At 41.9% G+C, this 288358-nt stretch overlaps 5 protein-coding genes across 5 annotated transcripts; 1 reads left to right on the plus strand and 4 right to left on the minus strand.

Annotated features, from left to right (window-relative positions):
- Positions 1 to 14789: 14789 nt before the first annotated feature.
- Positions 14790 to 167269, minus strand: dlgap3 (discs, large (Drosophila) homolog-associated protein 3). The gene is made up of 13 exons (XM_034095241.2): positions 167181 to 167269; positions 85521 to 85595; positions 36090 to 37306; positions 28372 to 28586; positions 26924 to 27026; positions 26616 to 26832; positions 24657 to 25192; positions 22363 to 22457; positions 18769 to 18988; positions 17860 to 18154; positions 17672 to 17763; positions 17194 to 17340; positions 14790 to 16544 (listed from the first exon to the last, which is right to left on the minus strand). Exons 3-13 carry the CDS (start codon positions 37203 to 37205, stop codon positions 16227 to 16229), a joined length of 3354 nt encoding a protein of 1117 aa, XP_033951132.1. The 5' UTR covers positions 37206 to 37306; positions 85521 to 85595; positions 167181 to 167269; the 3' UTR covers positions 14790 to 16226.
- Positions 167270 to 181859: 14590 nt separating this feature from the next.
- gja4 (gap junction protein alpha 4) lies at positions 181860 to 186878 on the plus strand. The gene is made up of 2 exons (XM_034094835.2): positions 181860 to 182165; positions 184272 to 186878. The coding sequence occupies exon 2, from the start codon at positions 184281 to 184283 to the stop codon at positions 185427 to 185429; it is 1149 nt and encodes a 382-aa protein (XP_033950726.1). The 5' UTR covers positions 181860 to 182165; positions 184272 to 184280; the 3' UTR covers positions 185430 to 186878.
- A 12802-nt stretch (positions 186879 to 199680) lies between these two features.
- Positions 199681 to 201824, minus strand: smim12 (small integral membrane protein 12). Its single transcript, XM_034094502.2, has 2 exons — positions 201733 to 201824; positions 199681 to 200714 (listed from the first exon to the last, which is right to left on the minus strand). Exon 2 carries the CDS (start codon positions 200684 to 200686, stop codon positions 200414 to 200416), a length of 273 nt encoding a protein of 90 aa, XP_033950393.1. The 5' UTR covers positions 200687 to 200714; positions 201733 to 201824; the 3' UTR covers positions 199681 to 200413.
- Positions 201825 to 204387: 2563 nt separating this feature from the next.
- pef1 (penta-EF-hand domain containing 1) lies at positions 204388 to 210190 on the minus strand. The gene is made up of 5 exons (XM_034095152.1): positions 210103 to 210190; positions 208976 to 209282; positions 207527 to 207682; positions 206536 to 206679; positions 204388 to 205502 (listed from the first exon to the last, which is right to left on the minus strand). Exons 1-5 carry the CDS (start codon positions 210121 to 210123, stop codon positions 205273 to 205275), a joined length of 858 nt encoding a protein of 285 aa, XP_033951043.1. The 5' UTR covers positions 210124 to 210190; the 3' UTR covers positions 204388 to 205272.
- A 6264-nt stretch (positions 210191 to 216454) lies between these two features.
- gjb9b (gap junction protein beta 9b) lies at positions 216455 to 223976 on the minus strand. Its single transcript, XM_034094166.2, has 3 exons — positions 223891 to 223976; positions 217522 to 218005; positions 216455 to 216896 (listed from the first exon to the last, which is right to left on the minus strand). Exons 2-3 carry the CDS (start codon positions 217909 to 217911, stop codon positions 216468 to 216470), a joined length of 819 nt encoding a protein of 272 aa, XP_033950057.1. The 5' UTR covers positions 217912 to 218005; positions 223891 to 223976; the 3' UTR covers positions 216455 to 216467.
- Positions 223977 to 288358: the final 64382 nt, after the last annotated feature.

Below are 288358 nucleotides of genomic sequence, written 5' to 3' on the forward strand. Positions count from 1 at the left end.
CTACTCCGCTACATGTATTAATACCTTCAGTTACTTTGCGGATCTGGATGAATTATGAGAAATATAATCAAGTGTTAAATCAGACTTTAGTTCCACCTGGAGTGAATCCACCAGCTACCCTGCAGTCTACAAAGTACTTCAGACTAGCTGCAGGTCTACCAGATCAATCATTATAAAACACATCATATATTATTCTGAAATGGACCAATCTGCACAACGACTGTCGCTATTTCCACTATATTTTGATGAGAATACTTTTCTACTTTCACTTGAGTAACATTTTTAATGCAGTACTCTTGCTGTAACATAGTATGCATACACTCTGGTACTTCTACTCAAGAACAAGCGGCTGCAGATTGTCACGTAGTGATCGTCTTCTTAAATAGGACATCTTGATAATAGATTCTGGCCTATCAGAATCGAGGTGGCGGCATGGTGTTGTTGCAGGAAGTCCCGACGGAGAATAATTTTGCGGTAACACATCTCGATATACATTGATACAACATTACGTGTTGATAGAACTCATCACATAATGAAATAGGACCCCACGGTTTGATGATTGATAGGTGTGTGGGCTGTCTTCCGTTTTCACACACAGGACAGTGGGGATCCACGAATGTAAAGTAATTCACAGCCTTTTTTTCCTCTGTGAGGAGCAGCAGGTTCAGCTTCATTTAAATATGTCGTGTAGTAATACTGTCGATGGATTTCTTTTTCATCTCAAGAGAGAATGTGTATTTTATGTTAGTATTTCAAAAAAATCCCCCCAGACAGCGCCGCTGCGGGGTTGGGTTTTCAGCATGTCAATTTTGTCACACAAATGTGCCTTTTATTTCATACAGTTCCATTGGATTGAGACAGGGAAATAATCCAAACCTCATGCGTGGCGTTTCACCGTCAAGGGGGCGATATAGCCATCTGTATCAAATAGGTCTTATATGTCTTAAATGACATGATGAATTGGAAATGGGGACCCTGATGTAAACAAGACGAAAGTCTTTCTCTGGTCTGCATCCCTTGACAATTGTATTTTTGAGCTGTACTGTACCCAATATACAAGCTGTTAATAAACTTTTCAAACAATCAATCAATATGTAATTACATTTCAAATACTGATTTGAGCCCCACCACTGTAGGGTTAGCCCTACCATGATTACCCAAAAAAAAAAAAAAAAAAATACTCAGGAGCTGATACGTCAATTAATTGCTTATCATGACAGGCACACAATAAAACAGTGGAAACAAACATGTTTGACTTTCATTAGTGAATGACACTGTGTGCCCTTTTATAGTCTGAGTCCAATATTGTGCATTTATATATATATATTATATACATATCCTACATATATGCTAAGGTCCCGCTACTGACACGATAGCAGTCATTTCGTGCGCATGTGTGTAATTAAACCCATGATATCGAAATCTCAATCCAGCCAGGTACCCAGAGTTGGCAACCTTGTCCATGCCCCAAATAATATTTGTATTGCAGATCTACATGAATCACACAAACGACCTAGTTTGGATTCAAAAGGTGACAAGTTTGCATACCTGCTTGTCATCCATTTTCATTACAGAGCTGGAAAATGGTGTATTGATTAGATTCTGATCCGTGCAAGTCCTATTTTAACTGACTTTAGTTTCTAATATTAATGATAATTGATTTCATCCCATAAGTAATTATTTAAATGAACTCAACATTTCACATGATGGATTAGTGTTCCACATTCCCCACTAATTTCTTTTATGATTGAGCCACTGGTAAAGAGAGACATTGATGATCCTGTGTTCCGTTTGTTGTCTATGGCTTCGGACGGCTTCACTAAAAGTCACCCAGCTCTGCCCTACTACAGACCGGCTGTGTGCAGTCACAGAGATGCTATGGCTGCGCTACATGACATTAATGGTCTGGTCCGAGAATGGACACCATTCCCTGCTCCCAGAGAGAATGACATTCCTCAAACTGAACTTTACAGCCGTTGATACTGTCTCACATGGGTTTGCTCCCCCCACCGAGCCATGAACTGAAAGCTTGACGTCTGCTCTGAACACTTGGAAGCCTCCCTGTCACACCAGCTCCAAACCCTTGGGTCAGTCAGATGAGTCAAACGGCTTCACTTGGGCACAGGGGTCAGAAATATGATTCTTGTTACCACAGAGTGGGTTTGTTTGTTTTTTAAGGCTATCCATACTGCTATGCAGAGGATGCCTGCAGGTTGGCAAGCTGTGAAAAGCCCCTACCATTTTTAGTATAGGCCTGTTGTCAGGGGCCTGTTACTGTCTACTACATATATTCACATTATATAGACCATGAGGCTGCACGGAGCTTAGGCTAAAAATACAACCATTCTGTTCTGCTCTAAAGATTCAATTTATAGATTCTATATCAAAATAGTTTGTTCTTATCGTTTCCAATGATAACGTCACCTTAAGTGGAGGAATGCAAACCTGTTTTCAAATGTAAGGTTTTGAATTTGTTTGACATTTCTCAGACACCCTCAGACGCCCAGTATCATTCATGCTCCTTCAGTGGTGACTCAGATGTTAAGGGGGTTGAAGCTGTTCCTCCCAAATCAGAGATGCTTTGTTTTTTTTTTTTGTTTTTTTTTCAACAAAGGTGTGCATTTCCTGCATAATATATGGTTCTCACAATTGTTTTGTTAGTTGCGCACAGCTGATACTGAGTTTTCTCGACTGATGGATTATGACCTCTACCATGGACTTCTATGTTTTATTTCATATCTAACTGAAGTAAGAGACAATAGAGAGAGCTGTGGACGAGAGAATAGAAAGAGAGAATAGAGAGAGAGAATAGAGAGAGATGTGGAAGAAAGAATAGAGAGATGAGGATAAGAGAGAGAATAGAAAGAGAGAATAGAGAGAGAGAATAGAGAGAGATGTGGAGGAGAGAATAGAGAGATGAGGATAAGAGAGGGATAGGAAAGAGAGAAGAGTTATTTGCAAGTTGCGTGCTGATACTGAGTTTTCTCGATTAATAGCTTATAGACGATACCATGTTTAAATAGACTCCTACGTTGTTATTACATTATGTGACATATGTAAGAAAAGGGAGGGGAGAGTCAATTATATTTGAGTAATTGATCTCATATTGAAACATTCATTTCTCAAACCTATGTTTATGGAAGAGGAAATGTACTTCTGATAAACTAATCTTTTATCAAACGGTAAATGGTGATTAATATAATATTAGAATAATTGAGAACGGGTTATATCCACAGGGACTAGCTCACATTTAACTTAAAATAAAATTTCTCTGTTGGACTGATGAGTATATGATTCTTGCATGTTAAATGACTAACAAAACCTTACATGTATGCATGTGCATGTGTCAGGAAGGCTCCCAAATAATTCTGAGGGGCCTATCGTATTTTTGTAATTGAATGATAATGTGCTAATCCATTACTTTGAGTTGTCTGCACTCAGGAAAACATCTCTATGAAGTGTTAACCCAATCACTAGGACAGCTCTGAAGGTCAAGGGTCAGAGAGAGAGGGTCACACCCTCTGGCTGCAGAGAGCACCCCCAGCCACGGGCAAGGAGGCACGAGGTCGTTCGAGATGAGAGGATTCTAATCTTCAACTTTCTGATGGGATGGGATGCTTCTTCATCTTTCTGCTCGGGGGGGGGGGGGGGGGGGCCAAACAGACAACTCTGCAGGACGAGCGATGGCTTCAGAGGCTCCATGGTTCTTGGAAGGGCAGATTTCTTCCTAACCTCTCCCATCACGGGGGTGGCATCTGGATGTGGCACTTGGAATAGGCTCTGCTCTCAAGCAGATAGCAGAAGGAATGCAGGCAGATGAGCCTCTGGTTCACTGGGAGATCATAAAGTGCTCACTGAATGAGCCACAAAAGCAGAGCAATTGGGGGGTTTGAAATATGGTGCTCTGGGGAAGAAGAGTTTTGAGCCAATCAGCACCTCAGGGCTAATCTACAGTATCGGGATGCCTTCACACACCAGACATTCTGTGTCATAAAGAGAGGAGGAGAACGAGTCAGGAGGACATGTTCTTCGAGCTCTTGTACAAAGATAACATTTGAATTGAATGACCATATGATTACAGATGTACAATTAATGATTGTTTTTATATTTCCGATGAACAGATATGTGTTAAATAGTGGTGACAAATATATTTTGTCAGATCAGATTACACTTTCACACTAAACAAATAAATTAATTGTCAGATCAGATTACACTTTCACACTAAACAAATAAATTAATTGATATTTTCAGATTGATAATGTATTGAACAATAAGATATTTCTAATATTATAACAGACAATGTTACTATCCTTAATCATTACCAGGTAAAATGTACAACGAGGAAACCAGATTACCAGGTTCCCAATCCAGGTGCTACTGCATGCTACATTTAGATAGAAAAACAAATGTTCTATCCACTCCACTTAAATACTCAGCAGGTGATGTAGATTTTTCAAAAAGGCCTTAAATCACTCCTTTTAAACGAACTAAAACTAATTCTGCAGCAAGTTTAATGTTAGACTACGCACATGAACACAATATTAGCAACTGTTTGCTGTGCCAAAATATGCCAGAATCTATGCATTCTCCCATGTTTAGCCCAATTCCTTTCACGAAAGCTGGTTTAGTGAGCTGAACATAGCATCCAGAATTAGCGAGGAGGCTGAGGATTGGTACAACTTTTCCCCACAGACTCTGAGCAATCTTAACAGTACGAGGGCCTAGTCTCTCTCATTGTTGATACAGTAAATACAATTACCTGCCTGACGGTTTCAAACGAATAGATATTTTGACTTTTCTTTCCTCAGGTTGTTGAAATAAAATGCCTAACTTTTCCTTTTCAGATTTTTGAACAAATGTATTTGAATAAAATGTATGTAGTAAAGTGCCTTACTCTTGAATAAGTGTATTGAAGTAAACGAAAAGTAATGCTAAAGATTGAGGACACTGTACCTTTACAGATTACAGATTGATCGATTCATCACTGTGAATTTATACCTTAACTGTGAATTTTTAACTGAATCCCTATTGATTCTGATTTTATACCTCAATTGGATTTCTTATAATCCTACATTCTAATTGTGTTTTAATAAGTAATTACCTTAAAGTAAATCTTTAAAGATGTAAGCTGAATTTGAATTTGTGTTTGATGAATGAGATTAACTGAGGGATAAATGATAAAAGATCTTGTTTTTGAAACATATATTTTACTATTATATTTTTGTATTGCACATGTGTTATTATTGTGCTTTTTGACAAAAGAAATCAAACACTGAAGAAAGATGATTTTTCTATTATGGTTGTCTGTATCAACCATTGTGATTGGCTGTTCCAATCTTATTCTGCTTTTGATGTGATTAATGTAATGAGGAATCCACCCAACTCTGAGGACGTTTTATTTGATTCAAGTAGTGACTGAAAATATTCTTAGACTAATGTTAATTGGTTATCAATGAATTGATAAAAGCGTGGATCTGTGAGGGAAATATTTTGTTGTGTGTTTGTACCAAAAAGCATTTTGTGTTTCACATAGGTCTGCCATAACTTAGAGCAGGGGGTTAAAGGTTTAAAGGGTTAAAGGTTCCGCTTTCCTGTTGGGGGACTGTGACTAACTGCCAGAGGACTTTAACAGACTGTCTTTGTCTCTGAATCCATGTTTTTGTGATTATCGATCAGAAGACGCGCGAAATAGAGGCTCCTCCTTGATTATCTGTGTAGATTTGCGCTGTGTTTCTGTGTAATCTTCAGTGTTGGCTGGGGAATCACATGATGAAGTCGTGTGAGAACCCTGCCAATGCTCCCGGCCGTGGCTCTCAATAAACTCAGGTGTTTGATATAAAGCGGACTCCAGCCTCCATTCCTTCCATCAACATTGCTGAAAAGAAAATCTCTCTCACAACTATCATTATTTGTTGTAGTTAAAAATAGAATGTACGAAGTAAAAACTCGATGAAATTTAAAGTGATACTCACACAGCCCCATGACTTGATATCGTGTGTAGTGTATACGAGTTGATGACCGGGTTTATATAGCCTGCCTAGCTTTCATTTCCTTAAAAATAAAACTCTGCTGTATAGGCTTAGGTTTCTCTTCTTGAAACCTAAGCCTTGTACAGCAGAGGGCGTCACACATTCCTTGTCGTTAATTAATCAAATACAATTTATTCTGACTGTATCACCAGGAGGAAAACAAAAGAAAGGCACTGTTGAGGAATTCTAACCCAGTTTAGGTCTGCCTGCTTTTGGGAAACAAATTTCTTCACTGTTTATTTACACACCAAGAGTTTAATGCAATCAAAAAGGGAATCTAATTACATTTTATATTTAAGTCGAGGCACACCAAATACACCATTCTCTATGTGACCATCACCTGATTTTTATTATGAACGACAATAAGCAATAACGACAATAATTCACTTTGATGTGATACTGTCCTCTCACCAGTGGAGGGCGCTGTTTACCAGCAGCAGCAAAGCTTCCTCAGTTGAAAATCCCTTTATGTTGTGTTTGTGGAAAATACGTTGTTTATGATTACCAGAGGTGGGAAGTAACTAAGTACATTTACTCAAGTACTGTACTTAAGTACAACTTTGAGATACTTGTACTTTATTTGAGTATTTCCATGTTATGCTACTTTGTACTATACTCAACAACGATTCAGAGGTAAATGGTGTATGCTACTTGTACTCCAATACATTACATGTCACTTGTTAGACACTTTTATCCAAAGAGACTTACATACTCAATACTGTGGACAATTCCCACAAGAGAAATGTGGGGTGAAGTGTCTTGCCCAGGCCAGGGACACAATGACATGCTGACTGCAGTAGGGTTTGAACATACACAACCCCCTGTACCACACTCCAATACATTAATTGTATACCTCTAGTTATTTCTGGAGTAAATTCACAAGCTACCCTGCAGTATACAAAGTGACTAGGTGCACACTTTAATGCAACAATAATTATAATCAAAAGATATAATATAAATGATTCTGAAATGGCCAATTTGCATACTGAGTATTTTTACATTCTGTACTTTAAGTATTTTGATGCTAATACTAATACTTTTGATCCATTGTGTATTCCTTGGCTACTCTATTGAGCTTTATCTTTTCTACTGTACGATTCTCTGGCTGGGGGCGGGAGCGCCAGCCGCCAGCTAAAATCTCGCCTAGGGCAGCAAATTGTCTAGAGCCGGCCCTGCTGAGGAGTCTCAAACAGGCGTTTGTTAAATCATTTTAAGATTGGCTTTAATCAATTTGTGAAAATTAATTCTTCATATGATAAATGAGAGGTAACATTCTATTTATGGTATTATTTCCACATATTTCTCTCCATTCTTCCTTCTGCCAACGGTGTCGCAGTTTCTCGTCTCTCCCGTTTGTGTGCTTAGTGCGTACGCATGGGTCAGAGTTTGCGTGGAGGACCGCACATTTTCCCGTCAAATTTGTTTTTTTATAAATCGCAAACATTGCGCAGAAACTGGCGTACACCATAGCGTACGCACCATTTATAAATGAGGCCCCAGATCATAGTATGTAAGCAGGGTTGGGTTGTAACGGAATACATGTAACGGCGTTACGTAATCAGAATACAAAAATCAAGTAACTGTATTCAGCTCGCGTTACATTTGAAAAACGAGTAATCTGATTACAGTTACTTTCGTAAACCTGAAGTGAATACATTTTGGATTACTTATTGGAATTATTGGTGGAAAGATTTCCTCTCAACATGTAATATTCATTACTAGTAGGTACAGCCGATTCGAATCATCAGAGCCGCCGCAGATGGACCAAAAAAGCGTTTGAAAAAAAATCGCGGGTCCGCTCGCTCAGTGAAACAATAACAACGAAACATGGAGGAACAAAAGTCTGCGTTTAAATCGCGTGTGTGTGTGTATAGGTGTGTGTGGTGTTAAAACACATCAGCCTGCGGTTTGCTCTTTAGTCTTTAGCCTTACTAATGATTAGTTCTGAAGGTATACACAGTGAAGGCGGTGCGTGAAAGGCACTGCGCGGCGCACTCGTCTTCTCAGAGGCTGAGTTTACCCTCCCGCTGCCTCCTGGTGCTGCAGAGATTTCATGAAGTAAGGAGGTGTTTCCTTCTATAAACAGCTGTGGGCAAGCAGACACTGTGAAAGTCACAGACATGAATACATAGATCAGGCAGACTGGTGCACACTCTCCTGTTTTGCCAATCCGGTGGCTTAAACAAATATAGCTCTCCACCCCTGCCGAAATGTCTTAAAATGAAGTCCGAGTTCGACCTTTTAATTCATGTCTGCCAACCATAGATATATATAATAAACACTAGATGGCTCACACGCGCTGCTGGCCAATGGAGACCGACGTTGCCACTGGCCGCCAATCTTGCTACAGGCAGTGCTCTCCTTCATAACATTATGGTTACTATTTAAATAACCATAGCTTGCTCAATTTTCACCGATTTTCAAACGAGGTTGGTTTTTTATAAACATCAAAGGTGTAGTTATGATACTGCCTACTTATAATCATGGACTTTCATATGAAAATAACATTAATCAGATAAGCAATAGCTATACACAGGTATTTAATATTAAATATTTGCCGTGGTATATATTTCCATTTATTTTTATTATATTGTCAATATTTAAAATAAATTATAAATAAATTATAAAAATTAAAATACATTATATTTTATATATAAAATCGGTCTCATGTTACCACTCTGTAAACCAAGAGTGTGTTAATTGAGCAATGCCTTAGCTTGAAGAACAGGGACACAACTAATGACAATAGCATATGTTGGTATATTATTTAGATATTCACACCTTTATCAGAAGAACCAAACCAACATAAAATGTGCTCACAGACAGGCCAGTTCTGTCTAATTTATCACAATTATTTTTGACATAGATCTTCATATCATCCTAGTTTTGTATTTAGTTTCTAGATTTGTAAACAATCCAGAACCTTTGAAATATGTTATTGAAAAAAGACCAAGAATAATATAAACTGTACCATATGTCCTTCTGTAGTCCATGTGTGGTTTGTCTTGACTCACCCCGGCTGATATATCACAAAATCCCTGTTTAAATTGTTCCCTATATTGCCCCTATGCCCCTGTAAGGTGTCCTTGGGTGTTATGAAAGGCGGCCCCCCAACATAAATGTATTATTATTATTATTAAGAAGAACAACTTGGTGTGGTGTGGAGGGGATGTAGGAAGCAGGAGCAGGTGGGGAGAGATGGGGCTTCAAGGTTCAAGGTTATTTGTTTAAATGTGTCTTGCACACAATCAAATAAAATACAGTATACCACAAAACCAATAAGACACACAGTGACACATGGCACACTAACAATCAATCATCGTCCAGCCTCAGCTTTGGTATTCTTTCACACCATGTTATGGGTTTATTAGACTGAGCAAAACATAAACATATGTGGTGATCCCACGGGTTCTTGTTTGCAGACAGCGGCGATTGGAGCATCCGTAGGCTGCACAAAAGTCCGGCATAGTCAGGTACTTCTGTAAACACAAAAGCCAGCAAATTCCTGTATCATAATGCAAGATGTTTTTAACAAGCCAAACCACTTGGAATAAATCATGTGTAACTTAAGTTATGTTGAAAAGAAAGAGCAGTTCTGCCTCTTCCACTGGTTGTAAAGTTGCTGGGTGAACTTTGTAATACTAGGTCTCACTGACAGCCTCTTGTTATAGCCAGCTAATAAATACAACCACATACACAAAGAAAAGCTGCAATTTCAACATGTCCAAGAATCCTGTATCATAGCCATGCTAATAATGTTTATAATAAACCAAACCGTTTGTAAATCAGTCAAGATTTCAGCGAGTTAAAGGTATTTTTGTGCCGATCACTCACCTGACAAACAGCTACCATAACGCGAATCAGAGTAACTGTTGACTGTAGCAAGATGGCGGCCAGTCAGCTACGCTGGAAAATCTCCATGAGCCATCTAGTGTTTATGATATATCTATGCTGCCAACACTGGCAGGACAGAAGGCGACACGCCCTTCTAAGCCGTGTCCTCACTCCTCACATCCCAAGCTGCATCCCCAAAACGTGTATTATGTTGTTACATCGTTTCAGAGGTTATGTTCAGTTGTGCTCTTGATACGCCATTAAACAGTAAAACACGTTCAGTTCCTTTTGCTTTTTGTGTCTCCTGTTCACCAAAACACCCATCTGTTATGGAAAAAGAAAGTAATCCAAAAGTAATCTAAAAGTAATCTGATTATGTTACTTTTTTAAGACACGTAACTGTAAACTGTATTCGGATTACTTTCAGAGCCATGTAATCAGTAATCAGTAACTGATTACATTTATAAAGTAACCCTCCCAACCCTGTATGTAAGCAACTATTAGATGGATGTACATTAAATTTGTACACAAAAGTATGGGATGGCCTGGTGAATGAGTCCTACTGACTTTGGTGATCTCAGGAACTACAAGGGATGACATTTTACTTCCCTTTAATGGCCATTATGTATATACAATTGGCTCCCTCCTGAGACCCAGAAAGAAAAAGATTTCAAATTTCCTTTTTTTTTAGATCACACAAGTCTTTAGGGTGGTATAAACATAATGACTAACAAAAACCAAACAAAATATTTTTATTTTTGTTTTGTTGTGTGTCCTTTGTAGAGGACATCGGGTGTTAGTTATGCGAAGTATAGTATACAAACAACATTAGAGCACAACAACTCAATGCAACAAATATATATATTATTATTTTTAAATATTTGTATTCACATGAAAAAAGTGTAACAGTGCATTACAAGCAATTAAGGCATTTTCATTTTGAAAATGCAACAAATATTGAGCCCTCATTTGTAGTACTCCATCCTTTTTTGAAATTCAAAGCCACACCCCCACATATGTCATATGTTTGAAAAGCCCAGGATGTCCTCTGTGGAGTACACTTGGACTTAATGCTGGGGCATGTATAACCCAAGCGGCAAACTCTGGGGAAGAGCCGGGACGCCAATACGGAAGTGCCACACACTGCAGTTCATATATTGGCCGATAGGGACTGGCTGCAGAAAGGAGCAATTTCCATAGACCCCGATGTTAAATGCCCAACTTTACAGCAGAAAAAAACATGTTTCTACCCATGGATGCAATAAATATTATTATGAATATAGTTAGGTTCCACCTTCATGATTATGGATCTGTGAGTGAATTGTTTTCTCACACGACCCTTTTATTATATTAGGTCTTAACGTTTTTGCATAAATTAGGGCGTGGTCACATTGAGTGACGGCTCTGTCAAGTGACTGCTGCTGCTAGCTTCTTGTCTCTCTGCTACCTACTCCGTGAAGCTAGCTACAGGGACTCTGCCTGCTCAGCTCATCCAGGGAACACAACTTGAAGCCGGCCGTGGTTGTTTGTTGTGACTCGCTCGAGTACTTATTTATGTGTTAATGATTTTAATCGGCTACGTAATGAAAGGCTTGGTTTAGTGTGTAAGCGAGTGGTAGCTACATCGGTGCTAACGATTGCTAATCGTAGCCTACAAGTTAAAATCATAGACTGTATATATAAAGGTTAAAACGAAATAGACAAGTGTTAAGCGTTAAGAATGATACACGCTTTACAACATCAGGAGGATACGTCCCCAGCTGACCCAGAAAGCCACGCATGTTCTGGTCCAGGCTCTCGTCAGCTCACCCCTAGACTACTGCAACTCCCTCCTGGCTGGTCTACCTGCATGTGCCATCCGACCTCTGCAGCTCATCCAGAATGCAGCGGCTCGTCTGGTCTTCAACCTTCCTAAATTCTCCCACACCACCACGCGGCTCCTCCGCTCCCTCCACTGGCTTCCGGTAACTGCTAGAATCCACTTCAAGACAATGGTACTTGCGTACCATGCTGCGAATGGATCTGGCCCTTCCTACATCCAGGCAGGGCCGCATTAATGCATGGGCTGACCTGGGCTGAAGCCCAGGGGCCTACGGAGATCAGGGGCCTATCATGAACCAATACAAACGTTTTTTTTATTTAACAGGGTCCGTTACAGTTTGTTTTCATCTGATTTCAAATAAACAAAGTCTTGGCTTTCAGAATATTAAACTTGTTTCGGCAAATTCAGATGATAAATACAACGTTGAAGCTTCGGCATAATTACAAGCGGAGAACGGAGTAACTTGACGTCGCAGCAGGCATAACAACAGCCTGTGTTTCTCGTGAGTGTTTTCCCCGGGAACACAAACACAATACACACAAACGCAAAAAATACACAAACACACACACTCGCGAGCTTTCCCCAGACCAGTAATCCAAACGAAATATCTTCCCTCCGTAGTATTTTTGATCATTTGCTCCGCTAATCAATCAGATCGATGGATTCCAGAGATTTTTCTCAAACACGATGACTCCGAAACAGTCAGTGGGCACCACTTAACAGCCAATCAGAATGAGAATATGTTTCACATGTGACTTATTCAAATTGCGAGTGATTGAGTGACAGATGAAGGTTGTTTAGGAGAAAAAGTTGAGAAGAAAAAGTTTGAGAGTGGCGCTCGGGAAAGGAAATTGTTGAGGGAAAAGGAAGTTTCGAGACAAGCAGCTATTACAAAAAATGCCGAAGCTTACAGGTTATTTTAAACTTGTAGGCCAGGGTGAGGAGGAAGAACAGATGAGTTCTGTACGAGCGGCAGCGGTTGCCGGCCGCGGGGCCTTGGAGCCAAGTAGGCCGTCTGGTTCTGATAGCGATGGAAAGTAGCGGGGAGAGGAAAAACAGACAGGAGGGATGTTGGAGGAGATGGAAGAGGACGACGAGGACTTGCTACGTGGAGGGGAGCCAACGGCAACCGGACAAATACATGAGGGAGGCCCGATACGTCACTCATCTGGAAGAGAGGACCAGGCGCGCATAGAGCAGAGTGGAGAAGTGCGATCACAGAGCCTGCCGAGGATATAAATGACTTTCATTTGTTGTTTAAATAGGGGGCCTACAAAACACTCTGCCATCAGCCCCAGGGCCTGATGGCAGGTTAAGGTGGGCCTGGGCGTGGTGTGGGACAATTTAGGAAGGTTGAAGATCAGGCGAGCCGCTGCATTCTGGATGAGCTGCAGAGGTCGGATGGCACATGCAGGTAGACCAGCCAGGAGGGAGTTGCAGTAGTCTAGGCGTGAGCTGACGAGAGCCTGGACCAGAACATGCGTGGCTTTCTGGGTCAGCTGGGACGTATCCTCCTGATGTTGTAAAGCGTGTATCATTCTTCTCAGCCCCAGGGCCTGATGGAAGGTTAAGGTGGGCTGCATCCAGGAATGGTTAAACCGTACACCCCAGCATGTGCACTCAATTTAAAAGTTTTTTATTTGAAACTCCTTAAATTTTTACATTCACTCAGTTATAATGTGGTAGTTATACGTAGTTTGTTTAAAATAATTATTGATCACCAGTATGAATATGTTGGTATGTTTTTTTAGGTGGTATTTGTTATTGAACGAGTAAGCGCTTTTATTTTGAAGGCAGTTTTTCGATATTCGCGCACCGCAATACAACTTGACTGTCTTTTCCGAAGTGGAGGCTGGCCTAAAACGCAGTGTGCTGACCGTGCTGCTGACCCGAGTACTTTTCCTCAGTTTTGGAAACGAAACCTAAATATTTGTGAAGACCAGATGTCACCAGAGAGTCCATTGCTGTATAAAGAGAAGTTATAACCGTGGTTTAAGTTTTTTTAATTGCAAAGATACGACATGTCATTGAATAAAAGAAAATTCAACTAAATTCATTAACATTTATTTTCTTTTTTCATCCATACCTTTTTCTTTTCTTTTTAAAAATATGTATGTATTTATTTTAACAAGATTCAAGTCACCCTATGTCATGCTATGTTTTGAGTGTTATCATCATATTCATTGTGATGCCTTATGATTGTTCTAACTGTCTAACTAACACATTCCAACGCTTTTCATTTCAGTGTCATTTTATTATAACATGTTGACAACCAGCTATTCTTCAATTAGATAAATAATGTATTTAAATGAATGCAACATTGACTCCTTTTAATCAAAACAGATCATATGTGAGATAAAAGTCATATATTTTGACATAATTAAAACACAGAGGTGGGAAGTAGTGGAGTAAATACTTTGTACTGTACTTAAGTACATTTTTTCTGGTATCAGTACTTACTCCACTACTTATTTTTCTGACGACTTTTTACTTTTACTTCTGTACTTTCTACTTCTTACATTTTCAAAATAGGTTTGTTACTTTAGCTTTAATCTGCGTTTGGTGGGCGAGTCATTGCGTGTCTATTGATTTTAAACACGATCCGTGTATCCATCATTTCCTGGGTCTTCTATTTGTTTGGTTTTCAAAGGCAATCCTGTCATCACTTGCTGGTCGCTATCATGTCTGCACACACACACACACACACACACACACAGCACACAACACACACACACACAGCCACACACACACACACACACACAACACACACACACACACACACACACACACACACACACACACACACACACACACACAACGCACGCACACGCCGCACACACACACACGCACACGCACACCACACACACAGCTTTGAGTTGGGTTGTTCATTAATTGATCCCACGATGGGGAAGAGCAGAGCACTCACGCACACACACACACACACCACACCACACACACACACACACACACACACACACACACACACACACACACACACACACACACACACACACACACACACCACACACACACACACACACACACACACACACACACACACACACACACACACACACACACACACACACACACACACACACACACACACACACACACACACACACACACACACACACACACACACACAAGCAAGCTCACTATCTAGTTGCCTTTTTGTCTATCATTGGTGTTCCTCTCGTTGATGACTCTTTGGACAGGCTTTGGGGAGGAGCTACATTAAGAACGACTTATTTAGGTTTCTTTCGATTCTGATACATCATTTCCTTTTTCCGTCAGCGGCGTTTGAAACTAAGAGGATTGTAGTTAGGCGTGGATTGGATTCTGCTTCCTAGCTCTCCCCACTTTTACTTTGTGATCCACTGCTTTTTATGCAAACATATCAAGTCCATTCTGAAGATATAAGAGAAGAGAAGAGAAAAAAAGAAACAGAACTTCTTTCATGGCTGTTTCATCAGGACGTTTGATAATTCCTGACTGAGGTTGAAAGAGCTCTCTGCAGACCACTGTTGTTGGTTTGGGCCCTCATTTGACCACTCGGTGGCGCTATAATCTCACAGTGAAATAGGGACGTATCAGTAAAGTCCTGAAAAGCCACCAAACATATCCCCTTAAAAATTCCCCGCAACCCCACCCCTGAACACTTGAAACTTCAGAGAGACTACATAAAAAGCGGAAAAGCAATTTGTGTGTGTGTTTGTGTTGCTCTCTAGCTGTCAAGGCTGTGATGCTACACCGCAAAAGCTCCTTTTGGCAAACATGAGTGTGCACACTATGCACAAATAGCACTTGCACATTCAAACAGCCTCACAGCTGAATGATGAGGGGAGGCCATGGATAGGCAGGAGGAGTGAGGGAAAGTGACAGAAAATAGTTTCATATTCTTTTGACTGGCTGCCTGGGTGGACAGATGGTAACTGGGTGAAAAGTGCCAGCTGTAGTTGACTGACTCTGCTTGGAGAATGTTCTTTGGGGATTGCCAACCATCTGACTTTAGGGCATTTAAACTGATGGTGAGAAATGAATCCATGTTTATTCATCCATACTGGTAGCATTCAGGAAATGGCAAAAGGAGATCTTTAGGGAGGTTCTGTCATCTCCGCAGAGGTTATGTTCCCGTTAAGCCCTTTTCAGTGATGGAGAAGTGCTGGGTGAACACGCACAGGCATGCTACTACTGCGTGAACCTCCGCTGACTACTGCTATAAAAGTGGACTGTTTCTTGCTTGTCAGCCAAAAGGAAATTCTTAAAAAAGTCTATAACTCATATCTGCTAGCTACCATTTCAGGTCTAGGCTTCTGTGTCAGTAACATTTCCAAATTTCAAGACACTAAAATGGCTGTCATTGCTTGTTTAATGAGCAAGAGTAGTGAATTGTAGTTGTGAGAAGTGAAGTGATGCTCAAGGGAGGGTATCAGATAAATAGCGATGACCTGTAGAAGATTCAAAAACTCAGAGAAAGACTGAGACAGGTCAGCTTCAGGGGGGCTGAGGGTGAGTGAGGAGGTGAGGGGGCTTTGTGTTCAGAGTCGAGTCTGGGCTTCGGGGATGTAGATCTCGATGCTGTCTGCGCTCTCTGTGGCCGAGTTCTGCCTGAAGGAAGCGGTACGCTTGGTCTGCAGGAGCCTCCTCCTCGCTTCTGTCCTCTGACGGTCCCCGAGGTCCAGGGACTTATCCCTCATGGGTAGGGTATGTCCACCAATGCGAGGAACCACCAGGCCCCCCGACCCAGCTCCTCCTCCACCGCCGCCGATCACATCCCCGACGCTATCCGCCCGGAGGCTGCCACTCACCCCGCCTGCTGGCTTCTTTGGTAAGGGAGGAGGAAGCTTCTTATCCTCCTAACCCGGCCATGGTGAGGCGTTGGTGGAAAGGGACAGTGGATATATCGTGTCGGGTGGTGAACAAAAAGGTTGTATGGTTGTACAAAGATTCCATGCAACAAAGAGGAGATATTGGGAAAAACAAATAAAATGGCAAAACAAAAAAGGTATAATTTCAGTGAGGAAGAATCACACACCGAGACATTATGAGAAACAAATAATCATAGTCAACAAAATAAATGGGAACCAAAAAACATCCCAGCATGCATCGGCATCGGGTGACACAAAAGGAAATGAAATGGGAGAATAAGGAGGAAAACGAAGATGTAAAAAGGAAAAGAAGAGAAGAGAAACAATTGTTAGTTTGTTATCAAGAATAATGTAGTCAGAAAGTGAGCTTTATCGACAGTAATGTGAAAGACAAGGACAAGGACAAGGACTTCCTCTCAGCTGCAATAAATGCAGAAAAGCTGATATGGATTTCGATATTTTATCAGTTTAAGACTCCATGTTCTCCTGTGCAGTTCAGTTCCTCTGGCTGTTGTGTATGTTCACAGTCTGCAAAGGCTTGGACGACCATCTGCGCTACTCTTCTGCACACCGCCATCTTAGCTCTGGGGGAGTGGCGTAGGGAAACCAGGGCTCTTTGGACCCCCAGGCCTCTCACCTTCTTTTCAGGTGGGAGCCTCCAACCAGAGTCCTTGAGCCTCTGGAGGTCCTGAAACTTGACCCTGACGTCCTCTATGTTGAGCTGGAGCAGGTCCCAGAGGCCTGCCAGGTCCTGAGAGGTGGGCTGAGGGTACACTGAAGGGTCCTGTGGGGGGGGCGGGACATGACATGTGATCAGAATCAGAAATCAGAATACCTTTATTCGTCCCACAGAGGGGACATTTGCATTTGCTACAGGAAGAAAAGAGCCAAAGACAGATTCATCTTGACTAAGAAGCATAACACAATTATTAAAGATTTAAAAAAAATGGGCGAACAAACAATATCCAAGAGAGAAAGACGGTTAAATAATAATTGTTTGCAACTGTTTCTGCAGCGAAGCTTAGTTTGCTTTTAGCTGCTGTGATTCTCAGCAAAACCATGCACCATTTATAATGTGTGTTGTCATGATCTTCTGTGCTATCACACATACTTACCACACTTTGTTGGCAGAGGCGGAAAAACTGCTGGACCTTCTGAGACATGAGCATCTGGGCACTGCCAACTGCATTTCGTATCAGCTCAAGAACTACGGAAACAGCGCACATGTCGTTTTAGAAAACCAAGAATCATCATTGTTTATTCTTTTCTCTCTGATCCGTTTTGACCTGCCGCCCAAACTCACCTTCCTCTGGCAGTTCGTTCTCCTCTGCCTCTCGCTCCATGTTCTGGCACCAGCCCTCCATCCTCTCCACCTCTGTCTGCAGGAGGCGTAAGAAGAACTCTCCGTCTCTCATGCAGGGCGAGGCGCGGCCAGAGTCGGGCAGGCTCCGGGGGCCCTCCAGTGACGGCGTCCCCGCCCACGCTCTCTCAGAGGTGATGGGCAGAGGGGAGTGGGATCGTGGAGGCAGGTGTGGGTGCTGGTGGGGCCGCGGGTCCCCTGGGCAGTCCTCCGTGGTATAGCCACCCTGGAGTAAGTCCTGTGATGGCATAGGAAAACAGTTGGACACTGCATTTTGCAAGACACTAAATATTTTAACTTATAGATCATGAAACTTCCCTAGCCGATGACTTTCATTAAGACACCATTTTTTTGTATTACAAGTTGTCGGTAATGCAATGTTTAAATATGCAATTGAGGCATTATTATTCTTTGTCATTATTTTCCAATTTGCATACATATGATAATTTAATAAAGCCCATTTTTAAACGTTGTTCTCATTTTGTTGACGTATATTTTTTTTATATCTCTTTGCCACCATTTAATTAAAAACTGTCAACATCCTTACAGATTTTCAGGGATAACATTTTTCAATATAAATCAAGCTATACATTATTTATAAACAAACCCTTTTGTAAAAGCCTGCAAAACATAGGAATGCATACACAGTATATTTAGAATAAAATAAAGATATAGTGTATTTTTTGAATGTTTATTTCCACTAGTCTGAAATAACCTCAGCCTCAATCCTCATGTCTTAGTCTAGGTACTTGTAATACCTAACTCCACATCAAAAGGGGACTTTAGACCCCTGAATGATGACTGATAAGATACAGTTCAATAGTTTGGCCATGCATATCGCTGCAGAACTACCTCTCTGTAGGCCCATTGTCCCTGCGTGTGCACGGTGCGTTGGCACTCTGTATACTGGCTTGCTGACTCCGGCTCTGAGGAGTGCCTTTGGAAAGAACAGCCGAACTGGAGACTCTTGTCCTGCATTGGCACAACGATGCTGAGCCCGGGGAAGCCCTCGGGGTCCAGGTCGGCCTGCACGCTCGCCGTCACGCTGTTGGAGCGCTTGAAGCGAGCACGCCTGCAACACAGCAGGGAGTCACAGCAGGCCCAGAACCATCCGGTCACACAGAGTATCGCATGCAAAAGCCATATTCAAATCCGTTTTGAGTCAAGCTGTCACTGCAGTCACTAATACTCACTGGGTTGTGTTAAGCCCTGTTAAATCCTTTGGCATATGACGCAGCAGTGTGTGCAAATGTCATGTCAATAGACTCAGCAATGAATGTTCACTTTATAACAAGTTTATACCTCCCCTCACCCTTGTTTTCGGTGTAAAAAGGCGTTAGATGTGAGTCATCCTTGAAGATGCAGGAAGTGGGGGTCATTGGGGTTTGGGAGTGTGTGATGTTGGGGGTGCTCGCATGCAAGTGAATCTGACCCGTAAGTGATGCTGGATACAATTAGGAAAAGGGCTGCATGACATGTGAAAAATCATGTTGAATGTTTGATTTGCAGTAGTCATGGTTACAGTTGATAAAAACAAGACATTCTTGGAACAAAGTGTTAATGAGTTCAAGCTGTGATCTCTGATGAAATGTTAAATGAAATAATAGGATCTAGCCTAGAAATCAACCATAGGTGTCTGCACTGTTGGGCGCCCAGGAGGTGAAGGCTTTTTTTGAACATTATTTATTACAATTATTCACATAAATTACTGTGCAAAGACCAAAAGCTCTTGATAAAGCCACATTCTTTCCCCGCAAAGACAAAATTATCAAATAAACAAAAACATATCATAGTTTGGAGGTTAGTGTCCATAATTAAGGCAAGCTAAATGTCAGGCAAAATAAACACATCTCAAGTTTGTAAGAGATTTCAAAGACGAAAACTTTCCTCCTGCTTAGATCAGGGTTGCCAACTTTGGGTACCTGGCTGGAGTGAGATTTTGATATCATGGGTTTAATTACACATATGCGCACGAAATGACTGCTATCGTGTCAGCAGCGGGACCTTAGCATATATATAGGATATATATACAATATATACAAATACACAATATTGGACACAGACTATAAAGGGCACAAAGTTTCATTCACTAATGAAAGTCAAACACATGTTTGTTTCCACTATTTTATTGTGTGCCTGATAAGCAATTAATTGACTTATATAAATAAAAATGTACTCGATACATTTCCATTTACATGAGGATGTGACTAGCAGTTTGAAATGATGTACTTGAATTATTATTATATATTATCATTATGTCAGGGGTCTAAAATGGTCATACAACGGTGCCGACAATATTATCGTTTATCGCAATAATTTCTGGGAAAATGTATCCAACAAAATTAATTATCGTGAGAGGCCTATACATGAAACACACACACACACACACACACACACACACACACACACACACACACACACACACACACACACACACACACACACACACACACACACACACACACACACACACACACACACACACACACACACACACACACACACACACACACACACACACACACACACACACACACACACACACACACACACACACACACACACACACACACACACACACACACACACACACACACACACACAATTAACAAATGTCACAATACCACGGCTTGCTCGCTCACTCTTTGCTTCAACAGTATTACACACCGGCCGTGAAATCCGCTTTCTCTCTGTCTCTTATCCACAAACACAAATAATGAAAGTTTTACTGCAGGCAATCGAACGAAGCAGGTGAATGCTGTGACAGGTGTGCACACCCCTTTGGTGGAGCGGAAAGAAAGGAAAGCAAAGGGAGGATAAGAGACTGTTGGATAGCCTGTCAGGAAGCAGGCAACCATGTCCGTAGCAGCAGGGTCGTATGCCGAGCGCTAATTACATTGATAAATGTTGTTGGCTGCGAGTCCCACTACCAGCGATTTAAAGCCTCGGTGACCCTAACTATCACCATACGTGAAGGACAAAGCATGCAGGGTGCAGGGAGAAAGAGCGAGAGGTGGAGAAAGAAGCTGTCCCTGTGTGGAAAAAAAGAAAGATTTGATGCCTGTTGATATTACCCGCCTGTATTATCATCATTTCATGGCGCCTCAAAGCTAATTGAATCCGCACCTCCACCCTGCACTGAATCCTCTTTACTGCTGGCAGTGCCACCTTCATTACATTCTTTTTTATAACGCAACACTTCACATTTGTCACACACACACACACACACACACACACACACACACACACACACACACACACACACACACACACACACACACACACACACACACACACACACACACACACACACACACACACACACACACACACACACACACACACACACACACACACACACACACACACACACACACACACACACACACACACACACACACACACACACACACACACACACACACACAAATCTACAGACTTACTCCAAACTGCCAAACATATTAATTAACACACTCTATTTTGGCCTAGTAGAACAATAAGCAGCAGACTTTTACTTTTTTATCATTTCTACTGGATCTTAGATCTGCGCTTGCGCAATACGGGTCGGCAGTTGCGAGAGAGTATTTTTGTTGGGTAATCTATGGTAGCGCTAACCCTTGACAGTGAAACGCCACGCGTGAGGTTTAGATTATTTCCCTGTCTCAATCCAAGTTGAACTGTATGAAATAAAAAGGCACATTTGTCTTGTAGTAAATAAAAAGGGCGACCTCGAGCCAATCCTGCAATTTCCCCACAGGTGACAGAGTTGACATACTGAAAGCCCAATCCCTGCAGGGGGGTCTGGGCGGATTCTCCCCCACGTGATTTTTTGAAATACTGACATAAAATACACATTCTGGTACTCTCTTGAGAAGAAAAATAAATAAATCTATTACTACACGACATATTTAAAAAATGAATGCCATTTTAGTTTTTTGTTACTTTGTTCTGAAAGCTGAACCTGCTGCTCCTCGCAGAGAGAAGAGGGTAGAGGGAAGAGGCTGTGTGAATTACTTTACATTGTGGATAAGGGTGGATAGCCCCCATTGTTCTGTGTGTCAAAATGAAAAACAGCCCAGACACCTATCAATCATCAAACCGTGGGGTCTTATTTCATTACGTGTTGATAGAAATCAACACGTAATGTTGTATCGACCTATAGAGATGTACTACAGCAAAAGTATTCTCCGTGGGGACTTCCTGCAACAACACCACGCCGTTATCTTGATTCTGATTGGCCAGAAGACATTATCAAAGATGTTCTATTGAGAAGACGATCACTACGTGACAAAAGTTTTCAAACCGTTTCTAGTCTTCGGTATTCTTGTTTTTTGGCGTGAGAATAGTTTGGGCAGCGTGAGAGCGCGAGATTGAGAGTGAAAGCGTGTGTCACACGCCAGATGCGTGAGAGTTGGCAACCCTGATTTCATGTTGTGTTTCCGTTACCTTTTGTCATCTTCCACTTGGACTCCTATAGAGTGGACCTCTGTCAGAGCTTTTCCATCTGGGTCTGAATCTGACAGAGTCTCTGAGCTGTCCACCTGGAGCAGAAGAAGCCACAAAGCAAAACAGTAAGACCTCATACAAAACTGGAATTTAAGTATTCGTTTTCATAACAAAAGGCTGCAGCCAGCATCTGGTTAGCTTAATTTAGCATACGCGAAATAGCTAGCCTGGTTCTGTCCATTAGCAACACATCTGCCTCCTAGCACCTCTAAACCTCAATAAATAGGAAGGTGTGTGTGCATTTCCCCTGGTTTCAAACAGAACTGGGTACATACATACAAATAAATAGTGTGTTTAATAGGCATATTTGTTCATTTTGGGGAAAGGCCGGCTAGCTGATTTACCTGTGCTAAGCTATGCTCATTGATTCCTGACTCTTGCTTTGTATTTAACGCACACATAAGGAGTCGGACCTATCTTCTTAAATTAATCCCCGCAAGTCTCTACATGTTTCTTTACCATGTACCTTGAGTATTTTAACTGTATTTTGATTAGTGCTTAAAATACTAGTCATTACATTTAGTTGATCAATAGACATTTGTCTGTTGTCACTGTGTTTATCTTAAATGTGACAAAGCCTCGATTTCTCTCAGTGTGAGGACATGCTTAAGAGTTTATTTAGGGATATGTTTCACAGTTTGGCTAAACTGAAATTTACCAAAAGGGGAGGATTTAGTTGAGGACGCAAATAACTGAATGTCTGTCAAACTAAAGGCATAATTATATTGTATGGCGACTGCTCTTAAATATTTAGTTTACCTTTGACTTTGTAATAAAAACAACAATAACATATTTAGCATATCATGATTATCAATGACCTTCTTGCTTAGTTATGAATTATTTCAAGGTTGTGATTGCAAAATGCTTATGTTATCAGCAAACCACTTCTAATGGGTCTTGGGCATTTTCTCCGTAAATGCTTTTTCTAAAAGCATTTCCACTCCTTTTTTTATTCACATTTTGCACACAGATGTATCAGAAATGTATCAACATTTGTTTTTTGGCAATGAGTGACAGTCCTCTGGAGTGACAGGCTGACAGCAGCTGCTCAGCTGGCAGGCTGCTAGTTAGGAGTGATTTGTCTCAGCTGGGTTTGGTAACGTTTTAAAATCCTGCCACACCCAGCTCCTGCTCCTTCTCTCACTCAGTGTTTGGTTTCCAGAGGGTGAACACCTTCAGTTCACCCTCTGGCCCCTGTGTGTTATTTTTAGTGGCCCAACGTCTGTAAAAAGCTTTTATTTTAGCCCCATTTTGTTTTGGATTCTTAATTTAATTGTATCCTATGTTTTGAGGCACCTCATGAATGCCACCAGAACCACACTAGTTTAGACCTTTTAGTTGAGGTTGGGTTTTCCATTGGCAGAAACATCTTAATTTTACTACATTGCAAATATTTTATGTCGTTTCACGAAATGTATTATATTGTGGTAGACAAAAATTCTATCGGTCCACTTTATTAGGCTGTTAGTTTGTGGGAAAGTCCTTTACTGTATATCATCATTAGTGACCTATTACTTTAATTATGCCCCTTTGAATATAATTTGTAAATTTCGTTTCTGAATTTTTTTACTATTGCTTCTCACTTCTTTTATGCCTTGGACCTCATCTTAACTTTTAACAGCTGTTAGTTTGTGGGAAAGCCACAAAAAGATAATTAAAAAGAAGACAAAGGAAAAAAGCCCAAGGCAGTAACAGTTAAAAGCATACAGTTCAAGGCTGTACTTTCAACAGCTTGCTCAATATTTGCAAATCATTATGGACAAAAAGGTTTATAAATTCAGGAGAAAGGAATGCTCTGACGGAGGGAGCAATTAGTACAAAAGCAGTTTCTCTGACAGTTGTCTTGTGCTAATCACTGCAGAGTAGCCAGTCACCACATGGCTTGCATTTTTGCAATGATCTTTTTGTTGGTATATTTCCGCAATTGTTTGTACATTGTATTCCATTCTAACAAAACATTTATTCTACATGCACCATCCTGATTTTGAGTTGATCAGAATAGTGAAGCAACAGCTTAAAGCTCTCCAACACGTCAAAATCTGGGAAAATGCAAGATTCCCCTGCATTAGTTGGCTATACTCTATTGAATATGCTTGGTATACTGTAGTTACTGTCTTCACACAAACCAAGCAATTTGCATTATCTTTGACATTTATGTATTAAACTATTATGGGATTGTGACTAAACTAGTTAGTCGCAGACTTAATTAAAAAGGGTAACATTTCCTTCCTCACCTGCGTGGCGATGGACGGCCTCCACTTTCTCCCCCCACGCCCGTCGTCCTGCCCCCCAGCTTTGCTCAGCACCATGCTGTTCTGAGGCAGAGAGACGGACTTCCCCAGGCTGCCCGCGCCCCGGCCGTCCCTCTCCCTGGCCGGCCGCGGTGGCCCCTCCAGCAGACTGTCAGCCGAGCTGCTGTGTTTGGCCCTCACTCCGACTCCCGGGGCCCCTCCGTAGAGCACTAGCTCCCGAGAACCCCTGACCCCATCCAGACTCTCTGCAGAGTTGCTGTGTTGTCGGGAGCGTGCGCCTGTGGCCGTGTAGTAGCCCCCCCTGGAGAGGCGACCCGAGGGGCCGTCAGAGCTGCCCAGGTCCACCGAGTTGCTGTGCTGTTTGGGGCGCCCAGAGCCTGAACTCGGGGCCATCTGTCCACCGCCCTGGAAGTAGGCATCCTGGGTGGACTCTGTGCTGCTCTGTGCTCGCACCGAGAGAGAAGACTTGGACATGCGAGGTGGGAGTGGGGGAGGAGCACCTTTACGATAAGGAAAGACTGAAGGGACAAAAGAGCGAGAGAAAGGAAGATAGAGGCAAAGTCAGCAGTTAAAAGCAAAATGGGGACTACGTCACCAGAGAGAAGGGGAGGTGGATACTTACGAAAGGGACAGACTTGAAGGTGAAATGAAAGAGAGGGAAATGAGTCATAAAAGTAGGTAAAGCAATGCAAAGACGGAGAATAAAAACAACATAAATCATTAAATAATAATGCAAATGTGACAGACTCATAAAGGCAACTCCAAAGCTCTTTCTTTTCACCCCAAAATGCAGCTTTTAGTATGACTCCGTAATATAGGCAGGATGCAACGTGGTGAAAAAAGACAGATGTGACAGCCGTGACAAAATAAAACCCTTTCCCTTGAGCTAACCTAACTGTGCTTCTGAGGAAGATGAAGCAATTTCCTGAAAGAAGTATTAAAATGAGGAGCGCACATTCTGCCTCTTTCTCCTCCCTCAAACACATGCGAGTGCACGCAGTGTATTTACTGTGAACAAAGGATCAAACTTTAATGCATCTTTCTCACAGTCTGGAACACCTACCAGCTTGTCACAGTTTACACAAAATATCAGGAAGCTCTGAGCTCCAGTGTGCAGACGTGGGTATAGATATGTGTGGGTCTTTGAGTTTGCGTACAGAGAATGTGTGTCTATCGATGATTTATGACGCTTCACAGAGGCTTTTATAAATATCAGGAGGGATTTGCTGGTCTGAGCTTAGACATGTGTGTCCTGCTAGCTAGTTTCCCCGCAGTCTCCTGCACAAACACACAAGACTCCAGATTTACTGTGAGTGCTTGAGAATAGTTACACACAAAATGATCAGAACAAAACAATGCACGAATGACAATAATATGATCAAATAAATGATGATTGATATGGAGTAAAAAGGCAAAAGATTGAGAATGCACCAGTGAGACATACGGAAGACAGAAAGACGGGGGGGAAAGCAGCTGGAGACGCTGAGCTATAATCATAATTATAAACACTCCTGTACCTATTACTGGGCCTGTGGAGGGTTGTGGGAGAGATGAGATAGAGATGACGGAGAACAAAGAGAATGCAGAATAACATGCATCCGATTCTGTGCTTCTCACATACACACATTTACACAAACACAAAGAAATACTGCAGAATGATTAGGGGGAAAACCGAGATCATAGAGATTGAAAAGAATAGAGAATAACAAATAATAAAAAATGGATGCACAGATTGCACACATCTGTGCAAGGGAGTAGGGTTTGCGGTTGTGTGTGTGTGTAATTGAATACACTTGCTTTTGTGTAGGTAAGCTGACAAAATCTGTCAATAGGGAAGTTACTACTCCCACTTTGTCTCTCACCAGGTGGCCACACACACCCTTTCAAAACATAGATGCTGCATAATGGTACGCCAAAACACACACACGCGCATACACTCACCCGCCCCGGCCTTGATGCTTCCCTGGGGGCCCGACATGGAGAAGACGGAGAGGCAGTCGTCGTCTTGGGAACAGCCGGCCTGGATGGCACGGACGTAGCTGTGGCTGCGCGTGCGGAAAACACCGGGAAGGTCCAGGGCCTCGACGGCTTGAGACTCCACCTCCCCGAACATGGTCTCACACACCGCCTCGAACTGACGGTTCAACGTGTCTCCCAGCTGAAGGAAAGGACACATTGCTGAAGTCTGGACACCTCAACTTAAAGAAACTTGCGAATACACGGTTTACACAAATGGAGCACTTTGTTACCTGTGAGCTGGTCAGAGAGCGGGTGTAGCTACGAGAGCGCGTTTGGGTTTTGGGTGTAGTTCGGCTGTTGGGGTAGGGGTCTGTACACTGCTTACACGAGTACCTGAATCAAACAAATAATGCACAAAGTCAGCATTTCTGACGACTGTAAAAACAAAAGGGGACGACGAGAGACAAAAGTAATTTTTTACTGACTTGATATTATATTCTTGATGTCTAATCTAGTTGTGCTATTTTTGTAACACACATTTAATTAACCAAAACGATCAAATAAAGATTCACTGAGTCTGTCTCTGTAACTGCCAGCTGGAGTCACTTTGAGTGTTGTGATGCTGCATTCCCATGTCGAATAGGAACGACCACAGTGCATCACAATATCACTAAAATGGGTTTCTCTTGTTTGAATCCTACCAACATTTCAGTAAATTAATTATTCATGTATTTTTTTCACAAGTGCAATTAAATCTGTCCAAAAACAAATCCCAAGTTTCCATTCTATTCATTTAATATGAATTTAAGTTTTATCATAATAGGAATATACTTTTTTGTACAACATAATATATGAGTTAGCACTTATGCACTTCCTGTTCCCTCATCACAAAGTCAATATTTTTGTAATGGGTTTTGGGTTAGATGACCGAAGTAAGGTCAGTGGATAACAGAAGCTTAATAGACTTTGACCTTTTGTTGTGTTACATAAAATGTCGTCAAATACCCACTTGCTTTTAGGTATCACACAAATCACGATTACTGTCAAATGTTTAAATGAGACTTCTTAAAGTCATCACCATTTCGCTGTTCGCTATGTGGTGGTTACTTTAGGGCAGTGCTTCTCAAAGTGTGGTCCGCGGAACACTAGTGGTCCGTGAGCGCCCCCTAGTGGTCCGTGAGTATATTGATAACATTTCACATTTGAAATAAATACATTTATTTAAGTTTTCCGCACTCTCGCGCGAATATCTCCGCAATGAAGCGAGCTTAAGTTTCACTTTCGATTGCATGATACAGCCCAGATAAACACCTTCATAACACATGTTGCCACTTGTTTGTACCATTTTCAGGCGATTTGTAAAAAACGATGTGTTTTTGGATATTTGTGGAGTTAGGGAGTGTTTTTTTATTGGTTAAGTGGTCCTTGGTATGAAAAAGTTTGAGAAACACTGCTTTAGGGTATGCGACCGTGGTGTGGTTTGTTGATAGCCTCAACTTAGCCTTTCAACTTCTTACGATTGCATTTGTTCAAAAAAAGTCTCAAAACCAAATGTAAAAATCCCATTACATTTATGTCAACGAGGAAAATGCTTCGGGTTTAGCCAACACAACAACTTTATGCCAGCACTCTATAAAGGCCAAACAGTGGCAGTTTGGAGTGTATGAATATTTCTCTATGCAAAGCAGCTGAATGGTCTTTCGGCATTTATGCAAACACTACATGTGTGACGTTTGACCTTTGATCCATGCTGATGGACCGTCTGAAGGCATCCCTCTGGGCGATCAGGGTAGATTTGGGCGAGGCTTTTGGGCTGCTGTCTGAGTCAGCGCTGTCATCGTCGCCCATGGCCTTGATGTAGCTGCCGCTCCGCATGCGGCGACAAGGAATCTCCCCTCCGCTGACTGTCCCACTGCCAGCGCCATATCCCCCACCCCAGTCGTCTGAAGGGACCTGAGACACATCACATCCACATTCACACAAACATAATCATGGATAAGTATAAAAAGGGCCGAGGAGGATTAATCTGGGACATACAGAGAGTAGTACAATCCTGTATAGTAAGGTCAAACAGCTTTAGTAAGTAGTCAGTCTCAGTATTAGAAGTATGGGTTAAAAGTAGATTTGCATTGTTCTACAAAACTGTTAAGGAAAAAGCAATTGATCAGTGTTAATAATTAGAGTTGTGATATTGAAGGTGTTAGCACTGCACTGTTGGCAGCGTCTTCTCAATATCTGTAATTGAAGTCAAAGGGTTTCTCGAAACAGACATATATTTCACACCTCGAACAGAAGGAGTGATGAATCAGACGTACATGGCGCACATGCACACAGTGTGAAGCCAACACACTGGCCAAGATGGCTCAAGCATGCTCATACACACAATGAGAACACACACACACGCAAACACACACACACACACACACACACACACACACACACACACACACACACACACACACACACACACACACACACACACACACACACACACACACACACACACACACACACACACACACACACACACACACACACACACACACACACACACACACACACACACACACACACACACACACACACACACACACATGAACGTGCATAGGAGAGGATGATAAAGAAAGAGAGAAAGTAACTGACAGAAAGAGAGAAACTCTGACAGCTGGAGAAACACTGATACAGAGAAGGAGAAACGGAAAGCTAAAAGCTGACGGACAGAACAAATAAAACAATGCACAAAAAAACTGGCAACATGTATACGGGGGACCGGCAGGAAAAGTGTCAGAGAGGCACAGACAGGTGCACAGAGAGCAAAAACCGGTAGCGGAGAAGCTGAATAACAGAGTGGGAAGACAGATGGGCAGATGAATGAGACGATGATGAGAAAACAAAATGAAAAAAACACAAACAGAAACACAGCCAACACAAGCAAACGACACAGAGAATTGTTAAGAAGCAATAAGATGACACAAAAACAATTAGGTTCCCACTGGGGCCGTCATGTGAAATGTATGACTTCATAAGTCAGGACGCTTTCTTAGCTCTTCAAATGACCCCTTTCTGGCATGTTGTTGTTCTTTTGCTGACGACTTTTCTTTTTGTCGCTGCTTTTATTTGAACTATTCACATCTTAAACTGCACTGTAACTTTTATCCATGTATTTTTCCTTTTAATGTTTATTTTATTAGCTTTTCTTTTTTATGCTTAATGTCTTTCATTTTTTGTAAAGCACTTTGAATTGCCTTGTGTTGAAAAGTGCTATATAAATAAACTTGCCTTTAAAAAAAAAAGCATAAGACCAAATCCAACTCAGTGAATTAACTGATTGTCATATACTGTCATTCCCTGCATAATAACATGTCCCTCGGAAATTCCATGATATTCCAAATCCTTAGATGATTTTTGGGGAACATGAATGAAAAACAGAAAGCCAGAGAGAGACAATGAAACACAGTTTATTTCTTTAAAGCTGCCCCAAACTAGAGGGTAATTGGACAGATTTTGGGTCGGATTTCTTCTCTAAAGAATTGCAGACTTCAGGCTGTCTGGATCCTGTAGTGAGAGGGGTTCTTTACCAAACTGGATTCCTCCCGATGTTGAATTGTGTATATATGTGTATATATATATATATATATATATAACATGGAAATCTTTAAAAATAAGCCCTAACTTAACCTAAATACTCATTATTTTCTAAATGTTCTCACTTTGTCTTTGTGTACTTTGCTGCAGGGCAAGTAGGGTATGATGGTTTTATCTTAGCCTGGAGACGAATTTGGAGTTTATCAACCAGCAAACCAAAAGAATAAGCTAAAAGCTAAACCTTTCTGCAGCCCTGCTGGGAACTGCAGGGTTAGGCAAGGCAAGTTTATTTATATAGCACTTTTCAACACAAGGCAATTCAAAGTGCTTTACAAAAAATGAAAGACATTAAGCATTAAAAAAAAGAAAAGTTAATAAAATAAACATTAAAAGAAAAAGTACATGGATACAAGTTACAGTGCAGTTTAAGATATGAATAGTTCAATTAAAAGCAGCGACAAAAAGAAAAGTCTTCAGCCTGGATTTAAAAGTAGTCAGAGTTGCAGCGGACCTGCAGGTTTCTGGGAGTTTGTTCCAGATGTTTGGAGCATAATAACTGAACGCTGCTTCTCCATGTTTAGTTCTGACTCTGGGGACAGAAAGCTGACCAGTCCCTGAAGACCTGAGAGATCTGGATGGTTCATCATTTAGCAGGAGGTCAGAAATGTATTTTGGGCCTAAACCATTCAGTGCTTTATAAACCAGCAGCAGTATTTTAAAATATATTCTTTGACACACAGGAAGCCAGTGTAAAGACTTCAGAACAGGAGTGATGTGATCCACTTTCTTAGTGTTAGTGAGGACTCGAGCAGCGGCATTCTGAATCAGCTGCAGCTTCCTAATAGATGTTTTAGTGAGACCCGTTAAGACACCATTGCAGTAGTCGAGTCTACTGAAGATAAAAGCATGGACAAGTTTTTCCAAATCCTGCTGTGACATTAGGGTTAGGTGATCATTGTCTGTGGGTTTGTTTGCCTTTCATCAATATCATTTGATCCAACTGCCATTGCTACTCTTAAAGTACGATACAAGTGCAGCTTTAATAATACCCATCATCAACCTTGTACAGAGTTCACATTCACACAAGCATTTGCACGAGTTGAGTCATACATAAGAATAAAAAGGGTGAAGGAGCGAGCAAGGATTCCGCATCATACATTGAGTACTAACATCATGTATGGTGGAACGGTCATGGTAAGCTTTTCTGTAAATGTGTGCATTATTATCCTTGAACTGTTCAGGGAAAAGCAATTGAATAGTGTGAATGAATTATTGTTGCTATATTGTAGGTGATGACACTACACTATTGGACCAATATTATATTTGTATTCAGTCCCAACAAGCTTATGAGAGGGAGAGGGAAGCTGTCATGGCAAGGACAATAGTGGTGCGGATGAATTGTATTGATGGTTATGGCAGTCCCTCATTATTTGGTACTTTGGTACATTTGAGGTGAATGTGACTTCAAGAGGTGATGAGAAGGCTATTCAGATCACCTGTTGTGCAGGTTGTCAGCACGGACTCTTAATTAAGAATGAAGTGCAGTTTGGTGCATCGGGGGGTGACTAAGCCCTTTCTTTAGGGCTCAATAGAGGTAGAACTGCACACCCAGGCCATTGTGATCCTTTCTTTATATATTGCAAACCTGTTTTTTTGCAGATAATGTTATCTCAAGCTTCCTAGAAAAACAGTAGAGCATCAAGGTGAAATTCAAAGAAAATCCTTATAACTTTGAAATTTTTTGAGAATGTAAAATAAGTCTAGATTCCGATAGAGATAACATTACATTGCATTTAGCTGACGCTTTTATCCAAAGCGACTTACAACAAGTACATTCGACCAGGAAGACACAACCTTGAAGAAAACAGAATCATATAAGTACATCAGGTTTCATAGAGCCAAACATTTCAAGTGCTACTCAACTGGCTTTAGATAAGCCAGTCCTTTATTAGTATATAAGTGCTCTGTTAGTAATTCTATCGCTCGAGGTGGAGTCGAAAGAGATGAGTTTTCAGTCTGCGCCGGAAGGTGTGTAAGCTTTCTGCTGTCCTGATGTCAATGGGGAGCTCATTCCACCATTTTGGAGCCAGGATAGCAAACTCACGTGTTTTTGCTGATGGGAACTTGGGTCCCCCTCGCAGCGAGGGTGCAGCGAGTCGTTTGGCTGATGCAGAGCGTAGAGCACGTGCTGGGGTGTACAGTTTAACCATGTCCTGGATGTAGGAAGGGCCAGATCGATTCGCAGCATGGTACGCAAGTACCAGTGTCTTGAAGTGGATTCTACCAGTTACCGGAAGCCAAAGCTAATAGCCCTTAAGAGAGCACATAAGGTTAAACACTATTAAGAGTAGGGAGGAGGCCTTTCAAGAGGCTTTAGAGTGAACTAAGCAGAGGAGGAAATGACGGAAAGACAAAGGCGTGAACACTAAATATAAGTGAGTTAATGAAATGCTCCAGATTAGATTGTGCTGGGATAATGTTTGTGGTGGATTTCATTAAAGATGCACTCGCATCTCCCCACCACAAATAAATAACGCTATGACGCCATGAAAGTGATTACAGCACTAACATATTTGGCATTGATTAAGAACTTAAATTACCAGCATGGGAAATAAACATAGGAACAACAATAAAGAAAAACACATTAGCATGTGAAACTATGTTTTGAAAAACAATTTTAAGCTGCTTTTGAAGAACGGCTTCCAATTTATTAATATTGATTACTTTATATACTCTTTTTAATAACACCATGTCTCAATATAGAGCTCAAACTTAATATCCATTCTTTGCTCAATGAATGTTTTTTTTCCAACTAATCAAACCTTTAACAAATAATTCAATCTCCTTTCCATTAGGTAACCTGCATCGAGGCATATTTTAGTATTATTTTATAACATATACAGGCTTTATTTGTATTGAAAGCCTCTTCATACACGTTTCTTATTTTTGAAAAGGCATTTTGTTAATTAGTAAAGAGGCATTTTACTACAATTTAAAAGGGCAAAGTGTGGAATCACAACAGGAAGTACTGTACCAGCAGTTTCAACATTCCAGTGTTTGCAAATGCTGAGTTTTGCAGTCTCACATGCTAACCAAAAAAAACAAAACAAAAACACACACACACACACACGCGCACACGCGCACACAGTCAAGGCCCGCGGGGTTTGGCATCCAGCTGAGTCTGTGTTTTTAAGGTCATCACTTAAAAGATGATTCAGCCTAATCTCCTGATCCCCCTGGCCTTCTACTATCTCTCTCACTTTCTCATCGTGCTCTGTCTCTCCTCCTCTCGCCTCGCCCCCTGGCTACCATCACCTCCTTTATCTCCTCTCTATCCCTGAGCTTGCTTTGCTATCTCCACGTCCCTCTATCTTTTCACCTCCCTCTTCTCTCCCGCCTATATTTGTGTCTCTACTCCTTCGCTGTTTCAGTCTTCATTTCACCCTCGCACCATATTCACTTTTTTTGTATCATTGCTTATCTATCAGACCCAGGCCCAGGAAATGGAGAGCGCCGGGTTCGGATGCGGCACGTTGTGATTGCCGTGGACAACGGGGGAGGAAGCCTGTTACATGTCCCTTTGACTCTGATCACAGTCATTCAGAACTTGTTCCTTTTGCTTTCATTTTCACTTTGAGCTGCCGCACTTTTTCCTCATCTTTTTGCAGAAATCCTGAGTGATGAGCCAGCGTCGACCTGTATGTGCATGTTAGTGTCACAAAGTGCCCGCCTTGAAAGCAATTTTTGTGTATTTCTGACTTTAAGGAGCAGTTGAAAATGCACTATTTGTACGGCATTAGAATGTCTTCCCTGTTCTCTCCTTCTCAATATTGCAAGACTAGTCTATCCATGACTTTGTGCACACGGCTCTTTGTGATGGAAACAAGGAAGATCTAATTAAGGTTCGTCAAACCAACAAAGGATACACAAGGATATTTACTTTTGGAAATAGGAAAATTAGCATTAATTTCGAGCCCTGTTTCTGACCACCTAATCCAGTAGTCCAATATTTATTCTTCGTTAAGCTTTGTATCTTGTTGCCACCTACACCCGAGGGAAATATGTTGCTCTTTAGCTGCTGAATGCTCCACTGGGTAGCAAACATTTGTAAAGCTCTGTGAAGGTAAGAGGAACTGCAGAGCTGGGTGCGAGATTTCATATCCAAGTAGAAATGTGATCCACTGTTTGAACGACAATATTTAGTGACGCTTTAAACCCGTTGTTGCATATGTGGTGTCTATTCTTTACACAATCTGTCTGCACTTGTCTGGCAGCAATCATTGTACGTTTTGCTTCCAGAGAACGAGGCTTCAGTGTGGACTTGATGCTTCACTGTGGCACCTGCACTGCCATGTGTCCTGAGGTCTAGCACTTCTGGAGTAGACCTGAAGAGCTCTATCTCTGCAGCTCCAGGAAGCTGTCTGCTCTAAAGCCATGGATCAATCAGGTTGACTGGAGCACATCACATACATTCACTCCACAAACTCTCTCCACCTGATCCTCGCAAAACTGCAAGTGACACGCCGGGAGATATGAGGAAAGCTGCAATGTGGAACTTCATTCCATGTCCTGAGGTGTGAATATGACGCTAGCCTAAGGCACAGAGGCACATTTGTGTGGGGTTCGTCTTCTTGAAAACTCTCGCTCGCTCGCTCGCTCGCTCTCTCTCTCTCTCTTTTCTATCAGCAGACCTCAGCTGTGTCACAAGGATGAGAGTTGGAAAAACACCAGGGACTCCTGTATACCTGCTGTTTCCATCGAAACACAGCCTGCATGGCAGCGCTACCTCCGCACAGCTGGAGATGTTACTGAGTGTGTGTTTGTGTGTGTCTGTTGTTCTTCCAGCTGTTTTTGCGGGTTCAATGTAACAGCCATTCGATTTTCATTTTTCAGGAATTCATGTATACGAAAAAAGAGAGGACAAAGGGACACCTGCATATGTAGGATTTGGAGATCCATCAGAGACTTTACATCTCAAAATCTATCCGAAATGGTAACGGTCCATGTTTTTATGATTCACCAAAGAAGTCCGTGGGGTCTCTCAGGTTGACATACAACTCCTGATCATGCCTGACATCTTATCTTCTTGACACTTTTTAGGAAAAACATACAATTCGTAATTGTCGAATGAAAAGAGGGTTAACATCGAATACATGTATATGATATAAAAGAGTTTATGTAGTCAAGTTTTCATCGAAATGTATTGCGAATTTCATCCAAATTCATATACATCATAATGTATCGTTAGAGATGTTTCCATTGCAATTTGTCACATTTCCTTCCCGTGTTTCGATCGATACCGGACATTTTCTACCTCAGCCCGGCTTAAAACCCTTTTTTTTTGTGGTCTCAGGGTTTGTTTCACTAATTGAAATTGTACATCACAACGCAGGGACAGAAACGCTGCTATTTTCATGGGGAAATATATGAGTCATGTCTTGTACTGGGTGTATATTTATTTTCTTACTCTTTCTTCTTCTGGGATAAAAACATTTCAAGTTTTTGTCAATTCTTTGAGTAATGCAAACAGTGTTAAGTTGTCAGGTAGCAACACATAAGCACCATTTTAGCCATTCGTTCCTTCAAATCTTAGAGCTCTAACCATGCATATAGAGACCATCATAAGGATGCATCTTGAGACAGAAGAAAAAGATGTGATGTTAGACCACTTTTTGGTCTGACGTTGGAAACACAGCTATCACTGTAAAGAGAACTTTGCAGAGTTATGACTCGGAGAAGAAGGTGTAATATAGTTCATGCAAACAAGAGCTAAAGGTTAATCTGCATGAGACATAAGAAAGGTCAGCATGGAGCAGCAAACACTAATTCCCTGTACAGACACATAATTGGATAACATGCAAGCGTACACACCTGCAGGTAGTGGAAGCTCCTCTCCTTCAGCTTACTCTCCAAGGGCACCAGGGCTTTCTCGTAGCTCGCCCCCCTGGTGGAGGGGTACACCTCTCTGGCCTGACTCACTGTCATGGCTGACCAGGTGCTTCGTTTCAGAGAGTGGCCGTGGTGGCCCTGGTGCCCCCCTCCTTCACTCCCAGCCAGAGCCATTGTGGTACAAGCCATGCACTCCACAGGTCCAGGTCCAGGTCCAGGACCACCACCCCCAGGTCCAGGTCCAGGACCACCACCCCCACCCCCTCCATCACCACCACCACCTCCACCACGCTCCTTGGGCCTCTTCATGGTGAGCTCCTGGATGGCTGCATCCAGGCTCTCATGCCCGATGGGATACCCTCGCCGGCCCCCGCTGACCAGGTAGCTGCTGTCGCTGTCCAGGTTGTCGTCAGAGCTCCACCAGCCTGCCGTCCTGCTGCGATGGCGTCTGCCTGACTCGTGCCTGGAGTCTCCACTCTTGCTACGCTCCCGAGACTTGCTCCTCCTTGCAGAACGAGGCTGGTGACCTGAATAGTGACCCCCGCCATCCTCCCCTCCACTTCTGTGGCCTCCTCCTCTCTCTCCTCTCTCTCCACGGTAGTCCCCGCCTCCTCTCGTGCCGTTGAACTCCCGTTTGGCCGGCGCCTCCAAGGACTGGGACTTTGCGAAGAGGCGCTGCACAGAGTTGACCAGGTGGCGGATGCGTGAGGGGCTCTCGCTGCGCGGCTCAGCCCCCCCACTGGACGCGCGCTGATACTGCAATGTGTGGAAGCCATCGGGATGAAAGGGCCCCTGCTGGTCGATCATGTTCGGGGGAATGCGGTGCATCTTCCCTCCATGACCTGAAGACAGGCACTCTTCGCAAGAGTCAAGCGACTGGAGAGGCGGGTGCTGGCTGGGGTGGGAACGTGGAAAGGTTCCCCCTCCAGAGTGGCCGTGGGAGTGGGAATGGTGCCTCTCCAGCGCCAAGGCCTCAGCCTGGCCTGGAGGGTAGTAGTGGCCATCGCTGTGACCCTGGTAGTAGTCCCTGCCCGGGCCCTCACCATCCTCAGGCGGGCAGTGGCAGGGTCCGCCCCCACCGGAGGAATGCTGCGACATGCTACGGCTGACATGGTACCCTTTCACAGGCGCCGGGCCGTGGTGGGCCGTCCGGGCCGAAAGGGGGCGCTGCGGGCGTGACAGGGCTGCACCGGTCTCACCTGGAGGCACAAAAAGAGGAACACATTGAGTCTTGTTGCCAGGGAGACAGGAGCTATATTCGTGAAGGAAATATGAATCTTATCAAATAATTGAATCAAGTGGTTCAGTCTTGCAATCAGTAATATTGTACTGTCTTCTTACAAGGAGTATCTGGGAGATGATTAGTAGGTGTTTCTGATCTCTGCTCTTACCTTTACGTTAACTCAATTTGTACACATGATGGACACACAGGAAAGGGCTATAACTTGTAGGGACATTGATCTCAACCTTAAACTATATGGTTGAGAGTCCGTACAGGTATAAATGACTTGTTATTATATTTGTAGCGCATATGTTTAAGACACAGTGGTGGGACTGAGATAAAGAAAGAAAGAAAGGGACATCAGAAAGAAAGGGATTTGCAGATTTATATCAAAGATAGTTTTCTCGCATATATCAAGTGGCCTGTTAAATTGAAAATGAAAAGAATATGTTTTTCTGATTCCTCATGAATACCATTTGTATTGATGTTGCTCTTCAGTTTTTTACCCAACCAAAGACAAACCGCAATAATAATGCAGGCAGCTTTCTTTCCCTCGCTCATCTCTAAGGCTGCGGTGCTGATAAATCAAGGATATTAGTATTTCTTTCTATCTCAAGGTGTTTCTTCATTTTCTGCCTCGCTCTCCCATTTAACACCCCCATCGCTCCTCTCACTTGTTTATTGTTGTATTCATCACCCCGGCACTTCTGGTTGTCTGTCTCTTTTTTCTTCCTCAATGTCTGCACAGGAGCTCAGAGCACTTGCATGATTTACAGCTGAGGAACACAGTGCATTTATCGATCACTTGCATCTTAATGCGGGAAGTTGGAGTGCTGGCAAGCGTCCAAGCAAACTCAAAAACCTCCGTGCTGTCAATGACTGAGCGAGTTCCCCGCTATAATACCGGCTGAGCATGAAACCATTCGCAGTATCCAGGAGATCAGGCGCAAGCCGACCCTGCCGTCGCTTCCAAAAGAACAAAAGTGCAGCCGAGGACGAGTGCAGGAAATGAAATCGATACACCAAGCTGCAGCAACAACGTGGCACAATGTAAACCTTATCGCCCACACACACTCGAGTATCCAAGTTAACGTAAACAGAACGAAAACGTGAAATCTACGGACAACAACTGAGGTTACCTTCCAAATGTGGTAATCATTTATTTTATTGGAATTATTCTATTACCCACGTTCTCCTCTAACTATATAATGAATCAAGGGCGCATTTCTAGATTGGATTAAACTGAGCTGATATTACTCAACGGAAAGCTGAATGAAGCCGCTCGGCTGGACGGGATTCACTGAGCCTCGTGTCCGTCGGCCTGCTCACAGAGATGAGAGATAGGGGACAGATGCTGGGATAATCGTTAAATGGAGTGTGGCGTGTTAGCCTTGATTGGCTGAATGAGAGCCGCCACCCAGGAAGCTCACCCACATCCAGTCGTGTCATTGGTGTAGCCGTGACAACGGGCCTCTCCATGTCAGCATCCCCGTATTGCATATATGTGTGTGTGTGGCGCTGCTTATGATAGACAGAAAAGTGAGCAGCGCTGCCTGGAGGAGTAAATTAAACCTTTTTCTGTTTATTATGAAGTCTTTGGCTTTGGAGCAGGCTGCTGGCTAAGAGCTGTGACTCAGTGGCATGAACGCATATGCTTGAATGTGGAGTTACGCTCACACACATTAAACAAAGACACCCATGTGCAGACAGGAAAGATAGATGCAGCCGAACGTTGGCTGTCGCTTTCCTTTATTACCTTCCCTCTATCCATCCCGTCACATGTCTCCCTCTCCTCAGTCTCTCCTCCTGACCTACTTCTATCCATCCTCCAGTCACGTCGCTCCCTCCCCACGCTCTCCTCCTTTCTTTCTTTTCCCGTTATTTTCTGAACCTGTCAGTCCTTCTGGCTGGCTGTCAGCACTTCTCACTTGAGTTAATTGCAAAGTTTGTTTCCATTGCTCAACTTTTGGCCTCTACTGATCTATCTGTCATCCATCGGTGTTCTCGCTTCATCCATTTTTCTTGGATTGTTGAGGTTTTGTCGTATTATGTACACACAATTTGAACAACAAATAAGTGCTTTTGTGTAGTTTTTTGCATGTTTTCAGGTATCTCTTCTAATATGGACGGGGGATGAATGTTTGCCGTCAACAATCTTTTGGTTTTCTCTATACATTTCAATTCCTGTTTGACAGCCCCCCCCCCCCCCCCTTTCTCTCTGTGTAGGCAGAAATATTCGGCAGCTGCTCAGCAGGGAGTTGGAGCTGTACAACATGCTGTCATTGTTTAACACGGCTTGGCATCAATGTGATTGTTGCACAGGCTTCAGTCTGGAGCTGCTTCATTTTAAATATTCATGCGATCATGCCAGCTGCTCTGACCCACTTTCCTAACAGCTGAGTCTGCCCGCTCTCTGAGAGTTGTGGGTCAAAAGACATTTCACATCAGTGTTAATCGTACTGTAAAATGTTAAAGCTGGAATTCCAGAAATGACAAATGCATTTGGGTATTCATCGTCCTCATTTCAGGAAATGTTGGTCTGTCTGGAGGGAAGAGAGCTTCTCATGGAGTTCGGAGTACACCATGATATTATCGGATGTGAAAGATGCCACCAACAGAGAATACCATATCTAATGTGAACTAATTTAGAACTTATAGTCATATATGGCTTTAAAGGAATAGTTCAACATATTGGAAAACATGCCTTTTGACTTGAAATGTGATGCCACACGGTTAATGTGAGGCTACTGCCAGCAGCCAGTTAGCTTAGCTTTGCTTAAAGTCTGGAAATGGGCCAACCCATTTTTTTTACTGTATAAGGCATTAAGTAATCCTGGCATAGAAACACTTTTCCATTATGTTACATTCAATGTCATTATCTATAATCTAAAATACAGTTTGAATTTGCTACCATTTTGAAAATGTTAAATATGCTTGTCAATTACCTTTGTTTTCTTTCTATGACTGAGATACGAGGGTGAGAAGATAATAGTGACATCATAGGACAATAACTGTGACAATAACAATACAAGCTGTAGCTTTTCAAAAACAAAAATAACTTTACAGTAACTCAAGGTCAATTTGAAAATGACAAGAACAGGGCTTGGTCAAAATAAACAAGGGGATATTTTGGCTTCAATAGATTGACTATAATCCAACAACTAAAAACTAAAATGCCTGAAGTTTTTTCTAACTAGACTTCAATAGTTAGTTTCTTTGACTAAGATAAGAATAAGATGCCCAAACGTCTGGTCATCTAAAACAGACTGATGTGCTTCACTATGATAACAAAACAATGACATTTGACTTATGAGTAAGACTATATAGAAAGAATAGCTGGCAAAATCAACTACCGATGTGGGAGACAATAGAGAGAGACAGTCATTTGGACAAGGCAGCCGCAGTCTTGGCTCTGATTGAAATGGGGTAAAGCTGCAAGAATGACTGCAGATACAATGAACGACTGCAGATACAATGAACGACTGCAGATACAATGAACGAAGCCACAGTGTGGTCAGAGCCAGATATGTCGACTCATTTAAGAAGACGAGAAGTTGAACTGAATAGAGCCCTTATAGAATTGTACTCAAACAATGGGAACGTTTTCATTAGTCTGGTATCAGTCCCTATGTGCCAGTACAGGACGCACACCCAGAGAATGATAGACAATAGTATAAAAATGGGGATGGAAATAATAGAAGATTGGCTCTGCTCTGTGTTGGCTGCACTTCCCTCTTTGCCAGCCAGAGAAACATGCATGCTGGGAAACTGGCGGAAGGACTGATTTTCTCTTCTCAGCTTTTAGCCATGAGTGATCTATTTTCTCTTTTTTTCCCCACTGCCTTCTCTCCTATGCGCACGCGCACGCACGCACGCACGCACGCACGCACGCACGCACGCACGCACGCACGCACGCACACACACACACACACACACACACACACACACACACACACACACACACACACACACACACAGGCGGCCATAGTGATCCAGAGAGAATCAAGGATGATTGGAAAGATGGAACATTTCAAGGGCGATCCGTGGAAGAGGACCATGTGGCTGCAGCTTGTCAGCCCTGTTCATACAGAGAAAAAGGCTTATGTGGAATAAGTGGAAATAAATAAAGAAGAAGAGAAGAAAAGATAATGGCTAAGGGTTAGAAAAACACCTACTGGCACATGCTTTCATATCGTTTTTGGAAGAAGATGTCTTATAGATGCACATTCTCAGGTGGGAATTGGCAGGAGCTTATATACAACAATGGTGGTGCAGATGGGTACGCTGCACCTGCTACCTCCCATGCACACACATTCTGGATAAAAGGGACATAAATAGGTGTTGGTGATGTTGGCTAAGAATTGACTTTACCTTGAGATGTCTATAAGGAGCAGCGAAGAGCGAGGCTGAGGGACATGTGGTAGAAATGCAGCACGAAAGGCAGATTGGAAACGATGGAGTGAGAGACAGAGAGAGTGTGAGAGCAAATGTGTGAGAGAAAGAGTGGGAGATGATGGCCACAGCACAGGGGAAATATGCTCCCATCATAAGGGCAACATTGAAGAGTGCCTAGGGGGCAATTCCTCTCTCTATCTCTCCTGGTCTCCTCCTCCTCTTGCCCTGTTTTCCAATCTCTTATCATTCCCATTCCTGCTTCCCCCCCCCTCCTATCTCCCATCCTCTTACAGCACATTTGAGCAGAAACGATTGTCCATAAGGCCGGGGTTAAACTTGTTCAACGCCTAAAGTTAACAAGATGGTCAGCAGATTATTTTATAAAATCACAATAAATTCAAGTTAATGTAATGAAACTTTAATTTTGGGTGTGGTGGCGGCACTCAATATGAACAAAAACATTAAATAAACCCAATAACTATTCAAGAGCACCATGCCTTCAAGGTAACACCAATATGATTTGCAAACAGATACAAAAAGCAGCTACGAAAACATCAAGTCTTCCGACAAAAATAACAAATTAGGTTCGGTTTCCTTGCCTTTACAAATAGCCATATGGTCTTTGGTCTAGTCACTATCAAGCCACCTCTGTGTGGGTTTGTAAAGATTAAGTTAGGTACCAAAAACTTGTTTAAGGCTTTATTGTAGATCATGGTTAAACAGGGCTACTGTATCATCCACTTTAATGTATAACATGTTTCACAATCTAATAAATGTATGGAAGCTGGGAAACAAACTGAGACTATATGGCCATATTTATTACTTTATCCTTATTGGGTCATTCCTCTCCAGCATAACTATATAATCAATACAATTAAAACAACAAGGACCGTGACAAGCGACAGAAAATGGATGGGTGGATTAACCAATTAAACTGATTCATTCATTTCAGTTCAATAACATCGACCATTATGAGTCCATAGTTTCCTAGCTACTGTAGCTATAGCGACAGTGACCGTTTGTATGGTGATGGTGCAACAGTCACATTTCAGTAACAGTGTTTACGGATGTATAACTTCGACCTATACGGCCTGATATTGGAAACAAAAACTATCTAATAACCTTACTGTCTACAAACAGCAAGAGAAACATATTTTACACTTTTGTTCATTTACTTGAATACATTTCACACCTTCAAAAGATGTTTTAGGGAAACCTAATTTATTTTTCAAACCTGCACACAGTGACGAATGTTCAGAAGAACCATTTGTGCACCGATCCATCAACCCGTTGCCCTTTACATCTTAGCTTAGAAATATGATATTCAGTGGTTGTGCATTACATCTAAATCTAAATATCTACTGTGGATGTTTTTGTATTTACTGTAAGCTAGTAAGTAAAATCCTATCTAGTTTAAAATCTATCTCTATCCAAAATATCATCACTTTTCAGATGTTTGAGTGAAATTGTAATAGTAAGCACATGATTTGTGAGGTCACAGCAGTGGCGAGCTGTCAGGGCCCTCTAGGCCCTCTCTGAAGGCCTAAGATATTCTAAAAAATAATATTTGAAAACTTAAAAAAAAAAGATATATATATTTAAATGTTTTTTTTGTTATATTTTTCATTAGTTTTACCAAAATAATTGATTGGACTTTATGACAAGTTCCGCCCACTGTGAAGTTTATGCATGTGTATAATGTGGTGCAGTGACGCGTCCTAAAACCCGGAAGTAAGCTGCGCTCGGGTTCCCTCGACAGAAAGCAATGGGATTTCTCCATAGGATTTTGGAAAATAGCTCGAAATAAGGTCTGTGGAAAACGAACCTGTTAGATAAATGCACGTTTTGTTCAGCCGGATAATATCCACTACTTTTATAATTTTCAGTCCCAGGGCCTAGGTATAAAAGTCACGGCTCGCCATTGGGTCACAGTGACCTTGCTCTTTCAACTACAAAAACGTAATCAGTTAATCTTTCATCCAAGTCAGTATTTGTGCCAAATTTGAAGAAATCCCATCTCGGCATTTCTGAGATATAGCGTTCACAAGGATGGGACTGACGGAAAACCCTGAAAATAAATGTCTTCCGGAGCGGAGGCGTGAAAACAGATACATTATCAGAAACCTGCAGAGCAAGAAATGCTGTTTGAACAAGGATATCAAGAAGAGGGAAACTGAATAGGAAGATATTTTCTGGAGTCTGAGTCATTTTCCTTAACCGACAAGGAATTTGGTACATTTTTATGTTTTGTTCTCTTCTTGCATGTAATAAAATCACATGTCTTAATGTATTCTTCTCTGTTAGAAAAGTCTTTCAGCCGACTTTCATCAGCTTGATTGAATTAACGTGATGGACAAAACACATTTAGTATAAAGCGGTATGTTTACAGCCCTAGAAGGCTTCTGACTGTGACTTAATGAGAAGGAAAATACCAACAGCACTTAGCAGATAGCTGCTAGCTTGTAATTAGCCTGCGTTTTCCCTCCTTACCTTGGTTAGCATGAGAGGACTTTTTCATGGATATAAGACGAGGTCGACAAGAGACCTAAAGCAATGAGAGAATAGACTAAAAGGCTCATTCACACAGACATTAGACATTAACCTTCTGTATAGGGGCACTCGCCATTCAAGGTTCTTTATTGTCAAACTAACATAGCTACAGAGTAATTATGTCGTTGAAAATCTTAGGTCACAGGCTTCTCCAACAATGCAACACAGTAATACAGATAAGCAGACAATATTAAAACAATATTAAAATATACTATATTAAAAGTAATACTAAAGAAAAACAGTTCAACATACGTGCTTGATCATATGCTGTGTTTCTGTAACCTCTCTCCTTCCTTTCAGGTTTGTATCTGTCTTTCTTATTCCCTCCTTCCTCCTCTTCACAACTCTTTTTACCTCTTCCCCTCTCTGTCACTCTCTCAGTGCGTAGCTTCTTCTTCTCTATTTCCCTAAATCCCTCTAGTCACTCGTGTTATGTTGTATTACATCTCTCCTGACAGAAAATCAAAGGTAGGTGCAGCTCAGAGGAGAAGACACACGGGCACAAACTGCAGCTCAGAGTGTTTCTCCTCCGTCATAAAGTAAGGTCGCCTTAAGCCGTCAATGTCCCTCACACGGTTTTTAAATTCCTCTCTTTTTCACACAACTGAGATGTTTTGAGAAGAATGGTCTAATTCACATTAGCAGCAATAGCCACCATGTGAATAGATACATCAAATAGAGATCAATAAACCCTGTGGAGATGTCAACTGCTGCTGTCCAAGGTCATAACATGATTTTTATTATCAACTATGCCAAACATGCTAGTAGACTGGCAGAGGAAGTGGTTTGCTTTATTCAGTTTCTAAGCAATGACATTTCTTCTACTTCTTCTCTTATTTTCTGTTTAAAGGTCCTTTAAGAATCCAAAAACGTGAAGACATTTGTAAAATCCCTCCATGACAATCTGTTGAATAAGACCATGTGATATGATCAAAGGCTCAAGAAAAGTTTCGAAAAGAACTCTGTTGGACATTTTCATTTTCCGAGATAAAGAATGAACTTTACCCGGAGAAACTCAGCGCTGATGAAGTTTCAGACCCGATGTTTGACTGAGAAGGTGATCACAGGGAAGGGAAAATCACAGCAGGACGTATGAAAGAGCAAAGATGTAATCAGAAAAATAAATTACTTACAAATGAAAATCAGGCAGTGTGACGTATCACTCCATTTTTAATTCATGACTTTACCAGTTTATAGACGTATTCCCAACACGAGGTCACTTCAAAACTCCGAACGCTGCACGTACATGGATACCGGCTGCAGCTGTGTCCACAGATGCAAATCACAAATACACAGGGGGATGGACACACACACACACACGCGCGCGCACGCACACACACACACACACACACACACACACACACACACACACACACACACACACACACACACACACACACACACACACACACACACACACACACACACACACACACACACACACACACACACACACACACACACACACACACACACACACACACACACACACACACACACACACACACACACACTTCTAACCAGCTGACTGTAGTGTTGCTAGGTTACATAATGAACTAGGTTACTACATGTAGAACGTATTTGCATAAGTCTCACATGGGTGTTCTGAGAAAGAGAGAGTATGGTTTACTACGGGGATCAGTGATGATGATCAGGCTCATCTCTCGAGGTGGCAAACATCACCAAACATCTCAGCATTGCAGCAAGACTTGAGCTTATTTGTGTGTTTTTTGTTGTCGTGAATGTTTCGAATACAAATGCTTGAAATGCAAATACAGTATGCATGCAAAATGTGCATTTGCATAATGTTTGTGTGTATGTGTGCGGCCCTCATGCTGGTGCTTTGATGTAGGATTGCCTTGTACGGTTGCTTTGAGGCCAAAGCCAATACAGAGGTGGGCCAACTTCTTTCCTCACATCTCCTTTTCTTTCCTTTCCTCTCCTCTCCACTTGCTACCTTCCCTTTCATCTCATCACTTCTCAGTTCCTTTCCCTTTCCTTATAATCCATACTTTTTATTATGCATTTCCATCACACTTCTCTCTCCTTTGAGCTCTCTGTCTTCTCCCTGTCACTCCTCAGTAGCAGAAACTAATATCAATGCTAAGAGTGCAGCAACAGTCTTGAAAACTCAGATTGAGGAGGGTTAACACCTAATCTCTTTAAGGTGCATGTCACTGCTGCTGCTGCTGCTGTCTGCTCGTTAACCTGTCTGGGATTGTTTTCAGCTGTGTATGTTATATGTATATGAGCTGTGCCGTTGCCCGGACGCCATTGGATGCCAATTTCCTGTCCCTCCTCCGGTAGGCGTGACTGAAGATCTGGATTGGAGCAGGTCGCCCCGACTCACCAATCCCTGCCCACACCTTCCGGGGACTCTTACAAGAGTGTGCATCTCAGTTAGACAGCAGAGGTTTGAATCTGTGTCAGACGTCTCTCGGTGCTCTCCTTACGTTAGCTCTGCGCTAGTTCTGCTACAGTGGTTAGTTAGGGTGTGTGCTTAAGTGTGTTTTCTGTGATTTGTGAGGGGCGTCGAACTTGTGCGAGACGCCTCACTATTTTAGCCTTAAGTGCCCATAGTGTGCTATGACTGTGATAATCTGTGGCCTTTGTTTTGTGTAGCGTTATTGTGAACAGATAGCTGGTTTTAAGAGCCTGTATTTTTGGTTATATCTTTATTTTGAATTTATTATTAAAATCAACCTCTTACCAAGCACACCTGGTTTCGTGTTGCTTCCCTTTTACCCTAAGCGAGCTGGGGACGTAACATATTTGGGGGCTCGTCATTTCTAATCAGGTTGGTAATTTGATAAATTCGAATCAGATGGTACATTGGTAAGCTTAGGTTAAATGGCGTTATTTGGCTGTGAGTCAGTTGAATTATGTCCTTCGCTTGAAGGAATAGACGAGTGTCGAAAAGACCATTTATTTCAGATCGCAGATCATTTTATTCTCACGGTAAAGAAAAATGTGGTAAAAGATGAGCTTAAGGCTCCGGTCATAGATCAGTTGGTGGAACGGGGTGTCCTTAAATTGTCCGGCGAATCAAAGCTGGCTGTGTCTGACGGTACCATGGCCCATATAGAGTTCACACAGGAGCTTGACGGGGAATCCCTGTCTGCTGGTGCGTCGGGAGGGCAGGATGAGGAAGGTACACAGCGGGAGACGGCGGGTACACTTCCTCGATTCGATGCACTATCCACGGCAAGTGATGGCTCTCAAGATGTGGTGAGGATTAAAGTCTGCACAGCACGTCTCGAGATAGAGGCTAAGGAGCGGGCCGGGCAGGCACAGCTACAGTGTCAGCTGGAAATAAGGAAGCTGGAGCTGGATGCGCAGACACACGCACCAGCCCCACCCGCAGGTATGACACCCAGTTCCACTAACTTGAATTCTGTTGGCTTTGATATTAGCAGAAATATTTCTTTGGTTCCGGTATTCCGTGAGACTGTCAAACATATGTGGAGTTCGGCAGGGAGCAGGGAAGCATGTCCGATAAATGGGTCACAACATGTAAAGCAAATGATTTTGCTTCTCTGCGAGAATTGCTTCTGTTAGAAGAATTTAAGAAATGTTTGCCAGATCGTGTTGTGGTGTAGAGTGTTTACTGTCGCGAACCTGGGCATGTCATCGCCAACTGTTTGTCGCTGAAACGCAAAGAGCAGCCGCAGTCAGACCCTGGTCGTTATGTGTATTGTGTGTAGAGATTTCCTTCGAGTCTTTTTAGAGTCCTTCAGAACTATTAGGTAGGTTTAGTAGTAGGCATGGTTAACAAAACTGTGAGTTTGTGTCTTAAGGGGGGGGGGGTCACGGCTGCTGCTGCTGTCTGCTCGTTAACCTGTCTGGGATTGTTATCAGCTGTGTATGTTATATGTATATGAGCTGTGCCGTAGCCCGGACGCCATTGGATGCCAGTTTCCTGTCCCTCCTCCGGTCGGCGTGACGGAAGATCTGGATTGGAGCAGGTCGGCCCGACTCACCAATCCCTGCCCACACCTTCCGGGGACTCTTACAAGAGTATGCATCTCTGCTAGACAGCAGAGGTTTGAATCTGTGTCAGACGTCTCTCGGTGCTCTCCTTACGTTCTGTGTCAGTTCTGTGTAGCTCTGCGCTAGTTCTGCTACAGTGGTTAGTTCGGGTGTGTGCTTAAGTGTGTTTTGTGTGTATTCTGTGATTTGTGAGGGCGTCGAACTTGTGCGAGACACCTCACTATTTTAGCCTCAAGTGCCCATAGTGTGCTATGACTGTGATAATCTGTGGCCTTTGTTTTGTGTAGCGTTATTGTGAACAGATAGCTGGTTTTAAGAGCCTGTATTTTTGGTTATCTCTATTTTGAATTTATTATTAAAATCAACCTCTTACCAAGCACACCTGGTTTCGTGTTGCTTCCCTTTTACTCTAAGCGAGCTGGGGACGCAACAGTGCACAATAAATATTTTGGCAGTCATGTCGACTTCACTTTAGGTGTTTACATCATTAATTTAAAGGCAGGGTGTGTGTTCGCATGCTGCCTGATTACATTTCCAGATAGATGTAACACATCCTGGTACAATAACACACACACACTGACCTTTAGATAGTAGGTTAGTCCATCTATTAGATGCACACAGAAAGGTGAAAACTGTTTTGTGCTGAGAGGTGTTCAGCTTCTCCTAATAGTGACACACCTGTGCAATATAGGGAGGAAATTAAAGGAAATAAAGTTCTATGTTTTGTGTGTGTGTACACTACCACAGCAGCTTTTCCAGGTCTTTCTGAGGTTTATTTTAGCATTCAACATTTTACTCTGATTCTGAAAAAAACTAAGAAACAGACCTTGCCGCAATAAAAGCCTTGAGTGAAAATAAATTGGAACTTTATGCTTGACAGTAGAGGTCTCTGGGATTTGCTTTGAAACTTGACTGCTGCTAGATTGACGACACTTGACACTTGGAAGTAAAAATATACAACATTTAATATTTAATCCCATGTTTTGACCCGGTTAAAAATCCCTGAACAATAAACTAAGCAGGCATTCCAACAGAAGTCGTTTTGGAGTAACAGATTAGAGCATCTAAAGCAGGGGGGTCAAACTCAATTTCTTCGCGGGCCACATCAGCATTATGGTTGCACTCAAAGGGCCGGTTGTGACTTTAAGACTATATCAAAATACATATATAAATATATAATATATATAAAATAATGTATTATATGACATTATTGCCTCTGCATTGGATTATTATCGGATAGGGTAATAACTTCATAATTAACTACGTCTGAAAGCAGAAGTCTAGGGAAAATAATTGCAAGTCTCTTCAGTGAGAATGTTACAAAATGATTTAAAAAAAAATCTAATTCTGAGAAAAAAATAATATTTTGAAGAAAATAAGTGAAATTCTGAGAAAAAAACTTGTTCTGAGAAAAAAAGTCAAATTCTGAGAAAAGTCAAATTTGAGATAAATGTAGTTTACGGGCAACGAGCTTCTGTAAATCGGCATGTAACCGTATAATAAACATATTATATTCTTTGCAATCTCTTGAGGGGCCGCATGAAATGAAGTCGCGGGCCGGATTTGGCCCCCGGGCCTTGAGTTTGACACCCCTGATCTAAAGGCTTATCATATAACAAAACACTGCAAATTGATTTGTAATACTGACAGGTGGGATTTTACAAATCTGCAACGTAATCTTGGCAGCAATTATCTTATCAGTCATGTATGTCGGGAAGAAAATTAATTGTTGGAGTTTTCAATCTGAACCAAAGTGGAGGACTGATGGGTCAACATTGTCTTACCTAGAGCCATGATGCATCAACATGCAGAGCCACATCTTCATTTGTAAGGACAATCATGACTTGGTCTCAACTATGTAAAACACCGTCAGGTAATGAGGTCCTGTTGTGCTTATTGGGGTGTTCTCTTTCCTGTAGTGTGTTGAATCGGTTGTTGTGCATGTGAATGGTCTGCAAAGGCAAAAAGAGGAGGGAGTTTCTCTTCCACACTTCCTTAGTGCCATCACCATGTAACACTTGTGCTTCTATTGGCTAGTGTCTAACACATTGTACGTGATAAACTGCGACATGAGACATCTCTAAGCGGTTGACCAATCGCACCAGAGCCGGCCAGTTAACCAATCAGAGCAGACTGGGCTCTGGTTTCAGACGGAGGGTGAAAAGTGGTGCTGCAGCACAGGCAGTATGAGAAAAATAAATACTTTTTTGAACATTAAAGTAATACATATGTCTCAGTAGAGGCACAAAATACAAATATGAACCTGGAAATGAGCATAACATGGCCCCTTTAACACAACTTTAGAAGCGTATTGTTTATTGACTGACAAACACTTGACAATTGAATTGATACTTGACTTTAACCAGCTCTATTTAGTTTAAACAGGGCTCTTGTTGTGAGCCTCTATCACTTTGTCTCATGCGTTAATTAAAAGTCTCCAAAGACACAATCATTTCTCCAAAACATTATGTATGACTGTCACAAAGAGCGCCCCATTCATCATTTCCAAGCCACCGAAACGAAACCTTTTTCTGTTTTTGTTGGAGATGAGCGATGTATGTAATTCCATTATTGTGTTGTTTAGCGTGTGGCAAAGTTAACTATTTCACTTGGTGCTGAATTTGTCAGCGCTGCACAGTAGCTGGCTTTTCTTATTACTGAATTATTTTTGTGTCAAGATTATGTCATAGTGGGAGAGAGAGGGAGAGCAAATAAGGAAGGGTAAGCAAAGGAATAAAAAGAAAGCCTTGAAGTGCAGCCCATGCAGCAGTATGCCAAATGTGAAGTTCTATTCACTTGATTCATATTCAGCACAGAGCACTGCACACTTCTATTATCCAAATCAAATTAACTGAAGGTAATTTCATCTCTGTAATATATACTATATGATAGGATATGCATACTGCCATGTAGCATTACAACGGCTGAACCTTCAAAAAGACAGGTAGTCACCCAACACTGGCAACATCAGACATTCAGTCATGTCATTCAAAGTCCCTCACACACATGCATTTCAATTTGATGAATTGGTGTTTTGGTTTATCAACACCTACAAACCAAACACAATAAAACGTCAGGAGTCTTATAAATGGAAAGGTCTTCTCATTCATTCAAGTCCCCATTCATAGTTAATAATCTCTTGCAGAAAACGAGGGGAAGCAAGAGATACAAAAAAAGAGTGACATTCAAGAGTCATTCATTGAGGATGCAGACAAAAGAAGAAGTATTGCAAATGAGAAGTGAAAAAGTACTCTGCTATTGTTCCCAAACTCATTATGGAGTACAAAATCAGCGCAATCTAACCAGGCAAAACAATGAAACCACACAAGAGCGAGAATGAAAAGAAGCAGACAAACAGGAGATAATGAAGACTTCATTAATCAGCGCTGATACCAGCCCTAATTTATCACGCCATTGTAGAAACCAATACAAATTAAACGGCTGAGATGTCCTTAAAAATGCCTGATTGTGGACAATCTGCCACTTTCTGTCACACTGAAATAATCTGTAAAATTGCATACTGAAAGAAAGCATTTGCCAGAGCAGGAATCCAAGAAATCCTCACACAGTCAGGCAGTGGCCTCCGGCAAAATGTACAGGTGGTGCTTGTACGTTGGATTTCCAATCAATTCAATGGAGTGGAACAGGATTATTTGAATGCAGGAGCGAAGGGAACCTCGGTGTCTTCCTGCTGTTAGTGGCTCACGGTGCCTTTGATTTTTATAGCAATGAGAACTGCCGGTTCAATAAAATGTTAGAGAGATAAAATTGTCAGACACAATGAAAATGATTCTGCAGAACTAATAAAATTGTCAGAAAAATATCAGGGGAAGCTCAAGTTTTACTATGGGTTGTGCAGTATGAATAATGCACGAAAGCTGTTGTTATTTTTAGGTGTGGCTTCATAGAACAATCAAGGGAGACAGACATGTTTTTATGGATACAGTCTAGGGCAGTGTTTCTCAAACTTTTTCATACCAAGGACCACTTAACCAATAAAAAAACACTCGCGGACCACCTAACTCCACAAATATCCAAAAACACATCGTCTTTTACAAATCGCCTGAAAATGGTACAGTGGCAACATGTGTTATGAAGGTATTTATCTGGGCTATATCATGCAATCGAAAGTGAAACTTAAGCTCGCTTCATTTCGGAGATATTCGCGCGAGAGTGCGGACAACTTAAATAAATGTATTTATTTCAAATGTGAAATGTTATCACTAGGGGGCGCTCACGGACCACCAGTGGTCCGCGGACCACACTTTGAGAAGCACTGGTCTAGGGCAGCGGTTCCCAACCTGTGGACCCCCTAGTGGTCCGCGAAGGCATTGCAAGTGGGCCTCCAAATAAAACATTTTTCTCTGTTGATCCTCCTTAGCAAGAGTCATTACAGTCCTTGACAGCGGTCTGTACTACTGGATTAACAACGTGTCACATGTTCTGAATTGACAAATCAGAATCGAGTATTCAACTAAACCGTGTAATAAAAACGTCTGGTTGTTACTGATGGCCAGATCCTTTTCTAATTAAAATAAAAAGTACTCTGAGAACTTTATTTAGCCTCCGTATTGTTTATGGTTGAATGTGGGCCGCAAACGTTTTTTAGATTCTTAAGTGGGCCCTGAGTTGAAAAAGGTTGGGAGTCGCTGGTCTAGGGTAAACATAAATGTATTTTTTAATAGTCTTTCCTTCAGCAAAATGCTTTAAAAGGATTGCGCCCACAATCGAATCACGTCCTTCAATCCAAAACATTTACAAATATAAACTGTGGACATCTTTAAAAAGGGTACCCACCAAAGACTCTTTTCAAAGATACATGTCATTTTTGAAAAGGACAGTCTACTCCACCCGCAATGCTTTTAAACTTTGACGTGCTGTGCTGGTGACTTGTATCATCTCCTCACAGTGACACTAACATCGACAGTATTGTGTTATCTTGAGGATATCTGCCTGTTTTCACTGGAGTAAGTAGTGCCAAGTGGAAGAAACAATAATGAAGAAGAAGAAGATTCAACTTATTGTCATTACGTAGTACAGGTACTATGTAACGAAACTGTTCCTCTGCGTTTGACCCATCCTAGTGTTAGGAGCAGTGGGCTGCCATTATGTACGGCGCCCGGGGAGCAGTGTAGGGAATGGATTGAACAAAATAACAGTGCAGCTGTTCTTATCGAATCAACCCCTCCCAACTTTAGTTTTATGAGTCAGGAAAGGGGGTGCATAAGAAAGGGGGTGGAGTTGCTATTCTGTTCAATGATTCCCTTCAATGCAGGAAGACATCGTATGGAAACTTTGATTCCTTTGAATATGTGGCCCTTCAGCTGAAATGCTCCTCTCGAGCTCTGTTCCTAAATATCTATAGGCCACCCAAATACTGTGCAAGCTTTTTTGATGATTTTACCGAACTGCTATCTATAGTGTGTATTGACTTTGACCGTCTAGTCATTGTTGGTGATTTTAACATCCATGTTGACAACCCCCAGGACAGAGGGGCGAAAGAACTGTGTTGTCTTCTTGATAACTATGGACTGACTCAGCATGTGACGGAGCCCACACACAATAAGGGGCACACTCTGGACTTAATTATCTCAAAGGGTCTGAATATCTCTAAGGTTGTGGTGACTGATGTTGCACTCTCTGACCATTCCTGTGTTTTCTTTGAGAGCTCTATTTCTGTTCACAAAAATGTTCAAAAAGAGATAACCACAAAGCGATATTTAACTGAAAATACTAGGGAAATGTTTACTCAGAATTTTTCTTCCACACTTGCCCCTGCTAACATCTCAGTAAATGAGCTAGTAGATCATTTTAATTCAAAAATTAAAAATGTTATAGATGCCATTGCTCCAACTAAGGTAAAGGAAGTGTCTGGCAAGAAAATATCTCCATGGAGAAAGGCCATGACCGTGAAAACAGAAAAAAGAGAATGTCGAAAAGCGGAACGCAGGTGGCGAAAAACAAATCTACAGGTTCACTTTGAAATCTATAAAGAGAGACTTGGCCTTTATAATTTGGAATTGAAAAACGCACGACAATCGTTCTTCTCTGACATCATTACCAAAAACAAAAACAACGCACGTGCCTTGTTTGCTACCATCGACAGACTAACTAACCCCCCAGTGTCAGTAGCCTCTGCATTTTTATCCACCAGGGCGTGCAATGATTTTGCCTCCTTCTTCACTGACAAAATTCAGAAAATCAGACAAGCAGTCAGTGCCTCTGCATCAGGAACAGCAAATGTGTTGTCTCTGTGTCCACTTAACATCAATTCAGACATCATGACACAATTCCATCAGATTAATGATAAAAACCTGGAGGACATTATTCAACTTCTGAAATCCTCCTCCTGCTGCCTTGATATTATTCCAACAGGATTTTTCAAAGATGTTTTGCCTTGCATGGCCTCAGATCTACTTCATATAGTAAACAAATCTCTTCACTCAGGTATTTTTCCACAGGCCCTGAAAACTGCAGTCATTAAACCGCTCTTAAAAAAGAATAATCTAGATGCTTCAGTAATGAACAATTACAGGCCCATATCAAACCTCCCATTTCTAGGTAAAATCATTGAAAATGTTGTTTTTCAACAGTTGAGGAATTTCTTGCATTTAACTGTTTTGATGTGTTCCAGTCAGGCTTTCGTCCAAACCACAGCACTGAGACTGCTCTTGTAAAGGTCTTTAATGACATCCACTTAAACACAGACAGTGGCAGAACTTCAGTGTTAGTATTATTAGATCTCAGTGCTGCGTTTGACACTGTTGACCACAGCATATTACTAGACCGACTGGAAAACTGGGTGGGACTTTCGGAAACAGTTCTAAATTGGTTTGAATCCTACTTAAAGGACAGAAACAACTTTGTTTCTATAGGTAAATACACATCCGAGTTGACAAATATGACATGTGGGGTACCTCAAGGCTCCAACTTGGGGCCTCTTCTCTTTAACGTCTACATGCTACCACTGGCTCAGATAATGAAAAACAACAAAATAAGTTACCATAGCTATGCGGATGACACACACATTTACGTAAAAATTTCACCAGGAGACTATGCTCCAATTCAAACACTGAGTAAGTGCATTGAACTGCCATGACTGGATGTGTCAGAACTTTCTCCAATTAAACAAAGATACAACTGAGGTAATGGTTTTTGGAGCCAAGGCAGAACGTGTAAAAGTTAGCGCTGAGCTTCAGTCTGCAGTGTTCAAAACAACAGATAAAGCCAGAAATCTAGGTGTAGTCATGGACTCTGACCTGAGTTTCAACAGTCACATTAAAACAGTTACTAAATCAGCCTACTATCACCTAAAGAACATATCTAGGATTAAAAGACTAATGTCACAGCAGGATTTGGAAAAACTTGTCCATGCTTTTATCTTCAGTAGACTGGACTACTGCAATGGTGTCTTCACAGGTCTCACTAAAAAATCTATTAGAAAGCTGCAGCTGATTCAGAACGCTGCTGCTCGAGTCCTCACTAACACTAAGAAAGTGGATCACATCACTCCTGTTCTGTCTTTACACTGGCTTCCTGTGTGTCAAAGAATAGATTTCAAAAATACTGCTGCTGGTTTATAAAGCACTGAATGGTTTAGGCCCAAAATACATTTCTGACCTGCTGCTAAATTATGAACCATCCAGATCTCTCAGGTCTTCAGGGACTGGTCAGCTTTCTGTCCCCAGAGTCAGAACTAAACATGGAAAAGCAAAGTTCAGTTATTATGCTCCAAACATCTGGAACAAACTCCCAGAAACCTGCAGGTCCGCTGCAACTCTTTCTACTTTTAAATCCAGGCTGAAGACTTTTCTTTTTGTCGCTGCTTTTAATTGAACTGTTCATATCTTAGACTGCACTTTAACTTTTATCCATGTATTTTTTCTTTTAATGTTTATTTTATTAGCTTTTCTTTTTAATGAACATTTTTAAATGCCATTTTCTTAATGTCTTTCGTTTTTTGTAAAGCACTTTGAATTGCCTTGTGTTGAAAAGTGCTATATAAATAAACTTGCCTTGCTTTTCCGGGACTTGAACTGGTGACCTTCCAGTTGCCAAGCCAAGTCCCTATGGACTTCGCCACCACCGCCCTAATAAGCTGTTAGGATCACGTTTGCTTCCTTTTTCGAGGAGAAACATGCTGGGTATGATGAGCTCAGAAAGCTTTAACCAGGTTTTAGGTGTGTGTTACAAATACACAACACAATCTGATTATATCGGCTTGAAAATGAATACAGTATTGAAGGCTATGTTCACTTTTTAAAGGTCTGTTTGAAAAGAACAATCAAATTTAATTGAAAGAATAATTACCTTCGTCAATAAGGTAATGATTTAAACTCTTCAGCAAGTCAGCAAGATAGACAGAAAACTCATATTTTCGTGATAATGGGTTGAATGTTGCAGCACAGATTGAATCACAGGGCGGAAAAATGGTTAATTGTGCTATATACGATATTCAGAATTTAGGCTGGGATTGCCTGCACATGGCTCTAACCTCATACGTCACAAGCAAACATGTAAAATGTGAACCCACCTTTAAATGACTGTATTACTACTTCACATACTATACTGTATTGTTTAAAGCTCGGGCACAAAGCAAGCATTCGCAAAGCTTAAACTTTACTGTTCAACACTTTAGATATAAATCGATATAAAAATTATTCATAGTCAGGATTGTGTATTTTCTTAGCATTATGTATGAGTATTTTAGCACTTTAATATTGCACATCCATAACAGTATGAGACTAACAACACACTGATGTTATACAAATCTGGGTAGCTGACACCTGACTCTTTGTCCTTTATTACTGGTGAAGCTGTAAACACACTCTTCACATAATGAAGCGTAAAGTTCCCCGTCTGGTAAACGTCCATGTCCTTCAAACTCCACGCCCACAGGTAGTAACACAGGCTGTCAGTTAAATTGCCATGTCTGTCTCCAGGCCTGAGCTGAGATATGCCACTGTTCCCACAGGCTGAGTTGGATGTCCCATGCATGTTAACGAAACAAAAAAATCAGCAGTGCTCCATTTAAATGCTACAGTGGGAGACTTTCCACATTTAAATGAAATCAGCTTGCAAGGTCAAGGGGTTACAGATTTTAATTCAGTGAATACCTAATTTAGAATCTTAAATAGTAATTCATAAATACTAATTATCTCAGAAAAAGTGCAATAATGATGTCAAGCTGCATGCTCACTTGATAAATGAGGTCTCTTGCTGCTTCTGTAAGAAGTCTTTGTTCTCGTAGAGCCAACTTCAGATGCGCAGATAATCAGGATCATGGCAGTAGTGGAGTGGAGAGGAACAAACTAATGACTGCTAATGAGCAGAGAAATCATGGAAACAGCCACTTGATTACCTGTCTGACTTGCAGTAATGGAAGACAATGCACCCATGATTACTGTGTTTCCAGTAAAACTGCAGTGTGTATGAAAGTAGGCATACTTTAGCATTCAATCATCTTAACACCAATTGTTTCTGTGTAGCTTCCTATGTTGCTATTTGTTTGGTTAATGCCTCACAGCTTCACAGGCCTGCATATCTTTGTGTGTGTGTGTGTGTGTGTGTCATTGAGCTAGCGAGGACGGTCTGTCCATCACCCATCAATGAAGACGATAGAAGACAGCCATGAGCCTTCAGAGGAATCTCCATAATCAGGGAGAGACACAGAGTTGGGATGACTCAAAGGGACATGCTTCGCACAACTTTCTGAGGAATTTGGGATCTCTGGTGAGTTGGAGCCTGAATGACTGACAAGCCATCTGTGGGAAACAGATGAGCTAGACAGCTTCAGCTGAGAAAGCCTTCCTGCGCAGAGGGAGAAGCTATATTCAGCGAAACAGTGGAGGGTAAATACAACTTAACTCAGATGTACACATTTTGTAGAGAAGCCTATTCGTCTGCTATCTTTATGGCAGAATTCAGCCTTTTTATTCAGGAAAACCTTTATATACATTTAGATAAGAAAAAAAATCAAAGTGCATTGGTTCATAAGCACTGAACACCAAACATGTATCAAAGAGATAACAAGAAACTTGCAGGAACCCACAAAGGACAAGTAATGCTTCTTCTGAACATTCATCAGTATGAATTATTGTCCAACTGTAATGCAATTTATTTTTCATTGTTTGTAGCTTAGCCACCTTTTTCATTTTCTTCCCATCCCTGGCTGGAAAACCAACTGGACTCCTGCCATCTGGTCAAAAGAAGTAGGCAGGCAGAGAGGAGCATTATAACAATCCAATAGAAAAGACGCTGGTGCATGGAATAATTGACAAATAAATAGTATTCTCCCCTCTTTATTAGAAAACACTTAACTTCTCCGAGTTGTGTATGAGTATTGCACAATTACACGGCTCCTAATTTGTAATGAAAAGCTTATGAAAAACGACTCATCATTAATAATTCTGTCGATATTTAATCCACTTGTAATTCCTGTAATCCCATTGTTGAACCCCAGAACCGCAAAGCAATTTAGTTTTAATGTGGTGGTATCTGGAACAACTCATAACTGTTCAAACCGAGGTGATCCATTTAAAGGTCCAAGTGGTCCAACTTTTTAATGAAAGTGATTCTGCAAAGAACCTTTTAGTCCACAGAGTCATATTTTAGAATAATGCTGAGAGATGTCAGAGCTGTTCAAGGGTGGATGTTACATTTTTCGCATGTGTAATTATATGAAGCCACTTGCATTGCTGCAGACCTCTTTTAACCACTCAGTGATGCAGCTTAGAGTCATGTTCGGCACAAATGGAACTGTTGCACTGTAAAAGCATTGCTGCATAATGGGTTTTGTTAAATAATGGTGACACACCCCATTAAGTTCATATATTAAAAGTATCTTCAGCTACTATTAAACTGCACTATCAATCTTTTTACCAATACATCAGATGTGTATGTCTACGCTAATAGTGACAAATCCCCAGGAAACTATACCACCTAACTCTTTTCCTCAGCTAACTGTTTTTGTTCGGTCCATAACCTCCACTTTCATTAGATATATATTTCCAGCCTTAGCTAATTCAGAAAGAAAGTCAGATTAACTCTGAAATTTGCAGCAAGATGTGATCATAGACGAGAATCTAGCAAGCTAAATAGCCGTATTCCTTCTGGTGGAGACCAAAACAGAGCTAAATGAGAGTGAATATTTGAGCTACATTCGTCAGAAACGAATACTAATGCTAGAGAAGAGGCAAATGTTAGCTAACACACAAAGTAATAATACATATGTAGGCCTATATATCAAATGTCAGGTTTTAGCCTGTTCCACTGCGCCTACATAGCCACCCCCGAGTTAGCACAGCAAATCTAACACAACTAACGCTATCAGATTAGCTTACATTATCTGATCAGGCTAGGTAAACAGGATAGTGGTTTTTGGCCTATTTTACTTTGAATTTTCAAGTTATTTCTGGTTTCAAATGTGTTATTAATTAGCTATTTGTGAGGTGTATTACATACAATTCATGAACATCTTAGCTAATTAAAACTGAGAATAACAACTGGTCTTTGTAACAAAATAAATATATATATAAAGCTGGTGTCTTTTTAAGGAAAGAAGCAGAAAGGACGGGGACAGTATACTAAAGCCTCCGTGGGAGGAGACTGCAGACAAGGTGCAGATGTGTTAAGAAAGCTTGATGTCGAGGTTCACGAGTCTCCTTAGTTCTGCCTCTCACTGGAAGCTGATCTCTCTAATCAGAGTAAGCAGCTTGTCAGCGAACACTTCTCATCATCTAATTAATCACAATCAGAAAGGAATCTACAACACATTAGCGTTACCTAGACATCCCACAGATTCACAAACACTCATTCACAGTGGCTCTAACTCATTCTGACTGGCCATGAGTGTTTTTTATTCTCAACATACTCTCGTATGTGTACAGGCATCTACTCTGCGACCTCGCTAACATTCAAGGGCGCCGTGAAAGCGGAACGATTCGTGCTCATCACATCGATACTAACCCTTAACGGCCTTAACTTCTCAGCCAGCTGTGACGAGGAGGGCAGGGAAAAAATCTCGAGTCAATCAAAATGAAAGATAAAATCACAAAGGCTGAGAAAGAGTGGGAGAGAAGAGGTGGGAGAATCACTTGGGTGGGCAGACTGTGCGATTTAAGGAGCACTGTCAGCCACTCGCTCCCGTTCGTGACTGCTTGAGGATCAGAGGAAAGTTCGGTGTCATTCGCCTGTCTGCTCTTTGATGTGTGCTGTGTAAGAGACGAGGCTCCCGGCACTTTCATGTCACACTTTGCATTCAAGCACCCCAGCCCTGGAGAGAATTACAGTAGATCGCCATTTAGTTCAAGCTCATCACGCGGCTGATTTGCTTCTGCAAGGGCTATCGGCAGTGGTTATGTTAAGGCTGCGCCCACTTCAACAGAGGACATGTATCTGCCTGACAAAAGAAGAAGAACATACAATTGGAAAATATCAAGTATTTCCCCTGCTCCTGTCCTCTAAGCAGACTATACTTACTAGTATCGAGAAACACAAAAGTATTACATTTGGCCCTTCAACCCACCGTGCCACATCAATGTACAAAATTGCTATGATTTGCAGCAATTTCCTGAACAAAAGGTACATATTTCCCAGAGCTAATAGATTAAATAAAGGTACATACAGAATCTAAAGGTCAGTGCTTTTTTCAGTTAATCTTCCACGCAAACACTGTACATTTTGTATTCTTGCAGATAAATAGAGGCAACATGGAATAAAAGTAGTTTTTTTGACCAATTTAGTTTAACACTTACAACATTTTGATGCCATCGGAATCAAACAGCAATCATTTCCTCTTTGCAACCCTACCGTCAAATTAACTTTGTTAACAATTCATAAATGGTTTCTCCAAAGTAGCTTCAACATAAAACATCTAAATAGAATAAAGCATAAAAAGTACATGGCTGTATTTCCTCCCCCAGTACATATACGCCAAGAATTGAGCCCGTAGTCATCCTACTACCATTTTAGTTTCGCAAAGAGCTACTTTTTCATGACTCCTTGAATTGAAGGATTGATGAGAGAAATACAACCAATATGCCATGAAGAATAACCATTTAGCGCAGTGACAGACTGCATCAAACAGGGACAGAAGCATACTTTGATTGTGCAACAAAGTAAGTAAGGAGCTATATTCTGCAACAACTGTCTCATGAACATGATAAGTCACACTGGTGTGTCATCATCACGATTTTTGTGAAGAAAATAGGTAATACCACGGTTACCACCACACCTGTGTCCGCCTATATAATGGTACTTTATAAAGGAATGCTAATGCAGAAGTGTTAAGTGCTCAGGAGGAGAATAGAATAGTGTTGATGTTCTGCTGAATCTGATCAAAGTGATGCACTCACAGCAGATGCCGCTATTCTGTGTAGCATTAAAATATTATTCTCTTTAAAAGACATGGGAAGCTTTTCAGCACAACAGCGCACACAGAATCAGGTTGTAAATTGTTGTTGCTACAACAAAGTAATTGCACAAAACCTTTTGATTTCGAAGGATAAAGTACCTGTGATAACGTTTTCTCTTGCTTGGAGTTTCACTATATGTTTCAGTACTGCACACAGCTAAAAACAAAATTCATATATGTGAGTGTGTGTGTGTGTGTGTGTCTGTGTGTGGCGCCTAGCACTATCCTTGTGGGGACCTAAATCTGTTTACACAGTCACGTGTGGGAACTCGCCTCCCTTATGGGGACATAAGGGAGGTCCTCATGAGGGGAATCATTAATTTTAGGGTGAAGACTTGGTTAGGGTTAGGCATGTGTTGGTTATGGTTAAGGGATAAGTCTCCAGGAAATGCATGTAAGTCAATGTAATGTCCCCTGAAGTGATGTAGTATGTGTGTGTGTGTGTGTGTGTGTGTGTGTGTGTGTGTGTGTGTGTGTGTGTGTGTGTGTGTGTGTGTGTGGTCAGCCTCAATGAAAATGATACTTAATTGTTCATATGACCATGGAAAGTATGCACAAATGTAGATTTTCACCAATGCCAAAATATTCCTTTTATTATCATTTAGAGAAAGGTTATATTGTATAGTTAACTCACAAAAGCTCGATATTATACCTTAGCTTTTTTGTAATCCATGAAAAACCTAAATGACAAGTTGTGGTTTTGCAGTGTGTTGCATGCTTTTCTTGGCCACATGCAGTGAATTCTTGAAGTCTCCGCTGGTGGTCTGTCAACCTCACAGTTATGATCAAATTAGACAAGGCTTGCAGTACCCCAGTTTTCTAGTCTTTATTCTAATTGACCTAAAGCTCAGCAAGAACCCAAAAAGTTCCTGTTCCTTTTGCTTCAAATGTTCTATTTACCTTGTGTAGTTAGTAACATTAATATTCCACAATGTAGCAGAAAGGCTTGACCTTTAATTTGAGTGACAACAAAATAAAGACAGAAAAAGTCTTGGTGTGGGTTTGACCTGAACTTTGTGATTCAGTGTAAAGGTTAGCAAGCAGCAGGCTGACCCATGCACAAAACAGACAGAAATCCAAACTCCCACATGCCTGCACGCTAACACACAGCGTACGACAGAGCGGGAAAACACCCCGAGTATCTGGAAAGGTCAAGGGTTGTGGATCAATTCTGACAGGGCCACTGGGATATGGACACAGATGGTGCATAAGCTCCATCCCCGCTGAATTATGCAGTGTGACACTCCCTCTCTCCCTCTCTCCCTCTCTCTCGTCTCTGGCAAAGCCAAAACATTCATTCAGACCTTAAAAAAGTAATGTAGTACACACACACACACACACACACACACACACACACACACACACACACACACACACACACACACACACACACACACACACACACACACACACACACACACACACACACACACACACACACACACACACACACACACACACACACACACACACACACACACACACACACACACACACACACACACACACACACACACACACACACACACACACACACAATAATGTGAAATTCTTTTACGGGTAGATTAATACATTTTTAATTTTGCCAAAATCAAAAACCAACATTCAAAATCTTAATATCATGAAGTAACACTAATGAAATATGCACCTTTTACAATCAATTTGAGGACACATTGCTCCTTGTGCTATCTTTTTTAACATAATAATCCTCATATTCAAAGCCTAGTAGTTCTGCCCGATACTAAACAAATTACGTTGGTTTTTGATCTACTCGCTGATGGAAACATTCCTCCTTGTTTCAAACTTTAAGAAAGATGTGTTCCCACATTTAAATTGAAGAGTGAAAGATCACTGAGATGACAATCTACCTTTCCATGCAAATGTATGCTCTTTCATGTGGCTAAAGTTATTATATCTGCTGTCGCACGGGTAATTCAATCATTGATGAAAGTAAGGGCTTTGATTCAAAGCGAGGTAGAGATCAAAACAAAATGTTTTGGACAAATCTGGGACAGTTTCTCCTGCCAACAAAAAGCAAGAACAAAGGGACGGAGAGCACTATGGCAGCTGTGTTTATCATACTTTATTTTGTGGATAACTACATGGAGCGTCCAAAAATGACCATTGCTGCACACATAATACTGAGATTTATGAGGGCAAACTGAAGTGCCTGCACAAATATAAAAGAGATGTAGACAAAAAGAATCAAACTAGAAGAGGAGGACACAGGACGAGCTCCACTGCTTTTCAATTACTGTCCCATCGCTCCTTATGCTTCTGCAGCTCTCATCTGCGACAGAGCTGTGGAATTGAATTGCTGAGCACATCTCGACAAACAACGCAACTCTCCACCTCTCAGCCAACAGAGGGAAGGACCAGCACCGTGACAGTGACAACACACCCGTGCCAGAGCCTGATAAGTTCAGTAACTATTGGAAAGAAAACAAACCTTGGGGCTTAAATCAAAAGTGCGGTGGGGCGACTGAATGGACCGGTGTGGAGGGAGGTATTGATGCACTGTGTGACTGGTCCTGGTTCTGTGCGCTAATACACTACCCAACATCTAATCCTTTGAGTGCTGGTGGATGTGAAGAATGTTTTATTACTGTGTGCTGTTAACTGAATTATTCCTCTTCTAATGGAAATGTTTGGCCATTTTTGTAAATACATTTAATGAATTAGATGAGAAGATTGATACCACGTGTATTCAGTAAATATGAATCTACCGACAGCAGCTGGTTAGCTTAGCTTAGCATAATGACTGGAAATAGATGAAGCAGTTAGCCTGGGACATTAGCTTTATAAACCAAACATCAGTCTGGTGTGTTTCATGATATAAAAAAGCTCACCTTCCAACTAAATAACCTTTTTCTCTTTCATCGTGTTGCATGTTTTGTTCTGTGTACTACAGATATTTTACAAGTCCATACAGACTTACATGGCTGTTTAATGATATCCATGTTTGTTTTGTTCTTCTTTGTTAGGCGGTGGTGGTGATAGGGACTTGGCTTGGCAACTGGAAGGTCACCAGTTCAAGGCCCGGCAAGATCAAGTGCTACCGAGGTGTCCCTGAGCAAGGCACCGTTCCCCACACTGCTCCCCGGGCGCCGTTCAAAATGGCAGCACACTGCTCCCAGTGTTGCCTGTCACTACCCGATCCGTCACCCTACCCGATCGGTACTGCGCATGTGCGAGATGGTCCGCCATATTGGACAACTCCGGACGGCAACCCAAGATGGACACTTGACACAGTGGCTTTTAGCAAAGCTCAAAAAGAAAACTCGAGAGAGATGAGTTATTGTTATTACAACGTGACTTCACTATTATTTAACAACTCTTTTTATTGGGTTCTTTTATTTGGGGTTAAGTACATTGTCAGAATAAATGAGGAATGAATTTAACTTCTGTTAGACAGCCATATGCCATACATTTTTGCATACATTCACAGTAAATATTTATTCAGTATGATAGCTGTCTAACAGAAGTTAAATCTATTTCTCACTTATTCTGACAATGTACTTAAACCCAAATAAAAGAACCCAATAAAAAGAGTTGTTAAATAATAGTGAAGTCACGTTGTAATAACAATAACTCATCTTTCTCGGTTTTTCTTTTTGAGCTTTGCTAAAAGCCACTGTGTCAAGTGTCCATCTTGAGTTGCCGTCCGGACTTCCGGACCATCTCGCACATGCGCAGTACCGATCGGGTAGGGTGACGGATCGGGTAGTGACAGTCAACTCCATAGTAAGGAAAGTAGCTATTGGCTGTCCGAAAAGTCGCCATAAGTCCCTAAATGACGTCATCGCCTAATTTGCATATCATGTAATCGTGGAAAAAACGTTCCACCCCCTTCAAGGATCAAAACTTGAAACCACCAGAGTAAATCCAGACGACAGTAGATCAGAAATGTCTCTATTAGAAAAAGTAGAAATAGTTTTTAGTAGAAATCTCCCTTACAATAAAGGCAGTATGCCGTGTGTCATCTCCAATAAATGACTTCAACCATCCTTTAAACTCAGGGTTTGATTCCCACTCCTTTCTGTACTTTTGTGAATACAGTTTAACTTTAGACTGTGACATGATGACCTACGTGGATGTTTAGCTTGTCACAGAGAGGCACACACACAGTGGACGAGGTGATTAAGTGACTGAAGCTGTCTCGACGCGGGAGAGTGTGGCTGTCTCCTCTCTGCTCTAACTGCAGCTGAGCTGCTGCGGGAGGCAAAGTTAGTCTGCGCACCTGTGAGTACTATGGGAGGGCTGAGGGGCTCACGGCAGCTCGTTAACTGCAGAACAATACGTGAGTCTCCAAACACCAGAAAAGTCCCTAATAACACCATTACAAGTCGTTAGTCGCTTTTGACAAAAAGAAGTAGCCGGAGGGTTTGGAAAGCCGCCGAATTTAACGACAAAGTCGCCAAGTTGGCAACACTGACTCCTCCTAACACTAGGATGGGTCAAATGCAGAGAAACAATTTCCCCACAGGGATTAATAAAAATCCATTTTAATCTTAATCTTAGTTTCTGAATAAATATGTCAATTTATAACGTGTTTTAATTGGCTGTCTTCCTACTTTATTAAAGATGTTTAAGCTTGGCTGTGTTGAGGCCAAGTTAAGCTAACTGGCTGCTAGCTTTAGCTTTGTATTTGCCATATACAGTAGCATAAACACATGACCTATCCTATTTCCCAAGAAGAAAGTGAATGTCCTCAAATAAGATAAAAATAAACCATTATTTTAATAAGCCCAGAAATCAGTGCTGCCTTAATTGTTGGGGGGTGTATTAAAGCAGTGGTGAAAAATAACAATTTGTATTATTATTTTGTTAATAAAACATAAATTACTCTGGAACATAACACATTTCAAATGGAAAGGTTTTATGTTTAAAGAGGTGAATTAGGAAGCATTGGTCTTACATATGCAGCAGGCTCACACATGGCAGAGGTGAAAAGTGAATGTGTCACCAATATGCAGAATTTAAATGTTAACAATGGTGCAGACAAAGTGGTATTATTATTCAGAGTGAATCGTGCACTGCTGCATTAAAAAAAAAATGTAATCTGAGTATATTGAAAAATGATTTAGACATATCTGAGTGACACTGAACTTTCACCGGTAGACAGCCTGTCTATAATTTTGAGGTTGAAGTCAAATGATTGAAGTATAGACATAGCCAGTGTAAGCACAAACTGGTCCCTATAGACATATATTCTCTTAATGTCACTACCATAAATAATATGTAGAAGAGTAGTACAAATTACAATAGAAATTGAATTGTTCAAGGATCACTGATTTTGGTATACGCTTACACTGCAGTTTGTGTCTGCACATTTAAATATAATTTAGTATCACATTCAAATTTTGGTCGACTTGGGGGCAAACACTAAACAAGCTATGACATACTGTATTAAGACTTAATGTTATGTTTAAGTTGATATGTCAAACTTGTTCGCGTAGATGCTGTGGGTCTACTACACTCCACTGTATGACCATACATAGAAGCCATGTTTGAAGTCCAACATTCACCCTTTTGTTCTACATTTTTACCACCTGAAGGTCATAATTGGCTTTTTTGCCAAAAACTGCTTCACTTTGCTCCATAGCTACTTTACTTGCTATCTCTATTGCTTGGTGCAGACAAGTAGCAGGTTGTATAGACCTTTTTAACAAGGAAAACTGAACTACAACCACAGTCAAATGTTTTGATAATTTCTTGAAACAAGCAGATATTCTGCCGACATTCTCCTTTCCACCTCATACTTTGCTAAATGATTTAATTCCTCCACCCAGAACAGCCTAAGAAACTTCAGTCATCATCCACCTTGATCACCCCCTCCACATCCATTCATTCATTAAATCTCGTGGCGTGGTCCTTGCCTGTGAATGACACATTATCAAACCTCATCCAGTCATGCTTTGGCTAAGTGATGAGGGTTAAAAGGGTGTGGTTTAACCCGCTTATGCAAGATGCTCCAATCCCAACTGCATGTTTGTCCCCCTGAGGTGAGGCCCTGCACATGGACAGTCCCTCCGCCCCCCCACCCCGAAGGCCCTGGGGCGTCCCTGGGCCAAGCAAGCGTCCTCGGGCCCACAGTTGGTGATCTAGTTTTTACAAGCTGACACATATGGGATGCCTCTATTATTCATACTCCAGGGAGCTTTTGAAGTCTTGCGCCATGGTGCCACAGTGGGAGGAGGGGTGTCGTTTACAAGTTTATGCATCATCAACAAAGTGTGTATTAATGTGTGTGCTTGATCTTTTTCTGGATGGAAGGGTCATTAAACGTTGCTATGGGGTTACATAACATATCAGATGATCCCCATGCAGCATCAGAATGGATCACATGTAACAAGTTACTGTATTGCATTACAATTACATTAAAGAAATAAGTAATCAGATTACTGTTAAATACAAATAAAAAATAGAGATGACTAGCAGGATTAAAGTTACAATACATTTTGAAATAAAGATCAATATACTATAGGTAGATGTACTGCATTTTCTTTGTGGTTTATATTTGGGCTACTTTAATTCTCCCTTTATTTTAAATACATTTATTTTTTTATGCAGTAGGTGGACACCTAATTTTTTAAACAAAAATACAGTCTAGTTTTGGATTAAAGTATTAAGCTTAAACAGCATTTGTGAACTGTTACTGTTACTATTTTTGATATGAAATATCTTGGTTTCTTCTTTCCTAAGGTCACATTGTAAACTTTAGTAAAAAACATATTATTGTTATTTATTTTCCCTTTTTATCTGCATTGCATTTGATATTCAGGTAATCCAAAACGGAAAGTGATCAGGTTACATTACTTTATACTTTGATTACATGTTTTGACATATAACTAGTTATCGTAACCCTCCCAACCCTGCATACATTATACTTGCATGAGTGCAATCACAAAGCATGTAGTCACAGGCAACACATCTACAGGAAACACACACACACACGCACGTGCACGCGCACACACACATGCGCACACACACACACACACACACACACACACACACACACACACACACACACACACACACACACACACACACACACACACACACACACACACACACACACACACACACACACACACACACACACACACACACACACACACACACACACTGATTACTCCACTCTGCTTGTACATCAGTGGGCCTCCTGACCAGCACAGAGGAGCTGGGAGTGAATTACAAACCATTATCCCTCGCTCTAAAGCAGTTATAGCCGAAACCTGAGAGGGAAGAGATGCAGCGCGTTCAGACGGAGAGACGGGGATAAGCCGGAGCAATGGAGAGAGAGAAAATGGAAACGAGGTGAAAACAGATGGGTGAGAAGGTGATAGGGAGGAAGGGGGATAGAATGACAGGGGGAAAACATGGTGATGGAGTGAAGGAGAGCAGCTCTCGACATTTCTCTGCCACTCGGCATGAGGTGATCTTGGCTGATGGTTTACCTTTTCGAGATTTATATTTTCACCCCTCAATCCTCGCCCTACCTGTTCTTATCTCCCCCTCCCTGTCTTTTCCCTCTCTCTGTTCTACTTTCTCCTCATCACTTTGTCACAGGTTCACGGTTTCCTTGAAAGATGACATCACATTAGTTACAGTGTTTAATCAAATGTCATTATCATTTCACGGAAGTCTCTTTCTGTGTGTGTGTTTGTTTGTGTGTGTGTGTGTGTGTCAGTAATGTCACTTCCACTTTTGGCAGGAACAGGATATTCATCCCTACGGGGAATCATCTTAAAATGAGAAAATATGTGAACAAAGAAGAGGGGAGAGAGGGTTAGAGGAAGCCAAAACAAGTGAGACTAATAGCAAAGTGTGTGTGTATGGATGAGTTCAAGGCATATTAAAAAAGTTCGAAAGAGGTTAAGGAACGACTAGACAAGGCCAACTACCAATTATAATACAAAGGACAAGAAAAAGAAAGGAGTTGCCGTCTGCAGGAGAGACAGACAGGAAGTGGAGGGGAGGATGCAGAGCAGTGATCTCCTCCAGGAGAAGTTGGTATGGGGTAGCGGTGGTGGTGGTGGGTGTGAGCCGGGGATAATCCTTGTATCCCATTGTCCCCTGTTTTCAAACCAATTATTGTCATCGGCAGCCCCATGAAAGAGAGTTAATGAGGGGAGCAGAGCTTTGGAGTGTCAGGGCACAGTCATGGGAATGGAGATAAAAACAACGGAGGATGAGGAGAACGAGGGGGGATATGGGGGAAGAAACGTGGTGGCGATGCAAAGGGGTTGAATGTAAAATAAACGTGGGAGGAAAAGTCAAGTGTCGGAGAGGCAGCTGGCTCACTGATGCATTTTGTATGCCAAACACTTTCCTTTCCCTCTGCAGTCACACACACATCTTCTTTATCTTTTCCACTTTCTGTCTTCCCTTAAACTAAAAACTAATACCCAGTGTTCATCGGTTTGTTGTTGAGCATTTCTCAGAAGGTGTTGAAGGCCACATTGTGTTATTTTCCATGGCTTTACAAATGTACAGCCCTTGAAAGGGTTTTTGTCATTTGGAACTGGAGCATACAGTATACACATTAATCATGTTGGAAGAAGGAGGCTGTGGCTCAGTGGGTAGTGTGCTGGACTTTGAATCAGGGGATAACAAGTTCGAGTCCCACTGCAGTCAGCATGTTGTTCACACTTCACCCCAAATTGCTCCTGTGGGGATTGTCCACAGTACTGAATGTATGTAAGTCGCTTTGGATAAAAGCGTCTAACAAATGACTTGTAATGTAATAATACTCAGATACTTAAATAAAAGTACACATCTTTTTGTCCTTAAATACTCATTTAAACTAAAAGTCCTATGCTTTTTTGGGTTTCCTCTTTAGTGTGTTTTATAGGTTTTTGCCATGTAAATGGTCTGTACAGCCTACAATCCCACAGTTCCCTCCAGAGGGAGTTTCTCTCCCACACACTCCCCCCCCCACCCCTGCCTGAAACACCTCCCTTGGACTCCTTTGTTTACTTCTGTAACAAAATGACATCACTATGTAGCACTCAGGCTCCTAATGGGTAGCGCTCCAACACATTATACGTGATAGGCTAAGGGGCGGGACATCTCTTAGCGGTTGACCAATCACAAGAGAGCCGGCCAGCTAACCAATCAGAGCAGACTGGGCTCTGGTTTCAAACAGAGGGTGAAAAGAGGTGCTGCAGCACAGGCAATACACGTACTCGTTATGCAGGATGGGTTGTTTCACAGTTTTATATTACTTTGGTTATTATATTATCCTGTGTTTTGTACATAAGAGCATGTTTCTACCTACTTATGCATGTGTGGATGTACCTGAATGATGCAATGTGCTGAAGGACACTGAAATCAATCCATTTAAACATCAATTTACATCTGAACCATCATGTGTATAATGTGTGTCTATTTTCTGTGTGCACTCTTAGTTGAGTATTTTTATAGCTGGTATATGCCACATCAAGGCTTCAACAACAGCCTTTTTCTTTGCATTCAACAGATTGTCTGCCATCGCCTGCTTTCACCATGGTAACTGCATGCCTTTTTTAACCTCACTCCTTTCATTTACAATCGCTTTACATCACACACAGCTGGCCTATGCCTCTCTCACTCATCTCATATATATATATTTGTTTCAGTGCAAAGTTCAATAGTCACCAGGTCAAGGGAACAAGTGTGATTGGAGTTTTCCAGCATACAGCCGGCAAAAACAACATTATCAATATGGTCATAAATAACAACGGTTCATTGCAATGCCTTCATCGAATAATTCTAGTCTGTCACAACTTGGGTCTCATAGCTTTGACCTTTCATAACCATTTTATTTGGAAATAAAACATCAATACTGATGGATTATAGATTCTATGCCCAATCTTTGAAGTCAACAGTAAGAAATGAGAGGAAGTGAGGGGAGAAAGATGAGTCATAACATGAAATGAAGGTAAACTGATTGCTAATAGGTTTATCTTTACAAATTAAATTGGGAAGTGTATTTCTGCACGTATAGTGAGTTGCATTTATATCCCTGCGTAATTGAAAGTGATGCAATTAATTATGTTCCTTCTTTAATGAATACACGCTACAAAAGAGTAATTTTATGCGCACATTAGTCATCATACATGTGTTCATTTCGTGTGCATATTGTTACAGCTGTGACAGGCAAGCGGGAGCATAAAAGCTGCGAGTGACTAGAATCTGAAAGTGCCTCCCTTTAGACACAATGCACACGCTGTCACTCATGTGTGAACAATGCACACAGAGCAGGGCTCTTGAATTATACAGCTTCAGAACTGCACGTACCTCGCTGCCTCCTGTGACAAATCGGATCTGTTTTAAGCCTCAAACTCTCTTATTACCTGCGCCGACAACTCAAGTCACACGTGAGAATGAGATGCAGCGAGAAAGATTGCAGGTGATAATGACAAATGAGAATGTGAATCTTCTTCTGCAGGCTTTTCTATGCGTGTGGTTGTCTTCACTAGAGTCTGCGAGAAGGAGAGAAGGCAGTGGATAAAAAGAAGACAGGAGCGATTTCGCAGCGGTGATAAAGTGGAAAGACAAGAGCAAGAAAAACGCTGGGAAGTTTTCACCTTCTCTCGAAAATCTTGACGCAGCATTCTTGTCACTCGTTCACATGATCAATGAGAGGATGTGTGAGGAATAGAGAAGAGGAAAAAGAACAGCTCGCTCCTCTCCAACAGGGAGAGAGAGACTGCCGTTCCTGCCCAAGATAAACCCGTTTATAAGCACTTGCATGCATTCATTATAATGTACGCACATTCATTAGTCAATATTGTTTAACATCCTAGAGCCCAGGGATCCGCCAATCTCCCCCTCATCAAATCAATGTCAACACAGAGTCACCATTAAAACAGGATCACTCGAAGCGTAAGAGCAGCATTATTGGTTGATTATGAGCTAAACAATATAAAATTACATGTTGGCAGGATTACTGCTAATCTTGTTGCAGTACATACCTTCATCGGATGCGCGTGTAATTGGTCATTATTGAGTGTCTTTTGCATATTAAGCATTCACACAGGAGGATCAAAGCCAATTTGCTAAGGAGGGAAGGTTTAGTACTCCTTTCTTGTGTCTGTTTGTCTCAAATAAACTATCTATTAAGGTGCCGTATGTAAATGTATTCCTAATCTTACAGCACTCTACTAAGACCCATTTTTCAGCATCATTAAAATAAAAGGAATAAATCCAGTATGGACTGTTTCAACACTTAGCAGAGGCAATTATTTATTCCTATAATAATAGGGCATAAAGTAAAGCTTGCTCAAGAAACAATCTCTGCAATGTGAAGGTGTCCGTTCAGAGGGAGGAAGATATCAAATCAGACCAACAACTGGCCAGCATGCATAGTTGAACTATTTATCTTGTCAACATATTTATTTAGATACAGTACAGCCGAATATTAGTCAAATAGTTCTTCATTATCAAGTCAAATATGACACACAGTATTACAGCGATTACATATAAACCTGTAAGTGTGCAGATGTGGCAGCTTGGCATCTTACTATTGAAAGAAAGTGAGAGATTATGCAACAGTGTTTTACATATATGCAGGAATTAAGTCTAGAATAAGTTATACTAAAACAGACTGCTGAATGTCCGCCTCATGGTTACTTTAGGACTACTTTTAAGACTTTACCTGACATTGAAATACTTTTTGTTGACATTTTCTGCAGCTGAGCCTGAGCTGTGGTCATTAGGCTGGCTTTGCACAGAGCCAGACTAATTCTGCACATTTAATTGGACATCAAGCACCGAAAACCCCTCGGGCGGAGACCAACTCCGGCTGACTGGCTAAAACTGATCCCAACTCTATTTATTACTGAAATGTGTGCCAACGTGTTTCAGCTGCCGGTAACAGAGACAGGGCTGGACCTCAGTCTGTGTTGAGACCCTCTTCTACTGTGTGTGTGTGTGTGTGTGTGTGTGTGTGTGTGTGTGTGTGTGTGTGTGTGTGTGTGTGTGTGTGTGTGTGTGCGTGCGTGTTCTAACCGATGGGCACTGGTCATGCGATCCATGCTATGCTGCTGTCTAATTATCCAGATTTGATGGATGGCTTTGATTAAATCATATGAAGGGTGAGGCCGTCACGCTCACACGCGCGCGCACACACACACACACACACACACACACACACACACACACACACACACACACACACACACACACACACACACACACACACACACACACACACACACACACACACACACACACACACACACACACACACACACACACACACACACACACACACACACACACACACACACACACACACACACACACACACACACACACACACACACACACACACACATTGGTATTCCTGCTTCATTCTCTCCTATTTATTTCCCTGTATGACATGGGACTTGAGTAGTTGAGGACAGATGAGCCCTGCTTTCAACATTGATAAAATATATCCATTTATCATCTGCGGTGAGGTAGAAAAAAGAGAAGGGGGACAAAAGGAAAGATGGAAAGATAAAGATCCAGAGGAAAATAAAATCAGAGTTATTTCCAAACTAATAATACTTGCTTCATTGTAAAGACTGATAACATCTTATAATCAAAATTCAAATGAGTGAGACATTTTCAGGACAACTCTATTAATCATTTTAAAGTGTTTTCAAGAATAATCTTTGAAAGAAAAACGTTCCCGATTATTTATTTAGTCTCAGGCTGAGTTCTATTTGTTGCCTTTTCTCTGGCCTTGACAACAATACTATCAGTTTTTTTAAAAGACATACACGAGCCCCGTGGCACAAAATAATGAACATTACATGTTTTTTTGTTATCTCTCTTTTATTGTGTCCATTTTCCTGTCAGTAATGTGAAGCAGGATCTGAAGGTTTTGAGAGTGATGGATAGGCTTCTGTTTGTGCAGCTCGGGGAAGAAGCAGCAGGAGAGTAAATCACTTTTTGATATGAGAAATAACACAATACTGTATGAATAATAACTATTAGTAAGGTATATGTATCTTAGTGAGTATATTATCAAAACAAGAAAGTAAATTACATGTAATCATTCATGTAATAATGTTTTAAAGATGGTTGGCATGCAGGAGTGCTCCAGGGAAAATGATCAGGTTAATTCTCTTATCTGCTGCTGATAAGCTGCACTGAAGATAATCAAGAAGCACAATTGATAACCTATTCCAGCAGGCTCACTACAGCTACACAAACCAAACTACACACATCCTAATGTGCTTTCTAATGAGAAGCGGTCCTTCACTACTGCAGAAAGCTGCTGTTTGAAGTTTTACTCTCTCAGAAACCATATGCTGTGTGCCAGGAGACTGGGCACAGAGCCACAAGCATGCAAGAATTAAGTTCACACACACATGCATGTGATAATATATGCACACCCACACAGGCACCCATTCACAAGTGGAACTTGACTGAAGGGGGAAAAATGGAGGGAGGTGACTCATCTCTGCAAAATACAACTCACATGACATCAATTTAAGGCCTTTTTAAGAGAGCTCACTCTACTGTAAAATGATGTAGAATCACAGAGCCGAAACAGTATGCAAAAAATCGGGATGATAATGCTAGTTAAAGGTGGGGTAGGTACGTTTGAGAAACCGGCTCGAGATCGCTAGAATTTGAAAATACACAACCGGAGAAAATCTGCCACTTCCTTATAGAGCCCCTCCTCCAACACACAGGAACGAGCACATGACCAATGAGGGCACGAGATAAGTTTGTGCCCCGATGGAAGGCTGACAGGCAGGTAGGCCATCCGATTGGTTATACTTTTTACAGTATTACGGCTTCTACAGATGCATTTTTTTCAAAGCACTTAAGATATTCATTGCTATCGGGATGTTAAGAGCATTCCATGGAATATAACAAAAAGTGTATCTCGAGCCGGTTTCTCAAACTTACCTACCCCACCTTTAACTTCATACAACCCTATTTAGACCCCTATAAACATAAGAAAGACTGAATGTCCCACTTTGTCTCCTGTTGCTATGTATTTGAGTGACATCAGCTAACAGGAAGTAATAGTGGACCCAAGCTGTTAGCTAGTACTTTATACTACTACATTTCAGGAAGAAATACTGGTATTTTACGACACTAAAATGTATTTACAGCAAACCTAATTGTTCCTTTTCATACTAAGATTTTCAAGCAAGATTTTAAAAATGAAAATGTTATAAATTACATTATAAAACGGACAAGTCAAATCAAGCAATCTGATTGGTTCTTATCCGTGATATAATGAGCGTATATCGCGGGTAGAATTGTAGTTACTTTTCACAAGTCAGTATCCCTCTGCGTCTCAGAAACAGCTACAACGTTTACAACTGTTACATTACGTCCGTTACGAAACTAACTAACTAACTAACAAAGCTTAACATGGAAACCTTTAAGATTAACTTCGACCTCCGGGGGGTCTTACTATGGAGGAGTGGATTGAGCAGTGCCTATCTCCAGAAAAAAAAGCACCTAAACGACGACATGCAGAGCTACGTGAAGAGCAGGTAGACGAACTCGAAAAGCACCACCATTCAAAAGCTTTCTGATGCGGGTCTTGAAACAAAGCAGAGAAATTATGACCGTTAGTGGCCACAGGTCGAAAGCTCTCTCCAGAGCTACTGGAAGCCCAATCTCAGGGACCGGAGAAAGTGGAGCAATATTCTCGCCACGCCAAGCAACAGCCTAGAACAACCTCAACCTATACAAGTAACCACGTAAGCCATTCTACTGATGCTGGACAGTTTTTCAGTGGGTGCCACTGAATATTCAGAATGCATATTCCTGACATACCTGACATACACTGAATATTATACAGTCTATGGTGGGTGCACAATAAATGGCAACATACACATGAATGTAAATAAATAGCCAAATAATCGATCAACACTCTCTGTCTAATATGTTCGCTAGCTGTTAGTGCTGTTGCATAGCAACCACCTCGCACTATGTTTTGTGCAGAAGGCAACGGAGGGACTATTTTATTTTGAACATCATTATTTACTAATACAAACTATTTAAATTAGAGTGTGTATTTTTCTTTTATATTGCCACACATGGTAACCGTTTTATAAAAGCAATAGCTCACTTCAGGCCGTGGTATATGGTCACTAGCCGCTTTCACACCAAGTACTTTTCCCAGCTCTTAGTTCCCAGCACTTAGTTCCCAGCACTTAGTACCCGCATGGAACTAAGAGCCGATCGTGTTCACACCGAAATAAGTTCCCTGAGGGAAGATTACGCAAATGAAGCCGTTGACATCACTTCTTCTTGTTCTGCTTCTTCTGCAGGCCGCAAACAACTAACTAACGGAACTAAACAGGAAAAGTACGGGTTAAAGTACTCCGGTGTGAAAACGCCTATTATATCACAGTTAAGGGGCGTGGTTCGGCCCGACGCGAAGCTTACATGTATTGTTAACGATTAAACCAGAAGTTTACAACCTTTTTGTCTTGTAATGACTTCCAAAGAAAGCAGTTTGTAGTTTTTGTGGTTTGTATATGTGAGGGCACAGGTGACAAATGTCCACTATAATCTTATCAACAATTTTACTTCAAACAGATGGAGTATTTCACTAAAAGCACAAAAATAAATACATATAAGTGCTGCAGAACTTCAGTAATTATCTCATAAACACTGCTCAAACTCACAAGGTATATGCGATTCAATGCATGTAACCATAGCAACAGCATTTAGGCTTCACTAATGAAACCTAATTAAATCGTAAGTTGAACTGAATAAGATCTATAAGTGGCCGTGCAATGAGTAGGATGCTTCACATTGAAAGGGCTCCACATAGAAACCGATGGACATGGCAGGGGAAACGCACGCACGCACGCGTGCATTACATTTTGATGATTTGGTCATTTCACTTGTATAAAGCATCACAATCCATCCTGCCTTACCATCACCTCACAGGAAATGCTCACACGGGGCACTTTGTCTCTAATGGCCCTTCAGAATCCTTAGAGGTGTCTGGTTTATCCGACTTAACAAAACAGAGGGGTGCACGACTGAATCAGCTGAGGTGCTGATGGATACTAAGATAACAATTTTTATTGAACATGTCAGAAACAAACACATACAACAATAATATATATATATATATATATTCTCTTTTTTTTCTCACTCAAATTAGTAATTATAACAAAGTACAAAAAAAACAATAAAATAAACAAAACAATAATAATTCTCAAATAGTTTCTGTCATCAAATCAAATCAAGTTGTATTTATATAGCACATTTATAAACGATTTTTGCTCGAGCCAAAGTGCTGTACATATAATAAAAATAGCCTACAGTAGAGACACTTTACAGCAAATACAACAGCACAGATTGTTCAGAATATCAGTATGAGAAAAACGACACCCTCTATCCGTAGACCCTCACATCGTACAAGGAAACATTTCCGGAGAAAACCCACAGTTTAAGGGGAAAAAATGGGAGAAACCTCAGGGAGAGCAACAGAGGAGGAATCCCTCTCCCAGGACGGACAGACGTGCAATAGATGCCGTGTGTAAATCGAAGAGATAATACATTTATCATGTTCAACAGGGGCAAGAAGAAGCTTAAAAAAACTTTTCTGGTCCTATCCCCTCTAGGATATATTTTTCTTATAAATAAAATATTAAGTCATCGTCATCGGCGACATGTTTGTCTTGGTAATTTGTTTGCTTTTTGTATTTTACAAAACAATCAGAAAGAAATTACTTTTACAATTACAAGAAATAACAACAAATGGGATTTTATAGGTCCTAACCATTCATGATTTGGCTCCTAAATAATACTTTTAGTTTAGATAGACTTGTACAATATTTCAGTGCATCATTACAGTTATTCCACAGACTAACAGCTTTTGATGAGATGCAATGAAGTTTGGCATTTGTTCGTACGGGTGTTTTTTTGAAAATGCAGTTTCCTCTCAACATGTGCCTGCTTTCTCTCCGTGTGAAAAGTCCCTGGATATTATGAGGTAATTGTTGATTTGTGGCTTTGAACATCATTTGAATAGTTTTATAGTCAACCAGGTCTTGTAGTTTTAGTGTTTTTAGTTTGATGAATAATTTATTTGTTGGTTCTCTGTACGTAGTTTTATGTATAACTCGTATGGCTCTTTTTTGCAGGATGAAGATAGGATGTGTATTTGTTTTATATGTGTATATGTGTTGTGTGTTGATAAATAAAACAAATGACAAATAGATGGGAGGTAGATGGATGGGAGACAGTTAAGTGGTTTTAGCCAATTAAAGAGGAGCAGCACATAGATCCAGAGTGCTTCCAGAAACCAGATGGACTGAAGAGCGTCGGCGTCACAGCGGTAACATAAGACTCCGGAGGAAGAAGGGAGGGGAGAAGAGAGTGAAGAAAGGAGGAGACGAAGGCTAAGAATAGTAGTACAACCTCGGGCCAGCACAATCGGTCCGCCCTGCCTGCTACGTTTTACTTTACTACTGTGCCAGCCAGCACTTGTCTGTCATCTGTATCTCCTTTCTTTCTGTATCATTCTCTTCACTAATCGTTTTCCAAAATGTAAGGCCAGCTTTGTCATATCAAGGTTCCTACAAAAGAATAAGCCTTATGTAGCAAGACTATCGAAAATGCTCTCTTAAAAAACAAAATAATAAGACAAGTCAACTCTAAATGCACCAAGCATTCTTTACCATCCAAATCTGATCTCAGTCGTGCTGAATGATGAATACCACTGCCAAAAAAAGTTGTGATATTCGTGTACTGGTGTTACAAGAAAAATAAAAAAAAACTCAAAGAGCAGTATGTCAGCCATTCAGCACCTGAAAGCACACAATATCCAACCCTGTCTCCTAAAAATTACGTTCCCACAGAAGTAAACTGCATTCTCAATTACGTTTAGCTAGAAACGTATTTTCTCCCACGTTACGTTCGTTATGAACGTATCTCAAATACGTTTATTTTCTACATATCTTCTAGAAACATATTTTCTTCCACGTTACGTTTGTTATGAACGTATCTTAAATACGTTTATTTCTACATATCTTTGCCATTTATTGTCTTGCTTATAATAATGATAATAGTCATTTATAAATATAATTTTAGAGCACACCTTTGAAATCAGTAGGCGAGGCTGTAATTTCGCCAGCTGTTACTCTCATGAGCGAGGCAGAAAATAATAGTTTTAACATGCCAAAAAGCTGCTGTGTCGTTTATTGCACCTCAAACATTAAAACAAATCCAGAGTTACGTGTTTCTGTACTTCCTCTAAGAAGAAAGGACAGTAACAGAAGATCTCTGTGACGCCAGATGTGGTGTTGTTAATGCAATATTTTATCTGAAAAAAAATTCAGTTTAGGATGGCCGAAGACACTACACTACCCATAATCCCCAGCTATTGTTTGGGACTACAGTACCGTTGACAAACCCCGTGATTAATCTTAAAGCTCTGGGATTGGATGTTGGAGTGGCAGTGCGCCAAGGTGACGCCGAGCTTCAAGCTCTTTGAAATGGAACGAAACCACGGCAGACTATTCAAAACTGGACTCGAACGCCCCCCCCAGAAATACACATGATGGCTATTGTGTTTCGCAACATGTTCTCTATGGCACGTCTCTACTGGGAATTGTAGTTTTAAAAGACGTTTTCGTTTTTCCCAAAATTAGAAGTTGACAGTATTAAACTGTGTACAGCCCTGGAGGTTTAGGCGACAGGAAACACATTGGTGTGTACACATTTAAAACACTAAATGGGTGAAAATCGCTTGTGTCCATAATGGGCAGCATTAATATATACCCACATGACAGCTCATTGTTACTTTGTAATTCTACTCCACTACAATTCAGAGGTTAATCTGGTATTTTTACTCCACTACATTTATTTTAGTTGCTTTGCAGATTCTGATTAATGATGTGAAATATAAACAACCCTTAAAGCAGACTTTAGTTACACCTGAGTAAAATTCAAGGAAAGGTGATTGTCAAGTGCCAACAATCAGGAGAGATATTTGATAGTTGGTGCTTGAGAAGACTAAACATGTATCTGCAGATCCTTATAAAGTATATTCATTACTCGTTATTCTCTACTAATAGTTAATTAACCTCTTAAGCCCTGAGCCTGTTTTTCAGGTTTCAGGCTCGAAAAGGCCACTAACACAACAAAGACTATATCTTCACTTCTAAAAGGGGTAAATTAATAATCTTTTCTCTCAAAGAAAGGTTACATCTGTGAGTTGGATGTAGAAGTGTCAGAATCAATATAGATGTTTTTATTTTAAAGTAAATTCAGATGGAACACAGTAAAAACATGTAAATTATAATGTCCGCCTAAAAGAAAACCATTACTTATAGTGAAAACCATGCACCCTTGAATGATGGGCTAGTAGACTAAAAGCTTTAGGAATCCAAACTATAACATATAATAACTACCCTGTATCAAGATTGATGCAAAACAAGTGAAATTTGACCTTTTTAGAGAGGTTTAGAAAAATAAAATAAAATATATTATATATATATATATGAAATATATTAGACGTTAAGTACTTTGTCAGGCTTAATAGTTATCTATAGATAGATACCCCGAAAGCTTTTTTCTTATTTGAAAGAAGACCTTAGCCTAAAGTATTATTTAATGTTTAAATAGAGGTTAATTAGTTTGTCTGTTTTGCACATCCTCCTATTAATATCTTTGTACATCGTGCACTAAACTGTTTTATTGTAGAGATCACTTACAGTATCTTCTTGATTTTTTTTATATTCTATATTTATATCATTGACCTTCTACCTTCCCCCTATGAAAGTATGTACTCTTAATATTTTGTTCATCAAATAACATTATTCAACAAAAATAACATTATTCAACAAAAATAATTCAATAACGTGCTTTAACCACTAGGCGGTGCACACAAGGTACACACAGCATACTAATAATAACTTTGTATTATTAGTGTAGGACACTTATGTATGTATAACATCTGAAGATGTATAGTTTTATTCATGTTTTTAAATAATTTGACAGGATATTGCTGTTTCTCATGTTTTACTTCTATACATTAATATCTGATTTGTAAAACATCACAGAAAGGCATACCCGTCATTTAATGGTCAGCTATTGAAATTGTGATTCCATAGATGTGTCTGCCATCACCCAAATTCCCTGACTATTCTCTAAACTCAGTATTTACATTCTTATATTCAAAGAAAATCAGTAATATCTTTAAAAACTACAAGTCATGTTCTATCAGCTGTGCATTATGGTGTAAATATAACCTATCTACCAATTGGATCAAATATAAAAGTCAGCCGAATTACTATTGATACTGCAAGGAGACGTATTTAGTGAAAAGAAATGCAAGATGTTGTTTAATTGTTGATATATTTATGATCCACGTCACATATTCAGTTTTGGCGGCAGTTCTCCTATTTGTCTAGAAGTCTTCTCATCAGGGCTCTATAAATAATGAACTACGGAAGATGTGTTTTTGTAAAATGTTTTCGGATATCATATCGCATTAACATCATATCCCAACATGCATTGCGGCTAAAACATCCAATCAACGAGCTCCAAACTGAGGATCTTGGGTAATCTGTTCAGTGGGTTTGTGGTGTGTATCGCTCGAAATGTCCCTTATAGGCCTACGTCTGTTTCCGGTGACTTTATTTACGGCTAAAAAGCATGCTAAAAAGCCCAATATTATAGAATTAAATGAATAAAAAAAGCAAGGATAATTGTGTGTTATTGTTGAGTAAATAACAGTGTGTTATTTAGAAAAGAATAACAAATTAGAAGGAAAAAAAGATTTTCAAAAATACAGATTTCAGTATTTTGAGGCTCTAAGCCCCATTTCTTTTCCTCACAGACGGGAAAAAAAGTCCGACATTATACGATTTAAAATAAAAAGATAAAACACTGGCATGTAATTTACGTTAGAATAAATAGAATGGTTTTGAATAATAGATGAGTAAAATGTACGTCACTTTACAGCCCCGCCCACTTTTGGGGAAACCAACGCTGTCATTTGAACGGCGATCAAGCCTGAAGCCACAGAGATCTTCTGTTACGGCCCGTCCACACTACAGCGTCGACAGCGTCGAAAACTCCAATCTGCCCATTCACTTTCAATGGGGTGACGTCACGTTGCCTCGCTTTTTCGCCGAACTGAATTGTGGGTAGCAGAGCGGTCTGTCTCCGCCGTCTCCGCCGTCAGAAGTTGAACATTGTTCAACTTCTGACGCCGGAGACACTGGAGTAGCCAGCGCCAGCCAATCAAATCCCGTTTCTGAAAATCTGACAGCTGAAGCCGTAGCCAATCAAACCGCGTCTAAGCTGGGAGAGATATCCCGCCGTTCATTTCTATATTTCAAAAAAAGTTGGAGGAGAAACTAACTATCGCCGTAGCAATCACCCGGTTTTGTATGACCAGACCCTCTTCACCTACCGGGATACAAACCGGAGGAACCAGGCATGGAGGGAGGTGGCAGAGACAGTGGGTGAAACTGGTAGGTTTTCGCCTGTTTGGGGAGTTTATATATATATATATATATTGCTCTCATAAAATCCCCGGGGTTTTTTGCTTTGTATGTCGGGGGCGGGAGATTCATGTGATTGGTTGTTGGTCGTGTTGCTTGAGTAAAATCCCCAAGCTCCAGACACGCCCAGCTCCAAGCTTTTTTTGAAGCTGTAGTGTGGACGCTCCGTTACTGTCCTTTCTTCTTAGAGGAAGTACAGAAACACGTAACTCTGGATTTGTTTTAATGTTTGAGGTGCAATAAACGACACAGCAGCTTTTTGGCATGTTAAAACTATTATTTTCTGCCTCGCCTACTGATTTCAAATGTGTGCTCTAAAATTATATTTATAAATGACTATTATCATTATTATAAGCAAGACAATAAATGGCAAAGATATGTAGAAAATAAACGTATTTAAGATACGTTCATAAGAAACGTAACATGGGAGAAAATATGTTTCTCGAAGATATGTAGAAAATAGGGCTGTCAAACGATTACAATTTGTAATCAGATTAATCACAGCTTAAAAATTAATTAATCATGATTAATCACCATTCGAACTATGTCCAAAATATGCCATTTATTTATGTATATTGTTGCGGGAATGGAAAGATAAATGAAAGCAGGCGGATATATCCATTTAACATACAGTATGTATGTTTATTATAACATTGTTCTGCATGTCAAAATGAAAGACAACCCACACACCTATCAATCATCAAACCGTGGGGTCTTAATTCATTACGTGTTGATTTCTATCAACGGGGGAGTACTTCAGGAAAGTCGACAGAGGGGGGGGCTAGTGGAGTACTTCGTGACCACAGAGTGTGAACGTTGTGATCAGCTGTTTTAGCGCAGTTCTCCAGTGATGGGGGGAGTCTTCCTCCGCAGCCGGTTGGCGTAGTTTTGGCACAGTTCCGTTGTACAGACCGACGTTAACAGCAGCCCTGTCTGTGCACACGGAGACCGACTCTGTCGTCCGGTGATCTAACCGCCTTCTGGAAAAGCTTCACAAGTACGTCGGTACGCAAATGCGCTTTGTGACACAAGTGACGGTACGCATTTCAGATTACGCACATAACCTGCGTACCAGTTATGTGCACCCCTGTACCAGAGCCATATTATTACTATTATATGGCTCTGCCCTGTACTACAGCAAGAGTATTCTCCGTCGGGACTTCCTGCAACAACACCACGCCGTTATCAAAGATGTTCGATTGAGAAGACGATCACTACGTGACAAAAGTTTTCAAAACCGTGGCTACTGAAATCAATCTTACTAACTGCTGTCTGTGCAATTTACTCCGCGCGAGTTGGCAGACTTTATTTTGCTTGCTTTAACATCATTTTTCATGGTGGGGCTAAGCCATTTCTTGGTATGGGTGTAGCCTACCCCAGCCATACCCTGGCGCTGCCACTGGTGGCACGTATGGGGCGGGCCATTCTGCACATGCGTTAAATGCGTTAAATATTTTAACGCAATTAATTCAAAAAATTAATTACCGCCGTTAACGCGATAATTTTGACAGCACTAGTAGAAAATAAACGTATTTAAGATACGTGCATATGAAACGTAACGTGGGAGAAAATACGTTTCTAGCAAAACGTAATTGAGAATGCAGTTTAGTTCTGTGGGAACGTAATTTTTAGGAGACAGGGTTGCAATATCACCCTTATCGTCTTCTTTGGAATATATAATAACCACATTTAGAATATATATATTATATTGTTCCTAAAACTGAAAAACATGTTCTTCTTGCTGGACAAACAATTTGTGGACTGAAAAACAAAATAATTGTTCTTATCTTGGTAAGTGTGCTCTAACCCTACATCAAAGTTTATTTTACCAAATAGAATAGTAAAAATAAGAGGAAATTGGAAAATCCTAAATCAGTTGGTTATAACAAAATAAGAAAGAAAATAAGAGGAAATGTGTTCATGTTATGCTTCCTGTATGAGGCCCGAACAGTGCATCCTGTGACCTCTGAAAAGCAGCATTCCCATCCCAGGCATGGTAGGTACAATTTAAATTGTGTTCTGCCATGAATATGGACTGCAGCTTCAAAAGCACAACATCTACAAAGAGGAACTCAATCAACTGCTTCACGCGTGAGATCAAACACAAGAGACTAGCGACCGAGGAGAGAGAGAACAGAGTGAGTGGCACGCTTCAGATCCACACTTGCTTAAAGCGGCTCTACTGCCGCCGGTTAATCCTTGAGAGATTCCACTGGGAACCCTTGTGAACTCCTTCAGGAGATGAATTTCAAGGACGCACAAGACAGAAGTGGGATTTATATGAGAGGGTACAGGTGGCAAGTAGCTGCAGGAATTACACGTGTGATTGTGTGTGCTTGTGTGTTCACATGCATACTTACCACAGTCTCATCAGGAAATGGTGCTCCATGTCGTCAGGTAGAAACGGCCGGCTAAATAAGTCGCTTTCAGTCACTCTGCAGAGAGGAAGAGGAAATGAAAAACCAAAAGAAAATCATCAGAGAGGCTCAAACTGCAAAATGCTCAAATGAGCGGATTAATGCAAACACAATCGTACCTGACAGGAAGCATTAAGCACTGTTTCTCTTTCATTCCTCTAAAGAAGGTACAGTACAGTTTCTCTCTGTCATGGGAAAATCACCCCTCCTCATAAGCCCGACCTGTAAAACAGTCCCCGGCGGTGCCTACAGATTCAATGTGGTGTAAAATATGCCGCTGTGCCCGTTGGTCCTGAAACAAGACGCTCCCCTGACTGCCTGGCTAAGGATACAGCTCCCCTGCTTGGAGTGCTAAAGGCTCTGGATCCACAAATGGACGGACAAAGGAAGCATAAGAACAGTGAAGTGCATGTGGAAAGAGTAAGATTAGTAATGGGAAGTAAGTGCTGAAGTGAGAGTCGGAAAGAAAAAGAGGCAGAAAAAAGAGAGAGCAGAGCAATCTTAGAGGCTAACAGCTTAATTGAGTGCATGCTGCATCCAATTACCTCGGTAGCAGAATGTGTGAAATCACTTGGACTTCAGAAAACATGAACAAATACACACTGGGTCTTACACAGAAAGAAAACAAAATGTGTCACCTGGTGTCACGACTCGGCCGTGTGTGTTTGTGTATACAAATGTGTTAAATGGGAATAATTGGGCAAAAGAGAGAACAAAGTGGTGCACGTTTGTCTTTGATGTGTCTGAGTGAGCTGAATGCTAAATGCTAAGATGCTAACTGCAGTCACATTTAAGTATGCCATGGGGTTCCACACACTTTATTACCCTTCCATTAACAATTAGTCCAGTTTTTACTGTTAGCTGTTAGCATTAGCACCCTGGGCTGTTTTCGCTCTGTCATTTTCTGCCTCATTATAGCTAACGCAAAACCTCTGCATGTGTTGGTTTGAGGCTCCATGGCAACAGCAGCTTATACCCAGACACTTACAGTTTGAATTTAGTGAGGAATTTTCTCAAACATGTCTGTATGCATTCCTACAATTCCTGAATGACACAACACAAGACTGACTTCATTGTAGCAGCACATCACCTTGTAATTAAATGTTGCTTAGTAAAATAGAGTTGTGTGACACACAGTCGCATTCACAGACCAAAGTGCATGGTCCGTGATCACACAAGGTCTTTAATATGCGTTGTGTGACACGAGGCGCTGTATCCTTGCCAATTCCAAACAGAGGATCTGCCGCTGTCGTTCGTCAAGCAGAGCATGGCAGATGCTCTCATGAGCTCCAATTGATTTGCCGAAAAGCGTGTGCGTGTGCATACTTGTGCGAGTGTGTGCGCGACTGTGATGCGTCGCGAGCTGCAGAGATAATTAGAACACAACTCTTTTGCTGTCCCTGCAGGCCACTGATCCAGCTGCTTTCATGTAATATAGGTCAGCTGTGACAAAGCCCTCAGCATGGACAGTGATCAGCTCTGCTATGTGAACACACATGCTGATGGTCCACACACACACTGAGACATCTAAATACATATTCACCTTTACGATGACGGTGCCAGTCACAACGGGTGTGTGAGTTCATAGAAACTCACTTGCTAACGGCTTTATCTGCCCACCAGTTTCCAGCTACTACCCACACGCTGCTCAATTCATGAATACAGCAGATGGGTAACTTTAAGCTCTTCTCAGCACAAGAATATATTGCCTGACATAGTCAATGCAAATTCATTCTCTTGTTCCAAAATCAATACCAGACTGGAAATGATCTGTAGTTTCTGTGACGGTAAGTACATGTCTATAATACTCTGTGGCATGAGAATCGGATTATTTTAGTAATTTGTGGTACTTAATGGATACAACCACAACAAACACAAAAACTCCAATTGGATGTGATGTGTGGAGAAAAAATCTATTTAAATGTGTTTTATTGCTTGTTGGTTATGTGTGAAGTTGCCTGTCGACTTTTCACAGACTCAACATGGTTTTCACACGGAATCAATTAACTTTTCATACTATTATTAAACTTTTAATTGCATAAACGCTAAAAAGTTAAATGGTACGACAGGTTGTTTAGACTTTGACTCTGTTCTTAAGAGGAAAATAACTGAGGATTCTAATCATTTACCAGAATGTTGGTTAAGTCAGTGCCAAAAAAGTATTGTACTGTAGCTGGATATACATATATATTTCAACACTGCTATTTTTGCAATGACTAGAAATCAAAATCCTCCTCTGCATAACCTCTAAAACCGCAGAGAGGGCTGAAGCTTATAGTAAATCTTCAATATCATTAAAGACACTTTTTAAAATGCATATACTATACACAGACATGCAGTGCTACACTCCTTTGCATGCTGCGACTCACTCTCTGTACTTCCACAACACCGACTAATAGTATCATCTATATTCCAGCCACTGCCTGCACACACAGGATCCTCAGGGCTCACCTCACTGAGGTTCCAGGGGCAGAGACTGCAGAGCTGGAAGGGAAGTAAACTGAGAGCAGCATGGATGTGGATGATGGGGACAAGGCAAGAGAAGAGAAAGCAATCCTTATCTCCCTTTTTCTTTATGCACTTCACCATGATGCCCCTCTATTACAAATGACACCTTAAGTGCCGTCCCTGATATACAGACTAATAGACTACAGACTAAAAGTCACTCCCCAGGTGTTTTGTGTAACCTAATTGTATTGATGACCAACTCAACAAAAGAGTATCATTATCTTCTGCTTTTCTACAGGGAACTCACTAATGGCACTAGAATTGGTGCAAATTACAAAGTGAGCAGGTAGTGGTTTAGCCTTTGGGATGGCTTGATTGAGAGGCTTACACAATGTCGCATTGCGGGAAATCCATGCATTTTCTTGATTCCAAACAACATGTTTCCCCCCCTCATTCAGCCTCTAGAAAGCAAAGCTAGCTAGTGAGATCATACAGGGCTTTTAACAACAACTGCAGCTATTTATGCAAATACAATCAATATTAGATAGTTCCCTTCTCTACTCAATCACTCTCTCTCCCCCCTCCCCCTTTTCACTTCCTCTATCCATCTAGTCTTTAACAAGAATGAATGAATGAAAACTTTATTTCAGACTCAGGGTCCAGATAAAAGACTGCGGTAAGACTGCGGTAGGGGCATTAATTAGGGACAGACATGCGCCACGGGGCTGAGCAGGAAGGCCGGTTCATACGAGGCCAGAAAAGGACAGGTTTGACCATTCCAGTTAGAAAACAACGAAAGAGGCAACAGTTCCCGCGCAGCAATCGACATCAGACCTGCTTAACTACAGCAACTCTATTAAACTGCCGTCTATAGATGATGAAACACATATCAGTATTAGCAACTTCCAAATTAATTTGATTTCCACCACTTTCCCAATTAAACATATATTATTTAAATGTTTCCCCAGCATTTTAGGCTAATGTAAATTACAGAAATACATAACTTACATGCACTTAAACAGGAAAGAGCTGAATTATCAACCACATAAATACCTTATACTTTCTAGAGCTGAAATGAGATCATGATTTGAATTGGATAAAATATATTAATATATTTTTTAACAGAGGTTAAGCATAATCAAAAACACAAGTGGAATTAGACTGCTTTGTGACATATAGTTATTTCATCTGTATCTATAACAACTGTATTTAATTTATGGCTAAATCCTGCACCTAATCCGTGTATGTTACTAAGCAACTTTGAATATACTGTGAATAAACGGCATCTACTCTTTGCACTTTCTGGTTGGATGAAACCTGCATTAGGTTGTATTATGTGCAACAACAATAAAGTTGAATATAATCTAATCAAACTAGACAAAGGCAATAGCTTGTTACGTATCGTCCACACGGTTCCGTCGCGTTGAAGCTTGCCGGTGGGCGTGTCTGTCGCGCCACCAACAACCAATCACATTAATCTCCCGTCCCGGACACACAAGCATGCGGTTTGATTGGCTAGCGCTTGTACTGGCATATGATTTGATTGGCTGGCGCTTCCGTCGAAGCTTGAACAGTTTAACTTTTCTCAACTTTCGAAGCGAGCAACGGAGGCAAAGCGACGCGACGGAACCACAATGCAGTTCAGAAAAGCGTCACACCATTCAAAGTGAATGGGAAGCGTCTCCGTTGCAGCACGTGACGGAACCGCGTGTACGTACAGTACCGTCTCTGTACAACTGGGAGACATACTTAACAACATACTTACAACATACAACATACTTAAGAAGTTTGTTTTGTTTTTGTAAAGAGCATTGAATTACTGTATTCTCAACTTTGTGTGACTGCTAAACCCAAAAGTCCGAAGGCTTAGTTCCGTTTGGAAACCACTGTCCTACATTCAGGACGGAGCACATAGATTCTTATTAACTTCTTGGGGATTTCCACAGGATTAGGTTCAGGCAACTCAAGCAACTTCCTTAACACTAACCATTTCCAATTAGATCCTATTAACAGAACACTGACTTCAGCTCTGCAAACACCCTATAGGGGATTTCCATCAGCTGAACTGGGGGGAGGGGGGGGAGAGTTTAATAACACTTGCTCGTATTCCTCGCTAGTATGTAGTATTCTCTATACCATGAATGTGTGTGATAACCCCCAGATCCCGGCAAAGCATGACTATAAGTAAGACATACAGTTAAGTAGAAGACCTATCACGCATGTAAGGATCATGCTGAGAACATCTTTAGGAGATCATGTATAATGTAAAGGCCTGATGCACCCTGCCTGCTGAGAGGAGCGTTGTTAAGCTGGACATGGGATGACAGAGCTTTAGAGGCTGTATGGGTCTGACTTTCTTAGGAGGAGCTAAGAAAAAAAAGCAGAGAAGGAGAGGAGGAATGATCTTTGAGAACTGATCTATATGTAGCAGATGGATGAAGTGAAGCCGTGAAAGATAGATGCTTGAGAGAAAGGAGAGAAAGGTTAACAGAACGAAGTGGCAAAGCTGAACTTTGCTTGGTGAAATGTACAGAATGGTATTTTTGCAGCGTTTCTCATAAGTAATTCAGTGTTAGGGTTAAACTTATAAATCCACAAGAATTATAGCACACACATCATTGCATTTACTGAAATTAAAAGATGTGCACTCACTCGTGGTGGTAAAGTATTTTCTTTGTCTGAACTGCAAACCATTTTGACAGCGCTGACCTTAGAGAGAACTGGAGAGTCCAACAAGGAGGACGTTTTTAAATAAACTCTATTCTACCTTGCAATTTTATACAACCCTTAAACTGCTCCACAAAGGAGAGGGCAGGAGTCGGATGAGACATTGAAGGGATGATAGAAAAAACTGAATAATTTGCTTGGACCTTTAAAATGTCAACCGATGTTCAAACCAAGGTTCTTGTATTGTTTAATTGTACGTCTACATTTCATCAAGTTAGTTTTGGTTTCATAATGCAATTATGGAAGCACAATACATGACATGCTGAGGTCATTTTATTTTCACCAACAGTAAGCTGTGCCTCACTACACTCACCATTGATTGGTTAGACGTCATATTGTTAACTGACAAGTAGCCTTCTATTGCAGGTTACCTTTCTAATAATGTTATTATGACATTACCATCAACAGCTTATTAGTACACTGCTCCTGACATTTGTTCACGTTGACATTGCATTGCCCTCCTGTCCTCTCTGTCATCCTCTTAAAAAATAATAGAAAAATAACAAAGTCGTCAGATAAAATGTCAGAATACCTTTGGTCTCCTCCTCTCCTCCTCGCCTTGTTTTGTTGCATTGTTTTACATACATACTGGTTCTGATCATTGCCAGCCACATGTTTCTGTACTAATGGACTGTACTTATATAGCGCTTTATCCAGTCTTTAAGACCCCTCAAAGCGCTTTACATGTCGTTCACCCATTCACACCCATTCATACAGAGCAGTGTATATTACTCTAGGAACTAACACGCACACACATTCACACACCGTTGGCCATGCCATCGGGAGCAACTCAGGGTTAAGTATCTTGCCCAAGGATACATCGACATGTTGACTGCATGTGCTGGGATCGAACCCACAACCTTCTGGTGGAAAGACGACCGCACTCCCTCGCAGCCACAGTCGCCCTTAACTGCTACCAAAGACTAAACTATCCAAATAAGTTTTGTTGAAAATTAGTAAATCATGGTTAAATATAACCGTGACCGAGCCCACCTCTTTTTGTTGGACTGCTTTTTGGTCTGTACATTCTTACAAAAGTAAGTTCATACTTGTCATTTTGGTTTAGAAGACAGTTGATACAAGGTGTAACCAGGTTTTGATTTCATGTTTGGCCTCAGTTTCTGATATCATCAACAAGACTTAAGATGGATGTATTGTACCGTGATCCGAACATATTTGAAGGGTTTTACTACTCTCAGTACAGTAACTCTTAAAAAAATAATTAACCTGGAATGTCAGCCTTGTCTTTTTACTGAATATAAAACTATTTAATGCAGTTGTCACATTAATGTTATTTCATTTTGTGATATATAGCGCTGTTTGCAGTGCAGAGGGCATGTCTGTTTCTGAAAGGAGAATCTGATCCTTTCACCTTGACCCACAATGAAATGCTATGTGTCAGAAAAATACGTCTTGGTTGTTATAAAACAGAACTATTGTTTGATCTTGCACATTGTTCAAAACGGTCTACGCAGAAGCTTTTTTGACATCAGTAGAAACATCTCAAACTGCTGCCCTCCACATGACCTGCTTCGACATCAGGTTTGTCACCCTGCCAAATCCTCTCCGAATGAGTAGCAGGACAAAGATCTTATAAGCAGATACAAACAAACACAGCCCATCTCTTGGCTTAATGGGTTTTATACTGACAAATCAAATGAATGTAGCAGCTCGGGGCACGCCGACACACTGCACATTAGAGTGGGGTGGTGGTGATATGCTGCTCTTAAGCTGGCACAGATCTGCATGCACAAATCAGACGGAGCAACGCTGAGCTCAACAGAGGATGTAAACAGAGAGAAGGGCATTGGATGGTTGGGAGGAAGGAAGGACAAGTTTGAAAAGGGCAAGGAGAGAAATGGATCAGGGAACAGAAAATTCCTATACTCCAACACGGCAATAACATTTTGAATTTGAACTCAAAATGCCGAAGCAAGGTCTTCTTTCTGCTTCACTGGGGTTCATCTGTGAGCATGATTACATCAACTGTTAATACGTATTCATGCACTTACAGTATATGAGGGTGTATGCATCTGCAGCTGTGCTTTGCTTCACAGGCTTTAAGGGTGCACTCACACTCATATTCTCTGTGGTCAGGGCAAAACACTTAGACCCAGGATCCCTTTTCCAGTACGTGTCAACTCACAATTTTTCAAAGCATTTCTACTGCTCCCTCTCCTTGGACTCTTAAGGCCCTGACACACCAGGCCGAAATCGGCCGTTTTCGTTAGTCGGACGACGAAGCGTGCCCTGTCGCCCAAACTCAATTTGGTGTGTCCCGCACCGTCGGCCGTGACACACCTTATTTGGCCTTTCATGGCCGACGCACGGCCGATTCAACATGTTGAATCAGCCGTGCGTCGGCCACAGGCAGTCGGACAAATACATCACTCTGATTGGCTGTTCAGCTAGCGAAACAGTGCATGAGAAGCGAAACGGTTGCTTGAGAATGTCTTCCACAAGCAACACTCCAATGGCTGATAGCTCCAGTACAGCACAAAACATGTTTTCGATGGACGAGAGTGAAAATGGAACGCACACGCTATTTGTTGTTTGTTTATATCAAGTAGTCTGTTCTTCTTCTCTGTCTTCCGGTTGTGGCCTTTTTTGAATGACGAATACACACTACCGCCGCCTGCTGGTAAGGAGAGTTATTGCCACTCACGCATGCGCAGTTCGTACGTGCTCGGCTGAAGTCTTTGCGGTGTGTTCCAGTGCGACACATGGCCAAGACGCAGGAGAACACGGCGACGCAACAGTCGGCGTCGGCGAGTTCTCTGGTGACTGCTTGGTGTGTCAGGGCCTTTAAGGGTCCCTTGGTTCTCATTAGGCAGGTCCATGGCAGCATACAGTAAGTGAGTGTTTCTTCTCCCTTCACCCCTTATCAATCAATCTTTCACCCTTGCCTATACCCCTCTTACCCAGTGATGTACCTGAACGCGTTCAATGAACGATCGTTCATGAACGCGTTCATATTTTGGGTGAACGTGAACTGAACGTACTGTATTTCCGCTAGATGAACGTAATTGAGAACGCGTTCATTCTCAGCGCTGTATAACGGCGTTCAAAAGTGCGTTCATTCTCAGCACTGTATTATAACGGCGTTCAAAAGTGTGCCAGATTTCATATGCCTTTCAGCCGAAAACCCAGTTAAAACACACCGTAAACAGGCTTCAAAATAATGCGGAAAACCACCCAATCTGGCAACAGCAAGCTGCCTGTGACGCGTACGCGCCTGTCACCCCTGGCTGTCGCACTAAAATATAAATATACTAAATATATCAGACTCCTCACAACAAACAATGTGGAACCGCGGAACCGGCGAGCATTGAATGAATGAATTAATTAATTAGTATGGACGAAGCCTAGAGCAGCTGCAGCAGCACTCGCTCAGAGTGAGACTCTACGGCAGGGGTGGGGAACCTCCGGCCTCCGGCCGTATACGGCCCGCGAGACAATTTGGTACGGCCCTCGAGGTAATTTATAAACACACGCAAAAAATAAAAAAATGAAAGAAATCTAGACCGCAACAAAATTAAACAAGCGAGTGCCTGTTTTTCCTGGCCAAGGTCAGGGTCCTTGAACACAACACGAGCCTAACGTGTCATCACGTGGTATATGTCTCGACTGACAGGGGTGCAGTTCTGACGGAGAGCACCAGAACGCCACTCCAGCACTTCAGAAATTGCAGTACCGATAAGTCCATACACATGCCGCAGTTTCTGGGTGTCTGTGTCTTTAGTTGAAAGCCCAGTGGCGATCTGCTCATCTGTCATACAGTCAATAACTGTGTTGTTATCATTAGCATCTGGTTAGCTAGCTATGCTAACGAATATAAGAAGCTTTGTCTACAACCAGTGAGGTAAAGGCACATCTTTATATGATCATTATAGTTCTAAAAAAAATAAGAGAATAAAGTAAACAGATATAAAATACTATATGACAGTTATTAATAAAGAAGAATACAGTTTGAAAGGGGAGTGATTTGTCAAATATCCATAAATTAAAAGAAAATCTGCTTACAGTTGTGTTTGGGTGTTGAGAGATGTGTCCATAGATCTCCTAATGTTGCTCTCAAAGTGCAACAAATCTTCCCAGGGGAGCACGCCCCCCGGACCCCCCTATAGGAGGTTAGGTCCCCCCCACTTAAATCATGTTCACATGGATAGGAAACTAAATACATTTGCACACATCTTGTGTCCATATCTTTCTGTTTTGGTGGTCACGCCACACCGTGCACGTGCATGCATACGCGAGTCATGGTGAGATATCTGGATGAAGAGGTTGCTTTTTCTTTGCACAGAATGAAATGAATGGGCTGTGATTTTAGTTTTTTTAAGTAGAGGTCAATAACTTGTACGGCCCTCTGAGGATATTGTAAACATTGAAATGGCCCATTAACATCGTACAGGAGACAAATAATAGCTCGCAGCAACGTATTGAAAAAAGAACTATGAACTATAAATTAGTTCATTTTTGAAACCATGAACTTTAGTTCAACATTTTGAATTATGAACTATGAACTGAACTAGTTCATTTTAAAATGTGTGAACTGTGAACTGAACTAGTTCATGTAGAAAGTGAACTTTCCCAACACTGCTCTTACCCTCTCACTACCTTTCACAACTTGAACCTCTTGTTGCTTGCCTATTCCTTTGCTGCTATTCCTCTCATCGTTCCCTTTTCTTTTTTTTTTGGTCAACTGCTCAGCTCCTTAAAGACAACAGGGTGATAAGGAACAACAGAGCAAAACAAGCCAAGAACATTTTAACAACCACGGCCTGAAAACAAATGTGCAGAGTTCAGCGCGTCCCCATATTACCTCCTGATATTCGTTAGTCACAAGCGGGACATTTGGAGAAATGACTAAAGTTATGATTAATTCATTCCGATGCTGCTAGTGAATATATCAGGGCAATGATGCCTCAGAGCATCCAAACAATCAGTATCTTTTTCATTATTCTCAGCCAGACCTGCGCAAGATTTTGTGTATGCGTGGGTGTCGGAACATATTTAAAATGTATGCACACGCACGTATGAAGCGCTAAATGCATTTTTTGTGTCCGTGTCCCTCCAACCGAAACCCAATTCCGAGCTTGCTTATGCATTATGGATCATTAGACAAATATACTGACGGCGCACTGATTAAAAAATGAATGATGCATGCTGTTTTGCCTCATTGTTGGTGCCTAAATGTGTGCACTTGCAATTGTGCGTGTTCAAATGCAGTCTTATGGCAATGAATTGGATTATTGGTAATACGACACAGGGGTTACAGCATCATCCAAAACCCTGTCATCAGGTCATAGTCAAGGTCACCAGCAATTACGCAGTGAAAGTGAATCTCAGTATTTGGTTGGACATGTGTAGTTGGAAATATATTTCCTCTCAATAAAAGCGCATGGCTCTGCGATCGCCTGCAGCAATGAACACTCATGTTCTAGAACTCAAATTGTGCACACACCTCCATTCTTAACTTCAACAGAAATGTCATCAACAATTTTTAACATCTACCCTTCTATGCTTTATACCCATTCAGTGCATCACATTCAATTGCAATTCCCCTTCAACGTGTCAGGTGCAGACAGTTGGCAATGTACCATATTTAAACCTGTTTACAGTGCTATTTTAAGCATGAACAAGCACACTTATGTTTCTCCTTTGCTTTATCTAGATTATGTAATAGGTCCTTGCATGAGAACAAGTGGGACCTCTATGTCTATGTACCATTCATCTGATCACTTGCAAGAGCATAGAATCACATTGGATCATTCCATTGGCCTATTTATTTAAAGACCTTGCAGCAATTTTTTGAATTTTTGTTTATACCAAATAGCATCAGCTGTTTCAGATCTAAATACCCACGGCAACTGTTTTTTTTAAACATCTCACTGTATCTGATGCTGTGGAGTTCAGCCAATCAGAAGAGCTGATTACCACGACAGTACGGGGGATGGAGAAATCAGAGGAAAGTGTAGAGGTCATATGAAGGTCGCAGAGGATGTCACAGCGCATCTCATATAGAGAAGTCATCAAAGCCTCATTATTCCTTTCACACAGGTCCGCTCGGGCAAATTAGCTTCACCACTCAAGAGTGTGCATGTGTGTGTGTGTGTGTGTGTGTGTGTGTTGCACAGTCTAATTTGTGCCAATGCCTAGTGTGTGTGTGTGTGTGTGTGTGTGTGTGTGTGTGTGTGTGTGTGTGTGTGTGTGTGTGTTTGTGTAAAACGGGCTGGCTTTTGTGTGTTTGTGCAACTGATGTGTGATTTTTTTTGTGCACAGGTGCTAATTGAGTTTAAAAATTAAAATTCACCCGTTCAAAGAAACACACTTCACTTGCGGTCAGATGCTGTTCATGGAGAAGGGCACATGATCATAAAGAGAACCATCAAACAGCTCCAATACAATGACAAGTATCAGGAAGGCAGCACAAAGATACAGGGGGGGAGAAGGAAGAAGAAAAGCATCAAAACACGAGAAGGAAATACCTATTTTCCTCTGTTACCTGCCGAGCTATCCTCATTATTTACATTTGATGAATGGTTTTCTTTAACGTGGGAGACAGAGAGAGAATGATAAACAAACAAGAAAGGAGTTTATATATCTTAAAATTGTCAGCGTGCGCACCAGCTAACCTTGCATAATGCGCATAGGTTTGTGTGTCTAATCACAGTATAACAAGTATCAAAATTGATTACCTCGTATCTCTTCTGTTTCAGGAGTCGGTTTTGATCCAAACACTCATTTGCAGTGTGTGTGTGTCTGTGCTGACCATTTAAAAGGAGGAGAAAGTCAGCGATTTAAACACACCAAAGTCTCATATTGGGTTAATGCATTGCTTTTGCAGATTGAGAGTTCACCTTATCACTGGACTTTGCATGTAAAACCCTGCATCACATGAGAGGCCAGCACTGTCAGAGCAGCTATGAAAGAATAAGGTTACGGCTTCATACAAACCAACGTAACCTGTATGGACTATTATTTTAAAAAGCACAAAACAAAACACCCAGTGCCTCTGTCTCACGCATCACACAGAGGCAGCCCTCAGTTTTATAATGAATGTGTGTTCATTCTGATAAATGCTGAATAAATGTAACATGTCCACATGTTTGCATATACATCCTATCTGATGTAAACAACTGCGTCAAATGATTCCTGTATTCAAACATGCATTTCTTGTTACTTAGAATATTCAGTTTATACCAATTAGCAGGGTAAAAAAAGGCCAGAATTTACTGTAAATGTCAAAGAGACTACATGCATGGCCCAGCAGAGAGGGAAAGTGAGAGACATCAAGACACTAATTAGCCGATGGGAGGAAAGCTGTGCTAAGAGTTTCGACAAAGAGGAATGTCGTGATTCCGAATCTCCCCGTCTCCCTCCTCTTCTCTGCCGTACCTCAGATTAATTGGCTGTCACGCCTGTGAGCTTCCTGATACTTGTCTGGTTTATGTGCGTGTGTGTTGCGATTGTCAACATTACAGTGCCGTGGGCTGTGGTTGCCCCCTGGGATGAGTGGCCACATCATTAGAGGAAGGTGATTATCTTATCCGCCTGACGATGCTGACTTCATCGGTGACCTACACACACACCCTCGCAATCTCTCTTATTTTTGTTCAGTTTTTCTTCCCCTTGATTCCATCAATCTGTCCGTTTTTTTTTTTATTCATCAGCTCTTTCTCTCGCACGGCTTTCTAACTTTACTGTCTTTCCCAATAAATCCATGCTTGAACACACAACGAGTTGGGCTAAATAGCAATAAATGGAAGAATGAGGAAAATGCCAACCATGTGATAATGAAGGGACGAAATGCCAATGTGTGTGTGTGTGTGTGTGTGTGTGTGTGTGTGTGTGTGTGTGTGTGTGTGTGTGTGTGTGTGTGTGTGTGTGTATTAGCAAAGAGCCCCTGTGTGTGTTCATGCCCCTTGCAGGATCTTAAAAGTTTAGCAGAAACAAATAGAAACAGAAAGTCTAAAGACGTCACACAGAGTGACAGAAAAGGAACCGAAAATAAAAAGTAACAAGAGAGATAATTCATTTTCTCTCCCACCAAGACTCATCTATAGGCTGTGGATGTGTGCAATGCCATCTTTACTGCTTGGCTTGTAGCCCTTAAGCAATACAGGGATTAGCGTATAATTTGTTCTGTGAAGCTCCTGCTGTACTATGTATGTGGCTGTGATCTAAATATCTGGATGCATGAAGACCAGTGGGAGAGCTGTGTTAGGCGCGATAAATAAACTAAGGCTGCAGCCACACGAGGACGATAACGGTCGTATCTGCTACAGTTCTCTATCAGATAGACGGTTCGGCCACACGAGGCTGACAAGGGAACGCAGAAAACGATAACGATAACGGGTCCCAAGGTGGGTAGATCTGCGGACGAAACGCTCTGGGGGGCCAAACGCCTCCGTGATTACCCGCTTTAACGATCATTTCCTGCTAACGATGACCCAGTTTTTCGAGCCAGGCCCCGGTATCTCGCAGGACAGTGCACCCAGCAGGAGCTTCCAGGTAGATTTGATCGATATGGATATAAATGCAAGTAAAGTCTAATCGGACAGGAGAGGAGACACGCAGCCATACTTGCCAACCCTCCCGATGTTCACGGGAGACTCCCGATTTCATTGCCCTCTCCCGATTTCCTCCCGGGGTCATATTTCTCCCGTATTTCTCCCGATTTCTGACAAAATTAGATTTACTCATGACTTCCTGTAAATTAAACTATACAGGTCCAGCCCACACATATGCTCCATCAAGGATGGTGCTACAGGCAGCAATGCATTGCACTTACAACAACATTAAGCCTGTGTAGATCCTTATTGCGGACGATCTATGCGCGAATGCGGCGCAATAATGCGCTCAGCAGTTTCAGTTTCCCCGCTGCGAGGCTCCGGCTCTAACAGTTCTAACAGCTCCAGCGATCCACTAGCCCTAGCGCCCCCCCTGGGCGGTGGTTTTTAAATGCTCCCGATTTCTGAGGTCTCAAGGTTGGCAAGTATGCACGCAGCTCTGCATGATAACCTGCAGCTCCGCCCGCTGTGATGGAGCGATGAGCGGAACAAAACACACACTTCAAGTTAGATCATCACCCTTAGCTATTTTAATTACCTCTCAAACTACCTAAACTAGTTATAAATATGTTGATTTTTACTGTCGGGTCACTCATTTCTGGATCAGCAGCTGCATGAGACCACGGATACTGACGGGCTGTCAGGAGAGGGGGAGGAAAAGAGAGGTGGCTGCAGCCTAAGAGATGAGGTTGTTCGGTACAAACAGTTTCCAAGAGAATCGCCCTATAGGTTGTGGCAGTGTTCGAATTACCCATTTGCTTTCGGGGGAGCCCTATTTAGTTATTTTTGGCAATCATATAGACAGACCTGAAAGATGTATAGGTTTCCTGCATTAGATCAACATTGATTGCCAATAGGCCTACCTTGTTTGGTAGGACGTCTTTTTTCTCATCTCCGAAATCTCGATCGCTTTTTCTTGTGCCTGGCTCTTATGGTGCTTATAAATATTTTTCCGCAGGTTATTCTGTTGATCACTGCTGACTTTTCCCTGAATCCATTCTTGTGAAAGGTGCACTCCGGTGGATTTTTTTCGAGCGGCTTGGAGATCAATATACTTTTTGCCTCTTTGCTTATCTCACATCCACATTTTTTTTTAAAAGTCATGGATACCTTTCATTCCACTAACTCCATCTTGTCTGTGTCCAGTTAAAAGGCAGGTCATGGGCATCGTCAGGACAGGTTCACTAGTGCAGGTGGCGCCGGCGGCTGTGGCCGTTGTTGAAGCCTCTTCAGGCTCTGCATCGACAGGCCTCTCACTCGGTGCGGAGCTGTCAAACTCGACCCTAACGCCGCTTACAGCCGGCCAACTAAAAGTTGGTCCGTTCACGTTGTCATTTTTAGAAACTCCTTCGCTTCTTTGCTTGTGAATCCAAAAGCTGCGAGGCATGGCTGGATTCGTTTCGCCATATTTTTTATTACAAAGCCAGAGTTAAAAAAAATATCAATATGAACACTTCAAATACCGTGCCGGCATCGCCACCATAACCATAGCAACGTAAGTAGCCTAAAGAATGCATGACCGCTACTTACAGATGGCAACACCCAGACATATTCACAAATATAAAACAAATATTCAGAAACTGTAATGAACAGTGACTATTATTTATTTCAAGAACTTTTATTTACAGAAACTCAACATTTCTAATCTGTGTGACACAAATATGCACAATTGTTATGGGCTCCCCCTATTTATCTCAAAGTCGGCCTTCAGGGGAGCTCCCCCCCTCTTTAGGGGAGCCAAACTCCCCCTGGCTCTCCCCCATTTAGAACAGTGCGTTGTGGTGTAAGATCTCTTACAGCCTTTGCAGAATGTCAAAGGATCGTGAATAATGAAGGGTTGCTGTTATGTTACCTGGAAACTTGGGAAAGCTTTAACTATTACAATATGTTTGAGAGGGAGGTTTATGTGTGTATTCATTTGCTGTATAATCACTTGCTGCTATTATGCAGAGGCAGAGCATATTTTCAGTCGGACACGGCTGGATGCTGCATTTTGTTACTCATTAACATGGACGTTTTGGCAGTTGTTATGGCACAAATCTCTTATTAAAACTACAAAATCTTGTTTTTTTGACATTACTCATTTGACATTTTGGTCATTTTTATTTAACTTGAGGACAGAACCAGAGTTTTTCTCTGCTTGTAGTCTTTATGCTAAGCTCAATTAATAACCTAGTCCTCCAGCTACTACATGCCATATCTATACTATTTAATTGAATAGGAACCATGCACTTCATTCAGCATTCCATTAAATAGGAATTCATTAAATCCATTCATTTGTGTGTGTGCTTGCATGCAGGGCTGTGTGATGCGTAGTGCAGTAGATCTGCGGTAGTAGTGCTTGTAGTTAGTGCATGCCAGAGTCTTTTTTTGCAAGTCCAAGTCAAGTCTCAAGTCTTTGGTCACGAGTCCAAGTCAAGTCTCAAGTCTTTGTGGGGTGAGACTTGATCAAGTCTCAAGTCTTTGGCCACGAGTCCAAGTCAAGTCTCAAGTCTCTAAAAAAATAAAAGTCTCATGTCTCTTCTGGTTGTAATAAGCCTTCTATTGTCTGCTGCTATCCAGTCTGTTAAGAATACTGCACAGCTATATCTAAGACATGCAAAGCATTTACTGTGTTATTATACACTGGGTCTCTAATGACATATTTTAAGTCTACTATTAATAAACATATTCCTCTATCCTCTCACTCAAAGCCAGTGTCATGGTAACCTGATAAACCTGTAACATTAACGTTACGTGGTCAACAATAAACCTGTAACCTGCCCATAAACCCACAGATGTATTTATGTATGTAACTATGTATTTGTCTACGTTTAACGTTAGCCAGTAGATGGTGGCAGCGGGTAATGATTAACGTTACCGACCTTTTTTGTGTTATGTCAAGAGTTGGATGTCAACGCCACTCAACTCAAACAAGTGTGACAAGCAAACATTCACTCATCTTTTCAAATGTTACAAAGCCAGTAGCAAGCTAAGTTAACATTACATAGCTGATGCTGAGCTAAACATGTTTGCTAACCGTCCATATGCGTTAATGTGACTGACCTCTCCGGGTGACTTTTCAAGTGCCTGATGAAATCCGACGTTGTTGCGCCAGCATCCTTGATTTTGATATTGCAGACTTTGCAGTGTGCGCTCCTTTTGTTGGTGCCGCCGGCGTTTTGTTCGAAGTTTTTGTAGTTGAACCTAATTACAAGCGGTACAGCCGCAGGTGTGCCGCCGGTCGCCATGGTGTTACTACGAGGTAGTAACAGAGCCGCGCACGTCTGCGTAATGAGCCCGGCTAAAGTAACTGGATGGCCTACCTGCCTGTCAGCCTTCCATCTGGGCACAAACTTATCTCGTGCCCTCATTGGTCATGTGCGCGTTCGTGTGTGTTGGAGGAGGCGGGCTCGATAAGGAAGTAGCAGCCTCTAGCAGATTATCTCCGGTTGTGTATTTTCAAATTCTAGCGATCTCGAGCCGGTTTCTCTCAAATGTACCTACCCCACCTTTAATACGCCAAAAATAGAAAACACAATGATTGTTCACGAGTCCCAACACACGAGTCCAAGTCGAGTCTGAAGTCTTTTGGTCACGAGTCCAAGTCAAGTCTCAAGTCTCTGTGTGTGCGACTTAAGTGCGACTCGAGTCCGAGTCGCAGACTCGAGTCCCCATCTCTGGTGCATGCTTCATGCTGCTTCTGCTTGCTACTCTGCTTTCAGCTACTGCCGCCGGCTAGCCCTCCTCGTGGAGAGTGAAAAGAGGAGCCGAGTGTGTAAGTCTCCTTCTGCCGGTACAAAGCCGCTCCACCGCCAAGACTCCTGCAGTGCCTCCTCGTGGCCACACATGGTAACTGGGTACCGTGAGGTCCCAGGCTAAACTGTAGGGGATCTCCCGAGCAACAGTGGGCTCCAGAGGCAAGGCCCATCGGTGTGTGGACATGCCCTGGCGCCTGCCAACCACTGTCCCAGCTATGGGTAAATCGCAGGGGCAGATGGGGCTCATAGCCATGGAAGGCAACCCATCTAGGAGAAGGACACTCTGAACTAAAACCAGGACTGAAAGGAGTTGCGCCCCCCAGTCCTTAATCAGCATAGTAAAGCCAACCATGAAGAACAAAGTCATCCCAAATCCTATACTTCCAGCGGCGGGAGTCCGTAGAAACATCGCAACGGATGGTGGTGCTGGTCCTCCTTCCGGAGGACAACATGCCGATAAGACCCTAAACCCGCAAGGGAGGGTCCTGTCCGATCACAGCACCCCGTCCGATGCACTCATGCGTTGTCGGAGACCATTTGTAATGGGAACCTTCAATGCATGTACAGTGAGAGAAGGAGCTAGATTGGTAGAATTAGCACACTGTGCTGAGGAACGAGGAGTGGAGATCCAGGCAACCCAGTAACAACAGTCATAGTCGTGTACTCACCCACCAACATGGCACCATCTGAGGAGGTGGAGAAGTTCTATGAGGACCTTGCAACAGCAGTCCGAGATGTCCCAGCACACAACTTCCTGGCAATCCTGTGTGACTTCAACGCAAGGCATGGACCAGAGGACGCATTCTACCCATACCACAACTCTACCAACCGCAATGGTGCATACCTCATGGCCCTTCTAATGGAACACAAGCTACTGGCAGTGAACACCATGTTCCGGAAAAGAACAGGCAAGAGATGGACCTTCCAAGATCGAGCCACAGGTATGCTACGTCAGTTGGACTACATACGTGTGAGGCAAAAGTGGAGGAACTCCATCCTGAATGCTGAACCGTACAGCACGTTCAGCTCTGTGGGCTCTGATCACCGCGTGGTCTCCATGAGGGTGCAACTGAGCCTCAGGGTCCCCAAGCCAAGCCCCAAGATCCGGCATGACTGGAAGGCATTCATAACCGACCCTGGCCTTCAAACCAGGTATACAGAGGAGGTTAGGAAGCACTTTCAGCAGCTGGATAAGGGAGCGGAGCCCAGCAGCGAATACAGGAGATTTGTTGTTGCAAATGAGGAGGCGACCAGGCTATGTGTGCCCGTGCTGGACAGAGCCAGAACCTCCCTACGGTCCAGACATCCGGAGGTCGTAGTGGCACGGGGTAGGGTGGAGGAAGCACGCCTCAACTTTGAGCGTGAACCAACCTTGGAGAGACGTGGGGTACTGAACGAAGCCAAACAGTTTCTCTTCAGTAGTACCTACGACACCATCAAAGGGGAGGAACTGATGGAGAGTGTGCGAAGAGTGCAGGCAGCGCAAGGTGAAAGGCAATATGGGGAGGCCTGGAGGGTCATAAATGAGATGACTGGGCGGAAGAGGACTAAGGAGGGACAGGTTGAGGGACACAGCCCCGAGGAGAGGGTGACGACCTGGTTCAACCACTTCCAAAGCCTGCTGGGCACAATAGCGGATGGAGCTGAGGAAAGTATACCAGCATTCCTTCAGAACCTGCCCATCGACGATGGTCCCTTCACAGCCAGTGAGCTTGCCAGGGCGAAGTCCACAGTGAGAGAGGGCAAAAGTGCTGGGCCGGATGGCATACCCCCGGAGGTCTTAAAGTACTGTGATCTCGATGACCTCATCCTAGACTTTTGCAACCTCGCTCTACTGCACAACATGCAGCCTGATATATGGTCTCACTCCAACATCATCCCGGTGCCTAAAGCTGGAGACCTCTCAAAGCCAGACAACTACCTGTATCACCGCAAAGGTTTACAACCGGATGATACTGAACAGGATACGGCACGCTATTGACCCTCACCTAAGGGAGAACCAGAATGGCTTTCGAGAGGGGAGAACCACCGCAGCCCAGATCTTGGCACTAAGGAGAATGATCGAGGAGGTGAAAAAGGATAACCTGACTGCTGTACTGTGCTTTATCGACTTCAAAAAGGCATTTGACTCTATCCACAGAAGCACAATGGTGAAGATCCTTGAGGCCTACGGTGTCCCTCCCAACCTACTCCGGGCAATAGAGACCATGTACGCAGGAACAAGGGCCAGGGTGGTGACCCCAGACGGCAACAGCGAGGAGTTTGACATCCTGGCTGGGGTAATGCAAGGGGACACCCTGGCCCCCTTCCTCTTCATCATGGTCTTGGATTATGCGCTCAGGAAAGCCATCAGTGGACGAGAGCCCAGGATAGGGCTTCACTTTAACACCAAGGAGATCGAGACGACACCCCACAGTAGTCCTGACAGACCTGGACTATGCGGACGACATCAGCCTGCTCTCCGACAGCGCGGAGCAAGCACAGGAACTCCTGAACAGAGTGGAGTCAGAGTCTGCCAAGGTTGGCCTTAGGCTAAACGCATATAAAACTGAGGTTATCACCTATAACATCTTAACAGAACATCCACCTCTGACAACAACAGAAGGCACTGTGCTTAAAGAAGTCAAGGACTTCAAGTACCTGGGCTCATGGGTCAACTCAACCGAGCAAGATCTTAAGGTGAGGAAGGCACTTGCATGGAGGGCCCTGAACGGCATGACCAGTGTATGGAACTCCAACCTCCCTTGTCAAATCAAACTCAGCTTCTTCTATGCAACGGTAGAGTCTGTTCTCCTCTATGGCAGTGAATGCTGGACCCTGAAGCCAACCCTGCAAAAGTCTCTTGACGGATGCTACACCAGAATGTTGCGAGCAGTACTTAACATCAGCAAGAGTGTACATGTAACCAGCAAGATCCTGTACGAGGGAATACCAAGGGTGAGCGAGAAAATTGTAGCCAGGAGAATGAGACTAGCAGGACATCGCCAAAGGCATCAAGAGCTGCCAGCCGGCAAATTGGTGCTGTGGGAACCAACACACGGGCATCGGTCACGAGTACGTCCCGCACAAACATACGTGGACGTACTCAAGAATGACGTAGGAGCACAAAGTACCAATGAACTGGCCAGATGTATGGAGAACCGGGATGACTGGAAGCAACGATGGAGGGCTCGTCTGAGGACGACCTAGAGAGAGAGAAATCCCATTTACAGCGATCACTGGTCACTACTGCTGTCTGAGCCAAGGCATTACATGCGTCCATGAAAGTGATGATTATTATGCTGCTGTTTAAATGTATAATGTTATACTTTTCCAGTTAACAAGCCAAAAGTACTGATGTTGTTAGGTTTGGCTTATTGCCAGATAGTTATTATTAATTGAGATGTAGCTTGGTTGAGCATGCTAATTGTTTAAAATAATCAATTTCCTTTTCATTTTCATTGAACAGTAGTTTTTCTTTGTAAAAAGGTGGTTTCACTTGAAAAGCTATGTTTGCAAACAGCTCACAATGTTGGCTTCAAATGTTCTATTTAATTTGATATGTAACTCTCCACATGGCAGATTGTATGTTTCTGACAGATGAATAGATGTATTGGGAAAATGAATTAATTTCTAAATGATCTGTTGAACAAAGGTCTTAGCATTGAAAGCGTTAATTGATCAACTGTTGTCAATTATAATGAAAATGGTTTAAAATGTCCTCGGGCTTATGATATGGTAAATGTTTTGTGTTCTATTTGCATTTCCTATGGTGAATACAGCCGCAGCAACTTTTCCTTTTTCTCCAATAAATTTCCATGTATATTTGATTGAACTCCTTTCTCCATTACATAACAATAACATCCAGTTACATTAACCTCTACATTGAAGTAAGGATGTGTGTTGTTTTTAAACAGTCTGATGATTCTATGGTGCTCTGAAGAAGGACATAATGAAGTAAATGGAGGCAAGAAGTGTTGTATTCAGCAGTTTCTAAAGATTTCCACACATGAGTGCCCAGGTATGATGCTTCTAGTGATAAATCAGCCCACTCATAAGGAACTGAAAAGTGTGTAACAACTACAGTGTGAAGCCAGCTGGTAACTTCTAACCTTTTATCTTTCCTTTTGGACCTTGAGCAGATTATGGAAACTGTCATTGTGATGTGCGGTGGAAAAAGCATGCTGCTGAAAAACTGTTTTGTCACTCGGTCTCTTCCTGCGATGCTGTTCCTTATTATCTTCCTGTGTTAATCCTGGAATCTGCTTATTAAACAGTGCGAGAACATCACCACACTGTCAGCATCTCCACGGGAACAAGGTGCCAACACACAAAGATGCACGCAAAGAGACACACACACACACGACTCCCTCCTCATATGATGGAGCCACACCTGCTGCCATTACACACCTTAGATTTCCCATACCGTGACATGAGGCATTTCACTAATCAATTGTTCATGTTGGACAGTCTTTATGAATCTACTAAAGGCCACAATTGTAATAGCTTATCATGTTGGCATGACAATCATGCGTGCATGTAGCTAAATGTGTGTGTCCATGGCAATGAGAGTCTGTTCTTGTGTGGGTTTGAATCTGTGTTTTTCAGGATATTAATTATCTTTCCCCCAAATCATAAACAAATACATGTATGTTGTGCCAAATAAATCTATCCGACCCGATCTCTGTCTGTGCCGGCTGGGTGCCTCTGTGCATGTTGTTGCTTACTTTAAATTCATAAATTCATGCATTTCTTATTCGGTGCCCAAACTTCTCTGGAACAGTTCACAACAGAAATGGCATCACATTCCTTGAATCAAACTGTACAACCATTTTACACGAGATGCAGCCTTGCATAACATTACTGCGGTTTTGCTGCCCATCCCCACACATTCCCTTCCTGTCCATTTAAAGCACTCAGTGACATCCATTTTGCATGAGAATGTTGCTGGGTCAAAGTCACATAAACATGCAGACAAACATTCATACAAACTCTTACAAAAACACATCACGTGCATGCACACACAACACTCATTATAAAGTATGAGTTCAGGCCTTTGAGCCGGCAGCCACGAGAGCACCTCTTCTTCTACTTGATGTAGTTTTATTAATTCATCAATTGGGAGTTGTGCACCGCAAGACTCACAAACCATAATTGATCATGCACTGCGCTAACAGCTGGAGCGTATCTCAAATAGAGTATAGTTACATTTCCCCCGCTGTCCTTTACATGACAACAAAGTCAGCATCTCCGAGGAGCAGGAGACGAACGCTGCAGATAGACAGGCAGGGAGAAAAACTGCCTAAACTCAGCATGCTTCTGATGTTCATCAGATAGAAAGACGAATGAGGAGAGAATCATTGAGGGAGAGGAAAGAGAAAATGGCGAACAGAGGATTTAAAAAAACGGCATATAGCATATTACACAACTTCTCAGAGTACATATTTGAATATGAAAATGCTGTCTTTCACACTTTGGGCTAACCTTCTCTCTCTGCGTCTTTTTGCTGAATTTCTCTCCTTTCATGCCCTGCGGTTGTGGGCAGCGTGCCAGCACAGTGTGTTTGTCGGTCCCGGTAGAGACTGTATACACTCGACCCATAGCCCACCCTTGAGATATCCAGACCATCAAATATGCATATGGCAGCTGAACCAGCTATATGTTTTTTTCTTACATTGAACTCGGCACAAGGCGCTTTCGTGCTTTCGTACATTTGAATGAATCCAGAACATAAAGTACAGACATGTAATGCTCCATCCCTCCTTTCAAATCTTCAATCACAAAAGCTGATGCCAGGGGTTGACATTTCTCATTCTGGTTGTGACCCCTCTTTCACTGCTCTATTATCTTTCGTTTCCTAGCTTAGTGTCAGCGATGTCCTTTCTTTCACCAGCGCATGTTTCAAGCTGAGGCAAGGTTGGGCCTGATGAGATGAGTTGACGCAATACAAATGAGGATCTGCTTCACATTTTGTAAGCATGCACCACAGTTTCAGTCTGTTCTCTTGGAAAAATATGAGTCAAACGAGGTGAGTGAATCCTAAAATGCCGCTCAAAGTCCTCACACAGTGTGCGGCTTCCCACTGTTTTAAAAGACATTGTTATTCTTCAGCAATAAGAGCTGTCCAACACTATGAACTGTAATCCAATGAGCCAGATCTCCTCTTCTCATACCTGGCTTCCACTTGAAAGAATTCCTCTGTAAACCTGGACACAATCCCATCATAATGGCCTCAAACAAGTCCTCTTATAAAGAGAAATCCTCCCTCTAAATGATGGACCTCGCACTTCTGGGCCTTTTGTATTGTTACATCTGTTTCTGCAAATAGTAGAGTTTATAGCGGTGCTATCAATAGACCAAATGATTTAATTGTAGCCTCGGTAACAGAGCACAATGTTGTGGCAACAAGACATTCTGTGTTTTATTTTAGTGTCGAGACTCAACTCTTATTTAGTTTGGAATCTTATCACATCACTTCATAAAAGTCAATTTCAAATAGACAAGGTATATTTAGGGTAATTGGGAATAGCAAAAAAGTCAATAACAATAGTTGGAATGTGTTACATATGCATTTGTGAAAGAATGTTTTTTGCAAATGTGTATATGTTTCAAAGTACCGTGCATAAGTGCTTTGAATTAAGCTTGGTAATGGTTATGCGTGATGAATATGCAAATTAAAGCGGGTCCATATTTCTACACCAAACTTTGCAGATTTTGATCATTTTCAAGCTCCTTCACCTGACACGGGTTACACAGACATCCTAAAAACATTACTGTGGGAAGCAAAAATATACTTTATGCATATAAATGAAGAACCAATACATGAAATAAGGCTTTACATGTTTGACCATGCTAGGGTCATGGCTCTAGGGCTAGTACTAATGTGTGCCCACTGCTCACCACTTATCTCCAATACCTCTTAATAACATTGTATTGCCAAGACCTTTTATACAAACACTCATGTCTCCCAGAGGATCAATACCACTGACTTCTCCTGATGCTCACAATGTTTTGTTACATCCCTCTACAACAACAACTATTGGGATGATTTCTTGTCTCTTTAGTGGTTCCTTTTCATCAAACACTTTCAAAAGGACAACATCTAGTTTTGATTTATAATCAAATACATGAAACACTAATGATATTCCCATCAGCATCGGCAGTACTTGCTAGTGCTCTTTAGCAGTTGTAGCAGCCTTAAACATGCTAACAATATACCTGGTAAACATAAGCGTGCAAACATTGTCATTGTTTATACGCTAGCCAGCTGACATTAGCCCCAAGGCAAAGTACGGTATGTCAAGCACACATAGCAATTCAAAGTGCTAAACAGGGGCATATATTTATTTGTATATATTAAAAATAAGAAGTTTAAAAATACAACATTTGCATTTAAAAGGCAATAAAACAAGAAACAAAGAAAAGCCAATGAGCAGCAAAACAGAAAAATCGAGAGCAAGTGCAGGCAAATAAAGAAACATATATTTCAAATAAGTATAGGATATTGGAGAGCCACAAATAACAGTAATATTTTAGCAATCAAGAGCAGCTGGGTGCATGTCCCCACTCAGCCAATCAGAGTGAGGCGATGCAATTTCTTAAAGCATAAGAGAGGTAGAGAACTGCAAACTCAGGTTATTTTGATCTTTTTTTTAAACTGAATGCAAACCGCGTGACAGCAGACATTTGCAGATATTTGCAGACAGAAACTCTGGTGTTTAGGCCCTCTCGAGACATCTTTGCTGTCTCAACGTTTACGATTGCAAAAACACCTTTCTAGTAGGTAACAGTTTATTGGTTTATTTGTTAAAACGTTAAATAAACATTTCTTTATATACAGAACTACAATAAATGGCCACATCAGTCCTAACCAAAGACAACGCAGCACAGCAGGACATGTTTTAATTGAAAGACATTTAATAAATTAACCCCTGTAAGGTGAACTACTGACATTTTATTGCCATGTGTGGTTGCTCTGAGATGGGGCCTCAAAGCACAGAGATCAGATCTCAAAGTCCCTTTGAAATGATCAGTAACTAACCCATGTGTTTGAATTTAAGAGGCTGAGACAGCCATGCATGGATGGTCACAGTGACACACACACACTTAAGTCCAGTGGCATACTCATAGTCTCTAATTAGCACTGATACTTTGTGTAAAGGGCAACACTGTCTGCTAGCTTCTGGGCATGACACTCCTACAATAACCTTCCAGTCATCGGGAGGAGGAAGTGTGACGAGATGAGAGAGAGATTAAATCACATGCACCTTCTCCATGACTGCAAATAGAGCTTTCAATAGCACTATGATTTGATGCATATGACTTTCCAAGACTGATTTGTGTGTCATGTTGTTGATCGTTTGGTAATGGGGTTGATGTCATAGTGTGTGTCATCTAAGTAAGGGTATCTGAGGACGATACAGAGCAACAGCAGCACTTGAACTATCTCCCCATCTATTTCATTTTCTCTCTCATTATCTCCCTCTAATTCCTGTATAATCACGAGAGCTGAACTCTCAGCAAGAAGCAAAACAAAAAGGAGATATGAAGTAATCGATGGGAATTGTGTTTAGAGTGGCAATTGTGGTGTAAAGAGAGAAAGGCTCGGCATGTAATAGAGACGAAGAAAGGTGGTTAGGGCGGCACATGAGCGTGGGGAGGCTCACATGGCCGACTCAGAGAAAATTGACTGTTTTGCACTGCGACGTTGAGAGGGTTTCAATGAGAAAGTCAATTGATTTCGAATGAACTTTTGAGGAGAGATTCGGCAGCCACTATGGACTCATGCAGATTATTACCATATTTGAAATGATCACAATCTCTGCTTAAGTAATGGGTTGCATAGGTCGTTATAGATGAGGCCCCTTCTTCACAAACACAGTGCATCCAAGCAGAGCCGGCCCGACCCATTAAGCGACATAAGCGGCCGCTTAGGGCCCCGCAGCTCCTAGGGGCCCCCTAGCAAAAAAAAAAAAAAATGATGAAAAAAAAAATAATAATAATAATCTCACCGTGATAAGTATGTTTAATTAATTGTGTTAATATGCCTATATTGCCTACTCTCAAAGTCATGTATTATATTATTGAGTCAATCATATAATACATCCACCGTGCTTTACCTGAACCTCATCTAGACACTAGAGAGGACGGCAGAATTGTAATTTCCCGTGTTCAGTGAATGCAACAGAGGCAAGACACCAGACCAACCAGAGAGTTGAATGGAAATAAACATCTGTCTTATTGGCTGTGACAATGTTTAAAATAAACTGTCAGTCGGACTCAGAGTTTTTGAAGATTGACATAAGAACATATTTTCTTAAAAAAGACGACAATTCTCAAGTGGTGGCTCACACAACAACCCCAGAGCCACCACTTGAGCAAGGTAAATGGTTACAGCTACGTTGACGTTACTTTGAATTGCGGGGGTAAGCTAAACCAAGTAGCTATAGCTAGCCAGATACAGTGGGGCAAAAAAGTATTTAGTCAGCCACCAATTGTGCAAGTTCTCCCACTTAAAAAGATGAGAGAGGCCTGTATTTTTCACCCTATGTATACCTCAACTATGAGAGACAAAATGAGAAAAAAAATCCAGAAAATCACATTTTTAAAGAATTTATTTGCAAATTATGGTGGAAAATAAGTATTTGGTCAATAACAAAAGTTCATCTCAGTACTTTGTTATATACCCTTTGTTGGCAATGACAGAGGTCAAACGTTTTCTGTAAGTCTTCACAAGGTTTTCACACACTGTTGCTGGTATTTTGGCCCATTCCTCCATGCAGATCTCCTCTAGAGCAGTGATGTTTTGGGGCTGTCGCTGGGCAACAGACTTTCAACTCCCTCCAAAGATTTTCTATGGGGTTGAGATCTGGAGACTGGCTAGGCCACTCCAGGAGCTTGAAATGCTTCTTACGAAGCCACTCCTTCGTTGCCCGGGCGGTGTGTTTGGGATCATTGTGATGCTGAAAGACCCAGCCACGTTTCATCTTGGTCCCAGCTCTCTGCAGGTCATTGACTAGGGTGAGATATTGTGTGGAGCCCCAGATCGAGGGAGATTATCAGTGGTCTTGTATGTCTTCCATTTTCTAATAATTGCTCCCACAGTTGATTTCTTCACACCAAGCTGCTTACCTATTGCAGATTCAGTCTTCCCAGCCTGGTGCAGGTCTACAATTTTGTTTCTGGTGTCCAGCTCTTTGGTCTTGGCCATAGTGGAATTTGGAGTGTGACTGCTTGAGGTTGTGGACAGATGTCTTTTATACTGATAACAAGTTCAAACAGGTGCCATTCATACAGTTAACAAGTGGAGGACAGAGGAGGCTCTTAAAGAAGAAGTTACAGATCTGTGAGAGCTAGACATCTTGTTTGTTTGTAGGTGACCAAATACTTATTTTACCGAGGAATTGACCAATTAATTCATTAAAAATCCTACAATGTGATTTCCTGGATTCTTTCCCCCCATTCTGTTTCTCATAGTTGAAGTGTACCTAGGATGAAAATTACAGGCCTCTCTCATATTTTTAAGTGGGAGAACTTGCACAATTGGTGGCTGACTAAATACTTTTTTGCCCCACCGTATATTAAATAAACACTTAGTCATACAATCTAAATGTAATGTTTTTTAGCGTTACCTGGTGATTTCAAAGAAAGCTCTCTGGAAAATGTTGACTTACTGTTCGACATGAAGCTAGAAGCTACCTTACACAGTTGATACTGAGTCCTGAGTCCTGTCAGTTAAAGTGTTTCATAGTTAGCTTAGCTAAGCATCAACCTAGCAATGAAATATATGGATGTTATGTGACAGTATTTCTGAGAAAAGGTCAGCTGAAATGGTGGCATGCCACTGCTTTAAGTGTCGACAGCATGTTTGAACGTATTTGCAGCAGTACTGTAAATGTGGCTGTTTGGCCACTGACGTTGCCATAACAACACCTGAATTTAAATGTGCAACCTCTTTTTGTGACAGATTTTTACATTAAATTATAATTCTTCTGAATGATATTCCTATTGACAGCTAGTTTATATGTGAACATTATGAGATGGACAGCCAGAGAGAATAAATGAAAAACAGTTGTGAAATACTATATGACAAAACAAGAATACAGTTTATATTGTAAAATATAAGAAAAATAAAATCTGTTCACAGTTCTGTTTCATATGGGTGTTGAGAGATGTATCCATAGATCTCTTAATTTTGCTCTCAAAGTGCACCAGATTAATGCTTTTAACTTCAATATTTCAAAACAAATCTTCCCGGGGAAGCATGCCCCTGGACCCCCCTAGCGGAGATGAGGACCCACCCTAGAGGATGTTAGGTCCACAGTGTTTACATGCTTATTTATACAATATGTGTGCTCATGCTAACATCATAAGACAAAAGTTGGTTCTGTGTTGTGTGTAGTGAGAACGCGCTGAGTGGGGCCCCCAAGCCAAAGCTCGCTTAGGGCCCCCAAAAATCTAGGGCCGGCCCTGCTTCCAAGTGTCAGTGAAGCGTATACACTAGGTGAGCCGAATGCTGTGATAGGGCTTCGAGCTCAATGAACCGCGAGCCCTCCACTCTCTCCGTCTCATGTCGGAACAGATGGCAACACTGCCCAGCCCCACTATCATCCATCATTCACCTTTCATTTAGCCGGACAGTTCATAGCTGTGTGTTTGTGTGTTTGTCCTCAGTGTACTTTTAGGTGAAGTGACACTGAGGAGATTGGCTGTCAAGTGGGCCTGCACACTGGAGCTCAGCTGCAGGATTTCAGGTCAGCGATGTTTTCTGTTTGAGTTGCCCCCACCAACACTGAACTAAAATGTAAAAATATGCATCGTGTCTAAAAGTGGCTGTTCATCTGCCGGAGAGAAAAAGACAGTATCTAATATGCTGAGAAAAACAGTATTGGTAAAACATATCATAAAATGATTGATGCCATGTGTCAGCTGCGATTGCTCTGATCACTGAGGCTACTGCATGTGACGCAGTGTTGGTGAAGCATGTCAAAACCCTTCTAGTTTTTCTCTACCCTTATGAAGCACTGGAGGAGAGGAAGTGCAGATGTGTAGTTAGTGTTTCAATTTCTCTTCCTCCCTCCTTGTGGAGATTTCTGTGAGTGTGGAGCGCCTCGGGCCAAAACGCTGAAACCATCTGCTTTACAAAGCCTGCCTCTCCATTCGTTTTATGCTAAAGGTTTCTCCAGACTTCCCTATGGTTTTTCTTTGTCTCCTTTCCCTTCATAACACTGTGCTATATCTAATTTTCTCCTCCGATTGTTAATTGTGCATTGTTTAGTTTTTCCAGGGTAGCTTGAGCTCACATACAAGTTTAAAAATATGTATCCTTTCAATTATAAAGTCTTAACCATGCATCTGCTCCATTTTATTTTATAATATATTTTAACATATGGATCTTTGAAGCCTTCTAACTTGGGGATTTTGATTAAAGATAACATTTCAATTTTGGTAAACTAATTTATTAGACCTTTATCATCTGCCCTGCAAAGCTTTTTCATCTTCAAAATCTGCTTACAGAGGTTGAACATAAACAGCTGGCTTCAGAGAAGAAAGCAAACTCTCCCTCTGTTCTTGTTAAAAGCTGGCATAAAAAGATTACACATGATGTAACAAGTTTCTTATGTCATATACCTTCTGTCAATCTTAAGAGAGCAGCTGGTAAATGTTCATGCTAACAGGCCTGTGCAACAGAGGGCTTCATGACTTCACACCTGACATTGTTTCCAACCTTCTTCAAACTGTTTTATGGCCTCTAAGAACCTCCTGTCATGCCCACAGACCTTAAGCCTTGATCTCCACTGGAGGTGTGTGCTGTGCTGCAGTTCTTTTGTAATTACTGACCCTTTGTTGTGTCTCAACCTACTCTGACATCTGTAAATCCATGGATAATTAAATTACAGTAAAACCAATCAAATAGCCCTTATCAAAAAGTTGTAAACTGCAAGGTACAGTAGGAGGTCCTGGAAGCTCATCTATTTGAAACACGGGTTGGCTTTACTGTGTTATTGTCGGATTTATTTGATTGTAAGCTAAGCCACAGTCACTATTACTACCCCTTCCCACCTTTCCATTCATGCATTCAACCTATACAGTAAAGACATGTTCTTTGATATTAGACAAACATTTCTACCAGGCAGCCTTCAGTTTTTATACTATAATATTCATGTTTATTTAGCCGTAGCTATGCTATCTTACTAACTAACGTAATGCTACATTAGCATAACAGTGAATTGTTCCTGCTGTGTCAAGGTCCACATAAAAGATCCTAGCCTTTTGTAGTTTTCATAAAATATAGATAGCTTGAAAAAGTACACTAAATCTGACGTCAGATGGACAGAAAAGCCTCAGATGAGAAGAGAAAGCATGCTGGGAGTCATGACAATCCCTCACACTTTACAGACGGCTTTTAAAGTCTGGAAAGATTCTCTGTTGTGCTCTCTTGCATCTTTCTTTTTTAACCTCCGTGTTTGATCTGTCATTCACTTTGTATCTCTTGTGAAATAAAACCAGCAGGACGTATTTTTTAATTCAATGCTATAGGGGAACTGCTCTCTAATAAACTGGGCTCCATTGCGTGCTTCCTTAAAGTGGACAAGTAAAACAACCCTATGTCCATCCCATTCAACCATCTATTCATTAGCTAATTAAGATAAATGGCCACTTAGCTAAATCAATTTGATGAAGACTTCTGTACAATGGTCCAGTCCTGATGAAGCAGTGACGCTGACGGAGGGCTGGACCCAGAGTGACTGAGCTATTCCTGGGGTAACTTTGTTAGGTCACCTTCCTTTAATTCCTGGAGCTCTGGTGTCTTTTCCTGTGCATGTATCAAAGTTTGATTGGCTAGTTTTGCAGTAACACACTCGCAAAGCGAAGTGGTAATAATATATTCATGACCAAATATTGCAAACTGGACTATAAACAGTATTGCAGGCTTCTGTCAACAAACAGCAGTGATTTGACAATGCTTCAACTGATGAATTATTCTTTTTAAATTATGTTTTTATTATGCTTTTGGAAGGCATCGGCATGTCCAGGGAGCAGCGATCTGTGTGTGTTTGTGTATGTGTGTGAGTTCAAATATGAACTGAATCAATTCGACAATACAACCATTCAATTTAGTCCATGACAGTGCTACATTTTTAAATGAGGACGAAGAACAAAAGGGTGGGTGTGCAATGGAAATCAACTATTCGATGAAAAACTTTTAAGTGGTTTTGATCATTTGAGAAGCAAACTACACAATACATCTATTCAATATCGAAGCCGCTGCTGGCCAAGCCAATTCCCCACATCCAGTGTTACACTAATTATACATTCATCTGTGGGAGTTACTCACTATTGTCCAATATTTCACCTGTCAATCTGGAACCATATCTTCTATATTGGTGAAAATCTAAAGATTCGTGATTGCGTGCTTGCATTTGAGATTTTTCACATTTGAGTTCACCGTGGGTGTCCAACTTCACAACTTGGGGAAGTACATGTGATGGACCACACTGTGACCGACATCAGTTTGTCTGACACCCACTGCCGTCCATTCACATTAACACTGCAGGTGGGAAGAGATCGGGGGGTCTCAGTGGGTCTTTCTGTCTCTCACTGTCTCTCTCCATCAGTTACACCTTTTGGTTTCTCTCTGTAACAGTCTTTCTTATTTACCCGCAGATTAAAAGCAAGGTGTATAGTCAGACGAGAGATACACTTTAAATGTGCAGAATCTACAACAGCTGGAAGAAGCGGACTGAGTTTCTTCTTCTGTACAAACCAGGTTTAGCTAGGGATCTTTCGTGGCTCTGGTGGGATCTACTGGAGGCAGGGGCGGATCTACGGGGGGGCAAGGGGGGCAGCTGCCCCCCCCACTGTAGAGCCTTGCCCCCCCAGCTTCCCCCCTAACTTTTGTTTCCCTAAAACTGTACTAAAACAAACCTACACTATTTCCACAAGCTTCTCAAGCAACGAAACAAGCATTACATTAGTCAAAAGTGAATCATTTTAAATATCATTTTAGGCCCGTTAAAAACGCAGCTACGGCCCTGCATTAAACTGCGGAGCGGCGTTCACACAGACCACGGCTCACACAGCTGCAGAGAGGGAACGAGCTGTCCCAGCACCTAGGGTGGATCAGCTTCCCCTGGGAGCATTTCCCCTTCCACTAGTTTTGTTTTTACTAAGGACGAGAGCTTGAAACTAAATATTAATAAAACGCAGCCGTTTGAATCGATAGCGTTTAACAGACAGGCGCTGTTTGGGGCGTTACGTTACAAAATACTACGCAGACAGCGCTAGCTGGGAGATCGATCACTTTGCTAACTATGCGGTAGGCATACTATTAAATCCACGTAAACTACACATCACAGCAATGAGGCCAGATCAATGAAACCAGGATACATCCTTTACCGTAAAAACTGGAACTAAACACAGCTGCCTGTGTGCGTTTGATAAATTATTTCTGATGTTATATGTATGATATGCTACTTATTAGCTACATGGCGCTAATGTGTAAAGTTATACAACCATTTGCAACAGTGCTTTTCACAAGTAGACTCTTGCAGGACAGAGTAGCTGGAGTGATTCAACAACAACAAAAAGATATATCTGAGAAGTGATCAGGACGAACAGAGAGAGGGAAAGGAAAAGAGAGTTCACTGAAGAGACCAGGAAGGTCAGAGCAGGAGGAAGAGGAGGAGATGAAGACATTAGTGAAGAAGAAGACATGTAGGCTGTGAGGATTGGAATAAAGATGAAGTGTCAGAAAGAGGGACAGAGGCAGTGATCAGGAGGCAGATGAGACTCCAGCTGGACCACATGGTATTTTCTTATTCTCCTTACATATTCCATCACAGCAGCACAATCTAGCAACTCTTAGTATCGACAAATATTGATTGAAATGTGTTGCTGCACAGGTCACCTTTAGCTCTCTGAAGAGATGGGTGATGTCATTTGTGTACTTAATTATAACTAAGTACTTTTACTGTACTTACAGTAAGCAGAATTCTGAGTATTCTCTGAATCGGGTGCCTTTTGGGTCTTTACATCTTTGAAAAATGAAACCAAAATGTTTGGTCAACATCTGGTAGTGGACTACTTACATGTTCCCACCTCAGGCACAACATATAAATAATTATAGGAATTTCCTTGAAAAAATTTAACAGGGTTGAAGTTTTTGACAAAAAGTAGGCCTGAGACCTTGTTTAGCTAAGATATGGCACCACATGGAAGTCAAGGACATTACAAAATTGTAATATTTTGCAAAGCTATTGTTTATTTTGTAATAAACAATTATTTACTATTATTAATTCATATAACAGTGTTGAAATGTTGAGCATGTCAATCTTAATCTGAAAATACAAAAACTGAAATAAGAGAAGAAACTGACACTTGCCTTTCTTTGCCATCTTTTCTTCAGAAGACTTTTGTGATGTAATTCCCTCAATGCAGATCACACATGGACTGATCCATTATTTTAACTTAATAGGAGGGTAAATGGTATGGCTTGACGGGGTTGAAACAAACTGAGGGACGTGTGTCAATATTGCAATTTCATAGATAATTCAAGTATTTTTTTCCGAATTTCTTTTTGATCAGTTAAAGTTGACAATCATATGATAGCAGCAACATTTTGGGATAATTGGCCATTTTGATTTGTTTAATATTAAATTAATATGTAATAATGCTTAGTGAGGACATGCAAATATGTCTGTCTACTACTAAGACAACCAATCTTTTAAAAACAAAATATATATATACATTTAGTTTTACATTGTAATGCAAAACAACCTGTTTCATTAATTCATTGCTTTAAAATACATTTTGTAGTTTCCTTTCATTTAAAATTGTTGAAGTAAGGTTGGGGGACTCAAAGGGCACCCGATTGTTTGTCTGAACACCTTGTTTCTCTTGTGCATTAAGAACACTTGTGTTAGGGCATGAATTAACAATAAATAGGTTATATACAGTATAAAATACCACGTACTGTCTGCCCTCCCATGCCACCCTGGCATGACCTCTTGCCCCCCCTTTGCCACCCCATGTAAACTGTTCTAGAACCGCCACTGACTGGAGGGATAAGGGACTAGCTGAGAACAGGCTTACCGTGCTGATCACAGATCTTTTATAGCAGTCAACGCGTGGGTTATGAGATGGATTTCAAATAGGAGCTTCCCTTTCTTTTTGCTTCTCATAATTCCTCTATGCTAAGGAATAAATACAGCTGTAATAAAGTTAATCACCAAGGCTTATCCACCTGTTATGAACATCTACATGTTTACATGTAGGGTTATTAAGTGTCTTGGACCACTCAAAGCACCACATTGTATGCAAAAGGTAACACACAGTATGTTAAACAACATGCATCATGGGCAACACATTCAAACACAAAGGGCTGATGCATTGGACAGTTCAGTTTTGTGTTGCACCGCTGCACATCTTTGTCCAGATAGTGCAACCTGTTTTACCAACTGAGCAAACAGGCTCTTGCTGTTAAAACACCCATGTGTGCACCAATTTGCATACATGTGCACGCAAATAGATATAAAGGCATGGACACAGATGTGCATGCAAAAGCACATCATGCACGCTCTGGGTAAACAAAGCGGAGAGAACGGCTTCCGCACAATCTAAACTGAAGCAGGGGAGCAGTATCAGGCAGAGATTGGTAATAAAACATTCCCTTAGTCAATGGAGTCGGTGAGTGTGCTTGTGGGTGTGTTAGTATGTACTATTTGCTGCTCTCAGCGGTTTGGGAGGTCTGATTTGTAGCTGTAATACCGACAGGAAGGGCCTTGAAATGAGGTCTTTCCTTGAGGGAGTCCTCCTACCTATTCCTGCCTGCTCAGAGATGCTCACACCAAGCAACACACAAACACTTAGAGGTTTGTGTTAGCATAAGTTTGAGATACTTGATTGTCTCGACTTTGTGGACGACTTTACCTTGAAGTAACTGCTCACATCAGCATTCAAAATGCTTTGCTAAAATTCATCAGAAGGAAATCAAAGCAACTAAACTCACTCTGCGTAGAAGAACAACCGTGCAACTTATCTTTTGACCAATGCAAGCTGTCGTGACATTGGTGAACTTTGAGGGAACGGAGAGCCAACGAATCTAAGATGGAGGAAGCTATCGTAGACTATTAGCTAGCCATGTGTCACGCTACCTGTTTACGACCTGCTCTGCTGGTCACCCCTGCACAAAAGGGCAGTTATCTAAAAATAAAGCGAAGAGACAGGAAACAATGCTGCAAATTCATCTTTTGAATAAACGGTGTAAAAATAATTGTCCAGCTAGCAACACAAATGCTTTTATTATTTGTATGTGTTTAATTAATTTCTGGAATATTTGTTAAATTGCTTTTAGTATTGTTACGTTTAATCATCATTACGTCTTATCTCTGTTGTTTTGTGTCGTCTTCTGCCTTCTTGTTTAATGTTTACCTTAATTCTGTCTTGCTTTGTTTGGCCTTTCTGTTTGACTTATTGTATTATATTGCCTTCTGGGTATGCTGTGTTAGCTTTGTTTTGTCTATCAAAGCACTTTGTAAACTCTTTTAAAGTTGCTAAATAAATAAAGTTATTATGAAGTTATTAATCTTGCTTGCTCAGAGAGCTTTTTATCCCACTTCAATAACGCTTTGCTTATGAAGGAAATGATGCACAATCCTGAGAACAAACTACCAGGGGGATAAGGAGAACGAACGAAGCTCAGAAAGCTGTTGTTCCCCGACTGTGTTTTAGAGGTTACTAGCTCATAGTTGATCAAATAGTCCTCTACCGTCAAGCATGACCTCTGTGCCATTTTCTGTTGTGATCCGGACTCAAACATGAACCCATGTTCTCAAAGATGTCAATTTTCCACCGTTTTCCCGGACCGCAGTCAGGCATTACAAACCCAGAATACAGGAAATAATCAACGCAACGACAGCTCCATAGTTGCTCACCTTTCTGCCGTGCGCTCTCAACATTGAATGTAACAGTGGAGACACAAGGGAGACTGGGGCTGAAGTCGAATAGTCCATTTAGCTTAGGAACCTTCCTAAAGGAGTGAAATGACCCGGAAGTCCCTCAGTGGCAGCCATGATAAGTGCCGTTCGAATTCTCTAGAATGATGAGAATGATAGGAAAGGAGGTTTCAAACTTCCTTTATAACCTCCTTTAGCTTAGGAACCACTGGACCTCCCTAACTGACAGGAGAAGCGAATATGCTGCCCCACAATGCCTTGCAGCCGCAGCATTTGCTGTCACTCAACAGTCGGCCGTTCACGGAAAAAAAACGATTATGACGGAGAAATTATATCATGAAAGTTACGGTGCTTATTAAGCTTTTTAAAACATAGGTGGTAAGTTGCCAAAGTGCTTTGTTTTGAACGTTCATCAGTATTATAATCACAGAGAGAAATATGAACGTTAGTTTTTACTGAAATGATCAAATAAAGTCAACATTTCAGTCTTCACTGAGCTGTGTGGGGTTTGTTCAACTTTTAAAAGATGTTTGAATGGTGATATACACAGTGATAGATGTTAAGGACTAACGTTTATAATAAATACATCTGTATTGATTTTAAGATCTTTAGTTCATACAATCATACGTATTGGGATCATTTGTATTAATGTGAACCGGAGGGAGAGGGTGACGAGCATAAGTTTCACTTTCCTTTTTTATTTCAATTCCAACTTTGGTCATGAAGAATATGTTTCTCTGTTGTCCACGTTCATAAAGCAAAGCAGCAGCATCCGAGCACGGTGCAGAGTCTCTAGATGAGTTTACAGTAGTCCCTCGTTCTTATTGAACATCCATGTTGTAGTCCGCTGTATAGAAAACTGTGGTTTCCATGGTTTCCCCACAGCAGCAGACGCACACAATGATGTCCGCTGGCGCATCATAAACACGTCGGATAGTGAAAGTGCATTCGGATTCTCTAAAGTACCGCAGTCTCTTCTCCTAAGTCCTTTTTAATTCTCCTATCCACTATCCCTTAACCCCGTGATGTTTCACTCAGAGGTCAAGGAATAGACGATAGGGTTAGAACTTAGGAGCTGATCTTTGGACTATTCGACTGCAGCCCGGTAATAAGAGAGCAACACATCTTTGGCTGTAACACCTTGTAAATCAGAGAGAACTCGGAGGGTGAGGCACTCTCTCTGCAGTTGTCCACACTCCTTTCACACCCTGTTCCTCCGCTGACACATTAGCCAATTAAACTTCTTAACTCGGACTGGCTGCGTTTTGGAGTATCTCGGGTATTCTTCAGTGTGCTCAGGATCTATACCCAGGGTGCGAACTGGAGGGGAGCAGGGGGAGCTATAGCTCCCCTAGTGGTGACATGAGCTCCCCTGGGAACATGGTTTGTGAAATTGGGGGGGAGCTCTCTAAAATACTGATATGATGACCAAATAAATTCCATTTTGGGCATGTTTTTTTTTTCAAAGGTGTAAAATAAGTGAAATAAAATTATAGTTTATGATTCATGAAAAAAGTGTTGCCTGCTTTGCTACTGATGACCACTCCACCTGTTCTTCCTCTTCCTCCCTGCCTGCTGCTCGAGATGGGGGGGGGGCGAAGTTGCTGCGGTGGTCCCGTGGCCGCCGGCTGGCTGGACCAGCCAACAGTGGAGTGAGTGGATCACATTTTTGAGACATTTTAAGTTGATTTAATTAAACAGTCAAACGTTACATTGGTGGTCCGTGGATTACTTATTATCAAGTTGATTGAAGTTTGCGTAGCCCATACATGCTCGGGAAATCTGTTGACATGAACATGATCCATCGGGACGTTTCATGTAAATGTAGACCTGTGGCACCACCCCGTGTGCAACATATTTTTTCTATATAATAGGCCTATGTCTGTGCTGTTGCTATTAATGTACGGATCAGCATTTGCGGGGGGGGGGCCCGCAAAAAAAAAAATCCCGGCTCCCCCAGAGACCGTGGTATAGTTCGCACACTGTGTATACCGTCCTGGTATTTCTTTCAGGCAGTGGATGGGTTCCTAATTGTGAAACTGCAGAACTTTTAAACTTCCCTTCTCCTTTATCGCTGTGCAGTATGGCATAACAGAGATCTAAAATAGGCTTTTCATATCCTCTGTTCTTGTGTTCAATCCTCTCTGGAGTGACTTTAAAACATATTAAGCTGTTTGTTGTCTTCAAAACAATCCTTATCCATGAAGTTCAGCCAAACAAACAATACATAGAAAAGTTTTGCGATGCCAAATGGCTCATCCTCAACTTGAAATTAGGCTGGGGAAAGGAAGGAAAAGTCACCTTCAACTAAATAATGAGAACAAGTCCAAGCCACTTTAGTGATGCTGATAACTAACTTTACAAGAGAGATGGAAATGTTTGGGTCATTCATGCATCAAATCCCCTTTATCTTTATTTTTTGTAATTATATCATGAAAATATTGCCTCATTGACAGCATATGTTAGTCCCCTCACATGCAGGACAGTCCTTGAGCATGGGCAACACACTCAATCTCAATTTCAATCACTCCCTCATCCGCTTTGCATCACAAAGTGACGGCGTGCAAATTATTCCCAACACAATCACATGATTTCCAGGTGGCCTCGCTAAGGCTGATTGACAATTTATTTTCTTTTCAGATGAATAAAGCTGCATGGGATGAAAAGGCCACAACATCTTAGAGTATTTCAGAAGCGTGGACACCATCAAAGATTTGGTTCACACATGGGACAAATCCTGTTCTGTACCGAGCCATAAAGATTGCAACGGTAAATAATTGTCACACACCGTTTCTGCAGGTTATCAGAAACACGGCAAACACCTGCGCCAGTGTGTGTGTGTTCACTCTTATGCTTATTTGAAAATGTGTGTGTGTGTGTGTGTGTGTGTGTGTGTGTGTGTGTGTGTGTGTGTGTGTGTGTGTGTGTGTGAAAGTGACCGGGTGAGTGCATACATCCACTCAGGATTATGGAAACACTGGATTATTTTCTCTGCGCCTTGAAGAAATCCTTTAAATCCTAAAATGAACAGTGAAGTAGAGGACAGCAGCTTCAACAGACTTGGAGATGAAATGAGTCGTTCCAAGTGTTTCCTGCTAATACGCTTACAACAAAAGTGACCTTCATTTTTTGGAAACGAGAGGCTTTGATGAAAAAATCAGCTGTTGAAAAAAAAAAAAATCACAAATACTTTATGGATTTGTTAATATTTGTTTTGGGTGACAGCACTTTTTTGTTGAATAAAGTGTCAGTATGCTCCAGAGTACACATTGAAGCATAAAAAGACATCTGTGTGTCTGTGTGTCTGTGTATGAGTGTGTGCGTGTGTTATGGCACCAACTGTGAAGGCCCTGACACCCAGCAAGTAAACAGTCGAAGAAAAAGCAGAACGACTGAGCCCAGCAGCCTGTTAGACTGTTGATAAAGGAGAGAACTTCACACATCAAGCCTCTCCTCTCCTCTTTCTCAAGATCTCTCCTTTTCTGCCCAGCATCTGTCACTTCCTGGGAATGCCAATGGAAAAGACGAAGAAGCAAGAAGATGAGAGGAGAGGGGGAAGAGGGAGGACACTTGAGAAAGGAGAGACATCTTCCAAGAAAACACAAAAAGATGGATCGATAATGGATGGTGCATGGAAACAATAAAACACCTAGAGGAAGACAGGCAAAAGAAAGAGAGGGAGAAATATTGGAGCGTGTGTGTGTGTGTGTGTGTGTGTGTGGGATCTGGCAAGCACTGCTTTTGGCCTCCATTGGGGAGCTGATAAATCCACAGCCGTTTGACTCCTGCCAGACGCCGCGCCACACACAAACACGCGTACACATTCACTACATCTCCATCTGCTTGACTTGTGCCAGTTGTCCCCTTTCAATTACCCAGCATGCTTTGCTCCCAGAGAAATTAGCCTATTCAACGAGTGCTGTAAAAGAGAGACAGATGGACAAACATAAAAAACAGATAAAGACTTTATAGGAAGGGATGACAAGCGCTACAATTCTTATTTTAGTCACAGAAGTTTTATGTAACTTCCAACCTGTTTGTTAGCGGTGTCCGTTAACAGGAGCTTGTTAACGCAGCACTGGTGTGTTTCGGGTGTGCAAGTCAGTAATGAGAATATTTGAAAATAGACAAAGCAGCGAGGTGTTATTCAGACTATTTCCTGGATGTGCCCCGAATCAGTCAACGCTGTCAAAGTAAAATATTACTTCTGGTGTGGGTCATTCATTATTTTTTTTAATGGCTCTGTCAAAACAGGAGAATGTGACCATTATGTATTTGTCTGGGTCAGCAGTCAAACTGAATCATTTTCTAAACCCATGAGAGAAACAATGTAAAAATAACACTTTTATGAATAATAGATTTTTACCTTAAACGTGAAACTGAATAGTCAATTATATTTCAAGGAAAAAAGGGTTCTCCCGTTTGGGTTTGACATTTTTAACACAATGTCTTTGGTCAAAGAATGCAATACACACATCTGACCAGACTTTTGCTGGCAGCTTTTGATACTTGGGGGACGTGTGCTAGTGGATCGCCGGAGCTGTATTAGATTAACATTACCATGCTTATTGTAGTTCTAAGTGCACTGCCTTGCTGCCTGTAGCACCATCCTTGATGGAGCATAGTGTGGGCTGGACAGGAAAGGAGTGAGCAGAGGGTGGAGTTGTCGATTCTTGTTCTGTTTTCTGTGACTATCTTCCTCACCCTCTCAGACTTTCAGTTGCGCGTGCTACCATGGAAACCAAACAATGGTGTAGCTGTATTAAAGTCCGAGTGGAAACAGTCCTGAGTAAATGTAAATCTGATTTAGTCAGAAATCGGGAGAAATGCGGGAGAAATATGACCCCGGGAGGAAACCGGGAGAGGGCAATGTAATCGGGAGTCTCCCAAGAAAATCGGGAGGGTTGTCAAGTATGGGGCCACGCGCTAGCTGCCAGAGCATGTGAGAAAACGAGAAGCATGGCTGCAAGTGGGAGTGCAACTTGCGCTGCGCCTCGGCTTGTTGACAAAAAAGACGCCATAAGCAAAATGTGGAAGTATTTTAGCTCTGACAGTGAGGGCAAGCCTACGGACACCACGAGGCCTGTCTGTGAGAAATGTTTTAGATCCCTGCAAACCAAGGGAGCCAACACATCAGACTTGGCTAAGCACCCGCCGACCGGAATCCAGAGCTGTTTAAAGAATTTAAAGACAGACAGGTTAGCGAATGTGATAGATAACATGCATGATAACATGCCCATGCCCTCAAATCTAAGTCAAACCAGTGTAATTTATTTTGTGACAAACGAGGCAATTAATGGCAATGATAACTGTCTAATATGGCTATCTTTTTAGCTAACTTACCAATGTATTGTATCCTTTTTGGTCATGTATTTTGTCAATAATTATTTATATTACTGTACTATTACATGTTAATAAAATTAAAAAAAAATTATATTTTATAAAACAAAAAAGTTGTTTGAGATGATGCTTAATTTGATTTAATACGAATTCTTGTCATTTATTTTGTTTATTGTTCTCATTGTTTAAAAGTTTGTGTTATGGTTCTGGTGTGAAATAAAGCACAATAATTACATTTAAAGGAATGGTATGCTCATGACACTCATTTTAAAAAAATTATCATCCAATAAAACAGACCAGTCTCTGCCAGTCTCTCTCTTTTTTTTTTTAATCCGATGACATTATCAGTGATTTTAAACTGATTATATACCGAAATAACATCAACACTGTGGGCGCCGCCATTTCCCGGACGTGACGTAATCCATGCGTTTGGTTTTCGAAGACACGTTGATCTCCATGTTATTTACTGTAGTTTCTCTCTTCAAATATGCCTCACTGTATCGCGAAATATTTCCATAATTCGGATAGGAACAATCCACGGAATGCTCGGTTCCATCTGTTGCCAAAAGGTAAGCGTAAGAAGTACATTCAGAGGCAGTGGCTAGCGAAATGTGGCCGGCCCGAACCGAAAGATTCACAGGCTCATGTATGCAGCGAACATTTCACATTTCCGGACGACTACTCTGAGAGTATGATAAAACATAACATGGGATTTAAAGAACAACCATTACTCAATGGAGATGCAGTACCATCGGTCTTTCTGGTGTCATCACCGACCAGGACACCAGTTCGGCCAGTAGAGAAATCGCCCTCTGCAAGTGTGAAGCGACGGAGGAGCAGAAGTAGTGCTCGGAGTAAGAATAAGGTATGTTATAGCGCATTTCCATTGCAGCGGCTAGCCCCGTTTTAGCGTCCAGGTCAGGACAGTTTTTGGTGGCCTTTCCATATAGCGTAGTACCGGCTAGTGTGTATTTCCCCCCAGTTTTTTCCGGCCCCATAAAATCGTGATTCTATGGCCAGGGACAACGAAGCTGAGTATGCTAAACTAGAGAGGGAATCGCTAGCAAGGGTGGTACTACATGCATACATATAGTATCTTATATCATCTTCCCATTATACACACATGCATTTCCAAACATTTGGACTACCTATGTTGCAAATGTATTATCTTTTCAATTTACACACGGCATCTATTGCACGTCTGTCCGTCCTGGGAGAGGGATCCCTCCTCTGTTGCTCTCCCTGAGGTTTCTCCCATGTTCCCTTTAAACTGTGGGTTTTCTTCGGAAGTTTTTCCTTGTACGATGTGAGGGTCTACGGACAGAGGGTGTCGTATTGTCATACTGATATGTATGGCTGAATTCCCCCATCCAATCTCTTCACATTGGTCAAAACTTGTTCCTCTGCTGACGAGTCCGAACTGAAATACTAGAAATACTATCGGTATCGAAACCAATACTATCGGTATCGAAACCAATACTATCGGTATCGAAACCAAAATGTTGGTATCGTGACAACACTACTTGATAGTAAAAAGTTCAGTCTGTACCAAAGACAGTGTTGAGGTGTTATACCTGGCGGTAGTCATGACAAATACTGTACACAACAAACATCCCTTTCGTATTGCTTATTTCTACGCAGGGATTTATCAATTTACTTTTCGCATATTTCAGTTATAAGAACACGGCCTTATACAATATTCTTTGTCCATGACACTGAAGCTTTTCAGTAGCGTGTCTTACCTTCTCAGTCAAAGCTTCATATGTTCTAGCCGGTCAATCACAAATGTTCTCATTTGTTTTATCTTGAATGACAGCATGTTCAATTTGTTAAATCATGTTTCATAGCCCTGAATGTATTGAACTAAATTGTCAACTGAGACTCGATGTAAAATCTCTCTCTATCTCTCTCTCTCTCTCTCTCACTCACTCATCTGGCAGCATGTCTTACACTGCGTCCAAGGCCCCAATATACATATGCCAGTCGGAGGGATAATAAAATGTTGTCTGTGAGATGCTGTCCCCTGTGACAGGAAGAGGCTGGCTTGTCACTCAAATGGGAAAAAGCTGTTGTGTATTGAGCTCAGGACAGGAACAACAGACAGGAGGTCGGGCAGAGGGAGTGAGAGGCCTTATGTACATGCTAAGGACTCTTCTGCCCGAGGTGAAATCTTCAAAGCATCTTAAATTCCTTCATCACACATCACACCTAACAAGTGGGGAGGTGAGAGTTAAGCGCTGTGAGCTAGCTTTCTGTAATAGTTATCTCAGGCCTCAGGTGAATCGTGCTCACTTCATTGAATTAAACCTGCTGCTGAGAACAGCATAAATGCAAAGACTCAACACCAGGGTGGCCTGCAACTTAGCCTCCATAAATCCTTTTTGGTCATTAAGATATTCCTTCGAGCAAACAGGCTAAAGCGGCACAGCTCCTTAGTTGCTCCAGTGTGGACTTTGGGAGCGTTGATTAACGTGGGGCCGCTTCTTTTCTGCTGACTCATTCAGGGACCACTGCTTCTCCCCACCTCGTTCGAATCGGAGGAGGGCGGATAAAGAAAGGGCTAAACTTGGTCAAACAGTGCCAAAGAGTGGGAGATGGGATAATGAGAGTGTGCTGCAGGCTTTCAAAGCAGTGTGTGTGTGTCCCCGGGAAAGCGATATAGTCTTCTATATTTCAATCAATCAATCAATGTTTATTTATATAGCCCAATATCACAAATGTTACATTTGTCTCAGTGGTCTTCACAGTGTGTACAGAATATCAGTATGACAATACGACACCCTCTGTCCTTAGACCCTCACATCGCACAAGGAAAAACTTCCAAAGAAAACCCAGTTTAAAGGGAAAAATGGGAGAAACCTCAGGGAGAGCAACAGAGGAGGGATCCCTCTCCCAGGACGGACAGACGTGCAATAGATGCCGTGTGTAAATTGAAAAGATAATACATTTGCAACATAGGTAGTCCAAATGTTTGGAAATGCATGTGTGTATAATAGGAAGATGAATCCACGAGGATATCCATCCAGGACCTATGATCCTGGATGGATATCCATATTTTGGCTAGCCAAGCCCGCAACAATTAATAAGGCAACAGCAGCGAGGAACTGAGGGTTTGAAAACAAATACACACACACAGCTGGTAAAAAGCTGTGCTGCATGTTGCCTGAACAAGAGGCTAAACAAGTTAAAGGCACACACCCACACCCAGAAACAAATTGGCGCGATGTAATGCACAAAAAGAAAAAACATCCTGATTTGCTCGCTTCCAAAATCTAACATCATCCGAGCCTCCCACCCACCCTCCCTCTCCTGTCTCTGCTCAGCTGCTGTAAGTAGGGCACATCAATATTTCACATGGACTCTGTCTTTCACTCAGTATGTGGCTGTGACCATCGCACCTGTCTGTGCCACATGTGTCACGGCCCTCTCTATTGGCGCGTTTCCACTGCAGGCCTCGCTCGGCCTCGCTCGGTTTGGTTTGGCCTTATTACGGCCCCTACACACGGCGGCGTGCGTTGCCGCTTGGCGGTGGGCGTGTCTTGAGCTTGGGGAATCAACGCGAGCAGCCCGACCAACAACCAATCACATGAATGTCCCGCCCCGGACATACAAAGTAAAGCATTCATGCTACATCCATGCTGGCTAAATATACTGTCTATGCTTGCTAGCTGTCCATTCAAACGAAGTACACTGGATATAAAATCCCAAACAAGCGAAAATCTACCAGTTTCCCCCACTGCCTCTGCCACCTCCCCCCATGCCTGGCTCCTCCGGTTTGTATCCCTGTATGTTCCCTACCGCCACGATCATTTTCTCCTCCTTTTGTTGACATATGGGAAATAACTGCGGTCTGGCTCTCCCAACATACACCCGGTTTGATTGGCTACTGCTTGTACTGTCAGATTTACATACGAGGGATTTGATTGGCTGACGCCTCCGTCGAGGCGGCAAAAGTAGAACATTGCTTTACTTTTGCAGCGAGCACCTCGAGAGAAGCTACGCTTTGCTCCCACAATGCAGTTCGGCGAATCGTGACGTCACCCCATTCAAAGTGAATGGGCAGAAGCGTTGAAGCAGAAGCGTTGAAGCGGCAATGCCGCCGTGTGTAGGGGCCGTTAGGCCCGGCTCACTTTAATGCTGCGCTTCAGTTACTATAGTAACGCAGTGTAGGCGGAGCCGTGACGTCATCTTCAATGAGAGCCCCAGAAAAACAACACAGCCGTTAGCTCTTAGCACTCAGAGCTCACAGCTCTTCATATCTGTTCAGAAACTAGACAAAAGTTAAACAAGTACAAACCACAGACTGCCTGTGTCATGGCGAATACAGTCGCTGGTTTATTTATGTCTGTAGGCCGTTGTTGTGAGTGTAACGTTAGCTTAGCCAAGCTACATTTAGAAAACACGCATTTTAAAAGGGTTTTTCGCCTGTCTGCAGACTTGTCAACGCATTAATTCATGGTTTTTACTAACCGGTATCAGTATGGTGTTACTTCGGCATCATTTTGAAACGTGTATTATAATTAAATCACGGTCAAATATGTTCATCTTGTTGTAGTTGTAGGCCCCTTGCCAGCGATTCTCTCTTTAGTTTAGCATACTCAGCCCGACCCAGCCTGGTTGTTCCTGGCCCTAGAACCACGATTTAGTCGGGCCAGAAAAAAGGTGAAAAAGTAGCCCCGGGCCAAAACTAGGCCAAGTGGAAACGCAACCAAAAACGGGCCCCGCACGACTCGGCACGCTTAAAGCGAGCTACCCGCTGCAGTGGAAACGCGCCAAGTGTCCCGTCACACAGCATCCCACACAGCCCTTCAAAGAAATCCTCCCCTCAGCTTCTCGGTGCTCCCTTCTGTATGCTTTCTCCATCCATCTTCCTCTCTTTCTCTGGGATTGCTGTTCCCTCAGCTGTGAATCTCAGCAACATGCCATCCATCCTCTAACGTAAGCAATATGTAATAATCACGGAGGTAGGGACGCACACACACACACACACACACACACACACACACACACACACACACACACACACACACACACACACACACACACACACACACACACACACACACACACACACACACACACACACACACACACACACACACACACACACACACACACACACACGGAACGCAGGGCTGGTTCGATAATGACATGGAGATTAAATGGCAGAGAGAAAGCATGGACCTACTGAGGCTGCACCTTACAAGAACTCACACACACACACACACACACACACACACACACACACACACACACACACACACACACACACACACACACACACACACACACACACACACACACACACACACACACACACACACACACACACACACACACACACACACACACACACACACACACACACACACACACACACACACACACACACACACACACAGGGTTCAACTGAATTGCATTAATCTCACTATTTCAGATACAGGATCGAGAGCACGCATCAAACTCAAATAAATGGCTTCCCTTGTTTTAATTTCAGATATGGTGATGTAGTCCGAAACGAGTCTGAATTAACACAAAAATGGCAACACAGTTTATTCCTTTTGTATTCGGTATTTTAAATAGCACCACATAGCTCCAGTAACAGGCTAGCAGCTACGCTGTTTTGTCATTTAACTCATGTCAAAATTGAAGAATATCATAAATGAGTTCTACCTTTTTCTTACCATTGCTTAAGTAGAAGCAGTCCATCTCAAAGGGACCTACTACAGTAGACAACTGGCACGTACATTGTGTCTGTCATTGATCATTTAGACCCATTACTGCACCATAATCAGAATCAGAAAACCTTTATCCGCCCCACCTGATGGAATTGACATTGTCAACAGCAAAGGGGCAGTGCACATAAAAAAGGTAAATCCAATAATAACCCAATAGTAGAGTCAGCACTCCTCAACAGCCAATAAATACACTGTTGGGTTATTTGTGTGAAACTCTGAGGTATCGCAAATGTCTCACAATTGTTTCACTTTTGTGTTATGTTTCAGTTCATCTTTACCCCCTGTTTGCCTTACATTGCAACAAGTCTTTTGATTATTATGACTATGAATTGATGGTATTGTATGATCGATCAATCACATTCTCAATATGTCATCAGTGCAGTTGCTTTGTGACATAAATTACATTTTCGGTGTGATGTAGTGCCCCTGCTCTTTCCCCTGCAGTTCAATAAGGCTAAAACTAATAATTTCTTCATGATAAATGAAAAACCGTTTGAATGTTTTTAGGAAATTCTTAGGGATGCACGATATTGGTTTTTTGAAACCGATACCGATAACTTCCTGCTTCTCAAGACCGATACCGATTAAAAAAAAAAAAGAATTACGCCACTAATTATTTTAACGCGATTAACGCATGTGTATTTTTTTACCTTGGCCGCCCCGTAGTTTCAGAGCGCATCGAGTTTAAAATACCATCTACAAGCTGATGCTGACAGCCTCGCCCCTGCTGCCCGCTTGTGGCAGACCACACTTCCACGCTCACCGGCAGGCACCGACTGGCTATTGGGAGGACCGCGAGGGTGTGTGTGTGTGTGTGTGTGTGTGTGTGGCCCGAGAGAGCCAGAGAGAGACCTTACGTGCATTGTTGTTGTTAGCATCTGGTGCTAGCTAGCTGCGCTAACGGATATAAGGAGCTGTTTAAATGAAAACAGAGGAGCGACATTTCGCCACAACTGCGCCGAGCACTTGACTTTATGCAGGAAGCCAGACAGAGGGACATTGTAGGAGAAGTCAGCACACTCAGCAACATGATTGCAGCGTCCAGGCAGCTCCGGTTCGAGCATATGCCTTGAGTTGCACATAGCTCCAACGCGCGGGCGCACACACACACACACACACACACACACACACACACACACACACACACACACACACACACACACACACACACACACACACACACACACACACACACACACACACACACACACACACACACACACACACACACACACACACACACACACACACACACACACACACACACACACACACACACACACACACACACACACACACACACACACACACACACACACACTTTGTATTGTATTATTGTCTTCGTACGCTTTTAACACACCATCGTAGCGATGGCGATGTTTCGGGTGACTGATCAGGTTCGAAGTATTAGGGAGCGCTGTATTTGTGAAGAACTCCCCTCTTCCTAAACCACTAATACCACAGTACTGGCAAAACGGGAGGAGCCGAGTGAAAAACAAGCGCCCCTCATCCCAATCCACCCACACCGCAGTATTTTTTTCTTTTTTTTTTACCCAAAAAATATATTGTATATTATCGGGGCTATTAATACTGTTATCGGGTTTATCGGGATGACGTCATAATTCCTAATATCGGACCGATAATTATCGGGCCGATAATTATCGTGCATCCCTAGAAATTCTTATTTGCAGGCGAGGTGGGTTTGCACACGCTCTAAACCCCTGCACATACTGTGAAAATAATGAAATTAATAAAAGAATCATTTAGAAGACAAAGGTTAAATCTCTAACTAAAACGTGACTTTAATGTTCGCAGCTTGTAAGAAATGTCAGGGTAATTGGTGTCATGGTTGTAGTGCACAGTCGATTTAACTTTTTTCCTGACAGTAATATGGGCCAGGAGTGAAGGGGCCCCAGCCTTAACTGGCCTCTTGCACTGTGAAAATGCTAAATAATTCACACAAAAGGGCAGTTTTCAAAAAGCCTTAACCATTCTGAGCTAACCTATCCAATATTGTACTATTGTGGCTATTCACAGGCCACTTGAATAATTTATCCAATATTGTACAGGGGGCTATTCACAGGCCACTTGAATAATTTACTTGAATTTCACCCTATACTGTACTTCAAAGCGTATACGTCCCTATAGCAAAAGGGCCCACCTGGGATCTCCTTCATATTAATATTTCGGTCTTGGCGGATCAATGGAAGATTGAGCGGGAGGTCACTGCAGGTCAAGTCGCTGACACTTGAGATCATTGTACTTATTTATCATTTGACAATCAATTATTTTCCAATGAAGCTTCAAATTGAAACATCTGTAAGTCTCCAGTATGACCAAGTCTGAACCAACAGGTAGTAAAACATCGTCAAGGATCAGATATAGTGTGATTTATCATAAGATGTGTGAAAAGACCTCAAGATAAGAGAATAAATTGCTCATGGGTGTGCCTGACAGGGGCAGTCACCTCGCCAGTAGCAATCTGCAAAATGACAGCTATAAAATAGCTGTAGCTGTTTAAATAAAGAGGTCTGGAGATGGTTATGTGGTGTCTTTGGGGAGATAATTCATTTGTCAACCAAGCTGTGGGCTGAGGACAAGACCCAATACACAGAGACAGACGAAGAAGAGGAGGAAGGGATAACACTTAGCGGTGGAGGCGCAAACAGAGACGAGGCATAGGAACAAAATAAATGTGAGGGAAAGACAAACAGGGAGGAAAGACTGAAAGGAGACGATCAAGTGATTAGACAGATGGAGTGTGTAAGCTCAAGACAAATGGAAAGAGGAAGGAGATATTAGTGACAGAGGCAAAGAGGAAACTGGGAACCGTGTATGTGGGGAGGAATCGAGAAGCGAAGACTAGCTGCAGGCTTTGAGATACTGTATGAGGCAATAAAACAAGCACGCCTGACTAGAGAGCCAGAGGGAGGGAGGAGGGCAAAAGAGCAAATTAAATGAAGGACGAAGAAAGATGAAGACAGAGCAGAATCATAGAGACAGTGGTGTGTGTGCGGAAGAAAGTACAAAGAGCAGAAGGAGATGGGAGGGAAGAGAGGAGGAGAGGAAAATGGAAAACGAGGATGGAACGAGAGAGAATAGGAAAACGACGAGGAGATAAAGACGGGACAGAGCAGCGGAGCGACATAAATCAGTTCCCTCCGGGGGTCATAGGACCGGGGCAGTGGAGTGCAAATGTTACATTATAAACACTCAGTAGGCTATGGACACAACACAAGTCATCCATTTGCCCTGGATGTGCACGGAAACATATATCTCATTGCTTCCCTTCCAAGCCTTCCCCACAGGGAAGAGTTGATGTGGACTCGATGCATTAGCAGTAGAGTCCATGTCTCATAAGGTCAGTGTGTAGAGTATTTTACACCGCCCCTATGACAAGACATGAAGCAAGCACAATGGGTTTTGTGGGAGAAAAATGTCCAAACAATGTGGTGTTTGTGATGTTGCCACTTCCTGTGGTTTGAAGGTCCCTGAGGGCAAGATTTTTGTATTTGTTATATGCATAAGCACCTGAGCAATGGAGCGACTAGAGCAAATGCATCTCCATTATTAAATGATGGGGAGCAAAGCTAGTTTTGCTACCTTGCTTTTTGAGACAAGTCAAATTCATGCTTTACTGTCTCATCACAGCACAACTGGCCGATTGGAAAATGGATACATTGGTGCAGCCAAATCATGACATCAGTTAATAATCAGACATGGTCTTTGTTTGAAGCATACTGGCTCAGCCGAGTGAAGCCTGAAAAACACTGTTGGTGGTCAATATTCCAATATAGTCTTTTCAATTACTGGTTTTTGACTGATGTTAATCATCCGTGATTCATCCATAAAACGTATTTAATCAAACTAATTTCCCAGTCGTGATGCCGGCTTGCTTGTTGTCGTGACCGGTATTCACAAGTCAGACACTGGTTATGACGATGATAGCATAATGGGATTAAGGCAGATGATCCGCTGTGTGAAGACAAACTAATCAATGTGATCCTCAGGGGACGGACAGCCAAGGCCCTTCTGACGCAAACCCTGAATATTACATTTGCATGTTGCTTTTGTGAAGGACATAAAAGTAAAAGAACAACCCGTTAGATTAAGAAGTTGTTTGTTAGTTTAAGCAATAAGTACCAAGCACATCTCATGTCCACCAAAGAAAATGGTACTCAATGTTCCTGGATGTGCTGTGCTCTTTGGTGCTTAATAGGCTTAGATAGGACTTTAGAGGATTGCAAGCAATAATAATACTGAGTTCTGAGGTTTAATTTCATTGGTAATATCACCTTGGTGGCCTGAGCCTCAGCCTTTATCCCTCTGTGCTGCTATGAATCAAACCTTTGCCTCCTCTCTCCCACTCTGTCTTGTCTTGTTCAAGTATTGCCTCGGCGTGTAAAGTTTGCTTTTGCTTCGGATCCTGGGATCCAAATGATGAATTTATCCCAGTGCATATTTGACTCTTTCACACACACAAATCCATACACAAATGTGTGCATACGCTAGCATTTTCACACACTTGAGTATGAGCTCATAATTTCCCCGAGTGGTCTTTATTATTACAATTCCCACAAACAGTGCAGAGGAATGGCTGCCCTCGCACAATCATCCCTTACGTCTGTCTGTTCATTGCCATTATTTTTCATACCAGCTGCTCTCAGACTGGCTGCCTCAAAGCCGCTCTAATTGCATTGGGGATCGGCCTTTAAAGGGTTGCCATGGTGACCTCGTCACATGCCTCGCTCACTTCCCTTACTTTAGCTAAAGCTTGATCGCTCGCTTTCCTGCTCTCTTTCCGTCTTTCATGTTCCCCCTCTACTTCCTACCTCATCTATACTTTTCCAATTCACTCCATTCACCCTTAATTATTTCCCACTTTCCACGCAGCTTGATGAAAGCGGGGGGGAAGGCCTCCCTGCGGATGAGTTTTCTGCAGATGTGGGAGGAGATTGCCTTGCCAATAAACATTTCACATGTATGGTTACATGCTCACGTAAACACACACCCGCAAACACTCCCCCAAACACACACACGACTGTGAGTACCGTCACGCTGTTTGAGCCAGGGGTGCAACAGCAGGGACTGAATGGCAGCCCAGAGTGTGTGTGTGTGTGTGTGTGTGTGTGTGTGTGTGTGTGTGTGTGTGTGTGTGTGTGTGTGTGTGTGTGTGTGTGTGTGTGTGTGTGTGTGTGTGTGTGTGTGTGTGTGTGTGTGTGTGTGTGTGTGTGTGTGTGTGTGTGTGTGTGTGTGTGTGTGTGTGTGAGAGCGTCATCACAGGTGGCCGGCACTAAATACAAGGCTGACAGCTAAAATGGTGTTGGGGATATCATTTATTTATCGCCAAATTAAAGTGTCTGTTGTTGAGTTTCTTTTTCTGCTAAAGATAAGATGTGAAGTAAAATACATAAGAACCACTGAGAGAAACCAAAGGATCTCACACAAAGGCAAAACTCTGATCCATCTTTCTATGTGTTTTTAAAAAAAAAAGTAGTTTACAGAGACAAAACCACTGCTGTATTGTTTATAATAATTGTTTAGTTGATACTTTTTCTATGCAAAATTCCTTTTTTGCCAGAAACTTGAGCACATTCTTCGAAAACACAATATTTATTGTAGGGATTTTGCTTGATTCCTCTGAGAAACTTAGTTTAATAGTTAAATGAACACATCAGTAGGGTTGCAAAGGGGCGGAACATCTCCGGTACATTTCCGGAAAGTTTCCATGGGAAGTTAAGCAGGGGAATTTTGGAAATATTCGATGCAAAATTAAACAAAAAACATGACATTTCAACATATTTTTATTTTATTTTTTTAAGTAGAACAGAACAAGTTTTAATTATTTTATTGAACAATTATTTGTTTCATTGAAGAACGAAAACCGGAATGTTGGGTTAAATATTACTCATCTGTGCATGTGATGGAGTAATGCACAGTGCCTGTAGGGCAGGGGTTCTCAAAGTGCGGCCCGCGGGCCAATGGCGGCCCTCGGAAATGTTTCTGGCGGCCCGCGATAGTTAATGTGACACGCTGAAATGCATGCGTTATATTTTAATCCTCCATGGTTCGTATCTAGTAAGAATTAGAATGGAATTTAAGAATGGTAAAACTGCGCCCCCTGGGTTGTCATTCCTAAATTATGAATGACAGCTTGTGGAAAGTTTGCTAGACTACTGGTTGCATGGCAACTATAGGCATCTCGCGAGTTGCGGTTAAGCGGAAAATCTGTTGTAAGTTATCAGAATCAGAAACGGGAGTTAGCTAGCGATTTTAGCTAGTCACTGTCTGTAGATAACCCAACTTTGTGTCCTCTGCAAGTTCTTAATGTATACTGTATGTATAATTGGTTAGTACAATAAAGAAAGGATTTGTTTTGGAATTATTTTGTGTTCCGTTTTTTCTTGGGCGGCCCTCAATCCAGTATTGGGTACCTAAATTGGCCTTCACTCATCAAAACGTTGAGAAACCCTGCTGTAGGGGGTGTGGTCTCAATAGCCATGCAGTAAGCAGTAATAATAATAATAATAATAATAATAATAATAATGGGTTCCATTTATAAAGCACTTCATATTTGATTTCAAACCCCGAAGTGCTACAAGTAGTGAGCATGAACAGTATAAATAAACATTACACAACACGGTAGAATTAATAAAAAGCAATACAAAAATAAAAAATAAATAAAAGGGAGATAAAAAGGTCTAGGCAAAGGCTCTTTTGAAGAGATGGGTTTTGAGGCCTTTTTTAAAAGCCTCCACGGTCTGTGGTGCTCTCATTTGGTCGGGGAGAGCATTCCACAGACTGGGAGCAGCCGAGCAGAAGGCCCGGTCTCCCATAGTACGGAGCTTAGTCCTGGGGGGTTTGAGAAAGTTGGAGTTGCTGGAACGGGTGGTCCGCAAGGAGGTATGGGGGGTGAGGAGTGCCTTGAGGTAGGGAGGGGCAGTTCCATGAACACACTGGTGGGTGAGGACGGAGACCTTGAATTCGATCCTCAGTTCCACGGGTAGCCAGTGTAGTGCTTTAAGGATGGGGGTGATGTGATCATATTTGCGCACCCTCATCAGGATCCTAGCAGCGCTGTTCTGCATGTATTGGAGCTTCTGGATGCTTTTGTTAGGGATCCCGATGAGGAGTGCATTGCAGTAGTCCAGCCTGGAGGAGACAAAGGCATGGACCAGCTTTTCGGCGTCAGACAGAGTGAGTGTGGGGCGGAGTTTGGCGATGTTCCTGAGGTGATAAAAGGAGTTCTTGCACAGCTGTTTAATGTGGGCCTCAAAGGTCAGATGGGCGTCCATTTTAAAACCCAGGTTGGTGCTATGCCATAGCAGTGTGCTATGGCATGGATATTCAAGTGTACTTGAATGGCATCTGTTTGTTTTAGTCAAGATTATACTAAAACATATTTTCCCCAACTATATTAAAGTTCCCTAGGAAGAGCCAACCTTCAATTTTGAAAATCCCCAGTTTATTCCCATAATTTCCCGTTGATTCCCATGGAAAGTTTCCATCTTTGAAAATTCCCGCAATTTTGCAACCCTACACATCAGTGAGTGATAGCTGAATTCAGCCCTGCCGAATATGAGTGGTCTGCGTACGTTTTAATCTCCACAAAATGTATACTTGTGGTCTAAAGTTTGCGACAAACAGTGAAATCAAAGTGCAGGGTCGGCATCATGGGGGGTCATTCGCGGGCCATGCCCCCCCAAATGAGTCACTGTGCCCCCCCCAACACAGGGTGGGCAAGCCTTGCCATTTTGCCGTTTTTTTTTTTTAATCATATAAGTGAAAACGTTTCCACTAAAGGTTTTTTGTGTGAAATACATCAGAAATAAAGAATACAAATATAAAACACAGCCTGAGGTGTGCTCACTGCTGCTCTCTGATTGGTGTGTGTTTAGATGAAAGCCCGGTGGCGATCTGTTCATCTGTTACACTGATTATACAGTAAAGCCATCGAAAATAATATGATATGCAGTACAGTACAAGTAGCCTACTTCTGTGTCTCTGTGTTTCATTCAAGCTCGGCTCTGTGTGTGTGTGGCACGATCGCATTTTGTGAGTGCGCGAGCGGTAACGTGGAATGTTGTTGTTAGCATCTGGTTAGCTAGCTGTGCTAACGGATATAAAGAGCTGTTTCTACACCAAGGTGGAGGAGAGTCCTCTCCTGTCAGACTGAGAGGATCGTATAACCTCAGCTCAGTGAGGTAAGGACTCTCTCAATGTTTAGATAGTTCACTTTAGTGTAACTTATCTCAGTGGGTCTCAAACGGTTTGGTCACCATTTATGTAAACAAGTATTTGCGAGGAACACATGTATATGATCATTAGCCTATAGTTATTAAAAAAATAGGAGAATAAATGAAAAACAGGTATGAAATACTAGTAACACAAGAATACAGTTTAAAAGGGGAGTGATTAGTAAAATATCCATAAAGAAAAAGTAAATCTGTGTACAGTTCTGTTTCATATGGATGCTGAGAGATGTAGGCTATCCATAGATCTCTTCATTTTGCTCTCAAAGTGCACCAGATTGATGCATTTAACTTCAATATTTTAAAAATAATCTTCCCGGGGGAGCATGCCCCCAGACCCTCCTAGAGGAGGTTAGGTCCATCCCCACCTAAAACATGTTCACATGGATAGGATACTAAATACATTTGCACACTTTTTATATGGTGGCCAATATCCATATGTTTCTGTTTTGGTGGTCGTGCCACAACCGTGCATGCATGCATGCACAGGTCATAGGTGCGCTAGAAAATAGCACTACACCCCTGCAATGTGTGTGAAAGACAATAGACTTTACAGCATGTTTTTTGAAGTTGCGTTGGTGTTTTGTGTTGGTTGTTGTGTTGGCAGTGTGTGTGTGCCCCCCCTTGGTAAATGATTGCCCCCCCCATTCGATTTGTTCTAGAGCCGACCCTGTCAAAGTGTCCTTAAGTTCACCTTTACATCCCTGCAGCAAGGTAAACAAAAGTGAAACCACTCCTAAAAAAATACACAAAATAAAAGAAGAATATTTCTGAGAAGATGGATACACTTTGCGGGTTTCACATTCAGGCAGTCCAAATGGCTGCGGATTAAGTGGCTGTTATCTGTGCCACCTGCTGTTTAAACAGTAAACTAGTTCAAGTGTGAGTGTGAGTGTGTGTGTGTGTGTGTGTGTGTGTGTGTGTGTGTGTGTGTGTGTGTGTGTGTGTGTGTGTGTGTGTGTGTGTGTGTGTGTGTGTGAGAGTGTGTGTTTGTGTGTTTGGGATGACATTGATCTGCAGCCATGTTCAGCTGGGTACTGATACAAAGCAAGCACCAGGGGAAGTCAGGGCCCCAGTAGATATGCCAGATTATATCACACCTACACACATACAGAATGTCTCTCTCTCCACTCACACACAGCACACACACACACACACACACACACACACACACACACACACACACACACACACACACACACACACACACACACACACACACACACACACACACACACACACACACACACACACACACACACAAGTTCACACACATAAACAGCGACATGAGCAATACAGCGTAAAAAGCCCAACAGCCTGTGCAGCTCTATTGAGCGGTCTAACCTGAGCATGAAGAAGACATAACTGCACAGTGTCTGTTTTTATTTCCCTTCATCTCCTCTGCTCCCACGGGGCACGGACCTTAATGTGTGTGTCACACATGTATTTCTGCGACAAGTTAAACTCAGCATAGGAAAAGCCTGTGCTGAGCCATTTCCTCTTAACATCAGCGGGCAACAAGCCACCGGGGAAAACTACACATTCTACTTACCTCTACCTCTCCTTCATACTGTCCCTCCTCCTCTCTGCCTCCTTTGGCATCTCCTCCCTCTCGTACCATCTAATCCTTCCCAATGTGTATCCATGGGCTTTCCCCCTCTCCCTCCATTATCTACCTCAGTCTGTCAGTCCACCTCCTTCTCATTCCTTCACACACAAGTTCGGTCCCCCTCTGTCTTCTTCTGCCTTCAATAATTCAAGCGGCTTTTCTCTTGCACAGTATATCTGGGAGGTAGCAGTCCCTTCAGAGACACAGGCAGCGAGTGTGTATGCTGAAAGTATGCGTTTGAGTGCTCTGCATGTTTAAAAAAGAAGAAATGGAGTGTGGTCAGTGTCTAGATAGTTTGGGTGGTTCTAGTTTTGTTGTTTGTGTGAGTGTAGAGATGGCAAAGAGAGAATGTTCGGGCCGGAGGAGTGTTTGTGTTTACTGGAATGCTGTAATTAAATATTTCTATGGACAAAAATGAAGCAATTGTGATATAAAAGATTACTTTACCAATGTCGGGGTGTGCCCGTGTGTGGGTGTATGTGCTTTGCTACAATATTGTATTATATTAATTGTTATTTTTGAAAGAACAATCAGCAACCTCTGCGCGGAAGTACCAAAGAATGCAGTTCCCCAAATGGCCACTTGAAGCTGACTCCAAAATCGAGCCAATCCCCATAAACACCATGTTACAGTAAAATGGATAACTTACTTACTTACTGCAGATTTTAAAACATGTTAATAGCCTGGTACAAAAATAGGTTACGGTCTATATAGCTAATGTCACGTTAATAACAAACTCGTTTTAATGTAGTTCCCCCATTTCAATTAAATGCAGGCCAAAATAATCATAAAGCCTAGAGTGTCAAGTGGGTGTTAACTTTTCTGGGCGTTAAAACAACTTGAAACCCTTTTAACTCAGTAATACCACACTTAGTTAACACTTATATGATAGCAAGACCTAATGTGAACTTAAAAAGAGCTTGTGCAACCGGGTCCTGGTTGTTAGATGGATGTATGGAAGAATATAAAAGGGAAGAGAATGGAAACAGAAAGCTGATATGAAAGGAATATGCAAACAGAAAACACAAAGCAGATTAAGCCCAAAGCTGTGTGTGAATAAAGAAGCTAAATCTGTTAAATCGTCTACTGTCTGGAGGCTTCTGAGTGAGAGAGAAGAGCAGTCAAAGGGAATGATGCAAAAAGATAAAGCCAGAGAAAAGGAAAGGCTAGCACCATTGTTCCCTTCCCTAGCTAAAGGGAATTTTAGGTCAAGTAGGAAAGCAGCTTCGGAGTGTGCTTGTACCGGCCTTCAGAGAATTCAAATGGGAAACCATTCGACTTGACAAGGACATTAAGATCCAATTTATTCACATTATGAGCCCCTTGCTATTCTGAGGTTATTTTCGACAGCTCTTCCCCATACACACATTGCTTTATGAGCTCAAAATAGCGTTGAGTGTCATCAGCAGTATTATTCAGGATTTGTCACTTTGGCCACTTCACTACGACCCTGGCGAATGTAAGCCTGATCACTCTCCATGACCGCTCGACCGTCAATGTCCATAAATGCTTGATAAATTGATTTGAAAGCTGGGGGTGGATGTGACTATGCACACACACACACAAACGTTAGTAGGGGTGACTGAACACACATCCTCCCGCTACTCGAGCGCACACTGACACGCACGCTGATGGTAAACGCATCATGCGTGCTGCCGCTATAACACAATCATTAACATGAAGAGGACGATGATGATTGTTTATCATTAGTTCAGCCACTAATAAATGGCATCGGGGTGCAGGTTAGAGTCTACTCACTGATGGGAGGGTGAGTGTGACATTTCACCAGTCTGAATATTACTTCTACAATTGCCTCTTGACATTTCTGCATCAGACTCATATTTAGGCCTCTTTCACTGGGCTCGCACGACTGTTTTTATGAATGTGTGTCTCTTTATGTGTGTGTGTCGAAAACTGGACGATTAATCCTCTTATTCACCACCTCTGCAAACATTTACAGCTGTAATTTCCCTTCCCGTCTGTGCTAGTGAGTGTGCTTTTGGGGCTGCGAGTGTATCTGCATGGACCCAGGCTCCAAATCCCCACAACGGCAACAAACACAACTCAGTCAGGACTTAATTGTGTTTACTACTTTATCACCTTGCTCTCAGTTAAATAGGGGATGTTTTTTTTATAGAGGAGTTTTTATTTTTGTCGTTTAGGCGAGAGAAGGTTTAAAACGTTGCGAGGGATCACATAACGGCAGTTTGAATCGAAGGCAGCCTGAACAGCATTGATATTCCTCCACTTTACAAGGCTATAAGGAAAAAGTGTGCATGCGTGCCGTGTGTGTGTGTGTGTGTGTGTGTGTGTGTGTGTGTGTGTGTGTGTGTGTGTGTGTGTGTGTGTGTGTGTGTGTGTGTGTGTGTGTGTGTGTGTGTGTGTGTGTGCTGTTTCTTCTACATTGCCCAACTTCAAAAGCAACGTCTCCACTTTAATCTGCTCTTCTCCTGCACTGCGGACCCAAGGAAAGACAGAAGAAAGACTCTCTCTGCCACTCCCATCCCTCCTTCTCTTCGCAGAAACTACTGTTATCCCTCAATTTTTCTTTATAACACGCAGATGCACAGCACACAGGCACCCTCTCTCTCACCCACACACACAGCAACATTCACATCCTCACTGTGTAAACACACAGCTCTCACCTCACATACCGCCTGGCCTTAGTGTGACTTACTGTAATAGCCTCATCCTTCTTTCTTCCTTTGTCTTACACAAACACACACTCTGCATTGCAAAGTGTTGGTGCAGTGAGGTGGATGTATCAGGCATATTAAGTCATACTAGAAGGGTTCGGAGCAGCGGGGTGGGGGTGGGAGAAAGCTGGCACCTTGCGATTTCCACGACTGCAGCGTCAAAAATTGAAAAGCCAATTCCAATTGGGCCCCAGTAATTAGAACTGACCTGAATGGCTGCACTGAATATGGAATGAGAGGGAGAAGGGCAGAAGGAAAACAAGGACAGAAGACCTCAACTCGAAGACGTATCGTTTCAATGGATGAATGTAAATGTAAACCATGAAGGTTATCTGTCCGCATAATGACCACATGATTTTATCTCACAGTGATGTTGGTTACATCTGCAGGACTGTTGCCCAATCTTAAAGAAATTGTACAACATTTGAGGGAAAATACTTGCTTTTTTCCAACATGAGATGTTTGACATCAAAGTTGAACCAAGTATTACTGTGAAATATGATTTACATTCAGATGATTTACTAGCCAAACAAATCTAGCTAGCTTTCCCCTATTCTTTCAGTGTGTATAGAGAGGCGAAGTCCCGCCCATCTACTTCCGACCCATGGGACCTTATTTCGGAAAAATTATGTATTGAAGTTAATGGGGAGAACAAATGTATCTTTCGATCCCATTTGAATTGTGCCACGAATTACACATATGATGTTTGTCAATCTTAATAATTAATAATAACTAAAGACTACAAATCCCAGAGTCGCGTAAGTGATGTCATAACTGATGTCATAATTGTTTTACTCCTCTAAATATAAGAGATAGCTAAGATAAGATAACTTTAACAAGATGCCTGGGTGCTTAGTGTTACCAGGTTGTTATCATACCAGCAATGGGTCTTGCTCGTTCTTTCGCTTCCCGTCTGATGAAAGGACCAGAAGTGGCTGGATCAAGTTAGCTACCTAGCTAGTAGCTAGCACGTTAGTTAGCATTACAGTCTTAGCCTTGTCATTTTTATTAGCCTTAACCAGGGGCATTTCCTGGACCTGGAAACATTCGGGGCTTAGCCCACAGTTCATTAAGGTACATTAAGGCACCGGGCGCTACAGTGGAATTTTCTACTGCAACACTCCCCACACGCACATACACAGTACACCTGCGACTGTTACAATGAAGGATCGATAATCAGCTCATGGCATATAGGTGTAAGCAGGGGTAAAGTGCTATTTTTATAAGTGGGGGGCGGACCTAACCTCCTCTAGGGGGGTCTAGGGGCATGCTTCCCCGGGAAGATTTTCTTTTTAAATATTGAAGTTAAAAGCATCAATCTGGTGCACTTTGAGAGCAAAATTAAGAGATATGGATACATCTTTCAACACCCATATGAAACAGAACTGTAAACAGATTAACTTTTTCTTTATGGATATTTTACAAATCACTCCCCTGTGACTGTGTAATGTAAGGCAGCTTCTAGCTTCATGTCGAACACTGACAGTAAGTCAACATTTTCCAGAGAGCTTTCTTTTAAATCACCAGGTAATGCTAAAAAACACAACATTTAGATTGTATGACAAAGTGTTAATTTAATATCTCTGGCTACTTCGGTTTAGCTTACCCGCGCAATTCAAAGTAACGTCAACAACGTAGCTGTAATTTATGCTTTGCTTACATGTTCGCATAACTTGAAAGTTTACTGACATTTACACACCTTGTTTACCTGGCTCGAGTGGTGGCTCTGGGGTTGTTGTGTGAGCAACCACTTGAGAATTGTCGTCTTTTTTAAGAACATTTTTTCTTATGTCCATCTTCAAAAACTCCGAGTCCGACTGACAGTTTAAACATTGTCACAGAACCTATCAGCCAATAAGACACGTTTATCTCCATGCAACTCTCTGGTGATTGGTCTGGTGTCTTGCCTCTGTTGCATTCACTGAACACGGGAAATGTGATGCCGGATGCCCAGGCCAAGCGACACGCCTGCATGACATTCTTCTGGACGTGTTTCATTGTGGTGATAGTGAGGGTAGGCAATCCCTTTTTTGGCAAGACAGTAGTGACGACCATCCTGGTGACGTGTGTTGTTGTGCGAGACCAGAGATGTAGTTCTTTGAGCGGTTTCACACAAAAAAAGTCTTACTTCACAGTTTTACGGCAACAAAAAAGTGTTTTAACTTGCAACATTATCTTTTAAATTGACAAACATCATATGTGTAATTCGTGGCACAATTCAAACGGGATCGAAAGATAACTTTTCTCTCGCCATTGACTTCAATAGATAATTTTTCCGAAATAAGGTCCCATGGAGGTCCTCCGGAAAGGGAGGGACTTCGCCTCTCTATTCTAAGCTATAGGCTATGGAAGTCCTAATTCCAGCACACTATCTTCACTTCTTAGGAGGGGAACAAAAAATCTGGTTTCCCAGTTATTCCTTTAATATTGTTTACTTCCTTTTATTAATTTTTAATTATCTTAACTAAAGGTTGGGTTCAAATATGTTGTATTTTGTATGAGGCAAAGTTTTCATAAAATCAAACCTCACAAATCAAACGCATTCCACTTAATTTAGAAAAACCCTTCAAACAAGTAGATTTGCATTGTGAAAGTGGCTTGATCTCTCTCCATTATGAGGTTTACCAAATAGTTTGAAGAAAAAATACCCGCTTTGTTTGTGAATTTTCCAACAGAAAACATATTCCAAACGGAAATGTCCCCAATTTGGCTTAAAGGGAACACAGTCCTGCTGTTAAATAATCCCTCAACCATTCCCCCTTACTGCACCCCCCCTCCACTTTTAACCATTTCACCTCCCCTCCTCCTCTTTCCTTCCCCTTCCTCCCATTTCACCTCACCTTCACCCTGACCATCCTCCCTCCTTGATTCCTTCCGTTCCAGCACCCTCATCCAACCTCTCACTCTCTGCCTGTCCTTCATCTCCCAGACTCTCAATCACCACTGACCCTAACATATTTTCTCTTGAACTCAACCCTCACCTTGTCCATCTACCTCCAAACCCTCCAAGCCAGAAGGACCGAAGCAGAAAACCTAATATTGGAAGCTCAAAAATGAAAGGAGAAGGGAAGAAGGGGAGAATCGAAGTTAGAAAATGTCAAGAGTGAGTGACGGGAAGAATCATATAAGTTGAAGGGGGAGCTATGTATATATATGAGCTGTGGGATTTGCTCTCAAAGTGCACACACATTTCTGTGCCTGCACAAACATAAACACCAGTTCCGAGAGCTGTCAAAGAAAGTAGTCACACTGGGCTGCCTAGGGCGCAGCAGTGTGAGCTCAGAGGACACACACACACTCATACACACACAAACACACAATCCCAGCACGCTCTTAATTCCTGTCCGCTTTCACTTAAAAGGAAAGCCAAAACAGAGCAAAATAAATACTATTTAACCTTTGCACACTAACAATTTGGAGATTGGTTCTGCAAATTGCCTTTTAAAATGGAATTGAACGATTACATGGAAAGTTGTCGTTGCAACCTGCCAATGAATTATGTGCATAAAGGTGATACAATGCTCTCAGTCGGTAATGGAGAACACAGGCTGTGTTTCAGAATCTGAACAAGGTAAAACATGAACCAAAAGACTGTGTAATCCAATCAGTGCTAGTTTGTTTCCAAAAGAACATATCTTTATATGGTGTCATGCACATCAAGGTGTCAAGCACACAGTAAGCAGTAATAAAACACTGTTATGAAAAATACAAAAAAAGAACATCCTTTTTCATTTGTCCAAAGCCCCAACAAATGTATTGACGAAGCAAATATTTCAAACACTGGATGAACATCCCCAGGGGTGTGAAAGTAAATCCATGATGAGCGCAGCGAACATTGACAAAGAGCTGAAAACCAGTAGCATGATACGGATGGTGGGATACATACATTCATGCATTTACAGTCATGGAGTTTATTAAGTGCACCCACACATATACCAAATGGTTCGATGTGTGTAACTTACGCAGACATAGAAATACACACTCACAGTGGTGGTGAATGTATCCCATTAGTCGGTGCTGTAGGAACCAGAACTCAGGCTGTGCTCAGTCTCTAATGGTCCTGTAGCCCTCCGGTGATCCAACAAATGCAACTGACTGTCACAGTGGTAGGCAGGTGTGTGTGTGTGTGTGTGTGTGTGTGTGTGTGTGTGTGTGTGTGTGTGTGTGTGTGTGTGTGTGTGTGTGTGTGTGTGTGTGTGTGTGTGTGTGAACTTTGCTAGTGTTGCCCCCTGCTGAGCTTGTCTCTTGTCTGTTCATTCACCTGCTAATGGCTCTGCTTTTGCCAACAACGTTTATACAGCAAGGAGTCCAACAACATACAGTACACAACTTTTGTTTAACCCCTTTCACACATGCACTGAGATGATCTAATATTATCCCAAAAAGCTGTATGTAAGAAATATTTTGGACTTCAAACCAACTTCGCAGTGCAACCTCATTTGTTTAAAGTCTGGGAATATACCTTTGAGTCCTTGTGTGAATAGAGCCGCTCATTGTCTGGAGAATTCTCGGCAAACGAGTGGGCACGTTAATGAAGTTTTGATCATGGCTGGCGTGAAACTGCATGAAAACAAACATCCGAGGCTGAAGAAAGGTAATTAACAAAGATGAGAGGGAAATATCTCTTGGGAACTTCTGGAAGTAATGGCTGATCAATTCAAACACCAATAAGAGGCTATTTCTTTTATGACCAAAATACAAAGCCACTATTTGGCACCACCCCTTGCGTAGTAAGTATTCCTGTTAAATGAGAACTATTCTGTGAAAGGTAAACCATAGACAATATTTGAAATGAACATGTGTACTGCCACTGCTCATACTGTCTCACCTGTCTTCATGTCAAAGCCAATAATTGGGTTCATCTTTCAATTAAATTGTATTCTCTCTGGATTATGCCTCGTATTCGAGTGTGTTTTCTCATTAGCTGTGACTGTCACATTGCAGACAGAGGTCAGGGTCCTGCAGGATCATGTCAGGCTGCTACATCTCTGTTCCTCTCACACACAGCCAGGTCAGAGCTGTGTGACAGCTGTGGGCCCTCCTGCTTCTCTGACCTTCCTCCAGACCAGCCACATTTCACCCAAACTGGCTCCGACTAGAACATTAGCATTGATGTTATAATGACATGTTGTAGAGGTTACAGTTTTACTCTGGGAAAAAATTGAAATTACAGACTTGCAGACTAAACCCAGTTCTGTGCAGAGCTGTTTTCATTCAACTGTCAAATGATTATTGTTTTAAATAATGAACTCCATCATCTGGAAAATAAAATAATGAGGCTTAAATAAATGCAGTGTTTAGCGAAATCAGAATGTGACAACTAAATGGAGATAGGCTGTCAGGAATCGATTTAAATTTTGAAAGTTGTAATCGTAATAAGGTCTCAGCTAATGCCATGTTTCTTGGCAGCTTAAGAGGACAACTGTGTCCTAATGTGCAATATTACAATTTTTCAACAAAGGAGCACATAATCACTAAGTAGCACTTCATTATATTCAGTTTTAACTGTTAAGATGAACCTTTATTTATTTGTTATCTACACAAGGTCTTCTTTGATAGATGTATTGTCAATTGTTTTGTATAGTTTCTGCATTGCCAGCATCCTAGTTTGCACATTTGTGATTCCACATACTGCAATTGTATTTTAAACTTTAATGACCAAACCCAAACTTGTGGGGATTGGGAGTGCTACAGTATGGATCATAATTAAATTGGTTTATCATATGTATGTCCGGTGACAAGCAATATGACATATATAAGACAGTGAAAGTGACTGTGATATTGATTTGTAGTCTACTGTTATAAAGCCTGGAGTTTAGCATTTTGGCCGTCACCACCAAAAGTACAACTAAAGTTATTTTGACACAACCAAATCCTACAATTAACCTTATATATTGAAGACAGGCTGTACAAGTTCTTAAACTAAAACATGAACAACACCCTCATCTGATAACACTAAGACGAGTGATTTGAACCCCAATCTAAATAGAAATGTGTTTACTGAGGTAATACATCAAGAGAGATGGGTGGTCATTTTCTCATAGACAATCTTTTACACATTTTTTGCAACCAGTGGAGTTGCTCTAGCATAAGGCACTTCCCAATTGGCTTTTTACTTTTCAAACTTTCAAGTTGCAACTTGTATGTTACACAGTGACACATCACACTTCACAACTTCATCCTAGAGGAGGCTCGGCATTGTTGGAGGTGTAAAAATGGAGCTTGTAGGGCTCCACGTTCCTCATCTCTGGAAATAACTGCTGACAGCAGACAGCACCCACTGTACCATACTTCTGATAGATGGCCAATATATGACAGGATTGTTGCTTCATCTACCTCTCAGATAACTCAAAGACAGTCCCCCACAGAGACAGAGGCAGTATAAAGAGAGAAAAAGGACTGCATATGTGTCTCTGCACGTGCTTGTTCTGTGAAAGACACCTTGAAGCATGAAGAAGACCACTAATGCTTTCCTTATCAAAACTCACATTTGGTCTGTTTTTTCTGCTCCCTCTCCTCTGTACCACCACATCCCAGTGTGACTCAGAACCCCACTGATCAAACACCGTCTAGTCCTGTCTCTGCTCCATTTCTATCTCACTACTCTCCCTTTCTCTCTGACAGACAGTCAAATGCGCCCACACACAAACAACTCCCTAAAATGCACCCTGAGGGACCAAACCTGTATTCTTTAAAGTAAGAAAGGAGAAACCTTAACAGAAAAAGTAGTGAAGAGAGAAAACAACAAGATAAGTTCATAAACACAACTCTGTACTTTCTGTTCCTCTTCTTTCCTCGAGCATTGGTGCACAGCAAGCATACTGAGAGACAATGGGCCACATTGTCATTCTTTGGAGCGCCTTTATTTTATAATGACTTTCTCCGTTTTTGCCGTCAGCTTTGAGACGTGATCCACCTTTGCTGAGTTCCGAATGAGGGCCACGTTCAACCTCATCTTTAGTTCCACTAAAGGCACGTCGGGAAGGGTTTCAGGAGCCACTCCACACTGGGCGAATCACTTCTGGGATCCTACTTTTGCCCGCCGAGTGGATTTAGCACGAGAGGGAGCAACTCTTGCAGAGATAAAGAGTCGGAAGTGTGGTCCCGGCTCTCCTCTCGCCGCCCTTCTCGCCGCTCCTCACACCGCGTATCGCCGCTCCTCTTGCCGTTCCTCTTGCTGCTCCTCTCGCCGCTACTCACACCGCGTATCGCCGCTCCTCTCCGAGCCTGTGCTACCGGCGGAGATGTAAAGGAGATGTAAAGTGGATTAAATAGCCGGTGTAACGCGGTGGGATTACCTTCTCTACTCTGCTGTGCTGCTGTAGCTGAGGCCTGCTCCACCTTGCTCCGGGAACAGCGTGGATACTGTTGTGCTGGACTGGGAGAATGGCGGGTGTCGTGTTTCTGCTGTGCCTTTTCTTGGCTGTGCTGGACAAGGAGAAGATCGCTAGTCGTCCTGAAAAATCTACTGGATTCGGGTATGTTCTGCCGCCCGCAGTGGACATCCCCTGTACAGTTTCGGAGGTGTTGCACAAACAATTGCTGGTTGCACTCTCGCGGACATTCATTTCGGAAAATGTTTGTCTTTCTCACATGCCTGCCACGATGGTCCTTCAGAATTGTTTTTTAAACTCTAATCTCACTTTCGCGAAGTTTGCTGGTGACTCTAGAACAGCTGACAATGTATGTGTGTTGATTAAGAGGAAAAGGTGCTTGGTATTTTTATTGTTGTTACTATCAGGAAATGTACAGCCAAATCCAGGTCCACCTAGCAGTATTAGTCAAATAGCTACTCCTGCTGATTTTATATCTAGATCTGGGCTAGGTTTAATTCATTTAAATGTGCGTAGTCTGTTACCTAAATTAGATTTTGTCCGTATTTGGGCGAGTTCTGCTGATGCTGATGTCATTGTTTTATCAGAAACGTGGCTAGATAAATCCATTTTGGCCTCTGACATTTACATAAATGGTTACAGTGTATATCGTACTGACCGGCCTAAAAAAGGTGGTGGCGTTGCCATTTATGTGAAAAATACGTTTTGTGTAACTAATATGGTTTCCAAATCTGTTAGTAAACAGCTAGAATTTTTAGCCGTGAATATTGAGGTAACAAAGGGTCAACAGCTCATGGTGGTGGGCTGCTACAGGGCCCCTTCGGCTGTCAAGGACTCTTTATCGTCATTGGCAAAACTGTTATCGCAACTTTCCTACAAGGAAATAGTGCTGCTTGGTGATTTTAATTGGCACTGCTTAACTTCTGTGTCAGAGGATTTTAAAAACCTGTGTACCTCTTTGAATTTTACCCAGATTATAGACAGTCCTACTCGCCCAAATATTAAGTCCCCAAATAAATCCTCCTTAATTGATCTAATTTTAACAAATGTTCCACATAAATACTCATCTGTGGGAGTATTTGCTAATGATGTGAGTGACCACTGTGTTGTTGCCACAATTAGGGACACTAAGGTCCAAAAGGTTAAACCACGTATCATCACAAAGAGAGACAAAAAACACTTTGTGGAGCAGGGTTTTTTACATGATTTTGATTGGGGTAGAATCAATTTGTGTGCTGATGTAGAAACTGCATGGTCTTATTTTTATCTTGGTTTTATGAAAATTATAGATAGACATGCACCTCTGCGTAAATTTAGAGTGAAGGGACGAAACAATCCCTGGTTTTCTGCTGAGCTGTCCAGTCTCCTTCATGAGAGAAATAATGCTTGGGCTAAGGCTAGGAGATCAGGCTCAGAGTTAGAATGGCTACGTTTTAGGCAGCTAAGAAATAGCTTCACATCCCAAATAAAAAGTGCTAAATCAAAGTACTATTTGTCAGTTACCACAGAAAACCTGAATAATCCTAGGAAATGTTGGAAAGCCATAAAATCGATTTCCACTGGTGATATCCCAAATGAGCTACCTCCGTGCCTCACCACAGCATCTGGCACTATATCGGACAGGGCAACTATGCTAAATTGTTTTAATGAGCATTTTGTGTCTTGTGGCTCTCTGTTTGGCTGTGTGGCTCCTGTGAACGCTCCAATCCTTGACTCTGAACAATGTGGTCTGGAAAACCCTTTCAGTTTTACTCCTTTAACTGTTGGTATTGTTCATGAAGCATTATCCAAGTTAGATCCTAGGAAACCGGCTGGCCCGGACAACGTAGAACCTTTCTTTTTAAAGATAGCTGCAGATTTTATTGCTCCACCTCTTACTTCTCTTTTTAACCTCTCCCTCAGCACGAACACAATTCCAAAAGTATGGAAGTCTGCTTATGTCTTGCCTTTACTGAAAGGAGGGGAGGCAACTATTTTAAATAACTATAGGCCAATCTCTAAATTGTCAGTTCTGGCTAAGGTGCTCGAACGACTTGTGAGTGAACAAGTAAAGGAGTTTTTATGTATAAATGATATCCTGTCTAAACATCAGTCAGGCTTCAGAAAGAAACACAGCACCATCACTGCCACAATGAAAGTGGTAAATGACATTACTACTATTTTAGATAATAAGCAGAGTTGTGCAGCTCTGTTTATTGACCTTTCCAAAGCGTTTGACACTGTTGATCATCGCATTTTAAAGCAGAGGCTACTCAGTATAGGCATATCCAGCCATGCAGTGGGGTGGTTTGTGAACTACCTCTCTGAAAGGTCCCAATGTGTTCACTTTGATGGGCTGTCTTCTGAGTGGTTAAACATTTCTAATGGTGTACCACAAGGTTCTGTTTTAGGACCACTTTTATTCTCCATATATATTAACAGTGTAGGTGATAATGTGGATGAAGCTACTTTACATTTTTATGCGGATGATACTGTAATGTATTGTGCAGGTCCCTCCATTAAAGAGGCTGTTGTTAAATTACAAGCTGTTTTTAACACTATTCAGACTCAGCTCTCTGAACTAAAGCTTCTTTTAAATGTTGAGAAAACCAAGGTAATGCTCTTTTCAAAAGCTAAAAAGAATCCAGAGCCTGTTTTAGATATTGTAACTACGCAAGGAACAAAACTTGAAGTTGTTGCCTGTTACAAATACCTTGGTATCTGGCTTGATGATTGTCTCTCTTTTAAACTTCATGTCAATAACCTGCTAAAAAAACTGAGGGTTAGGCTAGGGTTCTTTTTCAGAAACAAGTCCTGTTTCTCGCTTGAGGCCAGGAAAAGGCTAGTCACTGTGACCTTTTTACCTGTGCTGGACTATGGGGATTTGTTGTATATGAATGCACCTGCCAATTACCTGAGCAAATTGGATGCTGCGTATCACAGTGCTCTGAGATTTGTCACAAATTGTAAAGCGCTTACTCATCACTGTACACTGTATACCAAGGCAGGTTTACCATCTCTCTCTGTACGGAGGCTCAGTCACTGGTACACTTTTATCTATAAAGCTTTGTTGGGTAAACTCCCGTATTATATCTGCTCGCTGATAACACAGAGAGTTGCAAGCAGCTATTGTCTGAGGTCACATGATGTGGTCTTGTTAGATGTGCCAAGAGCAAGGACTGTCTCAGGTAAGACAGCTTTTATGTGCGCAGCTCCACTTGCTTGGAACAATCTTCAGCAAGAATTGAAACTGAGCAATCTCATTCCTCTGCATGTTTTTAAAGCTAGGCTAAATGAAATGCTTGCTGATACAATGGGCACTTGTAAATGTCTATAACTATGTATCCTGTAAATATAATGTATAATGTCCTTTATTGTTTTATGTTTCATGTGGAACCTATATGCTGCAGGTCTCCCTTGAAAAAGAGATCTATGATCTCAATGGGACCAATCTGGTTAAATAAAGGTTTGAAATGAAAATGAAATGAAATCCTCTAGACTGAATAGACTGGCAAGCACACACGATCACGGGCTAATATATATATGAAGAGAAAATGCTTTCTTTAAAGTCTCAATCTTTCCTTTTATCTGCAGGTGTTAGAAATCATGGCTGTTCTGTTAGACCAAGCAATCTCAGATGAGCTGCCCGACAGTCCAACAGATTAGTGATCAAGACAGAATGGATAACACTGATAGTTATTAGTGCAGTGGCTTGTGGGAAACAATCCCCCCACTGATTAGGTTTCATGAGAGCATGACATGAGCTCAAATGACAATATCAGCCGGCATCAGAGGAAAGAGTGAGAGAAGATAAAGAGAACTGTGTTGGTGATCTTATCTCTGTGGTCTGATCTCAGTGGTTAATGAGGACATTCTCCAATGGCACTGCCTCCTGAACACCTATGACACCAATACAGAATATCTTTAATGTGTGCCTGGTAGAATTTGGTTTGATGCGTCAAAACAAAAATCGATGTTTCCTTGTTTACAGAGATTTATGATGAAAAACAGTTTATTCCAAGAAATTACTCATTTTTTAAGTTCCAAAAATAAATGTGTGTATGCCCCCGCTATCAAGTTGGAGATGATTGAATTTTAAAATGGAGTAAATACACCTGTCACACACCATAGCGTAGGAATTGGCTGTGTATTCTTGGCTGTAATATGGAAGTTTGCTTGATTGCGAATGAAATTGAACTGCCAGCATGGCTCGAGATTAACCTCTTTTCATTCTTTTTCTTTCATTCGAAGAAAACATTTATGTTTAATGGCTCCATTAGTTCAACACAAAAAGATACTCGCATTGGTATTGGTTTTGGTATCACAAGAGAAAAGTCTAATCTTTCATCATTACCTCCAATAACTACAACATGTGTATCCACGTTAGAAAGAGGTTGTGTCAGTGAAGCAGGGCAGCCTCGCTAATTTTAAACATTTACCAAAGCTAAACATGAACTGACTATGGGTTCCTAACATCCCTGACACCATCAGCTCTAAAATCTTTAAATAAAATGGTCAAAGAAAGGTTGTCCGTAGGAAATGGAAAATTAAAAGTTGCTTCATGAATCAACATCCAACGTTTTGTTAAAGTGTCAAATCACGACAACCATCCCCCTATACTGACTTTGTGGCTCTATAACCTTGTCGCAACGGTCAAAAGCCATGCGTGAACGCTATTGGATATCTGATAAAACAAGTGATGTCAATTTTCCTTCAAAGAACACTCCCTTCAGCTTAAGGGTCAATGTTAAGTATTAAGAACAAAGCTAGCATATAGAGGGAAAATAGACATAACCAACCCTGAGTCCCTTCCTCTCTCTTGATATCAATATTGCAAGTTTGCGAGCTGGCCTATGCATGTCACCATCAGTGATGCCTGGCAACAATGCCTTCAGGACCTCCTGCATTATTCAGAGAGCCCAACAAGCGCTAGGGCTCTGCCATTATCTATTTAAATCTGAGTGCAGGCATGTCCCACTGAAAGCGTGTACTTGCACCGCCACCTGCCCCGCTTACAAGAGAATGAGAGGGCTGTAGAGAGAAGGCAAGGGACCGCTCGATGTATAATAGGTAGGAAAGATGCAGAGTGATGCAGGCCAAAATGTTATTGTTGTGGGGAGCGGGTGACAAAGGGGCAGGGAGGTAGAGGTCGCAAGAAGATGAGGACGGAGGACAGGGAGGAATTAAGCTTGACAGCTATAAGAGTGAGGCTGAGGGGTTAGAGAAATGTAGTGAAATGAAAATGGGAGACACAGCCTAGAAAATGGAAGCAGGGTAAGAAGCAGATATTAAGAGGGCATTAGGGAAATAGGCAGAAGATGAGATGGGGGAGGAGGGGTGGGAATAAGATGATGAATGGAGCAAAGAGAGAAGGGGAAAAGGAAAAAAGAGGAAGGAAGGAGGAAGTATGAAAGGAGAGGAATGGTGAAAAGTGAAAGATTAAAGCAATAAGACAGGGAATAGTGAAGGCAAGATAAAGCATGCAGGGAGCCAGAGAAGAAGGAGAGGAAATGAAGGAAGGAATAAGTTAAAGGAATAACTGAAACTCAGCAAAAGAGGAGAAAAGGCACACAGACATTTTAAAATGATGCACCTCGTATGGAGAATGGGGCTAAATCAAATGAATAGCTATTGTATGATGTAGCATTTAAAGACTACTCCTCTCCATCATTTCATATCTCTCCCCCTCCCACCATGCTCCCCTCGATCACCCATTCATCAAACGACTGCCTTCCCTTCATACTGAGTCATCGACACAATTGCTCATCCACTCCATTAGGCCATCATCCCCCCCCTTTCTTTATCCGCGCCTTCCCCCTCCTGCCTCTCCACCCTCTGATCATCTTTAGGTGAAACACATCCCTCTTATGCTGCCGTAGTAAGGGGGACAGCAATGCCATGACCATAAACAAAATCCAGTATACTACTTCATTTAAAACGGCTTCAAGTCTGCTCGTGTCATTCCCATTTACTTGCCACCGGGGAGAGATCATTTCAGATCAGATCAATCAACTTGTTTCAGGGCTTCTTCATGAATCAGGCTAAACGCTTTTGAAAAGTGTTTTATGATTCTTCTTTTAAAGAAGGGAATACAAGAGTGTTGATCTGGTTTAACACAAGCTGCAAATGTTAGGGTGCTGTTGCTAACTAGCTACAGTTCGCTGCAATGATAAATCGTCAATCGGGGAAAAAAAGCCAACTATTTTGATAATAATAGCCAGAAAATCGATTTCCTGTTTAATCTTTAAGGTCTTTATTTTTCTCATACTGCCTGTGCTGCAGCACCTCTTTTCACCCTCCGTCTGAAACCAGAGCCCAGTCTGCTCTGATTGGTTAGCTGGCCGGTTCTGTTGTGATTGGTCAACCGCTTAGAGATGTCCCGCCCCCTTATCACGTACAATGTGTTGGAGCGCTAAAAGCACAAGTTGTACAGTTAGGTCACTAGGATACAGAAGTAAACAAAGGAGTTCTGGCCGTTGCCAACCATTTACACGTACACTAACCTTTATAACACACTACAGAAATGGTAAAACCCCAAAAGCATAACAGTGCCCCTTTAAGACAATGTTTTCTTCTAAAACACGGTATATTATTTCAGAACAGAGATTTGCCAGGCATGGTAACAGTCACCAAGTAGGGCGGACGGACGGTCAATTTATTTCAAAGAAAAACATTTTAATGATATTTTAACGACATGTTTAACATGCTACTAATCGAATATCACAGCTATTTGCATTTACAGTACTAAGAGTATACACTCGATTAACATTGACATTTCCTCCACATTGCACATTTTATGTTCATGGAAACAGTGGGTCCAATCAATGCAGTCATGCAGGACATGTTCACAACTAGGAGCTAGCTGCTTATGTTATGTCTCCTGCACAAGATTGTCATGGGAAGCACTCAGCTGAATGTGTGTATTCCCCCTGACAATTACTATACAATAAGAATATGCAATGCAACACACATCTCCTGGGCAGCGATCAACGCGGTGGGAAACATGTTGGATAGGTTGGACGCTATTGTATCTTACTGTGAGTACAAGGAGATACACACACACTCAGAAACACACATGAAGTCCTATTTTTATACTATATGACTTGTGCAACGAATGGCTGACTCATCAATCATGAAACACGTAAATTCATCAATCATCAAAGAAGGCAACATTTAAAACCCACCCTTCCACACACAAACACACATTCCTCTATCAATGTATGAATGAACATATGCTAATATGATTCATTTCCACAAGCACTTGAGCCACAGTCCTCAAATCAGCTTCTCTCATACTCTGCTTTTCTCCCAGTCCCTCTGATTTACCCTGAAATGCTCAGTGATCATTCTGCCGCAGTTTTCAATGCAGCCCATAATCATTGCAGCGCTCGCTCATTTATACTGTCAGTCAGAAAGAAACAGAGAGGGCCAGCTGACACCCAACACCCATCCATCCACCGCTACCCCCACCCCTCAAAAACACACACACCAACAACCACTCAGACAAACACACAGAGTGGGCAAACAGACAACCCCAGAGTTTAAAGACCCCCATGCAGAAAGGCCAACTCGCCTGGCTAGAAATGGGCACGGGCTGTGGCTTGGTAGGGTGGAAAGGGGATCAATTGCATGCCCAAGTGCATAAGAGAAGAAGACTACACTGGGAACACGAGCAAACATTTTTCCACCCAGATAGGTTGCAGCAATTACCCTCGCCTATTTAACCTTACCGCTCGCCTACAAGCTCTGTTCATCCACAAAACCATTCAAATACAAGAGATCGTATTGGAGGGTTGGGGGTTGGGTGGGTATGTTTCTCTCCATTACATCATCTTCAGCACAATGAGTCCCCTGCACGAGTATTGTGAGCATGTAGTGTATAGATCACGGTTATTAGCTTGGCTTGACCCGCAACAATGGCAGCGGGTCAGATAAATGTGTCAAAACAAGGTCCTACCTACCCAGGAAGAGCAGCTCCATTATATCAACAGTGGAGGTGTCTGTATGGATATGAGGGGGAGTGCTAACAATTCAAAGAGAAGTGTAAAGGATATGAAAATGCATCCATGTGTGTGTGTGAGAGGCCCTCACTTCACCGAACGTGGATTAACAATACAGGCCTTGCTTTTGTATTAGTGTTTGTCATGTCGCCAACACTCTGAGACTGCCAACATGGAGTGAGGAAGAGGAAGCCCTTTTGACTCAGAGAGAAAGATTGGCATTAATATTCCTATAAAGACACTTAGAAAATGTCGGGGTGGTATTAAGCACAATTGGAGCAGCTTTAACATCTATTTAATACCTAAGGGAATATTATATTGACCCGACTGACATTCATTATTTTTGCTCAATTGCTGTGCATGTGGATTGCATTCCTGCAAAAGTCAATTATACTGTTAATAAGAATAGTTCATATCAGTCTAACAGAGGACTTGAGATAGGAGAAATTATAATAAAACCAAAGAAAACCCATTTTACTTCAAGTAACTTCCTGTGAAATAATTTCGTGCACACAACACATTTGTTCGTGGGAGGGTAATCCGAAAATGCTCATGAAAGCAACCATTTAGCAACAAATAATTTTGATTTCCATCAGCTGACAAAAGACAATTGAATATTTCTACAGGGGCATTTTCAGATATTTCATCCTAACACACATCCTCTAGTTTTTAAACAAAGATTAATACATGTTAGCCAATGCCAAGATCCTCATTGTTACTCTCAGATTTTGGAAAGCTCCCTCCAGAGCCAGAGGCCATTACACAAGTGTTTTAACAGGCAGTATACTCTTAATGAGTTTTCTGTGTAAAATTGGTCTCTTTAACTTTTCCAACACTGTGCATACTGCATCCAATTCTTTAAAACTGTCTTAGTATTTTTCTTGTCTCTTCAAATGCATGGAACTATCCTAAATGACTCATTCCACTTAATAGTAATTGGATATAAGTAATGCACCTGCTGCAGTTTGTGAATGCATTGTGTTCATGACTAATATTGTCGACAACAAGCTTTGACGATAGCTGATTTGTCATCTACTTTGACATTTAACCAATGCATCATCCATGTACCTACTTCAAGCTTCAAATCACATCTGCAGAATGTAATCATCCCATTACTGCATTTTTATAATGTCAGTAATCTCTTTCTGTTTGGCTCTGTGAGGAAGAAGTGGATAGGACATTAAATGACTAAAGTTACATCCCCACTCAAATAAAAATGTTATACCGTTAATTACGACAGGAATGTTAGCAAGCGAGCCAGATTAAACCATGATTCAGTCATGGTGGCCCCCTTCAGACCCTGAGCTGATTATTGCAAAAGAAAAGAAAACTGCTTCCTGGTTATTCAGATAGAAAACCACGCCCATGCCTCTTATCTCTGCACATCTGATCATCAGAGCGGACTTTCATCCACTTATAGAGGAGTTTGCCTCACATCGGTCATTGTAATTGTACTTTGATTTGTTTTAACTCCCGTTGCCATGAGAGGTTTAATGATATGGCTGCCAAAAAAACTGCTTCCATATTCATAAAAGTTGACTGGTTGATGTCTTGATCACCAAACAACAACTTAAAACCTTACCTCCATAAAGCACATGACAGAATATTGCGGGCATATATTGTGCATGAAGGCCAAGCAATCTGCTGCTTGTGTCTGTGAGAGGCCAATAAAACCCCCATTGCTGGAGTTGAATGCTCTTTATTGATATGCAATATGCAAAATGGCCTCTTTATGGCTAAACACTCAGCATGGTTTATAAGAGTCAGAGCTAAGGGGGGGAGAGAAATGAGCAGACAACATAAAAAGAGAGTGAAGCGGGAGGGAATATGTGCACAGCCATCTTTCTTTCTATCCTAAATTGTTCTTATGGGCAGCACTCATTCATCAAGATATTAAACGGATACACCAAATCAACATGCAGAGGTTTTCTTTAAAATAGCACCATCTCCTCTGCGTTGCCTTTTTATGCTGAAGTGGTCGTCTTTAGAGGCAACTGTAATAATGTGAAAAGCCTCAAAGCCTTTCACCTTGTCATCCAGACCATTGCTTGCGCAAAACAGCAGGAATTGAGCACGGAGCTTTGATATACTGCGGAGATGATAACAAGGAGCTTTGTTGCAAAGGGATACTCTATCAGTGCCAGATTGTATTGGAAGAATAAAGTCATGGTGATTCTGAGAGCAGCTATTAACGACAGGGAGATCTGATAACATTGTTTCGGAAAAAGGGCCACAGACCATTACGTTTCTCAATGATGCTCGGTGAATTACATTAAGCAAACTACGTTTCTGGTCCAAATTAAGTTTCCTTATAGTATGATCTTGATGATAAAACGTTCGCATTCCTTTTTGGCATCTTTTGGGTGGGCAAACTGAGCTTGTGGTTTCTATTTAACTACACCAGCGGCATGGCTCGAGGGATGACAGTGTCTCACTTTGGTCAGAAACTGTTTGGTGAATTGCCATGAAAATTAGTACAGACATCCATGGCCCCCAGAGGATGAGTCTTACTGACTTTGGTGATCTACCTGGCTATTCATCATTTCCCACAGGCAAAATTCATTTTCTGGCTTTTACAGAATATCTTAACATCTGCTTGATGGATTGAAATAAAGTAGGTATCATTATTTCTAGTGGGTGAATCAAACTAGGTTTTTCTTCTAGTTTGTCATTTGTCGTTTCAATGAAATGTCTCGACAACTGTCAAATAGTTAGCCATGACATTTTCTACACTCATTGCAGCCACCCTTAGAAATGTGTTAATGATTTATGTTGGTCAGAAATCCTTGGTTTTTCTTCTATCATGCCCACTCGGTCAAAATGTATCATATTATTTGCATAATACATGTACAACTAAATGCTTTCCAATCAGCCTCTGCTGCACTTAGTGTAAAGTGCTAGTAAGCAAATTAGTTGCTAGAGTTGCTAACATGTTAAACTAAGATAGTGAACAGGGTTTTAACATTTTAGCAGCTTACCATTAGCATGTTAACATCATCACAGTGAGCATGCTAGCATATTTGTTCAAGCATTCAGCTAAAATGCACAGTGCCGCTGTAGACTTTTTAATCTTGTGAGTCTGTACATTTAATGATCTAATCAATGCTGAGGACAATTAATAAGTGTACTAATGCCTTTAGTATTGACAAAATCATATAAGCTGTCAGATATTAGCCATTATACCACTTTGGCAAGACATTGTTTGTTTCTGAAGTAAATATGCAGGATAATGAAGTTCAAACATCTCAATATCTGTTATACGTCCCCAGCTGACCCAGAAAGCGACGCAGCTTCTGGTCCAGGCTCTCGTCACCTCACGCCTAGACTACTGCAACTCCCTCCTGGCTGGTCTACCTGCATGTGCCATCCGACCTCTGCAGCTCATCCAGAATGCAGCGGCTCGTCTGGTCTTCAACCTTCCTAAATTCTCCCACACCACGCCGCTCCTCCGCTCCCTTCACTGGCTTCCGGTAACTGATAGAATCCACTTCAAGACATTGGTACTTGCGGACCATGCTGCGAATGGATCTGGCCCTTCCTACATCCAGGACATGGTTAAACCGTACACCCCAGCGCGTGCTCTCTGCATCAACCAAACGACTCGCTGCACCCTCGCTGCGAGGGGGACCCAAGTTCCCATCAGCAAAAACACGTGGGTTTGCTATCCTGGCTCCAAAATGGTGGAATGAGTTCCCCATTGACATCAGGACGGCAGAAAGCTTACACATCTTCTGGCGCAGACTGAAAACTCATCTCTTTCGACTCCACCTCGAGCGATAGAATTACTAACAAAGAACTTCTAACAGAGTACTTATATACTAATAAAGGACTGGCTTATCTAAAGCCAGTTGAGTAGCACTTGAAATGTTTGGCTCTATGAAACCTGATGTACTTATATGATTCTGTTTTCTTCAAGGTTGTGTCTTCCTGGTCGAATGTACTTATTGTAAGTCGCTTTGGATAAAAGTGTCAGCTAAATGCAATGTAATGTAATGTAATGTAATATTCTATGTACTGTCATGAATAATCAAGGTGTTTCTTGCCACATTCCCTGCATCTATTTTTCTCCCCGAGAACGGCGTGTGCAGAGAGGTTAAACAGACGCGAACATGCCATTTAATCTTCATGCACCTATCGAGACGAGGCATCATTAACGAGCCTCTTAGGAGATGTAAAATAAATAAATATAGTGGGATTTTATGCAATGCAAGAAATGTCCAACTCATTGCCTATTCTTCTTTTCTTGGTTCAAGAAAATCAATTTTAAGGATGAATGAGACTTGAGTCACAGTGAACCTGCATTTTGATTGCATCTTGCTTTGTTAAAGTTTTGCATTCCCTAGTGAATATAAAAGAGACGGTTTGTTTGGACAGAGGAGGATTAGGATTATTCCAAAAATGTGCTTTGAAGAAATGCGGACTCCTCTTTCCCATTTGATGGACAAAATTTAGCAGGTTCTCCATCTTTATAACAAAACCTCCCTTTTCATTTTGCAGACCGAAAAAAGTTAAATTGGTTAGGAGTGTTACCGGCTGTTTCCCAAAACTGCAGGGCAAGCAGAACGGACTCAAGAGGAAACCAAGAGATGCAGAAAATAGTCAATGGGATACAGCATTCACCCACCATTTCAGAACATTACATTTTCATGATTTTAGGGGGAAGATGGGACTGAGTATTCATCGCCAATGTGTACTTAAGGAGCTGAGGAGTTGATGCACTACTGTCACTTTAATAATTCATTACACTGACACTAAAAACCACAGGATAGCTGGTCAGTAAACACCCCACTTTGTTATGGAGTCATATTTGGTTTCATGTTAAGTGGTTTTGGAGGCCCTTGGTGTTGGATGCAAGACCGTTCAGCTAATACAGTATATCACATAGCAGGAGCCCCTTTAATGCGTTAACTAAGGTAACACACAACAGACACACACACACACACACACACACACACACACACACACACACACACACACACACACACACACACACACACACACACACACATAGAAACTACGCACACACTGAGCAATATATATCATTGAATCAGAGGCAATACTCTACTCCCTTTAATTAACTCAAAGTGAATTACTGAAAGACAACACAAGCTTAAATGCCTAAAGTCCAAGGTTTACCATAGATTTCCCACAATCCTCAATAGAAAGCATTATTAAACCACATCTGCGCAGTGTGGATAAGCCATGTTCTATGGCTGATCCATCGGATATTTCACACATTATCCACATAATCCAACTAATGCTATAACATACAGAAAAGCGGTGCCAAAAGAGCGGCTGTATTGCAGCAGGCATTGAATGTATCAAACAGCAAAAGGTTTATTAACTGAGATCATTCATGTGAGAGCAGAAATGAGAATGATGAGCCTCCTCCATCCAAATCAGCGCCAAACGGGCTTCATAGAGAGGCACGACCGCACTGCCTTTAATCACCCATAACACACAGGTGGAGCAAATAACTGTGCAGCATCCTAAACGCTATCAGAAGCCCCCCTGGAGTATTCCTGGACCGGGGGGAGGGGTCCTTAGGAATTATCTCGCCCCCTGTCCCAAACAAGCGCCATGCAGGCTCGTTTTACGCGGCTCTCGCAGATGGTTAATTAAGCTGCTGTGCACCTCTGATTTTACAGTGTGAACGCGATACTTCTGCAGCCTGCGCGAATTCCTCTCCGGGACATACAACACACAACGCACAACACACACCACACACACACACACACGCAGCAGGAGCGAACAATTACGCACGAATGCAACTCTGGGTTCACCAACATGTCCGAGTGTTTTGAAGACTATTTGGAGCTAGTGAGTTTGGAAGTGTGTGTGTGTGTGTGTGTGTGTGTGTGTGTGTGTGTGTGTGTGTGTGTGTGTGTGTGTGTGTGTGTGTGCGTGCGCGTGTGCGTGCGTGTGTGTGTGTGTGTGTGTGTGTGTGTGTGTGTGTGTGTGTGTGTGTGTGTGTGTGTGTGTGTGTGTGCCGTCCTGCGTTGGCAAATGGCGTAACTTCACATGTTCCTCCTGTCAAGTTGACACAGCTGGGAGCCCCGCTGACAGCACACCGACCTGCGCCTGATGCTCAATGGAAAGCTGCGCCAATGAACATCTAATCGCTGTCTTCTCCACGTACAGTGAATGGCATGCACTGAAACAATGCAAAGGAGCACCTGCCATGTACAGTCAAACTCCCTCCCCCACACAACCGCTTTTTGAGTGTCCTTACCTTAAAGTCGCGTGTTTTTTGGCGATGTTCTCCCTCTACGTTATCTTCGCTGGAGTAACAGAAACAGAATCACACGCCTATTCCGCAGCTCCCCGATCACTGTGTGGAGGAGAACGGAGGTATCAGAAAAACAGCAGTGAGAACCAGCGGTGCCTCATTCCCTATCTCTCTCCCTCTCCCTCTCTCTGGTTCACAGGCAGTGCTCACCACTGAAATATTACCGGCAACCGATTGGTCCACAGGATCCTCAGCGGCCCCTCTGCGCTGCTCTAGGAGGGGCCAAATAAAACCGCGGGGACCGGGAAGGCCATCACACTGCAAATGAATCAATCTTGCAGCCCATTCAGCTACAGTATAATGCATGGTGATTTGTTTTATTAAAAAGAGTGATGTATGTTTCTATTCTATAGTAAGACCATCTGACACGTGTTTCCAATGCATTTCGTCACTGCAAAAAAAAATACTCTTAACTATAGGGCTTTCTTTATTGGTTGCCAAATGCAGTAGGCTACTTTGCTCTTAAAACCATACCTGCCTTTACAAAAGTAATACTTATTACTGACTCATAGGTTAATTATTGGAGGATCAAGGTCCTCTGTGATTTCCCAAGCTGTGTACCTGTTATGCATTACGGTATGATTAAAAAATCAGATAAATGTCCACCTAAATATTGACAATAACACACAGGATCGCGGTCCTCGGAGTAAAACACCTCAGTGATGATTTTAGCAGCGTAGCCGCCCATTCTGAATATGCAATCACGTCAGGCACTTAACTTAGACAGAGCTATTGTAAATGGGTCAGAGCAGAGAGAGAGAGAGAGAGAGAGAGAGAGAGAGAGAGAGAGAGAGAGAGAGAGAGAGAGAGTGTGTGTGTGTGTGTGTGTGTGTGTGTGTGTGTGTGCGCGTGCGTGCGTGCGTGCGCGCGCGCGCGTGCGTGTGTGTGTAAAAAGTCGTTTTCAATAGGCCATTTCATGATTGCAAGCAGGGCCGGACTGACAATAAGTCAGGCCGGGAATTATACACCCATGTGCCATTTTCCTGGATTTATTTGTGAATATGCAGCGATGCTGCCCATAGTGATAGCCCTATAGTTTAAATATACTATACCCAATAAGAAACATATGGACAGGGGTTACTATTTTAAAAAACTTGCAAATGTATTTGGGAACCTATCCATATGAACATATTTTAAGTGGGGGTGGACCTCAAATCCTCTAGGGGGGTCCAGGGGCAATTCATTTTGAAGTTAAATGCATCAATCTGGTGCACTTTGAGGGGGAAATAAAGAGACTACATCTATGGAAACACCCATATGAAACAGAACTGTATACATTTAAATAATCATAAAATCATAAGAACATGGCCATAACCAATAACATACCATATCCAATATTATTATGTTTTGGTTCATTTATAGTTGTGAGTGTCTGGACTCCTGAATCAGCCTCTCTTTTCTCCCTCCTCTCCCCCTGCACCTCTTTGAGGCAGCAGTAAAGACTAGTTTTAGTTCTCAACAAGTTTTTATCTCTCTCAGTCTGACAGCAGAGGACTCTCCCTCCACCTTATTGTTGAAACAGCTCCTTATATCTTTTAGAGCAGCTAGCTAACCAGATGCTAACAACAAAAAATACAAGTAGGCCTAAACGGTGCACGCTCGATCGCTCGTGCCACACATACACACACCCTCCCGAGCTTGAATGACACGCAGAGACCAATCGAGGGCTTTGATTTATGATCTGTATGACAGTGGCCTTGTCGGCAGGCCACGTCATGTAGAAAGACAGTCGCCCTGTGTGAGGCAGACCCACATTTGCGCAGCGTTGCGTTCACAATACATACAAAAAACAAGTAGTATTAATAAATCAAATGTTCCTGATCTTTTAAGCTTAATGTTAAAAATGTGTTCATTTTTCAAGCAGGTGTCTCATTACAATGTGTGAGGTAAAGAGAAGGCAGTGACAGACTGAACAGGTTTGCATACGTTTGTGTGCAACCTGGTTTTTTTCAGTTCCTAAAGGGGAACGCCACCTTCACAGGCGCTGTGCACTGCGTTAATTTCTCTTCATGCTGAATAAATACATTCATCGCTGCTGCTATCACAGAGACAGAAACAGAGGCTCCTCAGAAGTCAGTGCAGAAGGACCCTACACCCACGAACCTTTTAGGGCAGACTGCACCTGGTCTGCCCCTGGCTCCGCCTCTGCCCAAGTGCTCTTAATTCCACTCAACCGGATTATAAAGAGAGATTGGAGGAGAAGGATCGGTCGCCACTACCACGGAGTAGGGGGCGGGTCGTAACAATGAGGCAACACATCGTTTACCCTCTTTGGGGTTTGATAAAGATTCATGGTAAACCAAAGCACTTTCAAAATGAACATGAGGTATAGTAAAAAATGACATTATTCGATGGCCAACTGGCAACCATTTCTCCTGCACTTTAATTTACAGCTGCAGCCCTTTAAGAAACAAAAGCCCTGTTTACTAATGAACAGCGGTGACAGATGTGGAACAGCTTGGTTGCATTGCCAGCATGTGGTTTAAGCACCATGGTCAGTGACACTGATGGTGTTACTAACTTTTTACACCAGAATGCTGATACTAAAAATAAATGATTTGACTTTCAGCATGAATGTGTCAATTCAACCATTTCAACAACAATTCAGAGTGGTGACTGAGACTGAGAAATTGATATAAAGGCCATTAAATGCCAGCTTAGTTTTAGGCTTAGTTTATTTGGAGAGAAATGTATTTTTCTCCTGGACGTCTTGACGACATTTGTTTTTGACCTGCATAACGTTTCCAGTCATAGCACACCAAAGTTTTGTTTATGGTGGATGGGTCAAAAAGATGCTGGACTTTGACTCAGTAGGCAGGCGTTTGTGTTCTGAATGAACTAAAAAGTCCAGGTTGACTATTTGAATTGACAGCCATAACTTAAACAACATAATTAATGACGAAACTATGAACTATAAAACCCAACCAAGTGTTGTTAAACATGCACTTTTGTTTTGTTTTGACAATTTACAATGTGTTAAAAACTGCAACCACCTGGATGAAATATGTTTCCCTTAAAAGTAATTGAGAATGAAGTGTAGTAGGTCTAGTTGTCACAGCGATTGCAGAAGGAGAGGGTTTCAGTAATTGTATTAAACATGCCCACCTGCCACCCCAGCTCTGCCATGGCACTCTATTTTCCACTGAGTTGTAACTCTCTCTCTCTCTCTCTCTCTCTCTCTCTCTCTCTCTCTCTCTCTCTCTCTCTCTCTCTCTCTCTCTCTCTCTCTCTCTCTCTAAGCCAATCTAATGAATATTTATCGGTTCACTGGGTCAAGGTGTAATATCCATATTTTCAACACGACACAACACACATCTAACCCTTCATGTATGTGGCAAGACATTAGTCACTGGGCTCAAATCGTTTATAGTTCGGCCTTGCGCCACCTGCTTCACCGCCTGCTAGCAGATCTGTTTGTATCTTCATTGTCATTCATCCCAACTACACTAAAGCCATATGTCAGGAAGCCCTGACCCCAGCTCACTGTGGACAAAGTCAACCCACTAGTTGCTATTTGCACACCTTTCCTGCTGATCTGGAGATTGAAGTTCAGAATTGCCATGGTCACATTTAAAGTGGAAATGCTAATTCCTGCTCCAGAATCATTGGCTGGATAGTTATTGGAAAAAAACCATAAACCCCCCCCCCCCTTTAGAAAACAAATGAAAGTCAATGGTCAAAAACAAATAGTAATCTTTCTCTCTCACCTGCTGCCTGGGAAATGCAAAGTCTTAAATAAATACTTTGCGCTGCCTTTTCCCCACATACCATCAGCATATACAAATACACATCATAGCCAATATTTACAGTCCTCCACTATTTTACATCACTGTAGAATTCAAGAGGTGCTTGGTGACAGAAATGAAAGTATGTAAGTAAGTATTTGCAATGTATAGAGATATACACAAAGCATTAATTACATTTTAATCCAGTTACTTATCACATAAGTACCCATTAGAGGGTTTTCCGTCTTCGCAGGCTCATGTTTACTCATGGTTGCAGTGCATTATCAATGTCAATTGATCACCGAAAAAAAGGAAGACAGCGCATCAATTGATCCTCAACGAAATGCGATGAGCTCTATCCATGGCTAATCCCCTTTGGGCCTTTATATGTGGGGAAACTTGCTGATCTGTCATGTCCTCCTTTTCTAATAATGCTGTCATCAGCTGCCAATGTGCACTTGCATGGCGTCGCTCCAAGCTGGCTGAGATCAATAGTGCTTGTCAGGGAGGGGGTCCCTAGGCGTAAAAGGGCTCGGAGACGCATGGTAAGTAGACCAGATAGGGGATCTAGTGCAATGCTCCTATTGGATATGGACAGTTCAACAGTGAGACAGGACACTGTGTTTAACCATGGGATGTATAGGTCATGCATAGATATAGTATAAGCTAATGGGAATTCTACCAAGATTTCTGAGCCAGTGCCACTGAATTGTCCAATAAAAAGGGAGGAAATCTGATCAAAAATGTCTGAGATGCAGGATGCAGCTGTATTGAGTTGTTAGTGTAGTGTGATATCACCCTTCTCCCATCGGCCTACCATACATACTGTATTTTTATATATATACTGTATTTATATACTGTATATACACTGTATAGACTGTATATATACACTTCAGAAGATATACAGCTCTGACATTGTCATGCATATTTCATCAAACAACATGCAAGGCTGAGGAACCCATAGCGCATGTAGCTATGACATCTTTACTAACCAGGCCGCGCTGATAGACACACACCGCTTCCTCTGCTGGAAATGTACTGTTAATGTGACAGACTGAACAATTCGTCTGCTGTCCCTTTCAACATCCAAACACACAACCACACAATACAGACAGAACATTATCTCTCATTATGTAACCCCAGAAGAAGAAGAAGAAGAAGAAGAAGAAGAAGAAGAAGAAGAAGAAGAAGAAGAAGAAGAAGAAGAAGAAGAAGAAGAAGAAGAAGAAGAAGAAGAAGAAGAAGAAGAAGAAGAAGAAGAAGAAGAAGAAGAAGAAGAAGAAGAAGTGATGTTTTTACTTAGTCTTGCAGATTACAATATAAAACATATCACATGAACATACCTTTTCCTCAGAGGTTGCTATGTTTACACTATCAGCCAAATCAATTTGTCATTTTAAGACATTCCTTTCATATGAGAGCATACATTATTTCAAAGGCAGTGCTGCTGTGTATGGAGCCTGTCACTATTCCTCATGGATAACACAAAGGCAGCCTATCATAAAAAGAACCAGATAGCTGAGCCAACAGTATGAGAAACTAATTAGAAACTAAGAGTCAACACCCCTGTTAGCAGCTCTGTAACGCTATACTTAGCCACAGTGGATCATTGAGCTAACATCAGCATGCTTACACTGACAATGCTAACATGGTGATGTTTAGCAAGTGCAATTATTACAATGTCAGGGACTTTAATATCCATTAAAGTTAATGCACTATAATTAGCAATTAACCTAGATTATCAATTAATATGTAACCCACATCATCGTACCAGGACTGAGGACATATACTGTATGTATAGGGAGGAAGTAGTGACGGATGGATAGAACTGAAAAATGCAGGTCTTTAACCCAGGACACCATTCACTTGTTAGGTAACTTTCATACTTAAGTATAACACCACCCTCGCAGTCAATTGAACCAAAACAGAATCTTTCCCTAAACCTTTCTAAGCGGTTTTGTGCCACGACAGATTCTGAAATGCAGTGGTTTGCACATAATGACAGAAAGTGCACGAAAAATAATGATCACCTAATTATGGCACAAGAAGAAAGGATTAACACTGAACAGTTCAGCCATCTTTTTCTTCTTCTTCTTCCTCTTGACATTAAATTATAAACACGCATGACTTAAAGGTCCCATGTCATGCTTTTCTGGATATTACTCGTCCCCTTGTGTGTTATGAAGGGGTTTCTGCATGTAAATGGTCTGCAAAGTCACAAACCCTCAAAGTACACCCTGTAGCGAGTAAAACTCTAACACAGAAAATACATGTCTATGCTGCCCCAGAACACCTCGTTGGAGATTTCTTTTTTTCCATTGTGTTCTTCCTGGGTACAGTGACCAATCCTGCCGATTTCTCCTCCCTGAGACAGCGGGACGCCAGCCAGGGTGTGTGTTCGGTGGGTTTTGCTGTGTCTCGCTGTCTCGCAGACGGCCACTGGGCTCTTGGGGGGGGGGGGGGAGCTCCAACAAGCCGTTTAGGACAGAGAGTGAACACATACTATACAGAGATGCTGTATGAGAAACCAATGCGATTTTGGAAAATTGCACAATATAAATATATTTTAGTATACCTCAACAATGGAATTATGATCAGTCGAAATGGCCATGACATGGGACCTTTAAGTCTGAACACAGCAGACAACAGCATTATAAAAACAAAAATAGTGCATGTGGGTGCACACTTACATTCTCTGTCTTACTGTTACATAAATCCCATGAATGTTTGAGATTAAGTTAGCTTCATCATCTCTCAATCAGTGATTGATAAAGTTTCTATCGGGTCACTATCAGCCTGTCACTCATTCTTTCACACACAGTGACGTCACGAGCTACCCACAATGCAACACGCGCCATATATATATATAAATATGCCATTTTCCTGGAGGTGCTAATATCCTGGAAGTGCAAATATAAACAGCTAGCTAACGTAGCCAGGCAGAGCGCATTCGTTTTCTTTTCTGAATTAACGACCGAAGAAATCGCTGCATGACTTCGGATTACATCTCTGGACTTGAGGGGTGTGCTCTAGGTCGTTACCAGCGTAAACTAGAGCTGTGTGGGTTGTCGGATTGCCCTTACAGACTGCCTGCAGATGTATGGAAAAACGACCCTCGAAAGTGGCCTTCGTCGATTTTGGCTGCATCTACGTCTAATTTCTGGAAACACCAGGTGAATACCCCACTTGTCACAATAATATTATCATGCCATTGCATATGTGGTATTTTAGAGTTGACAAGATATTGATTAAGGCAATAGACTATGATATTCAGTACAGGAAGCTTAGCAACACCTAGACGGTGTACGGCTGCTTGCACCTCGCGTAAAACGGCGGATACCGGAAGTAACGGTATCCGCATTTAACTCTATATTAGATTCTGTTGGTTTCTGTCAGAGTGTAAATAAACCAACCCACTGTTATAATCACACTCTCGACCTTGTTCTGACTTATGGTATTGAAATTGAGCAACTATTAGTCGAACCGCATAATCCTGCTTTATCCGACCATTTCTTAGTAACTTTTGAAGTACTGTTACTAGACTACAAAGCATTAGTCAAAAGCTCTTGCAGCAGAAACCTATCTGTTAGTGCTATAGCCACATTTAAGGAAGAGATTCAACCAATACTTAACTCGATAGCATGTCTGCATGTAGGGGAGGAAACTTATACAAAATGTACACCACCCCAAATTGATCATGTTGTTGATAGTGCTATAGATGCGCTGCGAATAAAATTAGATTCTGTTGCTCCTTTGAAAAAGAAGAAAATAAAACAACATAGATTAGCTCCATGGCATAATGCCGAAACCCGCAAAATAAAGCAAAAGTCTAGACAACTTGAAAGGATATGGCGTTCCACTAAACTTGAAGAATCTCGTTTAATTTGGCATATTACTCTCAATGAATATAAGAAAGCACTGCGTAAAGCGAGCCTACTACTCTTCATTAATAGATGAGAATAAGAATAATGCAAGATTTCTTTTCAGCACTGTAGCCAGGCTGACAGAGAGTCACAGCTCGATTGAGCCTTCTATTCCCTTAGCACTCAGTAGTAATGATTTTATGTGCTTTTTTAACGATAAAATTGTTACTCTTAGAAACAAAATTAATGACCTCTTGCCTTCGACCAGTATAGTGTTATCAACAGCTCCCGGAATCGTAAGTTCTAATATTACACTAGATAGTAAACTAGAATGCTTTTCAGCCATAAACCTTAAACAATTACATTCAATGATTCTCTCTTCTAAACCATCAACGTGTATGTTAGACCCAATTCCAACTAAGCTGTTGAAGGAAGTTTTTCCATTAATTAGCACTTCTTTATTAAATATTATGAATATGTCTTTATTATCAGGCTATGTTCCACAATCATTCAAAGTAGCAGTGATAAAACCGCTTCTTAAAAAGCACAACCTCGATCCAGAGGTTTTAGCCAACTATAGACCTATTTCTAATCTTCCGTTCCTCTCAAAAATTCTTGAGAAAGCGGTCGCAAAACAGTTGTGTGATTACTTAAAAAACAATGATTTATTTGAAGATTTTCAGTCTGGCTTTAGAACACATCATAGCACAGAGACAGCTCTGGTTAAAGTCACAAATGATATTCTAATAGCCTCAGACAAGGGACTTGTCTCTATTCTTGTTTTGCTCGATCTTAGTGCTGCATTTGATACTATCGACCATGATATCCTATTGCAAAGACTAGAGCACTTAGTTGGCATACAGGGAACTGCTTTAGGCTGGTTTAGGTCCTATCTATCTGAACGCTCTCAGTTTGTACGTGTTAACGATGAATCTTCCACGCAAACCAAAGTTAGCCATGGAGTGCCACAGGGCTCAGTGCTCAGTGCTATTCTGTTCACATTATATATGCTTCCGTTAGGCAATATTATAAGGAATCATTCTGTAAACTTTCATTGTTATGCGGATGATACTCAACTATATTTATCAATCAAGCCTGATGAAATTAATCATCTAAATAAAATTCAAGACTGCCTTAAGGACTTAAAAACGTGGATGACCTTAAACTTTTTGATGTTAAACACGACCAAAACTGAAGTTATTGTACTTGGCCCGAAGAATCTACGAAACAAATTATCTAAAGACATACTAACTATGGATGGCATTAATTTGGCCTCCAATGAGACTGTAAGGAATCTTGGTGTTATATTTGATCAGGATTTATCCTTTAACGCCCACATAAAATCAATTTCAAGGACCGCCTACTTCCATCTACGTAACATTGCAAAAATCAGGCATATCTTGCCTCAAAACGATGCAGAGAAACTAGTCCATGCATTTGTTACTTCTAGGCTGGATTATTGTAACTCTTTATTATCAGGGAGTACCAAGAAGTCAATCAAGTCGCTTCAGCTGATTCAAAATGCTGCGGCTCGTGTACTAACCAGAGTTAGGAAAAGGGACCACATTACTCCTGTTCTGGCTGCCTTACACTGGCTCCCTATAGAACACAGGATAGAATTTAAAATTCTTCTTCTCGCCTACAAAGCCCTTAATGGGCAGGCGCCATCTTACCTTAAAGAACTCATTATACCCTACTGTCCTACTAGGGCATTGCGTTCCAAGAATGCAGGGTTGTTGGTTGTTCCTAGAATCTTTAAAAGTACAATGGGAGCCAGAGCCTTTTCTTATCAAGCTCCACATTTGTGGAATCAGCTTCCAGTTTGTGTTCGGGCGGCAGACACCCTATCCGTTTTTAAGAGTGCGCTTAAGACCTTCCTTTTTGATAAAGCTTATAGTTAGGGCTGATTAGATTCAGCCCCTAGTTTTGCTGATATAGGCTTAGTTTGTCGGGGGACATCTTACTTCTTCCTTCTCTCTGTCTATACCCGTGTACACTCATGTTCCGATTAACCCAGCTTCCCCAAATGTCTTTCTTTTTGGTGTCTATATACGCTGGGATCCGGAGTCATGGATGATCCTGCGGTCCTGTGTCCTGGATCGCGAGCGCTGGATCTTGAGTCGTGGCTGTGGTCCTGGATCATAGGTCCTGGATGGATATCCTCGTGGATTCATCTTCCTATTATACACACATGCATTTCCAAACATTTGGACTACCTATGTTGCAAATGTATTATCTTTTCAATTTACACACGGCATCTATTGCACGTCTGTCCGTCCTGGGAGAGGGATCCCTCCTCTGTTGCTCTCCCTGAGGTTTCTCCCATTTTTCCCTTTAAAACTGGGTTTTCTTTGGAAGTTTTTCCTTGTACGATGTGAGGGTCTAAGGACAGAGGGTGTCGTATTGTCATACTGATATTCTGTACACACTGTGAAGACCACTGAGACAAATGTAACATTTGTGATATTGGGCTATATAAATAAACATTGATTGATTGATTGATTGAAGTACGGTGTCGCGCTCGGGCCAATACCCGTATGTGTGTGAAATAATTATTTTCAGGGAGGGGGCGGGGTTTGGAGGAACGGAGAGGAGACGGTGATCGCGGAAGCTTTCCTCCTGCCTTCATAAACTTTACACAAGTATTTATCAACTGAAAATAGCAAGAGGACATTCATACTCTGCAACCCAAGACTTGATTAAATCCACCATAAACCTGACATGACGATAACAAGTGTTTTTCAAAAAACACAAATCCCTCCCTGTGTGTCTCAACCGCAGCGACAGGGCCTGATTCAGAGCGGGTCATTCTGCTGTTGAGTCTGCTGTTGGTTCTGGACTGGTGTTGGTGGAGAAAGCAGACTGCTCCGTGTGTGGTGTCGCCGACTCGCTGTGCCGTTGTCACGTCTGTTCCTTGATCTCTGCGTCACCGACCAATTTGATATTCGTGTGACAAAAAAACAATTCAAAAATTAAAAAAACGTTATTGTCTAGCCGCGGCCGAAAAATCAAGAAGCAACCTTACTACTTATAATCGATAATCGAGCGGCGAGCTACTGAAAAGCTGCCCGCGATTGACGTGTTGGAGACCCCTGCACTAGTGCCCCTTTCACACCATCGCCTTTTCAGCTCCGGCTCGGAGCTAGAGCCTGAAAAGCGCCGGGTTTTCCAGTTCACACCCGAGCTGCGCCGGCTCTTAGCTCCGGAATCCGCTTCATTTCCAGCTCCCAAAAATTGTCGGTCCAGAGGCAAGAGCTTTGGAGCTAAGAGGTGGCGTCGCTTACGTCTCTCTTACGTCGAGGCGTGCAGGAAACTAAACCCACCTCCCCTGAACATGGGTCGACTGTTATGCCTGCCTACAAGCAGTAGTGCCTATAAACACACTTTATAAAGTCAGGCAACACTAACCAGGCTTCGTGTGATTCCGTTCACTGTTATCGATCATTGTGGAGAGAGGCAGACGTGTTGTTTTGTATTATTGCAGCTATCGGATGCAAGTAGTCAGTTTAGCTTCGGTTGCTATGCCAACATCACCCGTTTTATACCAGAGAAACTTTCATAACAACGTTGTGATACCAAACAGCGTCAATTCAGACTGACACACATTCACTTAGGCTAAGGGAACTGGGGATATGCATCAGCTGCTTGTGTGAGTCGGACAGTGAATACTTTAGAGCGGCCGCTGCAGTGTGAGCTAACCGGGAGCTAACGGGAGAATAAACTCCCGTGGAAGAGCAGCACTGCAGCGGTCGGTAAATGCTGCAGAAACACATTAATAAACAATGAACCACGGCACTCTGGAGAAAAGTATAAGGTTGGAGAAGTCGTTATTCAATTTATTCTGGCTTCGTGTGATTAAAAGCAACACGATCATCGACCCGACGCAGTTGTTGTTGTTGTGAGCTGCCGTTGGGGGGCAAATCAGCGATGTAAACGGTGACGTCATGACGCAGCAAGGGCAGCTCTGGGGCGCCAGTGGGCGGTGTGCACAGAGCGGGAGCTGAAAAGGGAAACCGGAGCTGAACCAGAAAAGCTCCCGCTCGGAGCTAGAAACTGAAAAGCGCTGGTGTGAAAGCCGCATGTATGATACATCAGGAGATCAACAATGCCTCATTATGGCATTAAGAAGGACCCCAGGAAGTAAATACATCACTACAATCAGTGGAATTCATCTTCTGGGGACCATGAATGTCTGGACAAAATGTTATGGCAATTCCTCCTATAGCCTACATGTTATTTCAATCTGCCCCAAAGGTCTGGGCAATTGCTATCCCTAAACCTTTCTCCTGATATGAGTATGAATGCACTGGTTTGACATCTACAGAACACTTGTATGTCAGTAAATAAAGAGGGATTGGGTAGAAGATATATTCTAGCCTGTTTATCCTACAAGGTTGGTTGCAGTTAATCATTTAGCAAAGCAATGTATGGTTGAATTACAGTTCCGCCATTTGTTATTCATAAAAAGAAAGGGACCTCAGCCCATGAAGATGCACACCTGTTTTATAGGTTTTAACACATGACAGAAAAAAAATGTTTCACCCTCAAACTTATTATTTGTTAACCTCACTCTGAATTAATGTCCCACTCCCACATTCATATCCGCATCATTGAGTTCACTGATGTATGCTCAGGACTGAATCAATCATAAAGTACAACATTGCATGTTAAAATGTGTCCAGCGGTGAGGAATTGATTGAAGATGAAGTTGGCAATTAGTTTCATTGATAACTGTTCCGGTGGGAAGGAACACAGCGAACACAGGAAGGCATAACACATCTCCTGAATGGAAACAGTCCCATTACTCTCTGTCGGCTGTCCTCACTTCTCTTCTTGCTATTCATCTACGGATGTAATGGCCAAAGAAAGAGCAAGAAACTGATCTGACAGAATGATTCACTGTCAATTTGCCAGACTTTTTATAAAGCTTCGCTCTGTCGGAGACGAACCCAGCCTCTTATCTCTTCCTATAATCTACATATTGACACATATGATAGTGCAGCACTGATTGGAAGGAGAATGCTTCTCTGCAAATACTTTAATTTGACTGAGTGCTGTGTCACAATGTGATAATTGAAGTGGCCATTAGCTACTTGATTTGTACCAACGTGATGTGGTGCTGAACAGCATCATGACTAGCGAGGCTAGTTTTTAAATTTGTGTCATCATGCATTAAAGATATCTGAATAGGATACTTACAATCAATCACTGTTTCAATGTATTATAGACGGAAGCCGGGGGCTCTGATGCTTATAGCAGTGTGCAGCCTTGAAATTGATTTAAAATAAGAAATGTAGTCTTCCAGCAATCCTTTTTGTTTACAGTTGTTGGCATCTTTCAGGCATGTTTTTTTAAAAGAAGCACATTTGTATTGAGTATACTGCCAAGATGTGCCTCAAGGTTTTGCATTACTCCACACACACACTCAATGGGTGAACACAGAGAATCTGAATTGTAGAAACATGTTAGACTTGTTTTGGATAGCCACATGTCCGCAAACAAAACCTGTGTACAGTACAGGCTGCTGAGCCTTGAAGAAAGAAAGCAAACAGGCTCAATTTTTATAAGCAAAAAAACAAGGTTAGATAATGCTGCATAACAGAGCTCAATACCATCATCTATTCTATAATACCACAAAGTAGAATTTTCTATTATTTACATAGGCAGAGTTTAAACCGTGATATGTCATGAGTGGTCAGTAATTAGATAGATCACGTAAATCTAGCACACAGACTCAGAGTAGTGCTTTGATTTACATATGATTTCTAATTCAGTAGATACAGTTTGTGCATACAAATTATTGCATACATTATGAAATTAAAACATTATAAACCTTATGTCAAACTGAATACATACTTAGTATTACTAAGCAGCTACCTAACTGTCAAATCTATTCCAGCAGGGGAATAAATAGTCAGATTATTTGCATAATTACATTTAGCTATACCAGACTATAAAAATAAAAACACTCCAGTAAAATATGTACTAAAATAAAATCATGTACATAATTGTCAACAATGTGTACCTTAAGTGTCCATGTTCAATACCCTGTCCACTTATATAATATAATATACACTGTCAGTGTTATATTATTATATAAGTGGATGTTATTGATGATGAATTCAGAAGTATAGCCCACTTTAATGTTGCAGTTGGCAGGGATGGAGCTTATTTTAAAAGCTTTATATAGTTGTGTATAGTAGCACCTTTACAATTACCTCGTTTTTTGCAGATGTATTAACTTGTATCCAAATCTTAATCTATAAAGAAACTATACCAGTAGGCAGTAGAGTAAAAAGGGAAGTGTATGCAGAAATACTCAACAAAGAAAGTACCTTGGGTAAATGGATTTTTTACAACTCATCCTTCATCCTCATTTTAATATTGATTGGAAAAGAAAATAACTTGACCTAAAAACACAATTTCCCCACAGTGTGGTCACAGTTTGAAGTATGTGAGCTTGATGTAAGACAGTGGCATTACCTATGATACTGATGAGCAAAAAACCTAGAGTTTTACCGGATAATGTAGCTGATGTACAGTTACGAGCTCGAGAAATCGACTCAAATAATTAAGATTCACATTCCAGACATATATGCGTCATGTGTTTTTCGGAAATATGGTGAATGGCGCCCTTGTGTGGCGTCATGGAAAATTACACGTGTGCACGGATGACAGAAAGTCCCGTTAGTCATCTGATTTTAACTATTCTTATGAAAAATGAAAAATATTATCTGATTGTGTAAGAATATGCTAAAAATGACCAATATTTTAAAATAGAAAAGAAAAGAAAACAATAAAACCCATTTGATTTACAATGGATTGTAGAAGACAAGTACCAACGTGTTTTTCTTTCTTACCAAGTTACTTAATTTGATTGTAATTATGGAGCTGAATTACAATACTACTATACTGACTGTTTCCTTTAAACGACTATCTCAATATTTCCAGTGCCCCTTCCTTCCCTGACTTTTAAGCTTCTCCCCCCTCCTCTCACTTTAAAGTAATCCAAGTCAGGCGATGTTCCCCTTGTAATTAATGCAAATTGGTGGTCTTTAAACAAAGTTAAAATCAAAACGCCCGAGCGCAGTTAACTAAAGAGCTACTTTAGATTCATACATCCCATTTCCTGGACCAAGTTCCCGAGGGAAGGGCCAAATAAACAGGCATGGGAAAGTTCTCCGCACTTTTTCCGATTACATCGATTCTTTTTAAAGAAGGCATAACACAAACCGACTGCTTATTGCCACCGTAGGCAGCGGAGTGGGACATTAAAGTACACTGAGTGCTGAGACCAGTACGCCAATAAGGAGACAACCCCCGCTTCACAAGAGAGAAAGGTAAGAACATTTCCCAATTAGGAACAAAACACAGATTAGCATTGTTTATCTCGAACAAAAAAACACTTTCATTGTTTACAAAGGACATAATATGTCCCTGCAGCTTTAATTTGTTGTCAAAGAGTGAATGATGATGTTGTTTTAAATCCCCTTAAAGAACAAATATTGTATTTATTATAATTGACTTTTAGTGCCTAGAATACTTTTTATTGACTATTGGAAGTGAATTTAGCTTTTATGTAATTATTTTATGACTTTGTGCATTCCGATCTAATACATTTCAGGATGAACTTCTGAATATGAATTTCTAATTACAGTGAATCTTGAGTTTTTTAACTATTATTTATTTATCCTGCTTAGTTAAAGACATATTTTTAAATGTGTACTGGTAACAAAAAAAGAACTAAGTAATCAAATAATAAGAATAGAAAAGGCTGTACAATAAAGAAGACTTATTACTAGTCATCCTATGTCTTACTATGTTGCAAATGTATTATCTTTTCAATTTACACACGGCATCTATTGCACGTCTGTCCGTCCTGGGAGAGGGATCCCTCCTCTGTTGCTCTCCCTGAGGTTTCTCCCATGTTCCCTTTAAACTGGGTTTTCTTCGGAAGTTTTTCCTTGTACGATGTGAGGGTCTAAGGACAGAGGGTGTCGTATTGTCTTACTAATATTCTGTACACACTGTGAAGACCACTGAGACAAATGTAACATTTGTGATATTGGGCTATATAAATAAACATTCATTCATCATCACTAGTCCAGTGAAAAGCGTGTGTGTCTGTGGCATTTATGATAGTGTTTTACTGTATTTTATATATGTAGATTATGGATTTATGAATTGCCTTATTTCATCTTGTGGTTCTCTCTGATGGTTCTCTCTTACTCGTATGTCGGTATTCTGTAGTATATGTAATACACAGTACTACTTTGGCCAATACTCTCAGTGGTGGATCACTTTTGAACTTTTTTTGAATTATGAGTAGAGGTGGATCGGAGAGAGAGAGGGGTCTAAAATGCAACAAGGGAATCAAACCTGTGCTTATCTGTGGCACGAAGTACTCGGCTTCCAAAGCACTCCCCAGTTATCATGTTTTTGCCAGAATCCCTGACAGGCCATTGTCTTGTCTCATCCTGTTAGAAGGGTTCGTGTTTTCACTATTAGCAAGTTTTCTTTTCTCAGAGGGGAAGAAATAACAAAAAAACATAAAAAGGTCTAAACAAATAGACAAGTGTCACAGCAGTGCCTCAACTCTCCCACACACAGGATGTTTACTCAGATGCGTGTGCACGTGTGTGTGTGTGTGTGTGTGTGTGTGTGTGTGTGTGTGTGTGTGTGTGCGTGCGTGCGTGCGTGCGTGCGTGCGTGGGTGCGTGCGTTGAGCTTCCCGACAATAACTGACTGTCACTCATCGTTAACAATTTCTATTCATCTCCCCTCAATACTTTTGATCAGCCACCTTGTGATTTGTCGCAGCGTTAATTGATTCATAAATTCAATTACAACTGTGAATGTAACAACAAAGAGGTATAATGTTAAAGTTTGAGGGGCTTCACTTCACTCCAGTTTAAAGAGTGAACGTGTACACTAGTTCCTTTCATATTTAATGTCAGCTTGTGTTTTTGTTTCCCTGCCTTTTAGTGGATGGAGGCTTTGTTTTTTCACCCTAAAAATGGTGTGAGCTCATGAAATAACTAATAAGGGGCGCTGCAGCCAGATACACATTTTTCCACCATAAAAAATACACCATTATACTGTAAAGGTTAGAGAAATGCAGCTCATTTGTTGCTTATAGAAATCATTAAACACTTACGCATAAGCTGCCTGTTAATGAAAAGCACTTGAGGATTTTATAGTGGAAATAAAATGTAGCAATTAGGTGTTAATTGGCACATTCAAGCCAATCTGTTCAGCTATGTAGCCGTAAACGAGTATGTGGATAAACTGTACAGCTTGCATAACAGATGCAACACAAGCAGAAAGGTATAACGGGATCCAGGCACTCGAAGTTCCCATTGGAGTGAATACATGAGTAAACTCTGAAGTCTCTCAAACATCTTCTCATCTTTCCCTATCTTTTGTCTACAAACTGTCCCTCTTAGGAGCAGAGGATGTCCAGAGCTGACTGGTCCTTCCTGGAGCACCTACTGGAGGAGGGTCAGGAGTATTCAACAGGCGTTGGCCGAGTCTGGCTTACTGTCCTCTTCCTGTTTCGCATGCTGGTGCTGGGAGCCGCTGCAGAGTCTGCTTGGGACGACGAGCAAGCCGATTTTGTCTGCAACACGAAACAACCTGGCTGCCCTGCCGTGTGCTACGACAAAGCCTTCCCCATCTCCCACTTTCGCTACTTTGTCCTCCAAGTCATCTTCGTGTCCACGCCGACCATCTTCTACTTTGGATATGTGGCTATAAGGGCTGGGAATGCCAAGAGAAAAGAGGAGGATGCGAAGGAGGCGGAAGAAGGTAGTGGAGGACGCAAGAAAGGAAAAATAGAAGTCAAATGGGGCAATACAAGTGCGACTAAAGACAATGCACAAGAGGAGAAACAAGAGGGTGGTGGGAAACGTGGAAGAGCGGAAAAAACTCCACCCGAGGCTCCTAAACTGAAAGGCAGGTTGCTGTGTGCATACGCATTCAGCATCCTGTTAAAAGTCCTCTTAGAAGTTGGCTTCATCCTCGGGCTGTGGTTTATTTACGATGGTTTCATCATTGCAGCGAAGTTCCAGTGCACGGCGTACCCCTGTCCTCACACGGTGGACTGCTTCGTTTCTCGACCCACGGAGAAGACCATCTTCACCATCTACACTCAGGTGATCGCTGCCATCTCTTTGCTACTCAACATCATAGAGCTCCTCCACCTCCTTCAGCTTGCCATCTCCCATCGGCTGGAGAAAAGCTACCATGCCGAGCAACAAGACTGCCTACCTCGGGCAGAGCAGGTACCGGCCCAACAGGAGGCTCCAGAACTCCCAACGGAGCCATCAGAGCCGTACAATGCAGGGGGTCATGTCAACTTACCCGTCCAGGGAGAAGCCGCATGCTACCAAAACCCCTGTGAAAGCTACGGGGATCTGGCTATAGAGGTGAACTGGGGATCTAGGGAGAATATGAATGACCTTCTTCCCAGTTACGTGAACTGCATGGGGGCTATGAGGACATCCCATAACCCCAGAGTCCATTATAAAAAACATGCACATCATAATGGGAAAAGCGGTAAGCCTGCCCATAAAGCACACTCAAAGCAGAAGCATTATGTGTGAGGCAGTCAGCTGTGGTAATGTATTGTTTATCACCATGAAAGCTTTGTTTAGTCTTCCAGTTTTTTTTTTTTAGATAAATGTAATCCTGCACATGACACCTGACTGTCAGGAGTGCGCAGTGAGAGCTTAAACGAAGGAGAGACGAAGAACAGCTACTGCACTGTGATCCTGATGCCTCGGAGGCAGGCAAGCAAACAGCGATTTACCAGATCAATTGAACTATTCAAAACACAAGATTTTGAGAACACTCCCCAAGGCAAACAAAATGACACTACACTATGAGAGAGACTGCAGTCATAAGATGCCATAATGTCTCATTTTAGGGTTTTAGGGCGGAATGCTACAGTGGGGGAACTGTGCAATGGGGGGTCTGCCGATGGGCTGGGGATATTCCATGATCGTGTTTGAGGGAGTATTAAGATGAAACAGATTCAAGCGTATTCCTCTGAGATTTGCACTGCAACCCCTAGAGTACTTTAAGACCCCCCCCCCTCCTCTGTCTCCCATGGTTCTGTCCCCACGATGGAATGTATGCTCTCTGGATCACGCTCTACTCCCAGGAGGATAATGGCTACGTGGATGCGGGCATGCATGCATGCACACACACAATGCACTTTTCCCCTTTCACCCAGTGAGTGTCTGTCCCTCAAGTTGCGGATATGAACTGGGGAAGTTGTTGGTAAAGCGAATGAAACCAAAGGAATTCTGGGATTGTTAATGACTTATAACCATAGCATTTTAGCTATGAAGAAAGAGCCACAGAGAGGACCACTGCATTGAAGTTTGTGGGAGCTGAATAATGGAGGAAAGACAAGCCACAAGTCGGATAATCCAAACTTTTTCCAGAGCTTGAGAGAGTTAAGATGCATTAGCGATTGCACACGGAACGGACTGAAAGCGGTACACAAATGGACAGATCTTTAATAAATGGAAATTACTGAATAATTGTGCAAACTGTATTACTTTTTTTACGTTTAAAGAATGATGAAGAAATACCAGTGTTAATATTTATTATTTTGTTTAAAATAAAGTTTCAAGTGCTACTCTAAATGAATGATGACACTGTCAATTGTTGTTATAGTTTTCATATCGATATAACACAAACACTACCGCACGATTCCTGTTAAAAAATCAAGTCACAAGTCTTAAACCTTAATCAAGTTATTATGCGCTCTTTACCAAATGTAATGCCAATTTGCAATTTCCTTTTTTGCTGCCCACCTCATAGTTTTTGTATGCAAACAAAATTGTCTTTTGGTTTCTTCAGGGTTTGCTTCAGCAAATTGTGTGGATCCTGTTGGATTAGATCTGGGGAGTGAATTGTCAATTTCCTGAGAATGAATAGGGGTCGATTGGTGGATTCAGTGTATGAAAGGAAATTAATTAATTTTTGGAACATTCATTTAATCTTTCGGCTTATAGTTATCATTTTCAAGTAAAAAGGCAAAGTCCAAGGGAAGTCACAAGTCATCTTTGTTAAAGTCTATGTCATTGAATGTGTGAAACATACTATGGATTTTATACAGAGACTGCGTTCCATACATGATGGTTTTATTACCTTTTCCCTCTGAAGGGATGAGATGTCTGTGGAGGGAGAATGTCTCTATCTATAGAGTGTATTGCTTCTGTGTCCGACTGCTATCCAAATACTGCCACAATAGGGAGGCTCTGAATCACTCAAGATAAAGCTTTTTGGGAAGAATAGAAGGAAGGAGGTGTGTAGAAGTGGACGAGTCCTACAGGCTATCGTGAGCAATATCTTCTCAGGGGGGAAAATTGAGGGAATTAACTCTGATTTATTGGCTGTTTTCAACTCCGTCGCTCTGGCTGCACGGGGGAGAAAAGCATCAATTATATGCCAGTAAAAAATTGACACAGCGCTTTATACAGGCTCTATTTAATATCCCCTGTGGAGTCCTGACTGTTAAAAGCTGTTTTTTGTGGAAAGCATTTGATAAAATCCAGCACCTTCAACAAAGGTGTTCTCCCAGGCTCCGAATGAATGCAGCCATATGTCTTTTCAGAATTGCAGCCGAAGCACTCTGGAATACGGTGCTCATTTCCAGGAATTCACCGGACTTTCTCCATGATGATTAGCTGTTATCTATAGCAGGAAAGAGGGTTTATGGGAAATTCAAGTGAGACAGGTTCTCATAAAACAAACCCCTTCAACTGTGTGAGAGCGGTAACAAGCAGCTGAAAACTAAAATTAAAAACACTTTCCTTTCATTGCTTCAGTTTTATCAAAATGTTTTACGATCTAATAATAATAATAATAATCTGTCCTCAGAGTGGAATGTGTTTTTATTGTGGGCAGCCTCTCCCTGCTGAGGATAAATTGGCAGATACTTTTGAGAGAACAATCCAAACAGAGCCTGCTGAAGCTGCCCAGTTCAATGCATGTTCACAAAAAGTTGGCTGGCATATCCTCACACTCTTGTTATCTCAGTGTGTTGGTGCAAGTGTGTGCGCACTTGTGAATGCGTCCACGCGAATGTTCATGTGTGTGTTTTCACAAAAAGCCAGAGGGTCACGGAACAGATTGCACAGGGCAACCCATATCGGCCGTCTGCTGCCAACCGAAGCCGTCAGCGGAACAGCGCTCTCTGTTACATTCATCTTCCTTATAGCCGATCAAACTGAAGAAACCCAACGCCCTGTGATATTCTTTCACAACAACATTCCAGTTTGTTCCTCTACAGTTAATATCTACCCAACAGAGAAACTGTAGCCTTACAATCAAGCAGTTGTCATTGGTTGGTTACTTGATTCTCACATCTAGACTTTTCCCAAAACAATGAAATCAGACACACACTACTTTCTGAGGATATTCCCACAAACACTTGACAATGCATATAATTGTTTGTGTAAAGCTGTGCACATAAAAGTAGGAGTTATTAGCTGGGAAGACCCCAATCTGTGGGACAGGTCATCCTCAACGGCTATACATGTAACCTCTGGGATCAGCTGCTATTCTCACTGCGTTTCCTGACATTGTTGGAGTCACTGCCGATGCATTTCCTCACGCTGGTCACACATTTAAAGAAAGGCAACATCTCATGGTGAGTGTTCACACACGCACAAATACACTACAGAGCACAACTTTTTACACTGTAAAGAAGTTCAAAGTGCCGGCGAGTAGACTTCAGGCTCCAGCAGGTCTTAAAAAAAGGCCAACAGTCATGGCAACTCTACTTAAGGATATCCTTACAGCAGTTCCTCAAATGACCACCTGAGGCTACTTTCAAAAGCAAATCAATCCCCAAGGCCCAATTTAACAGTAGAACTAAACAGGTTTAATGCCTGGTACTAAAAAAACTCTTTAGTTTATATATGCAAATATTCAAACACCGCCCTTTTTTATTATATTGTGACATACAATTATGCATTATTAATAGGGTGGTGAGCTGCTTTGAGTTACAGGTGGGTGCTGCCCCAGGTCACTAGCTGCTAGCTGTCGCTAACCAGACCCACATCCGCCTCACGACCTACCTCTTTAGAAATTAGGCACACTCAGCCCTGCTGGTCTTTACAGTATGTGCCAGGCCTGTTGAAAATGAGTTGCTCTGTTATCATACTTTCTGCCCACTGCACTGCCAAAAGACTTGAATATGAGCTTGCCAGAGATACTCAGTGCTTAAAGGCACTGAAAAACAGATAGTTAGACCAAGGGGGAATAAGCTTGTCAAAGTTATGCAAGATCTATTTATTCGAATTATTTATTGGAAATAATGAACCTTGCAAAGCAAAGACCACTTTGCAGGGATTTTTTGACGTGTGTATTTGTGAAAGACAATGCGTTGTGTGCCAACTCTCTTTGTTTCACCCATACACAGAATACCGTCACACAGCATTCTCTGTATCCATAACAATATTCCGTCCAAGCACGCCAGCCCTTAATTTGGGCATTTGTGCTGCTCAACAAAACAAGAGAAAATGCTTTGAGCCGTTACTAAATTTAACTTTTGGATAGGAAGTGGGTCTCTATCATGGGTTTCCTGTTCCTGTATTGTTTTTATGCAGGGTCGGTCGCTTGGGATTGTTCACCCTGACAATTGGGCTGCAGTGGGCATTGTTGCATTGTTTTGTCCCAGTTCCCCGATGCTCTGTTGACCCAAAGTCGAAGCCGCTCCATCAAAGGCTAGTGAAGGATGAGGGAAATGGGCAAAGTGCCCGCTGTGAGCCTGGAGTCAATTAGAAAGGGCTGGTACCACTTATAGCTCTCAGAAAGTGTGTGTGTATGAGTTGGGGTGGGGCATGCAGAAGGCTTGCTTGTATATGTTTATTTGGTGGTCTCTCTTGAGCTATTTGATGTCAAGCTCAACTACAGGTAGACGTTAGGACTGATGGCAGCTATAGACTGTATATGAGAAGTGGACATAGTCACGTGGTGTTGATTTGGACAAGAACTGACACGAGTCGTGTGCAAAGTTCAACTGAATGCTGAAAAAGTTTTTTTTGCAGAACCAAAATGTTACAATTACCAACCGAAAAACTAATTGTGGAAGTGGTAAACCTTATCACACCTTATAACCTAAATCAGTGTTTCCCAACCGGGGGTACGCGTATCCCTAGTGGTACGCGAGGGAACTGTAGGGGGTAGGCCTATGTGGAATTCCAAGGTGACAAGTACAAAAAATAATAATCCCGTCAAAAATGATAGTGCGCGATTTGTTTCCCTATCACCAGACTATTGTCTCCCTCTGTGGCACGCACAACCGCGCCAAAATCCCACAATGAAAACAGCTGCTTACCTGCAGCCAGAAAAATACTGGTAGGACTGCGCTATGGATAAATGAAATGGCTGAAACGTCCGCTTGCTCTGGATTCAGGCCAGGGTTCAGAGGAGCCCGCCGAGAAACGTAAGAAAGAGGCCAAACTGAAACCAAGGCATTACAGTGAAACATATATATTATTTGGATTCATTTCTACTTCTGCGGACCCACCGCAGCCTCAGTGCTTCTTTTGCGGTGAAGTCCTGGCTAATAGTGCGATGAAGCCAGTGCATTTACAGAGACACCAGAGCACCAAACACTCGGGAAGTGTCGATAAAAGTGAAGAATTTTACAGACGAAAGCTGTCGGAATTTAAGTCGAGCCAGACAGTAATGATGAAAGCCACGAATGTGTCAATGAAAGCACCCGAGGCATTTTACGCCGTGTCCCTGCTTGTCACTCTATTGTTGAGGAGCTCATTCTCTCTGCAGCGACTGCGTTGGCTGAAATATGATAGACAAGAAAGCAGCCGAAGCACTCAAGAAAGTTCCCCTGTCGAATAACACCGTATCCCGTCGGATCAATGATATGTATGTTAATATAATTGGACAAGTGGTGAACAAAATAAAACTAGCCGGTCAGTTCGCTTTGCAGCTGGATGAAATGACAGATGTGAGTGAAGAAGCGCATCTCCTGTCCTTCGTGCGTTACAAAGATGCGTCGGACATAAACGAGCATATTTTATTTTGCAAAACGCTGCCAACTGGGGAAGAATTGTTCCAGCTTATCGACAGCTTCTTCAGAGAACATGATCTGCAGTGGAACACCTGCAGCCACATCTGTACTGATGGAGCAGCTGCGATGACGGGGCTAGGGGTGCAACAACTAATCGATTAAAATCGATGACCAAATTAGTTGCCAACTAATTCAGTCGTCGATTCGTTGGTGACGTCATCACGTGTGTTTTACGCGCCGTTAAGCTCCAACGTTATTGGTCTTTTTATCGGTACTGGAGACATTTAAAAAATATATGTCATGTATTATTGCTACATAAGCATTGTATCGCAGTCTTAGTGTCGCCAACCCGTTTCTAATATGTAAAAAGACAAACAAATGCGTCTATGATGTATTTTCGATCTTTCTCTCCCCGTCTGTGTGCGAGGGGGCGGGGCAGTTGACACACACGCAGTTGCTACATGCAACACACACACACACACATTGCATTTAGCTGACGCTTTTATCCAAAGCGACTTACAATAAGTACATTCGACCAGGAAGACACAACCTTGAAGAAAACAGAATCATATAAGTACATCAGGTTTCATAGAGCCAAGTATTTCAAGTGCTACCCAACTGGCTATAGATAAGCCAGTCCTGTATTAGTATATAAGTACTCTGTTAGCAGTTCTTTGTTAGTAATTCTATCGCTCGAGGTGGAGTCGAAAGAAATGAGTTTTCAGTCTGCGCCGGAAGGTGTGTAAGCTTTCTGCCGTCCTGATGTCAATGGGGAGCTCATTCCACCATTTTGGAGCCAGGATAGCAAACCCACGTGTTTTTGCTGATGGGAACTTGGGTCCCCCTCGCAGCGAGGGTGCAGCGAGTCGTTTGGCTGATGCAGAGCGAAGGGCACGCGCTGGGGTGTACGGTTTAACCATGTCCTGGTTGTAGGAAGGGCCAGATCCATTCGCAGCATGGTACGCAAGTACCAGTGTCTTGAAGTGAATTCTAGCAGTTATCGGAAGCCAGTGGAGGGAGCAGAGGAGCGGCGTGGTGTGGGAGAATTTAGGAAGGTTGAAGACCAGACGAGCCGCTGCATTCTGGATGAGCTGCAGAGGTCGGATGGCACATGCAGGTAGACCAGCCAGGAGGGAGTTGCAGTAGTCTAGGCGTGAGGTGACGAAAGCCTGGACCAGAAGCTGTGTCGCTTTCTGGGTCAGCTGGGGACGTATCCTCCTGATGTTGTAAAGCGTGTATCTGCAGCAACGGGTTGTAGCAGCGATGTTTGCAGTGAAGGACAGGTTGTTATCTAGGATCACACCCAGATTCCTTGCAGTCTGAGTCGGGGAAACAACAGAGGTGCCGATGTTGATAGTCAGGTCAAGAGTGGGACAATCTTTTCCCGGAAGGAAAAGCAGTTCAGTTTTGTCAAGGTTGAGCTTGAGATGATGAGCGGACATCCACTGAGAGATGTCGGCTAAACAAGCAGAGATGCGTGCGACGACCTGGGTCTCTGAGCGGGGAAAGGACAGAATTAATTGGGTGTCGTCAGCGTAGCAGTGGTATGAAAAACCATGCGGGCTAATGACAGATCCGAGCGAGTTTGAGTACAGGGAGAAGAGGAGGGGACCAAGAACAGAGCCCTGAGGGACCCCTGTACACACACACACACACACACACACACACACCAGGGTTTCCGCTAGGATTTTTTCTCGCCGGTCAAATGTCCGGGGAGAATTTATTTTACCGGACTAATTTGAAACTTACCGTGTGTCATATTTCAATAATAATAGTAAGAGTTGTGTAGCAGAGTTTCCGTTAGCAGGTAATCACCGGACTCTGAGCAGATATGCTTCAGTTTAAAACTCAGTTCAGGCTCATTTTTATATTGCTTCAGTTTATAATCGTAACAGATCGAAAAATTCAGATTCATTTTTCAATAAATGATTCCACAAACAACAACAACATAATTATTACATTCAAACTACTTGTAGATAACGTACATTATTCAGAAGTTTACATCAACTTTGAATAATAACACGGGAGAAACGGATCCTCTCACTCTCTCTCTCTCTCCCCCTCTCTCTCTTCCTCTCTCTCTCTCCTGACAGCACGTCAGTTTCTCAAGCAGCTCCTGCAGCCCGCTAAACAGAGGGCGGGGCTTCTGGAGTGGAGTGCACCAGCTGGGCGTAACTCTACGTCCGACGTAGAACCGAAGGTTAAGACCAAACTAAAGTTATGACTAGTGCACCACTTAGACTTAAGCCCTGTATGCCGGGTGTAACTTTACGCCTAGTATGGAGCAGGCGTAAATCGGAAAGACAGACTAGTATCCATAGTAACGTAAAACAAGCAAAAGGATATTAACGATGGCAGGGCGTCTTGTTTACATGTTTAACAATGAAAGGGCATTAAGAAGAGAGAGTCGTCCGTGATGGAACAAACCCACTGGACATCGATTCAGTGAGCTGATAGAGGTTTCGGCAGACAAGCCCTTTTTGATTTAATCGAGGACATCTCCCCTCAACTCCAGCACGGATCAGACCCAAACGCTGCGCTCTCCCCAACCTTGCAGGTGCTGATTGCGCTCAGATTCTACGCGAACGGGGCCTTTCAGAAATACTGTGGGAGACGTGATTAATGTTCATCGCACAACTGCATGTCGGGCTATAAGACAAGTTCCATTGGCCCTCCAGCACCGACTTCTTTCTCCGTCAGTTCCCGCTGTAGCTCTGACAAATCTCTCTTTCTCTTTCGGGGTGCGGCCATTTGGGATTCCCCTCGAGTCATCGCTGACGCTGTGGGTGTGGGAATTCCCTCTTCTCTGCGGTCCTCTGAGTCTGTAAAATGGCGTTGCTTGGCAACAATTACTGTTTGGCGTGTATTCACGTGGACGCGCATCTTAAGACCAGGCGCAGCTACGCCCGAGACTAGTCAGGCTTGGTGCACTCGGTGTAAATTCGAATCACTACGTCGGACGTAGCTAAGCCCGACGTTAGAGTTAAGCCCTACTTTTTTACGCCCATCTGGTGCACTCCACTCCAAGTGCTCAGGCAGAGCTGCGTGTCTCGGTCAGACTCAGCAGCTGATCTGATCTCTCTCTCGCTCCGCTTACACTTCACTCGCGTTCATGTCCATATGGATCAGATCCAGCTCTCCTCATCGGCCTTTATAGAGAGCACCGATCAGACTATTAAGAGTGAATATCGGCCGATAATGACCGGCGGCCGATCGATCGGAGCCTCCCTAATTATTACCAGACATTTTGACCGTCAGGTTTTGAATTTACCGGTTTTTTATAAATTTTACCAGCTAAAAACCGGTAATTACCGGCTAACGGAAACCCTGACACACACACACACACACACACACACACACACACACACACACACCACACACACACACACACACACACACACACACACACACACACACACACACACACACACACACACACACACACACACACACACACACACACACACACACACACACACACACACACACACACACACACACACACACACACACACACACACACACACACACACACACACAGACAGAGAGAGGAGATGGCGGTGAGAACGCGCTCCGAGGTGTGGTTAAACTTTACCCGTCTCGATGCTCGTTGCCTAAAGTGCAATAAGAGTTTAGCATGTAAGGGCGGTAACACGAGCAATTTGTCTAAACATTTAGCAAAAGTGCTCCACATCCAGATGGAGGAATGCACCGGGTTCGACTGTCTCTCTAGCAGCTCTGTAGCCCCTTCCACGAGTAACGTTTCCACGTCAGGTGTTATGTATGCTAGCAGCAACACACGGAGTTAACTACATTATACATCTGATTAATGATTAATGATTAGGTAACTCAGTTATTTATTTTGATAAAGTTTCAGCTATTCTGTTTAAAGTGCTGTCATCACATTATTTAATACGATTTGTTAAAACACTGTTGTTTCTTTTGATGTGAAATATTATGTAGCCTCTTTAATTTAAATAAAAAAGCTATGTTAATTTTGTTCAAAATGTGTTTAGTTAATTTAATAATATGTATTTTTGAATCAAGTATTCATCTTTATTGTCTTCATTGTTAGTTTCCACATGCCTAAAACAACCTCAAGCTAAATCTAAAAGTTGATGGCTAAATAAGAGCGTTTGAGAAATTGTGCAAGGCATAATAGTCCGAATAGTCGATTAATCGTTTCATTAATCAATAGATTAATCGATTATCAAATTAGTCGTTTATTGCAGCCCTAGACGGGGCGCGTAAAGGGACTTTTTGGGCACGTAAGAAAGGTAAATCGAGACATTAAATGGATGCATTGTATTATTCATCGTGAAGCACTAGCTAGCAAGAGGATGAGCCCTGATTTAAGTGCTGTTATGGATGATGCTGTGAAGATGATACATTTCATCCAATCTCGGCCATTGAATCACAGGCTGTTTGAAACTCTTTGTCATGAGAACGGCACAGAGCACGATCAGCTATTGCTTCACACAGACGTGCGCTGGCTGTCTCGTGGGAAAACGCTACTGAGACTTTATGAACTTCGCAATGAAGTTTTTGTGTTCTTAACGGAGCATCTGCATCCTCTTGCTGTGCAGGTGACAAGTGGGTGGCGCGCCTGGGATATCTTGCTGATGTGTTTACCAAACTCAACGAGATCAACCTATCACTTCAGGGCAAGGAGTCACATATCCTGAAATTCTATGACAAAGTTCAAGGATTCACAAAAAAGCTCAAACTATGGGAGAGGAAATGTGATGAGGGAGACGTGAGCTGTTTCCCACTACTCAATGCCCATCTTGCCACCACTGCTGTTGCCAGGGGTCCAGTGGTCAGACTGAGTTTTGGTGTGATGTGGAGAAGGAATATCCTGAACTGGGAAAACATGCACTGATTGAACTTTTGCCGTTTGGTTCTACTTATTTGTGTGAGGTGACCTTCTCAGATTTAACACACATCAAAACCAAGCAGAGGAACAGACTGGATGTGGAGACCAGCCTGGTCACAGCTGTTTCCACACTGCCTCCAGAACTATCAAAGCTTATGAAAGACAAGCAAGCTCAAGTGTCTCATTAAAGCTCACATGATTGGTGAAAAGAAACTGCTAGGCCTATACTGATTCTGGATATTATTTTGCTAAGTGTTTTGTTCCTGAATTAAAGTTTAAATGCCTGTGTAAAGGGGACTTATTCAAAGGGGCTCCATGGTTTAAGCCTAAATGTTAAAAGATATATATAGCAAAGATAAGTTGATTATTTTGATTTCATATGTATTTATTTGATTATATTATTTATTTTTAAGGCAACATATTCATTTTTATTTATTTGTATTGCGTGATTTAAGTTAAAATTAAGAAAATGCCTGAGAATTAGATTAAATTAAGGAGATGAAATAAAGTTATTTTCATTCAATAATCAGTTACGTTCTACTTGTGAAGGATCATCAGCACGTATGAGTGAGGGGGTACTCATGGTATGACAAAAGGCTCAGGGGGTACATAAGACAAAAAAGGTTGGGAACCACTGACCTAAATGTTAAGATGAAAACACTGATGACCCAAATACGGCATAACATTGCAGCCACAATCGCAAAGTAGCCATCCCCTTTATTGTCAATTTTACTCTAAATCGGAATGTCATTTACAAAATGTAACATACTGTATCGAGGCAGACTTAAAACTAGTAGTTCAGACTAAATGATTCGAAAAGAACACCTAAAAAACACATATCACACATGGATCAGACTTAGTAAACTGGTATTTTCTTGGATAATCCTCAACTTCAATTGAATTTTTGGAAAGAGTTATACAGAATGGAAAACATTTCTGATCAGGATCTTATTGGAGATTTAAAAAAATCAAAAACCAAAAAGTATGTTTGTATTAGATTATTGAGACGCACTAGGTCTCAGTCTGTTTAGTCAGTCCAACTACAGTATATCACTGCATCCTGGCTGTCAGAGAGTTGAGAGCACATTTTTCATTCTTAAAATCTCAATGTGGAAATTTACATCCACATGTTTTATCCTCGACTTCCCCTACAAGTGTGAGCCTCTTCAAATGTTTACGTTTCTGCTTCTTGTCTGTGTTTGAGTTTGATATACAGCACTACCTGTATTCCTGGAAGCTGTGTGTGTGTGTGTGTGTGTGTGTGTGTGTGTGTGTGTGTGTGTGTGTGTGTGTGTGTGTGTGTGTGTGTGTGTGTGCACGTGTGTGGTTGTTTAATAGGGGATGTGGTGCCCTTCCAGCATGCAGACAGCATCTATTGTTCCTGCAGCAAAGGGAACTTCGTCTCCGGCCTGTCCACTCAGGATGTTGGATTGGACCTCCTTAAAAAACAAAAAAAAAGGTACAGCCAGCATCACCCGCACCCATTATCCCCATTACCCGGCAAGAACAATGGAGCACCTCCAACATCCCCCTCCTCCTTTCCCAGGAGCCTCGATGCTCCGTTCCCACAGTACTGTCCAGTTCTGGGCCATTGTTAGACAGGCGACATGTCCTCTGATTTTTCCCAGGAGTACACACACGCCTTGTCAACTCTCTTGACATCATTTAGCTGCCCCTCCACCTCCTCATCCTAACTCTCATGTGGAAACTTCCAACAGCTTGAAGTAATTGCCTTTCTGAGCATGCACAAGCAGGGTCACAGGATTGGAGCGGGTCATTCGTCTGATTGTAAACTTAAGAGGGGAGAACAAGCTGATGACTGCGGATAGCAACGCTTTCTCCACTCGGGTGCCAATGTAAATCTGAACCTCATGGTATTTTCCCTTTCACTAGCTGGCCGGCTAACACGGCAGAAATTATCCTGGCACAATGAAAAGGTTATCATCCATTAAGAGAGCTCCTTGGGCTCGGGAAAGATGAACCTTTCGGTTTCATTATTTAACGCAGGAAAGGCCGCGGGACTGGAGTAAAAGCAACAACAAAATAATTGTTAGACATCTCTAAGTGCTTGCGAGTTACTATGTGTCAGATTTTAAAAGCTTTATAAAGTTCTCTTTCTGTTTTACCACACCAGTTACTTCACCATCTTCAATCAATGGAGGATTCTTATTAAACGCTTTGTTCCGACCACATCACTACTGGTGTTTTCATAATAAAGAACTCTTGATTCAATCTGTGGAAACTTTTCCCTCCTACTGCCGACACAGGGAGATCAAAGGTCATGTCGGCTACATGACACTGAAGTGCTGAAGTTGACAAGAAAATAACAAAATATTCTTTGAGCTCGATAACATTTCAAAAAAGCATACCATCATCAGGTTTCGTCGAAGATGAATCACAGTTTTTGTCAATGTGTTATATAAATCTGTGACATTACTAATGGATTGTGAGATAAAGAAAGCTGCCCTTAAAAGGACTAAGTGAATGTTAGCCTTGTTCTGGGAGGAATTTTTTTCCCCTTAACTTATGTTATTGTACATCTGGCACTTTAGTGATAAGATGTTTATCAAATGCACCAATATGGGCTATACATAAACTGTCACAGTCACTGCATCGATACTCACTGTTATAGTTGTCCCACTAAAGATTAATCAAAGTAGATCACACAAGTAGATTCACCTTTAGTAGTCCCTGTTCTTTAAACATGGCTTTAATTAACTAAATCTAATAATTAATTATCAGCAAGCATACCGGGCTGTAAATAAAAGGATGAGTTGGTGATCTTCTCATGAAACAGCGTGCCCTTATTTTTGAAATAAAGTCAACATGGGTACAGCGTTGGAAACATTTACTAACATGAGGTGGGCGAGGTTAGCAGTCTTTGTTTTTACTTGCGGAAGACCACAAATGTCCCCATTGGCAACACGATAATGATCCCATGGCTATTATAGCATACAATTATGCATTTTATTATATAAGGGTTGAATAAAGTTGTGTTTGTAGTTGACCCATTTTTCATGTTTGCCTTATGGGGCAAATAAATGCTATTTTCTACTATGTTGTTGCTAACCATTGACACATCTCAGACTGGAATCCTGAATGTTGTGCCTTTGTGTTATAAAAGAGGCAACAAACTTAAAGTTTTTGAATTCTAAAAATGTCCAATTTTATAAAGATACGATCTGGAGTTGGTTAACAGATTTGACTGTGAAAGGTTTTTTTTTTTAAGCAGAAATGTTTGTCTGCTGGAATAATTGTCTGTGAATAAGCCGGAACTTTGGGCTTAATTAAGGACTTGTTGCCAAGACAACAGCTGGAAATGTCCAGACTTTGGGAATGGGTTGGTCTTTTCTTTTCTCATTTCTAATCATACCAGAGGCAGAATTGTCCACAGGTCAAATTCCAAAAGGTGAATGAGTTAGCCATTTCCCTATTTATCATTGCTTTGTCTACCGTGTTACCACTCAAATAATGTCCTCCTTGTAGCTACATAAGCAAAGTCATTACTTCCTTCCTTTGACTTTGATGTCACGTTATCTCCTTGGCAGAGGTATTGTTTCACAATCAAGCGGGACCAGATATTTGTCTGGGAAACAATGTTGCTGAAACACAAGTGACAGAAACTGAAACTTTTATTATGTGACTTTATCGGAAGACATCATTAGCTGGAACTGGTGACTAAGAAGATTCTTGAGAGAACATTTACTAATATATATACTAATTAAGGGCTGGCTTATCTAAAGCCAGTTGAGTAGCACTTGAAATGTTTTGGCTCTATGAAGCCTGATGTACTTATATGATTCTGTTTTCTTCAAGTTTGTATTTTGTTGGTCGAACGCACTTATTGTAAGTCGCTTTGGATAAAAGCGTCAGCTAAATGCAATGTAATGTAATTTACTGAAACGTGAGTATACAGTAGCAAGCGTACAAGCACATTTCCTTTATTGATCATCATTTGTTCCAGTAACACCAGACCATCCCGACTTTTTAGAAAGAAGGTATTGTGTAGATTTTCCAAACAACAGGACTAAGCAGCTTAAACTTCCTGAGCGACCCCCCACACTGCTGGCTTATTGTGTCGCATACCATTGAAACGTTACATGAGAAAAACATGAACTAAGAGCTGTCTCTCTTCGCTTCCTACACTTTTATGTTCACAATAAGTCCTTTCTACACATACAGAAAGTATTATAGAGGGATAATCACTCTGACAGGCTTGGAACATTAAAGATATTCCATCTTTGTCAACTCTTGTATCATGTATGTCATTTAACAGCAGGGACCCATTTACATTCGTGTCATAGGACCACATCTAAATATAAATAAAACAGAATACTGGGATACCAAGAAGGTTCATACGTGAAGTATATGAATTATAGTGTCTCAGTTGAGTTATTGCTCAAAGCACGATCAGGCATGCGCGACATCAAGAAGACGGTGACTGGATCACATACAGAACATAAAAGCTATATTTGACTTGATTAAAAAACAAATATGTTTTTCAGTTACCCTCTAGCTCCACAAATAGAAATGTACACATCAAGCTGTTATAGGAGAGCATGTGTATGGCTGAGGTAAATGAGAAGTATGGGCCCTCTGCTTCCGCCTCCAATCTTCCTTCTTGGAAAGGGTAAACGCAAGTCTCTCACAAACACGGGTTAGCTCTCTTGAGGACGGTTCCTGTTCAGAGCAGCTCTAGGTGCGAACTCTAGTTTCTCTTTCAGGCTAACCACCTGAGTGCTGTCCAAACCCTCTTGTTCCTGCAGCTTCCTCTCCTCTCTCTGCTCCAGGATGCTCTTTTGCTCCAGAGGTTTAGGGGTCCCCCTGATAAACCACTCCAGGTGGTAGCCCACTGCTCCCACTACGAAGGCCACGGGGAAGGTGATATAAGGGGCATAGGTCCTTGCCGCCGCCCAGTATAGAGGCCACATGACTGCACTCCGTGATGGCTCCCGAGTGCTCCAAAGAGAGAAGAAATAATTGAGTTGTAAGTGTGTTTTAACATTAACGGTGGATTACAGTAAGAGGTGAGATCTATTTGAACATTCAACAGCATTTATGTAAAGCAAACTTGTGACTGAATTCAATAAAAGACTGTTGCACACATGAAAGTAGGTAGATTGTATGTTCCATCAGGTTTCAAACCATACGGGAGAGAAACTTCCGTGAAATTGTTTTTGTTCACATTTTAAATGATCAAAACTGGTAAGGTTATTATATTATTTGCTTTGAATTGTGTTGAAGCATGGGATGGCTAAAATGCACTGTGTTTATAGATACATGTGTAGTTATGCCACATTCAGGAGTTCAGGCAGACACCAGACCATCTGTCCTTGTGCCTTTTCTTAGCTCCAACCAACAACAAATAGCTTACAAAACTATTGGTGGAATCAATGAGAAGGCACAGCGAAAAAAATAAAAAATAAAGTTTATCTCCGAAAAGGGTTACGACATTTTTGAAGGAGGGTAATGTATATTTAAAAAGGTAAACATGATCGTTGCATTTGTTACCATGTTGTTTCTTGCCGAAATGAAAAGCATTTATTTTCGATTCAGAAAATGGGTGTCGTTACGTCGGACAGCGTATGGTTTATTTTATAAATAAGAAACAACATTAAATTGATGACATTTAATATGGAGTTTGGCATTCCGTCGCTGAACCAAGCCAAAGAATGTCAAGGAAAAGGGCTCGAATGAACTTAAAACAGCATGTGAAAATATGAAATGTGTCATACTTATTTCGTCAGGACTTTTTATAAATTAATAATGAATTATGCAACCAAAGTTTACGTTACGGCGTAAGAGTCTGGCCACAGTACAGACCGGCTACCCTGAATTAACAGTAAGGTTTCAATACGAGCAGTGACACCGTTATGATGAAAGTGCAGCCCCTAGGTTTATGAGAAACAAGTCACTGTGGTGTGTCTCTGTAATATTTCGATGATAACATTGTTTTCTTTCATAAGTCTTCACTCACCTCTAACGTTAGCACGTTGGTGCTGCAGTGGAAATACGTCACGTCCGTCCGTGTGTGTGTTGCTTCCTGGTTCATCTGGATTGGCTGGTCGCTTTGAACCATTGACTGTATAACCAAGAAGGCTTGTGTTTTAGCACCATCCAGTGGTACATTTAGTACATTACTTTAAGATAAAATGCCAAAATATGCATTTATTTCAGGATACACAAAGCAAACCAACAATGTCTCAAACGACTTATGCTGCTGGTTGCTACCAATCCATTGCAACAATAAATATAGAACAGTATTCAAGATCCTTATCATGTGGATCCACTGAAGCAGAAAATTAAACCAGATATCAGACTTCATTCAATCGGGTCCCATTTATAGAATTTCTAAAGTGATTCCCAATAAGTCAATTTAATATATCTTGTGTTTATATGGATACTGGGAAAAGGTGCATATTCCCATTGCTCATCTGTTCGACATTTGTATGAGGCTCAACTTGACTTGTGTCTTGTCTTTCTGCGAACACAGGATTTCTATATGGGGACTTTCATTTCCTGTCCTGTCTGATCCTTTAAGAAGCGGGGGACTGCACTCCCCCTCTATAATATGTGTGTAGGTAATTTGCAATGCATTGTAATGTGACTCAGGTCCAAAGAAGGGAATGTTCACAATCATTAACTTCACTAACAATATGTTTTGATTATGCCTCTTGAGGGGGTAATACTGTATGTTTAGTTTTGTTTGTCAAGGTACAATTGAGAGAGCTACTGTTTAGCTCCTGATTAAAGAAGATTGATGCCACCTGGGTTAAATTGGCCCTAATTTCAGCTATACTCCCTGATTGGTCACAGACAGCAGGTGACAGGGTATTAAATGTTTTGGAGGACAGCAAACTGGTTGGTCTGTGTTGTTCAATATCTGGGAAAATGGAGGGTGCACAGCACACGTGTTTTGTTAACTGCAGAGGACCCTGAGTGGTATACCTTTTGAAATGGATAATGTTCCCCATTCTTGAGGCTTTTCGAAATATGTTTTAATCTTAAAATCGATGCCTTCATGCTTCCCACTCATACTACCCACTCATACTACCATCATCTTTGCCTTACAATCAAACAACCTCAGAAGCATGTGCTTTGTGACTTTACCTTTCAAAGAGAGCTGTGCACCAACATTACATACACATGTTTGTCTTTTCCTAGGAGACAAACAAATACCATCTCATTCTGTGTTCAAACCAAACATCAATGGCAGTCCTCCTCAACGAATACTCATGAAAGGCTGATACATCTGTCATCAGTGTAGTGTGACGAGGCATGAACTGCCCCACTTGGGCGACAAACCTTAAGATAGCATAGCTTCGTTCAAAAGTGCAGTTTGGTAAAGGCAGAGTCACTTTCAGAGGCTTATGTCATAGTTATGGAAGTTTTGCTTTTTGCTTACTTTATCTGCTTATGTGGGATGCAGAGAAATTGAGTACATTTCAACAACCAAGCGGGAAACCATAAATTGCAGCATTGAAGAAAATATGCTACTGTGGTTTCTGGGAAGTGAATTGGTAAGTGTTCTTTGCAAGGCTCTGTATGATTGATGACACTGATATTTCAGCTCCGGGGCCCAAAAGTTTTTCACAAAACTATACCATGCAGGGCGCAGGGCTGATCTATAGCGATTTCAAGTCTGTCGTGGAGCGATGGCCAGTTCTGACTCATTGGTCATTTGTGCAGAGGCAGATCCTGTAGTTAAAAAAAATTGAGCTAAATCCAATTGTTTGAGTCACCTGAGGTTGTTTGAGTTCAAATGACTTGTGAAATTATTGTGATTAACTGCATTCTGTGTGGGTGATTATTCTTCATGCTTCAAAATGATTATTTTAAGCAGTTCCTCTCCCTCTATGCTGTCCATCTTGTAGTTGCCAGGACTGGCATGCGATCATTCCTGTCAGATAAAGTGAAATGTGCTCACCCCCCTGCGGGAAAACAAGACGAGTAGTGCCAGTTCTGCTTCACCAACAACCTTAGCACTGCCAGGATTATTTCATCAGCTCCTGCTTATTAGTAAATGAGATTTAGAGCTGTACTAGCCAAGAGTTTAATAACAAATACAACTATCTAATTAATCCCAATCACAATGTGGGGCTGACAGAGTCTAGCGTAGCATCCTCACTAACTGAAGCCACACAGAGGGGAAGCAGGAGGGGCTCTTGACACAGACTGTGATCAAGCAGAGTAACAGATGGTGAGGGCAAGAAGGCCAGATGTGGAAGAGGAACACAGACAGTCCTTTGCTTTGCCAAACTGTCCAGCAAGGGAAACATTAGTAACTCATTTGGGAGATTTCAGGTCAAAGGTCATGAGTAAGGATTGGACTAGCCATGAAGGCTTTTAGAGAAAATACAGTCCACTTTGCTAAAAACTGCACTTTTGCTGAGATAACATATACATTCTTAAGTGATATCCCTCAGTTCAAGGTATCACAGTTACTGTTCTCTTCCATTTTGGACCAGACAAATAAATCTTTTGCCAAGCTCATAAAAATGTGCTGAATTTGTCTTGGTGACAGTCTAAAGTGGTATTGGTATTACTGCTGCTTTTACACAATGCTTACCCGTACAGTTAAAACACTACATACATGAATGGTTATCAAGCAAGAATACGAACACTCAAAATGTGATATCAAATCATTTATTTGTTTTTGGCATTAAGAACCATTTTGGCCAGGACTGATTTCAGAAAACAAACCTCAGCGGAGTGCATTATGTTCTAAGAACTGGCTCCGTAAAAAGAAGATCCATTTCATTGAGGGGAAATTGGCAAACTTAATAGGAAACACTTGTCAGGTCACTTATCTCTAGACATTTTGTTAATCGACGGTCAACACTGGCTTGCTTGAGGGGAATGTAGCAAAAGTAATAGTACATCATTATTTTATTAAACACGTAGTTCTAGAGCTTTGACACTCAACTTAAAGTGAGAGTGGAATAATACTGACATAATAAAAAGTTTGGCCTTATTTGCTTAATTACATGCATAACAATAAAAAGCAATGCTCAGTGAAATGAGCTAATCATTGCATTGGAATACCCTGCTGAATATTGCTGATGTACATATATTTAAAAGGCTATTGTTTAAATAGAACAGGAACATTAATAATTTGCGAGGGAATACATTTGCAACTCAGCGTAATTATTGTTAGCAGTTGATTGTAGGCACTCTACTATCGGAGCAGAGAAATGATACGAGTTTTCACTTAATATCTACCTTCTCTATTCAAGTTTTTAGAATGAAACATGTGTAAACAGGTACTCTCTTGAATGTCAGTTTAACTATTCAATCAAAAAAGAAACCTATACGTACAAAGTAAAAGCATCCAGTAAGGGCACCTTAATAAATGCGAGGTTTCAAGGCTTTTATACATACAGCCACAAGCCATGGAAGAATGCATTCTACCTGATGTACTGTGTATTAAACAGCAGGTGTTGGCACTTATGGTAGAGCATTAACAACTGAGAAAATAGGACCTGAACATGGAATGATGCAATGAATCCACAGTGTATCACATGAGCCTGGTGATGGCCCCAGAGATGAAGTCCTCATAGTTAAGGCGGATGTGGCCGGTCATGCCCGTGTCCTTCTCCCTGAAGGCCTGCGTCATGCTCTGCAGCTGGGTGCACACCTGGATGAAGCGGTCCAGCTGGATGCCGGCTCTTCCACCTTGCACGGTGAAGCGCTGCACCAACGTCTCCGAGAACTGGGGGCTGAGGTTGTAGCCCATCTGAGCGAGCGCTAGGGACAGGAGAGGGACAGAGGAAAGAGAAAACAAGTGGATTTTAGTCATTTCAACATTGATGGAATAATTGTAGAAGACAGCTGTCCCCAATAGAGTGGTGCAGGAACGAGTCCTAAAACCCGGAGTCCACTTCCGGTTCCCTCGTCTCAGAGTCAATGGGTTTTTTGAACATGTTTTTGGAAAATAGCTGGAAATAAGGTCTGTGTTTGAAACCCATTTAAGAGACAGCTCACGTTTTGTTCTACGACATTAAATACATCAGCAGTGACCCCGCTGGTGATTTCTGAAGAGTTTACGTGTCTGAAAAACGATGATTGTTAACAAGTGGCTGAATAGGTCTACAGAAGTTAGTTGTCGAGGACGTTGTACGTCATTACGCCGCACACGTAAACACTCGCTCTCAGTTTGTTTGCCCCTGTTCTGCTTGAAAGCAAGTACCTGCCTCCTGCAAACTGTTCAAACAAACGCTTCAACTTGTACCATTTACAATCTGTATGTTTGAATATGAATCTTAAGTTGGCGTGACGTTGAAGCAGCGACCCTGCTGTAGTTTGTTTATAGCAGTGGTTCTCAAATGGGGGTATGCAGACCCCTAGGGGTACGTTGGAGTACTGCAGGGGGTACGTGAGATTTATTTCATGTTAATGAAAAAAAAAAACATAAGTAATGCATTTAAACAAACTACTAATAGTAGATTAACTACTTTATTCAAAGGTTTACAGTAATTCTGGATAATAACATGGGAAAATAAACGGGGTGCTCTCTTTTCCTCTCCCTCTCCTGACAGCGCGTCCCTCTCGTGCAGCTCACTGAACCTGTAATAAGTGACCCGACAGTAAAGAACACGCATATTTCTTATAACTAGTTTAGCTAGTTCCAGAGTAGATGAAATAACCTTGCGCAGCTTACTTCCGGGTCGGCCTACAAAAATACGTCATCACTGCACCACTCTATTATGGTCATTTTTATTTACAAAATGATTCCATATCCAACTTAATTGTAGCATCTTTAACACACAAACGAGGGTACCTTGGTGTAGCTCCGTGCCACTGATAAAGCCTGAGCGGTCTCTGTCAAATTGTTGAAAGAGCCCCCTCCACCGCTGCATGAATTCCCACAGTGCAGAGAAGCCAAAAATGTCCATTCGGCCCGTCCTCGTCTTGTCAAACATGTCTGAAAGGAAACACACAGCACAGCACGTCGTTATAGTTTACCCTGTTCTTTCAAGGAGAAATGCATTTCCAGAATGTTTCCAGGAAGTCCTCCATCATGGAACTTCTTTTTGAATTTCCTGAAAGTAGCACACAGGAGGAGTCACACATTTCTCGTTAAAGGTAACAGGAAACATTAGTCACTGGCAAACACGATTGGAATGTCCGGATACCTTTGCAGCTCACAAACAACAAGACAACATGACTCAGTCGTTATTTAAGCTGACTACTGTCTACCGGAATTTCTAGTCTATATAATGTAGAAGTAAACTTTACTGTATGTTACCATCAGTTCATATAGGATAACCTGTAATGTGATATGTGAGTTTATGCGCTATCAGTGGGTTTTCTTCTGAGGGTTGCTACAGTATATCCTATTGGACTAGGTTAAAGATCACTTACATGAAGATGACATGTAATCAACGAAGGTCTAAATGTCCTCTGCTAAATTGTTTATTTTGGGTGAGAAAAAATATCCAAACACATTTTTATTGTAATATATATCTATTTAAAAAAGGGACAATGCACACGCGCTCTGGACTTACTTAAGGCAAGTTTTCTGTATCTTATACTGTTGCACTGACATCAAATGATTTACTTCGGTGAACAGTGTGTTTTTTGGTGTGTTATATTCTTATGTCCAGAGCTTCCACTCTACAAACCTTCTTCCTCACCTTTGCTGTATCCATTTAGCTCTCTTAAAGTATTTAACATATTTAAATTGCCTCAAGAAAGACTATTAAAGAATTGAACAACAATCAAACAACACACTGTAGGGCATGTTATTTGGCTGTGACTGTGTGACTTACTGATCATCATGAGGCAGGTCTCGTCGTTGAAAGCAGACCAGTTGGAGTTGACGAGGGCCTGCTTCAGCTCCTTCAGATTGATGTAGCCACTGCGGTCCGTGTCCACAGTGTGGAACCACTGGAACGCCTCTTGGCCAACACCGGGAGGGATGTTACCTAGAGAGAGGAACAATCAGAGTAGTTATTGGATGGTGGCTCAGACGAACTGAAGATGCCCATCACAAAAATAATGTTTTCTTAGCATTCTGTCCAAGCTTGTTTTCCTAGCATACCACTCACTGTTTTCCAACAAGTGGACTAGCTTTATTTATTCTCTTTATTACTTCCCGTCATTCTATTTCTTAGAAGTCAATATTTCACTGAAACTCTCAGGCTTCTTAGAAATGAAGCGGCTGCCTCATTCAGATGCAAAACAATTATTTATTTATTGAGAGATGAAGAGTGTCTGAGAGTCAAAGCTGCGGGCACTCTCTCAAGCAGGAAATTGATCACGAAAAATAATACATCTGTGCTTGACTCAATCTTTAAGCTGTGGTGCTTAGAAAGCACCGATTTAAAAAAACAGTATCTCTAAACGTAAAAATAAAATGTCAAATGTAATTCTACAGCTTAGTACAGTATAAAATTAGTTGATACAGTGTTGGGTTGTTGTAGGAATGTGTGGATAACAGAAAATAAACGTTACAATTGTGTGAGATCAAGGTTGAATTAATGCTTTGCGACAACTATAGAATGTAAAAAAAATCCTGTATCTTATTAATTTAACTAAAATACTGTATAATCTTCCAGTAAATGGAAAAAACAGCAACATAAGGCATCTCAAAGGTTGTGAAACCAGTTTGGATTCTCTTAAATATACTTCACTTCACCAACCTTAGTTAAATAGTCTCAGTGTTTCATAAGGCGCAGGTTGTGAAGCAAAGGTAGGTGCAGGGTCAAGGGTTGAGAGAAAGTGAATGGAGGGAGAGAAAGGGGTGTTAGAAATAATGGTGTAGGACAAGGGGAGGAGTGGGGGAGGGCTGATTGTCAGAAAAATGAATGGGTAGAGAGGGACAGGTGACAATTTAGGCCAGAACCTGATGGGATCTGTCCCTGTGGGGAGTGATCACGACATTGGCTTTCAGGCTTAGCTGCTACGGGAAACCGTGTACTCACACACACAACACAATCTTTACCCTATCTGTCTCTTACTCTGTTTAGCCTTCACTCAGTATTACCAGAGGCATCACTCCAGCCGTGTAATCCTGCTGAGGGGCACAAACTGAACCCTGTCTTCTATATGACGGTCTGGGAACGCAAGTCATTTTCTATCCATCATCCCAGCAGAGAGGGAGGGGAAATGAGAGAGAAGTGATGAAGAAGAGGAAAGAGAGAAGCCACCTCATGTTCAGAATATGCCTGTTTAACTCCCACAGGCAGAAGCCACCTACAGTATCAGCTAAGAGTCACCTGCAGGAGCATGCTGTCCATAATGTCCTCCTTGCGGTTGTCCACCGTAACCCCCATAATGCCCGGCGGGGGCAACCCCTTGTCCCTGTCCATACTGCCCTCCTTGAGCTGCGGCACCATAGCCACCATAAGGAGCTGTTGGTTGACGTGGGGCCCCTCCATGTGGGGACCCTCCATGTGGGGACCCTCCATGTGGGGACCCTCCATGTGGGGACCCTCCATATGGGGCTGAGGGGTGTCCCCCGTAGGGACCGCTGGCTCCCCCGTATGGGGCACTGGGTGGTGGGTGGCTTCCTCCTGGATAGCCCTGCAGGGACAGACAACACAAATCCAATAAGAGTATGTACAAGGATCAAACTGGCCATTATACTTTTGAGATAAAAAAAAAGCAAGACAATAAACTTGTGTACCACACTTATATATCTAAAACACATTGCTTGTATGCATTTTAAGATGCCTTGTTATTATCACCAAAGGCACCACCAAGGATGAATATAAATTGAATTGTTATTTGTATGAATTCATACTATAATATTATTAATAGTGTCATATATGAAGCCCACTGTTGCTTACAGTATAAATAATCAGACAGTTTAATACAGGCTTTAAGAAGGCTTAATATTATACCCTGGAAAAGGGGTTTCCCCACATTTACTTTTTAAATTCAACATTTTTTCTATTATACTTCTTTACTTTTGTGTGCAGGAGTAATCGTTTAGTGAGGCACTTTTACTTCTGCTTGGAAATATATTTTCCATAAGTCAAAACACATGCAAATATCGATACTTTGCTTAGAAAGACTACAATACAATGTACAAAACAGAGATAACCAAGTCTCAGATAAAACGGGAGCACTATAATAGCTAGAACGTATTGTGTAACGCTAACTACAACTCCAGCAATGTTAAATATAAAACACACGGCTAGCACAAACTACTAAATGTTATTAACAAGTAGCAACAGCTTACATCGTTTACTCCTATCCATACAGTAGCAAACCAATGAATGGCTAACGTTGCGTTAGTTAGTATTAGTTACGTTACATTAATGGAATACAACAGATAATACAGTTATTCCACAATATTAACATGTTGGTATAATTAACATTGAGTAAAGTATTTAGATACCTGGCCGTAATGAAAACTCATGTTTGACAGACTTCACTTCCTTCAACAAGGTTAGCAGAGAAGGCGGATGCAGAACTGTCCGGCTAAGGGCGTGGACGTAAAAAATACTCAGGCTCGCTATTGGTCAATTTGCACGTCCGTCACAAAACAGCCCGCGTCACCGGCTCCTGATTGGATAATAGAGTGGAAAAGGGATGACGACAGGACAAATAAGTAGCCTCTGAATCACTGTTCCCAGAGCCATCGGCAAAGTTATTCTATCTTTGCTCTCATAAACACTGCCCAATACTTAGTGAGTTAATCACTCAGTGTTATTATAGATACTGGGTTTACTGAGTCTACTTGAGTTTGTAATAGTATTTTCGGAATTTATTTCAATCAATGTCTTACTATTCCTATAATTAATCAATGCAAAATGCACTGTTTTATGGCACAATTTGTAATAGCTGTCATATTATTTCAATGGTTTCTATTTATAAAATATAACAGTATTTAGCTTTACATCCAATCAGAATATACATTTTAATTCCTAGGGTTGTTACAGTAACTAGTATCATTGAGTTTTGACATACCAATAATCAATAAAAAATACTCTAACACTTTTACTCAAATAACTAAACTAATAAGTGACTTAAACCTCTGCCAAATATCTTGACTTGTACACAAATGTCTCTCTGAGGTACTTCATGATGCACTTCTATCTTGTGTTTTTCCCATACAGTATATTTACATCTGAATCAGTCTCATTAGCATATGTTATGCGCACGCACGCGCACACACACACGCACACGCACACACACACAATGCATTTCACTCCAGTTTTAAGATGCCCTCACACACAGTTACAGGAAATGGATTATAATTGTAAAATGAGATTCAAAAAGAACAAAGGACACAGTGATATAGCTTTATAGTTTCACCACAATAAATACAACACATAAAATAGATCAGGCTTTCTGTGGTGTCACTTTCACATGTGTCACACGTTCATTAAGTAATTCTGAATTAAACACAAAATGTCCACATGATTTAAACCGACTCTCGACAAAATAAAGAACATTTTCTTCATATTGTGTTTCTGAAATAAAAAAAAACATAAGTGACTTGTGCCGATTACTGTTCCACCCCTGAAGTAAGTGCTTTGTTGCTTTATCTTGTTTTATGCAATAGGGGGCAGTGTGTTTTTTTTTCAGGAAAATGTATTGCTCTTGATATAATGTGAACACAACTTGGGGTCCAACAACATATCATATATAACCCTAATATAATAGCATACACATACTTCTAGCGGACACTACATACAGTACACAAAAAACACAAATACAGACATCCACACACTCATACACACATAAACCAAATCCAAAGCATATTCTTTACCCTTTATCTTCCTCTGTATCCACCTTTTTTAGGGGTTTATTTGCATGCATTTGTGCTTTCCTGCAGGCATGATAATATTTACAAAGAGCTGCTTCAGAAATCCATGAATCAATGGATATCTCTTTGGTGTAGAGCAGCCGTTCTCCATGGAGTCTGATGAATGCATTTGCTTCCAGCGTCCCCTAAAGTACGTTGCACAGTTTTTCAGCAAGGCCTTTCCCATAAAGCACATACATGCCAACCTTTCCAAATCCAAAAGAGGTAGGTTTGCGCACGGCAAATGTGCACGCCCAAATTAGGTAATCAGAAGAAATGGAACCCCAGTAATTACATGTATAAACCATGTATTTAACATATATTGCATAATTGTATGCATTTTATGCATTTTTCAGAAAAAGTGGTAGTTTGGTAAACAGTGACATCAACGACATGTCTGATCTGTAAAATGCCCGAAAAGTAAAAGAATGGGAGATAAATATCCCAAAGCCTCCACATTTTATTATATTTTTAATGTGTTTCTGGTCCTCTTTCAGTTTAGACAGTGTAGATGAAGGATGTGTCAGGATGTTGAACATTGGATAAAGCCAGGTTCATGTTGATGACATATTAGAGAGAATATCTTTGTGTTGCGCCATAAATCAGAAAATACTGCATTAAAAAAGTAATTTCCTGCATTTTTTTACTGATAAAATGTGATATAAATAATGTACAGGCTTTCAGATTGCTGTAGTTCACTAAACAGAGACATTAACGACATGTTTGGTGTTGAAAATGTCAGAAAAAGTGAAAGAATGGGAGATAAATATCCCCAAATCTCAAAATTGTATTATATTTTGTGTGTGTTTGTGGTCCTCTTTCAGTTGAGACACTTTAGGATGCTTCCGGAAAAGACCAAACACTGGAGCCTCATCCCAATACCCCTCCTCGGGCCCTTCTCACTTCGGTTAAATGGATTCCTTGCGTCCCTCACTTGCGTCGTTTCCCTGTGACTAGTCCCTCCCACAAGGGAAGCATGGAGAGACGCAAGGAAACCACGAGAAGCAGGGAAATTAGTTTTAAAGGGGAAAGGAAACACCAATTACAGTTATAATATTCCGGTAGTTTATTCATTTTACAATGGATATTGATCGTAATATTTATTGTATATGATATTACTCGCCAAAAGAAAATTAATTATCCGCCGGCCGGGTGGGGAATTCCGGGACCAGGCCGCCGCCATTAGGGGAGTCCCAAATGGTGACGTCACTGGCTGTGTTTTCGCTCCACCAGAAGTCAACACAACGTAGCAGATATGGCAGCGATGGAGGAATTTTGCAATGAGATCGACGTTTTGAACGATGAATTTGACTATTCGTCGGGAGATGACATTGATGTGGAAGCATCTACAGTTACCAGGCATCCCATGGCCTATGCTTATGAACCGATTCGGTCGAATAGAGTGGCATACGATCCGGAATAAAAAAATTAAAAAAACACAATGCTAACAGTGAGCCTCTGAATTAGCCCCGAGCGAAAATGCTAACCTATTACTGCACCGAAAATCACTCCTAGCTCCCTTATTACTTATCCTAGCCGCACATCCAACACATCGTTTATGATCGCAAGGAGACACAGAATCTAACGGTGCCCACCTCAACACTGAAAGATACAAACTCGCGAGATTATCCACAAAAACGTACATCAAAACAAGTGGCGCTAGGTACTAACATACGCCAGGCTAACGGCTTACCTTCCTCATTGTCTGGTCTAAACTGGTCTTCAATGGCATTACAACGATAAAAACGATGATGTAGTTAATCCATAGGTTAATATCCAATGGGGCTGTGTCCCCTTTGAAATGTTCTGATAATCTATAAGCAATACAACTGCAATTCCGTTATCTGCTGTCCGCTCTGTGCTCCGTGCGCTCTGGGTCCTGCAATACCATCCATTGATAGCAATACTAGCCTTTTTAGGGCTGTTTTCGACAGATGAGCGTGTGTATGCCAGTTTAATTAGTTGAGCTATAGAACACCCCCAATTCTCTATTGTGCGTCATAATAATAGCTACCATTTAGTTTGGACGCGATTGCGTTAATTAATAAGGTCACACTGTGTCAGTAAATACATGTGTGAGCTAGTAATCTGGTAGTGCTGCAATATTTACCTCTCTCTCGGCAGCTGAAGCAACTCGTTTGGTGGCTCAAACTTCACGTTTGTTGACACTGTCATTGTCTTGCGTGGCCGACGTGCTGGGACGGTCGGTGTTCCCGACTGCATACGTTGAGAAATCGAATATTGTGGGAACAGATCCTGGCTTCAAATCCAATGTTTTGTATTGAACCAGGCATCCAGACTGGACTTTGAGCAGCTTCTCATCCTTTAGTGGCAGCCTATGGAAATGTACTTCTTCCTTCTTTGTATAAAATCCATTTGTGCAGCCTGGGGCAATACAATAAACTCCTGACGACGACCGTTTTCTTGTAATGTAAACTACTGGTGCATTGCACGCCATGTTGTTTGTTATTGAGCTTTGGCCCAGGAAGCCAGTCAGTGACGTCACTGGAAAAGTCCCGGAGCAATGGAAGCGCCCATGGTCATTAGGCACGTATTTCAAAAAGTAAATTCGCGTATCTCGATCGTTTACATTGGAAATAGACTAGATAAATACATTTCCTAATGGTAATATTGTCGCATGGAAAGCAGTTTGAAAAGTGTTTCCATTTCCCTTTAAGAGCAATGGGACGTCCTTTACCTCCGGAGCGTCACGTGAAGCGACGTCCGTTTGTGATGACACTGCACAGCTGATCGTCTGACAGCAGCTATGTCCCTGTTATTTCCACACACATCCCCGCCTCTGTTAGTACACATTTACTGACATAAACATTTGTATCATCTGTTGTAGACCCAAATAAATTAAATTAAATAAGAACTCATTCTCAAAAAAGATAAACGCCATTCTTAAAATGTATAAACGAACATTAGTTGGATTAATATTGATTAGAGTGCACAATAGAAATAAAATAATTGAGAGAAGAAAAAGAGATATCTATCAAAACCCAGTTAGATTAACATTCATTGGATTGCACACTTTGTGTGTTTGTTTGGATATGTAGCAAATTAACATTTTAATAGCACTTAAAGGTGGGGTAGGTAAGTTTCAGAAACCGGCTCGAGATACACTTTTTGTTATATTCCATGGAATGCTCTTAACATCCCGATAGCAATGAATATCTTAAGTGCTTTGACAAAAAATCCATAAAAAATGGCCTACCTGCCTGTCAGCCTTCCATCGGGGCACAAACTTATCTCGTGCCCTCATTGATCATGTGCGCGTTTGTGTGTGTTGGAGGAGGGGCTCTATAAGGAAGTGGCAGATTTTCTCCGGTTGTGTATTTTCAAATTCTAGCGATCTCGAGCCGGTTTCTCAAACTTACCTACCCCACCTTTAATGACTGACTGAATGGAAATGACAATAACTGTAAAATGAAAAAAGCGATCATGAAAATGTTTCCAAAAAATTAATAAAATGATTTTTGACCACTTTGTTGTTCAGATATATCACATATTTGTAACTAAATTATACATTAATTGAAACAAAACACAGAATAAACTGAGGAGTGACTCCCGTGAGTTTCATGTATTTTCTTCACTCCGCTGGGAAATTGCTCTCATGTCAAGAAGCATCAGATCAGTGCATGCACTGCATCGTCCAATCAGTGAGCGATACACAGTAAGGGGGCGGGGCGAGTGTCTGAGGATTTCATCGGAGGATGGTCTGGTGGTCCTCGGTTATAGCTCCTCCATTATCGCTCCTTGCTCCTCTCTCCTCCGGCAAAAATAAGGCCATTGGGACGCTACTCAAGATGGCGCAGACAAATCAACTTCCGGTGAGACCGAGACGGAGGAGCGAGGAAATGAAAAATAACAGAAGTGAGAAGGGCCCCTCGACTCCTCTCTTCCCCTCCTCCGGGACTTGACCCGGAAATCGATCAAGACACGCCATGTTGAAGGACGCACACGGAGGAGTCGAGGAGGGGTGAGGGAGGAGGGGTGTGCGGGAGGAGACGAAAGGGAGGATACACGCGAGCAGACTACGCGGAAGTGTTTTCACTACTTGCGTATAAAAGCCCCGCCCCCACCTTCACAACTGGTTTCAACAGAGGAAAACCCACAACTGGAAGATGAGTGGAAAAGCTTCACAAGTGCTATAAGTGCTCACAGCTCCGTGGGAATTATTATGTGCAATTCATTTCTAAAAGGCTTTCACATTACTATAATTATATATTTATTTAATGTAGGCTACATTTTATACCAACACGGAACACAAAAGCAGGACCAACCATCATACATTGAATTCCTTGACTAACAAGAGAAAGATTAATTCATTTAAATAAATATTTAACAACAAATGGGCCGGTTCTAAGGGGTTATTCAGTTTAGCCCGATGAGAGGGGATACAGCTGTGGTCGTTTAAGAGTGACGTTTGAGTGAACGAGGCCATCCCAATTAATACCCGAAGACTCCTCTGTCCTCGTGTCACCTCCTCGTGTCTCTCGCTCGCATCTTACGGAGGCGGAGCTAATGCGCAAGGAAGGGAAGCGAGTGAGGGAAAGGAGGAGTCGAGCAGGGGTATTGGGATGAGGCTTGGATGTCTTTCAGTCGCCAACATGTGTTTTCGAGACACTGATATTAACGGGGTAATCCTGCAGGACTCAAATGCCTCGTCGGGGGTAACGCTGCCTTTCCCGCAGCGTTACCCCCGGTCTGCCCGTTGTTTCTCTTTCAGAAACACAGAGGACTGTTTGTATGATGCGATCACAGACATGCTGCAAACGGTGTCCGCCAAAAGTCGAGTCCAGTGTCTATGGAGTGTCATTTTGATTTGTTATAGTTTGGGAAGATTGAAAATCGGTAGGGAAAGCCAGCTAAATCGGTAAGCGGTAGAAACATGTCAAAAGTGGTAGACTACCGCCCAAATCGGTAGGGTTGGCAGGTATGAAAACACATTACATTTTCTTAGACGTCACTTCTTCAGACTTCATGTTAGTGAGGTTTTGGACGGAGACTGTAGGATCCACTCTGATTGAACTCTTGGACATAAACTCTGACCTGGGCTTTGCCAGTGGCGTCAATTCGTGATTCTCTACGAACATCCTCTTGTTTGCCTCGTGTTTTTTCTTCATGAGTTTTTGGACGCGTTTGCAGATGAGGTAAACCATCTCACAGATGCACATCAGGATGCACAAAGCAGAGGAGACAACCATGAAGATTGTGAAAATCTTCTTCTCAGTGGGACGGGATATGTAGCAGTCCACCGTGTTGGGGCACGGCTCCAGGGAGCACTTGGACAGGCGGGGCATGTCGTAGCCTTCGTAGACGTAGTACAGGATGTAGAGGAAGCCAGTGTCAAAGCCTGCCTTGAAAATCAGACTGACCTATGATAAAATAAATTACGGTTAAATTAGTACACAGACATTTAAGTCAAATGAGGCAACAATCTATATTCCTGTCCATCCATCCAATGAGAATATCCAGGGGATGTCTTAGTCACTACTGGTCTACAGATGATTATAACTTGCGAAAAACAATGCATGACCTATAAAGATGAACATTTACAAATGTTCAGATCAAAACTCTAGCAGTAATGCTATTTTATTTCAATTTCAGAAATATGTTGGACTGTTTATTTCTAGTGTCTTAATTTCTCTGACTATGTACATTGCCTTGCTTTTTATGATGCTGCAATGCAAACATTTCCAAAATTGGGATCAATAAAGTACATCTATCTATTTAGTGTGGAAGAATGGGGAAACTTGTTTCTGACGTTGGGCTGCAGAAGAAGCTGTCAAAACTGTTTTTCTGTTGATCAGGAGAAAACAAATGATGTATAATTTCTGGCGTAAATAGAAACTTATCTATGACGATTATTTTTGACATTCTAACAACGACTAATTTCAGTTTAGTTAAGGCCTGAATTAATCTGTGGCTGTTTTTGTTGTTGTTGGGCATGTGACGTCTACAGCAATGCAAGACAAACACATTCATGTCCTCAGGTCTTACCACGTACGTCCACCACAGTCCCCCACGTTTCTTCCCAGGGTTGGCGTACAGATGGGTGCCTTTGTGCGAGTGGGTGTACTGCATGTCCTTCTGCTCGCGATACTTGACGTGCCCAACAACCATCAGGGACGGGCATGTGACGAAGATGAGCTGCAGGGCCCACAGGCGGATGTGGGAGATGGGGAAGAAGTGGTCGTAGCACACGTTGGTGCAGCCCGGTTGGGCAGTGTTGCAGACAAAGTCCTTGCTCTCGTCACCCCAGACTCGCTGAGCCGCCACCACGTACACCATCACCCTGAAGACAAAGACCACGGAGAGCCAGACACGGCCGAACACGGTGGAGTATTTGTTGACCCCGCTGATGAGGGCCTCCAACGCAGACCAGTTCATAACTGCTGCCTTCGAGGTGGAGCAGGGGATGGAGGAAGCTGAGGGAGATGAAGAAGCTCCTCAGAAGAGCAGATAGGATGAACTTCTTGATGGTCTAAATAGAAGAAAGTCAAAGTAGATTAAAAAAGGATATTAGTTCAAGCACTTGGAGATGAAAACTCTTTACATTTTGTAGATTATTGGCACTGCACATTTTTCTTTTCATATATTTATTCTCATTCTGTAAAGCAAATATGAAAGCATTTTTTTTACAAGTAAATTCATATTACACTTCCTACAGATGGAGGACTTTAGACAGATTTTTTTTTATAAACGGTGAGACTTGATCTAGTACCTGAGATCTCTTCACATCCCTAACATTGGGTGAAAAAACCAGAGCCACTATCCATAATTCAACACGGTAGTTCCTTTTGTTATATTTTCCCTGCCTGGAAACGCACCCAGCTTTTAAAGTCCACTCAGTTTCTGTTATAAATATGTAGGTGTTGTCTCCTCCAGAGCAAAGGAGATATCATAAACCTGATTTTAAAGTGTAACCCTCCTATTGTCTTCGTTTCCCCCCTTACTTTGGTGTTCACGCTCAAATTTGACCGGTCCTGTTTGACCTGCTATTACATTAACACAAAAAACATTAATCATCACCAAATTTCATTTAACACCCTTTCAAACTGTAAATATATCAGACTACTGGTATACATGAAATACCGCAATAAATATACAAAGAATAGACACTGAACATGTATTGCGTGTGCCAGGTGTGATCCATGTGGGGGGGATGGGCACAAAAGAGCGGGAAATGTGTCAAATTGTTCAGTGTGTGTGTGTGTGTGTTTGTTTGTGTGTGCCAGGTGTGATTCACATGGGGGGATTGGGCACATAAGGGGGGGGACACATCTAGAGTGTGTGTGTGTGTGTGTGTGTGTGTGTGTGTGTGTGTGTGTGTGTGTGTGTGTGTGTGTGTGTGTGTGTGTGTGTGTGTGTGGTGTGTGTGTGTGTGTGTGTGTGTGTGTGTGTGTGTGTGTGTGTGTGTGTGTGTGTGTGTGTGTGTGTGTGTGTGTGTGTGTGTATTTGTGTGTGTTTTATCTGATCCGGATGGTTACTAATTCCTTTTCTTTATGGCGGAACACCATGGGTGTTACAAAGTTGACTAAATCATCCAAAATTCAATGAAAGTGGTGATCAGCAATTTAATATGTTCAAATGTCTACTGTGTAGGATATCATAAAGCCTTAATGCAATCGAATGTAAAACAAAAAAGTTATGATTGATGAAAGTTTGGTCAGATTTGACCCGAAGACAACAGGAGGGCCCATGCATGGGAGCTGAACTTGATGTGTAATATTTGTGGAATGCCCATTTAATGATTTGCACATTTTCAGTGGCTTTATTGATAATGTATTTACGTATAGGATTTGCAAAACCAATTGTGGTTGATTTCACATTTGATAAAAAGACACCACTTAACAATTTAGATTTTCTGATCATATAATTCAATACAATTTCCATTTTCAGGTCAATTTAACTTTATTTTGAATTACCCCTGCCAAGGAAGTCATGATTGAGGTTTGAAATAATTGTCTTTCTGTTTGTCTGAAGGATTACTACTGGAGGCAACAAAACCACCTGCCATGTATTTCACATACATTTTCAAAGTCACAGCAGATCCGTATTTACAAAGAGCAACCGCTTCATTACTGACTCATTATACATCAACGAATGAGTCGGAGCCTCCCTTTCCTGAAAAGACAAACCAATACTCCCAGCTCCATTAGACAGATATTTGCTCAGTGTGTCTGATCAGACGGCCGCGGCCATCTCTCTAATCCCAAATTCATTTTGCAACCTTGATTCTTCAAAGGCCTGTAAAGGGATAGCATTTCATTTGTGAATGTTAAGCACGCCTTAATCGTACCACAGGACCCGTACTCTGAGAAAGAGAGGGACATTTATTCAAAATATCACTATGTGGATTTAATGGTCTGATCGTGTGTAGACTTTAAACATGCCGCTGTTATGGAAACCTGCATAGTTGTTTCTTTGTGTGTGGGTGTGCTGTCAGAGTTGTTTGGCTGCATGTGTGTTCTCTTCTCGTTTTTCTCTTCCTCTGGGGTTCGGTTTTGTGCAAATGAAGAAGAGTTTGCATGCAGGTGTGTGTATGCATGTGTTTAAAGAGATTCGTGTTGAACGAGGGGGGCAAACGTCTTTGAAATACATATCTGATTTGGTTGTGTAACTGTTAACACAGCGAGTTTCTGTTCTGTCAGATAAGGGCTAAGATTTCTCAAAGACTTATTTTCAGCTACTGAGAAAAAAAGTACTTCTCGTATAATACATCTACATCTCATTCTGATGAATGCTCACAGCGAACAAGTTGGATAAGAGTCTCGCTGTCCACTGTTCCATTTCACTTCTGTCTCATCTAATCCAGAGTGTTTGAATTCAGAAACACTTTGCCAATGCTTTTTCGCCATCGCTGTGAAAATATTGAGCTGTCAAATCAGATGTTCTTTTCTCTCTCATTCAGCATTCCTCACTATTAAATTACACAGCAAAAAAACGATTTGCCTCAATGAATCACAATATGGGCTACTGAGAGCCAGACATGTTCAATCACTGCTGACTTTACCTGCACTTTAGCTCTTCTTCTAAATGAAGAATACAACCGGTGGTACAGTATGAATCATGCATTGCTTTTGCGCAAATGTATAGAACATGTGATTTATCAGCTCGATTTATCTTCCAATTTCATACCGAATGCACACATACACAAACTTTGAGGTGACATTCAGTTAGGATAAAAAAAACAACAACTTCAGAGTCAACAGTATATCTTGTCTCAGAGAGATGGCAAAGATGGACCACAATTTGTTTTCCTATTTGCTCTAGATTGCAATGTTGCCGGCCTCGTCTATCTCTTTGTCGTGTGTTTGTCTTTCTCTTTGTTGTGACAGACGAGACATATCGTTCTTTCTCGGCTGGAATCCTCAGGTTATGTGATGCATTTTATTCCAATATTCCTACTTAGAGTAATGCAAATACAGCACTAGTGTATGGCAAGCCAATTTAGCTTTTATTCATTTTACATTACATTACATTACATTGCATTTAGCTGACGCTTTTATCCAAAGCGACTTACAATAAGTACATTCGACCAGGAAGACACAACCTTGAGGAAAACAGAATCATATAAGAACATCAGGTTTCAAAGAGCCAATCGTTTCAAGTGCTGCTCAACTGGCTATAGATAAGCCAGTCCTTTATTAGTATATAAGTGCTCTGTTAGCAGTTCTTTGTTAGTCATTCTATCGCTCGAAGTGGAGTCGAAAGAGATGAGTTTTCAGTCTGCGCCGGAAGGTGTGTAAGCTTTCTGCGGTCCTGATTTCAATGGGGAGCTCATTCCACCATTTTGGAGCCAGGATAGCAAACCCACGTGTTTTTGCTGATGGGAACTTGGGTCCCCCTCGCAGCGAGGGTGCAGCGAGTCGTTTGGTTGATGCAGAGCGTAGTGCACGTGCTGGGGTGTACGGTTTAACCATGTCCTGGATGTAGGAAGGGCCAGATCCATTCGCAGCATGGTACGCAAGTACCAGTGTCTTGAAGTGGATTCTAGCAGTTACCGGAAGCCAGTGGAGGGAGCGGAGGAGCGGCGTGGTGTGGGAAAATTTTGGAAGGTTGAAGACCAGACGAGCCGCTGCATTCTGGATGAGCTGCAGAGGTCGGATGGCACATGCAGGTAGACCAGCCAGGAGGGAGTTGCAGTAGTCTAGGCGTGAGGTGACGAGAGCCTGGACCAGAACCTGCGTCGATTTCTGGGTCAGCTGTGGGCGTATCTTCCTGATGTTGAAAAGCGTGTATCTGCAGCAGCGGGTTGTAGCAGCGATGTTTGCAGTAAACGACAGGTTGTTATCTAGGATAACACCCAGATTCCTTGCAGTCTGAGTCGGGGAAACAACAGAGGGGCCGATGTTGATAGTTAGGTCAAGAGAGGGACAATCTTTTCCCGGAAGGAAAAGCACTTCAGTTTTGTCAAGGTTGAGCTTGAGATGATGAGCGGACATCCACTGAGAGATGTCAGCTAAACAAGCAGAGATGCGTGCGACGACCTGGGTCTCTGAGGATATCAAAAAATCAATTCTTACTAGTAAGAATGCAAATTCTTGATATCAGAAATTAAATTGTAACTAGTTGTAATGTGTATTTCTGATATCAAAAATGCGATTTTAATTAGTGAGATTTGCATCATTTTTCTCATTCATTTCAATGGGAGTTGGAATTTTTTGAGTTCTTGAGTTTTTTATATCAGTAATTCAATTGTTACTAGTTGCAATTACATTTGAACTAGTAGAAATACCAATTCCTGATATCAAGAATTCAATTTCAGCTAGTCGAAATGCCAATTGTTGATATCAGAAATACAATTTGAACTAGTTATAATTCAATATTTATTTATAACTAGTTACAATTTAATTTCTGATATCAAAAAAGGGTTTTGAACTAGTTCAAATTGTATTTCTGATATCAACAATTGAATTACTGATATCAGAAATTGGCATTTGAACTAGTTCAAATTCCAAGAATACACATTACAACTAGTTACAATTGAATTTCTGATATCAAGAATTCGCATTCTTACTAGACAGAATATATTTTTTTATATCCTCCAGAAATGAATAAAAGTTAAATCGGCTTGCCATACTAGTGGCTTTATTAAGAATCAGGAGTGAACAGGTGCCATATAATTGGCAGCTACGGTTAGAAATTCCCCTTTTACACTTAATAAACCCCGAGCCTGTTTTTCAGGTTTCAGGCTCGAAAATGACATTCCCAGAACAAATGACTGTAACGTCACTTCTAAAAGGTTTATATGAATACTTTTTGTTATCAAAGCAAGGTTACATCTGTGAGTTGGATGTAGAAGTGTCAGAATCAATATAGATGTTTCTGTGTCAGAGTAAATTCAGATGGAACATAGCAAAAAAATGTAAATTCCTGTCTCCGCCTAAAGAAAACCCATTACTTATAGTGAAGACCAACCTTGAATGATGGGTTAGTAGCCTAAAAGCTTTAGGAATCCAAATTATAACATATAATAAGTACCCTGTATCAAGATTGAGGCAAAACAAGTGACATTTGACCTTTTTAGAGAGGTTTATGAAAATAAAGTCCAGGCGGAATAAGCTTTGGGCACATTTGGTTCCATCAGTGCCATTTGACCTTTTTCAGATACCAGACTATAAAAATCATTGTATTACATTGAATAATCACTATAGGTATTCATTCCATTCAACAACAAAAAAAAAAAAAAAATTTAAATAAAAAAAAATATTCTTAAAAAAATATTAAAAATATTTGTGTGAGTGTGTATAAAAAAAATCAGGGTCCCCGTCGGCGGGGACCTTCGGGCTTATACTTGATCCTCAATGCAAATCTCCATTACAGGCTGCTACTCCCTGCGTACACAGCTGATACTTGTCCTACAGGTTGAGTGACTTGCAAATACTTTTCCATCCACCAAGTTCCCTATGTCTGTAGTCAATGCTCCCAGCTAACAAGGCAAGGTTGAAGTTCTCTTGTTAGCCTTTATTTCTGTCTCTTTTTCTTCTATCAAGCAGTGCCTGTCTTTGTCATTCGCACATCGCGCCTTTTTAACTCCAACCTGATTTTATTCAATTTTCCTAGGTAACACTTATCAGCCCGAGGAGTAAAGCAAAAGCACGTATATTTTTATTCCTAACGCTTCCAAGTTATCTGTCTTTGCAAATATCATTCTTTTGTATACACCACGACTGAGCTTCTTTTTTCTGACATGCAAGATCTTCACTTATAATAGAGAATATCCTTGCCCTTTCACTGTCCCCTTTCCTTACACTATCTCTTGTCCTCTTTGTAGTATTAAACTGATATCAAACTGAAATGTATCTACATTACATCTATTCTCTTGATCTAACATGTGTTCCTAATACAGACAAAGCCCCTTACCTTGGACACGAGGAGCAGGGTAAAAGAGAAATGTCCTCCCTGGGAAGAGTGTGTGTCCCTGCAGGCCTCGTGATAATGTTACTGACTCTGTAGCACCTGGATGTTTTGAAGGGATTGGCTTTGAGGTGTGGACCTGCTGGAGGAGTCAGGTATGGGAAGCATGGGTGGAGAATCACTAAGTGATACATACATAATCGCACACACTTACAGGGCTTATTTTGGAATGAGCAGAACTGCCCATAGACTTTTTCTAAAGAAAATATGGAAGTAAAAGAGAAAGGAAAGAGAAACAGTTGACCCAGATAGTTGGAAGTAATGCAGATTCAAGTGATTATATCGAACAAACGAGAAGTGAAGATAAAGGCAGGTGGCTAAACAGACACACCTGCTTGAACTGGTTTTTTGATCAAGTCAAAGTAAGTAAACAGTAAGTAAATGAAGTCCCAGTCCTAAACATTTTGTGTTGAGTCCCAACAAAATCAGTGCACCTGTTGCCAATTTTGACGAAGGCATAGCTTTGCGCATTATCTTTTGAGTACCATTTATTTGTATAAGTTCTTCATGGTTCTCTACTGCATTTTAATTGGATGCTGTCAGATTCAAACAAAGTAAATCTGGGGATGTTGACTGGCTGGGAGTAAAGAGTGTTAACGTTGAATTAGGAAGGGAAACCATTCAATTGTATTTGGTGATTACATATAGCATGTGATTTAGCACCAACTTTTAAGGGTTCAATCCCAGCCCTGGGGCCTTTAATACATATCATGCTCTCTCTCAAATTCAAATACAATTCAAGGAGAAGTTCTTTTGACATTACTATATCAAAAACATGGTGATACAACAGAGACATATTAATTAATCATGTTAACAATATTATGGAACTGAAAGATCAAAGAAAGAAGCTGAACATAACTGAGGGATATCATCAGCCACATCACAAATATAATCGTAAAAATAACATTAGTGTAATGTGCATAACAGTATATGTATGCGTATGATTTGTGTGTGTCTGGTCACTCACTGCTCCTCAGATTCTGGGTGTTAAAAACATATTCTGCTCTCTATGTGCTCTACTAACAGGGTTAACATGTTGTGGATGTCTGCTATTTGGTCAAATGAAGGATGTGTGCTTTTACATTTGGGGAAATATTGAATTCAGACTGGCTGGAGTTTTGTGGAACTTGTCAGAAAGTCTCTCTCTCTCCAATGTGTTCAGTGTACTCTTAAAAAGGCACAAATGCAACAAAAACAGCTTTTTATAATCTTACTTGATCTTTGGGGGGGGTTCAAATATTTTCAATTTAAAAGGCAGAAGTCCATGGGAAGTCTTGAGTCTTTGGTGTTAAAGTTGATTAACAAGTGTGTTTGGATTTGGTCTAGTAAAGAAATCACATATGTGACTCGAGTCTGAATGAAAGGGTGAGGACACGTGAATACTTTGCTCTTTGTTGGTTTTAGGCCTTTTAACAATAATCTCCCACTAAGTAAAACCTACGTCCATGTACTTAGCTTTCTATTGTGCACTGGGATGAATGTACCATGCACAAAAAGAAATGTTTTCCATCTGAGTGCTACTCAAAATGAAACTAAGAAGAAAAACAAAACAATGGAATGAAAAGGGAAAGAAAACACAGGGGGAATTACATTAAATTGTTTTTTTAAATGCAGTCTTGCAATGGGCCTACTGATAACAAATATCAAACAAAAACACACTCAAAAACCCCCCATGAGATCATATTCAAATTCCAGTTTTACATACTTCTTCCCAGCCCTTCCACACATGCAGCAAAAGCAAAATGAACACATAACAGCTGATCCCTGTAGGAAATATAGATAAAAGACAAGTCTTCATGGGAAAAACAATCGCATACATTCCACAGGAGGGAAGGGTGTTAGACCTGTTGGGGAGTTGTCATTACTTGTTTGTATAAATGTGTTGTCTCTAGTTTCGTAGGAATATGCTGACACACCCACTTGTGGTCCGCCATTAATGCAACAAATACGGGCTGAGCAAGCAAACAGGCAAACAAAGATACACATGGTGCACTTTAGAACAGGAAAATGAGGAAAAACAAACAATCATGTCGAAAGTATTTTCTTAGGCAAGAAAACAGACCTTAGGTGTATGACTAAGTGCAGGTAAGGTGTGCCTTGAAACCTCCCTATAAAGCAGGTTGTCTCCTTTTGTTACATCACACCTTACGTCATAGCAGTCATTCCTTTAAATATAAGTCAGATGCTTAAAATAGAACAGTCTGCAGATTCGGGCAATACATATTCTTCTTGCATCCGGCAACAGACATGAGGAAGATCAGACAGAGAGAAGGATTAATGTTTCTATGAAGAATATGTTATGCTCTTCTTTGGCCTCTAGAGAATGCTGATGCTCCATCATTTTAATACAGTGATTTTTTCTGGCCGACGGAGGGGGGGGGGGGGGGGGGGGAGTTAAGCAGACAGAGAAGCAGAGGATCTCATCTCTCCTATTAAAGCTAAGCAGCCACATGATCCATGGACAAGTAAGAGGCTGCATCTCTGAAAAATACAGAGTTGGTTGTCAATAGCGATACATCTAAAGACAATTTATTTATTCATACTAAGCAACAGATGAAATATTGAAAACAGAAGCCTTTTTGTGGGACTGAATAAATGCTCATGCTGTTCTCTTTAAGTTTATTATGGCTCTTTTTATTAGCCATGCATCTCAGACAGTATAATTAACATGAACCTCCATGCCTTCACTTATTTTTTGCAATGTCTGGTGTGTTGTCAAATTCTTAATATCCTAATGCGGGTGGTTAACACTGTTGCCAGGTAACAATGTTGGTGACGCAGGTTGAATGCACTGGCACACACATTTCGACTGAGTATACGGTAAGCTGCTAAGAAGTTAGAACGGAGCAGATCTCTGACATCTTTACATTGTGTTTGACTTTAATATAATTCCCTTCCTTTACATTTGTGAAGCATTTAATCTTGTTATGAAATCAAACCATCCAGTGATGTAGACTTCACACAATATATGAGTGGCTGGATCCAGCAACAGGCCACACATTCACAGATATTTGTGTTTTAGGTGCAACAAAATTCCAGTTTACCGAAGCTCTGATTAAAGGCCCTGACACATCAAGCAGTCACCAGAGGACTCGCCGACGCCGGCTGTTGCGTCGCCGTGTTCTCCTGCGTCTTGGCCATGTGTCGCACGGGAACACACCGCAAAGACTTCAGTGCGTGAGTGGCAATAACTCTCCTTACCAGCAGGTGGCGGTAGTGTGTATTAGTCATTCAAAAGAGGCAACAACCGGAAGACAGAGAAGAAGAACAGACCGTGATATAAACAAACAACAAATAGCGTGTGCGTTCCATTTTCACTCTCGTCCATCGAAAACATGTTTCGTGCGGCACTGGAGCTAGTTCTCATTCATAACATTCCGTTCGATGTCTCACTATGGGATGTGCCTCATCGCGGAGCAAATAGAAGCATCAATCTCATTACGCCAATCCTGATTGGCTGGTGATCTTGACGTCAGCGTCAGGGGAAATCATCCCCTATAAGTAGCTTGCGCCACAACGCATGCGTCATTCAAACACCTCTTCTCGCTTCAGAGCACATCTCTACAGTAGCCGGGCAAGCTTCACTGTCCACAGACTGAACCCAAATACCCATTTCGGTCGACGGGCGCTCGCCGGCTACTCCTTCTGCTTCGCAGGAAGATGGTAGTACTAACGCCATTAGTACTTAAAATCGACCTCGCCCTTCTCTACGAGAAAGTAAGGTAGGTCCGATTTTTTCAAGCTAGCAGCACACCTGTTGCTAGCTCGCTCCCCCTCTACCGACACCACGGTAGCGAGGAAGTTTTCTCTTTTCCACGGAGTAAGAAAGGATTTAAGGAGCATACTGCCACACTAGTCAGTATTCTCCGGGAATAAAAGACCCACACCGTCCTTTTCTCCGGATTAAGGACAAGGTGGTTTTATCTTTTCTCCCGTCCCACCTGTCGAGAGCGGGCCCTCTCCACGCCACGAGGCGACCAAGATGGACGCCCCTCTCCCTCACACCAGAGGAGTCAGGGACTCGGTGGCTCGACTCTGCGGCTGAGGGTTGAAGATATCGGGCAGAGACACACACCAGGTCTGTTCGTCCTGCCTCGGGCTGGAACACGCCCGAGGCGCTATCGACAACCCCGGCTCATGCGGACATTGCGTCCGCTTTACCGTTAAGAGCCTCCGCCGACGGTTAGCTCGACAAGCTAGCCTGTCGGAACAGGACCCCCCCATGTCCACGGACCCGCCGACCGGCAGTCAGGTTTAAAACACCGAAGACGCAGAGGTCGCAGCTCACCCCGAGTCCCCAGCCCAGGCTGGAGACAAGGGCAAGCTGGCCTAGAAATTCTCCGGTTCCGGCTGCAGCTCAGGCTCAGCCAACCCAGAATTTCGGCCAATAGTCGAGGAAGAAGAAGCGAGCGGCGTGACAGCCTCTCCTTCTCCCCTCCGTGAATGTGTTCCTGCCAGTTCGAGAGATGCCTAAACACCATCCTCAAGTCTGCACAAACACATGTCACACATTGGTTGATTATTCTGTCATAAAACATTTGCCGCTGACGCATCCAGGCTTCAGGCCGAGGGCGCAGCTCAAAAAAATGAAAAGAAAATCAATAAGGCCAATAAACAGCCCGCCAATTGTTCCCCTTCTGAGAGCAGCTACGGCATCTCTCAAAAGGCGGGTTATTGACGGGTCTGTGAAGGCACCACCGCCACGCGCACGCGCGGTGCCGGCTGGGGCTTTAAGGGCACCACCGTCACGCGCATGCGCAGTGCCGGTTGGAGCTGTAAGGGCACGCCGCACGGCGTGCAGAGAGTATTGGTTATTATGTAATGCGTAGTGGCACTACACCCGACTTTTCTAGTGCGGGACGCGCCTACGGGTGCTGTCCTTTCACGGAAGGTGGTCACCACGGACGCATGTCAGACAGGCTGATAGGGTATTTACGAAGGTCGCCCGGTGAGAGGTCTCTAGAGCAGAGACCTCCAGCGGGCGCACGTAAATTACCAGGAGCTTCTAGCGGTGTTCCCCACCCTAAAACGCTTCCGGCCTTCTCTCAGAGGACACCATGTCCTCGTGAGGACAGACAACACGATATCGTGTATGAACCGCCAAGGGAGGTTGCGTTGTCTCCAGTCACACACACTGGCACACAAACTGATCCCTTGGAGCGGCAGACGTCTCCTCTCTCTGAGAGCGACACAGGTACCGGGAGTGATGCACCTCGGGACAGAACTACTGTCCAGAGGTGCATCACTCTATGCAGACTGGACTCCTCATCCAAGGATCGTGAGTCCACTGTGGGTGCGTTACGGCAGAGCCGCGTTAAATCTGTTCGCAAAAAGAAAAAATGCTCAATGACCGCTGTTCTCTTTAATGCACGATTTAAACGCACTGTTAGGCGGGGACACACTCGTACACGATCGACCTCCGGGTCCTCTGTACGGGTTCCCACCCCTGGCTCTGTTACAACACCACACACTTACTCTGATGTTTCCGCCCTAGCCCGCAACGTACGGGCTGGCGGAGATATATCAGCTGTTGTGCGGGCAGCCATGGCAGCCCCCACCACGCAGGGACAGATTGTCTCAAGCGGGGGGGGCGACCCTTCACCCACGCCCAGAGCGCGGGGCACTATGGGCCTGACCCGTGAGTGGTACAATCTGAATACAGTGGGACTCCCTCAGAAGGGGATAAACACTATTCAGAGTGCGAGAGCTTCCTCCACCAGGTCTCTTTGTAAGTGGAGGGTGTTTGAGGAGTGGTGCCTTCAAGAAGGACACATCTCTTTTCAATGTCCTGTCGGGGTGATTTTATCATTCCTACAGGACTTGATCGATAAACACAGAGCTTTCTCCACGATCAAGGTGTACCTGGCTGCTATTGCTGCATGCCATGTGGGCTTTGAGGGTAAGACGGCTAGCCAACATCCTTTGGTTTGCCGTTTTATGAAGGGAGCGCGCAGACTCCTCCCTGTCTCCAGGTCGCTGGTGCCCTTATGGGACCTGGCAGTGGTTTTAAATGGTCTCAAAATGTCCCCATTTGAACCCCTGGAAGGAGCTGACATGAAACATCTGTCACTCAAGACAGTGCTGTTACTGGCCCTGGCATCCGCTAAACGGGTCAGCGATATTCATGCACTGTCTGTACATCCCTCATGCACTCAGTTCGCCCCAGGGCAAACGAGAGTGTTGTTGAAGCCCAACCCTGCCTTTACACCAAAGGTGGTTGGTTCGTGTACCCCGATTGACATTGAGGCATTTCCTCCGCAGCTGGTTTCCTCCGGGGAGCAGCAGCAGGACCTGTTGTGTCCAGTCCGGGCTTTACACACATATATGGACAGATCAAAAGAGCTTCGTCTTAATGACCAACTCTTCATGTCCTGGGCTAAACCTCACAAGGGTAAGCCTGTTACTAAGCAACGACTATCCCACTGGATCGTGGAGGCAATTGCTTTGGCCTATACGAGTCAGAATTTGCAAGCACCTTCGGGTCTGCGGGCTCACTCGACTCGGGGCCTGGCTACATCCTGGGCTTTGTTCAAGGGTGTTTCCATCCAAGACATCTGCGCAGCGGCGAGCTGGTCCTCGTTGCTCACTTTTGTCCGCTTTTACAGGCTAGACGTCTCTGCTCCAAGCGTGGCCCGAGCAGTGCTGGGCACCTTGTTGAGTCGGGACTCCACCTGTTAAATTCTGGTTGATCGGTGATTTTCGAGATAAGCTCGTCTGGCAATACGGGAGCTACAATTTCCCATAGTGAGACATCGAACGAAGGGTTATGAATGAGAACTATAGGTTACTTACGTAACCCCAGCCCTCAGAGTAACATGAAGTGAGATGTCTCACCAGACGGCCCTCCTTGCTATGGTGAAGCGAGAAGAGGTGCTTATTTAGAATGACGCATGCGTCGTGGCTAAGGGGGTGATTTCCCCTGACGCTGACGTCAAGATCACCAGCCAATCAGGATTGGCGTAATGAGATTGATGCTTCTGTTTGCTCCGCGATGAGGTGCATCCCATAGTGAGACATCTCACTTCATGTTACTCTGAGTCCTGTGGTTATGTAAGTAACCTATAGATTTGGGTTGTGCCCGCTCTGTATTAATGTCATGTTGGCAGGTTATCATCATGTAGGCGTTGATAAAAGCTCATTCTAATGTTGTGTTATGTGTGTGTGAAGGTGCGAAATAAAGTTTTGCATTGCCTATCCTGCTATTTGTGTTCTTTATTCACACAGCGATAAGAAACAATAACAATGTGCCTACATAACTGTCAGTTGCAGCCCTAGCATTAGTATTGTTTATAGTAACAGCTACAACATTAAAATACTTCTAGGCAGATTGAGGAGGATAATGGGAGAATGAACAGAGAAACATCCATCTGAATAATAATAACTTTATTTGTATCGCACCTTTCATTCAGGGGATTGCAGTTCAAAGTGCTTTACATCAGTAAGAAATAAGATATAAAGTCAGTGTAAAACAAGGAGCAAGAGCAAAGCATAAAGTGGGATCAAATAATGCAGATATATTATATATATACAGTTGCAAGAAAAAGTATGTGAACCCTTTGGAATGACCTGGATTTCTGCATAAGTTGGTCATAAAATGTGTTCTGATCTTCATCTAAGTCACAACAATAGACAAACACAGTCTGCTTAAACTAATACCACACAAACAATGATATGTTTTCATGTTTTTATTGAACACACCACGTAAACATTCACAGTGCAGGGTGGAAAAAGTATGTGAACCCCTAGGCTAAAGACTTGTTCAAGAGCTAATTGGAGTCAGGAGTCAGCCAACCTGGAGTCCAATCAATGAGACGAGATTGGAGGTGTTGGTTAAAGCTGCCAGATGTGAACCATGCCTCGCACAAAAGAGCTCTCAGAAGACCTACAATTAAGAATGGTTGACTTGCATAAAGCTGGAAAGGGTTACACAAGTATCTCAAAGCCTTGATGTTCATCAGTCCACGGGAAGACAAAGTGTCTATACATGGAGAAAGTTCAGCACTGTTGCTACTCTCCCTAGGAGTGGCCGTCCTGTAAAGATGACTGCAGAGCACAGCGCAGAATGCTCAATGAGGTGAAGAAGAATCCTAGAGTGTCAGCGAGAGACTTAAAGAAATCTCTGGCACATGCTAACATCTCTGTTGACGAATCTACGATACGTAAAACACTGAACAAGAATGGAGTTCATGGGAGGACACCACGGAGGAAGCCACTGCTGTCCAGAAAAAACATTGCTGCACGTTTGAAGTTTGCAAAAGAGCACCTGGATGTTCCACAGCACGACTGGCAACATATTCTGTGGACAGATGAAACCAAAGTTGAGTTGTTTGGAAGGAACACACAACGCTATGTGTGGAGAATCCAAAGGGTTCACTTATACTTTTTCTTGCAACTGTATATATATATTAATCCCAACAGGCCACCTTGTTTATGGTTTGATTCAGTTTTAGTAGAATATAAAATACATGACTGAATGATGAAATGAGCACAAAGTGCAGACATACTATAATTACATTGAGGTACTTGAGACTAATCCTGCAACTGTATAGTTCTGCTCCACAACAGTTTGAGAATGAAGAAACCATCACGTATGAAAGGCTCCATGTGAATAGAGGGGCAGAAAAACGCCTTGCACATTTACATTTCAATCTTGAACAATGAACAGCGGTAGACAGTATCTCATTTAGTATCATCATCCTGCGCTTGATCGTTTGTTTACGTCCCTCACTTCCGTTTCGCTTCTCATGCAGAGTGATTGTTTGGTCCGACTGCCTGACCCGATGCATGGCCGATTCAACATGTTGTATCGGCCATGCATCGGGTCAGGCAGTCCAAATAAGGCGTGTCACGGTCGACGGTGCGGGACACACCAAATTGAGTTTGGGCGACAGGACACGCTTCGTCTTCCGACTTACGAAAACAGCCGAAATCGGCCTGGTGTGTCAGGGCCTTTAGACAGCATACTTTCTCCAGAGGAAAAGGCTAAATAAAACCCAACTGGAGCAAAGCCTGCGAGCTGCTTCAGACAGTCAACTCGAGCACCACTGATACATGTGACATGCCCTACCCCCTCTAACAACAAACCAAACACATTCTCCTATATCTGGCGCTCTATTTAAGCTGCAAGATTTGCCATCTCTCGCTCTGCCTTGCTAATGATAAGATAAGATAGTACTTTATTGATCCCAATTTGGGATTTGTTGGCGTTGCAGCAGCATACAAAGACAAGGCAATGTACATAAGAGAAATTAAGACACTAGAAATAAACAATCCAAAATGTTTCTGAGATAAAATAGCATTAAAAAGTAAAAGAATATACATGTGGAAATACAAATTTACAGTCACAAAATATAAAGCAGGATATTATATATACATTCATTGTGCAACGAATGGATTATTAAATATTAAATTGAATTTACATGTAAAATAATGCTGCTTCTATCCTGTTTTAACACCACTGCACATCCACCTGGCTCCAGGGGATAGTTACTTAAACATCACTCCTCAATGACCTATGTAATACACACACACACACACACACACACGCACACACGCACGCACGCACACCCCCCCCCCCCCCACACACACACCCCCCCCCCCCCCACACACACACACACACACACGGACGCACACACACACACACGCACGCACGCACGCACACACACACGCACACACACACAGGAATAATCCATCCCAGAATACATTGGTATCATTAGACTGTCCATTTTTGTTGTATGCTGTCCATTTTTGTAGTCGTGCATTCCACATGATGACAACATGAGACACACAAGAACAACGCATCCTCCCCTTGCTGTTCTCCTTATGTGGGGGAGGCTAAAAGACATCCAGCTGATTCATTATTGACCCAAATTAACTCTAACTAACAGTATCAACTCCTGTAACAGTGAACACTTTACATGTATTGAAGAAGACTATAGGCTACGCTTTGGTCAGGCAACCTTCCTGGGGTCATTAGTAATTCTCTAATGTACCTGTCTGAACACAGATTTGCAAAGGTCACATTTATTCAAAAAGAGTGATGCATGTTTTGTCTGGAAGAGATCCGAGTCAGAGCTCTTTCTAATAGAAGATATATGAACAACAAATAAATAAATACATGAGTAACTCTCTCAGACTTTGTGACAAACATTTAGGAGAGGCTTCCTTGAAAATCTGGGTTCACAAGTGTTCTTACTGCCTGAGGAATGAAGAGCAAATCCCATTGAGGGGTAGAGGAATATATCAACGGATGTTTTTCTTTCCATAGCGGATAATATTTTAGAAGAGTGTGGCCAAAAAGTGAACATTTTCCAACCCCTCCTTGAGCTTCCGACATAGAAACAAGAAAACTGAATCTAATGAGCGAACCACTGGATCAACACCTCTTTCCCCACACTGCCTGTATAAAGCACTCTGCTGTGTATCCGAAAATAGTGGATTAAGCCCCTGCACCCCTAAATGCATAGGAGTCTTGTTGCCTCTGTCTTTTTATAGGACAGAACCCCAAAAGACTGATTGGATGAGCATGCACATGCATATTCTTGTAATGCTAAAGCTCCTAAATGAGTCCCATTAGAAATGTGTGAACTAGAACTGGGGGGAGTTTATTATCTGCATGGTAAATTGAAGAAAAATCATGGTTTTAACTGAAGCATACTGATGTTTAATTCCAAAGCAATTGGGAGAAATGTAAAACCATGCACAAGAATACTGTCTGTCCCAACAAACTACAAAGATGGAGAAGGCACAGTTCAAATGAGTTCATGGTATTATTTGAGGTTCAGTGTAAATATAGGAAAAATAACCAGACATTCTTTTGACATGGGTCTGTTTGTTTTTACAAAACTATCACTATTCATTTGACAACAATACACTGATGTTTAAAAAAAAATGCAACAGAGTGCATTTCACTTGTCAGGTCTGAACTGTTTTACTTCAAACATCCAAACATTGCTGAATCCATCGATGCTGACACAGTCATCCCGTCTACTCCACTGTCTCTCTGATCATCCTCAACAAACACCCCCCCCCCCACCTCGCACAACTCAACCCCTCCACCTCCTCTAGTTTCTAAACCCTCCACCACCACTCATCCCTTTTCCCAGAGACCTGTCCCATTACTGTCACAGTCATTGCTCCAGCTTGGGTCATCCCCCGGTGTGTCAGAGCTGGTGACATGGAGCCGCCACCCCGCACTGTGTGTTGTGACAGTGGCGTGTCTCCACCGCCACTGTGGATGATGTCAGTATGCCCCCTCGAGGAGATCACCATCTTCTTTCTCTCCTGTCCGGTTTCTCTCTGTCCGTTACACTGACTATGCAGGATGCCGGTTTGTGGAAAATAAAGCGTTTTCTCACAAGAGATTGACTGGAAGAAAAATACACAAAGCTGATTTATGCTGAGAGCGCTGATTGCAGCCACTCAAACAGCCGTTAATTATCTTGAGTGTTCTACAAAATCGGTCAAAGTTGTTTAAAAAGTGTGAAATGTTGGTTGCCTGTACATAGACTTTGCTTACCACTCTGAAAACAATTGATTATACTTTTCACAAAGTTGACCAATAAAGCTGGTTTTGGCTCAATTCCTCTCTTTCAAACAATGGACTTGAAAGCCCTGATTTTATAATGTTTCTGAAGATTAAAGTTGCCAAAATGTTCCTGTTGTGTGAGCTATTCTCATTCTTTTACACCAACAATCTGCTCGGAAGTCTATCCTTTTAAATATTAAAATTCGACATGTACATTTTCTACTTTCTTGTTTATTTCTAGTCTTCTTAATTTTTATTTTACAATGCCATATATTTTATGCTGCTGCAACACAAACATTTCCCAAATTGGAATAAATAACGTACTATCTTATCTTATCTTATTAGACGTTATATTTTCAATATCTACGAACCAATTTCCTGTTGTGTGTGGGGAACCTCAAGGACAGCTGGAAAGTAGAAATACACATTGTTGGGCTTTCTCACATCATCAACATCTGTTAGGTTTTGATTATATTGGAGTGTTGGCCAGCCTTTAAAAAACCCTGAAGCCGTTGAATACCAGTAATAAACCACGATTTCTCCACCTGTTATCTGGAAGCAATCTTCATCGTTCGAGGGTTTTTCACCATCGCATTGGTGTTTGCAGGATGAGAACATCTCTGCCCAGGAGGAAATCAAACTTTTAACCTCTTTAGTATTTCCATGGCTCGTAGCAAGGACTACACTAGAATTCATTGTATTACTGGGGCTAAATTTAGCTCTACCCTTCATCTGGAGGAGATTCCGACTTTTAACCCTGGGACATATAGCTTTACACATGTGTAGCTCGCATGTGAATATGTATGACTCATTTACAGCTTCTAAGTTCAAACTACTCCAATGGAATCATTACAAATACATATGGATAAAGAGATATCCACCAGCTTACAGTCATAGCATAAGCGCTATATAATTAACCGCTTGCTAAGTAAGTCTTATAGATCTGCTAGTAAAAGTAGTAATTTGATCCACCAAAATCCACAATATTAGACCAGCTTTTTCAAAATGTACTACAAATTCAAGTTTTTATTATTATAAATGCAGAACTGTCTTTGCTATTAAAATATCACCAATTTGCATGCTATGGATTGGGAGAGAAGTTTTGTGGTACTAGGGCATTCATTGTTTTCTTCAGTTAAGTTTAGTAAGTTAGAATGTACTATTCCAAAGGGCAACCCTTCCTTTGTGTGTCTGGGTCTGGCAGGGATCGTGGTGTTTCAGGGAGCTGTGAGCTGGGTTAGGGTTAGGGTTAGGGTTCCAGTATATTTTCCCATAATACTGTTGTCTGAGATTTTTGTTATTAAACAGTGAACAGTCTATGATGCCTGCTGTTTTTAAATCACGTTGGACTACTAACTGGAGGCTAATTGTTGACCTTTGGTAATGTAAGTTCTCTGGAATAAGGACAGGGAGGCTGTGGCCTAGTGGGTTAGTATGCAGATCTTCAAATCAGAGGATAGCAAGTTCAAATCCCACTGCATCCCTAGGTAAGACACTTCACCCCAAATTGCTCCCATGGGGATTGCCCACAGTATTGAGTATGTAAGTCGCTTTGGATAAAAGCGTCTAACAAGTGACATGTAATGTGGACAGCCTTTGTTTGAAAACCTATGTAATCTCTCATTTTATAAATAATGCATGAAGTAATTCAGAACAGCTTTAATCAGCTTGGAGAGTGGTGCCTTAAGCATGTGACCCTGTTAACAATGCAGCGTAGGATGATGCTAATGCATGCTCAACAGGTGGTATTATGGTGGATCTTTGGCAGATTGGTTGCCATTCATTTGAGGGTTTCCTTTTTTAGTCCGTAAACCACTTCTTAGCATGGAACATATTCATAATTGTTTCATAAACATCCTCTTATTAATCTCTTCGTACACTTTGTTCCAAGCCAAATGCTGCTCTTGTGATGTCCAGGGTGCAAGTTAACATGTTCTGTTATTCTTAAGAGAATTAGCAACATATTACAACACTTTTAGAAGAATGTATCTGACTCTTGCAACAGAAACAGCAAAAAGCTTATTCAGGATACATTTAATGCCAATTCAAAACCAGCACTTTCCTTAGAATACATTTGTTGTTGTCATTCTGTTACAAAATAGGCCTTAATGTTGAATTAAGCATGCTTTCAGATACAGTAAGGTGCCAGATTTGTGACTTCCTCCACTTTCACAAAATATTTTCACGCAAAGCAGATTTTGTAATTTTGTCATGTTATTAAAGTGTTCTTAAAGTAGTTTGCTATCTCTACATTTGAGTTTTATTTAGTTTTATGTATGCACCACGACACCAAGTCAAATTCCTTGCACGTGTCAACCTACCTGGTAATAAACCCATTTCTGATTCTGAATAAAAATGGGAAAACGTTTATCTAAAACTCATTTCTGTATCAAATGTCATGGCAATCCATTCAACAATTGGCATTAGATTTGATCCTGCATGCATTATGGCTATCTCTGCCAATCTAATAGTTAGTAAAATATATCAGAAAGAAACAAAAGTATCAAACTGTTGTCTTTGGAGAAAAATAATCCCACACCTTCTGGCGCTATTTTAAACAAAAGTCAGTGGAACAAAAGTACTAAAGATGTATCCTTTGTTGAAAAGACATTTTCTTTTCCAGTGTAAGACCAGCCAGCATTTTCGTCCCTAAGGCCATGCCCCCAGCATCAATTAAAAAGCATTAGACGGGGTTAAAAAACAATAGATACTTATAAAGCTTTTACAGAAACCTCCAGGTATGCCAATTTATTTTCTAAAAGAGACCTCAGGTGAATGGTACAATTATTATAAAAATGGTCGATTGTTAACGTCATTGTTAATCACAGTTTTCTCTCAAATTCCATGCAATCAGGGACTTCTACAGACATTTTTGGATGTGCTCACTTTCACTCTTTCCTCCAGATAAAACATTTCAGATGATTTATCTTCACTGTTGGCTTGTGTACAACATGCCTAATTACAGAAAATTACAGTTTTTCGGCTGGTAAAGAACCAATATCTTTAAACAGGTGCAATGTGAATTTAACTGAGGCTTTTGTGGGTAATATTATAAATACTCTTTTGTGGCTATAATCTCTAATGAAAGCTATTTTTATAAATGTATTTGTTTGCTTTTTTCGGAAATCATTCCAATCAGGCATTGATGCCAATGCCAAGTTTGTACCTCCGGAGACTCCTGTTCAGCGTCTAAAATGTCCCAAGCTTCTTTTTAACAGCTCCACTGTAGCTTTTCGATTTTGCTAATGCTGTGCAGCTCCAACTAAATACCCACTTATTTGTTTCTCAAATGAAATGATACAACTTTGTATGACTTGAGATGACAGAAGAGTTGGTTTATACATACGGCAAGAAAGAGCTTTGGTTCTCTCCTGCTGAAATATGCGGGACCTGTCAGTCAGAGCCCTTTAATTATCATGACATGCTCGATAGAGTTTGGTGATTAACGTCTAGAAACGATTGTACCTCTAATGATGTGGGGGTATTTGAGAGAGCTCGCCTTGTAGTGTGAAAGTGACGGGTGAAGGTTAAGAGGAGCTCCCAAATGAGTTGAGGTTGAGAACTTGTTCCCACATTTCCCACACAAACCAGCCTCATATGACAAGTACACATGTGCGATAAAGAAAAAGCTCTGGTTGACTCATTGCAGCCTATACTGAGGCTTAGTAAGCTTGAATCATGACAGTGACCTTTTGTTTCTACCGTAACTGAGCCAAAAGGAAAAACCTAAACATCCATAAATCTAGCATGGATTTAAAAAACTAAACTTTGATGCTCATACAGTATGGACCATCCATCCATCCATCTTCTCCCGCTTATCCGTGGTTGGGTCGCGGGGGTAGCAGTTCCAGCAGAGAGCCCCAAACTTTCTTTTCCCTGGCGACATCAACCAGCTCTGACTGGGGGATCCCAAGGCGCTCCCAGGCCAGCGAAGAGATATAATCCCTCCACCTGGTCCTAGGTCTACCCCTTGGTCTCTTCCCAGCTGGACGTGCCTGGAACACCTCCCTAGGGAGGCGCCCAGGTGGCATCCTAACTAGGTGCCCGAACCACCTCAACTGGCTTCTTTCGACGCGAAGGAGGAGTGGCTCAACTCCGAGTCCCTCCCTGATGACCGAACTTCTCACCTTATCTCTAAGGGAGACACCAGCCACCCGGCGGAGGAAACCCATCTCGGCCGCTTGTATCCGCGATCTCGTTCTTTCGGTCATGACCCATCCTTCATGACCATAGGTGAGGGTAGGAACGAAAATGGCCCGGTAGACAGAGAGCTTTGCCTTCTGGCTCAGCTCCCTTTTCGTCACAACGGTGCGGTAAAGCGACTGCAATACCGCTCCCGCTGCTACGATTCTCCGGCCCATCTCACGCTCCATTGTTCCCTCACTCGAGAACAAGACCCCGAGATACTTGAACTCCTTCACTTGGGGTAAGGACTCATTTCCTACTTGGAGTGGACAGTCCATCGGTTTCCTGCTGAGAACCATGGCCTCAGATTTGGAGGTGCTGATCCTCATCCCAGCCGCTTCACACTCGGTTGCGAACCGATCCAGTGAGTGCTGAAGGTCGCAGACCGATGAAGCCATCAGAACCACATCATCTGCAAAAAGCAGTGGTGCAATCCTTAGTCCACCGAACTGCAGACCCCCCCCCCCCACGACTACGCCTCGAAATCCGATCCATGTATATTACAAACAGGATTGGTGACAAAGCGCAGCCCTGGCGGAGGCCAACCCTCACCGGAAATGGGTCCGACTTACTGCCGAGGACCCGGACACAGCTCTCGCTTTGGGAGTACAGAGATTGGATGGCCCTGAGCAGAGACCCCCTCACCCCATACTCCCGCAGCACCTCCCACAGTAACTCCCTGGGAACCCGGTCATACGCCTTCTCCAAGTCTACAAAACACATGTAGACCGGATAAGCGTACTCCCAGGCCCCCTCCAGGATCCTTGTGAGAGTAAAAAGCTGATCCGTCGTTCCACGACCAGGACGGAATCCGCATTGTTCCTCCTCAATCTGAGGTTCGACAATCGGCCTGACCCTCCTTTCAAGTACCTTGGAGTAAACTTTCCCGGGGAGGCTGAGTAGTGTGATGCCTCTGTAATTGGCACACACCCTCTGATCCCCCTTTTTGAAAAGGGGGACCACCACCCCGGTCTGCCACTCCTTCGGTACTGTTTCCGACTTCCACGCAACGTTGATGAGACGTGTCAACCATGACAGTCCCTCAACACCCAGAGCCTTCAGCATTTCCGGGCGGATCTCATCCACCCCCGGGGCTTTGCCACTGTGGAGTTGTTTGACGACCTCAGTGACCTCCCCCCGGGAGATTGGTGTTGATCCCCCGTCATACTCCAGCTCTGCCTCTAACATAGAGGGCGGAGTTGTCGGGTTCAGGAGTTCCTCAAAGTGTTCCTTCCAACGCCCCAACACTCCATCAGTTGAGGTCAACAACGTCCCATCCTTACTGTACACAGCTTGGATGGTTCCCTGCTTCCCCCTCCTGAGGTGTCGGACAGTTTTCCAGAACAACTTTGGCGCCGCCCGAAAGTCCTTCTCCATGTCTTCTCCAAACTTCTCCCACACCCGCTGCTTTGCCTCGGCCACGGATGAGGCTGCTGCCCTTCGGGCCTGTCGGTACCTTGCAACTGCCTCGGGAGTCCCCCGGGATAACAAATCCCTGAAGGCCTCCTTCTTCAGTCGGACGGCTTCCCTGACCACCGGTGTCCACCAGGAGGTTCGAGGGTTACCGCCCCTTGAGGCACCTAGGACCTTGAGACCACAGCTCCCCACCGCGGCTTCGGCAATAGAGGCTTTGAACACCGACCACTCTGGTTCAATGTCCCCAACCTCCACAGGAATGCCCGAAAAGCTCCGCCGGAGGTGCGAGTTGAAGGCCTCCTGAACTTGGGCCTCCTCCAGACGTTCCCAGTTCACCCGAACTACACGTTTGGGCTTACCAGGTCTATCCAGAGGCTTCCCCCGCCACTCGACCCAACTCACCACCAGATGGTGATCAGTTGGTGGTATGGACGTTGGTAGTTAATGTGCTACAGAATTTGGACAGCAATACATTACTAAAATGTTTTGGCTTCAGCGCTCTTATTACAGTAGATGCAAAATGACATGATTTAATTTGCTTTAATTTAAGCGAGTTTTGGCCGAATCAATTAAGCAAGTAAGACATTTCCCTTCATTTTTGTTTAACAACTTTGCAATGACTTTCACACTTAGCTGGTCATGAGCAGTGCCACTCTCTTCATTCATCTTTTGTCAGCCTCTCTTTTCATTCCCAGACTTGTTTGTAACTTTCTTAGCTGGGATTTTGTTTGGCTACAAGTGACCCAGCAAGATGGCATTCGTGCTAAAAACAAGCATGGAGAGGACAAAGCTCTGTAAACAACTAAACAGGGACATCAAACAAGTTTGAAACCATGGAGATAAAGAACTTTATGATAGACAAGTATTGGGCCACCTATATATTCAAATGAACGCATGCCAAAAAAAGGAGTCCTGGAATGAGATGTATTTTTCTTTGAGGAAAGTACTTTATTTTACTAAGAAATAAAAGGTCTATTTTTTCCCCCAAAACAACCCTGTTTCACCATTTTATTGATTAATAATGCAGTGAAAACGGTGCCTTCAGCGGACCAATCTAACTACCACAAATTGTTCAGGCTCCAGTGTACTGGAAAAAATGGCCCCTGATTGCAACCCCCAATCTACAAATCTCAGTCAGCAGTGAGGAAATCTAAGAAATCATATAGCATTTTTTACCTAGAAAGTGCAAAACAAGTGGGGAATAATTGCTAAAGCTTTCTGACCTTGTTGATGAGAGTGCTTTTTGTCACTTGAGTGCATCCTTAAAGGATTGCCGTGCTTCTTCATCACTGTCATGGTTTTGGATTGTTGTTTTCATTTTCCACCTTTTATTTTGAAATGTTTTCCTCCTTGTGTCTTGTCTGGTCCTACTTCCTGTGTTTGCCTTCCTGTCTTTAGTTTCCCTGGTGTGTCTGATTGTGTTCACCTGTTGCCCTTGTGTTTCTGCCCCCCCTGCCCAGCTGTGTCTTGTCCTGTGATTTCCCTTCTGTGTATTTAGTCTTGATGGATATGCGGAGACTAGGGCGCATGCGCACGCTGCGACCAGCAGGGACAAGTTTGGTGTCCTCCGTTTTGTGTTTGTTTTAAAGGTTTTTAATGCGCCACCGACCTATTCGATAAAGCGTCTGTATGATTGAATGCTCCCTGCGCCGCTAGTCAAAATGGATATTCTTTATTCTGTGATTCTGTGGATCGTATTCCTTCAATGTTTGGCATGTGATGTCAATGGGGCTGTCATCCGGGAGAGGACACAGTACACCAGAGATGTGCTGCTACAACTGAACATGGCAAGTCTGGCTCGCGTGATAGATACCACGTTACAGTTACCGGACATTATTAGGAGAAATCCAAATGAAACCTGTGGTGCAACGGTGCACCAGAGGAGGAAGCGGGGTAAACGCGGCGGCGTAAGATTACGCATGAGAAGGCAGCGGCTCCCTCGGATTCCTCTGCCCTCGATGATCCTGGGGAACGTTCAATCGCTGAGGAACAAGGTTGACGAGCTTCAGGGTAATGTTCGGTTTCAGAAGAATTTCAGGGACTGCTGTGTTTTGGCCTTCACTGAGACATGGCTCACAGACTGTAACCAGGACAACGATCTGTTTATTGACGGTTTTGGAGCTCCCTTTCGTCTGGATCGAAAGGCGGAAGTGACATGAAAAACTCAGGGGGGCAGAGTATGTGTGTACGTAAACAAACAGTACTGTAGCTCTGTGACTGTCAGAGAACGCATTTGCACCCCAGATGTTGAACTTTTATCTGTTTCATTGCGTCCCTTCTACCTGCCCCGTGAGTTTCCCCAAGTTTTTATAACAATAGTGTACATCCATCCCAGGGCAAATGCCACCTCTGCCTCCAGCACTATTTTTGATTTGGTGCAAAAAACTGCAGTCAATTTCACCTGATGCACCAAACTTTATACTTGGGGATTTTAACCATGTGACCCTCAAAAAGACACTCACTAACTGTTATCAATATGTCTCCTGTCCAACCAGGCGGGATAAAACATTAGACCTGTGTTATGGGTCAGTAAAGGAAGCCTATAAGTCAGTCCCATTACCCCCACTGGGCTCTGCTGATCATAACTGTGTGCATTTACTGCATATATATCCTAATCAGGGTTTCCGTTAGCCGGTAATTACCGGTTTTTAGCTGGTAAAATGTATTAAAAGACGGTAAATTCAAAACCTGCCGGTCCAAATGTCTGGTAATAATTAGGGATGCTCCGATAGATCATTATCGGCCGATATTCACTCTTAATAGTTTGATCGGTGCTCTCTATAAAGGCCAATCAGGAGAGCTGGATCTGATCGATATGGACATTAACGCGAGTGAAGTGTAACCGGACGCGAGAGAGAGATCAGATCAGCTGCTGTCGACACGCAGCTCTGCATGATCACCTGAAGCCCCGCCCTCTGTTTAGCGAGCTGCATGAGAAACTGACGGGCTGTCAGGAGAGAGAGGGAGGGAGAGAGAGGATCCGTTTCTCCCGTGTTATTATTCAAAGTTGATGTAAACTTTTCAATAATGTACGTTATCTACTACAAGTAGTTTGTTTGAATGTAATAATTATGTTGTTTGTTGTTTGTGGAATAATTTATTGAAAAATGAATCTGAATTTTTCGATCTGTTACGATTATAAACTGAAGCAATATAAAAATGAGCCCCGTGAACTGAGTTTTAAACATCAGCATATCTGCTCATAGTCCGGTAATTACCTGCTAACGGAAACTCTGCTACACAACTCTTATTATTAGTGAAATATGACCGGTAAGTTTCAAATTTGTCCGTTAAAATATATTCTCCCCGGACATTTGACCGGCGAGAAAAAATCCTAGCGGAAACCCTGATCCTAATAACAAACCATGGGTGACCAAGGCGGTTAAGTCCAGCATTCAGAAAAAGAAACACGCTTTTAAACAGGGAAGTGCCTCTGATCTGCATGATGCTAATAGGGAACTTAAAATAGAAATTCTGAAAGCTAAACAGAATTTTAAATCTGAACTACAAAATAAAATGGCTGCAAACAACCTTGGATCAGTCTGGAGTAGCATGAAAACCATAACAGGCCTCCGGGAAACAAAGAATAGCTGCCATGTGACTCTGGATAGCTTTAATTCAGATGTTCAGTTTGCAGATGCCCTAAATCACTTTTTTTCTCGATTTGACACATTTGATTTCAGTAATAATATATCTGAACTGAAGCTTAAACTTGAAGACGATAAGCATTTTAACATAGATCAGAGGGAAGTGGAAAAGGCCTTTCGTTTAGTAAAAATAAATAAGAGTCATGGACCTGACAACATCGGTCGTTTACTTAAACTTTGCGCAAAAGAACTTAGCCCTGTGTTCCACTACATTTTTAATATGTCTTTACAGACACAGCATGTGCCAAAGGTTTGGAAGGATGCTGTGGTAGTCCCTGTTCCCAAATCCAGAGGCCCCAAAACTCTTAATGATTTTAGACCAGTTGCACTTACATCAATTCTAATGAAGACATTGGAAAAACTAGTCAGAGCAGAAATCTTAAGGAAGACAGAGCATGCACTCGATCCCATGCAGTTTGCTTACAGGCCACACAGAGGAGTGGAGGATGCCACGGTCACCTTATCTGACTTACTTTTTAAACACTTGGAGGGAATTGGATCTCATGCTAGACTTTTATTTGTTGATTTTTCATCTGCTTTTAACACAATTCAACCTCATATTCTAATTGGCAGACTTTTAGAACAATTTGAAATAAGCAATAATCTTATGGGCTGGATTCTTGATTTTTTAACCAATAGGACACAAAGAGTGAGGGTGAATGGGACCTTATCTGATCAAGTCAGCTCCTCCACTGACTCCCCACAAGGATGTGTCCTTTCACCACTATTATTTATACTTTACACTAATATGTGTCAAAGTAGGTGGGAAAATAGGACTATTTTAAAGTATGCAGATGACTCTGTAATTGTTAGTAGGCTCCAGGACAATGAGACCAGCCACGGCCCTGTCGTTGACGACTTTGTCAGGTGGTGTGAGGAGTCCTATCTGCAACTGAACATAAGCAAAACCAAGGACATGATCATTGATTTTAGAAGACATACATGAAGTCTTAACAATCCAGAATCAGAATATAGAATTTGTGCAATCATACAAATATCTCGGGACAATTATTGACTCACAATTGAGCTCTGATCCAAACTGTGAAGCTGTGTGCAAAAGGGGGCACCAGCGTTTGTATTGTCTTAGGAAACTGTCCTATTTTAACATGGACAAAACCATGATGATAATGTTTTATCGTGCTTTTATTGAGTCAATTCTGTCTTTTTCACTAATGTCATGGTTTGGTAACCTGACTTTGAAGAGCAGAAACTCTCTGAGTCAGATCATAAAGTGGTCCAGCAGGCTGATTGGTGAGCCACAGCTAAACCTGGAGACGCTGTACCTTAGGCAGTTACAGCGGTTATCCAGCTCCATATTAGACGATGACTCCCACCCTCTGCACTCAGAATTCAAGCTTCTTCCTTCGGGCCGGAGGTTACTTGTCCCAAGGAGTAGAACGAAGTGGTATAAGGTATAAAAACAGCGTCACACTGATGCCTATTTTATTTATTTATTTAATTTTGAATTGTGAATTTTGAATGTCCATGTTTGTACTAGTGTTTTCCTTCTTAAAATGTTTTTTAAATATTTTTGAGATTTGGTTGAGCAGGGTATACTTGTACTTTTACTAGTCCTTTATTAGAGATGTGTCTGTTGTTTGTGTTTGTTTTTAGTGTCAGGATGGAACCCTTGTATTTTTCTTTGCAAACAGAATCTACCTACGGGTAAAAATAAATAACCTGAACCTGAACCTTGTCTTCCCCTGTGCTCCATGTCTGTTCGTCGTCGTTTCATGTCCCTGCTATCTGTCGTCTCTTCGTGTCCGTATTCCCTGCCTCGCCTATGCTCGTCTATGCTTGTCCATGTCTCCTGCCTGTTCCCATCTGTAAGTTTGTTCCTGTCTGTCGTGCTCTCCGGTTTTGTTTTTGTTAATTCGTTTCTTGTTTTTCATGTCTTCGGCTTTTTTTATAATAAAGCTCGCTTTTTGTTAACAAACCTTTTTGTATTTTTTAACTGCACTTGGGTCCTATTTTCCCCACCCTGACAATCACCGTTCAGAGACGTCACCTTTGTCTAATTCTATAGATTGTGCCATGTATCAACAGTATCGTAAATTAGCTTATGATCATGTCCCTGCATTAATTATGTCAGCATGATAAAATTGATTATCATGTGTCACGATGACCGAGCGGCCATGGAGGCAAAGAGAAGAGAACGAGTCGAAAGGGTGTTTCAAATAGAAAATATTTTTATTTTCCTTCCCTAAAGTATGTTTTTGTTGCTGTAGTATCCTACAATATAAACTTTCCAATTAGGTCTTAGGCTTTTATTCAACAAAAATAAGATATATTTCAGGATAGTAGCCACATATATATCTTTTAATTAAAAAGTGAACTACAACATTTCTGTTTCTTTAGCAATTTATCACTGAGAACCAGTAGCATACACATCGTATTTTTCTGAAACAATGTGGCTCATGGAACAGTGTTTAGCTCATTTATAGAACATGTCAAAGACTTTGAGTTTTAACCTTTTACTTTAATTAAGTTTCTACGCCATTATGATGATACATTAAACTTGTGTTATCTTTGAATGTCCTTGCCTGCTTTGAAAGGGTTGGGCTCTCAGATTCTCCATCAGACATGATGGCTTTCTGAGACGTCTGAGCAATAATTACTGCTATTTTGTCATCTATGGATGTCACTGAAGTGGCACTCTGCCCCCCTCCTGTGGCACTGACATCGCTATTGTGTTCTGCAATTCAGTTTTTTTTTTCTCATTCACTTCAAGGTTAATCCATTTTTTTTCCAACAGTGGAACATTTCTTATTACAGGTGACAAAGCCTCCACAGCGATTGTCTGTCCTGAACACTTTTATTCTGGGACAAGCCACTTATGAGTGTGCCAGATGCTTTAGAGGATTATCATTTAGCAGTAACTCAAACTCATTATCAGTGTAGTTTTTCTTTCATGTCTATCTTGCCTCTTCTGACGATAATGCAGAACTACACTTAGCTTACTAGAGAGAGAATATTTGTACCAATATTTTATTATGTGTATAAAACGTTGGAATAATAATAATGGAAAGGTTTTGGGATTTATATTTACATACATACATTTAGTTGAAAGGGTACTTCAGCCAAAATGTATAACACTTCCACAAAGTTGGAAAGAGAAACGTTATATTTAAAATTATATATCGTCATTTAGTCTCCAGTACTGCACGCTTCATTTCCCATAATGCTTTTCAATAACATATTTGATTAGACCCTCACTGTTCACGTCATTCAATAAACAACCTTGAATACTCCAAACCCTTGAGGAGGCGAACCTGATGACACCAACATGAATAATCAGGGTTATTATTTCAAAGGTACCATGTGCAGTATTGAGCCACCTGGTCTAAAGAAATAGCTGGCAGCAATTCACCTTCACTACTGGGTCCGTACAATCAAAAATATTCAGTTATTAAAAAAGTCATCGTTAACAGGAGGGCAGAAATATCCACAGGAACACCAAAGTGCTGAAAACTCTGAGAGCCGGTTAAAATAATACTGTCTTTTGTTTTCATCTGCGGTGCCGGAAAATTGTTTACTTTTCTCATCGGTGAGTAAATAGCGATGTTGCAAGCAGTTTTTTTGTTTCTGACACTTTAAAATGAATCCAACCAACTATCTTTTAAACACTTCACAGAACATGGCAACAGTTTTCGGCTGCTCTTCTTCTTTTTTCTCTGGACTGATGGCAGATAATCTTCTCACTAGTGGAACACATGGTATTACAAGGCAGGATGGGCTAGGGCTAGTCAGTTAGCATGCTAATTTCAGTAGCTATCTATGTAACACAATACATCGAGCGAGGTCTATGACACAACTTCAACATTGTCACATCATCACATTCTGGTGATAATGTTAGTTCATTTTAATGCTATTACATTTTATCTTGTTTTATCACCACTGTAAAGTGTCTTTGAGCACCTGAAAAAGCGCTTTGAAAAATGACATATATTATTATTATTATAAACTAGAATTATGGCCATATCTTACACAACGAAACTTTGATACTGTGGTGACGACCACTGTATTACATAATTCACTCATAGAACTACAGGTTGGGGATATTGTTTCCGCACGGACATATGTGTTGCTAACTGTATATATTGTGTGCCCTCCTTGCTTTTCCCCTCTTCTCTTCCCGGGCTCCGACCCAACAACCCATGTCCTTTTCTGCTCCTAAATAAAGTTCCCTTTTGCACCTTCGATGCACCGCCTCCGACTCCTATCTCTCGGCACTACATTGGTGACCCTGACATAAGTCTCGCAGAAGTATCCGCGACTGAGCCGAACCTGGCAAAAAAAGCTGTTTTTCTCGATATGCCGGAGATTTTTGGAGACGTCCGTGGCTGCCACGTGCACATGGACTTAGGCTCGGTGCGCCCCTCACGGAATGGCTGAGGACGTCGCTCGCCATTCCCGCATCGTGTCGGCACTGGAAGACAGCAAGCCTTCCGACTACAAGGAGACGATACACGACATGCTAGGTACGGAAGAACCCGACTTCTACCTCATGGAACTGTTTCTTCGGGACATGCTGCTGCATGTCCAGGCTGCGCTAGCTAGCACGGCTAGTGTGGAGCCCTGCGCTTTAGTCGAAAAAGCTGACCGGTTCTTCCTGGCCGCCCAGCAATTTACACCTGAGGTGCTGGCCACTACACGCAGCGGCACATTCCCTGGTGGGGGCACGCCGCCTAGCAGAGGCTCCGGGTCCGACGACATCGACTAACGGCTGCTGGCTTACGGTTAGCGGCCGTCGACACCAGCTAACAGCTAACATCGGCTAACAACGACAGCTATCAACGGCTAACAACGACAACTAGCAGCTAACAGCGGCAGCTAACGGCTAGCTACGACAGCTAACGGCTAACAACGGCTAGCAGCTGACGGCTAGCAACTAACGACGTGTTAACATCTGACTGTTAACAATTTTTTCGGTGCCTGAGAGGAGGTTCGACCAGCCGGTTGACCTCGTGTGGAGGTACAATTTCACCTACCTGTTTTTGACCGTGGACAGTACGACCCTTTTTGAGCTTTTTCTGGTGCCTGAGAGGAGGTTCGACCATATTTGGTCGGCCTCGTGTAGACCCTCTCGCTTTTTCACCACCTCGACGGCGGCTTCGGACGTCGCCCATGCTTTTATCGGTGCCTGGGTGGCGTGCTTCTGGACCCTGTCTCGCCTCGACAGTTTCGGACGTCGCCCATGCTTTCATCGGCCCGTGGGTGGCGCGCTTCTTTACCCTGTCTGGCCTCTTCCCTTGCCTCAACAGTTTCGGACGTCGCCCATGCTTTCATCGGCCTGTGGGTGGCACGCTTCGGGACCCTGTCTGGCCTCTTCCCTCGCCTCTGCAGCAGCTTCGGATGTCGCCCACACTGTCATCAGCGCCTGGGTGGCGCACTTCTGGGCCCTGCCTGGCCTCTCCTCTAACCGCGGCTCACGGTTCGCCTCAACGGCGGCGTCGGATGTCGCCCCGCCTGGCCTCTTCCCTGTCCATGGCTCCTTCCTCCCGGGATGCCGCTCCTTCCTCCCGAGGACTTCGTGCCGCCGCCGCTGTGCCCTCGCCTGTGGCCGGGCAGCGCTCCTTCCTGCTGGGGACCACTGGGATATTCACGCCCGTCCCCACGTCGCAGCACAGCGACCTAGCTTTCTACAGTTAGCGGATGTGTTCTTCATTCGCCACGACGCCTGCCGAGGACTTCGTGCCCGCCGCCACTGCGCGTTTGCCCTCGGCCGGGCAGCGCTCCTTCCTGCTGGGGACCACCGGGATATTCACGCCCGCCCCCACGTCGCGGCTCAGCGACCCAGCTTTCTCCGACTGGCGGGTGTGTTCTTCGTTCGCCTCAACGCCTACGGAGGTCCCCCTGCGGCCCCCCTTACGACGGCAGTTCCATGGCCCGGCCCTCACCTGCAACCCCACCCTCCTCGGCCCCTGTGGTGCTTCCTCCCGGACGTGAGGATTGTGCCATGTTTGAATTCTGGGGGGGCTTGTGTGGTGACCACTGTATTACATAATTCACTCATGGAACTACAGGTTGGGGGTATTGTTTCCGCACGGACATATGTGTTACTAACTGTATATATTGTATGCCCTCCTTGCTTTTCCCCTCTTCTCTTCTCGACCCAACAACATGTCCTTTTCTGCTCCTAAATAAAGTTCCCTTTTGCACCTTCGATGCACCGCCTCCGACTCCTATCTCTCTGCACTACAATACCAACTTTCTTTCAACAACAGTCAGTTCTTTAGTACATTTTGGAATTTGGTTGGCATATAATTTGCTAAATGCCTTTAGAAGAGTGCTCATGAATGACAAAGCGCTTTAAAAGCTGGACCACTGGACCAGAAAATATTAATTCAAGAAAGTAGGCTAAAGTGAGGGTGGCAGTCTTTGAGTGTTTGAAAGCCTTCAAACATGCACTTAATTAAATATCAGTTTGTTTGTGTGTGCCACCAAAGAGTATTCTTTGTTTGTTATGCAATTGTTTTCATTTGATCTGTAATTACCTTGTTCTTTATTAGTGCTTATACGTGCATGTGCCTTGCAAGTATAAATGAAAGCTCAGTACCTCCTAATAGGTGCAAACATGCACACATACACACACATCCATCCCAAAAGTGATTACCGAGGGAGGGAGAGGTTGAGAAAATAAGTGTCTTGTCTCTCTTCCAACTTCTTTCCGGGCAAACAATCAATGATGGCCCAGCAACAATTGAGTTACAATCATTTAGTGTTTTCCCGCTGTACCTTGATGCCGTCTACTCCCAGACGAGGCTTGATGGGACAGGGAGGACAATTGAATTTACTTAAGTCACAAGGGGAGAATGGCACCTAAGAGCTCCGGTTATTCAATCGTAACACCTTTCATTCACTTGCATCCTTGCCTTGCCACATGTGTGCATTAAATGCCTGGCTTTTTGGAGACAAGGTAAACAGAGACAATAAAGTCTCTAATCCACAGACCTGGCGTCTTCTCCATCTGCGTGGATATGTTTGCTTTTGTTGACTGTAATGGGTGTTGGAATTAGTGTTTACAAATCTTTAAAGGATTATATGGGTATTTCAGGCAATTTCTTTGACTAAAAACAGCTTTTGTTTGCTTGTTTATTATTGTCATTGTCAAAGACATAAATGAATTTAATTAAGTATACTACTCCCTTCAAACAGACAAAACCTTCAGAAGCCTAATTGAAATTTGGAGTTTAATTATAAACAACAATTAGTTTGTATCCAATTTTGTTGTTATTGTTTGTGAAAATAATAAAGTAGAAATGGTGCCCGCTTGGGATGTACTGTAAATGAATACAGAGTCATAATTTGGCAAAAGCCAATAAAGCTCCATAAACAGAGACCTGCTTCAATTATTTCTTTTATGTTTATCTTTTATTTAATTCTCTTTCGAGATCATGATATCTTTTTTTGAGACATCCCAGGATAGAAAATGACATCCAAATCTGGGGCGCTGACTAGAGTTGTCCTGTTAATTAAAAGTCATGTGGTGCTCCAAATAAAATAAATACAGAGCTGTGTGCAAACACAACATTACCTAATCAACTGTGTCGACAACCATCATCTCTTTTCTCTTCACAATAACAACTAGAGAAATGTGTTGAACGTGTAAGCGTTTAATAGTTTGTGATTACATTACGGTAAATGCATGAATTATGATTTCTACTCAATCATGTTTCTTGTAAACATAATAGCTTACCTTTTTAGTGACTGTTATAGCTTTCCTATGATATTGAAATCTGCAGGTCCAAATACACAACATAATATTTAATCCTCATTCTGCTCTGCCGTGCTGTTTGATCTGGAAACATAGGTCAAGGGGAAACCAACCTCCATTAATCCTAAACCTGAGCTCAGTGTACTTGTTACCAGGAGTTTTACTCCGTGTGTTAAAAATGGCTTCTGGGGCACTGTCGGAGCTGCACTTGGACCTACTTGGAGACTTGTGACGACCCCTCCCCCCTTCTGCCTGGCTGTGCTCCCTGCCTTGCTGTACTCTGCAAGGATCACTCTCTGATTCAGATCCTGGCGTGCTGCAGCAACCTCAGCCTACAGCCTGTGTTAGGTTTGATGCACCCTCCAACATGCTACAACACCCTTCCACCCACCCACACACTGCTCACACTACTGACAGTCTGATTCTTACATACACTATTCATCAGAGGTGTTTTTCTATAACCTGTTAAATAAACAGATATTTGGCATTTAACTCTGTGTGGCCTCCCTATTTGTTCCAGCCTTAAGGCAGGTTGTAACAGACTTAACAGGAATCCAGTAAAACATTTTGGGGTTCTGGATTTACATCTGTCGGGCTGTTTTTGAGAAGTTGCATTATAGGAAGTAATTTCTTGGATCCAGTGTTAAGTTGGCTCCGTCTTCAAGGAACTGTAGATGTTTAAACTTTCCATGATTCTCCAGACCAGTGCACAATCACATAAACGTTTAGCATGGCACTCAGTCAGAAATGAAACCAAAAGATAATGTATTGAATCATAATCTGTATAAGCTCTTACTTCAGAATGCAGACAATGGAAATACAAGTGTGTCACGCATTTAAGAGCTGTTTTCGTTGGCAATTATGAGAGAATAGATCCTGCGATAATAGCAGTACATTTTTAATGGCTGTTATATTACTTTAGAGATCAGAGGTGCCTGAAGCATTATATCGTGTAGAATGCAAAAAGGCGCACAAACACTTTTACACTGATATGTGTGGACAGACAAAAGGCAGTTTGTGCAAAGCAACATAATACGTTTCTGCGCTTTCAGCCTTTTATATTTAAAAAGTATTTATAGGGAAACATTTTCAATAATAGAGATTTGTGGAGGGGAAACCAACCTCGATTAATCCTAAACCTGAGCTCAGTGTACTTGTTACCTGGAGTCTTACTCAGTCTGTTAAAAATGGCTTCTGGGGCACTGTAGGAGCTGCACTTGGACCTACTTTGAGACTTAACAGGAATCCAGTAAAACATTTTGGGGTTCTGGATTTTCATCTGTCGTGCGGTTTTTGAGAAGTTGCATTATAGGAAGTAATTTCTTGGATCCAGTGTTAAGGGGCTTAATTATTACAAAGGACTAAAAGTGCTTAGATTCTCATTGCTAGTTCCTCACTCGACTGAGAAGCAAGACGAAAACACTGAAGTAGCCTTTTAAAGCAGATCTACAGTAGCCATGAATAAACTGTCATTCAAATCGAGCCGGTCTGTTCATTCTTGACCTTTCAACATCAGTCGATGAAACAAACTGAACTCAAGCTCACCACTTGACCTTTTGACTGTATCACGTCTTTAACAAGAGCTTGACTTTGCTCCGTCTTCAAGGAACTGTAGATGTTTAAACTTTCCATGATTCTCCAGACCAGTGCACAATCACATAAAAGTCTAGCATGGCACTCAGTCAGAAATGAAACCAAAAGATAATGTATTGCATCATCATCATCATCATCATCATCATCTGTATGAGTTTATGTTTGAGTTCAATTGGTTTCTTTGTTGATTGTTCGTCCAAAGGAATACACAAAAAACTATCCGCTGGATTTAAATGAAACTTGGCGGAAATGTGTATCATTGGCCAAGGTAGAACCCATTACATTTCCGAACTGATCTGAATCACCCGGCGAATACACACATTATGTTTTTTACTCATGGAGAGGGCCTTGGTGGAGGGCTGCGCTCTTTGAGTGCCCTTCTAGTTATAATAGCCTATATATGTACTCCTCTCCTTTCATTCAAATTTGATTTCTCTGATATGGCTTGAATATTTCCTGGATTTGAAAATGAGAATAAATCCTCCTACTATGTCTGATATTTCCTGAGACATGTTGATGCAAAGCTTTATTTGTATTTCTGGATGTAGTGATGAATGGTCAAGTCTTGGCACAGTTCACCTAAGGTCCCCCCAAAGTCAGAGAGATTACTGAGGCTGTTTGTGGGAGTGTGTAGTATGTGTTTCAGTGTGTGGGCCACTGCGTCCGGCTCCTTCTTGTTCGAGCTCCAGTCTGTGGAGGTAATGAAGATCAATGAGAGGAATGGTGGAGGCCGGCTGAGATCCAGGTACTGTCTCCCTGTTTCAGGCCAAAGCTCTATCGATCCCCCTGTGCTCCACTCTGCCAGCATCTGATAAAGGGCCTCTGTACACACACACATACACACACATATACACCTCACACACAAACTCACTCATGTGCACTACCAAAGAAACACACCAAGTAAATGGGCTTAGTCCCTAATGCTGGGGAAAGAGTTACGCCCCCATCACCCCTTTACAGTTTTCTCAAACACCTAAAGGAAAATGTAGAGCTCACATTTCATCATTGTCAAATAATGGTAGCTGAGTATTGCTATTGCAAATTGCCTTGTGGTCGTGCTGCTTCAAGTACACTTTGTAAGCTCTTACTTCAGAATGCAGACAATAGAAATACAAGTGTGTCACGCATTCAAGAGCTGTTTTCGTCGGCAATTATGAGAGAATAGATCCTGCGATAATAGCAGTACATTTTTAATGGCTGTTATATTACTTTAGAGATCAGAGGTGCCTGAAGCATTATATCGTGTAGAATGCAAAAAGGCGCGCAAACACTTTTACACTGATATGTGTGGACAGACAAAAGGCAGTTTGTGCAAAGCAACATATGTTTCTGCGCTTTCAGCCTTTTATATTTAAAAAGTATTTATAGGGAAACATTTGCAATAATAGAGCTTTGTAGATCAGGTAGCTTTTCTGACTTGTATGGAGTACATAGTTTGTGCACAGTCTTATATTTCGATGGATACATTTATATAAATTAGTTCATTGGATTAAACAACTTTGGGTTTTGTTCTATGATTTTGTATTTTTTTATGTAACAACTACAATGACAGACATTCAAAGCTCCATTTGAAACCTCAATAGTAGCTTCAAATATTAAAAAAGAAGGTATATTCAGTATGTCTTCTTTTGGAGCGAGTTGTGGGAGCTTTTAGTAGGTGATCCATTCTGCTCACATGCACTAATGTGAGTCAGATTTGGTAAGGTCAAAGCTATAAAATATTAAATCCTCCATCTTTGCTCACAACATGTTAGCCTTTCTTATCCTCAGATATGCAGAAACCATAGATCATGAACTATTTCATTGCTATCGGCTGGTATTGGCTGAACCATATCCTGCGTCCATCCTTTAACTGATTTAGTTGCTTCTTGGCCTTTACACTGGCTACATAATGATATTCAGATTAGTACAAATTGTGTAGTCCCTGAATGAAAGGACACTCCCATTGAAATCCCCGTCTTCAGATGTTGGAGGAGGACTTCAATATCTTTTACAGAAGTGCCAAGTTCAAACTCGAAATCCTCAAATGATTACATTATCCCCAATCGCCTTTTGAGATTTGCCCAAGATCTATCTCAATATGTTCTAAAAGGTGCTAATTGAGTTGGCTTTCCCAGAGCTGTATTTCCAAGCGAAAAAGTTCAGAAGAGATTAGATAAGTGTATTTTTCAGACAAGTAGCTCCTTTTCCTGCTTTATGGTGTTTCAGGCAATTACAAAGACTCTGTGAGTGCCAGAGCCTGGCTCGGCACCACTATTTCATTTGAATGAACAAGCCAGAACAGCCTCTTCCTCAACGTGTGGTGGCTGGTCCTGGGCCAGTTTCGCATGTCTCCCACTGATGAGAAAGGTACGGCCATGCAGGAGACTAAGCTGCTCCCATATCTGAGCCAAATGATAGTGTCTGAGCAGAAATTGCCATGGACTGAAATTAGCATGACAGCGCCATTAATGTTCTCTGAACTGCACAAACCACTCCATGATGCCAAACATGCATTGAATTAATTGACCTAATTTGCATAGCTTTGAGAAAACAGAGCAGGCTACATGGTGGCCTGCTACTTCTTATTTCCATCTCTTTTGGTCTGTTTTCATTTGTATGTGTGCAAGACGGACAGAGAGAAAGAGAGTTGTCCAAAAAGTTCAAGCAGGCGTTAGCTGTGGGCCAGTGTTAGCCTCAGCCACCCTCTGGTTGCATCTCTCTCTGCCAGAGTGTATTTCTCCGTCACAACAGACATTTCACTTTTCTGTCTCGTCTTTGTGAGCGAAAGAGACAAAAGCTTGAATACTCCTGGCTTTCTCCAAGCAATGCACGGAGGCATCTGGTCTTTTTTTCCCCTCCCATACCCTCCCTTTTTTCTTGCTCTCTCCTGTCGATCTCTCCATCTTATCATCTCTGCCTTTGCGTCTCCTCGGGCGAAGCTTAGGGAGGCAGTGCTTTCGGATGGATGGATGAGGGGATGGTGGGTGGACAGACAGGAAACACTTGTCACCCATTACGACAGGCGAGAAACACATTATATGATTCGCGTGTCACTTTTTACTCAGGGTGCCTGATATGCCCATCACACAGCTCAATCCACTTAGGGATGATGATGGGCTACTCGTCACATTCACGTCAATGTACGGGAGGCAAATCCGGGAGGAAACAAACATGCAAGCTTTGGGTGTGTAAGCAAATTCTATTGTTTAGATGCATGCATGCACACACTCGCATGCAGGCTCGTCAAGGTTATGAGCAATGCAATTACATTAACCCTTGGTATGATTGAAAGCATGAAATGCTGGACTGTAGGCCCTTTACATGCCCCAATAGACTTTATCTGCTCAAATACACATTGCAATGAAACACTCTTCTGTTGCATTATCATAAAGCACACATATACACGCACATACATAGCGAGCTCGGCCCTGGTGTCGTACACCACCCCTCAGATCGGTGATGGTGTTATGCATTTTTATGTTGGGCTGAGGCCTCTTTCTGAATAGGGGTGTCACGGGTGCAAGGTTTGGTAACCTTCTGCTTTATTGTCTCAGGGTTGGAAAATGGGTTTTATTCCAAGGGTGAAGATGAGATAAGGCTCTGTCAGGAATACAGGCCTCTCTGCCTCTACCCTCACTGCTGGAGGCTTATTGCAGCACAGAGAACTAGCTTTCCATCTCCCCCTCGCTCTGTCTTGTATAGATTTTCCCCTCTGCCACTTTCATTACATTTGGCGCTTTCTTTTCTGCTTTGACTTTCATGTTCTCTAACTCTTCCCGCGCACCCTCAATTTCACCCGTCTTCATTATGCCGTCATTAAACCAGTTCTGATTTCATTGCGATCATTTAACATTCCGCGCCATGGATTCATTATCGGAATCTTTTATCGCTTTTTCTTTTTCTCACTCAGCTTCTGTCTTTTCTCAGTCTGACCCCGCAGTGAGATGGCCCCAGTGTATAGAGATTTGACTCTGCTTTGAGTTCTTGTGTGTGTCTGATTGGATGGAGGAGACAAAGACAAAAAGATACAGATAGAAAGCTAGACTGTGCATATTTCTCACATTCGAGACATTTGTCCTTTAGCCTTTTTCTCTTTGAATACATTGGTACTCCGACCACTACTTTCCATCCTACGCCCTATTCTCCCCATGCTGTCTTCCCCAGCTGAGGCTAGGGAAAGTGAAAGGCCTCCGTTCCCCATAAATTGCTACTGCTGGATAAATATGTGTGCAGCTGTGCTGACAATTTACCTCTAAGTGCCCCCTGTTGCCTGGGGTTGTCTGGCTATAAATTGTCCCAGGCTGAGAGGCAGGAGGCTGATCTCACTGCGTGATGCTTCTCGATTATAACAGATCCTCTTCTCTTAAACTCCGTGGGGAGATACATTTCAAGATGACTTACATATAGAAAAATACATGTTAGGAAAAAGACGATTTACAAATAACTAATAGGCCTACCTGTTTTGAAAAGTTTACTTATGGCGCATTTCCACTGCAGGGCCTCGCTGGGCTTAGTATGGTATAGTTAGGCCTTGGTAGGCCAGGCTCACTTTAGGCTGCGTTTCCATTACAGTTTAGGAACTGGGGTAGTACCTATAGTAACGCAGTGGAGGCGTACTTTTAAAGTGCATTAAAAGTGTGTGTATGTGTGAGAATGGTTACGGTTATTGCAAGGTTACATTTTTTTACTAACCAGTATCAGTACATTGTTACTTCTGCATCGTTTTGAAACGTGTATTACGATTAAATCACGGTAAAATATGTTCATTTTGATGTAGTTCTCTCACTAGTTTAGCATATTCAGCCCAGTTGTTGGCCCGGAAAGAACCTGGATTTTGGAGAGCCAGAAAAACTGTGAAACAGTACCCGTTAGCCGGAACTACCCCTAGCGGAAACGCAACAAAAACGGGCCGGGTTTGGCACGGCACGCTTAAACCGTGCTACGCGCTGCAGTGGAAGTCATTAAAGATGACGTCACGGCTACTATAGTTACTACCCAGTTCCTAAACTGTAATGGAAACGCAGCATAAAGTGAGCCTGGCCTACCAAGGCCTAACTATACCGTACTAAGCCGTGCGAGGCCCTGCAGTGGACATGCGCCATTAGAGGACCAATGTGTCAGAGCTGGCCACAAGCTCAGAAGAAATAGAGTGTAGGCTAGGTCCTAATTAGTTAATTTATTTTGTTGGTCTACTAAACTATTGAAACATTCTTTGCATTGAGTATGACGTTCTAAAGAAGGCTGAAAGGTATTTTAATATTATTCTGTTTCATTTCATCAAAACAATATGCAATGTTGTCTTTTGAATCAAAGATATAAAATGAATACTGAATGAAAACAGTGATTTAAAAGTAAGAAGTGGGAACAACTCAAACTAAAACTAAATAAGCAGATCTAAAAGGCTCTGTGGCTCACTAGACTTCTAGAAATGATTACATGAAGGTTGTGGGCTCTTGTAAGACCAGTTGACATTTATACATCAAAAGGGTATTAGTGCAGAAATGTACATGCTTGTAATTGCTGGTAAACCAATTACCAAAACTATCAATATTGGGTATTAGCAAAATGGTTATTTTAAACGTTAGTATTGGCCCAGAATATCAAAAGGTATACATCTCTAGCAGTGTTGGGTGTAACGCGTTACAAAAGTAACGGAGTTACAGTAATATATTACTTTTTGCTGTAACGAAGTAATGTAACGCATTACTAATGAAATGTGGGTAATATATTACCCGTTACAATGCTCAGTAACGCAGTTACAACACATTTTAACCCGAAATTAAATGGCGTTTTGTTTTTTAACAATGTACTAACATAGCGAGACATTCCGACACGAGACATACGTGCGAGTAGATTAGTAAACCTGGTGTTTACTCTTCAGGCTTCGCGCCGGGATCTTCGGGGCAGTTGAATGTTATTCACCCTCTATTCAAAAAAGAGAACGGAGCGAAAAATACTAACAACAAATTGTGTCAGGTGCGCGTGACCTGCTCCACTGCGCGTGCATCATTTCCAAAGTGCTTCCACAGCAGTGACACACATCTGTGGATAATCATTTATACGAAAATGGTTAAAGCAACCATCACTAAACGCCAGCAACACTGCATCTACTGCAGACCGTAGCAACAGGTCAGAAGGGGACATCACGTTACCCTCCGTTGTGGACACTAGCTTACTCCCGCCTGACTCGCCGCCCTCAACCCCGGAGCAGCAGTCTTCATCGCCCGAAACACCGCCGCCCCTCTGCGGCCCGCAGGTGCCAGGATACCACGGCAACACAGAGCCTGCCCAGGTATATCTAAACAAGTACCCGCCTGTACAGTGGGGTTAGGTGGTCATTTTGCAGCTCGTGGTATACAAATAGACAAGGGCTAGAATATGTGAAAATAGTGCCATATTCTGCCTGCCTGTAGAAATGTTGGGTCAAAAATAATGCATACAATAGCACAGATGCCTTCACCACGAATGTCTACAAAAATATCTCACATCCCAAGCTTATCAACAAGCTGATGTTGCAGCTGAAATGATCTCCAGGTCACAAAGTCAACCTCACATGATAATGATGTGATACCAGTTTTCAAGCACAGTAAATATTCTCTTCCCAGAGTATATGATGGGACCAAAGTGATGATTTAGTAGGCTACATGGTTTTAATAATACTTTTGCTTTTCAATGTTTGCCATTTCATACCATGAGCTGGTTCAAATAATATTTGCCTTGATTTACAAAATGTTCTCATTTGTTTTATCAGCACAGTTTTGAAGCTGTTGTGCTTTTCTTTGCCACAGTCCACTTTGGACTGTATGACATATTTCAGGATTGCACTTTTAACTCACTTGAAATGTTCTCACTTGCTTGGTTTCAAAACATAACAAATGCCATAATCTGTTCATTGGGGACCATCAATGCTATTTTTCATTGCTGTTGCCGGTCACTATTGCTCATGTAAACCTACTGCTGTACTGCTGCGCCCCCTGTAATCTCAGAGGCACCCTGAGTCATGTTGTTCTGGAGCCGGGCCTGCACACGGCCATATACTAAACACACTACAGAGCCCATTCCGTGTCCTTGGTTACTTTGATTTTACTTTCTCTCTGCCTTCTTCTGGTGATTCATCTGACGTCTAGCGCTCCGTCTTTTAACCTCTTTTCCTTTCTCTTTCTTGATCCTCCTTAGCAACCTTCGTTATAGTCCTTGACAGTGGTCTGTACTACTGTATTAACAACGTGTCACATGTTAAGAAGTTACAATCAGAATCGAGTATTCAACTAACCCGTGTAATACAAGTTGTTATAGCCTTAAGGGCCTACACAGTGGTTATGCTATACCACATTGCCCTTCATTGGATGTATAATGAGCTGCACTAAACTACATTTTAGCATTTAAAATAGCCATTCTTTTGCGGTTATTTTGGTGAAAGTAACTAGAAAAGTAACTAAAGTAGTGTAACTCATTACATTTCAGAGAGAGTAATTTTGTAATGTAACTTATTACTTTCAAAAGAGAGTAATAAGTAATATGTAATATATTACATTTTGGAAGTAACTTGCCCAACACTGATCTCTAGTGCCCCTGCAACAAATCATGCACCTTTTCCCACTGAAGGTTTAAAAGCTCCGCCCCCTCTCCTTTCCTCAGCACCTGCTGCGGTTCTGCTAATTAGCTAACTTTTCTTATACCTGCTGCCACCTCCATTTTGTTGGCTCACATGACATATGGCATCTGAAAAACAAGTTAGCCAGATAAAAGTCCAATTAAGTTGCCCCTAAAGAACTTTGTGGAGAGACAAATCTGTTTAAGCCTTAACCTAAACCTGGAATTATAGTTTTCCTGTACTGCTGAGCTTTTTTACCTTGGTACATCATTGGCTCTTTTTAAATGGATTTTATCTTGCTGCTCTCCCGCTGGGGAACACAGCTTCACTTCACCAAGGTAAGTGTTTGCTGTTGTTTTTCTCATTGTATTTGCTCTGTTCTGTTGTTTTTTGTTATATGCTACAAGGTTGCTGAGATGCTGGTTGTTTGTTTCCCCCTCCCCAGGTCTCTTCCTGGGCCATATCGTGTCTGCTAGAGCTCTGCTAACTTTTGCTGTCAGGTTGCTGCTTGCTATCTGCTTGTGTTAATTCATACAGTGGCTTAGTTAATTGTTGTTTGACACATGCATTGTGGTTACATGTCTTTAATATATGTAGAAGTGCATTTTCAATATTCATTGAGTTTGAATGAGAACATGTTGTTGTGTTATAACAGATTAGCTTCATGCAAACTGTTTTATCTTGTGAACATCTCATTAACATGTTTCACAAGAAACTAAGCATGTTCATTTTGTTGATATAGCACAACTGGCCTACTTTATATTAAGGTCATTTTACATATTAGAGACACATTTTAACCCAAAGAAATAGGCTTTCCAATTGTCCGGATACGTATTTTCATATCATAATTTCATCTAAACTGCTGAGTTTCTAACTGCTGCTACACGCTGCTGCACTCATTGCCAATCGTAATCTTATATCTGTGCTGATGTTTATTAATGCAGACAAATGTTTCATAAAGAGAAACCGTCTGCTGCTCCAAGCTTTGAAATGTTTTTGAACGCTTAAGTTAATTATTCAGTGCTGCTGAACTAATGTTGGACTGATTTGTTCTGGATTTATTCATCCTAATTTACTAGATAGCATATTCCTCATAACAGTTGAGGGTTTTGTTGTTGACTTGTCACATGATCTCTGATGCATGTGCTCATGCACAGCAGATTACTATCAATATGTTAGGTTCTCTATCAAAGGTGTTCATTTCTAAGAAGGTTTATTTGTGTCACTGCCTGCTCTGTGCTTGTGGGAGGTGATGAGGCCATGACTTGAAGATCAGATATAACATATTAACTCTATATTGACATCACTACTTTTCCATTTAATTTGGTTGATTTCTAGTGGTAATGATTCACTGAAAGACATGAAAATTATGTCCATTTTTGGAAATCTCACACTCAGCAGGAATCGTATTTACCAAAATCTTAAGCTATTTCTTTATCACCATCTTACAAGAAAATAAAGCATTGTGTCTCTGAAATCGCCTTTTTATGTGTTCATAGCGCAATATCCCTTAATGAAGTAATGTCTGTTTTCTTGAACAAAATATGGTCTTCTGGCATGTCAAAATGAATCAAGTAATTCATATGATAATAATATTGAGGGTATTAATGTCGCCTGATTCAGACATACTGACCCTAACGCATTCTCCTGCCGTTTTAAATTGATACAAAAACAAAACTAGTTTTTAGGACCTCACTAAAAGGTTTTCTGTTTGAGCAGCTTAATGGAACAACACAGGGCCCTGGATTTAATTAGTATCCACCTCCCGCTATGCACCAGTATTTTTTAAAGAGCCAACTCTATTGAATGTTTGTTTGGAATCTGGACAAGTCAAGGCTCCCACTAAAAGCAATGCAGCACAGCACGCTAACATCTTTGTTGTGTGTGTGATTGAGTCGTTTGCTTTGAGACATATCAAAGGCTATTATTTCTTAGTTTTCTGTGTTCTGTGTGGGTGTATCTCAGTGCCTGCGGTCATAACTTGTGGCTTGGTTAAAGGGTGCATGAATGAATAGGGCTGTTTAATAAATACACACTTGCCAAAAACCAAATATAACCAGAACGCCAACTGTCATCCCTCAGATGTGGATAGAGAGGATGTTAATTGGTTGGGACAGAAGAGCAGTTTATCCCGACTGTTTGATCTCAGAAGAACACAAGTCTTATAAATTCCCCTAGGGAGCCAAATAGTTTCAAGCTTAACCTGTTAAGGAGCCCGAAGGTCCCGCCGACGGGGACCCTGATTTTTTTATACACACTCACACAAATATTTTTAATATTTTTTAAGAATCTTTTTTTTATTTACATTTTTTAATTTTTTTTTTTTAATGGAATGAATACCTATAGTGATTATTCAATGTAATACAATGATTTTTATAGTCTGGTATCTGAAAAATGTCAAATGGCACTGATGGGCCCAAATGGGCCCAAATGTGCCCAAAAGCTTATTCCGCCTGGACTTTAGTTTCATAAACCTCTCTAAAAAGGTCAAATGTCACTTGTTTTGGCCTCAATCTTGATACAGGGTACTTATTATATGTTATAATTTGGATTCCTAAAGCTTTTAGGCTACTAACCCATCATTCAAGGTTGGTCTTCACTATAAGTAATGGGTTTTCTTTAGGCGGAGACAGGAATTTACATTTTTTTTGCTATGTTCCATCTGAATTTACTCTGACACAGAAACATCTATATTGATTCTGACACTTCTACATCCAACTCACAGATGTAACCTTGCTTTGATAACAAAGATTATTCATATAAACCTTTTAGAAGTGAAGTTACAGTCATTTGTTCTGGGCATGTCATTTTCGAGCCTGAAACCTGAAAAACAGGCTCGGGGTTTAACAGGTTAATATCTGGCATTGGCTGGAATAATATATATAATGTGTACATTAAAGTCCATCTAAATAAGTCTGCCCACTTTAAGGGCTATTTTCAGAAGCAGCAATCTTATGCCACCCTTATTACTGAAGCTTTGTCAAGGTCCGAATGCTCTTGATATTATCACGAGTGGATGAGTCTGTAAGATGCGGTTTACTTGGATGCTGGCTCTGATTGCCATGTCTGATTGGGTGCTCCTCCATACACAAAAACCACCTGAGCCCCGTGTGTCACTTTACTCCCACTGCATACAAGTCCAGGGTCATAATCAGACCACGTGTCTTTGTTGTGGCACAGTGGCAAGCTTGGGCTGTAATTAAAGAAAGGTAATTTGACTCTTCATGTGGAGTAAAGGATCTTTTCATCACATAGACAATATGCTTGCCTCTTGCCTGATTGATGCTGTAGGATAATGTGCGCTGGCGTGTATTTTGTGAGAGTGTGTGACTAATCTATTGTGCTGCTGTGAATGGCCTTCCTATGACAGTTCTCTCCTCCAGATTGCCATAATACATCACAGATGAGCTCCCTTGTTGCCTCACCTCCCTATCTCTTTTACAGTATTTTTCAGCAAGGGACCGGCTCAATCATAGTTCTGAAAATACCAACTGCTCTCTGGTAGAAGGTTATGAAAGTATTAAGCATTGTCTGATGGTACCTTTTGTCCTCATAAGAAAAAACCTGTCAGTGAAATATGACGCCACATGGACACCGTTTGAATCTGGTGTTATTGAAGAATGTTTGCTATTTAATATTTTTTTTAAAACAGCGATTTAACATTTTTCAAAGCATTTAACATTATTGGAAGTTGAAACGGAGCGAGCTGAAAGGCAAACATGATCACGTTTGTTGGTGGGTGCCGAGGAACAGTTATCGACTTTGATGCAGCCGTCAAGCAGTCTTTAAATTATACAACATCTGTTTCTCGGAGCGGTACGGTGAACTTTTGAAATGGTGTCTATCTACATCCATGAGCAGCGGCGTTCCACATTAGCACTTTGGTTGGTGGGGGTGCTACTGACAGAGTGAGAGCCTGGTGAAGTTTGAGCGCCGGGGTTTGGGACACCCCTTCTGTCACAGCGCAGAGAGTCTCAGCTCTTCTGTCTCAGCTCTCTGTCTCAGTGCTTTCTCAGGTCAGGACGATCACAGCACTGCAGCAAACACACACACACACACACACACACACACACACACCACACACACACACACAACACACACACACACACACCAGCGAATTCACACAGACATTCACGACAGTTTACAGTATGATAGCAAAACTAAATCCAGATGCCTGAGCAATGCGAACATGCATAGATAAACGAAAGCAACAGACAACAAGTTTGGAGAGCATTCAATGCAGACACACACAAAACAATTTGTTGCCTCTTTTCACTTCTATTGAGCCTGTAATTGAAAGACCAGCATAAAGCACTACTGTACGTCATTTTACACAAGGTCAATGAGGAGGCACTCGAGCAATAGATGTTTTTTGTTCATGCACTGGGCATTAGAGGTAGAATACATGGGCACTGTGGGTTCATCATCATCCTTTGTAATATTCAGACTCAGACTCATCACACAAGTGCTGCCTGTCAATATTGTGTTTTACCGAAAGAGTAGCCCCCTGCTTCTCCAAGTAGGAAAAAAATATAGTGGACATGAACATTTCATATTTTATCATCTAGGTGCTGATAGCGATGTGATTCACTGTTTAAATTGTAAGGAAGTCACATTTTTATACACACCAATATCAAACATATTGTAATTCTAATTGTCTGGCTTTGTTGTAGTCATTCTTGGAGGTTGCATACAATAGAGAGGTGCCCAAACGAGTCCTAAACCCAGAAATAACTCAGCCTTTTACACCTCTTCCACTTCCCTCGTCTGGCAGTCAAATGTTATTTGGTGGCTGTGTTTAGAAGTCTGAGATAAACATCATAGATAGGTTAAAACAAGCCGGAGAGATGTTTCTAGTGACATAAATTACATCCGTAATTAACCCACTTGTTAATATCCTAAGAATTTTTTATTCTGGGCTTTGTCAATTGTTTAAACAAAATGTTATAATACTGGGTTTTAACAGTCTGGGGTGTGCTGCAGCACTAATGTTTGCGTGCCTTTTTTTTGCTGCCAGGTTGTGCGTGTTTGAAGTTAACATGGATGCCTTCAGGTGGCAGCAGGGATTCAATCGGCTGAAGGGAGGCTTTGACATTTTGTCAAGAACTTAGTCGGAGTATAGTCACCCATTATCAGCAACATGGCATTAGACTGAACACATCTGATCCTTGGTCCTGTCATTTAAAAGTAAATATACAACTTTCACTGAAACACCTCCACCATCAGCTCTTTATCATCCTTGTGCGTTTCTCTTTCCATTGTTATGCTGTGTGCAATTCATAGTCATTGCAATACACAAGCTACCAAACAAATTACATTTTTTATGCAAGACAATTAGAGATTGTCCCGATCCGATCACGTGATCGGGGATCGGAGCCGATCACGTGATTTTCAAAAGATCGGATCGGGAGAAAAAAATCGGGATCAGGATTTTTTTAATTTTTTTTTAGAAAATATATATATAGTTTTTATTTTATTAATGTTACAAACAAAAATGACCATGTTCACGTCTTAAAGTCATCCCTGAGGCCTTAGTTTTTGGATTTAAAATACACAACATCATGTATGTGTTGCTTTCTTTGGCTTGTTTTCAGACCTGGTTGCTTATTTCTCTGAAATCTGGCAACAGAGTGGGCGCAGTGTCTAATAGTAGCAGTAAGCTACCGAGAGGCTACGTTCAGCTGGTTGACTCGGGAGTCGGGACAGAGAAAATGTCAGGAGTTTGGAAGTATTATAAAATTGAAAAGCGAAGGCAGTGTAACAGCCAGATGCAATGTTTGCAAGGCAGAGGTTCCGCGTGGTGGAAAGAACAGAGCTACGTTCAACACGACCAATCTAAATACGCTACCTGAGAACAAACACAACAACAACACGAAGAGTACACAGCGGCCACTCAGGTAACGGCACTGAAACAACCGACACTTTCAGAGACTTTTAAAAGGAAAGAGAAACTGCCCCAGAACAGTGAAAAGGCCAACACAATAACAGCCAAGATGGCTGAATTCATCGCGTTGGATGGCCAGCCGTTACCTTTTTTTTCTCTTAATGCATTGCATACAGATCGGATCGGGAAAAATCGGTATCGGCAGATTGTCAAAATCAAATGATCGGAATCGGATCGGGAGCGAAAAAAGGTGATCGGGACATCCCTAAAGACAATACTAACTTGTTAAAGTACTGTCATGAAATCACAGCCCAGTGACGGGGTAAGAAAGATGCACGAACATAACATTGATGGAACATTCAGACCTTTTTTTTTTTTTTAGATGAAATGGACCGCTATTTACCAAAACTACTGGGTGGTCAAGAGCTTCTCCTGATTCAAATAAATGGGCTTTCAGCCAAATTGACTGTGCCAGGCACAAACCAACCAGCTGTTATTGAGAGACTTACTGAACATTCTAGCAAGTGCACTACTGTACAATAGGATGAAGGTTACTTTTTATGCTCTTATTTTTTCTGAAACTCTTTTCAAAACAGCCTTTCCTTTAGTGGCCACTCAGATTCTGTCAAAAGAAAAGTAGCTGTTGACAGTGCAGCGGGATGAAGAGAAGATAGAGCCTCAGTGATTTCAAACGCTCATTGATAAGTTGCTATGTCAGTCTTGGCACTAAGCAAGAGAACATTTTGAAACCAGCAAGATAGTGTGCATATCAAAATGGAGGGTAGCGCAATATTGCCAAGAGATGAGCAGCCTTTAGAAGAGACGATACAGTTTGCATTTGAGGGATAAACAGAAGATAAAGGATGGGGGGAAAAAGCTACACAAACAAACCAAAAACACACAATAATGAGCATTCCCCTGACTGGTTTGATTGCGTAACTCAGCTTTCACCACTGTCTTTTTAGCTGCCTCCCAGGAGTACCTGCTGTGCAAAGTTTGCAAGCAAAAGTTTGCTGGTTCTCTGGATTGTTTCCCCAGAAACTGGAGGTCTGAGGAAGAAAAACAGCGCTTGCAGATTATTATCTGTAGTGTCTGAATGTGTCCTGAAAAGAATACCACAAAGGCTTCATCAGATGGCTTAGTGATAAAGCCATATTAAATCTCAACTATATGAGAGAAGGAGTTTTATTGTTCATTGTTCACAGGCAAACTGGTGCTCTGACTGACAGCTACCCCATGATGTGCGATCGTTACCTTACATTGTGACATTCCAGTAAAATCCATATGCTACAGGCTCAACAAGGCTTATTATCTCACCACTGACTCCACTCCAACACTACAGAGACTTACTGAGCTATTCATCTGTTCATTTCTATTTCTCTACCTGTCACAGAGGAGTTTGTACATGTGTGTGTGTGGATGAGGGTCTGGTCACACAGTGGAAAGCCACAGAGACCTAACAATAATGTGGCAACGTTGCTCAACATGGCGTGAAATGACTTTATTGCATTTTTACATTAAAAGCACTGATAGAATACATTTCTAATAGAAGGGGCCTCAGAGCCCCAGGGAGCAGGCATGGGGTCTGCCAGTCATGCAAGGTGACGTACAAGTGTGTGAGTTGAGAAAAAGAACAAGCTAATCAAAATGGCAAGTAAAGCAGATATGAGACATGTCAAGTCTGCACTGTGACATTCTCATACACAGACAGCCTTTGAAATGCTGCTAATCAGCGTTGGGATGACAAGAAAAGCATACATGATTCCACAAAAGACCCATGTGACAAGGGAATGATTGTATGCATGAACAATGTGCAATGAAGCAGGCTAAAGGGTAGATGATGTGCTAACACATACTGTAGTGCTTTGTGATTGGAATACTAAACTATGTAGTATATTAACCAGGCCAATTACTGCCAGAGGTAATTTATTAAATGTAATTCACAATTCCTTGTCCTCTCTGGAAAGTGTACTATCTAATCAATGAGAAGATTGTTGTAAAAGAAGCCCTTCAGGCATGTGATAGCATAGCTCTTTTCTGAATACATCTGTATTGGTAGCATGTCCCTAAAATAGTTCCTAGCTTTTCTTGCACAACTCAAACCGTTCTGTACTAATTAGTGGTGCACGATAATTATCGGTCCGATATTAGGAATTATGACGTCATCCCGATAAACCCGATACGAGTATTAATAGCCCCGATAATATACAATATATTTTTGGGTAAAAGAAAGAAAGAAATGCTGCGGTGTGGGTGGATTGGGATGAGGGGCGCTTGTTTTTCACTCGGCTCCTCCCGTTTTTGCCAGTACTGTGGTATAGTGGTTTAGGAAGAGGGAGTTTTTCACAAATCCAGCGCTCCATAACTGGAGCTGTGATGTAAATGGTGAGCGGCCGTGAAGCCAGGACAGTAAACAAATATAATAATCGATTATTGTTCGCCAGGGCTGCCGAATAATCGATTTTGATCATGGTCAGTTTTCTGGCAACCCTAGTCGGTAGTATGGGACTATTTCAAAGTTCAGAGTTAGATAGTTCGCTTGCTATTTGTATTAACAAATGCAATGCAGAAGTTCCATGAGGAGGGAAAAAGGCAACGAGCTATAATACTTCCAACCTGATTAGTCGCCTGAAACATCGCCATCGCTACGATGGTGTGTTCAAAGCGTACGAAGACGCCTGCGCTGCTAAACTAGTGGCGAATCCAAAGCCAGCTGCAAAGGCACCGGGGCTTTTACCTATCGACGAGGCTTTTGAAAAAGGCAAGAAGTTTGCCAGAGTAATGACTCAATTATATTTGTTTGGGAAAATAAATATGGTCACTTTGAAGAGTCAAAACTGTTCTTGGCTTTGTTTTTGTTCATAGTAGTAATGCTCATGTCATTTGCTCACTACTAGTCTTTTTTTACCACCAGGTGTGCAAAAACTACAGGTACATTTAATATATATATATTATATTATTATCGGGTATCGGTATCGGTCTTGAGAAGCAGGAAGTTATCGGTTTCAAAAAACCAATATCGTGCATCCCTAGTACTAATTATTATTATTATTATTATTATGGCAACACCTTTATGAATATAGTTTACATTTGTACCAAGTTGACTTATTACAACAACATAGCCTAGTCTTTGTCCCCAAATTAATCCATGTGTTTTTATTACCAATGAAGTTATTATAAAGACACGTTCATGTAGTAGGCTTCTCATTTTGGGTCAACATTAACCACCACTTACTTAAAGGTGGGGAAGGTAATTCACTTCAGAAACACTTTTTGTTAAATTCCATGGAATGCTCTTAACATCCCGATAACAATGAATAAATTAAATGCTTTGACAATAAATATATACAAATATTTCATCTGTGGAAGCCGTGGTGCTGTAAAAAGCACGACCAATCATCTGCCCTACCTGCCTGTCGGCCTTCCATCTTGTGCACAAACTGATCTCGTGCCCTCATTGGTCATGTGCGGGTCCGTGTGTGTTGGAGGAGGGGCTCTGTAAGGAAGTCTGAAGGAAGGGGCAGATTTTTTCGGTGTGTACTTTCAAATTCTAGCGCACTCAAGCTGGTTTCTCCATTCTTACCTACCTTTTTAAGTTATTAATACATGCTGCTGCTCCATTTAGCAGCCAATTACACTTTTGGCCGTTGGTTAATGTGGTCTACAAGTTAGTGTCTGTGCCCATCAAGGAGTTGTTTGTGAAATAAACATTCATATATATTTTAGTGAAAAACAACAGGTTGTAAATCTGTTTTTTTCTGCCCTGAATTGATTGTTTCTTGCCTTTTTCAACCTCTGACTGCAGCTCTCATTATGTTATTTCTCGGGCCACAAAAAACTATCGTAAGTTAACAAACTACAAAACTTAAAGATTCAGCCAAGTTACTTTAAATGAATTCCTATTCCAAATGCCTGTCAAACACATTATCCTTGGTAAAACCTAGGCCAGTGTTGTTTAGGTTACATCTTGCCAACGGCTCACTCCCACACACCACTTGCATATGAGCCTCCAGATCTGTGAATTTGCCCATCACTATGTGCCTGGACCAGCATCACACCCAGCCCTGTGATGTGTGTGATCAACCCTCAACGGCTGCTGACTCGTAATGCTCCTGCAATCATTTAAAGAGTCTCTTTGGCTTTGGTTGTCTGACACATTGTGGCTGAGATTTCACATTAAGAAGAGTTTGTTGAGAAAAACACTGTCTGTGCTGTCATCTGAGGAATGGGTCTCATAACATCTACAGTCTGACCAAAACTCACTTTTTAAATGTGGCTATATAGGGATATCCCGATCACCCCTTTTTTTTGTCTCCCGATCCGATTCCGATCATTTGATTTTGACAATCTGCCGATACCGATTTTTCCCGATCCGATCTTTATGCAATGCATTAAGAGAAAAAAAAAGGAAAAAAGCATTAAGTTGTCCCTTAAGGTTATTTTTTTTATTTAAATGACAGTAACCAACTATCCATTCTATCCAACATGGATATAGCTTCTTTTTTTCACAGCAGCATTGGATCAGTTCAGTTGTGCAGCATTGGATCAAAACAAAATAAAGCTTATCAGTAGTCCACCACAAAATAACCATGTAAACAAATTGAGTGCAGATAGTGCAGTAACAAAACAAAAAATAACTAGCTTCACAAGTTCACATTCAGTCACAAATAATAAAATAAAATAAAAATGTGGCTTAGTGCAGAATTCTAGCCTTAAGACTAACTAGTCTAGTAATAATGCAATGAACAACAGCAGCTTAACATAACATGAATAAACAAAGTATTATATTTCCATCTTACTGGAGTAACACAATTCAATAGTAATCAGCAGCGAACCACTTCTTTTTGTTATTCTACAGTATTGTTGTTTTAATAGTTATTTGTTAATGTAACCCAATTTGTGTTCTTGAAATTGAAAAGGATATCGCATTGTGTTTCTTACTTTCGATGCAGTTATATGTCTTAAGTGTAATTTGGCTTGGCTTCCTATTTATGGACATGCTTTTATTTTGAAGGAGAGTTAGCGCTGTTGACAGGAAGTTGTTGTTGCTTTGGAAACAACAGCTCGGACTGTCTCGGGCTGCCTCGCTGGCCGTCCGAGGCCGTGGCGCATTTCCATTACAGTTTAGGACCTGGGGTAGCAACGCAGTGTAGGCGGGGCGATCGGCTTTTGGCGGGCTTTTTTGGCGGAGCGAAGCTAACACTGCAGTGGCGTCATCTTCAATGCGACACAACTCACAAAACACACACAACAATGGAGGATGTGGAAGCGATCGTTTACTTGTTTCTTAGTGTGTGGCTTGTTATCACAGCAAGAAGGAAAGTGATCACAGCAAGAAGGAAAGTGATCACAGCAAGAAGGAAAGTGATCACAGCAAGCAGGAAAGTGATGTTTAAAAGTAGGCTGCGTATAGCAAGACGAGATGCAGAAGAAGCTGACGAGAGAGTTTTGGAAGTCCTACAACGCTGCAGAGACTACAACAGGACTTACTACTCGGTAAGCTAACGTTCGCTAACTAGCCATGTGTTTAGGCTCACGCTCACAATACAACCAAAGTGTTTCAAATATTTAATTAATTGTAGCTACCACTTTTACGTATTAAAATATGTATGTTTTTGTTTGTGTATTTCAGAAGTTACGTCGCCGCAGACCATGTGTTTGGATGCTCGACCGAGCTACCGAGTGGTAGTCTGTGATTGTTTCATCTTTCTCACACACTCAGTGGGTGGATAACTTCAGGATGTCTGAGGAAACATACACCTACCTGTGCAACAAACTGCGGCCAGCGATGGAGAGACAGGACACAACATTCCGCGTGTGTATACCTCTAAAGAAGAGAGTGGCCATCGCACTGTGGAAGCTTGCTACCGGCTCAGAGTACAGAAGCATTGGACATCTTTTCGGAGTGAGCAACACCACTGTGTGCCGGTGTGTGCGCGCGAGACTTCTGTGCTGCTGCAGAGACGTTGTTAGTACCGGAACTAATTCGTTCACCAGACCGGCAGACGTTTGCAGAAATGGCTGCCTACACTGAGAACCAGTGGGGGCTCCCAAAGTGTGTAGGTGCTATTGATGGATCATCACACATACCCATCTTGGCACCACAGGAATACCACTGTGACTATTTCAACCGGAAAGGCTGGCACTCCATCATCCTTCAAGGAGTTGTAGATGGAAAGGGACATTTCTGGAATGTGTTTGCAGGACGCTTGTACAGTTGTGTCACACACAACTGTACTAGCTGCTTACTAGCTAAGACTTTACTTGTAACAGAGCATTTCCACACAGTGGTATAGCTTATTTTAATTACTGACGATGGATGATCCAAGGTTTAAAAAACCAAAACACAATTCCAGTCGTTTTGCCATTTCCACACGCTGCGGTGTCGTGATGGCACTCGGTGTTGGTGGTTGAGTTGGTGTCGATTCTTTGGCTGGGGTCAGTTCTGGATTCGATGACGATGTGGACGGAACACTGCCATCAACCGTTGTTTGGGAATGTTCCTCCTCACGAGTCCCAATGTAATCATCTAGAACAGCAAAATGACTTGTTAATTCCACAAACTACTGCAGCACAATACTAAATAGCAACAACAACTATAGAAAAGAAAAACTGAACGTAAACAATGGCACATATGGTGTTAGCAAACAATAGCTCTAGCTAAGGCTATCTGCCTAGGCCAGGGGTGGCCAACCAGTCAGAGGTTAAGAGCCACATTTTTTCTCTGTTACTGCAAAGAGCCACATCAAACACACAGTCACTGATACCGCTTGTTTCAGTTTTTTGTTTTCTGGAGACAAGATTTCAACCACGTCACTGATGCATTTTTGTGGCATTGGGATATATATTCTTTAAATCCTCTGGAGCAGAGAGAGGAGCTGTGGATTATTGTTATTGATTAATGCATCAGTGTTTCTTACGGTCAAAAACACTAAACTCACAACTTCAAATGAAAGCCTTTAGTTTATTTAATAAAAGAGCACATGTTCAATGTGAAAAGTGACAGTAGTCATAGATTATTTTCAATGTAGTGCTACATATATATTTAAAAAAATAAAATAATATATATCTTTTTTTAAACACCTTGAATTTCAGGCGGGGCGCGGGGCTCCGTTGGCGGGGCGCAGCGCCCCTCCAAGACAATGGTAGGGGAAACACTGGATAGTGTTTAATCAACGATAGGTCCCCCCCCCTCAAAGGCGATTGGTTCACTGCATCGCAGGTATTATTGTGATTGGCTCTTGGGCCACATCAAAATTAGACGCGCTGTCATCCTCTCATACTGACACCACACACACGTAGGGAGAGCCGGGACGAAAGTAACACGGGACGAAAGTAACTTTGACCGGCCAAATTTCGTCAGAATTATCAGCATTCAATACTTAACAGACCTACTAAATATCAGGTTTAACTGTCAGGAGTAGTGTTGTCACGGTAACAACATGTTGGTTTCAATACCAAGTCAAGAATTGCGATTCTGATTCTTTTTCGATACTTTTCTTATAAAGAGGGAAACAGTCTTAAATGTAATTATTGTGCTTTATTTCACACCAGAACCATAACCATAACACAAACTTTTAAACAATAGGAACAATAAATAAAATAAATGACAAGAATTCATATTAAATACAATTAATACATGTCTTACAGACAGGCCTCGTGGTGTCCGTAGGCTTGCCCTCACTGTCAGAGATATAGCTAAAATACTTCCATATTTCGCTTCTGGCGTCTTTTTTGTCAACAAGCCGAGGCGCAGCTGCACTCCCACTTGCAGCCATGCTTCTCGTTTTCTCACATGCTCTGGCAGCTAGCGCGTGCACGAGAGAGGGGAGGCACTTAGAGCGTGCTTGAGAGGGGCGGGACTGCAGGCACGGCTGCAGTGCGGGGAGTGGAAGCAGAGCGCTGAACACACACGGCTCTTATTAAAACAACACACTCTCACTCCCTAAGCGTCCAATAGCAACGTTTGGTCAGTGTCCGTGGCGTCCAATTGTGACGCTCCTAGGCTCCTTCAGCGTCATAAAGGGACGCAAATAGCTTTCAACTGATTGCAATGTATTCCCATCTGCGTCGAGATTTGACGCTCATGGAAGCACGGCATTCGTTTATGTCGGCTGCCCTTAAAGGTAATGTGAGCGTCCATTCCCAGGAGTAAAGGATGGCAGAAGACACTACACTACCCATAATCCCCAGCTATCGTTTGGACTACACCATGTGCTCTTGACAAACCCCGTGATAGTCCTCAAGCTCTGTGATTGGAGAGTGTGCTCCGAGGGTTAAGCCGATTCTCGAACAGCACTTGAAATGGGATGGAACCACGGCAGACTGTCCAAAACTGGATTTGAACGGGTCCACCGCGTCCCCCCTCCCCCACCCCGTCCCCAGAACTACACATGCTGGCTATTCTGTTTCGCAACATGTTCTCTATGGCACGTCTCTACTGGGAGTTGTAGTTTTAAAAGACGTTTTCGTATTTCCCATAATAAGAAGTTGCCAGTATTAAACTGTGTACATCCCTGGAGGTTTAGGGGACAGGAAACATTCACATTTAAAACATATAATTAATAAATGGGTGAAAATTGCTTGTGCCCATTATGGGCAGTATTAATATATATACACACATGCCAGCTAAGGTCAGAAGAGCTTTATTTAACAGCTGGTCTTATGTGTGTGACCCCTGTGATAACATTACATTACATTAATTGATAAGCCTGAAACATGCACTTGTCAAGGTTCAGAGGCACATTTTGCAAATATGGCAGTAGCCATCGATCAGCTTAAGATAAGATATACTTTATTGATCCCAAGTTGGAACATTTGCGTTACATCAGCGTGTGTAACAGTTAAATATGCAGTTGTGTTTATTTGAAAATCATTTAGTATAATCACATAAATTCTGTGTTTTATATTCAACAATTCTGTGTTATTTATTTATTGATTGTTCAATACCTGACAAGGCCGGAGATGAAATATCTACATACATCTTATAGGAGTGTAATACATTATGTATAATATCAGTTAAAATAAGTGCTTCAACATAGTTAACATTGCTGGAGGCATGCACAAATATTGATGGATGTCTTGTAATGCACTATTGAGGAACCTGCAACCCAAGTTTTTCATTCAGTGCAGAACTACACCACATTTGTGTAGGCCTATATGATATGTCAATAAATCTTGAAAGGGATGTGCAAAATAGTCATTACATACAGTCTTTAATTAACAATTAGTAGAGAATAACGAGTAATGAATATACTTTATAGGGATCGTATTAATATTTAATAATAAAAATATTGAAATTCAATAACATGCTTTAACCACCAGGTGTCCCTTTATATCAGCTGTGCACCTTTATGGTGTAAATACAGCCTATCTACCAATTGGATCAAATATAAAAGTGAGCCGAATTAGTGTTGATACTGCAAGGAGACGTATTGTGTGAAAAGAAATGTAAGATGTTGTTTAATGGCTGATATATTTATGATCCACGTCACGTTTTCAGTTCCTCATGTTTGGCTTCTCATCAGGGCTCTATAAATACAGAATTACGGCAGATATGTAATATGTAATGCAGCCGAACCGTGTATTACAATGCCGTTATGTGATGACTTTCAAAGAGAAAAGCAAGCACACTCGGAATAAGGTATTATTATTATTTTGGTCTGTTTCCGGTATTTGTTAATGACGATGTGCTCTGAGATGTGAGACTGGAATTGCACAGGGGGGAAATAACGTAGGCTATCTTTAGATGCGGATTTTGTTAAACTAATATGTTTAGGCTGTGGACCAACACTATACATTGACGGGGAAGGGGGTAGCAATACAGATAACACCATTAAACAGTTACACAACATAACAGAAATAATATCGATAGCAGCGTCCCTAGCAACCACCTTGGTAACAATGAAAACGTCGCGATTTCCTGAAGTAATCTTCGTAATAACTAGCAATATAAAGATCATGTACATCCACTGCACACATAATCAGAAATAACAACTCATATTTCTCGCATCAAATGACATCAAAACGCATTTTAATGGCCAAACTAACTTTAAAATAGACATTTTCCACGAGAATAAAACGAATTTCGGCCATGTTTTCTTTTTCTGCAGGGAGAAATTTGAAGATCACGTGACATAGACGCCAGCCATCGGAATGAATGGTGAAAAAAACGGGGTTTGTCAAACAGAGCACATGGTGTAGGCCAAACGATAGCTGGGGATTCTGGGTAGTGTAGTGTCTTCTGCCATCCTTTACTCAGAAAACATATTTGTTTCTCCAAATCGAAGGAGAAAAATACAAAAGCATTGCACACAATTCAAACCAATCAATGTTGTGTAATTAACAAGGATAATCTGGTGTTTTTTAGTCGATGAGTAGTGCAGATATCACTGTAAAATCAATCGACAGTAAGAGGAGTACTTACTTCCGGGTGTAAAATTCTCCGTTATCCAATGGGAATGGATGCTCACATTGCCTTTAAGGGCAGCCGGCATAAACGAATGCCGTGCTTCCATGAGCGTCAAATCCCGACGCAGATGGGAATACATTGCAATCAGTTGAAAGCTATTTGCGTCCCTTTATGACGCTGAAGGAGCCTAGGAGCGTCACAATTGGACGCCACGGACACTGACCAAACGTCGCTATTGGACGCTTAGGGAGTGAGAGTGTGTTGATTAAAACGGCGCTTTCTCACCGGAGTACTTTCCCCCGTCATTCTTAAATTACCGATACTAATGAAACGGAGGAATCGTAACGTTTGTAAAGGCAGAGTATCGCGGTATACCTTTCAAGTATCGGCACACCGTGCAACACTAGTCAGGAGTCAGTGTCTCTCCCCCATACTCACACATCAAATTCGATATGAACTGAAGAGCCGCATGAAATTAGGCAAAGAGCCGCATGCGGCTCGAGAGCCGCGGGTTGGCCACCCCTGGCCTAGGCTATCTGCCTTAGCTAGCTATGTAGCTCTTCGGGGCTCCATAAAAGCATGGGTTGTCGAACATTAATGTAAGGATAAAATAGACTTCTTTGTTAGAAGTGAGCGTACCTTGCAGGGACTCCAGTAAAGCCGTTGCAGAGTCCAGGCCTCCCTCCCTCCCAACGTTGGCCGGTCTATGGCCGTAAATCTGGTCCGACAAGTCGAACCACTTCCATTGTTTCCTACCCGCACCACTCGTGTTATTATTGTCCTTTACTTGGCGATATTCACGCTAAATCTTTTTGAGTTTTTCCCTACACTGCAGGAAAGTCCTCGAAAAATCCGCGTTCGGACATCTGTGCAGAGACATCCTGGAACACTTTCACATTTCGCGTTGTTCCGTCGAGCTCCCGCTGGATTTTATCATCCCCAATGAGATTAAGGAACGTCGTCACCTCCTCGGTCGACCCCGGTGTGCTTTTCTTCGACGTTGCCATTTTTGTAGCTCCTCCGTTTACAAAATGCTGTTTATAAAAATGCTGCAAGCTTGCTTCTAGATATATGCGACGCTAGGGATGATCTCGCGCACGATCTTGTGACGATTCTCTCTGACCAATCAGCAGTCGAGAGTGTTGACGTCACTAGTTCAGCCCTGGCCTGGCCTGGCCTGATAGAACCACGATGTTATGGGGCCGGAAAAAGAGGGAAAAAGTATCCGCTAGCCGGTGCTACACTATATGGAAAGGCCACCAAAACTGGCCTGGCCGCTTGAGGACGCTTAAACGGGGCTACCCGCTGCAGTGGAAATGCGCCATTAGACACTGCGCCCACTCTGTTGCCAGATTTGAGAGAAATAAGCAACCAGGTCTGAAAACAAGCCCAAAAGAAGCAACACATACATGATGTTGTGTAATTTTAAACCAAAACTAAGTCCTCAGGATGACTTTAAGACGTCAACATGGTCATTTTTGTTTTGTAACATTAAATAAAATACTTTTTTTAAGGATTCCCGATCCCCGATCTTTTTCTCCCGATTCCGATCTTTTAAAAATCACGTGATCGGCTCCGATCCCCGATCACGTGATCGGATCGGGACATCTCTAGTGCTATATAAATAAAACTTGATTTGATTTGAACATTACTTCTAAGGGCACATTTGGTTTTCTCTGCCCTTTTTTGTTTTTAAATTACCAGTGAGCACTGGGTAGCCACAGAAGAAGGAGAGATGATAGGAGGGCAGCAAAAGCCCCATTTCGCCTTCAAAAGGCAGCCGTCATGCTTTCACATTCACTCGTACAACATGTGAAAATGTTGTCTGCCCCAAAGTAAGCCAAGCTCTTAATTGCCTGGCAACATGTGCAAATAGCCCATCCTCTGGTAGGGAACGAATTCAAGCTGAACCCCATGGCCCCAAGGACTCCAGTACATAATGTGACCTAGCAACAACATCACAGGATCGCTAGATGGACCTGCCTAATGTGTGAGGGTGTGTGACAGAAATGAAACGCACATGGAGGGATACAGAGCGAGTCAGATGAGAAGCTGAACAACAGATTCTGGTTATAATCATTAGAAGGCTAATCACTAACATCTGCAGTGCACCATAACATGAGCGAGGGAGGAGGAACATTTAGCCATTGTGTGTGTGTGTGTGTGTGTGTGTGTGTGTGTGTGTGTGTGTGTGTGTGTGTGTGTGTGTGTGTGTGTGTGTGTGTGTGTGTGTGTGTGTGTGTGTGTGTGTGTGTGTGTGTGTGTGTGTGTGTGTGTGTGTGTGTGTGTGTGTGTGTGTGTGTGTGTGTGTGGTGTGTGTGTGTGTGTGTGTGTGTGTGTGTGTGTGTGTGTGTGTGTGTGTGTGTGTGTGTGTGTGTGTGTGTGTGTGTGTGTGTGTGTGTGTGTGTGTGTGTGTGTGTGTGTGTGTGTGTGTGTGTGTGTGTGTGTGTGTGTGTGTGTGTGTGTGTGTGTGTGTGTGTGTGTGTGTGTGTGTGTGTGTGTGTGTGTGTGTGTGTGTGTGTGTGTGTGTGTGTGTGTGTGTGTGTGTGTGTGTGTGTGTGTGTGTGTGTGTGTGTGTGTGTGTGTGTGTGTGTGTGTGTGTGTGTAATAGCCAAAGGGCCAAACAACCAAAAGTACCTATCACTCAAACAAGGCACACGACAGTTACAGCATTGTCCAAATGGAACCAAAGACATGTTTTCCTGTCTCTGTCTTTTCCATTACTGTCACCATTAGTTACTCTTTTTCTGTCCCCATGCAGACCTCACAGCCTCGGCTAATGGATAAATAAAGAGACCATAATACAAAACAAACTTGGAGCAAAGACAATAAATAAAAGAAACACATTTTGATGTTTGCAATGTGTGTAATTTTTCTTCATATATTTATTTCTGGTACTGTCTAAGATTGTTCTTCATTCAATGAACAACCTTAATGTATAGTAAGGAAAACATGAGCCAGTGTATTCTGTAAGAACCAGTTATCAGATGATTGAATAACTTCACAAAGCTGATAAATTAAAGGGTGACACAGGGGAACTCGTGTGAGGAGCTAGTGCGAAGGTAATGATCAGGTTCCTGATGAGATGAATGATTGCCACTGGGAAATCCTCACACACGCTTGCTTTCCCGCCTGAACGGTACGTTTTTCTTCCTTTTTGCTCGGTTTACAGAGATTACTGAGCAGGGCCACTCTGCCAGTTGTTTTTCCAGCAGCCGTTAGACAGTTATCGGGGCAGAGAGTGTGAAATTATCTTTCACCATGGTGAGTGTCCACTCGTCCTGTCCCATGCTCCACTGCAGCATCTAATTAGCACCTTGCTGATGCCCTGTGTCCCCACAGAGACACTGTGCAGGCAACGGGAGACTGACGGAGAGAGGGTTGAATCTGCACAACATGCTCACATTTACCAAGTCACTGTCACACTCACAAATAAGCAATGTTTTATCAACGGCACTTTAACGCAACCTTTTACCATTATTTCAATCCATAATTCAAATGTAACCACTGAATCCCTGCGCTGCTTATGAGTCACTCAACAAAGGTGAAGCATTGATACAGAAGATGCCTCCAGATGATTTTCTTCATTTTATTACATTATTTTGAGTAGCTTTTAAAATGAGAGATGCCCGAAGAGCTATGCACCTTCGTTAATGATTCCTTAAAACATATTTATATATTGTAGCAGGTGTTTTGGAGAACGTATCAAAGATCGAGCAGATTTAACATATGAAAATGAGTTCTTCAGTTATAATGAACCATCTTATGCATCATGTATAACAGGATCTCGCTTGTGCCGAGCTGCTCTTTAACTCTGTAATTTTACTTTATAATTAATTGTCTTACAGAATTGTGCCCTCTGACATTTTGAAAAGTTAATCACACTGATATTTGTGATTCACAAGATGAACATACTGTATGGCCAGAATGATAAATGAACACCTGAGTAGACATGTAAATACCACCCGCTAGATTATCACATAAGTAGGCCTCCATTACAGGTTTATTAGAACAACAGCTGGAATTTAACATCATAAATCTCTTGTGTCACCTTTTTTATAAATTGCTTTAAATTTACGATTTAAAAGGGGCCTATTATAACCCTTTTCAGGTCCATATTTGTATTGTGTGCCTCTACTGTTACATGATGTCTCCAAGCTTTAATGTTCAAAAAGCTCTTTATTTTTCTCATACTGCCTGTGCTGCAGCACCTCTTTTCACCCCCTGTCTGAAACCAGAGCCCAGTCTGTTGTTGTTAAATGAGTTATGTGGAGTTAATAACTTGTACTTCTTGTCATTATTTTAAATTGGATTAATACAATAATAACTTGATCAGCCCCAGGTGTCCTTACATAAATTAATAAATATAAATCTGGTTAGTGGCAATACAATAATTTGGTACAGCATATCCAAACCATACAGGTATAATATTTTTTTCCACTCCACCTTGAGGAGGTATATAGCTTTGCATAATCCTTGGTGCATTTTCGGAACATCCACAAGGTCTTCAGTTCATTTTAGCATAAATTCAACCGGAGCCTCCTTACATATTGCTAAGAGTGAAGGACTCTGAGGACTATGAACATATAAAACCACGGCCATGGACCATACAGAACTCATGCAGTCCTTCATTTCTACATTTTTCTTACCACACTATGTATTGGAGCCCCTGGCCATCACAAAAATACATCTTTAATCCTTTAAATGTAATTGTTTGCCCAATTTAAAGCATTTCAGTTGTTTGCAGGAAAGTTTTTGTGCAATTTAAGGGTAATCCAAAATCATTCTCTTCTATAAACCAACCAAATCTGTTAAAGTTAATCATGGATTTAAAAAGTATACGAAGCAAAGATGTTGCACGATGCTTTACTGGGAGTACTATATACCATGGTCCCAAAAATAACAAGCTCTGCTGTTAGGTGGCATCAAACCCAAGAGAACTTCACATAAGAAATCAGCTGAGCAGACAAAAAATAAATATATGCAAAGTTAAACCAAGACAAAAAAGTTGGAGAAATAGAAATGTGGACTTTGAAGCAGTGTATGGGATCGATTGAGAAGGAAAGACTGATACGAGAACATTTTAGAAATGTGATTGAAGTTTAAATGGAGCGCAGGAAAAATAATTGAAGGAAGAAAGATGGAAATTGAGGAAAGAGACAAAGCAACTTAGAGATCAGAAAGAGAGAGACAAAAGGCTCTGCTGGAAGAAATACCAGCAGCTAAAGAGTGATAAACTCCAGTGGAAACATCTGAGGATGAAGTAGAGGGACACAAAGGTACAGAATTTACCAAGAAATATATTGACGGGTCAATAATAGAGCAGAGACGGACGAGCTTTGTGCAGAGGGGGGCAACAAACCTGAACACAATTTAAAATGTCAAGAAGAAATCCCAATTATCCAACCATTAGGCCACTGCTGACATGTCGGCAACAATACATGATAAATAGAGTTGCTATCGAAATATAAATTCATCTCATTATGTATCCGTTTAAAAGAGTCTTGTAATCCATCCATCCACATCCATTGGCTGCCTCTTTAAAGGTCATCTGTTTTGGGGGATTTTCTTTCTGCCGGATTAGTGTTTTTATGGTGGTTCACAGTTTTATGCTTGCTTTTTGAAATTCAAAGTGTAAAGACATTGAGCCAGGAACTTTGAGATGAATGTTGTGAAGACCAAAATCCCTTTTTCCATTTTCTGCCGAAGCAAACACCCCACGCCTGTTTATCAAATGCTGTATATAATTAACCCAAATTCTTATTTTTGTCTTTGGTGTCAGTAATATCATTAATGTGCTTTCAGAGAGTCGGCACGAGAAAGGCAGTGAGAGACGTGTGAAGGGTTTGCACTGTCAATATAGGCTATAGTGCAGGCCTTGGGTTATTAATTCCCTTTAGCATCTTGTCCTTTCTTATCCTCTTCAAAGTCTATTCCGGCAGGCCTGACAAGTGGTAGTGATGCATTAACACACAATTTTGCTGCCTCAGAGACCATCAGCCCCACACAAGACAGACTGATAGAGACACGAGAAGCCTGGGGGATCAAATAAATAATGAATTCAGCCACCCTGATCCAGCAGTGAAATACGGTAAATGGCCTTTGGGATCCAAATGTACTCTATGACTCGGCCTTCAACAACATACCGCGCTCAGAACAGTTCACACCTTCACTTGACACAAAAAAAAAATTAGAGCCGTTAAGATGCAGTTAAGCATCTGCCGTCCTATTCCATGCCACGTGTAATTTATTCATGTTTCCGTCTCTCTCGCGTCAATGCAAAAAAATAGCTGGAATTGCTAAAGGATACGTACCATTAACCGGTGACGTATCAGAGAAGGGTCAGGGAGTATCGGAGGGACCACACTTCTGCTCACATAAAGCCGGCTGTAAGGAAAGGCCATAATATGAGGAATGCTATTTCAATCTGCAAACTGTAATTTGATAGAGGAGAATACCAATAATTTGGGGCAGCCGTGCACGATTCTGGAGGGGCTCTTTGGATATCGTCCCTTGATAGTGGCCTATGGTAATGATTTATTTGCAGGTCGGTTGTTGCGCATGAGCCAGTGTTTCCGCCAGACCAGGGCTGAGAGGGCGTCCACCTGAGAGAGAGTCACGTGACTTGAATTTTGAATTGAGCCGTCCCTTATAATATCTCTTTACGTTAGTGATGGGAGTTACGGCTCTTTTTGGTGAGCGACTCACTAGTAGAGCCGGCTCTTTTTACCACAGTTTACCATGGATTTACCAGTTTCGCCGCCGCGAGGCTCCGGCACTCGCAGTTCACGTGCATGCTCCACCGCTCATCGCGTCCAAATCGCGCACGTTCCGTGTTGTCCTGTGGCAGGCACCGTGGGTTCAATACTCCGAAAAGAATCCCAATAGGCTCCTAATGCCCCTCCAACAGAGGGATGTCCTTTTTCCTTTTCGTCATTTCAAGCGATCTTTTTTTTTTTTTTTGGACGCCCTCAGTTCAAATGACGGCAAGGCGCCCCCCTGGCGGAAACACTGGCATGAGCTTCCAAAACGTTTTTTGCTTTTGTCTTTTAATTTGGGGGGGAAGGGAAAGCAGGGCAGAACACATTTTTTTTTTTTTAGATAAATGGCTATCCAATTATTTTTGAGTTATGCAAACATGTGTTTGCTGTATGAGTCACAGCTGGTGTGGGTGGTGTTTTTCCGTAGCCCTCCGAATGTAACTCAAAATAAAGTGCTCGGTCACTTGGTTCACTGGAACCCCATAGGAGGACACAAAGCTTCTGCGGAGGACAAAGACAAATTAATAAGCAAATAATGACGAGAAAGAGATTCAATACATATGATTTATTTGCTTATTTGTTTCTCGGTTATTACTCCTGTACTTGCTTTGTGTCACAGCTAGCATTTGGGGAGCCATACTTAACCTCAGAAACACAACAAGCTTGTGCTGCCTCTTTATCTCAGCGTGCAGAGAACAAACACAACATACTTCTGTTGAAGGGCATGTTCCCTTATAAGATGATGGATGTAAACATGGTGAGGCATAACACTGGCAATATAAAACATGCTTATGTGCACTTGCCTCGCGATTGGCTCTGCGTGTTCTCTTGGCACGGTGCAGAGACCACTCATGTCCATACTTTACAGCTCGACCTGCAACGATAGCTTGTATCCAGCAACCTTAATCCAGACGGTGAACTGCTCTTTGATTTATGCTTGTGTCAGACAAAGGGCTCTTGGCACTGCCGTGCATGAACAAAGGTGGGAATTATGTGAGATGTAATTCATGAGGACAGAATGGACAGCCATAAAGGGATTCCAGTGATGACTGCTCAATGTGCTTCAGTGGGCCTTAGGGGGAGTAAGTAAAGGGACATGAGGTAATACATCTCATACTATTGCATAATATCAAAGATGTACATTCCACTGTTATTTTTAGTTCTTTGAGTTCTCTGTCAGCATTCTTTTCTTTTATTCTACCCCCTTGGCTTCAGCTTACTTAACGCAAAGATGTCTACGCACTGTGTGTGTGTGTGTGTGTGTGTGTGTGTGTGTGTGTGTGTGTGTGTGTGTGTGTGTGTGTGTGTGTGTGTGTGTGTGTGTGTGTGTGTGTGTGTGTGTGTGTGTGTGTGTGTGTGTGTGTGTGTGTGTGTGTGTGTGTGTGTGTGTGTGTGTGTGTGTGTGTGTGTGTGTGTGTGTGTGTGTGTGTGCGCGCGCAACCCTGTCTCCTAAAAATTACGTTCCCACAGAACTAAACTGCATTCTCAATTACGTTTAGCTAGAAACGTATTTTCTCCAACGTTACGTTAGTTATGAACGTATCTCAAATACGTTTATTTTCTACATATCTTCTAGAAACGTATTTTCTCCCACGTTACGTTTGTTATGAACGTATCTCAAATACGTTTATTTTCTACATATCTTCTAGAAGCATATTTTCTTCCACGTTACGTTAGTTATGAATGTAACTTAAATACGTTTATTTTCTACATATCTTTGCCATTTATTGTCTTGCTTATAATAATGATAATTCGTTATTTATAAATATCATTTTAGAGCACACCTTTGAAATCGACAATCGGGCTCGATATATGGTTAAATTAAAATCAGTAGGCGAGGCTGTAATTTCGCCAGCTGTTACTCTCATGAGCGAGGCAGAAAATAATAGTTTTAACATGCCAAAAAGCTGCTGTGTCGTTTATTGCACCTCAAACATTAAAACAAATCCAGAGTTACGTGTTTCTGTACTTCCTCTAAGAAGAAAGGACAGTATCAGAAGAGCTCTGTGACTTCAGGCTTGATCGCCGTTCAAATGACAGCGCTGATTTCCCCAAAAGTGGGCGGGGCTGTAAAGTGAAGTAGATTTACTCTCATCTATTATTCAAAACCATTCTATTTATTCTAACGTAAATTACATGCCAGTGTTTTATCTTTTATTTATTTGTTTTTATTTTAAATCGTATAATGTCGGACTTTTTTTCCGTCTGTGAGGAAAAGAAATGGGGCTCAGAGCCTCAAAATACTGAAATCTGTATTTTTTAAAATCTTTTCCTTCTAATTTATTATTCTTTTCTAAATAACACACTGTTATTTACTCAACAATAACACACAATTATCCTTGTTTTTATTTATTCATTTAATTCTATAATCTTGGGCTTTTTAGCCGTAAATAAAGTCACCGGAAACAGACGGGACATTTTGAGCGATACACACCACAAACCCACTAAACTGATTACCCAAGATCCTCAGCTTGAAGCTTGTTGATTGGATGTTTTAGCCGCAATGCACGCTGGGATATGGTGTTGATATTATATGGAGATATGATATCCGACAACGAAAAATAAAATAATACCTAATTCAGAGTGTGCTTGCTTTTCTCTTTGGAAGTCATCACATAACGGCATTGTAATACACGGTTCGGCTGCATTAAATATTACACATCTGCCGTAATTCTTTATTTATAGAGAGAGACAAACAGGAGAACTGCTGCCAAAACTGAATACTTGACGTGGATCATAAATATATCAACAATTAAACAACATCTTCAATTTCTTTTCACAAAATTCGTCTCCTTGCAGTATCAATAGTAATTCGGCTGACTTTTATATTTGATCCAATTGGTATATTGGTTATATTTACACCATAACGGTGCACAGCTGATCGAAAAGGACTTGTAGTTTTTAAAGATATTACTGATTTTCTTTGAATATAAGAATCTAAATACTGAGTTGAGAGAATAGTCAGGGGATTTGGGTGATGGGAGACACATCTATGGAATCACAATTTCAATAGCTTACTATTAAATGAAGGATAGCCTATGCCTTTCTGTCTGTGATGTTTTACAAATCAGATATTAATGTGAAGAAGTAAAACAAGAGAAATAGTATAGCAATATCCTGTAAAATTATGTAAAAACATGAATAAAATTACACATCTTCAGATGTTATACATAAGTGTCTACACTAATAATACAAAGTTATTATTAGTATGCTGTGTGTACCTTGTGTGCACCGCCTAGTGGTTAAAGCATGTTATTGAATTATTTTTGTTGAATAATCTTATTTGATCAAAACAATATTAAGAGTACATACTTTCATAGGGGGAAAGTAGAAGGTCAATGATAGAAATATAGAATATAAAAAGTCAAGAAGATACTAAGTGATCTCTACAATAAAACAGTTTAGTGCTGGATGTTCAAAGATATTAATAGGAGGATGTGCAAAACAGAAAAACGAATTAACCTTTATTAACACATTAAAAAATACTTTAGGTTAAGGTCTTCTTTTAAACAAGAAAAAAGCTCTGGGGGTATCTATCTACAGATGAATATTAAGCCTGACAAAGTACTTAACGTCTAAAATATTGCTTTCCTGCAATGTTAACTATGTTGAAACACTTATTTTAAATGATATTATACACATTAATTATACTCTTATGTATGTAGATAGAATAAGAAATGTGCAGAATATGACAGTT

The sequence above is a fragment of the Pseudochaenichthys georgianus genome, chromosome 11, assembly GCF_902827115.2.
Source record: "Pseudochaenichthys georgianus chromosome 11, fPseGeo1.2, whole genome shotgun sequence".
Lineage (NCBI taxonomy): Eukaryota > Metazoa > Chordata > Actinopteri > Perciformes > Channichthyidae > Pseudochaenichthys > Pseudochaenichthys georgianus.

Bases quoted from the DNA above. Each gene is read 5' to 3' on its own strand.
- pef1 (XM_034095152.1), bottom strand. From the start codon at position 210,123: ATGAGTTTTCATTACGGCCAG. The intron at 207,683-208,975 runs GTGACTCTTAGC...TCCTCTCTCTAG, and splicing joins TGGACAGCATGCTCCTGCAG to GTAACATCCCTCCCGGTGTT. The intron at 205,503-206,535 runs GTACCCTCGTTT...TCCTGTCCCTAG, and splicing joins TGGCACGGAGCTACACCAAG to CGCTCGCTCAGATGGGCTAC.
- dlgap3 (XM_034095241.2), bottom strand. From the start codon at position 37,205: ATGTCGCAGCATTCCTCCGGTGGGGGCGGACCCTGCCACTGCCCGCCT. The intron at 22,458-24,656 runs GTGAGGAAGGAA...CTTCTGCTCCAG, and splicing joins GGCCGTCCATCGCCACGCAG to GTGGACAGCTCAGAGACTCT. The intron at 18,155-18,768 runs GTAGTTCTGCAG...ATGCCATCACAG, and splicing joins GACAATGGGCCTACAGAGAG to GACTTACTCCAGGGTGGCTA.
- gjb9b (XM_034094166.2), bottom strand. From the start codon at position 217,911: ATGAACTGGTCTGCGTTGGAGGCCCTCATCAGCGGGGTCAACAAATAC. The intron at 216,897-217,521 runs GTAAGACCTGAG...ATTTTATCATAG, and splicing joins GACTGTGGTGGACGTACGTG to GTCAGTCTGATTTTCAAGGC.
- gja4 (XM_034094835.2), top strand. From the start codon at position 184,281: ATGTCCAGAGCTGACTGGTCCTTCCTGGAGCACCTACTGGAGGAGGGT.
- smim12 (XM_034094502.2), bottom strand. From the start codon at position 200,686: ATGTGGCCTCTATACTGGGCGGCGGCAAGGACCTATGCCCCTTATATC.